Source organism: Mobula birostris, chromosome 9 (genome assembly GCF_030028105.1).
Source record: "Mobula birostris isolate sMobBir1 chromosome 9, sMobBir1.hap1, whole genome shotgun sequence".
Taxonomy (NCBI): domain Eukaryota; kingdom Metazoa; phylum Chordata; class Chondrichthyes; order Myliobatiformes; family Myliobatidae; genus Mobula; species Mobula birostris.
The window spans coordinates 26,694,219-26,949,410 of record NC_092378.1 but is presented as its reverse complement, the minus strand read 5'-3'; the positions used below and the strand labels follow the sequence as shown (position 1 = coordinate 26,949,410).

General features: G+C 39.9%; 5 protein-coding genes and 1 long non-coding RNA gene across 13 annotated transcripts; 3 read left to right on the top strand and 3 right to left on the bottom strand.

Annotated features, from left to right (window-relative positions):
- Positions 1 to 13,024: 13,024 nt before the first annotated feature.
- borcs5 (BLOC-1 related complex subunit 5) lies at positions 13,025 to 90,656 on the top strand. Its single transcript, XM_072267651.1, has 5 exons — positions 13,025 to 13,286; positions 24,975 to 25,064; positions 28,364 to 28,510; positions 60,207 to 60,364; positions 88,394 to 90,656. Exons 2-5 carry the CDS (start codon positions 25,007 to 25,009, stop codon positions 88,625 to 88,627), a joined length of 597 nt encoding a protein of 198 aa, XP_072123752.1. The 5' UTR covers positions 13,025 to 13,286; positions 24,975 to 25,006; the 3' UTR covers positions 88,628 to 90,656.
- On the bottom strand, positions 90,338 to 163,060 carry dusp16 (dual specificity phosphatase 16). 5 transcript variants are annotated; one of them, XM_072267650.1, is made up of 7 exons: positions 163,041 to 163,060; positions 114,471 to 114,993; positions 109,377 to 109,515; positions 95,312 to 95,475; positions 94,726 to 94,885; positions 93,680 to 93,803; positions 90,338 to 93,052 (listed from the first exon to the last, which is right to left on the bottom strand). In XM_072267650.1, the coding sequence occupies exons 2-7, from the start codon at positions 114,699 to 114,701 to the stop codon at positions 91,867 to 91,869; spliced, it is 2,004 nt and encodes a 667-aa protein (XP_072123751.1). In that variant the 5' UTR covers positions 114,702 to 114,993; positions 163,041 to 163,060; the 3' UTR covers positions 90,338 to 91,866. The 5 variants fall into 5 exon arrangements, with proteins under 5 accessions (XP_072123751.1, XP_072123749.1, XP_072123748.1 ...); XM_072267648.1 differs by lacking the exon at positions 163,041 to 163,060 and adding an exon at positions 146,995 to 147,130; XM_072267647.1 differs by lacking the exon at positions 163,041 to 163,060 and adding an exon at positions 146,619 to 146,914.
- On the top strand, positions 153,338 to 173,276 carry LOC140202605 (uncharacterized). The gene is made up of 3 exons (XR_011887134.1): positions 153,338 to 153,422; positions 168,492 to 168,632; positions 172,931 to 173,276. It is a non-coding gene; the product is annotated as an uncharacterized lncRNA (long non-coding RNA).
- Positions 173,277 to 179,836: 6,560 nt separating this feature from the next.
- Positions 179,837 to 194,612, top strand: crebl2 (cAMP responsive element binding protein-like 2). Of its 2 annotated transcripts, XR_011887133.1 has the most exons (6): positions 179,837 to 180,287; positions 182,558 to 182,755; positions 186,048 to 186,192; positions 186,999 to 187,061; positions 187,800 to 187,960; positions 193,246 to 194,612. XR_011887133.1 is itself a non-coding variant. In XM_072267644.1 (5 exons), the coding sequence occupies exons 1-5, from the start codon at positions 180,273 to 180,275 to the stop codon at positions 187,877 to 187,879; spliced, it is 501 nt and encodes a 166-aa protein (XP_072123745.1). In that variant the 5' UTR covers positions 179,837 to 180,272; the 3' UTR covers positions 187,880 to 188,043. The 2 variants fall into 2 exon arrangements, 1 of the variants encoding a protein (XP_072123745.1); XM_072267644.1 differs by lacking the exon at positions 193,246 to 194,612 and having other exon boundaries at positions 187,800 to 188,043.
- gpr19 (G protein-coupled receptor 19) lies at positions 193,097 to 194,596 on the bottom strand. Its single transcript, XM_072267643.1, has one exon. It carries the CDS (start codon positions 194,533 to 194,535, stop codon positions 193,303 to 193,305), a length of 1,233 nt encoding a protein of 410 aa, XP_072123744.1. The 5' UTR covers positions 194,536 to 194,596; the 3' UTR covers positions 193,097 to 193,302.
- Positions 194,613 to 223,789: 29,177 nt separating the features above from the next.
- Positions 223,790 to 254,150, bottom strand: LOC140202599 (cyclin-dependent kinase inhibitor 1-like). Of its 3 annotated transcripts, none has more exons than XM_072267641.1 (3): positions 253,931 to 254,150; positions 249,014 to 249,416; positions 235,820 to 236,810 (listed from the first exon to the last, which is right to left on the bottom strand). In XM_072267641.1, the coding sequence occupies exons 2-3, from the start codon at positions 249,408 to 249,410 to the stop codon at positions 236,611 to 236,613; spliced, it is 597 nt and encodes a 198-aa protein (XP_072123742.1). In that variant the 5' UTR covers positions 249,411 to 249,416; positions 253,931 to 254,150; the 3' UTR covers positions 235,820 to 236,610. The 3 variants fall into 3 exon arrangements, with proteins under 3 accessions (XP_072123743.1, XP_072123742.1, XP_072123741.1); XM_072267640.1 differs by lacking the exon at positions 253,931 to 254,150 and adding an exon at positions 249,544 to 250,027; XM_072267642.1 differs by lacking the exons at positions 235,820 to 236,810; positions 253,931 to 254,150 and adding an exon at positions 223,790 to 226,866 and having other exon boundaries at positions 249,014 to 250,000.
- Between the last annotated feature and the right edge of the window lie 1,042 nt (positions 254,151 to 255,192).

Here is a 255,192-nt window from a genome sequence, read left to right as displayed (position 1 = left end):
AGAAAACACACACACAATTCTGGATAATAAATTGAGATAAAAGATTGGCATTGTTATTTCAGGCCAAAATGGATACATGGAAAGTGTGGGATATGGGCTGAACACTTCTAATTGGGTACGCATGAACAGGTTGAGTGGAAGGGTCTGTGTCTGTGCTGTATTGCTCTGAATCAATGACTCTATTTCTCGAGTTAAAACAAAAGTGGGATTCTGAGGGTAAAGGTGTAATGTTCTGAACATTAAGTAAAACTTGAAGGTGTGTCAGTGTTACTGGCTATTGGTAAAGGATGGTGAACTTTGCAGTAACTTAGTACAACATTTGAGTATATATGCACTGCTAAAAGTTTCAACAACATCCAGTGATTCGGTGGTTGTTAAACAATAGAATTGTTGAAATTACTTTTTAAAAGCTTAGATTATGATCTGCAAGACTCTAGCTGCTTCCTACTAAGTGACATTAAAATTGATAGATAGGAACGTATGGAATGTAACGCAGAAAGACAACGGGAGTGGAAAAACCTGAAATTCTAAAACAATTACATTTGGAGCTTTTAAGGTTAATGGAGGTTTCTATTGTCACTCTTCAGAAAATCTCTCAACTTGGAATGAAAGTAAGGAGATTAATAGTTTTTTGTTTGGATTTAGAAAAATGGAAACAGTTGGAAACACTCAGCAAATTCAGCAGTTTTTTGTACAAAGACAGCCAGATAAACGTTTCAGATGGGTATTATTTTTTTAATCATAACTGGTTTTCTAGAATATGGAAAACTTTGCCGAAAGGAATGATTATAGGCAGGACTGTCCATGAACAAAAAGGATCTTGCAACCAAAGACAAATGCAGAGTAAGGAAAGTAGGCAAGTGTGATTTAAGAAGAGAGGAACTGCTAGAAACTTGAGGCTGAATAACTGTTTGCTGCATTGTCTGCAGTTACATATGTGTTAAATTTCACATTCAATGGCCAAACATTGAACTTAATCAGTCCTTCAATGCAAAATATACATTAGAACTTCCCATTGTCATGCAGTAATTAGATTTCAGCCTTCCCTGGAAGATTCAGTCTGGTGCTTTAAATATCCTCCCACGTCATGGATGGAAACCACTTTTTAAGTAGCCTTCCATAAAATTGCCGTGCAGCTAACAATTTATAATTCAATCTTAAAAGTATTCTTTGATACCCTAGGCACTATCAACTGTTCCAGGAAATCAGTTAAGAGCAGGTTCTTAAACCTGAGAAATAGGAGTAGTGGGATGTGGGAAGTAGCACACAAAATGCTGGAAGAACTCATCAGGCCAGGCAACATCTATGGAAAAAGTATAGTTGATGGTTCGGGCTGAGACCCTTCAGCAGGACTGGAGGGGAAAAAAAGAATGAGATGTGAGAAGGGGTAGACTTCTGTGGAGAATAAATGTCACAATAACCACTTTAGAACAATGGCACTTTTCTGACTTGATTGGTGTACTCTGACCTCTATAAAAGTAAACCTTGAGACTCATTTTCTTGTGGCATACTGGATAAATCCATAGAATAACCACCATAATAGAATCAATGGAAGACCGCACCAACTCGGCCATTCAACCGGTGTGTAAAAGACAACCTGTGCAAATACAAAAATAAATAATAATAAATCAATAAGCAATAAATATCGAACGTGAGATGAAGATTCCTTGAAAGTGAGTCTGTATGTTGTAGAACATTTCAATGATGGGGCAAGTGAAGTTATCCACTTTGGTCCAGGAGCCTGATGGTTGAGGGTGGTAATTGTTCCTGAACCTGGTGGTGTGAGGCCTGTACCACCTTCCTGATTAAAAAGCTATTCACAGTTTTGCCTTGTGTTTAGAACAACACAAAAACTTGAAGGAATTATTGCCATTGTTTTGAAGCTGTATATAGACCATAAGACATGGGAGCAGAATTAGGCCATTTAGTCCACTGAGTCTGCTCCCCCCATATCCTTTCTGCCTGATCAGAAAACAATCAACTTCCACCTTAAATATACCCACGGACTCTGCCTCCACCACAGTCTGTGGTAGAGCATTCCATAATTCAAACAAATCTATCTTGTCGGTAGAGGGTTTAAAATGTGCAAATTATATTGTGCATTAGATATACCTAATATTATAAGAAGTTCTAATTTTAAATAAGAGGAATGGGTCCACAGCATTTGTATTTGCCAACATAATGTAATGTATCATGCATTCAAATTTTCAAGACTTGTAAACCCTGTTACAGGCCCTCCTTGGGTGAAAAATCCAAGTTCTTCTGACAAATGGGAGAACTCCTCCTCCCCTCGTTAGTACTTCATATTTTATTTTATACTTTGTCACCAAACAATTGATACTAGAGTGTACAATCATCACAGCGATATTTGATTCTGCTCTCGTGCTCCCTGGAATACAGATAGTAAATATTAAAAATTTAAATTATAAATCATAAATAGAAAAGGGAAAGTAAGGTAGTGCAAAAAAACCGAGAGGCAGGTCCAGATATTTGGAGGGTATGGCCTAGATCTGACTGATAACAGTCTTATCTGCTTTTGATGCCATTCATCACAACAGTTTGGGGATAGGGTTACCATACTGAATGGAATTTGTGTATTTTCCAATTTGTAGACAAAATCTACTTATGAACATTTGTATTAAAAAATACAATATTTTGTTACGCAAAGATGGCCTGCTGAGTATTTCTCAGTGAACCCTACTTGTTGTGAATCAACAAAACTTTTGTTAAGTTTTTGTTGTAATACATTTTATATACTTGTGTAGAAACTGTACAATTCTGGAATAACCTGTAAGACAGGGAATTGCATGTTTTTAATTAGCACGTGCTCTGGTGGTATTACAAGATGGTAATTAGACCCACAGGCTTCACCCTCTGGTACTAATTTATCAGCGTCCTGATTATATTTCCATTCATGCAAATACCCGTGCAACGATCCAGCTGTTCTATTGTACTTCCCACAGCATGACCCTCTTAGAATTTAAATATTTAGAAATGGATTTCTGAGACACCATTTAGATAAGTCCATTTATTTGATTTTTGATCTTTAGTTACTATTTTACTGATAATGTAAAAGACCAAATATAAAGATGCACTGGATTTCTCACAGCAGGATAAAGTTTCAAAGTACATTTATTATCAAAGTATGTATACAAGTTTGAGATTTGTCTTCCTACAGGCAGCTACGAAACAAAAAAAAAACACCATGGAGCTCATTTAAAGAAAACATCAAACACGCAAGCGTGTGAAAAACCAACAAATTGAGCCAACAGCAAAAAGCAAGCAATAACACACAGAATATAAAACCTCAAACCGAGTCCAGCAGCCACGGAGTCAATTCAGTTTAGCTCTGTCAATGACTGTAAGCTTCAGCCGCAGAGCCGATTCTGCGCTGAAGTGCCGCGATCAAATCGCACAAATAGCAAAACAAAAGAGCAACTGGAAACGCATGGAACGTGAACTGCCGAACCCTTTAAAAATGACCGCGGAACCGCAGAGCACTTTAACAGAGGGCATTTTGACGGAGTCCCACAGCCACGAGCTGCACTGAGGCAATCAAACTTGCAGCTGTAGTGAGAGGGAAATCGGTCAAACGCAGGCAGATGGCTAAGAACACCCGCTTGTCTTCTGCCCTCGTGTTTGTCAATTTCAAAATTGCTTTAATTGGTGAGGAGTAATGGAGCCGGCCATGGGTTCATGTTCCACCATTGGGAAACAACGGCCGCACACTCCGCTCTCGACTGCGCTAAATTCCCCAGGAGATACCAAAAGTGCCATATTGCTCAGTTGGCCGAAAAATACACAATCAAAATGTAACTTACAAGCTGCAGTCAGTCACAGTTCAGGAGAAATTATTTAAAAGTAGAAGTAGTTTTTTGAGCTGTCTGCAGGATGTCACCGTTAGTCACTAGCACCATCTTGTCTCTTGTTATTCAATAGTTCCTATGTTTAAATTTCACTTGGATAGAAAATATTCAGTGAATTCAAGAGGTGCTTTTTTTCGCTTTCATTGTAAACCCATTGGATGCATTTTAAGAATTTGCAAGAATGTTTGAATTGAGGTGCAGAAATGCTCTGCAGTTGTGTTTGCATTTAAAGTGAATATATGTGTTTTCTACATGTACTTGCTGATTTAACATATTTTTGATATTTAAGATAGTTTAATGTAATTTCCTGTACAAGTGTAAGGAGAATGAAATAAATGTTAATTCAGATCCAATGCAGCACATAAAACAAAAGGGTAAAGAATACAATAATAATAAAATACACAATAAATAAAAATACGTAAGATAGCTTATACACATCAATTGTTTGTGTCCATGGAGTGATGTTATGCTACACATAAAGTGAAAGTAGTAATGGAGTTGGTGGGTGGAGATGTTGATCAGTCTTCCTGCTTGAGGAAAGTAAGGGGGCAAGGAGCACCAGAGGGAGGTGATGGGTGGGCAAGGAGATAACATGAGAGAGGGACAAGGGGATGGGAAATGGTGAAGGGGGGGCATTACTGGAAGTTGGAAAAATCTATGTTCATGCCATCAGGTTGGAGACTACCCAAACGGAACATAAGGTGTTGTTTCTCCAACGAAGGTGTAGTCTTATCACAACAATGGAAGAGGCCATGGATGGACATATGGGAATGGGAAGTGGAATTAAAATGGGTGGCTGCTGGAAGATCTGGCTTGTTCTAGAGGAAGGAGTGTAGATGCTCGGAGAAGCGGTCTTCCCAATCTACATCGGGCCTCACTGCCTCCCTCTGGCGCCCCTCCCCCTTTTTTATTTCTTCCATGGCCTGTCTCTTTCACCAATCAAATTCCCAGCTCTTTCCTTCATCCCTCCCCTTTCAAGTTTCACCTGGTGTTTTTCTCTTCCCTCCCCTCACCTTTCAAATCTACTCCTCAGCTTTTTATCTCCAGTCCTGTCGAAGGGTTTGGTCTCGAAATGTCAACTGTACTTTTTTCCATAGATGCTGCCTGGCCTGCTGAGTTCCTCCAGCGTTTTGTGTGTGTTGCTTGGATTTCCGGCATCTGCAGATTTTCTCTCATTTGTGATGTTGCAGATAATGATGTGCTGGATGTGGAGGCTCATGAGGAGGTAGATGAGGACAAGAAGAATTCTTATCTCTGTTAAGGTGGCAGGAATATGAGCATGGATGTCCGGGAAACAGAGGAGATGCGGATGAGGGAAGCATCAGTGGTGGAGATTGAGAAGTACTGTACTTTGAGAAGGAAGACCTCACTGATATCCGGCAGAGGAAAGTCTCATCCTGTGAATAGATGTGGAGGAGACGAAAGAACTGAGAAGAGGGAATAGCATTTTTACAGGAAACTGGTTGGGAAGAGGTATCATCAAGATAGTGGTGGGAATCAGCAAGTTTATAAAAGATGTTGATAGACAGTTTGTCTTCAGAGATGGAGACAGATGAATTGAAAAGGGGGAGAGAGGTGTCAGAAATGAACCAAGTGAATTTAAGGGCAGGGTGGAAGTTGGAGGCAAAGTTGATGAAATTGATGAGCTCGGCATGAGTGCATGAAGCAGCACCAATGCAGTCATCAATACATCGCAAAATGAGTTGGGGAGCATCACCAGGGAAGGCTTGAAACAAGGACAATTCTACGTAGACAACAAAAAGGCAGGCATAGCTGGGTGCCCGTGGCCACCCCTCAAGTTTGGAGAAAGTGCGAGGTGCCAAAAGAGAAATTGTTGAGGGTGAGGAATAATTCTGCTGAACAGGAGTGTGGTGATGGAGGAGGAACTGATTGCGCTTTTATCAAGAAAGAAGCAGAGAGCTCTAAAGGGGCTTTCTTGAAGGGGGACATAAGTGTATAGGATCTGGTCATCCATGGTGGAAAATGAGTCGATCAGAGCCAGGGAATTGAAAGTTGTTGAGATTGAGAGCATAAGGAGTGTCACGGATGTAGGTTAGAAGGGACTAAACCAAGAGGGATAGAATGGAGTTGAGGTACGCGGACACGAGTTCAGGAGCAGGAGGAGGCAATGGGTCTACCTGGACATTCAGATTTTGGGTAGGAGGCAGAAACGAGCAGTGCGGGGTAAGGGAACTGAGTTTGGTGGCTGTTGATGGAGAATCCCCAGATTTGATGAAGTTAGTGATGGTGTGGGAGACAGTGGCCTGATGGTCCAGACTAGGGTCCTTTTCAAGTAAAAGGAGGTGTCTGAGAGTTGCCGCTTGGCCTCAGTCTGCCACACGAGTTTAGTTTTTGCAGCTAATGGAAAGGAATTGATAGTGTAGTCAATTTGTTATCTTGCAAAATATTGTAACTGAGCCCCAAAGCTCCCCACTGTCCTGAGATTGTGTCATGTATAACTACAATAAGCAGGATTTTATTTTCTCATGTTTCCATATCTGAACATCCTTTATGAAATTGGTGAGTATTGCAATTTTATTTTTAAAATATCCCAATTGAAGTAGAATGGAATCCAGCAAACAGGCATAACAAACTTAGAACATAAAAAACCAAAGCACATTACAGCCCCTTCAGCCCACAATGTGCCGACCATATCACCTTCTCTAGAAACTGCCTGGAATTACCCTACTGCTTAGCCCTCTGTTTTTCTAAGCTCGATGTACATACCTAAGACTCTGTTTAGAGACCCTATTGTATCCACCTCCACCACCATTGCTGATATGGCATTCCACACACCCACCACTCTGAAAAAAATTACCCCTGACATCCCCTCTATATCTACTTCCACGCACCTTAAAACTATGCCCACTTACATTAGCCATTTCAGTTCTGGGAAAAAGCCTCTGGTTATCCAGTGAGGCTGACATTATTAGATGTCATCTTCACCATCGGCCCAAAACTGGAACAATTCCTTCACCTGCCTCCTCCCTTCCTCCAAGATGACCACAACCTTATCGTGGTTTGGAGGTTTGTGTGCCTCAATGATTTGGAGAGCTATGTTGGCTGGAATCAAGGCTTTAAGTTTTGTCTCTTGGTAGGGTCAACTATACCAAACATGTCAAAGGGTAGAGGCCAGAGTAAGAATGGTCCACCAGTCCTCCAGGTTCAGAGGTTCAATTCAGGGCTAACAACCCTGACTGGTCAAAAAAAATTGTTATGGAGACAGCAAAGAAGAATCCCCTATGCCCGTGTATGACAGTACTCCAGAGTCTCCACCCGGGACTTGCATAACTGACAGTAGTGAAAGCCGAGAGGAAGCTACTGGCATAATGAAGGAAGCTCTGAACACTGCCGGAAAAGTCAGAGATGGAAGACCTTCATTACTGTCCTAAATGCCAATGGTGTACTGGGCAGTAAGAACGTCCTCCTCCCTTGTGATTTCCCTTAACAACTGTTACCATGTGGCCCAAGCTTTCTTCTCAGTATGATGAAGATATTGACCATAACCAGGGTGGCTGCTTTGTTCTTAATACGAGAAAGTATCAGATTTTTTTCCTGGACAGAAAATGCTATGTAAACTGACTGATCTCTTCGTAAGCTGATACTTATGCTTACTCAAATACTAGAACTAGTAGAACTCCTACTGACTCAACTTTTGTAAAAGCAAAATTAATGAGTTTGAAGTAAGTAAAAAAATTCAGATTTTGATCAATTATTAGTATATGCTAATATTGTCTGTTTATTAACATATATTTTGTGCTTTCCTATATAAATGTATGAAACTGTAAGACAAACAATTGTGGACATTTGAATTTTTTTAAAATTGGAAATAGTGGGTAAGGTAGTGTGAGTGGATGGAGAAAGTTTATTTCTCTCTTTGTGACCGCAGCCAATTGAGTATTTTCATAATTTTCCATTTTAAAACACTGACTTTCTCTGAGGCAGAAGGAAGTCATTCAGGTGATCTGGTCCAGGCTGGCTCCCAACAGTACAATTTTGTTTTATTCCTCTATCCTTGCACAATTTCACTATCACTCGCTCACCAGCTCTTCAGTTGACATTTGCACTGAGGTGAATTACAGCATATAATTAACCCACACCAATTAGGTTCTCCAAGTTCTCTTCAACATGTCACACCCTTGTGACAAAGTTGATAATTCCACACAGACAACATTTGAGGCATGGATCACATTCAGGTAACTAGAGATGTGAAGCAGTTTCCAATTTTAAAAAGGCACTCCTGTAATCTTGAATTTTCATTGCCTTTTTACTGTAGCAAATTTAGTATCAAAAATGACAATATCTAAAGAACTTTCTCTAATACAGTAGTGAGTAATGTGAGACTTGAAATTCTATTTGAAATAAAATCCCCAGTTGGTTACTAATGGGGTACAACAGCCACACAAGGATTAACAAATTTAATGTTTGGTGTTCCACGCCTCCGGCATGCACCCTAGAAAATCTTTTCAGGAAACAGTCACATCCAGTTTTCAATGCAGAGAACTGACTTCACTGGAGACACAAGAAACTGAAGATTCTGGAACAATAAATAAGGAACTCAGCAGGTTGAGAAACAGCTGTGCGGGGCAAAGAATTGTCAATGTTCAGATTTGCCAGACTTTTGTAGAATGTTTTAACTCTAGAATGATGGCCTGCCAACTCCTGGGTGCCTACATATCATATGAAATAGGGAGAAGTTCAAAGTAAACTTATTATCAAAGTAAATTTATGTTTACCATATCCTACTTTGAGATTTGTTTTCCTGCAGGCACTTACAGGGGAAAAAACAATGGGATGTTATAGAAAAACTACATAAGCAGACAAACAGCCAGCATGCAAAAGAACAAACCATGCAAATAAAAATACTGAGAACATGAGTTGTAAAGAATCCTTCAAAGCGACTCTGTAGGTTGGTTCAGAGAAGCTGTGAATGTAGTTATCCTCACTGGTTCAGGAGCCTGATGGTTGAAGGTAATAACTGTTCCAGAACCTAGTGGAGTGGAACCCAAGCTTCTGTATGTCTTGCCCGATTGTAGTAGTAAGAAAAGGGCATGGCCTGGATGTTGATAGTCTACAATGACGGATGCTGCTTTCTTGTAGCAGCGTTCCAGGTAAATTACTGGTGAGGAGCATTTTTCCTGTAATGGGCTGGATTCTATCCACCACTCTCTGTAGCATTTTCCACTCCTGGGCATTGGTGTTTCCATACAGTCTGTGATGTAACCACTCTGCACTGTGCAATTTACAGCAGAGAAAGGGAGAACTGATCTTGAATGGTTTATTACTGGAGAATCTAAAGAATGCAAATTCAAATTGCACACCACCAATTTGAGAATGAGTTCAGTTAAGAAGCATGGCAATTAAATTAAACAAATGATTATAAAATGTTTAAGTAGGTGGTTGATTAATTGGCCGAGGTAAATTGCCCCTCAGGTACAGGAGTTGATAAGAATGCTTGAAGGGGACAATGGAAATAATGTAGGATTAATGTAAATATGTGATTAATGTTTGATGCAAACTTAGTGGTACAAGGGCATGTTTCCATTATGTATCTGTGTGAGATGTGTTTTATGAGTCTGTTCAAAAACATTTTCAATCTCTCATTGTTACAGTCAGAAGTTCCCACCTGCTTCAAAAGGACAATAATCATATTAGTGTCTAAGAAGAGCAGGGTGAGCGGCCTCAGCGACTACCGTCCAGTAGCACTCACATCTACGGTGATGAAATACTTTGAGAGGTTGGTTAGAAACAATTCCTTTCACAGTAAAGACCTGGACCCACAAAATAGATCTACGTTTCATTAGAAGTTTGAGGAGATTTGGTGTGTCACCAAAGACACTTGCACATTTCGACAGAGTTGGACAGCATTCTGACAGGCTGCATCAGTCTGGTATGGGGTTGGGGGGGGGCAGCTACTGCACAAGATCGAAAGAAGCTACAGAAAGTTGTTAAATTAGTTGCCTCCATAGTATCCAAGATGTCTTCAAAGAGCGGTGCCTCAGAAAGGTGACACGATTATTAAGGACCCCCATCACTCAGGACATGCTCTCTTCTCATTGTTACCATCAGGAAGGAGGTACAAGAACCTGAAGGCACAAACTCAATGATTCAGGAACAGCTTCTTCCCCTCTGCCTTCAGTTTTCTGAATGGACACTGAACCCATAAACACTACCTCACTACTTATTTAAATTAACTATTTAATATATGTATATTTCCTATAATGCAGTTTTTATAATTATGTATTGCATTGTTCCGCTGCTGCAAAAATACAAAATTTCACTGTATGCCAGTGAACTAAACCAGATTCTGATTCCCAGTATGGCCCAGCAGGCCTCTAGTTATCACCAGTCCTAGAAGTAATAACTAGGCAACTGATACACACATCTTAAATATAATATTTCTTGCATTATTATGGTAAACAATACGATCACTAGGTTTGATTGAAACTTACTCTGTTTGGCTTTGCCTTTCCCCTTCTTCCACAGAAGTTGTTCCCTGTGACCCTGCTGCCTGACATTCCTTGGCCAAAGCTAGACTGAGAATGATTTTGGTTGTTGCAACTTAGAAGCAAGGTTTACTCAAAATTTATTTACTCAGACTTTAGATATTAACATCGTGTTTCTTGCTAAAATAAGAAATTCTGAGCCAATTAAATCGCTTTGCAAACAATTTGGAGTTGTATTTGTATTAGGCATTTAGTTTCACAAACATGGGAAAATTTGCAGATGCCGGAAATCCAAGCAACACACATATGATGCTGGAGGAACTCAGCAGGCCAGGCAGCATCTTTGGAAAAAGAGTAAACAGTTGATGTTTCAGATTGAGACGCTATCCTAATGAAAGGACTCGGCCTGAAATGTTGACTGTACTCTTTTCCATAAATGCTGCCTGGCCTGCTGAGTTCCTCCAGCATTTTCTGTGTGTTGCAGCTATTTAGTTTCATAGTACGAGGGGTGATTGATATGTTCGTGGCCTAATGTAGAAGGAGTCAATTTTAGAAAATCTAGCACATTTATTTTTCAACATAGTCCCCTCCTACATTTACACACTTAGTCCAGCGGTCGTGGAGCATACGGATTTTGGACCTCCAGAAAGTGTCCACAGATGGGTGATTGATAAGTTTGTGACCTAAGATAGAAGGAGATGAGTTACACACATAAAAGTTGCTGGTGAATGCAGCAGGCCAGGCAGCATCTCTAGGGAGAGGTACAGTCGATGTTTCAGGCCGAGACCCTTCGTCAGGAGATGAGTTATACAGCTCTCATTACATGTACATGCAGGTCAACTCTTTGAGTAATTATGCAGAAAGTTTGAAGTTAATAACTCATCTCCTTCTACCTTAGGCCACGAACTTATCAATTACCCCTCGTATTCTGCATGTATTGTAGTTTTACAATTAATTGAAATTGACATTTAACAGTATTTCTATGTTCCCAAAATGTTTGGCTACTAAAAGTATGCTAATTCTACACTATTTTTATATTCTGTAATTACTGTGCATTATGAATCACCTTGGATCAGTGAAAGCAGAGGTGACTGAGAGAAAAAGAGCATATGGGTGGGTTTGCAGGGAGCACAGCATCAGGCTGACAAGGAGGTAATTGAAAGACAACATCAATAAAAAAAAATCACTTACAGTAGTGGCATGACATGGGACATTTAGCAGAAGTGGAAGTAGGATGTGAAACAACTGAGGGCATGTGGGATTTGTATGCCCTGACTCAATCTTGTCATGTGATCAGAGGCAGGGGTAACGGTGACAAGATGTAGGATTTCAGGTGAAAATTGTCAGATTGCACTGTTTATTGAATACATTTGTAACCTTCCTTCGCTAAATGTGAAGCAGAAAATTCGAGCTGAATGTAGGCACTGGAGAGATGCTGTAATCAGGGTGTGCATGGAAGCCATACTATTCCTGTAAACTTCTAACTCGAAGAAAAGCACCTAGAGAACAGAACATGTGGTCCGGTGAAGCAAAGTCTGTTGCGATCTGCTGGCAGAGCTGGAATATATTAAACCAGAACCATATAATTTGTTACAGACCATCAAAATTTGTCCAATTTTGAGCTGCAAAATTTGTCCAATTTTAATCCCTTAATATTCAGTGCTGGTAATAGGGCACACTCAGGATTCAAGGAATTCTGAGGAAGAGGCCACTGTATCCATCAGCATTTATGCAGTTCCTTTTAATGTGGTAAACAAAAATTACAAAGTATTTAAGATATATTGAGAGAACCTTGGGGGAAAAAGGGAAGTGAGAGATGATGCAATAGTTTAAAAAAGAGGAACAGTTTATTTAAGTGGGTGTTGGTAGATTTCAAAACTATGATGCCTGAGTGAAGTGTGTAGCTATTTGTGAATACTGCAGTTACTTAGTTGCTCTTTGCATCCTGTGATGTTTTTTAAAACGGAATTTGACTTGATTTAGATGATCTCCTTTTAGTTTGGTTTTGGCTTTTGTGCTCTTTTTAGCAATGAACCAGGTGGTGGATTTTCTTCTCTGGACTTATATAAATTCGTTGGGTCCCTCTCTCGGGTAGAATAAGTCAGGACCAACATGTTCAGCTTCCCTTCGGTTTACCAGAACCTTGCAGTGACCGGCATTAAATGTACCGAAGAGTCCGCCTTCGCTGTACGCTCCTGAAACTAGAGGCACAAGCATGTGATTCACTTTCAGAATTAAGCAGTACTTTACCAAACAAAAAAAACAATTTGTTGAAGGAACTCAGATCGACGGTTCATGAGGTTAATTTAAATCAAGAATTCGCCCACTTCTGTAAAAATGAGTTCGAGGATTTATAGCATAGCGATTTGAAAAATGTTTGAAATAATTAGGTTCAAAAGACATAAAATCAAGTACCTCTTCGTCAATAAATGTACATAGAGTTAATACTTTTAAACATGCTCTTAAGTGGGGGAGGGATGAAAAGAACTATAGAAAAGACTTGCATGCCATTTTTCCAAGAAAACAAACCCATGCCTGAGGTATTTCTGACTGTGTTGTACCCCTAAAGACTTAATCACATACAGTATCACCACTGCCAGCGGCAGCTGCTGCACTGGCACCACGTTAGATTAAATTCCAGGCACACCGCACAAGCCGAAGGGACGGCGAGCCGGCTGAGGCGCGGTTCTGTCTCCGGGGTCGAGTGTCAGCCGGAAGTGCCCCCCCGCCCGGTGTGTTGTTGCCGGGAGAGCGCGCGAGGGGCGGCGGCGCTCGATTGGAGAACTGAGCCCGGCGGCCCGACCAGCACCGGCACCGGGCGCCTGCTGACCGAAGCCGCCAGCGATCGCGACGCGGGCGCTTTTACGGGAGGAAGGTTGGCCAGATAGCGCTTCCGCAGAACGGAAAAAAAAACCAAGAGTTATTTTGTTGCGAGTCCTGACGGTGTCCACGCGTTCGCGGCTTGAAGGGAAAGGTAGGCGGGTTGATACTCTTTCCAGACGTGACAGAACCACCTTCAACCTGGGGGTTTACCTATTGGGAACTAATACCCAGTTCATTGCTTTCTTCCTGGTGCATTGCGCCGGTTGGTTGTTAGAGAAGAATCTCACTGGTGCTGTGGAAGCAGTTAGTTCTGGATTAATTTGTTTCAGAGCTGCGAGATGTGGGGCAGGGAGAAATTTGATGTTGGTTAACGGTTTGTGCTTTGCTGCATTGTTGAACTTCCATTCTGCATGTGCGAGGGTTGCTGCTAGAAGAAAAGTGGATGGTTTTGAGCTTGGGAAACGTTTGCAGCCCGCAAATTCTGATTTCCTAATGTTCCCTGGAGATGATCCATTTTGTATTTCGACAACCTACTTCGGTCCTTATCGTTCCCTCTGTCGTCAGATATCTTTTGTTTTTACGTCCTGGGTGATGTAATGTTTTGGAAAGACAAAACAATTGCTTGTGACCCCTGTTAGTTTATCTCCGATTTCAACACCTCTCAGGCCACTGTCTGAACTAGGCAGACTGCAGTTTCGGCCTGAGATCATTTGATTCCCATCTGACCCTGCATTCTCATCATCAGCAAGTCTTCCCACTTCCAGATTTTAGTATCATATACTTAGGTTGAATTACTGATAAGTTCTTCTTGTCATTTGAAGAATAAATTATTCCAATATTCTCAGACTAACACTATAAACATGGGCTCATTCAAAATTCCACTACACTGGCGCTACTGTTTTGTATGGCTGTTGTCCTGACCTCACTGGTTTACTTAGAAATTTAAATTCTCGTCTTTACTGCTCCCTTTCGTCACAGCCGCCCCCTGTGAGATCCATCGTTGAACGGCACAGCTGGCAGAACCGCTGCTTTCGCAGCTCCAAAGTTCAAAGTGAAATGTATTATCGGAGTACTTCCTTGTCACCACGTACAATCCTGAGATTCTTTTTCTGCGGGTATAGAACAGTAACTGTAAACATCCGGAACTATAACTGTAAACAAACTCTGCAAATGCAGGTATAAATAAACAGCAATAGAAAAAACAATGTAACAGAATCCTTCAATGAGTGTAGTTATCCCCTTTTGCTCGGGAACCTGATGGTTGAATGGTAACAACGGGATCCCACCACTAAGCACATCTTTCCCTCCCCCCTCTCTCTGCATTCCGCAGGGATCGCTCCCTACACAACTCCCTTGTCCATTCGTCCCCCCCATCCTTCCCCACTGATCTCCCTCCTGGCACTTATCCGTGGAAGTGGAACAAGTGCTACACATGCCCTTACACTTCCTCCCTTACCACCATTCAGGGCCCCAAACAGTCCTTCCAGGTGAGGCAACACTTCACCTGTGAGTCGACTGGGGTGATATACTGCGTCCGGTGCTCCCGATGTGGCCTTTTATATATTGGCGAGACCCGACGCAGACTGGGAGACCGCTTTGCTGAACATCTACGCTCTGTCCGCCAGAGAAAGCAGGATCTCCCAGTGGCCACACATTTTAATTCCACATCCCATTCCCATTCTGACATGTCCATCCACGGCCTCCTCTACTGTAAAGATGAAGCCACACTCAGGTTGGAGGAACAACACCTTATATTCCGTCTGGGTAGCCTCCAACCTGATGGCATGAACATTGACTTCTCTAACTTCCGCTAAGGCCCCACCTCCCCCTCGTATCCCATCTGTTACTCATTTTTATGCACACATTCTTTCTCTCACTCTCCTTTTTCTCCCTCTGTCCCTCTGAATATACCTCTTGCCCGTTCTTTGGGTCCCCCCCCCCTTTGTCTTTCTTCCCAGACCTCCTGTCCCATGATCCTCTCATATCCCCTTTTGCCAATCACCTGTCCAGCTCTTGGCTCTATCCCTCCCCCTCCTGTCTTCTCCTATCATTTTGGATCTCCCCCTCCCCCTCCAACTTTCAAATCCCTTACTCACTCTTCCTTCAGTTAGTCCTGACGAAGGGTCTCTGCCTGAAACGTCGACTGCACCTCTTCCTACAGATGCTGCCTGGCCTGCTGCATTCACCAGCAACTTTGATGTGTGTTGCTTGAATTTCCAGCATCTGCAGAATTCCTGTTGTTTGCGGTTGAATGGTAATAACTGTTCTTGAACCTGGTGGTGAGAGTCCTGAGGCACTTGTACCTTCTATCTGATGGCAGCAGCGAGAAAAGAGCATGGCTTGGATAGTGAGGATCTTTGATAATGGATGCTGCTTTTCTACTCCAACGTTTCATGTAGGTGCATTCAATGGTTGAGAGGGCTTTACCTGTGATGTACTGAGCCGAATCCACTACCTTTCATAGGGTTTTCCACTCATGGCATTGGTGATTGCATACTAGGCTGTAATGTAGCCAGTCAGCACACTTCCCACCACACATCTAGAGAAGTTTGCCAAGGTTTTTGATATATGCCAAATTACCACAGGCTCCTGAGGAACTGGAGGCACTGTCATGCTTTCTTTGCAATAATATTTTTAATCTGGTTCCAGGACAGGTCCTCTGAGATAGCAAGCGCCCAGGAATTTAAAGTTATGACTTCTGATCCGCCAATGAATACTGGCTTATGAACCTCTGGTTTCCCTCTCCTGAAGTCTACAATCCGTTCCTTGGTCTTATTGACAGTGAGTGAGAGGTTGTTGTTATTACACCACTCAGCCAAGTTTTCAGTTTCCCTCCTGTGTGCTGATTCCTGACCACCTTTGATATGGCCCACAACAGTGGCGTCATCAGCAAGCTTTTATGTGGTGTTGGAGCTGTACTTAGCCACACAGTCATAGGTATAAAGCAAGTAGAGCAGGGGTCTAAGCACACATCCCTGCAGTGCTCCTGTGCTGATGCAGATTGTGTGGGAGATGTTTTTGCCAATCTGAACTGACTGGCATCTGCAAGGGAGGAAATCCAGGAATCAGTTGCGCAAGGGGGTATTGAGGACTGATTTACTGCTTAGAGGGGATGATGGTGTCAAATGCTAGGCTGAAATTGACCTGGGTTTATTCCTGACCTCTGGTGCTGTGTGGAGATTGCATACTTTCCTTGTGAGGACCTCCTCTGAGTGCTCCCTGGTCCCTAAATGTTTGAAATGGCCACTGAAACTTGCCCCTTATGCAGAGGTGAATGGTGGAATCTGAGGAAAATAAATGGGTTAAGTGTAAACTGATGCTTGATACTCAGTGTAATCTTACTTACTGTAAACACAAGACAATCTGCAGTTGCTGGAGGAACTCAGCAGGCCAGGTAGCATCTATGGAGAGGAATAAAGAGCCAATATTTCAGGGAAAACCCCTTCATCAGGATGTTACAGTATTGTGTCTCTGACATTGGCAGCTATGCTTCATGCTCTCAAATTGAGCCCCCATTATTCAGTAGCTGACTTTATGAAGTTGTTACTGGAACTTGCCTTGTTGACAAGGCTTTTGCTTCCTCGCTGTTAGGTTTTGTGTCCATCAAGCATTTTGTGATATTTACTCTGCTGAAGGAACTACAATATGTTGTAGTTATTGTAGAGGGCACATTGCATAATTTAGTGACAGAATATCTTGTGTTCATCTGGTAGGCAAGCAAACATTTGTTCGTCAGCCTTTTTTGTGTCTGGGACAAAGATAGATCCTGGCACATCCTTTCTATCACTGACCTCTCGGTGTGGTCTGCTGTATGGTCTACCAACTTCCCCATCCTAAGTCCACACTGTCCCATCAGAAAATAGTTTCCCCTGTCCCTACACCCTTCCCTCACTACTGCATGGAAGTGTTAGATGCATATTTACTGGAGGGAAGCTCAACCATGTGACCACTTGATGTAGAGGTGATGTGTATTACAGACTGATATTTTATGTTACCTGTACTCGCCTTCCGGTATAAAAGATGTCATTTATTTGAGGGTGGTCAGTGTGAGTCTTTTGGACTCAATGACAATACTTGTTTATCTGTTCTACATGCCTTGCATTCTTGTGTCAAGTTTTGCCACCAGTTACTGTTGTTAGAGAGGGAAATTTGCCCTTTGACAGAGAAATTGAACATCAAATCTTCACTGTCCTTTCAGTAGTTGTGATCTTTCCATGTTTATAGAGAAGACCACAAGGTAACATTAAGCTTTTGTGAAATTTCACAACAAACAAATGTAGAGCAGTACCTAATATATTGAATTTGATTGATAAAGACAGTCTTTGAACGATAGTACAAAATAGTGACCACTCTACATTTTCCAACATGAATAGGGGGGTGTGTGTGTGTGTTAGCTGAAATTTCCTCCTAACCAAATAGCTGGGATTTTGTCAGCAGCAAATTGCCTGCACCTGTTATGGGCCTAAGGTCATAATTCCCACTTCAGACCTGTAACAGGTGCAGGAAATTCCCACTTAATTTTCCTGCAGCCCCAGTGAAAGAATCTGGCAACAACTCCAATGGTAAGTCCTTTGCCATGATCTATGTGTAAATCCTATCGCATGGAGGTGAGAACAAGCCCAACCTATGAAACTACTGAAAAGAAATTTAGCAAACAGTTAGGCCACTTACCTTGGTTTAACCAGCTGTCAAAGCACCGTTCCAAGTTATTCTGATCAGTAAGTTCTCATTTATAACAATTCATGAAAGAAACATTTAAATATCTGCAACAATAAAGGAAGATCAAAAATTACTAACACTTCTCTGGTTCCTGGCAGCCTTCCTAATTGAATTCAGTACAGCAGGTCTACATGAATCGTGGCAGGGCTTTGTCACACTGAGCTTAGGGCCCAGATGTGCTCTGAATGTGGTGTTCAACCTTAAGGCAGTCTTGGCTGATACTTTTAGCTCCACCTCAAACACTTGAGTGGATTGACTCTGAATAAATATATTTGCAGAGAAATGTTTTTTTTTCTCCTTTGCTCAATTTTAAAGTCTATAGTTTTAAAATTAAACTTGCTTTAGGAAATATTCTTATTACTACAGTAGTTTTAAATATTTGAATTATTTGTACTGCGACGAAGGTGCTCTCAAGATTGTAGAGAATGATACCATTAAGAAAGTCTTGGACTACAAGTACCTCGGGTCAAGAATGATGAGTTATGAGAAGGACATAAAGATACGGAAGGCGCTGGCGTGGAGGGCTATGAACGACATGAAGGAAATCTGGAAGTCAAACTGATCAGAGGGCTTAAAAAGAGGATTTTCATAGTAGTCATAGTGTCCATTCTCATATACGGATGTGAGATGTGGACACTCACCAAGACTATGCGAAAGTCTCTAGATGGTTGCTAGACACGAATGCTCCGGATGACTCTTGATGTGAGTTGGTAACAGCACATGACGAAAGTTGAGCTCTATAACAACCTACCGATGCTCACCACCAAATCAAGGCGAGAAGACTGCAACTAGTGGAGCACTGTCTACACCACCCCGAGCTACCTGCCAGCCTAGTCATCGTATGGGAGCCCAAGCACGGGGGGATGAATCCTGGGCGTCCTCCCAAGACTATGGTCAGCACGCTCCTAGAAGACAGCGGCTAATGTAGATGAACTGAACACGCTGATGAGGGAAAGGGAGAAGTGGAGAGTCCGTCATCGTGCCCGACGCTGGCCCCCTATGCCTGAGTCGACGTAGTAGTAGTACCTATTGTTAAATGCCACTGATTATTGGGGATGTTTACAATGATTATGAAGGGAGGGAACGTTAATGGTTATGAAGGTCTTTGACAAAAGACCTTCAGTGCAGCTGGTAATCAGATTTCAGGTTCCTGAAGAAGGGTCTCGGCCCAAAACGTCGACTGCTTATTCTTTTCCATAGATGCTGCCTGACCTGCTGAGTTCCTCCAGCATTTTGTGTTTTGCTTTGGATTTCTGTGGTGCAAAGGGATTTAGGAGACCTTGTGTAGGATTCTCTGAAGGTTAATTTGCAGGTTGAGTCTGCGCTGAGGAAGGCAAATGCAATGTTAGCATTCATTTCAAGAGGACCAGAATATAAAAGCAAGGATATACAGTAATGTTGAGACTTTATAAAGCACTGGTGAGGCCTTATTTGGAGTATTGTGAGCAGTTTGGGGGCCCCTTATCTTAGAAAGGATGTGCTGAAACTGGAAAGAGTTCAAAGGAGGTTTGTGAAAATGATTCAAGGGTTGAATGGTTTGTCATATGAAGAGCATTTGATGGCTCTGGGACTGTATTCACTGGAATTCAGAAAAATGAGGGATGGCTTAATTGAAATGTATCAATTGGTGAAAGGCCTTGATAGAGTGGATGTGGAAAGGATGTTTCCTATGGTGGGAGTGTCTAAGACCTCAGGACATGGGCTCAGGATAGAGGGGTGTCCTTTTAGAGCAGGTATGAGGAGGGACTTCTTTAGCCAGAGAGTAGTGAATCTGTGGAATTCATTGCCACAGACAGCTGTGGAGGCCAAGTCTTTATGTGTATTTAAGGCATGGTCTGGGCATGAAGGGATGGGGGAAGGGGGGAAAGGCAGGAGATTGGGGCTGAGAGGAAAAATAGATCTGCTATGATGAAATGGCAGAGCGGATTTGATGGGACAAATGGCCTAATTCTGCTCCTATATCCTGTGTTCTTGTAAGGTATTTATGGACACAGAAATAATGGTGGGAAGAAGGAAGGTGGCACAATCCAGCCCAAAAAAGACAGATTGGCAATAGACATTATGGTGTGGGGTTTGTAAGCTGTTCATTTTGAAGCAGTCATCTTTTTAGTTGCACTTTTTTTTCAAAGCAGCAAATCAATGTAATTAACAGAATTAATGTAGAAGCTATTGAAATGTTAGTGCTGAATGACACAATAATTCTGAATCATTTACGGAAATATTTGAATAGAATAGTTACTGAAGTTTTTTTTTGAAATGCAGGATGAAACCCATCAGGAAGAATTTCTTTCATTTGCAGTGTTGTATTCTGAAATATGACACACTTCACAGCAAATTAGTATTGTAGCAAAGCAGATTTCTATTATGTCACGTATATTAGCAGAGTCTAGGGCAAACTTGAAATAGTTGATGAGGTGCAAGAACTGTAGGGCATTTATCCCAAGTTGTGGATACTTGAACTGTAGCACAATGTTAATGAGATCTTCAGTTCTCATTTTAATCTACGTAATTAAATAAAGTCTCTGACTTAATGATACCAGATAATGATTGACACAATAATAGCTGGTGGCTTTGGTTTGGTAAATCATTATCTTTGGTTGGGTTTGATTTGGATTTTAAATTGCCAATAAGTTTATTTCCCTGCTCACACTAAGCTCCAGGGTAATCCGTTGCTTGTTATTTTATTACATTTTATTTATATCATTAAATCAGTGAGATTATGTTTATTGTAATTTTCTTTCTACCTTTTTATCACTAGTGATGCAAATAAGCTTTCTACGCAAAAATGTAACCTAATCTGACGTCTTCAACATTTTTCGTTATCTCTAGAAAAATTGCTATTCAGTTGGTCAAAGAAGAATCATCCCTTAGTAATCAACATTGAGGGACACTTTTTTTTGTCATTCTTTATCCTTTTATACATTCATGCGTGTTCACTCATTTATAATCTTTGCTGTTTTATTTTACAACGCACATCAAAGTTGCTGGTGAACGCAGCAGGCCAGGCAGCATCCCTAGGAAGAGGTACAGTCGACGTTTCAGGCCGAGACCCTTCATCCTGACGAAAGGTCTCGGCCCGAAACGTCGACTGTACCTCTTCCTAGAGATGCTGCCTGGCCTGATGTGTGTTGCTTGAATTTCCAGCATCTGTAGAATTCCTCTTGTTTGTGTTTTATTTTGCAACTGATTTTAATCTAACTGTCGTTGCTAGGCATATTCCTTTCTCATTTTTAAACACCAGTATGTTTGCTGCCACTGTTAAATTCTTTGGTGTAATCCTGTTTCCATAAATTTTGAAAAGATTTTGCACAGTGGATAGAGGGGAACAAATGGATGTTATTTACTTGGGTTTGATAGGGTGCCGCATAAAAGACATCCATAAGATAAGGATACATAGAGTTGGTTGTGATGTATTAGCATGGATAGAGGAATGGTTAACCAATAGAAAGCAGAGATTTGGGATACATGGGTGTTTCTCTGGTTGACAATCAGTGGTGAGTGGTGTGCTGGGCCTGCAACTGTTCACAATATACATTAATGATCTGGAAGAGGGAACTGATTGTAGTGTATCTAAGTTTGCTGTTCATACTAAATTGAATGGAAAACCAAATTGTGCAGAAGATAGGGAAAGTCAGCAGAGAGACATAGATAGGTCAAGTTAATGGGCAAGGGTCTGGCAGGTGGAGTACAATGTTGATAAATGCGAGGTCATCCATTTTGGAAGGAAAAATGGGAAATCAGATTATTTAAATGGTAATTTTCTCTGCAGTGGTAAGTGAATGTGATTCAAAAGCTATTGGGCTTTCACTTCCATCATGTCTTGGACATGTCTTTACCTATAACATAAGGTGAGGCATCACAGGCAAGCCTCACTGGACGATGTGTATCATAATGTATGAGTACAGTGTCTGACATCACCTTTTCCATTTCTTTTGGAAAGCCAACTCACACTGTTTTGTCCATTGCCATTTCTTCCTGATCTGTAGTAATGAGTTCAAGGGGTGGAGCACAGAACCCAGGTTCTGACAAATCCTAAACAAAACTGCAATTGTGGCACATCCTTTGGCTTGGGGCATTCACCACTGGTTGAATTTTCTCAGCACACTTCTGTAATCCTTGTACATCAATGGTCTGACCACAGTAGTGACGCTTGACTTAAAGAATTCACTGGTGTTGCATCATACTCTGAGCCCATAATCTTATATTTTAACACTGTTGAGATTTTGGAGATATTCTTTATCATCTTCACTGGTAACACTGAGTGCCTGGACTGCCTTGCAGCTTTGTGCCCGAGTGTAGCTGCAGATACCATCCAAGAAGTAAGCCTATTATAGTGGTAAAGCCCTTTGTGAATGTTCATTGTGAGGAACAATTTAGACTCTTCTTCCATCTCCATTTATAGGTGGGCCTCAGCTAAGTCCACTTTGCTGAGGTCTTTTCCTCCAGAAAGGCTTGCAAAGATATTGATCTACTTTCAATACTGGGTTGATAGTGACCTTAAAATCACCACAGATCCTGACAGGTCCATCCTTCTTGGCTAAAGAGGGCCACTGATGTTGCTCATGGGCTCTACTTAACCTTGGAAACAATTCCTTCAGCGCCCATGTGTTCTAGCCCACGAACTTCCTTATCACAGATGGTAAGGAACTGGATGGGCTTTGTAAAACTTGTATGTGGCATTTTCATTTAACACTATTTTATCCTGATATGTTTGTTTTCCAATGCCATTCTTGAAAACTGCTGTGGTATCATCTAGTACCTTTCTTAATTTGCTTTCAGTTCACTCTTTTGCAAGGGATGTGGCATGCAAATAGTGGATGAATCTCCAATCAAGTTCTAGGTGTCTCATTCAATGTTGGCCACACAATGTTGGCCCTCCTGTTTTTATCACGTACATTGTGGGTTGTTGTGTTTCACTGTTATGAATCTCATTCGACATGAGTTACCTTTTCTTCAGTATAAGCTCTTAGTTGGATATCTATAGGCTTCAGTTCAGTAGTTTTGAAATGCCACCTAAACTCATTTTGTGGAATGACTGAAATAGCTGAGCCAGTAACCAATTCCATTTCAATTAATTTGCTGTTGACTTCTGGCGTAAACCATATTATTTGTCTCTTGTTAGTTTTCACATTGTAAATCTCAAGGCTATACAGTCCTGTGTCACACACATCATCATCAATTTTTTCATCAACAGCATGTGGTTTAGTGCTCTTTTGAACTTGCAACTGGACTTTTTATCCTTTTTCTCTTCCCTGTCCTGTCCCTTTATTTTGGGCTTCCAACATGTTCTTTGTATATGTCCTACTTCGTTGCAGTTTTGAGGAATTGAGAATATTAAAAAAAATCATTTTGAACCTATGTAACCTCTGCCTAAAAGAATAGTTGGGGCTGAATAGGAATTCTTGAACTGAAGTAAACTCTGTCTTCAGCTGTCAGCTAAAACAGACTTATACCAGTTCTCCCCAGCTTGCAGAGAGACATTGAGAGTTTTGATGACATTGTACATTGTGCCCTCGTTTGAGTAGGGAGAGGAGGGCTCACCGATAAGGACAGGAAGGAACATCCATCTGTAATTAAGTCAGGGCCTAGCAAAGGGAATAACCGATAAGGACTGGACAGCACATCCATTTATAATTAAGCCTTGATCTAGCAGACTCTTTTATCTGTAACTAAGTTTTGCACCAACAGACTTGGTGGGCGTAGCAGTTCAAATAACATCTTGCAACAGTAATATGTGGGGCTTACTATGTATAAATAAACGGCTGTAACCTGAGGGAGTGGGTCCACTTGTCGGATGGTGGCAGTACTTATTTGCCTTCCCTTTGACAACTGGGTCTTAAACTCCTGCAGGAGGGTGCGCAATGAACTCTGGTAACTATAAGAAGCTGGTCTCCGGAGTTTTATTCAGATTCTGCTTCAACAGTTTTGCCTTTAAACCTGCATTAGTTTGGTGTATGCGAGCCCCTGCAACAACAATAACACAACTTGTTCAGCCAGGCAGGTTTCTGTTTAGAAGTTGCAATTTTGTTCACACTCACTTTCATTCCTGACTATAACTCAGTTGCATCTCTGGCTGCTGTTTCCATTGATACAGTGATTTCAGCTATTCTTTTAAATGTAAGTTGTGCTTGAATGTTTTCTCGTAGGATTCAACAAACCAAACAATCTGTCAGTGCATTATTAAGCCCTTTACTGAACTGACAATGTTCAGTCAATCTCTTCAATTCAACCACGTAAGCTGAGCACCTAAAGTGTTTTGTGATCAACAATGGTATCTGTTCTAATTGTTCCTGCATTATGTTCATGATATCAACAAAGCTCATTTCAGCTGGTTTGGTTGGAGTAGTCAAACCTCTAAGCAAACTGCGTTTCCACCTATTGCACTCGGTAATACTGGCACTTGCTTTTCATTGGCTATTTAATTTGCTTAAAAATCCTGCTCAATTCATTCAGTATACATATCCAGTTGCCTGTTATGCATACGAACAAGTCCATCTTTACGATGTAGCCAGCCATTTCTGTTATTTATTTATTATTGCCACCCAGTATTCACTGTTTATGAACCTGTGACCGTACCCATTACGTGTTAATTCTGTACATTTTCTGCCATTATTTTTTAACTTGACTCTCTCTCTCCCCTTCCAAAGAAATGTGCTGTGCTATTTATTAAATTCAAATGTCTCCCTCCGCTTCCCAAAAAATGTCACGCTACGCTTCAACAGAACAGTCTCGGGTTCATTTTAAAACTTCCTCATCGCCACTGTTATGTTTTGTAAATCCAAAAACGAATCAAAAGAAAAATGCAGGAGCCTGTGAAACATGTACTTAGTTTCTTTCTGTAGTGAGGCACTCACATATGATGTAGTGGCGTATTGATGTATGCCTTTCATGTACTACTTGCATGTAACCCATAATGAATTATGTAACAAAGATTGTTTAATCAAACAATATTACAAAAATATTACTGTAAATATGCTACAGGAATCACTTTCTTTGACACAATTGAGGTGTAGAAGTAAAGGAATACGTTGTGTTTCTGCTGTTTTCGGTGCATAACCATCTTAGAGCTGATACAGCATTGGTGGGAAAAATTCTAAAGCTAATTGTTTGTTTTCTGCAGTCTTGATTTCTTCGGGATCTGATTTTAATATCATGGGAGCCGAACAGAGCACGTATCACGATCATAAGCAACCAGAATGTCATGCTTCAGGTAGGTAATTGTTAAATATTAATTTTACTTTAACACAAGTGAACTCACAGAAGGCAAGTGTGCAGATACAGCGAGTAATTAGGAAAGCTAGCAGCATGTTGCTTTTTGCTAGGGCCATGAAATAGAATAATAGGAAGGTTAAGCTCCAGTTACATCATGCAATAGTAAGACCATATGTGGAGCACCGTGTACTGCATTGGTCTTCTGATCTAAGGAAGAGTATAAACAGTGGCAGTTCAGAGAAGGTTAACAAGACTGATACTTGTAATGGATGGGTTGCCATATGAGGATGAATTAGATAGGCAAGACTTTTGTTTGCTTGAGTTAAGGAGTGAGAGGCAACTTGATTGAAATGTTTGAGATATTTTGGGGTCTTGAGTGGATGTGCAGAGGATGTTTCATCTTATGGGAATATTCTGGAACTAGGGGTTATTCAAGAGGAAAAGTTATTTTTCTGAGGTTAATTAATCCAGGAAATTCTGTTTCCCTATGTGTTAGAAACAGAGTTTTGAATATCTTAAGGCATAGGTAGAGAGTTTTGTGTCAAGAAGCTCATGATTAGACAGAAATTCAGTTGAAGTTGCAATCAAATCTGATCTTTTTGCGTTTTGAGGTAGTGATCTGCTCCTGCTCCAAATTCATCTCTTTCTACTCGTAATCACCATACTGTCCGTCATTAATGCCTGGGAACCATGAACCAAGTCGGAAGAGCTCTTGGTGATGAACACTTTGTAACAATGAATAGTCATTAGCAATTTCAAAAGGAGATACTTTGGCCAAGTTTATTGAAAATTTGAAGTGATAACAGAATGGATGATGGCAAAGCAATGGTAATATAGATTTTCTGAAGTCCTTCTGTGAATTACTCTATATTAGATAATGAATCAGGCCAGAGATGTCATACAATGGATTACTAGTCGGCTTAAAGACAGACAATAGAGAGTGGGAGTAGTGTTGCTAATGACAGTGGGAAAAAAATGGGGACCATTATTCCATGAGGATCAATGCTGGGACTATTGTTCACAATATACGATAATGGCTAAGACACTGAAATCAATAAATATAATTTCTAAATGCAGGCAGCCCCCATTTTGGGTCATGTGGATTATGGAAATTTTTCCTTACGGAATTCACAAATCATTGCAGAAGATATTGAAATATGGAATAAAATTTGTTCTGATGAATTTGTGTGGAAAATAAATAAGTATACATTTTGTTTTTTCAATTTGCTTTTGTTGGTGACATTATCAAAAATTGCAGTGCAGATCATTTTCCAGGAATGCAACACCCTCCACACCCTCCCCCCCACTCATCACTTTAATGCAGGAGTTGCCTGTATGCAGATAGTACTAAATTAGGGGAGATTATCACTGTTGAGGAAGAATGCTGCAATATACCAGAAAGTATTAATCTCCCCACAATCGAGGACATCTAAAGGAAATGCCTCAAAAAGACCCCCACTACACAGGATATGTCCTCTTCTCGTTACTATCATCAGGACCCTGGAGAGAGACACACTCAGTGTTTTAGGAACAGCTTTTTCCCCTCCGTCATTAGATTCTGAATGGACAATGAACCATGAAAACTACCTCTTGTTTTTGGACTACTTATTTAATTTTGTCTTATATTTTTTATTGTAATTTATGGTATATTATGTATTGCACTGTACTGCTGCAAAACAACAAATGTCATGACACATGTCAGTGATAATAAACTTTATTCTAATTTTGAAAGATTTAAAGCAAATAATTTGCATGTGCAGTTCAACATAGATAAAGAAAAGGTTGTACATTCTGGTGGGTGGAATTAGTAAGATTACTTAATATTTTGAAGTTGCAGATCAAGATGATATCGGGATGCAAACTAAGCACTGGGGTTTATTCCAAGAGCAATAATGTTAAAAAGCGAGACAGCTGTGTTAAACCTGTGGAACCTTAATTAGACCTTGCTTGGAGAGCCTCCTACGGTTCTGATTACCATTACCATATTATAAAAGGATACAGAGAAGATTTTTAAAAAAAAAATGACACCAGAAATACAAGCATATTTATCTGGAAAAAGGTGTTCACATGCCATCACTTCTCTTTTGAGTGAAAGAGATGAGGAATGATCATATTTTCACTCGGTGTTCTTTGTGAGAACTAAAGAGCAACAAGAGAGTCACCAAGTAATGCATTAGAGCATAGAAGAAACATTTATTCTAAGAGTAGAGAGAAGGTGGAATGAGTGGAATGAATTTTATAGACCTATTTATTCTTTTTGGTTTTTCCATTATTTTCCCCACTTGTTAAAATACATAATTGAGTGAATGTGTACATGATATCATGAAATGCCTTTGGCTTAGAAATTTCATTGTATGACTACTAAAATGGTGGTGTAGTGTTGAAAGTGGTGATAATTCAGAGTGAAGCAGCACTGCCCAATTCTAGGTGTTTCTGTGCATTTGCCCCAGTACTTTTATTTTACTGGTGTACAGCCTCCCTCCACCAAAAGATGCCAAAAGGAAATTTGGTGGGGTTTTCAACCTCGCTGGACTGAACACTACAGTTGTTACTCATAGAATAGCAAGGTTTTGATAACCCTGTTTGCTCTGAAACCATGGAATTAAAAGGGCCATCACTCACATAGCCTTCTTTGTCCTTGTGAGATCTGTGACTTCCAATAAGTTCAAGCAAATCCTTGCACACAAGACAGGACAGCTTTGCTGCTGGAGTCACTCTCAGTTTAAGTGCTTGATCTGTGCCATAAGGCACAGCTGTCTTCTGACTGCTGCATATGATATGTCATCCAAACTTCATACAGTAAGAGAGAAGACTACTACTCAAAGTGCAGTTTAGTTGTTCCTGCTGACGGAGAACTCACTGGCCACGTTTTGTCATAAGTGCCTGGTTACAGCCATGGACAGTCTTTGTGCCCCATCTGCAAAATCACATGCCTTCTGTGGCATTCCTTTCCACTGGCCGATGCAGGTATCTCTCCTCTTCAGAAAGCACTCTTCCTCAACTTCCCATTAGTGGAGTATCCATTCATGAAGGAGGAACCTCTCCAGTAGCTGGAGGAGTGATTCTTGTACTCTGGGTAATTCTTGTATATGAGCTGGCTACTGTAGAAGTTATAGCTCTAGTGCTAAATGCATACAGATCCAAGAACATATTACAACAATGGCATGCTGAAACTGACACACATTTGGGTAGTTTCATGTTATATTTCCTTCTTGTCTCTTACAATGTAATAATGGATAATATTTTAACAGATCATTAACACTGTTAAGATCGATTTAATTTTTAAATTTTATTCAGCAACAAATTCTCCAGCGAAACAAAGAGCCAAAATGGATGACATCGTAGTTGTTGCTACAGGAACGCATCCGCCAGCTAGAACCACGTGGAATGATCCAGATGTTATTAAATTGCATGAAATTCCAACCTTTCAACCTCTGCTCAAAGGTAATGCTTACGTATTTGTTTCTTCAGTACTTGGCCATTATGAATGTCATTTATTCTCTGTACTGACCTTTAAGATGCACTGTATTCATTTAATCTAATTACTTGTTCCTCCTTTGCTATATCCTTTATTTCCCTAAATTATGTATTGTCTAGTTTTTAACACTTTATATTGGCTCTGCATCTACTTCAGTTTGAAGATGTGAAAGATCAAAACGTGGAGTTGTTCAAAGGGACAAGCATGTGAGTTATTAAAATTTAAATATTGGTACTGCAAGGAATTGCATATGAGAAAATGGCTTTAAATTTGTATCTTGCAATATAGAGTATAAGCATCCTGCTCTAATTCTTGGGACCCTGATTTTCCTTTGAGATCTGTTTTCCCTTCCTCAAGGAAACCTGCTTGTATCTGACAATGCAGCAAAGGTTTGCCATATTGAGTCCTGAAATAAAGGACTTGCTACATGGGGAGAGAATAAGAAGTTAGGTTGATGCTGATTTTAGAGGTGATCTCAATGAAATTTTAAAACAATTTAAGGGGATTGAAAAGGTTGATGTGGAGATAATATTTCCTTTATAGTTTTGAGTACCTGGAGTCACAGTCTCAAAGTAAAGGGTTACCGTTCAGGACAGAGGTGAGAAATTTATTTCCTCAGGTGCTCGTGAATGATTGGAATTCTCAACCTAGAAGGTTGTGGAGGATCGGTCACTGATTGTATTTATGACGGGTTCATTGCTTTTTAGATAGTGGAAAAAAAGAATCAATGATTTGGGATTAATACGATATTGAGGTTAAGGATCAGCCATGATGTTATTGAATGGCAGGTCATCTGTCAAAGGCCAACTGCTTCTATCTCTTGTACAGTTTAATTCCTTTGGTCACTTTCCTTTATATGAGATATCCTCTGAAGTTTACCACTGTGGCAGAAATGCCCATTTCCATCAAAAAGAATTAGGAGCTAAGTTCATAGAACTTAGTTAAAGTGAAACCAGTGTTTCTGAATGATTCTGGAATTTATTTGGCAATTCCTTCCCTGTTATTTCACAGTTGGGTAAAATATCTCTACATCTGTGAAAGTGAGGTCTAGTTGTTTTTACAATGCACATTTTCTGACCTTGCAGTATTTCCTTTTAATATAAGGATTACGAATTTGTATCCATGCTTTTGCTGTTCATGTCATGCTTGACAGTATAGGTCAAGGAATCTGGAATAAAAGCAAAACATTGGAAAAAAAAAACTCAGCAGGTCTGGTAACATCTGTAGCAAAAGAAAATGGGATCTGGTAGGTGCTATCAAACTGCAGAGCATATTGTGGATGATGCACTGTGCATCAGTGATGGAGGGAAAGATGACTCATGTAGGGATGGGATACTAGACAAGCAACTGGAATGACCTGGATGATGACAACCTCCTCTGGTGTTGTTGGAGCTACATTCCTTCAAGTGAATGGAGAGTATTCTGTGACACACCTGGCCTGATGTGTACCTTACAGCTGAGTCACTTGCTGCATGATGCCCTGCCTTGAACCTGCTTGTGCAGCTTCAGGACTATTGTAGCTGTTCGGAGCAAGGTTTTTGCTGATTGCCAGGATGTTAAAAGTGAGGGACTCTTCAGTTGTAGTATAATTGAAGATCAAGGGTAAGCCATTAGGTTGTCTCTAGTTGAAGTAGTCATTACTCATCCTTGTGTGGCAGGAATATTATTTCCTTATTGGCTCAGGTACAAATACAAACAACCACTGTCTACCTCAATTTTCTGAGTATATATGAATGGAGTTGAATATTGTGCTGTCATCAGCAAACATCTACACTTCTGAAATAGCCAAGGGGGTTGAACCAAACACGTTGCCTGAGGAAATCGTGCATTGTTGTCCCAGAGTTTAGATGATTAACATCCCTACAACCATAATCGTCTTTTGAATGACCCGAGTGGACAGAAAGTCTTTACCCTTGATTCAAGGAGAGTGTTTTACACCTCATCAGTGGAATTCATGTCTTTTCTCTGTGTTCAGCCAAAAACCATATTGTTATCTGGAACTAAGTGGTCTTTGCTCTGAGTCTAAGAGCAGGTTATTGGTGAGTGTGAGCTGCTTGATTGCGTTATCAATAACCCCATCTGTGACTGGTGGTTTAGAGTGGATTGATGGATAGTAATTGAACAAATTGGATTTTTTTGTTTTAACTATTTTGCTGTGCAGTTACCCACACTGTAGCTACAGTTAGGCAGCAAGAGGAGCAACTAGTTTTGGAACACAATTTCCAAATACAGCTGGGATGATTTTTGGTCTCTTGCACTTTTGGGGTGGCTGGGTGGAGATGTGTCTCTACCAAAGGAGATATAAGGCACTCTTTACCACTGTGAGCCTGCAGTCACCCTCGGGCAAAGTGTAGCACTTGTTTAGTGCCCCAACTGCCCCCCCCCCCCCATCCCCACCGATCAGGATTACATGAAGCCATGGGAGCAGGTGGTGGATTGTATGAATAGCTGGTGCATATTCATAAGTCCTGGTTATGCGACCACTGACACCAGGCAGACAATCTCGGAAGAGTATTGATAATGGCTGGGGTCACCCATCTTGGAAAGACACTGCCCAGAAGAAGACAATGGCAAAACATTTCTGTAGACAAATTTGCCAAGAGCAGTCACGGTCATGGAAAGACCATGATTGCCCACGTCATATGACACGGGACATAACAAACAAACTCTTTTGTGTTCTGTTTTGTCAGTTATTTTTTGATAGGTGGAATGAGTCAGATTAGTTGAAGACTAGCTTCTATAAAGGACATAGGTGAACCTGGTATTTTTTTTTGGTGGCAATCCAGTGATTTGATTTTCACCATTACCGATTTTTAATAACATCTGTATTACTCAATATATTTATTTTAAGTTTCTGGCAGATATGATGGAATTTGATTTGCTTCCAGTTTGCCAGATTAACTCAGGCACCATCCCTGAGATAAATGTAAAACATGATACAAAAGGAAAGCAATCTAGAAAATATAATCATACTTCCTTTCTTTGTTTAAATCTCATCCTTGTTACTACAATATATTAGATTCATTCTGGATAATTGAATCACAGAGATTGTATGCAGTTCAACAATATGTTCTCAGTTAGGCATTGCAGTAAGCAGTTATACAATGTTGTTATCTGTAGAAGGAGCTCTTGAGCTTTTTCTCAGTTATAGACGATAATGTGGTTAAGTTGACTTTCCACTGATTTAAAAAAAATATATATTTATTATAAATGTCAAAACCAACACAAATCTTCAGTGACCTCACTAAGGTCGCATTTTAGAAGTTGAAGGTGCTAAAATTCCACAGTAGAACCTTGTTAAGATGTGATTTTTGGCACCTGGCCAACTTAATAAGACTTTACAGACAGGAGTGTTACAGTGAGGATGCTGAAGTGAGTGTTGTAAAGGATCATTGATGTTTAACCAGCTGGATTGATGGTGTTACACACTAAGAACTGTGTGTGAGGCCTCATTTATTCACTCAACCTCACAGCTAACATGTTTTCAGTGAACTCAGCAATACTTTCAAATGGGATGTTGGCACCTGCTAACTGTAATACAGGTTTTATGTGGAATTGGATATCGTTGGGAATGGATATGCGAAGGAATTAATGGTGCAGGAATTCTTTGCATTGCACTTTCATTTCTGAGATTAAAGACTGAAACCAGTCCACACTAGTGGGATGAAAGTCCTCTTTCTTTCAATTTTCAGCTCTTTTGCTTTCTAGATGACACTTGTTCTTTAGGGGAATAAAAACAAGATAGAATTTTTCTTTCCTACCTTTTTTCTTCTGTCTCCACCCCTCATTCTGTTTATAGATATTAGGATTTCCAGCTAGAAGTGTAACTCATTAGCAGTTCATATTGTTTCTGTTCAGTTAAACAGGAATAATCTTGTCATATAGTTTCAAGTCTTTTTAAGAAACTGGTCTCATAACGATTGTATAGAAACACCCCCGGCTGCCTTTTCATTCCCTCTCAGTAATTCTAGCAGATGAAAAGAATATTTATTTTGCTGCTTCATATACACTTTACAATTTTTTTATTAAAATGCCTGGTATGAATTGTATCTCAGTCAGCATTTTAAATAGAAAATGCTGCAAATTAAATGAAAATTGTTCTTCAAGATAGCTGAGAATGGGTGTGCTGCATGGTTAACAAAGACAACATCATTACCAAAGCAGTGCAGGTTCAGCTCATAACTGCAAAGTATTAACTTGAATTTCAGGATTTTGGGAAAGACCTCTGTGGAAAAACTAATGAAAAAAACTGAGAAACTTCAATTGATGCATTTAATTATGCTGTTATGGCATGTGTAGCTACTTCTTTCTAAGCTTTACTTTAGATTTAAATCAAAATATTGGGTGCAGGAGATGGATGTTATGTTGAACTTGTATAAGACATTGGTCAGACCTAATTTGGAATACCGTGTGCAGTTTTGGTCACCTACCTACAGGCAAGATGTAAATAAGGTTGAAAGAGTACAGAGAAAATTTACAGGGATGTTGCCAGGTCTGAAGCACCTGAGTTATAAGGAAAGATTATATGGATTAGGAATTTATTCCTTGAAATTTAGAAGATTAAGAGGAGATTTAATGGAGGTATACAAAATAATGGGGGTAGAGGTAGGGTAAATGCAAGCAGGCTTTTTCCACTGTGGTTCGATGGAACTGTAACCAGAGGTCATGGGTGAAGGGGGAAAAGTGAAAAGTTTAAGGGGAACATGAGGAGAAACTTCTTCACTCCGAGGCCATGAGAGTGTGCAATGAGCGGCCAGCTCAAGCAATGCAGGTGAGCTCGATTTCAACATTTAAGAAAAGTTTGGATAGTTACATTGGATGGTAGGGATATGGAGGGCTATGGTTCCCGTGCAAGTCAATGGGAATAGACAGTTTAAAGTTTCAGCATGGACTAGGTGAGTCCAAAGGCCTGTTTCTGTGTTGTACTTTTCTATGATTGTGTTATAAATTTCAGCTTCTAAAGGATAATTGAAGAGAGCAGTGAGAATATTGGCACTCTACGAGTGATCGCACAAACTCATTTAATGGGTTTACCTGGCAATTTCCTCTGTAAATGCATAAGAAATATTAATATGGAAAAATGATACAAAAAGTGATGATCAGGAAGTCAAGTGGGATGGTGTGTCGAACCTTGAGTTTTTTCAATGTATTATATATATATTTTTTGGTCTGTATGGTTATTATACATGAATGTCAAGCCCTGTCGTGGTTGTTAGGAATAGCAGATGTGGAGGGTAGGAAGTACATTTATTTATTTAGTGAGACACAGTGCGGAATGGGCCTTCTGGCCCTTTGAGCTACACTGCCCAGAAATCTCCCTATTTAATCCTAGCCTAATCATTAAGTAGGTGGGGTTGCACATGTTGTTCAGTCCTGACGTAAAACATCTATTTTGACCTTTAGTTTATGTTCTAGGACTTGCAGCAAGATTCAGACTAAATTGAGCAGAGCAAGATAAAGTTGGTTGGAGCATAGGATTTTCTGTTTTATGTGGGTTAAGAAGCTGGAAGATGCACTAGTAGGAGATGTACTTATAATGTGGCATTTAAATCAACATTTCCGGTTCAATTTGGGGTTTATAAATTTATAGTCTATATTAACTGACTGTGGCCAGTTAATAAAAATATAAATATTAATGAATGTATGGCAGTGAAAGCAATTGAAATACGTGCTTTTTTTGATTTATTGTCATATGCCTCACTTACAGGACGGCATGTGGCTTTTTTGTGTCTAATATACCTGAATGCTCGTGTTTATTCCTTTGCTTCTTATATTTTTGTGCTCTAAGCTCTAATATCAATTAAGCTTTCACTTCAGTGTGTAGAATTAATCTGTCAGTAATATATTTTCTTAAGTCAATTGTATGGATCATTTCTCTGCAGTGGTCTATTTCATGTGCATTTCGTCACTGGTGTGCTGCAACAATTGTGTCTTGGACTCTGGATTCTGTGGAGAATCTGGAGGCGGTGTGTACTGACAGTTTTGATCTACCTTCTAAGTCTGTAAATAAATCCCAGGACAGCAAATGTTCTGAAGTCTGGAACGTATTGTAGTTTGAACAGCTAAATGGTATGGTTCTGATTGAATCAAATCCAGCTCAATCTGTTCATTATTATCATTAATTTAAAGATAAGTATTGGTCAGGATGTTGAATACCAGAGTCTGCTGCATAGACTTTAATATACTGTACATATTTGCTCTTACCTTCTTCATTTTCTCTCAACCACACCACTTAATCCTCCCTTTCACTAAATCTCTCCTCCTTCCAGCCTCCCTAACCTTTCCTATCTTCTCAAGCCTTCCATAACTTCTACCCTGCACTTGACCCGATTTTTCATGTTTGACACTGAGGTCTGATCTTCTCTCTTTCCATAAGGCCATAAGATATAAGAGCAGAATTAGGCCATTAAGCACATTAAGTCTGCTCTGCCATTTCATCCAATTTTTCCTCTCAGCCCCAATCTCCTGCCTTCTCCCTCTATTCCTTCATGCCCTAACCAATCAAGAATCTATTAAACTCTGCCTTAAATATACATAAAGACTTGGCCTCCACAGCTGCCTATGGCAAATAATTCCACAGATAAACCACTCTCTGTCTACAGAAATTCCTCCTCGTCTCCGTTCTATTCTAAGGCTGTGTCCTCTAGTCTTGGGCTCTCCCACGATAGGAAACATCCTTACCACATCCAATCTATCAAGGCCTTTCACCATTTGATAGGTTTCAATGAGGTCACCCCTCATTCTTCTGAATTCCAGTGAGTAGAGGCCCAGAACCATCAAATGCTCTTCATCTGACTGCTGCTCTTCTCCATCTCTGCCCCACTTCCACCCAAGGGTACTGACACTCCATCCCACTCTCCAAACCCGTGGAGAGGTGGGGGAGGGAAATCCCTTGAGTATTATTAAGCAGAGTTTCCTTCGCAATGGGCCAGCTGATGACATGGGTTCAGGTTGGCGGTGGGTGACTAACTAGACAATCATGCCTCCTCCTTCACCTGCCCCACTGATTCATAACCAGATAGATATAGTCTTCCTCATACTCATTCACTTACAAGACCAGCACAGCATCCTCTCAATGTTCCCTAGTTTATTCACTAATCAATCGGCATAGGCGTCCTATTATTCATTAATCAGGTCAACATACCATTAAGATGCACACAAGAGAAAATCTGCAGATGCTGAAAATCCAAGCAACATACACAAAATGCTGGAGGAACTCAGCAGGCCAGGCAGCATCAATGAAGAAAAGTACAGTCGATGTTTCGGGTCGAAACCCTTTGGCAGGACTGGAGAAAAAAAGCTGAGGAGTAGATTTTAAAGCTGGGGGGGGAGGGAAGAGGAGAGAGAGAGAACCACCAGGTGGTAGGTGAAACTGGGAGGGGGAGGGATGAAGTAAAGAGCCAGGAATTTTATTTGTGAAAGAGACAGAAGGCCATGGAAGAAAGAAAAAGGGGAAGGAGCATCAGAGGGAGGTGATGGGTGGGCAAGGAGATGAGGTGAGAGAGGGAAAAGGGGATGGGAAATGGAGAAGGGGGAGGGGGTTGAGGGACCTTACCAGAAGTTTGAGAAATCAATGTTCATACCATAAGATTGGCGGCTACCCAAATGGAATATAAGGTGGTGTTCCTCCAACCTAAGTGTGCCTTCATCACGACAGTGGAGGATGCTGTGGATGGAATTAAAATGGATGGCCACTGGGAGATCCCACTTGTTCTGGCAGACATAGCGTAGATGATTGGCGAAGCAGTTTCCTAATCTATGTCAGGTCTCACCAATGTACAGGAGGCCACACCAGGAGTGCCGAACACAGTAAATGACTCCAACAGACTCACAGGTGAAGTATCACCTCACCTGGAAGGACTGTTTAGGGCCCTGGATGATGATGAGGGAGGAGGTGTAGGGGCAGGTGTAACACTTGTTCCCCTTGCAAGGATAAGTGCCAGGAAGGCAATCAGTGGGGAGGGACGAATGGGCAAGGGAGTCGTGTAGGGAAGTTTCAGAGAATTATGTGCTGGACATGGAGGCTGGTGGGGGTGTTAGGTGAGGACAAGAGGAACCCTATCCCTGGTAAGGTGGTGGGAGGATAGGTTAAGAATAGATACATACATGCTCTTTTTGCAATTTCTTGCTTGAATAACTAGTTCTTTCCCCTAATCACCTTTAGTACAGTGAATAATTATAGCCCAGTTCATAGCCTTGGTGGGATTCCCCTAATCACTTTCTGTCAGTTTCAGTACCTGATTATCATTCCTATTTTATGTCGCCTGTCATGCACCATTTTCCAAACCAGGTTAGTACTTCTGATATGGCTTCTTTCTTTGGGGTTGTCTGTTTTCATTCAGCCATGGCAAGGCACTGCACATCAACAAGACCTCACAGAACACAATACTTTATCAGATGACTCTGGAACAAACTATACCCACAGTGGCTAGAGAAGATAAGATTTGATTGATAGCCAGCTAAGCCTGCCTTCAGGCTTATTAGTTGTCACAGTTGTTAAAGGAATTGAATGTTTCTGAAGCACTCTGACAATAATTGAAACTTGTGAATTTAATTTTTTATGTGTTTTTAAAATATCACTTAACACATAAGCAATAAGTATTGAAGAAAGCTCAGTACAAAATTGTATACGATACATTTAGTATTTTCTGCAAAGCAGTCATTCCTATCAAATGAATGGGCTAAGTGCTTCTGCCTCAGATTTAACCCAGCAAGATTTGCAAGTTTAGTTTTACATCCTGATACTTAACATTGGCCAGTCTGGCATGTTAATGACGGCATCTCAACAAATTTCAGTGAACCAATCAGAATGGTCTCACTCATTTTAAAACCAGCAGGGTGGTTACCTAGAGGGACCCTTGCTGAGGTGCCATAATACTGATTATCTCTTAAACTGATAGAAGGTCAAAGGTTAACCTATTAATTTCCAGAATCTGAATCAAGTTTAATATCACTACATATGTTGTGAAATTTGTTGTTTTGCAGCAGCAGTACAATGCAATATATAATTAAAAAAATAAAGAAATTACAATAAGAAATGTATATAGTGGATTCTGGCTAATCAGAACATCAGTTAATCAGGGGAGCCTCTTATTTGGGACAATCTCAACAAAAACTAATTGAGGAAATAGCCCTTTGTTTATTTAGGTCACTGTGTCACTTAATTAGGGCAGAAGACTGTTGCCAAACAGCTTCTAACTAGCATCAGTTGCATGCACTCGCGTGGCTGTTAGACACACCACAGTACTTAATGCAAACAGTTTTAAAATGTTGTCAGTTGCATGTGTTTGTGTTCAAACAGCAGCAATTTTTGTCACTGATAGTTGGTGAGAAATAAACAGTAAGACAATTCAGAACTGTTTTGCTCACTTTCTTTTCAAGCATTCAGGCTTGTAGATGCCAGAAACGGTCGGGTGAAAATGAAACTATTTCATCACTCCGCAAGTTAGGAACTATGAAGGATTTTTCCGACACTTTGCAGTTTGTCACTCCATAACAGACGGTGATGCAACCAGTTAAATTTGTAGAAATTTATTAGAGCCATTGGAGACATACCACATCTCCTCAGACTCCCAATAAAATATAGCTGCTGGTGTGCCTTCTTTGTAATTGCAGCAATATGTTGGGCCTGGGATAGATCTTCAGAGATGTTGACACCCAGAAACTTGAAACTGTTCACCCTTCCCACTGCTGATCCCTCAATGAAGACTGCTGTGTGTTCCCTGGACTTCCCCCTTCTCGAAGGCTACAATCAATTCATTGGTCTTATTGATGTTGAGTGCAAAGTTGTTGTCATTGTAACACTACTCAACCAGCTGATCTATTTCACTCCTATAAGTTTCCTCATCAAAATCTGAAATTCTGCCAACAATAGTTGTGTTACTGGCAAATTTATAATGCATTTGAGCTGTTCCTAGCCACACAGTCAAGAGAAAATCTGCAGATGGTGGAAATCCAAGCAACGCACACAGAATGTCGTAGGAGCTCAACAGGCCAGGCAGCATCCATGGAAAAGAGCAAACAGTTGATGTTTCGAGCAGAGACCCTTCATCAGGACTAGTGAAGAGTCTCGGCCCAAAACATCAACTGCTTCCTCTTTCCATGGATGCTGCCTGGCCTGCTGGGTTCCTCCAGCATTTTGTGTGTGTTGCTAGCCACACAGTCATGGGTGTAGACAGAGTAGAGCAGTGTGCTAAACAGACATCCTTGAGGTGCGGATCAAAAATAACATCATCTCATCACCGGTGTGGATTGTCAGCAATGAGGTGTTATTTTTGATCCGTACTGACTGTGGTCTCCCAATGAAGAAATCAGGGATCCAGATACGGAGGAAGCTGATTAGTTTTCCATAGAATACCCTCGTCAGAAAAATAAAATTAAGCCCTAATATACAGTGGCATGCAAAAGTTTGGGCACCCTTGGTCAAAATTTCTGTTACTGTGAATAGCTAAGCGAGTAAAAGATGAACTGATTTCCAAAAGGCATGAAGTTAAAGATGACACATTTCTTGAATATTTCAAGCAAGATTAGTTTTTTATTTCCATCTTTTACAGTTTCAAAATAACAAAAAAGGAAAAGGGCCTGAAGCAAACATTTGGGCACCCTGCATGGTCAGTATTTAGTAACACCCCCCTTTGGCAAGTATCACAGCTTGTAAACGCTTTCTGTAGCCAGCTAAGAGTCTTTCAATTCTTATTTGGGGGATTTTCGCCCATTCTTCCTTGCAAGAGGCTTCTAGTTCTGTGAGATTCTTGGGCCGTCTTGCATGCACTGCTCTTTTGAGGTTTATCCACAGATTTTCAATGATGTTTAGGTTGGGAGACTGTGAGGGCCATGGCAAAGAGGCTAAGGATTTCCAGCGAGAAGACATTTTATTTCTCGGAGTAGGAGAGAGGCCAGATTGCGCAGGTGCGTGACGTCAGCCAGTTGAGCGCGAACAGTTTAAAAAGAAAACCGCCATATCCAGCGGGCAGCATCGGAGCGGGCTGCAGAGTGAGAGGGTGCAGAGTGAAAGGGCTTTGGCTCAACGGGCCTCGGCAGAGATGGGAAGAGGCTTCCTGCGACCGTTGAGTCTCATAGTAACGGAGTAAATTACAGTTTTTTGGTATTTGGTACAAACAGTAGCATTAGGGGTATGCATCTAGGATTAGTGTTGTGCTTGGAGTGCCAGATGTGGGGACCCTGGGAGACTCCCAGCCTCCCCAAGGATTACACCTGCACTAGGTGCACTGAGATGAGGCTTCTGAAGGACCGTGTTAAGGTGCTGGAGATGGAAATAGATGACCTTCGGCTAATTAGGGAAAGTGAGGAGGTGATAGATACTACCTATAGAGAGGTAGTGGATAGCAGACCTGACAGAGGAGGACCACAGTGAACGAGACTCTAGCATTCTGCCCAGTGCCAAAATCAAGAGAGCAAGAAGAAATGCAGTAGTTATAGGGGACTCCATCGTAAGGAGGACAGACAAGAGATTCTGTGAGCTGGACAAGGATACCCGGATGGTGTGTTGCCTCCCTGGTGCCAAGGTACGGGATGTCTCAGATCGAGTCCAGAGTATCCTGACGAGAGAGGGCGAGCAGCCGGAAGGCTTGGTACATGTTGGTACCAATGACATAGACAGAAAAAGAGAGGAGGTCCTGAAGAAAGATTACTGGGAGCTGGGAAGAAAATTGAAAAGCCGGACCTCCAGAGTAATAATATCAGGATTGCTGCCTGAGCTGCACGCTAATGATGGTAAGAATAGCAAAATTAAGCCGATGAATGTGTGGCTAAGTAACTGGTGCAGGGGGCAGGGTTTCAAATTCTTGAATCATTGGGATCTATTTTGGGGAAGGTATGACGTACAAAAAAGATGGATTACACCTGAACTCAAAAGGTACTAATATCCTAGCGGGATTGTTTAATATAGCTGTTAGGGAGGGTTTAAACTAAGTTGGCAAGGGGAAGGAAACCAAGGTGTTAGGATCGAGGAAGAGGAAAATAGAAATAAGTCAAAAATACTGTGCAGCAAAGATGGTAAGAAGGACAGGCCGGTGAATATACAGGATAATTTGCTGCAAAATAGATATATAGCACAAGTTGCAACAGGTACAGATCTAAATGTACTGTACTTAAATGCACACAGCATTAGAAATAAAGTGGATGACCTTGCTGCACAGCTGCAGGTTAAAAGGTATGACATTGTGTCCATCACCGAGTCATGGCTAAATGATGGATGTGATTGGGAGCTGAATATCCCAGGATACACAGTGTACAGGATGGATAGGAAGGTAGGTAAAGGGGGTGGCGTCGCCCTGATGGTAAGTAACAATATCAAATCAATAGAAAGAAGGAACATAGGATCAGAAGAGGTAGAATCCTTATGGGTAGAATTAAGAAATGACAAGGGTAAAAAGACACTAATAGCAGTTATATACAGGCCTCCAAACAGCATTTGAGATGTGGACTACAAGTTGCAGCTGGAAATAGAAAAAGTGTGTCAGAAGGACATTGTCAAGATAATTATGGGGGATTTTAATATGAAAGTAGATTGGGAAAGTTGGGAAGGTAATGGATCTCAGGAGAGGGAGTTTGTAGAATGCCTACAGGATGGCTTTTTGGAGCAACTTGTCCAGAAGCCCACCAGGGGACCGGCTGTTTTGGATTGGGTGCTGTGTAACGAACCTGAGGCGATTAGAGAGCTGGAGGTAAAGGAACCTCTTGGAAGTAGTGATCATAATATGATTGAGTTCATTTTCAAATTTGAAAAGGAGAAGCTGGTATCAGGTGTATCGATATTTCAGTGGAACAGGGGAAATTACAGTGGTATGAGAGAGGAACTGGCCCAAGTCAATTGGAAAAGTAAACTAAATGGAGGGACGGCAAGCAGACTTGGATGAAATTCCTACAAGAAATAAGGAAAATGCAGGAAAAATATATTCCAAGAAAAAAGAAAATCATGAATGGAAAAATGGCACAAATGTGGCTAACGAGAGAGGTTAAGGCAAAAATAAAAGCAAAAGAAACGGCGTACAAGGAAACAAAAATTAGTGGGGGAAAATGAGGACTGGAAGACCTTTAAAAACTTACAGAAAGAAACTAAGAAAGTCATTAGGAAAGAAAAGATGAATTATGAAAGGAAGTTGGCGATTAACATAAAGGATACTAAGAGTTTTTTTAAATATATGAAGAATAAAAGAGTGACGAGGGTAGATATGGGACCGATTGAAAATGATGCTGGAGTAATTATAATGGATAACAAAGAGATGGCGGAGGAACTGAATGAGTATTTTGCATCAATTTTCACAGTGGAAGACATGAGCAATATACCTGATAGCCAGAGGTATCCGGGAATAGAATTCGGTACAGTCAAGATAACTAGAGAGAAAATGCTTGGGAAGCTCAGTGGACTAAGAATAGATAAGTCTCCCGGCCCGGATGAGGTGCACCCAAGGGTTCTGAAGTAGGTGGCTTTGGAGATTGTGGAAGCATTGGAAATTATCTTTCAGGAATCAATAGATTCTTGCATGGTTCCAGAGGACTGGAAGGTCACAAATATAGTTCCGCTATTTAAGAAAGGAAGGAGGCAGCAAAAAGAAAATTACAGACCTATTAGTCTGACATCGGTGGTTGGAAAAATATTGGAGTCAATCCTCAAGGACAAGGTTATGAGATACCTCGAGGTGCATGACAAGATAGGCCCAAGCCAGCATGGTTTCATGAAGGGAAGATCATGCCTTACCAACTTATTGGAATTTTTGCAAAAGGCCTTCGATAAGGTGCCGCATATGAGGCTGCTTAATAAGATGAGAGCCCATGGAATTATAGGAAAGATATTGAAATGGGTGGAGCATTGGCTGATAGGCAGAAAGCAAAGGGTGGGAATAAAGGGATCCTATTCTGATTGGTTGCCGGTTACTAGTGGTGTTCCGCAGGGGTCGGTGTTGGGGCCGCTTCTTTTTACGATGTATATCGATGATATGGATTATGGATTAAATGGTTTTGTGGCCAAGTTTGCGGATGACACCAAGATAGGTGGAGGAGCAGGAAATGTTGAAGAAACGGAAAGGTTGCAGAGAGACTTAGTCAGTTTAGGAGAGTGGGCAAAGAAATGGCAGATGAGATACAATGTTGACAAATGTACGGTTGTACATTTCGGAAGAAGAAATAATCGAGCAGATTATTATTTAGATGGGGAGAAAATTCAAAAATCAGAAGTGCAAAGGGACTTGGGGGTCCTCGTGCAGGATACCCTAAAGGTTAACCACCAAGTTGGATCAGTGGTAAGGAAAGCGAATGCTATGTTGGCATTCATTTCAAGAGGAATAGTGTATAAGAGTAAGGAGGTGTTGATGAGGCTCTATGGGGCATTAGTGAGACCTCATTTGGAATACTGTGTGCAGTTTTGGGCCCCCTATCTTAGAAAGGATATACTGATGTTGGAGAGAGTTCAGAGAAGATTTACGAGGATGATTCCTGGAATGCAGGGGCTACCATATGAGCAGCGTCTGTTGGCTCTTGGATTGTATTCATTAGAGTATAGAAGAATGAGAGGGGATCTCATAGAAACGTTTCGATTGTTGAAAGGGTTGGACAGAGTAGATGTGGAAAGGTTGTTTCACTTGGTGGGTGAGTCCAGGACAAGAGGCCATAGTCTTAGAATTAGAGGGTACCCAGTTAAAACAGAGATGAGGAGAAATTTTTTTAGCCAGAGGGTCGTGGATTTGTGGAATTCGTTGCCACATATGGCTGTGGAGGCCCGATCATTGGGGGTGTTTAAGGAGGAGATTGACAGGTATCTAATTAGTCAGGGTATCAAGGGATATGGGGAAAAAGCCAGAAATTGGAACTAGATGCGTGAATAATTTAGCTCATGGGGGAGCTGCGGAGCAGACTTGATGGGCCGAATGGCTTACTTCTCCTTTGTCTTGTGTGTGTGTAAAACCTTCAGCTTGCACCTCTTGAAGTAGTCCATTGTGGACTTTGAGGTGTATTTAGGATCATTATCCTGTTGTAGAAGCCATCCTCTTTTCATCTTCAGCTTTTTTTTTACAGACGGTGTGATGTTTGCTTCCAGAATTTGCTGGTATTTAATTGAATTCATTCTTCCCTGTACCAGTGAAATGTTCCCTGTGCCACTGGCTGCAACACAAGCCCAAAGCATGATCGATCCACCCCCATGCTTAACAGTTGGAGAGGTGTTCTTTTCATGAAATTCTGCACTTTTTTTCTCCAAACATACTCATTGTGGCCAAAAAGTTCTTTTTTAACTTCTTCAGTCCACAGGACTTGTTTGTGCAGGTGTTGCTGCACAGTAGAACAGTGCACCACCACTCCAGAATCTGCTAAATCTTCCTGAAGGTCTTTTGCAGTCAAATGGGGGTTTTGATTTGCCTTTCTAGCCATCCTGCGAGCAGTTCTCTCGGAAAGTTTTCTTGGTCTTCCAGACCTCAACTTGATCTCCATTCTTCCTGTTAACTGCCATTTCTTAATTACATTACGAACTGAGGAAACGGCTACCTGAAAATGCTTTGCTATCTTCTTATAGCCTTCTCCTGCTTTGTGGGCATCATTTATTTTAATTTTCAGAGCGCTAGGCAGCTGGTGATTGTTGGGACAAGGTTTGAGGAGTCAGGGTATTTATAAAGCTTTGAAATTTGCATCACCTGGCCTTTCCTAACGATGACTGTGAACAAGCCATAACCCTAACAAGCTAATTAAGGTCTGAGATCTTGGTAAAAGTTATCTGAGAGCTCAAATCTCTTGGGGTGCCCAAACTTTTGCATGGTGCTCCTTTCCTTTTTTTCACTCTAAAATTGTACAAAACAAAAATAATACACTAATCTTGCTAAAATGTTGAAAAGGATATTCCATCTTTAACTTTAATGATTTCTGGAGATCAGTTCACCTTCTACTCACTTAACTATTCACAGTAACAGAAATTTTGACCAGGGGTGCCCAAACTTTTGCATGCCACTGTATGTTATTTTAAAAGGTAATTCAAATATGAAGTATGGTGAAATTTACAGAATGGTTCACCATTTTCTTCACTGAGCAGCCTCAAAGTAATGGACATGTTGATCACATTTTTGCTTCATCTGTGTTTGGTAATCTGCTTGTTGCAAGTCTCTAATTTAAACCATAAGAAGTTAGTTGACAAGTAATTATGAGATCAATTGTTGTGAATGGAGCCATATGACACGATAGAAGTCCCTTTCCTCCGTCAAGTCGAGGCTGCCTCACAGTGTCATTGCATGCCTACCCACAGATGTTTCCTTTAACTTTTTCCCAACAGCTATCCCCAGATTCTACTGCCTACCTATAGTGACCAGCTATCCTGGCAACCCACGTCTTGGAATGTTGGAGGGAACTAGAGAACTCGAGAAATACACCCAGTCACAAACAGAAAAGGCAGACTCCAAATGGACAGCATGAGAGAACTGAACCTGGTCATAGAAGGTGTGAGGTTGCAATCCCACTAGGTGCACCTGTGTCCAGACCAAATGATTTAAGATAAGGCTTTTATGATTCTTTAACATAACAGGATATAGGGTGGAAACAGGAAACATGCTGATTTAGCACATTGCATCCAAATCTGGATTTACAGATTTACACAAATTATAAAAGAAGAAAGTCCAGCACATTTTTGAATGTGAATTGTCAATGGTAGAACTGTATTGTATATGATGTTGAGTGTTTGATTTTCTGAGGGGTTTACATAATTAAAGAAAGGTATGTGGCATCTGGAATTTTCCGGTTAGCAGGCGATTTCCTTCCACACCGCTCTGACGTATTGGGAAATCATGTACGAGGCAAGTTACAGCAGTGGTTTGCTATTGCCTTCTGCCAGGTGAGTTTTTTAAGAGGTCACCAGCTCTTAACCCAGCATGGATGGAGAGCGTGCAAGGGTGCCAGCTGGAATCGAACTTGGGACCTCTCGCCCCGAAGTCCAGCACTGATGCCACTATGCCACCAGCCGGCTTCCTTCTGAAATTGTGTCAGATTTGAGAAACTGATGATATAACTGCACTGGAAGATTGTTGGTTGGTCTAAAGTAAAGTGTGTAGGCTGTTGTTGTTTGAAGAAATTATTTATGGCGATCTCTAGACTTCCTAACTGGAAATGGGGCCTTGAACACTGATTTTCTTGAAAAAGTAAAACAACTTATTATTGCATATTTTTTCAAGTGCAGTTGGACAAAATCCACCAGCTGAAAAACATGAACTGTATTTTACTTCTGATGATTGCACCATGTGAAGAAGCACTTTCATCATGGAATAAATCTTTTTTTTATAGGGTATAATCGCCATAATTGCAGATGTGAATAATTTGCATCTTTTCTTCTGAACTCCTCACCCAAGTTTTGAGTAAGATCTTTCTTTTATTCCAGTAGAGGGCGGATGTATAATACAAGAATGTTTTTGATCCATTTCAGTTGTCCTATAAGGCCTTATTTAGTGGTGACTGTATTTCAAAAAAATACTTGAGGTTTATAGAGCCACAAAGCACAGAAATGAACCATTCTGCCAAGGTGCCAACCATTCAAGCATCTGTATACAATAATCCCAATGTTCCTCACGTGTCCCCATCAACTCTTGGTCTTCCCCCACCTTGCAGCTTCCTCAGCCCCCTTTCACTTGTCACCCACCTACATTAGAGATAATCTTTAGCTAATTAACCTACCAACCTGCACATGCTTGAAATGTGGAACTAAATTCAAGCACCTAGAGGTAGCCCACGCTATCACAGAGTTGTGCTGCAATGAAACAGGACCTCTGGCCCAACTGGTCCATGCCAACTAAGATGCTCCATCCAGGCTTGTCCTATTTGTCGGCATTTAGCCCATCACCTTCTAAACTTTTCCTATCCGTGTTATGAATAGAAATAGTAATTTAAATAACAACTGCCGTTTAAAAGTTGTTACTGATCTGCCACAACTACTTCCTCTGGCAGCTTATTCTACAAACTGTATATACGTAGCACTTTTTGTGTAACAAAAAATTTACCCCTTAAATTCCTATTAAATCTTTCCCCTCTTACCTTAAAATATGACTGCTAGTTCTTGAAAAGTTCAAGTACATTTATTGTCAAAGTATGCATACATCATACAACCTTGAGATTTGTGTCCTAACAGGCAGCCACAAAACAGAAACCCAAAAGAGTCCAGGAGGATTAAAAAAAAGACCATCAAATACCCAAGGTGCAGAGAAAAAAAACAATTTATGCAAACAATAGACACAAGCAAATAGTGTTCTGAACTGAAGTCCACAAAGAGAGTTTGTCCACAGACCATTAGTTCAGGGCAGATCCAACCCTGGGAGAAAAACTGAGTGAATTCATTGAGTGCACTGACTATATCATGGAGAACATGGATGGTTTCTACAGAGTACTGGAGGTTAGAATTGAACCTGGGTGAAAGATGCCATTTGAAAATATTCTGCAGGTAATAAGTGTCATTTTCATGTTTTAATTCAGAATCACAGTTGTATCAGTTTATCTATTGAGAATCACAATTGCCTATCGCCACAATAGGTCAATGGCAGATGCACTCTCAGTGGCTTTTCACATGGCTTTAGACCACCTGGACAACACAAACACCTATGACAGGATGCTGTTCATCGACTATAGCTCAGCATTTAATACCATCATTCCCACAGTCTTGATTGAGAAGTTACAAAGCCTGGGCCTCTGTACCTCCCTCTGCAATTGGATCCTCGACTTCCTAACTGGAAAACCACAATTGGTGCGGATTGGTGATAACATCTCCCCCTTGCTGACGATCAACTCTGGTGCACCTCAGGGGTGTATGCTTAGCCCCCGCCTTACTCTCTCTATACCCATGACTGTGTGGCTAGGCATAGCTCAAATACTATCTATACATTTGCTGATGATACAACCATTGTTGGTAGAATCTCAGATGGTGACAAGAGGGCATGCAGGAGTGTGATATGCCAAGTAGTGGAGTGGTGTCGCAGCAACAACCTGGCACTCAACGCCAGTAAGACGAAAGCGAGATGATTGTGGACTTCAGGAAGGGTAAGACGAAGGAACACATACCAATCCTTGTAGAGGGATCAGAAGTGAAGAGAGTGAGCAGTTTCAAGATCTCTGAGCACCGAACCTGGTCACAACATATTGATGTAGTTAAAAAGAAGGCAAGACAACGATCTTACTTCATTAGGAGTTTGAAGAGATTTGACATGTCAACAAATACACTCAAAAACTTCTATTAATGCACTGTGGAGAGCATTCTGACAGGCTGCATCACTGTCTGGTGGTGGTAGGGGGGCTACTGCACAGGATGGGAAGAAGCTGCAGAGGGTTGTAAATGTAGTCGGCTCCATCATGGGTACAGGTTTCCCCCTCCATCCGAAGGTAGAGCATTCCTATGAAACGGTTCATAAGCTGGAAAGTCATAAAGCGAAGAAGGAATTACCATTTATTTACATGGGAAAATTTTGTAAGCGTTCGCAGACCCAAAAATAACCTACCAAATCATGCCAAATAACACATAAAACCTAAAATAACAGTAACATATAGTAAAAGCAGTAATGATATGGTAAATACACAGCTTATATAAAGTAGAAATACTTTTCCACAATCATTGCCTGAACTGTTCTCCATGGCGAAAATCTCACACAACTGCCGTCGGCAAAAACACGGTACAAGCACTCTCCAGTAACCTTTAAGCTATGATGCTGCCAAATCATACCAAATAACACGTAAAAATACACAGCCAATATAAAGTAGAAATAATGTATGTACAGTGTAGTATCACTTAGCGGAATTGGGAAAGCACGGAGCACACTGATGGTGGTGTGTTAGACTTGTCAGAGTTTGGGTGGTGCAGTGGCCCCCACCCTCCAGGCCGCCGACTGATACATTGCCGCGAAGCATGCAGTGATACAGCGGTAGCCGGGACGCATCCAGCACATCTTTAAGAAAAAAGCCGAAATAAACATGCTAATTAATTAGGTGCTACCCGGCACGTAATTGTCAGCCCAAATCAGTGCCAATTGCCGATTGCATCGCCTCTGATCTGGGCCGACAATTACGTGTCGGGCGGCACCTAATTAATTAGCATGTTTATTTCGGCTTTTTTCTTAAAGATGTGCTGTGTGTCTCCTGGCTACTGCTGCATTCTCCGCGAATCGGTTTCTGTCCGCGGCCTGGATGTTGGGGTGGTGGGACACTGGGGTGTCATCTCATCATCGATCAGGGCAGGCAGCTCATCTTCTCTTATGACTGCCCGCCTCAATGTTGAAGGTTGAGGTTCGTCGTCTGCTGTGGCTGTTGTGGAAGGCTTGCTTGACTGCTGAGCCTCGTGCATTTTTAGATCATACAGTTCTTTGTAAGCACTCAAACCATCCTGCAAATATCCCCTTAACCGACGGACCCTTTCAAAATTAAAGTCGTACTTTATCGTCACTCATTCGGTTTCGATTGTTATCCTTTCCTCTTCCAATTGTATCAGCTCTTCATCTATCAGTTCTTGGTCATGGGATGCCAAAACCTCTTCAACATATCTCCATTGCTTCCACAAGCCAAACTCACTTCGTCCTTACTTCGTTCACCATGATCAAAACGCTTAATTGTGTCTGGTTTTACGCTAAGTGTAACACCCTTACGAGCTCTTTCAGGCTTTTCCGATACCTTAGAACTCATCTTGCAAACGGCTGCTCACAGGCACGTGTTTAAGCAATGCCGGTGAGATTGCAGTTCTGAATCCGGGGGAGAGCGGCTGCTCGGGGCACGCACTGCTTTTTTGTAACAGTGAAAACACCTTCTGTTAGCGAAAACAGGGTACCAATGTAGTTCTTTCGTAACAGTGAGGTTTCGTAAAGCGAACGTTCAAAAAGCGGGGGACACCTGTACCAGCCTACAAAGTACCCAGGACATCATCAAGGAATGGTGTCTCAGAAAGGCAGTATCCATTATTAGGGACCACCAGAACACAGGTCATGCCCTTTTCTCACTGTTACCATCAGGGAGGAGGTACAGAAGCCTGTATTCAGGAACAGCCTCTTCCCCTCTGGCATCTGATTTGTAAATGGACATTGAACCCTTGAACACTACCTCACTTTTTAAATATTCATTATTTGTTTTTTTGCATGATTTTTTTATCTGTTCAATATGCATATACTGTCATTGATTTACTTATTTATTATTATTTTATTTATTTTTCTTTGATATTATGTTTTGCATTGAACTGCTGCTGCTAAGTTAACATTTCACGACACATGCCGGTGATATTAATTCTGATTCTGATCTACCCACTCTGGACTTTTTCTCCAATCTATTTTGTCTAGAAAGAAACAATTAAATTTGAATTTCAAACTCAAAATAAAAAGAAAAAATCTTGAGTCCTGACGAAGAGTTCTGGCCCAAAACATTGACTGATCGTTTCCACGGATGCTGCCTGACCCGCTGAGTTCCTCCAGCGTATTGTGAGTGTTGTTTTGACCCCAGCATCTGCAGATTATTTTGTGTATTTGAATACTTGCTATTCCACACAAATTCTGAGCAGGCAATATATTTAAATTCCTCTATTTTTTTTTGAAAGCTCTCTCATTTGCTACCTGGTCAGAGCTCTGAATGTAGCTCAGCCAAGTTTACTAGTAGTGACCAGGCTACAGGAAATGCTTGAAACTAAAATGGTGCAAGTTGTATGGAACACTCTTCCACAAAGAACAACTGGTCAATTATTAATTTGAAACCTAAGATAGCCAATTTGTATTAACAGAAAGAGGCCAAGAATGTGAGCAGTGGCACATGTCATACAGCCACTGTGACCTTGCTGTGAGGAAAATCCTGTAGCAGGATGCTGCCTGGTTTAGAAAGTATGCATTATGATCAGAGATTAAGGGAGCTAGGGCTTTACTCTTTGGAGAGAAGGAGGATGAGAGGAGACATGATAGAGGTGTACAAGATAATAAGAGGAATAGATAGAGTGGATAGCCAGCGCCTCTTCCCCAGGGCACCACTGCTCAATACAAGAGGACATGGCTTTAAGCTAAGGGGTGGGAAGTTCAAAGGAGATATTAGAGGAAAGTTTTTTACTCAGAGAGTGGTTGGTGCGTGGAATACACTGCCTGAGTCAGTGGTGGAGGCAGATACACTAGTGAAGTTTAAGAGACTACTGGACAGGTATATGGAGGAATTTAAGGTGGGGGCTTATATGGGAGGTAGGGTTTGAGGGTCGGCACAACATTGTGGGCCAAAGGGCCTGTACTGTGCTGTACTATTCTATGTTCGATGAAGATTTCCTCTGCTTGCAAGTGGTGCCTCATGTAGCATCACTTTAAAAAGACGCTTCACTCCCAAGGTGCTGCAGCAGCAGCAAACTTACTGTGGACATGATGGCTCTCTTCACCAAAGGCAGGCTAAGATCAGAATCTTCCACTTGCTATGTGAGTATAGGTCTTGATAGACTATCTGACCCTGGCAGTTTAAATTCACTTCCATTAGGTAAACTTACAGCTGTCATTTACAGGAAAATTAATCCCTCAAGCTCATTCTCAATAAGGTCATGGTGTCATCTAAATTTACTGTCCACATTTCTTGCCAGTTTCTATTGATAAAGCTTGTCTGTGTTAGGTTGTAAATTAATAGTTGACCATTTGCTAATTGTAGAGGAATGTTCCACATGATTCATATCTTTCTTATTTGAAGTGTTTCTTGACATCATTCCTGAAAGATCGGTTTCATTTTTAGACCTTATTCTTCAGTCCATGCCTTGTCACTTCTGGGAATTTGTCACCCTTTAGCTTTACTGTTTTTGACATTTGCCAGTTTTGATACCATCCCAGGTTCAATGTTATTTTCTTTGCAATATTTTCTTTAACATCCTCTATTTTTGCTATAATATAAATACAAAGTTTAGCACACTTGATTTCTATAATTACATTTAAATGGACATTATTGGTTATTTAAAAATGCCTATAATGTTTAAGGGCAGCCTGTTTTCCTTTCATTGTAGTAAAATATTTGCTCTGATTTCGACAACCCTTGCAAGTTTCATAATTCCTTTTTTTGAGCCCTTGTTTTGTCTCAAGTCACCTTTGCTAGTTCTCTGTGTAAAAAAAAATCTCTGCCTTTTATTCACAGTTATGAAAAAATCTATAAATGCTGGAAATCCAGAGCCACACACACAAAATGCTGGAGGAACTCAGCAGGTTAGGCAGCATCTATGGAAAAGAGTACAGTCAGTGTTTCAGGCCAAGACCCTTCCTCAGAACTCATTTCCATAGATGCTGCTTGACCTGCTGAGTTCCTCCAGCATTTTGTGTGTGGCCTTTTATTGGTTCAAGATAATTTTTAGTATCGGTGGATAATTAATGTTGATCTGGGTTTGTTTTTAATAAAAGAAAATAAACATATAGTACATTGAACACACAGATACTTTACTTTTTATTATGTGAATTAATTGCTTCATTTTGAATTACACTGCATTTATATTTTTTTACTAAAGGCAAACCCAGATGAGCATTTTTTTCTGAGAATCACCTTGGCTTAATACAGTGTATCAATATCTGGCTGGTTTGTTTTTTAAATCTGCTATTTTTAGTATGCATGTGATTACAGGTGAGTAGACGGTGCAGGCAAGGATGGAAGTAGATTCAAGATTCCAAGTATATTTATGTACACAGTGTACAAATCTGAGATTCATCTTCCCCACAGACAGCCATGAAACAAAGAACAACCATGGAGCCAGTTCAATGGAAAAAAAAATCATCAAAACCCCCACACGAAAAACAAAACAAGTCGTGCAAACGGCAACAAAACAAAAACTAGCGAAAACACAGGATATAAAACACATACTCAAAAGGCATATTTCAGTTCAGCTCAGTGTTCATTATCTGCCAGCTGCCTCAATTCAAAATCGCCCAAACCAGCAGCAAGAAAAGGAGTGACCAGAAAAACTAGAGTACATCATAAATGTGAATTAGAGCCTACAATCCACAAACCGTGTTGATTAAATCGTGCTCTGGCACCATCCTCCAGTAGCATTGAGGGGGGAGGGAGAGAAATCGCATATTTCTAGTATTAACCTGAAGACATTTTTAAATGTGAGGTATAAAGTGTGATTCAGTAATAACTTTAGCCCATAAATACCTAAATGTTCAGCTCCTGTTTACAGTACAATGCAATGTGACCTTGTTGCTGACTAAAAAAGGATGGAATGAAAATGATTTGGATAAGCTTATAATGTAAAAATGGTCTTTTGTTTGTCTGTGGAAAGCATTAGCAAATACTAATGAATTGAAATCAGACTTGACTGAATGAAAGATTTCTTATTCCAATAAGTCTGTACATACAAACATTCTTTATTGACAAGAATGAAAAACACTGCTGTTTGTGTTCAGTATATTAATGAACAAATCACTTCAAGGGTGAAAGGTTAAGATCCCACAAGGCATGCATAATGCATTGAAATTAAGAAAACAATGTTGTGCTTGGGCATCTGTCTAAATATACATAAAGAGCACAATGTAATCATTTGTTTTAAGATTTTTAGCTTTGTGTTTCTTTTATTGAAAGTTAGTCTTGTTTATCTTTGTCTTGTACTTAAAATTAAAATGGCATAGTCACTTTTTTAAACAAGAGAAAATTTGCAGATGCTGGAAATCCAAGCAACACACACAAAATATTGGAGGAACTCAGCAGGCCAGGCAGCATCCATAGAAAAGAATATAGTCAATGTTTCAGGCCGAGACCCTTCATCGGGACTGATAAAGGATCTTGGCCCAAAACATCCATTGTACTCTTTTCCACAGATGCTGCCTGGCCTGCGTCGAGTATATTCTTTTCCATAGATGCTGCTTGGCCTGCTGAGTTCCTCCAGCATTTTGTGTGTGTTACTTACTCAATTTCTCATTCTGTTAGTTGGCTTCTGAAAGCTTGCAGTAATTCTTTGTTTAAATTTTGTGACTTTCAAAAAGATATTTTTGTCTACTTTTGCCTTTGTAGTTGTATCTAAATCTAGTCACAATACATAAGGTCTGCAACAGTCTGCTGTATTGTATGTGTTGTTTGGGTACTAGGGAAGCAGGTTTTGTTGGAGTCTTGTCTATAGTGTGTTCTGCATTTTTTTTAACATTACTATTCTTGGCAACTGGTGGCAAGTTATTTAAGGTGTGGAGATTGCTGAAGATGATCTAATGAATATGAGGCTTGTTGGGTGGAATCTATCACTAGTTTGAGTGGCTGGTGGGAGGTGAGAGCTAGATGAAGTTAGAGGTCTGTCAGTTATGATGGAGGGACAACCACCATAACTGAGGAAAATTGAAGCCCTCTCAGTGATATTGCTGCAGGTGGGACCAGAGGAACCAGGAGAATGGAGTGTAATGGTTACAGAGGGCAGCTTGTGAAGTGATGTAGACAAGATGGCAGTGGGAATGTTGGATTTGTAATGGATATTTGTAACCCAATCCCTGAGATGGAGATGGAGAAATCAGAAGGGGGAAAAGAAGATACAGAGCTAGGCCATGTAAAAGTGACAGGAGACTGGAAATTAACAGCAAAGGGAGAAGCTATCAGTGGTGATAAGAAACTGGGCTGGGGAGAAAGAATAGAGTCAAGGCAGGAAGCAATCATTTCTGTAGGATGAGAACAAATTGGAATAGTTCCACTGAGATCGTCCTCTTTGACAACAGTTCAGTTTTTTATTGTCTCCACAAGTGCTGTCTGATATCTGCTAGGTATTTCAAGTATTTTCTTTTATTCCAGATTTCAGCAAATGCAGTGTTCTGTACTCACAGGTTTTTCAATCTACTGAAAAGTTTCAGCATTTTCTGTTTAGTATATAAATCAAAATATTAATTAATGTACTGTAAATGCTGGAGCAGTCACAGTTGGAGTAGTGTATGTAGTTCTGATTGCCATGCCATAGGAAGAATGTGAGAGTGCAAAGGAGATCCACTGTTGCCTGTATTAGAGGACTTTATTTAGGGGGAGAGATTGGATCAGCTGGGTTTCTTTCCCTGGAGGGAAGGAGGCTGAGTAATGACCAAAGAGGAGTACAAAAGAGGAATAATTGGGTAGATTATGAGAATCTTTTTTTCCCCCCTTGGTAGGGTTATTAAAAACAAGAGGGTATAGATTTGAGGTGAGAGGAAGGAGTTTTAAAGAGCATGTGGGGGTAAAGTTTTTTTTACACAGTGAGTGGTTGATAACTGGAATGTACTGCCAGAGGAAGTAGTAGAGTCAGATACAGTCGGTATGCTTAAGAGGCATTTAGGCAGACACTTAAATAGGCAAGGTGTAGAAATATGCAGTTCTAATAAGGGCAGATGGGATTAGTGTACACTGTTAGCATGGATGTGCTGGGTCAAAGTGCTTGTATGTGTGATGAACAGGTAATTCCAGTTTATGTGTACTTTATATGGCATGAAGCTAAAGGTCAAATCACAAACTGAAGTACTAATGACATAATCTGAAGCACTAGCAAAATTTGGGCACAAAACTATCAGTCAAAACAAATTCAAAAGATTTAAGGCATGCCGTTTGGATGGTGGAAGCAATTCTCATGTTTCGAAGGCAAAAAGTACAATTACTGATGTGCCTTGCTTACTGGTTGACAGCTCTCAACAGATTAAACAATTTAGTCTGCTTCCTCAAAAATATTTTGCCTGTATTCTCTGGGCAATCAGTTCAATTCCAACAGAAGCTTGACTTGGTGAGCAATATGTACTGTATTCATGTTCTAAAGTTTCAAGGTCAATCCTGGAAAGGCAAGCAGAAAAATAAACGTACACTCTGCCCTCATAGTTAGAGAAATGATTACTCCAGCTATGTAATAGATTACTTAAAATTCAGCTGCCACATTTCCAGCACCAAATGTATTTCATATCAAGCCAAGCTAATGGGTTGTTTCTGAATCCTTCACTAATTCACAGAACTGTAAATCCTAGCAGGAACCTGAAGGCTACAAACAAGTAATTTGACCTTGTATATTTTTGCCACTTTTAGTGGGTCAGGAAATCCTGAAATGGTTAGGATTGCATTTTTTTAAAAAAGGCAATTGCATTATCTTAATATTTTTCAAAACCTAAGTTGTTAAAGCTCTGTCATACATGGTAAGACTTGTTATGTTGCAAAAAAAAAAACTGAATTGGCTCTGCTTCGTGAAACATAGGCCTCCAGTCTACACTCTTTTAGCTGACGAGCAAATGGCAAGGGATCTGGAACTCATTGCCTGAAAGGAAGATGGTGTTAGGATGACAATGAGAATTTGCTTTTGATCAGCATAAGTGTGATTGGATGTATGGCCTCCACTGTTGCAACTTTTCTATGATTATTAGTTTGAAATTAGTGCAGAGAGTTTGTGATGTGCTGCTGAACACCAGCCATAACGTACTGTTCTGTCATGCAGTCCCTAAAGCACCGGCTTCAGAGCACTGGAAACTTAATTTATACTGTAGGTTTATGAAGCAAGGTGTCAGATGTCTTTGAACACTGAGAATTTCATTAATGCTGTAACATACCATAAGACATGGGAGCAGAATCAGGCCATTCCATCTTGTTTGATTAATTATCCCTTCTCAACCCCATTCTCCTGCCTTCTCCCTGTGCCCTTAAACACTCTGATTAATCAAGAACCTGTCAACTTCCACCTTAAGTATACACAATGACTTGGCCTGCGATGATTCACCACCCTCTGGCTAAAGAAAGTATTCCTCAACTCTGTTCTAAAGGGGGCTCTTTTGTACATGTTGTATGGGAATGTCCAGGGGTTTTTGGTTTGTGGGGGAAGGTTATCAGTACTCTTACAGAACTAACGGGAGTACAATTACCAATGGGCCCCGCTGTACATCTTCTAAATGATGACTCCCACCTTTCCCTTAGGGAAAAAACACGCAAAGTCTGGCTGGCAGGCCTGACTGCAGCTAAGGAGATTGTAGTTCAGTGTTGGAAACCCCCCCATGATATTTCAAATATTCACTGGCTTTGGAGCTTTTTGGACATTTCTTACCTGGAACTTTCATCAGCAAGAGTAAATGATGCACGACCAAACACAGTCTTAATGTGGACAAATTTGATATCTAACATAAAAGATCTTTTGTTAAAATAGGAATGCTTTTTCTGTGTATGCACTACTATTCAGTTGGTTGGTGGAGGGTAGCTGGGTTAAACTGTCAAAATGTAATTGGCAGTTGGTTGTATTGAATGTAATTTGTTGGTGTTGCAATAAAAAATTAGTAATAAAAAAAACTCTGTTCTAAAGGGACGTCCCTCTATTCTGAGGCTACCCTGTCACAAATGGCAGTGGATGGCAACATTGGCAAGTGAAGAGCTGCAAGAATTAGGTTCTCCTTTCTGGACAGTGGCTGGAGTAGAAACAGAAGATCTTTCTCCTGGCCCTTCCCACCTCCACCTCCAGTTGATAATGACCTTTGTGCGCTTGCTGTTATAAAGCTTACTGAAATAAAATGGAACTGTTATACTAATTGAGTATGATTCAGTATTTTGCGGTGATACTATCTCTCATCCCCAACATTTGAGGAGTGTTTGATGGCTCTGGGCTCTACTCACTGGAGTTTAGAAGACTGAGGGAGATCTCATTGAACCCTATTGAATATTGAAAGGCCTGAATAGAGTGTATGTGGAGAGGATGTTTCCAAAAGTGGGAAAGTCTAAGACCAGAGGGCACAGCCTCAGAATAGGAAGAGGTTCCCTTAGAACAGAGATGAAGAGGAGTTTCTTTAGCCAGAGCATGGTAAATCTCTGGAATTCATAGCCACAGGCACCTGTGGAGCCCAAGTGATTGAGTACGTTTAAAGCAGAGTTTGTTAGGTTCTTGGTTAGTATGAGTGTCAAAGATTATGGGGAGAGTTAGGAGAATGAAGTTGAGAGAAAATAGATCAGCTGTGATCGAATGATGGGGCAGACTCAATGGGTTTAAAGGCTTAATTCTGTTCTTAAGCCTAATTGCTGGGAATACACGGGGTTTTGGGGCACCATTTGAGGTACATTTTTAACATTCCAAAGCAATACTCAGAGTTATAATATACCCTTGTGGCACATATGTAGAATATTTTAATATTCATAGTGATTTTCATATGTTTTGTATTATTGTATCATGTGACCTCACCTGTTAATGTGTTTGATGCTAGTGAGAAATAAAGCAGCATTTGATAATAATTACTGAGGTTCCATTCAGCATACCTGAAAGAATGAAATATATGGCCAATAATTCAGAAATATATATTATTGCTGATGAATCCCTTTCTGTAATCTTGTGTACTGTGAAGCAACTGATCAACAGTAGTACATTGTAGGTATTTTAAGGGTGAAAAATATTCTACAGGGAATTGCCCCACATAATAAGCTTGCAACAGTTTAGAAATGTTTCTTTTTAATTTTCTTCTGTTAATATCAAATGATAATTACATAATTACTCCACACTTTAGACTCTATTCATGAATAAAAGAGAACTTCTGAATATCTTACTAATAACACTTTATTAATAGCAGTCACTGCTAACAATGGAGAAGCGAGCGGTGGTGATGGTGGAGGTGCAGGGAAGGCATGGTTGGGAGAAGTGGAAGCAGAGTCGAGGCAGAGTCGGCATGTCCCCCGAGAGCGAGGAAATTCCCGATATCTGATTGATTTAAACACCGAGCCAAATTGGAAAGGTTGAGAACGGGCTGAATCGTGATGGCAGGGTTCAGGCCCAGAGCGGTATGAGAGCAAGGAATGACCCGATGTTTGAACAACTTAAATGCTGGGCCAGATTGAAAAGGTCAGGGTGTCTGGACTGGTGGCGAGGCAAAGTTTGGTGGATGGTGTCTACATGGAATTTAGTAAGGGATTTGACAAGGTCCCATACAGGGGGCTGGTCAAGAAGGTTCAGTCGCTCGGCATTTAGGATGAGGTAGTAAATTGGATTAGACATTGGTTTTGTGGGAGAAGCCAGAGAGTGGTAGTAGATGGTTGCCTCTCTGACTGGAGGCTGTGACTAGTGGTGTGCCGCAGGGATTGATGCTGGGTCCATTGTTGTTTGTCATTTATATTAATGATATGCATGATAATATGGTTAACTGGATCAGCAAATTTGGGAATGACATCAAGATTGGTGGTGTAGTGGACATTGAGGAAGGCTATCATAACTTGCAGAGGAATCTGCATCAGCTGGAAAAATGGCAATTTAATACAGACAAGTGTGAGGTTTTGCACTTCGTTAAGTCCAACCAGGGTAGGTCTTACACAGAGAACGGTAGGGGACTGAAAAGTGTGGGAGAAGAAAGGAATCTGGGAATACAAGTTCATAATTTGTTGAAAGTGGCGTCACAGGTAGAGAGGGTCATAAAGAAAGCTTTTGGTACATTGGTCTGGAGAACCTGAGTTATAAGGAAGGATTGAATAGGCTAGGGCTGTATTCTTTAGAACGGAGAAGATTAAGAGGAGAATTGAAAGAAGTATACAAAATAATGAGGGGTATTGATAGGGTAAATGCAAGCAAGCTTTTTCCACTATGTCTGGGTGGGACTACAACCAGAGGTCATGGCTTAAGGGTGAAAGGTAAGAAGTTTAAGAGGAACATGAGGAGAAACTTCTTCACAGGGTTGTGAGAATGTGGAATGAGCTGCTAGCACAAGTGGTCCATGTGAACTCAATTCCACCATTTAAGAGAAGTTTGGAAAGCTACATGGATAGTAGGGATATGGAGGGCTGTGTTCCTGGTGCAGGTTGATGGGAGTAGGCAGCTTAAATAGTTTCAGCATAGACTAGATTGACCAAAGGGCCTGTTTCTGTGCTGTACTTCTCTATGACTCTGCTCGCTGCTCCACGATGTTTACTCAGCTCCATACTGAACTGAGGCTGTGGTCTGCTCCATCTGCAGATATGCCTGGCTTCTTGTCTTTCCTAAAACTTTGGTTCTGAAGCTGTTTGCTTACTTTTATTGTTTGCGAGATTTTTTTTCCCTTTCTCTGTGTGTTGAGTGTTTGATGGTCTTTTCATGGGTTCTTTTGAGGTTTCTTTTTTTAGTTGCTGCAAGATGAATCTTAAGATTGTATAATGTATACATTGATTATAAATGTATTTTGAACTTTGAATATCAGTGTGTATATTCTGTTGTTATTGATGTGTATGAATTTTCACATGCTCTGTAGCATGTATTGTCATATTTGACTGTTGGCAATGCTGTTAACTCTTGTATTTAAAAACATTGTACATTAGATTTGCTGGTTCTTGAAATAATTTAACGAGGTTCTGATCACTGGAATATTGGAATATGACATTTCAAAAATCTCAGGAACAGTTCATGCTTCCTGAAAGAAATACTAGAACAAATTCCACTATTTCCGTTACTTTATTTAAATTTGATGAGGAAAACCTATAGCCTGAAAACCTATTAACTATGGAAGAGGATCTTTCCTCTTTTTATTGTTACTTTGTCAGATTGTGTAGCCTCTGGCTTTTTCACTCTCTCAAGCAGATGATCTGATTCTAGCATTTGGTCACTGGATGGAGATAAATTTTATTGAGTTGTACCAAATAGTTCCTTTTTCCTATATTAAATTTATGTATGTCCTTAAGGAACTGTGTACTTTTTTGTTTTATGGAAGGTTATTTCAATAGTTTATCCTAAAATTGTGATGAATTGTAAACTAATTGAATGAAAGTCCAGTGCTTTGCTCAGCAGTTGCAATAGTCTTAATTTGTGTTGTGTTTCTACAGGGTTATTAAGTGGTCAGACTACAGCCAGCAACAGTAAATTGGAGAAGCTAGATTCGCAGCAAGTACTGAAGCTCTGTTTACGCTACCAGGATCACCTGCATCAGTGTGCTGAGGCAGTCGCCTTTGATCAAAATGCCCTTGTTAAACGAATCAAAGAGGTAGGATGGAGAAAGGGAGGAGGGATTGTGAATCAAAGTCAAAATTGGAAAGATGAGTAAGCATCTGTAAAATTGTAATTCGTCTGCAGTTAGCTCTCTCTAGCTTCCTCTGTTTTTTAATTTTGTAAAGGTCGGGGCAGAATAATTTTCACAGTTGTGTTCTATGAACTGATTTGGATTTTGGCAGACTAAATTTCTGTGTGTTTCAGTGTTTTGATAGGAGTCTGATGTTTTTGTTTCTCACTGTTTTGGCTCAAAATGTTTTAAACCCTCCAGCGATATTAACAAAAATTGCGAATTAAGTAAAGTAGAATAGACTGTTTTTCTACTTTTTGTCTGAAAATCAAATATTACTAATTTATTTCTGATGGAAAATAGGAATATTTCCCTTAGAAATTCCATTGAGACAATTCTTACTAGACGAGTCTGTTTGCCTTATTTTTTGACAGCAAGCATTTAATTTTTTTATATGTCGGTTTCCAGGTAAATTTTAATTCTTTATCAATGACTTGCAGTCATATCTGGTCCAACAAATTTAATGAGGGATCTTATGTTGTTTAATCGTAGTACTGGACCTCTGTTGGGGATCACATCCCTAACACCTTTGTAGCCACCTTTGTGAACTAATCGGTGAATCTGCCCGAGCATCTCCTGTCATAATCTGGATCAAGGTTTAGAAGAAATAGGCTTGTAAATGTTTTTTTTTATTTATGCCACTTGTTCCTTGTCCTCAACTGAAAGCTCTATTTACCTATTTCCTGTCAGGCAAGCGCTGGATGAATTCAGTGGGTCCAGATGAGGGATTATGACCTGAAACTTCAGCAGTCTATTTCCTTCTGTAAATGCTGCCTGACTAGCAGAGTTCCTTCAGTGCCTTTGTATGTTGCCCCAGATTTCCCACATCCACAGTCTTTCTTGTGTATTATTCTTTTCCCATTCTCTTTTAAGAGTCCTTTTTCACATCCCTTTTGCAACTTAAGGATCATTCTAACTTCATTTGCAAAGTAAAAAGGAGCTGTTGAAATGATAAAAATAAGAAATTAACAGAAGGAAGAAAGCAAACTCAATGGAAAAAGGTGAAGTCAAAACAACTAGAGAAGAGATAGAACAAAAGTAGTGATAAGCAGAAGTGAAAGGAAGGAGACTTGTATGATGAGTGTCAGGTTCGTAATTCAGGAACAAACCACAGTGAAAATAAAATTTAAGAATAAAACTAAAAGAAATGGGAAAGTGAGAGCAACCAGGAATGGGGTTTTCTTTGTGGAGAATTTTATTAGTGTGATTGGGAAGCTTTCCCACTGCCAATTCAGTTTGAAAGGAGGATGAGGGTGCACCCAGGAGTATCAGATAGAACTAAATGGAAGAAATATAGAATAGTAAAAGGAAACAGGAGAAAAAACTTAGGAAGACAGAGACTAGTTTGGATTCTATGTGTGTAAATACATAGTGTGTACTAAGGCTGGTGAGCTGCAGGCATAAATACGTATGTAATAAAAAAATTTTAATGGCACTAGTTGAAAAACATGATGTAAGAAAATGTAGAGCTGGGTCCTTAATATCCCTGAATACAACGTGTTCAGAAAAGATGAGAGGCAGTATGGCAGTACTGATGGAAATGACATGGTGTTGGTGAGAAAAGATGACCTTGAAGAGATAACAGAATCCACTTGGTTAGAAATAATCAAGGGAGCTATCAAGGGACTTAGAAGAACTCACACGATGACATTTAGTATACTTTCCACATGCATCTATGTAAATTTAAAGTTTTAGATGACATGCCAAATCTTTTGAGAAATTCTAAGAAAGTACACTGCTATGCCTTCTTTGTAATGGCACTTAGGTGTTGGACCCAGGACAGATCCTCTGAAATGATAACACTAAGGAATTTAAAGTTACTAACCCTCTCTACCTCTGATCGCCTGATGAGGTCTGGCTCTTGGATCTCCAGTTTCCTCCTCCTGTAGTCAATAATCAGCTCTTTGCTTTTCCTGACGTTGAGTGAAAGATTGTTATTGTGTAACTATTCAGCCAGATTTTCAGTCTTCTTCCTATGCTGATCTGTCACTGCCTTTGATTCAGCCAACAACAGCAGTGTCATCAACAAACTTGAATGTGGTATTGGAGCTGTACCTAGCCTCACAATCATCAGTATAAAACAAATAGAGTTAGGGGGATAAACACAGAGCCCTGTGGTGCACCTGCCTGTGTTGATAGAGATTGCGGAGGAGATGTTGTTTCCAATCTGAACTGACTGGGGTCTGCTTGTGAGGGAATCCAGTTGTACAAGAAGGTATTGATGGCTTAGTCTTAGAGCTTCTTGATTAGTTCTGAGGGAATGATGGCATTGAATGCAGAGCTGTGGTCAACGAAGAGCATCCTACTGGATGCTTCTTCACTGTCCTGATGTTCCAGGGTTGAATGAAGAGCCAGTGAAATGGCATCTGCTGTGGACCCGTTGTGACGAGGATCCAAGTTACTCCTCAGGCAGGAGTTGATATGTTTCACCACCAACTTGTCATCACAGTGGATGTAAGTCCGACTGGATGATAGTCATTGAGGCAGGTTACCACGTTCTTCTTCGGCACCGGTATGATTGAAGCCTGCTTGAAGCAGATGGGTACCTCAGACTGCCAAAGCAAGAGGTTTAAGATACTGTATCAGTAATCACTCCAGTCAGCTGATTAGCACAGGTCTTTAGTACTCGGCCAGATACATTGTCTGGGCCAGGTACTTTTCATGGGTTCACCCTCCTGAAGAATGCGCTCATGTCGAACTCAGAAACTAAAATCAAAGCGTCACAACATCCTCTGACTCTTCTTTGTCTATCTGCCCTGTTATTTTCTCAAAAGATTTCCAAAAGATTTGTCATAGAAGATTCCCCCTTAAAGAAACCATACTGACTTCTAGCTATTTTATCGTATGTCTCCAAGTACCCTTTAACCTCATCCTTAATAATGACTCTAACATCTTGCCAACCATTGAAGTCCGGTTAACTGGCCTATAATTTCCTGTCTTTTGCTTCCCTCCTTTTTTAAAGAATAGAGTGATATTTGTGATCCCTGTGGTGTAGCCCATCTGGTCCAGGCGACTTATCTACCTTCAGAACTTTCAGTTTCCCAAGCACTTTCTTTGTAGTAATAGCATCTGCATGCATTTCTGCCCTCTGATTTTCAAATTTCTGGTATGTTGCTGCTGTTTTCCACAGAAAAGACTGATGCAAGACACCTAATCAGTTTGTCTGCGTTTTTTTTGCTCCACATTAATATGTTTTGTAACTCCAGAAACTAACTGGAAAAAAAACGTGATGAACTTGTCTACTTAGAATTTCTTTAGTGAGATATTCACATATGATGTTCACATACTTCTTAACATATAAACCCATAATTACATAAACAATGTTCACAATATTACTCAAATATTACTGAAATATTAAATGCAGTACAGTTAATACCTCCTCAGCCTCATTTTCCAGTGGCTTGATGTCCAATCTTGCCTCTCTTTTGATCGTTATATATCTGAAAAACTCACATACATATTTAACCTTTTCTCTTCTTATGGCTTTTCTAGTTGCCTCCTGTTGGTTTTAAAAGCTCCCCAATCCTCTAGCTTCCCACTAATTTTTGCTGTACTGTATGACCTTTCTTTTGCTTTTATGCTGTTTTTGACTTATCTTGTCAGCCATGGTTGCCTCATTCTTTCAGAATGATTCTTCTTCTTTGGGTGGATAAAGCCCTCCTCACCATTGAGCAGATCTATATAGAGAGCTTTGTTGCAGGAAAGCAGCATCCATCATCAGGGATCCTTACCATGCTCCCTTCTCGCTGCTGCCTTCAGGAAGAAGGCACAGGACCCTCAGGACTCATGCCGCCAGAATTAGGAACAGTTGTTACCCCGCAACCAACTGGCTCTTGGACCAGTGGATAACTTCACTTGCCCAATCACTGAACTGTTCCCACAACCTGTGGCCTCACTTTCGGGGACTCTTCATCTCATGTTTTTGATATTTATTGTTTATTAAATTATTTCTTTCTTTCAGTATTTGCACAGTTTGTCATCTTTTGCACACTGTGGAGCGCCCAGATGGTGCGGTCTTCCATTGATTCTATTATGGTTATTATTCTATTATGGACTTATTGAGTATGCCCACAAGGAAATGAATCTCAGGGTTGTATATGATGACATATATGTACTTTGATAATAATTTACTTTGAATTTTGCATCTTCTGAATTACTCCCAGAAATTCCAACCATTGCTGCTCTATCATCATTCTTGTAGGTGACTGGCACCAGCAGTGAAGGACCTTAGTTACATGAAACTACAGTTGCTCTCTTAGACAAAAGACAATCAAGGGAAGATTTAATGGTGTGATCAAAATATAAATGGCTTTGATAAAATAGGACAAATTGCTTCCAGAGTCTCAAGATCAAAATACTGTGGCACAGTAATAAGATAATTTGGGAAAGACATTGAGGTAACATAAAGAAGAAAGAAGTCTGTGCAGCAAGTTTTGATGTGTGATGCATAGTAAAAAGGGTAGTGAATGTAGATTCAATATTATGTGGATTTTCCAGTGGTAATTATGGTGAAACTATCATTCATTGTTATTACACCATGAAACTGACAGGTTTCACTCAGTAATGTTGAAATGCAAAAGCTGTTGTTTGTGGCTTGGCCTCCTCTGTAGAAGGTACAATTTCCAACTCCTCCAGCACTTAGACATGATTGTGGGCTTAGATTTCAGATACCCAGTCTTAACTGTAAAATGCCCTGAAACTGTTTGTTGCACGAAGCCAGAATGAGTTTTTATTTTTATATAACTGCACAACAAACTCTTTTACCCATTAAACCAGAAAGAAATAGGGGACTTGGCAAGCTGGGTGCTCTCCAAATGACTTTTTGAAAGTAAAGTTTTTCTTTCAACATGTTTATTTTTGGTAGTTCAGTTTCTATCTTAATCGTATATTTACAGCGCTTGTATAGCGAAATTAAAAATAATTAAAGGTTATACTTCCTTTGTAGCTTACGGTCTGAGAATTCATCAGTGCGATTAATCAGCCAGGTTGATGACATCACAGCTGGGTGCCAGAAATCCTTTTGAACTGTTTGTCTGACAAAACATACAACAGAACAGAGGAAATTTCTCTTCACAGAGATCATTTGATCTTTATGGGGAATTTTCTTCAAGGCTAATTGTGAATGCCCTAAGTTTGCTGACCATAACTTCAGGGTTTATGACATTTAACAGGGAAAAGAATAAATACTGTATTTAAAGAGGAAACACTTTCAGGGCTATGGGGAAAAAGCAGGAACTTAGGGCCAGCAGGGTGGCTCTTTAAAAGAATTGGCTGCCTTCTCTAAATAATTTTATGAAAGTACAACTGTGGTAGAAAAGGAAATAACAGGAGGAAAATCAAAGTGATATAGAGTGAAAAGGAAGCCAGGAGAGGAAAGGAAGAAGGAGAACAAAAATGCAATAGAAAAAAAATCAAAAATGGTGAATGAAAGTAAAATGGGAAATAAAGGAGAGAGAGAGATCTTTCTTGTAGATTTGCTGTTAACTTGAGAGACTGATTTTATTTTTGCTGGGTGGTCAGGGTTTTGATTTTGTTTGCTTTTAACATTTTTAAGATTTATTTTAGAACATGGGTCTCTGGACGAACCATGAAGTAAAGCTAAAATTGTGAGCAAACGTGCATACCTTGAAGTTGACTCAGTTTCTTTTTGCCAGTTGGGAAATTGTGTTTTGTTTTGAATGATGGACTGTGAGGACTTAAGAAGCTATAAAGCTTGTTTGTGTTGCAGATCTAAGCTCTGTGCCAAGCATTACACAATATATAAAGATATTTGCAGATGTTTCAAACTCTAGCCATTTCCAGTACATTGAGTAATACAAGTTAGCTTGAGCGATGCATTAATAGATGCATTTTCCTAAATCCGTGAAATGTTTCACGTATCTAATTACCATTAGGTTTATGTGGAGATCCTGAAGTTGGTGTTTTTAATTTACTTCTCCATAGTCATGTAGTTTCCTCCACTACAAGTAAGAAAAATCAATGAAAATGTAAGGTAATAATGAAGTTAATTCTGGTTAAATATCCTGAAATGTCACACTTTGTGGTCTGTGAATTCTTCAGGATGTTCTCCCTAAAACAAATTAATTTTATGCATCTTTAGTGATTCTCACATAACCATTTCAATATATAGTAGGTTTTAGCAATTTTTGGGGGATAAAAAAGTTCATTTATGGTATTCTAGCTTCTACCTTTTTTTCTTACATTTTCAATTATTTTGTTCTCTATAAAATGTTTAGAAAGTTAATTAGAGGTTTCTTCAATGTGATTGTTGCTCAGCAGGCATAATAATATCACAGCATGGCAAAAATTCCTTTGAACCCATGCCTGACAGTAGCCAATAGGGGGAACATGTAAGACTCAAACCACAGGGATGACTTAAATTTTTTGAGGACAGCTTCCCTGAGGGTCAGCAATGAACGGCATTATTTTGTTGTTCACACTCCTCCAGATTAACTTCTTTTCATCACCATAAAATTCCCGACCAAATTAGTAAAATATAAGTAAATCAAAACTATAAACATGTCTAGAAAGTTTCAGGTAGAACTGCTCCAACTAAAGCATGTGCTTAAGTCAGTCTACCAAACATCATATCTTTGGATGGCCCAGTAACTCTTTGATGCCTGATGCAAGTTATTTCATTTGTCATACGGTTTGTATCGCAAATGATTTCTCATATTTTCTGCTTTCAGTGTTTGCTTCCTTATCACCTCCTTCACTTGTTTTCCCACCTGTCTCTCACTTTAGAGAACTAGAAGCAGCATGGAAGGTGATGTTGATGAGTGTTATTAATTAATAAAGATTTTCTCACAAAAAGAGAGACAGCCTTGGTTGTTTGTACTAAATACTGTTGCCACTTCTGAGGTTTGGTTCCCCTGATGTCATTGGAAGCAATTAAGAATGAACCTTTACTCTGTGCCTTATGGATTTCACTGTATGCTTAGTTAGTTCTTGTGTGATAGTAGATGGAATTGATAACTCTGAAATAGCAGAAACAATGCCAAATTACTCGCACGTGGTACTTTTAAATAATAATTATTTTCCAATAACTCTGTTCAATTACTAGCTTAATGTATCGAAAAAAATTGATCTGCATATTATTTTAAAATATTGTATTCTGGATAGGTATCAATCTAGTCAATCTGCAAATATTACATGAAATTTAAGTGAAATTTTACTGTACTTACATGTTTTATGGAGATTATTCTAACATCTAATGATCTTAAAGATTAATTGGATCTGAAGTCGAAGCTTGTAAAGATAAATGACACCAGTATTGTTTCACCAAAGGACCCTCCATTCTGTAATATACTATAGTTCTGAGATTTCCCACTCCTGATCTAATTTGGCCTTTTTACTGTTAATAGGTAATTGGTTAACTTCAAGTTAAAATCCTCTCTGTGCCTGTATAAGACTAGGCTATCTGCACTGGCGCTAGCTGCTGGGATTTGAAGTTTGTGTTTTCCATGTTTTTTTTCTCAAAACCCAGTGATGACCGTGCAGTGACAAATGTGTAATCTCAGGAGATTTTATATTGGGGCACTGAAAAAACAATCTGATTTTCTTCCAGTCTGTCCACTGTTTTTTTTCTAAAATACTCTGAGTGCCCAGCGGCTCATCGGTCAGAGCTTTCAGTACGTGGGAACATTTTTGTTCTGATTCAAGATGTTGGGAAACCTTTCCATGGGGGATAATGGATTGCTGTGACAAAACTTCATGTATTCATGAGAACTGAAAAGCCTGCTTAACTCATTTACTGCTTCTAGCGCCTGCCTCTTCCCCAATTCCAACCTCCTCCACCTTTTCACCAGCTCCCTGTTGTTTTGGGGTATCTCTAGATGCAAATCTATGCCCCAGTTATTTCATTTCTTGAACGCAGATTGATGTATTTCCTCATCAGGGACAGCTTATACAGGCAAAGTTGATTACTTTCTCCATATATTTTAGCTTGAATATCACTAATTTTATCATCTGGGATTCTGGAGTGTCTGTATTTGCTTAAAATTGGAACTAATGTAGAGGCTCTGTCTTAATATTTCATAGTTTACATGATAAAATTAATTTAATGGGAACATATTTTCCCTTTGCTGAACTATGAAGTGGCAACTTGAGTAATGAGAGGACCAAGGCAATATTTATAACTTTTTCTCCCTGGTTCTCACTCCATTTAAGAGTCTATGAACAAATTACATTTTTAAAATGTTAATTGTCTTGACTTATATTTTACTATATTCATTTTTCTTCATTTACATTTCTTTTCATATTTTAAAAATTTGCATTAAATTGCTTGTGACTTGTTAGCTCATTCAATCAATATTGCAGCTACACCCATAATATTTAATTGTCTGTCAATCATTGACTCATTTAGAAGATTACATGGAGTAGAAATTATTCACTTTTAAAGTAACCACGCCACCAGAAAACCTTAAAGTTTAAAAGCTTTTACACATTTTTGTATCTAGTGATTGGAAATTAATATTATCTTTTTGTACATATGGAGAAAATTGTAGTGTTGTTTTGGAGTAATTGCACAGATATATGAGGAATCATCCTCTATTTTCTTCGTTGAGCTATTGATGTCTTTTTAAATAATGAAGACCATGGAAGTTGTATTTTAGGTTTGTAAGGATGGTTTTGAGGACAGAGGGAGTAGTTACAAATCAGGTTGGGGGTTAGGGACAGAATTGGAGGTCAGGGCAGAGTCCAGAACTCCACTCCACACTCTAAGGCCAGTGACTTAGACGTGGGACAAAGGACATCTGTAGTCGGATGTCAGGCCGGCAGACCAATGAGGGCGAGGGCTGGTGCACCTACTGCCCCAGGTTAGTGAGTTGTTGGTGGGCTCCAAGGGAGGAATTCTATGTAGACAAGAGGCATGAGGGCTGGTGAACCCCTAAGGTATGTATGCAAGTCGGCGAAGACCAGAGTTCAAGGCCAAATGTTCGGGGTCCCAGTTATCGGAGTGTGTAGTGGTTGTGGCCTAGCGTTTGGGGTCCAGCGCCAGTGAGTGTGGAGTTTTGGGGCCTGGAGTTCAAGGTCCTTATTCATCGCCATTTGTGAGTTCTGGGTCGATTGAGGCCCAAAGCCCGATTGGAGGTCAGGAAGTCAGGCCTGATTGCAGGAGCGCTGTGAGTCTGCTGGGGAAGTCAAAGGCCCAATGTCAGTGAGTCCGAGTCCACTGGAGGTTGGAGGCTAAGGACGCCTGTCCTGGAGTTGTTGGACTGTGTGTGTGTGTGTGTGTGTGTGTGTGTGTGTGTGTGTGTGTGTGTGTGTGTGTATCTGGTGGAAGGGGGGTGCCAGAATGTGTGGCAACACTTGGGGGCTGCCCCCAGCACATCCTTAAGGTTCTGTTGATTGTAAACCCAAGTGACACATTTCATTGTATGTTTTGATGTACACGTGGTAAATAAATGAATCTGTGTCCCTCTCTCAAATAAAATGACACCAATGTCTTTTTCAGAGAAGATTGTTGTTGATTAATTTTATTTTCATTTATTCAGAAGAACGGCTGAATGTGTAAATCATAGAATTAATCAGAATCATTTTGTCTCTTTTATCAGCTGTCTGGCAGTTGGAATAAATTAGAAAGCAGTTCACTGAAAGCAGTTCATCAATTGAACTGAACTGAATTGAACATATTTCTTACATCCTTCACATACATGAGTAAAAATCTTTACGTTAGGTCTTCGTCTAAATATGCAATGTACAATTTATAGTAATTTGTAATAAATAGTATGTGCAACAGGACAGTCAATATAACATAGAAATACAGTTGTATCAGCATGAATTAATCAGTCTGATGGCCTGGTGGAAGAAGCTGTCCCAGAGCCTGTTGGTCCTGGCTTTAATGCTGCGGTACTGTTTCCCAGATGGTAACAGCTGGAATAGTTTGTAGTTGGGGTGACTCAGGTCCCCAGTGATCCTTCAGGCCCTTTTTACGCACCTGTCTCTGTAAGTGTCCTGAATAGTGTGAGAAGTTCATATCTACAGATGCACTGGGCTGCCTGCACCACTAGTGCTCTGCAGAGTCCTGCGATTGAGGGACTTACAGTTCCTATACCAGGCAATAATATAATAATGAAAAGGTATCAATATTTTGATTGTAAAATATTGTCTTCAATTTTATTTCTCAGGTAGCACCCATTGAAACACATCTAAGTTACTGGAAGACAGCAATGAGGAGAAACAAATAGCAGTTTGACATCAGGGAATTTTAAAAAAAGATATTTAAAGTTGATTGCGTAATGTTTATTAAATCAACACTAAGTCTTGAGGTTAATTTTAATGTTGTGTGATGTTCCCAGGCAACCACAGATAAAAGAACTGCGCATTTTGAAAATTGCGAGTAGGACTGTTCTTGATGATGCCAATTGAGTTTCCAAAGGTTATTCATTCAACATTTAGAATAATAATTAGCCAGAATCCAGCCAGCTGCCTCTCATATCTGCAGAGGGCAAGTGCAGGAACCTTAATCTGCATTTAAGCATGTACTGCCTACAGTGGGAATGGTTCAGAAATTGATCATGTTCAGTAGCTTGAGTGCTGAGATCCTTCCTCCCACTTTGCAGTCCTAGAATATGCACGTTAAAGCTGTGTGTTTACTTGGCAGAGGTTTTTATTGTGAGTTATGCTTGAATGCCTGATTGGTTTAAATGCAGCAAACATTACGGTGGTGAAATCTGTGGCCAAATACTGGAGAACTGTTTTCTAATTTTTTTCTGGGTGATCATGGTAGTAATGTAGGTGGTGCGTGTGTGTGTGGTGGGGGAGGGGGTAGCATGAGAACATAAATGTTCATTTATTGCAGTTTATTTTTCCTTATCATTTTTCTCTTCTGTACAAGGCAGTTCTGTCTGAGATGGTTCCTGGGTATTGGAAGACTGTTAGTACTGTTTAAGCCCTTGGGTATTCTGTAGAAAGCCAAACACAGATTGCTGAGTTTGTAATGAGACTGTAAGTTTCTTGGAGAGCCACCATCGGTTCTGTCTTTGGCCCGACAGTTTTTACAGCAATTGAATAATAATTGAATGGATCATAGGCTTATTCCTGCTTTTTGTTTGTCCCAAGATCAGCTGAGCTAATTGGAAAAACTAGGGGCTGACTTTGGGACTTAGTTTAACATGTCTGCTTCAGCACTTAACCTTCATCTGCTGAGTACTGTGTAGTTGCATTAATTTCTCAAGATGTTGGTATATAAATGTAAATGACACCTAGCAGATAAAGGATAAACACTGAGAACATTGAAGAAGTCTCCACAGAGAAAGTGGAATGGAATGCTTCTTTGTTGATCTTGGCTGCATTGCTCTGTCATGCTAACTTCCAATTTACAACTGGGCAGACTAAGTTTCTTGCATTATTTTCAGTTGTATGATGACTTTGATAGCTTAATCAGAAGGAAGTTTAGTACTTCTCATTGTTCAGCATTCATTGTCACCGTGGTACATCCTCTGTGGTCCCTTTAGCAAAAAAAAATGTTTCCTTTCCGTTGTCTGTAACCTCTGATACAGTGAAAGAAAAGGCTATATTTTAGAACATAAAACAGTACAGGAAGAGAATCAGAATCAGGTTTATTATCATCAGCATGTGTCAGGAAATTTGTTAACTTAGCAGCAGCAGTTCAATGCAATGCATAATATAGAAGAAAAAAAATAATAAATAAACAAGTAGAAATCAATTACAGTATACATATATTGAATAGGTTAAAAATTGGGCAAAAAAACCAAAATAATTTATAGTAAAAAAAAAGTGAGGTAGTGTCCAAGGGTTCAATGCCCATTTTGGAATCGGATAGCGGAGGGGAAGAAGTTGTTCCTGAATCGCTAAGTGTGTGCTTTCAGGCTTCTGTAACTCCTACCTGATGGTAACAGTGAGACAAGGGCATGCCCTGGGTCCTGGAGGTCCTTAATAAAGGACGCTACCTTTCTGAACAGTACAGGAAGAGACCTCTTGGCCCACAATGTCTGTGCCAAACATGATGGCAAACTAACCCCTTAGGCTTGTACATGATCCATATCTCTCCATTCCCTGTCTATCTTAATCTAACTTAATTGTCTCTGAGATGTCTGCTTCTACCTCTGCTGTAGACAGTGCACTCCAGGCAGTCTCTTCTTTCTATGTTAGAATCTTGCCCTACACATCTCCTTTAAACTTCCCCCTCTTCATGGAAGCATAAAGATAGCGTGGATTGCCCTGTTGTGTTTACTTGCCATTATAAAGTCAAAGAGGAGCAAAGCTGGCTTAGGGAACACTTGCAGATTTTTAGGAGGCAGATGAGATGAGGATTTTAGGGGAAATTATGCTGATGCAGTGATAGAGTTCATGCAGCAATTTAAACATCGGATGTTTAGACACCAAACTAGTCAAGTCACTTTTTATTGTCATTTCGACCATAACTGCTGGTACAGTACACAGTAAAAATGAGACAACATTTTTGAGGACCATGGTGCTACATGAACAATACAAAAACTACACTGAACTACATAAAACAACACAAAACTATACTAGACTACAGACCTACCCAGCACTGCATAAAGTGCACAAAACAGTGCAGGCATTACAATAAATAATAAACAAGACAATATGCACAGTAGAGGGCAGTAGGTTGGTTTCAGTCTGGGCTCTGGGTATTGAGGAGTCTGATGGCGTGGGGAGAGGAACTGTTACGTAGTCTGGTCGTGAGAGACCAAATACTTCGGGGCCTTTTGCCAGATGGCAGGAGGGGGAAGAGTTTGTATGAGGGGTGCGTTGGGTCCTTCATAATGCTGTTTGCTTTACAGATGCAGCGTGTGGTATAAACGTCTGTAATGGCGGGTAGAGAGACCCCGATGATCTTCTCAGCTGACCTCACTATCTGCTGTAGGGTCTTGCGATCCGAGATGGTGCAATTTCCAAACCAGGCAGTGATGCAGCTGCTCAGGATGCTCTCAATACAACCTCTGTAGAATATGGTGAGGATGGGGGTGGGGAGGGGTGTGGGAGATGGACTTTTCTCAGCCTTCACAGAAAGTAGACACGCTGCTGGGCTTTCTTTGCTATGGAGCTAGTGTTGAGGGACCAGGTGAGATTCTCCACCAGGTGAACACCAAGAAATTTGTTGCTCTTAGCAATGTCTGTGGAGGAGTCGTCGAAGTTCAGTGGAAAGTGGTTGCTCCGTGTCCTCCTGAAGTCAACAACCATCTCTTTTGTTTTGTTCACATTCAGAGACAGGTTGTTGGCTCTGCACCAGTCCGTTATCAGAGAATCCCAAGGACTTAGGGATCAGTGACTTTGTCCAGTAAACCTTCAGTAATCAGGGTTTGAATTGAAACCCAAACTCACTAGTAGACTCATTTTAAGATGATACCTAAGCTTTGTTTCATGGAGAACTATTATGTCAACACCCTTACAAAAACACCTATATTTCGTTTCCAAGTTTTATTAATTAACTCTTGTAAAATTAAAGCCCCAGGGGAACTGAATATACAAACTTTTGGCCTATTAAATAAAAAAAACCCTTGATTAATCACAAGCTCCAAAACCTCAGCACCTCTACCTCCCTCTGAAACTGTATCCTTCCCAGTCGGGAAACCACAGTCTGTGCAGATCAGAAATATGTTATTTCCTCTTCACTAAGCACCTGGGGATGTGTGCTTATCTCGCTGCTCTACTTTCTGTACATCCATGACTATGTGGCGAGGCATAGCTCAAATGCCATGTATAAATTTGCCGATGACACAACTATTGTTGGCTGAATTTCAGATGGTGATGAGCAGGCGTATAGGAGCGAGGTGGGTCAGCTGGTTGAGTGGTGTCACAGCCACAACCTTACGCTCAATGGTCAATAGGATCAGGGAATTGATTGTGGATCGGGAAGGGGAAGTCGAGGGAACACACGCCAGCCCTCATTAAGGGATTTGGATGGAAAGGGTGAGCAGTTTCAAGTTCCTGGAGGTCAGTATCTCTGAGATTCTATCCTGGGCCCAACATATTGATGCATTCACAAAGAAGACATGACAGTGGCTTTACTTCATTTGGAGTTTGAGGAAAATTGGTATGTCACTAAAGACACTTGATATTTCTACGGATGTATCGTGGACAGTATTCTAACTGGTTGCATCATAGCCTGGTATGGAGGGGCCACAGCACAGGATCAGAAAAAGCTGCAGTGAGTTGTACACTCAGCCAACTCCATCATGGACACTAGCCTCCCTCTGCTTCCCTGGTGTCATGGATTCTTGATTACCTGACTGGCAGACCACAGTACTTCTGCTTGCAACACTGTGTGTCCGACAGAGTGATCAGCAGCACTGGGGCTCCACAGGGGACTGTCTTGTCTCCCCTTCTCTTCACCATTTACACCTCGGACTTCAACTACTGCACAGAGTCTTGTCATCTTCAGAAGTTTTCTGATGACTTTGCCATAGTTGGATGCATCAGCAAGGGAGATGAGGCTGAGTACAGGACTACAGTAGGAAACTTTATCACATGGTGTGAGCAGAATTATCTGCAGTTTAATGTGAAAAAGACTAAGGAGCTTGTGGTAGACCTGAGGAGAGCTAAGGCACCGGTGATCCCTGTTTCCATCCAGGGGGTCAGTGTGGACATGGTGGAGGATTACAAATACCTGGGGATACGAATTGACAATAAACTGGACTGGTCAAAGAACACTGAGGTTGTCTACAAGAAGGGTCAGAGCCATCTCTATTTCCTGAGGAGACTGAGGTTCTTTAACATCTGCTGGACGATGCTGAGGATGTTCTACGAGTCTGTGGTGGCCAGTGCGATCATGTTTGCTGTTGTGTGCTGGGGCAGCAGGCTGAGGGTAGCAGACACCAAGAGAATCAACAAACTCATTCGTAAGGCCAGTGATGTTGTGGGGATGGAACTGGACTCTGACGTGGTGTCTGAAAAGAGGATGCTGTCCAAGTTGCATGCCATCTTGGACAATGTCTCCCATCCACTACATAATGTACTGGTTGGGCACAGTAGTACATTCAGCCAGAGACTCATTCCACCGAGATGCAGCACAGAGCGTCATAGGAAGTCATTCCTGCCTATGGCCATCAAACTTTACAACTCCTCCCTTGGAGGGTCAGACACCCTGAGCCAATAGGCTGGTCCTGGACTTATTTCCTGGCATAATTTACATATTACTATTTAACTATTTATGGTTTTATTACTATTTATTATTTATGGTGCAACTGTAACGAAAACCAGTTTCCCCCGGGATCAATAAAGTATGACTATGAAAAGGTGATGCCTCAAAATGGTCCACCATCATCCTGGACATGCCCATTTCTCATGGCTACCATCCAGCAGGAGGTACAGGAACCTGAAGACACATTCTCAATGTTTCAGGAACAGCTTCTTCCACTCTCCCATCAGATTCATCCCCCTTGGAATTTTTCATGTTTTATTGTTGTACAACATTGAATCACAGTAGATTTAATTTGGCTTTTTTCGACACTGATCAACAGAAAAAGCCTCTTTCGTGTCAAAGTGTTAACAGATCTCTACAAAGTGATCTAAATTAATTACAAGTATAAAACACAAAATAATTGATTGCTTAAGTATTCACCCCCTTTAATAAGATCACTGGTGCTGCCTATTGGTTTTAGAAGTCAGATAATTAGTTAAATGGAGACCACGTGTGTGCAGTTAAGGTATTTCAATTGATTGTAATAAAAATACACCTGTATCTGGAAGGTCCAACTACTGATGAGTCAGTATCCTGGCAAAAACTACACCATGAAGACAAAAGAATACTCCAAGCAACTCTGCAAAAAGGTTATTGAAAAGCACAAGTCAAGAGATGGATACAAGAAAATTTCCAAGTCACTGAATATCCCTTGGAGTACAGTTCATTTAATCATCAAGAAATGGAAAGAACATGGCACAGCTGTAAATCTGTGTTGGGAGGGAGTGCACATACAACTGTTGCCCAGGTGCTTCACCAGTCACAACTTTATGAGAGACTGGCAAAGAGAAAGCCATTGTTGAAAAAAAAACTCTCACGAAATCTCAGCTAGAGTTTGTCAGGAGGCATGTGGGAGACTCTGAAGTCAGCTGAAATAAGGTTCTATGGTCTGATAAAACCAATATTGAGGTTTATGTTTGATGTAAGCCAAATACCGCATACCATCAAAAACATACTATCCCTACTATGAAGCATGGTGGTGGCTGCATCATGGTTTACCGCAGCAGGCCCTGGAAAGCTTGTGAAGGTAGAGGGTAAAATTAATGCAGCAAAATACAGGGAAATCCTGGAGGAAAACCTGATGTAGTCTGCAAGAGAACTGCGACTTGGGAGAAGATTTGTGTTTCAGCAAGACAATGACCCCAAGCATAAAGCCAAAGCTACACAGGAATGGCTTAAAAACATCAAAGTTAATGTCCTGGAGTGACCAAGTCAGAATCCAGACCTCAATCCAATTGAGAATTTGTGTCTGGACTTGAAAAGGACTATTCACTCATGATCCCCATGCGATCTGACAGAGCTTGAGCAGGTTTGTAAAGAAGAATGGGGGAAAATTGCAGTGTCCAGATGTGTAAAGCTGATAAAGACTTATCCACTCAGACTCAAAGCTGTAATTGCTCCCAATGGTGCATCTACTAAATACTGACTTGAAGGGGTGAATAATTATGCAATCAATTACTGTGTTTAATAACTGTAATAAATTTAAACTAATTTGTAGAAATTTGTTTTCACTTTGATACGGAAGAGTCTTTTCTGTTGATCAGTGTAAAAAAAACACAAATTAGATCCACTGTGATTCAATGTTGTAAAACAAGAATACATGAAAGCTTCCAAGGGGGTTGAATACTTTTAATAAGCACTGTGTGTGTATGTATTATATGTATATAAAATGCATATATAATTTATAGTTTTTTTAAATTATATACTTCAGTTGCAAAATAACAAATTTCACCACGTATGTAGTGATATTAAACCTGATTCTGAGTTCTGGTTTTGTCTGCCAAAACTCATTGCTACTGTCATTTCAGAATAATGTCCAGCATATTTGTTCCAGAAAATTATAATTTGTTTAGAATTGCACAAAATCTCATCAATACCAGATGCAGAACATATGTTTCATTGAAAGCATACTTTCAGATGGAAACTCTTGTCTCCATTATTAAATTCTTATTTTTTGTACAACCATTTATTGCGTTGTAGAGGTGTTCAGGGCAAATTTTCTTTTTAATTCTCGGGAATACATTTTATTGAATAAAGCAAGATAACTGCAATTATTATTTCCCTATTAGCTCAGTGGAAGTTTGCCAATAACATTCAATTAACCAATTTTAGAACTGGTTAACCAACACAAATATCCATTTAGTTCACAGGCCAGTGTGTGCATCATGCACAACAGTCATGTAATCTTCTGTGAGCATCTCTAGGCTGACACTTTGTGATTTTAGTCCAGTAAAAATATCCCGAAGATTTCTGTTTATGTTGTGGTTTCTGTCACGTTCTTATTTGATAGGCTTTACAACTGATTGGTATGCTGGAGAAAAACCACTGCAACGTTCCATTAGCTTACTTCATTCAAACAAGATTATTTCTTTGCAGTCTTTTGAGAAAAACATACCTTATTTCAACTGCATTCCTTTTCAATAACTCAGATTCCAAAACAGATAAGTAGTGGTTTTGTACTTGCACTGCCACATTTGTGGCTAATTTTCCTCTTCCTAATTGTCATGATAACTTAATCTTGGGGTCTTACTGCATTTGAAGTGGACATTTCCTGGCACATCTGTTTTTGGAAAATTCTTCTGAAATAACTGGAAGCATATAAATTTGACGGTTGTGCCATAGGAGGTGTAGTGGCTACTTGAAAAACAAACCAAAGCTGCTGAGAGACTGAGTGAGGGAATTGACACTATGTGACGCGCTTCCAAATAACTGAATTCTAATTTGAAAAAAGTTTGCTTGATTCTTTATTACGAAACCAGCAAAGACAAATTATTAAAAATAGTGATAGCAAAATTAGCGAAATTGATGTGGTTTGCAGAATTAGTGATACCAACGTAATAAACATTCTTAGCTTAATAAGTGGTAAACAAAAAAAATACCCAACTCACTACTCCAACTAGATTAATGGCAAAAAGGATGAATATGTGACTATACTCATTTATTTCTACCTCACCCAAAACACACGACAAATTACCATAAAAAAACGCACAACACAAAATACAATACAGACTGACAGAAAATAGATGCATGGCTGCTACTGGAGGGATGTCATTTCTGATTTGCTCATGCTTCTGCTTTACATCTGCCACATATTAGAACCATTCACAGAAAACAGACAGATAATAAGGCTTTTCTCTTCTATATTTACAGGTGGATTTTCTACCTTGGTCAGCATCAGTTCTTTCAAATACTAAGAGTGAGTTGCTATGGACAAATTTTGCTCAATTTATTGCACAGATAGGGAAAAATATGCTCTTGTGTGTCTATGTGTCTAAATTTGAAACAGTCTAAAATATTTATTCTCATCATTAAGATGTACCATTTTGCTTCCAAATACACTCTCATATGTCAGCATTTAAGCTTAAATTTATTCCATGAGGTAGTCACATAACATAGCATAGCATATTGTTGAGCAGCACTTTGTTAGAATTATGAATCTTGAAAGTAATTTTCAGCACCAAATGTAGAACAAAAGGTGGGAAAATATGTTTTCCAAGCCAATAAGCATTCCTTTGCATTTGTTTTGGGCACATCGTGCAGACAATGATCTGAAAAGCAGTCATTTGTACACTTCTACTTAAAACTCTGATGTTATAAAAGGTAAAAATCAAAAGAAAATGGAAACATAATTCTGCCTTGGGAACCCATGATGGTTCTTTTCTTGGTGGTAATCCATGAAAACCAGGAAGTGTTTCTCTTCAATCACAGGATTATAATGGAGCTCAATTAGTTTATTCTGAGTAGAAAAAAAATCAAGATTCCAATTTGTATCCTATTTCCTAATTGCTTTTTGCAGAGTCATAGAGCATTACAGCACAAATATAAGCCCTTTAGCCCAAAGATTCTGTGCAAACATGGTGCCCATCCATCTCGTCCAAATTTCCTCCATTCTGCCCATATCCCTCTAAGCTCTGCCCTGCATGTTCTTGTGCAAGTGCTTCTGACATGGTTCTGTTGGAACTGCCTCAAACACTTCCTCTGGCAGTTCGTTCCATATACTCACCACCCTCTGTGTGAAAAAGTTGGCCCTTGAGTCCTTTTAAAATCTTTCCCCTCTCACCCTTATCTTGGACTCCCCTGCTTTGGGCAAAAGATTACTACCAGCCATCATATCTATGACACTCATGATTCTATAAACCTATATTGTCATCCCTCATTCTTCTATGCTCCAAGGAATAAAGACCTAGGCTGCCCCAACTCTCTATAAATCAGGTCCTCATATTATCACCTCAGTGTACTGAAATTCATTTGCTACTCCTCAGTCTGCTTCTCTAATTGATCTAGATTGGAATTGGGTTTATTATTGTCATATATACCAAGATACAGTGAAAAGCTTGTCTTGCATTTGTTCGTACAGATCAAATCATTATACAATCCATTGAGATAGAACAAGGTAAAACAATAATGCAGAATTAACTGTAATCACTATAGTGCAGTGCAGGTGAACAATAAATTGGAGGATGACTAACTTTTGATGGCTTTGAGGGAAAGATTGTTGTTATCAAACCATGTTACTAAGCACTTTTTCACATTCCTGTACTCAGACTCATCATCATTTGAGATATTCTCCACAAAGTGTATTGTCCTTGTAATTCTGCCTAGTTCTACCTGGATTCCATGTGTCCTGATCTTCAAGACCAGCTGGGACTTTGTCAAAGAACTTCTTGAAGTCCAAATAGAGATCATCAACTGTCCTACCCCATCTACCATTTTGGTTATTTCAAAACTCTAAAAGTTTCATCAGGCACAACTTATCAAACACAGACCCATACTGATTCCTCCTAATCAGACTGTCTATCCAAATGCTAGAATATTCAGTGCCTCAGAACTTACTCCAGTAACTTCCCTATCACTAATTCAGGCTGACTAGCCCACGGTTCGCTGGCTTGTCCTTGCTACACTTTTTAACAACGTTAAAACAATATTAGCAACCTTCTAGTCTTTGAGTATATAACCGGTGCCTAAAGATGAAGCAAATATCTCTGCAAGGATTTCTGCAATTTCTCCTCTAGTCTCCCACAAAGTCTTAAGGATTCAGTCGGCCAGGCCCTAGGGATTTATACAGTGTAAGGCTGCAAATATGCTCTTCCTTATGATATGAATGTCTTTCAAAACAGCTCCACTTGTTTCCCATATCTCTTGAGCAACCACACTTTTCTTAAAGTAAACATCATGGAAGAACGTCCATTACAAATCCCACCCATCTCCTGCAGCTTGGGACATAAGTGGCCCTGCTGATCTCTAAGCAAACCTATTAGACCATAAGATGTAGGAGAAGATTAGGCCACTCTGCTGTAATTATACCCACTGCAGTCTGTGGCAGAGCATTCCACAGACTCACTACTCTCTGGCTAAAAATAGTTCCTCCTTACCTCAGTTCTATAAGGTCACGCCTCTATTTTGAGGCTGTACCCTCTAGTTCTGGATATCCCCACCACAGGAAATACCCTTTCCACATCCATCCTATCTAGTCCTTTCAACATTTGGTAGATTTCAATGAGATCCCCTCCCCCCCTCCCCCCCACATTCTTCTAAATTCCAGTGAGAACAGGCCCAAAGTTGCCAAGTGCTCCTCACATGTTGACCCCTTCATTCCCAGAATCATCCTTGTGAACTTCCTCTGGACTCTCTCCAATGACAACACATCCTTTCTGAGATATGACCCAAAAACTGTTGACAACACTCCCAAGTGCGGTCTGACTAGTGTCTCAGTGTTATTTCCTTGCTTTTATATTCTATTCTCCTTGAAATAAATGCCAACATTTCATTTGCCTTCATTACCACAGACTCAAACTGTAAATTAACCTGCTGGGAGTCTTGCACAAGGAGTCCTAGGTCTCTCTGCACCTCTGATGTTTGAACCTTCTTCCCATTTAGATAATAGTCTGCATTATTATTCCTTTTACCAAAATGCATTTTCATACATTTCTCAACACTGTATTCCATCACATTTTTGCGCATTCCTCCAATTTGTCTAAGTCCCACTGTAATCGGGAATTAGACAAATTCCTTCCTCAGCACTACCTACCCCTCCACCTATCTTCGTATCATCTGCAAACTTTGCCACAGAGCCACCAATTCCATTATCCAGATCACTGACAAACAATGTGGAAAGTATCTGTCCCAATACTGACCCCTGAGGAACACCACTAGTCACTGGCAGCCAACCAGAAAGGTCCCCGTTTCTTCTCACTTGCTGCCTCCTGGCTGTCAGCCACTCCTCTATCCATGCCAGTATCTTTCCGGTAACGCCACAGGATTTTATCTTGTTAAGCAGCCTCATGTGTGGCACCTTATCAAACGCCTTCTGAAAATCCAAGTAAACAACATCCACTGCCTCTCCTTTGTTCACCCTGCTTGTTCCTTCCTCGAAGAACTCTAACAGATTTGTCAACCAAGATGTCCCTTTACAGAAACCATGCTGACTTTGACTTATTTTATCATTATCTCCGTACCCCAATTCTTTCTATTCTCTCCCTAGCCCTCATTTTACTCTAATATAGCTATAGAACTGTAAGGGGGTTCTTCTTTTACGTTACCGCGAAGGCTAACAAAATGGCTTCTTTGTTATGTTATAATTAAAATGCAATGTAAGGAGTTCTCTCTCTCCCTCCGTCTCTCTCTGCTTGTTTGGGTTATATTATTGATAAGAGAGGGAACAAACCAATTGGGATAGATGTTATTCTTTCTTGTGTGTCTGTAAGCTATTGTGTTTTGCGGGACTTGGCGCAGAAGGCGTGATGGGGACAGGGAGAGGAGATGCGGTGCTGTGACCCTGGGTGGCGGGACCGACCATGAGCGGCAGTCCAAGGCCCAGGGTCTTCGGCGAGGAGAGGAGACGAAGACAGACTCGTGTGGAGCGTCTGGTCGACTACCATGGTTGGTCCCAGGTGGCAGGTCGAGGGGGTCGGAAGGGATCGAATGGTGGAAAGAGGACTCTGTTAATTGAGCACCAACTGTTGTGCACGAAGTGGTTAAACTTTGATAAGTTTGGCGCCTTTATTTTCCTTTCATATTTTATCTCTATTAATTACATAGTTCCAGTAAGATCTATAAAGTATAATAATTTAATCGCATATGGTGTATTATCTATTATTTGGTGGGGTGGGGTACATCACACAGCATCTACACAAACTTGATTACTCGGTTTTGTGGGTCCAAAGGCTAATCCCCCAGACGAAAGCGAGTTGAGCGAGCCTGAGGCTTACCAGGGGGCTATAGAACCTCTTAGGATATGCCTTAACTTTACCTGCCAGATCTATCTCATGTTCCCTCTTTGCCCTCCTGATTTCCCTCTTAAGAGTGTTCTTAATCTTGTTGTAGTTAACAAGGGACTCACTCGTCCCCAACTTTCTAAACCCAGTGTATGTTTCCTTTTTCTTGACCAGATTCTCAATATCTTGGCAGTCAGAGTTCCCTAAACTTTCCAGGTTTACCTTTCACCCTAACAGGAACATACTGCTCCTGGACTCCTGATATCACATTCCACTTGCTATTCAGTTTAACACCCTCATTTGTGGACATATCCTATCATTTTTTCCAGTGCTATCTTAAAGCTGGTAGAATAATGACCACTAGAGCAAAGTGTTCCATTTCTGCCACTTCCAGTACTTGCCCTGCCTAGTTTCCTCATGAGAAGATCCAGTATTGCACCCTCCTGAGTAGGACCCTCTCGACACTATTATATCATTAACACTATAAGCAGCCATTGAAGCACTAAAGCCACTGTTCACACCTGCTCCTGATCAGGAGTGGAGATGCTGCTGAATATTTTCTGCCCATCTAATCCCTCTGCACACTACGCAGGCAGATCTAATGCATCCATAGCTTTGAGGTTGCACCAGTAGACAGCAGAAATTGAACCCCTCGCAGCTGCATGTGATGTCAGACAGTACCTACTGGAAGGGCATAAGCTGCCCACGACCTTCAGGAAAAAAAAATTGATCTCATAGGTCATTGCTGTTTTACTTAACAAAAATGGTCAGTGATAATAAGCATTAATTCATTGACTGTATTTGGCTTGAACACCCTGAGAATATACATAAAATTACCTAATTGCTGGTGACTTTAAGGGAAGATCCTTCAGGAAAACGACAGCAGTTTTGTGTGCATTTGCTGGGATTTCCCCATTTAAGTGCTGGGAAACTTGTGATTTTTGTAGAAGAATGCAGAAGTCCCTGGCTTCGTAACAGCTGCTAAGGTATTTTCCATTACTAAACCCAGCTGCTGGGCCCCTGGAATTGAACAAGGAAGGTTCACCCGAATGCTGTATGCACTGAAGCCTGACGTTTATAATGAGATGCAGAGTAGGCTAGATTTCTTTTCTCTAGAGTGGAGGGTAAGGGGTGATTTGAAAGAGAAATGTAACATTATGGAAGGGACAGATGGGGTGGATAGTAAAATAACTTTTTTGTTATGAACATATGGGTTTAAAATGAGAGGTAGAAGGCGCAGAGGAGATCTGAGAGGAAATATGTTCATATGGAGGGTAGATGGAGTTTAGAGTGTGCTGCCTGAGAGATGATGAAGTCAGATACTATCAAGACATTTAAAAGCACCTAAAACAAATACTTAAATCTAATGTGGATAAATGGGATTAGGGTAGATGGATACAATGGGCATGGATCTGCTTCTGTACTATAGAGCTATATAAATTTGAGGCAGTTCACCAACACTTAAATGGGACAATTGCTGAAACAGCCTGTATCAAGTTACATCTGGTGTAACAGAAGCAAGGGCAGACCATTCAGCCCCTCCATAAGGTCATGGCTAATCTTTTACCTCTCGGCACTACTTTTCCCCCACTAGCCTTATATATCTTGATTTTTCTAACATCTAAAAAAAATCCTGTTGCATGTAATTCTCCATTGGTTTCAATTTTTTGGTGAGCGTGGAGAAAGCGTGTAGTCAGGAATGGAGATCTAATGTCACAAGAAATAAAGGCAAGTGCATGGGCAATATCAGAAGTTTGCCCTGAAGCATTATCTATACATTTCTCTTTCTGAAGAACTACCTCCAGCATTTTGTTTTTATTTAAGCTCTTCGGTTAATCAGATCACAGAAAATACTTCATGGAGGCTGTTCGACAGCATCTGTTGCCTAAACATTCTGTACATTCCTGTAGGACTTGTATAGTCCCATAAATAAAGCACATAAACCCAAATCTAAGTTTAGAAATCGGCTTCGGGACTGGGCATGTAATGAGTGATATCGGTGTATTAGTCGTGCTTACAAGGTGCTTGAGTTGAGTATTATTGTTCAGAATACAACAAATATTATTTATTTACTTTTATTAAGTGCAATCATGAACAGTAGCCAGATCAGAAATGCTGATTAAGTCAACTAGTTCCCGAAGAGAACTCTGATAGGCTAATCAGATGATTCAGTGCTGCTCAGCGATAACAGGCACAAGGGTCACTAGTCCCTGTACCCCAGAAACACACCTGAACAGTGCAGCGGAGGTATGTGCTATGCATGACCTGATCTGAAAGCATCATGTTGACTCATAACAGATCATGTTCACAGTGGAACAGCTTAGTCAAGGATGGGGTGATCAGCACAGGTGGACAAATTATACCTCCACTACCCCGATTATATTTATCACTAGCACCATTGTCGTGTATGAATTTAAACATGTAGACAGAAACATCAATATGCATAATTTTGGATCAGGCATTTTGTGGGTACAATTGGGCTTTAATGTACTGAATGCATGGAAAAAGGGTTGTGTATTTCTGCAGATAGCCTTGAATATTACAGAAAACCTCATCTACAATAAATAGTGGTACATTTCAACAACCAGGGCACCAGTTATATTTCTGCCTGATGTTTCTATCTCTTTTCCTTTAGCCTGCCTTAAAATGTACCTTTCCGACCAAGTCCTCTTTCTCAAGCAGAAATTTTCAGTGTGCATTTAGCTGTTCGGTTTATGTTAAAATACAATATACAGTAATTGCAAGTTATTGTTGGTGTATGGGGTGGTGAGGAGGAAAGCAAAGGACCAACTAACTGTATGACTATAATTGTTATAAATTATAATTCAGTGTCCTGACCAGCTGCATCACTGTTTGGTACAGGAATTGCAAGGCATCCTGACCACAAGACCCTACAAAGGGTTCCAAGGAATGTTGAGAGGACCATCGGCGTCTCCCTTCCTCCGAGATATTTATCGGGGGTGCTGCGTATACAGGGAGGGCTCTTAGCATTGTCAGTGATCCCTCCCATCTGTCTAACGATCTCTGATCCCCTACCATCAGGGCAAGGACAGTAAGGATGGGAAACAGATTCTTCCAGTAGTCGATGAGAACTCCCTGCCACTACCCAGGTCTCATCACCCATAGTGTAAACTGTATACTTTTTGACTTGTGTCATAAGTGCACCTTATTTTTCATTAATTTATTTGTAATGATATTACCTTATGCGTTGTGTGTGATGCAGAGGAAAATTGCTTCATTTGGACACATGTATATAGTTGAATGGCTATGAACTTGAACTTTTTGCAAGTCAATTTAGAGTGTGTCCCAATTTAAAAGCATAACACATAAATAATACGCTCGTGCTGTGATTTCAAAATTAGATGTCCTTTTCTGGTGGTATGACATTTTAAGATTGATATTCATGTTGAAGTGTTTTGTGTACATTTTTGTTGCAGTGAGGATGTGTCAGAAAATAATTAGTAGTATAAAGTCATAGGAAAGATAAATAGAAATGAAAACCATTGAAATACTGTGTAAGATTGCAATACTTTACAGATATTGTCTATTGCAACGTGCATATGCCTTACTCCTAAGTTGCTTCTATGTAATAGATATTGCTTTAGCTGGAGATTAAAGGATTTTGTTTTCAAAGCACCAAGCTCTCACTGGCAGTATGCCTACCTTGTTTTATTTTTAAAGGCAAGAATGGATATGTCCTTTTTATATAGTAAAAGGTATTTTACATTAATACAAGAAATATTTGAAATTAAAATTATAACCATTATTATTGGGAGTTGGGGTGAAACAGTATCCCAACAGACAGTGAGATAATGTTTTGGGTTGATGACACTTCATCAAAATGGGAATAGTTCAGGAGCTCCCAACTTGGGGTCCATGGACCCCTCAGCTAATGATGAGGCTCCATGGTATAAAAAATGTTGGAGACCCCTACAATGGTTAAAGATGAAACAAATTTTAGGATACGGAAGAGAAAAGAGCAAATTCCAAGTTTCCAGTTGTCTGTCTTCTAATTCTGCAGCTCAGCTCTCTGCCTGGGAATGTTGTTTCAGACATTTTCAGGTCATGGGCATTTTCAATATTCACTCCAAATTTCTCTGGCAATTTTGATAATTATAATTAATTTATTGCCCCTCTTCCAGACTGACCATTAGTGTTCCTCACTACCTCATTTGCCTTATTTGACTTATGTCTTGCTTCCACTCCTTTGGACTTTCTTTTAGCACTCTCCCCTTCATCACATCTTGAAATGTTTTGCCTCTAACTATTTCCAGTTCTGATGAAAGCTAATCAACTTGAGAAGTTATCTCTCCACAGATACTGCCAGACCAGCCAATTATTTCCAGCAGATTTAATTTTTATTTTCATTTTTCACATATCCAATGTGTCATAATTTATACTGCCAGGTAGTAGCCACAATTCCAACTGACCCATTTTCTTACTGAGGCATCGTCAATGGAATAACCAGTTTGCATTTTTATAGCATCTTTTAATAGAAAAGCATCTTTTGCCATTTCAGAAAGGTATTAGCAAACAAAAGTAACGAAAGGAAGAGATATTTAGGAAGAAGACAAGAAAATGGTATTGAAAGGCAGAATAAGTCAGCAATGATGAAATGGTGGAGCACTCAATGGGCCGTATAGCCTAACTCTGCTGCTGTTATGTATTAGATTGGAGCCTGCTAGGAACCTGATTTCTACATAATGAAAAGCCATTCACTGTTGGTTACAAAATGGTAGAGGGAATCCATCAGTGGGATCCATGAGGGTGTATTTGAGTGGAACCATGTGTAGGTGTATTTCCTACCATAGGGAAGGTAACGGCAGCTACAGTAAAGCAGATAATTTGCTATCCAACTATTTAAACATACCAACGATTCAACATCTAACTCACTGAGTGCTGTTCCCACACTCCTCATGCTGTGAGGCCCCAGTTCCTGCACCCTTCCTCACGCCATGGGGCCTCAGTTCTTGCAGTCACTTTCAACTTACCGGATTCACTGGATAATTTATTTATTTGCTTGGTAATATCTAAAATTAATTATTGTTTCTAGGTTACAAGTTTTTGATAAATGCTTTTTTTTTGGTAGTGTACAGTGTTGGCAAGAAAAATTCTAGGACTCCCAACGGGAGAGCCATTGCTTTTAAGGAACTGATGCCACCCTGGGATCTTCTGACATCTTTGTAGTTGGTTTATCTACCATGGCAAGTGTATTCTCATTTTGTTTCACCTTTTGGGTGAACTTTCATATTGAAATACTTTATTCAACGATCACAGACCCCCTGAAGTCTCTGGCAATTTCGCCCTTTTCATTCTGAAGGGATTGTGCCATTCAGGTTGAAAACTAATTGAAATAAAAACAGAAAAGCTGGAAATACTCAGCAGTTCAGAACAAGAACCTTACCTACTGTGTTTGGGAAGTATTTCTTAAAGAAAGCATTAAGGAGAAGATTTCATTGTTTTGAACTTTATTACTGAATGAGATGTACCTTGATAAAATTGTATACTGTTTTACTCTCTACAAACACTGTTCAGTTTGATAATTACAGTATTTCTGTTTAATTGTAGATGGACCTCTCTGTTGAAGCCTTGTATAGCGTTATGCAGGAGCGACAGAAGCGGTATGCTAAATATGCTGAACAAATACAGAAGGTTAATGAGATGTCAGCCATACTGCGCCGCATACAGATGGGCATAGATCAAACTGTCCCATTAATGGAGAAACTTAATAGCTTATTGCCAGAGAACGAAAGACTTGAACCTTTTTGCATGAGATCTGATAAAGATATAAAATACCAGTAGCCAATGAAATCTACAACTCCACTCTCGGAACACTCCACTGGATTTGTGCAGATACCTACAATTTAGATATTAAATCAGCTGAACAATCATGCATTTCCAGGTATATTGAGCATTAATTGTAATGTACTCTTCTCCCAGAATTGTCTGCACAGGGGAAATAACACTTGAATTCCAGTGTACCAGCTTTTAAATGTTGCTGGTGTGAACAATGTCATCTGTTATTGCAAGCTTTATTCAGAAAGGTTTTCAGAGACTTAAGCTGTCTAGGGATAAACATTTGCATCCTTTTTTCACCACTACAGTTAGTATTGCAGTTGGCACTATTAAATTAGTTGAAATTAATATTCTCTTTAATTTTCCCCAAGGCTTCACCATTTAAAGTGTGTTTACTGATGTTTCTCATCACATAGATATTGATTATATATGCTGTGTACGTGTGTATATGATGTGTACATTGTTTTTTTTTGTAAAGGTATCAGGTGTGTGTGTGTGTGTGTGTATATATATATATATATATAAAAAATATTTTTTTCATCTACTCTGGGAATACTTTAGGAACTTGAAGATTAGTTGAGATGTAGATCTGAAAGAATAAGTGATGGCTATTCCCAGAGATTGTTTTTGTTATTTCAAGTTTGATCATAAGGTTCTTGTTTTGTGAAAATTTGGAATAATTTGCAACTAAAGTGCACTAACAGGTAATTTTCCAGTTTGCAAAAGAGTCCAAATATGCTAGGTTTTGCAGTTTATTGTAAATTAAGATGTGCAGTAATTTTAGTAGAAACAAGAGGATAGGTAAGATAAATAATTTTATCTGTCTCAATATTTCAAACATTTTAGTACTAAACAAATATTAAAATGCATTGCTTATGCTACATACTGCTAATATTACAGTTTTGTGTGGAACTTCGACAAATCTCATCTGTAATGACTGATAGCTGAGCTTCATTGTAATTGCAGCTCCTAGTTTTATAACAATTCTGAAGGTAAATGAAACTGCATTGAACTGTAAATAACATTTCTTTAAATTGCATATGGCTACTTAACATTTACATTTTTAATTTCTGGTTCTTTGTTCAATGATCAACAAGAAATATCATATTTGAATATTTCCATTTTGTGTAAAATACTCCATTTGTATGAGGATAGAATTAAGGTTTTTTTTACGTTGGGAATTTTTATGATCTCTGACAAGGAAGAACACTTACACAATAGTGCACTTCAGTTCTGGAATAAAGATCACATTTATCAGTTACAACAAAATTACTCATCTCAAAAATTAGGACTTGAAAGGGAAAATAATCAAATGTTAGACAAGAGTGCTATGTAAAAATGATGAATACCATGCATTTCAGTGTTTAAACTTTAAAACAAAATTGGATAGCTTGCTGTGTTTCATTTTTACCTTCAGGTATCAAACATTTGACCAGTTGTAGAGAAAACTGCAAAATTTTTCCTGCAACAACTTATTTTTTGTATTGTTGAATGTCTACTGTCTTTGCATTTTATTTCTTATGTTCTCTAGCTGTAGAGGGATTTTATTATTTTACTCTATATAGTATATTTTGCGCATTGTACATTTTCAAACATTTAAAGAAAACAGCTTGAGCAATTTTTCTCACCTTACTGTGAAATATTTTGCTTATTTAAAATCAGAACTTGTGATCCAGCTGTTATTACTGTAATTAGCAAAGTTGTGTGAAATTATTTCTCTGTTTTCTGCAGAGTTTAAGAACTAATTTCTACCATTTCTTATCCGTGAGATTTAGCTAGAGTTACATTTCAGAGTCATGCACTGAGAGAAGATTTTTGCAACAATAATTTTTTCCCATTAATCTTATTTTGCCAGTTCTGGTAATATAATGCATCACCTCAAGATTTAAGAGGCAATTTCATGAACTTTAAAATTATATTCTGAGATCCTGTAATTGTTATTTATGTGTTTTAAAAATGTGAAACAGAAGGAAAAATTTAAACTTGAAATAAAGACAGCTAAAATTACAGTGAGCAGCTAGGAAGAGAAAGTGTGTGTATTCTTCACAATTGTATTTCCAACATTTTCAGCTTTTGTTTGAAATTACTCACGGCTTTGATTTTGCAGTGTCCTTTTAAAGGTTTTGGTAAAGCAGAGGCTGACTACCAAAAGAGGAAATTTGTGGTAGTTTTATCGTTTTCAAGCATCTTGTGAAGATAAGGATATGTTACAAATACTCGAGGCCATGCTGCACTTGCAGACAGAGAAACAGCGATGCTCTCCAGCTGATGACCTTTGGAGTATTTTCATTCATTTCTCGTGAATCAGGTTATCATTTTGTTCTTTAGTTTGCTTTTCGTTTATAGCAGAAAACAGAAGTTCTTTGCAGCCTCCTACATATTATGCAAATCACACACATATAACAGGTACCATCTTAGATTTTATTTCAACACATGCTCAACATTTCACCTGGTTGAGCAATGTTACCCATATATCTCTCATACATTACACATTTGAACAAAATAGTTCCAACATGCACAAACACTTTGTACCATCCTGAACAAGTTTCCAGCACTTTTCCACAAGAGGACACCCACAGCATCCTCCTCATCTGCAACTCATGCACTCTGCATAGAATTCACATCTGCTTCATTTACATCTCTACTTTATTTTGATACTATTCTCATTTATCTGATCAAAATTAAATGTACACACAGACATTTTAGTGCTAATTTAGCAGTCCACATTGAGTTTAAATTCAAATCTAGCCAAAAACTGTAAATCTCGCCTGTATCAAGACTGACCTGAGATCTGATTTGCTGAATACCTACTTACAGTATAAGCTTTAAATTTGAGGTATTTGCTCTAAGCAGCACTGGCAACCTTACCTATACTTAAATTCAATCAAGATAGCTACACCATTTATGTACAGATGCAAAGTAATTTGCATTGAAAGCTATGACTACACACAGAAATCCAGATTCTGCCAGCTTGTCTGGAATTTAAAACAAAAATCTCCATAGAACTTGGCTCAGTCTTCAGAGGCAAAGTGCATTACTGGACATTTATCTAATGATAACTGGGATTTTTCCAAATGTGTAAGGAAAGCCTGATAATTAATGCACCATTGCATGGATTAGGTAAGAAATGTGTTGAATTAAGTGATGAACAAAGCATTCAAGCAACAATTTCAAGTCCCTGGTTGTGATTCTGTTTTAGAAATTATATACCTGTGAATCATTGCAGTTTTCATTTTAGCATTTCCTCAGGAAACCTCAATGATCTCCATACTACCAGAGAAGCTGGATTGACTTCCAATTTTTCTTAGGTCCTCCCGGGACCTGTTTTCATTCATACCTTCCTCAAATTCCATTTGGCAGCTGCGCCGTTTGTACTGTTTCTCAAATGGGCTTTCCTCATGCCAGCTGCGCCTGGAATCCCGACGGTCACAGTGTTTCTCACGCCGGCGCACTGTTGCTGACTGGTCGCAGCCTGATTGTAATTGACCACAGCTAAAGGTCGAGTAAGCCGTTGCACCACTAAACAGTGCAGAACTTGACAAAAAGCGAGGAGGTTGACCTGCCAGTGCTTCAGTTGCGAAGTACCAGGTGTTGGCCAATGACGCAGTCGATGTTTGAGGGGAGATTATGTCTGAGTGCCATCCTTTCAGCCCCATTCCTGCTGCAGAAGTTGCTAAATGCTGTTGGCTACCAGAAAGATCCAATAGAAAGTTTGTTTTGTAGTTATCCTCCATGCTTCCACTTCTGTGTAGTGGGGACAGCAGTGTTCTGGGCACTGTGGTTTGTGCAGATGGGATAACTGTACTTCCTGGTGCTCCTTGTTCCCATATGGTTTGTGTTTGCTTTGTGTTTACATCCATCACAGTGGGTTTAATGTGTTCTGGAAGCTGCTCCACCTCTGTCTGCACTGATGAGTAGAAACAGAACCTGCTTGATTCAGCTGCATTTGATTCCTTCTCAGGACTGTAACTATCCTCTGAACAAGCAGCAGTCGGTACAGAACTTGCACCTGCACCGCTCACAGGATGTGATGCAGACCTTATGTCCAACGAAAACGAGCGTTTCAGCCGGTTGTTGTCCTCCAGTCTGTCTACCGATAGGCTAAGACCATTGATTTCTTGAGCCAAAAGACATTCTCCTTCCACATTGGAAACAGTGGATTCCATAAGTGCAGACAAAGGTAAAGCAGGTGTAGTTGGGTTCCGATCCATAGTGGCTGAGGTAGTGGAGGGCTGCTTCTCTAGTACTGTATCAAAAGGGACACAGTCCTGGGCCAATCTCTGTTCCACAGGTCTCTCCAACTGCAGGAGTTTTAATTTGCTAATAGTTCCTGTTTGGCCAGATGGAGTCTTCAATCTTTTCTCAAAATCCAGCAGCTGGCCAAGAAAGTTAAAGTTGGGTGAAATGGTTGGCCTCTTCTCCTTGACAAATCTGAAAAACACAAATGATAATTTCTTATTGATACTTATGGGACAAAGTATTAGCCAGGTATTAGTTACCCACCAAAATTCTAAAATTCTCTTATCACCCCAGAATATTTCTTTTCAATACTACATGAGCATTCCCATCTACGGTGGAGCCTCAAGGTTAAGCTAATGAATGAGTTGATGAAAGCATTCACTCCTCCCATTAATGATGCCAAAATCCAGTCACTTCTTCTGTTAAATCATCTCGGAGACAAGGCAGAATATTGGTGCACCAGAACTAGATACAGAAACTAGCCAGACTATTCCAAAGCATATAGAATACGAATACCTAACAATGAGAAAAAGTTACCTGGTTATGACCTATCACAAAAGACAAAATATATTTAAACTACCTAAAAGCTCTTTCCTAACTATTAGCAAAGTGATTCAAAGTATCATCAAATAACATCTCAAAACCATATTATCACACCAAACTGTCCCCAAGGATTAGAATCATGATTTGTCTGCTACCTATTTAACTAAAATATATATTTCACTACCATTCTCTAATTTGTTATAAACTCACCTAGTATGTCAGCAACAAGGACTTGGCAGAAAAACAAATCACTTATGCTAATATAATACATCTTACCTATATGCTTCATCTAGTGACATGTCCATCCTCTTCATTATATAAGCAATAGCAATGGTGGCAGAACGGGAAATTCCAGCCAAACAGTGCACCAATACACAGCCATTTGATGCCTTTGCTTTCTCTAAAGAAAAGTTGATGGAGGAATGTTATTCACAGTACTTAATTCTTAGCTATATTATCTTATTCATTGTACCCCAAGCTTCTTCGCACCACTACCTTGTTGCAAGATATTCCAGATAACCACATTGAGTGCCTCAAACTTGTCTTTAGCTGAAAAATGCATTTAGTATTCCCATGAGGCAACTGTTCAAATTTCTTGTTCTAGTCATAGAAAGAAAATTTGGTATCATGGGTTAACTGGGGGGGGGGGGTGGAAACAAAAAAAAAAAAATTTTGCATTCTGGAGGAAGCATTCTGATAACAATGGAGGTTGGGCTAATTTTGTAACTGGGGAGAGCTGACTTAGCTTACCAGTCGGTAAACAAACTGACTGGTCACACCTAGCAGCAACTGGATAAATAATTTGATTTAGTTAAACATCTGCTATTCTTTGGAAAATGTACATAACAGGATTTTTTGTATTGAATGGAAAATTACAAAATTAAGAGCCATTCACAAACCAATTAAAATCAGGAAGCAGGCACTTTTGCTTCACTTAAAACTGAGGAATTATTTAAATTCAATATCTAAATAGAGCAAATTACAGTGATTCTGAAAATATACCACAAACTAATGTTACATACACAATTCTCTTTCAAGCAGCATATTACCCTGGAAATATATTTGTTCAGAAATCAAATTCAAATTAATTCTGCGAAGGTTTGGCAGATTTCACCCTGACAGAAAAATACAAATTATTCATGTGATTACTTTCACTGAGTTCCTGATCTCAGTGCTTTGAAACTGCCTCCATCATCTCCTCTTGTAGCACGCCAAAGAATAACAATTATACTCAAAAAATCACAAATGAAAGCATTAGAAAGCTATTAGCAAATATAGCTTTTAAAGAAATTTTAAATATCAACACATAAATCCCAACTGACCTATAAATTCAACTGATTTGTCAAGCCAAGGCAGGATCTTCTCAGAAAAGCTGTCATTTACTGGAACTCGTAGAAAATGACTCTCTGCGATAAAGTCAGGTTTTGGACATGTATTACTTGCATTGAGTACATAGCCAATATCAATCTGCTGCATTAGCTCCTAGATTTGAAGGAAAATATAAATGCTTTAAAATTCTATGGATTTTTAATCTTCAAATAGAAGTGCGAACTCTTAGAATCATAATCAGCTATTCAAGCCATCATATCCAATCCATTCATCCATATCCTTTCAGACTGCAGGATTACACTTGCACATATGGGTAATTTATAAATTACTTTCTCTACTGTCTGCTTTGTGATGGGTTTATGACCCTCTACAACCTCTCATCTAAAACATCTCTTAATTCCACTTAAATTAGTTTTCTTTGGCAAATTTCCATTATAATCATGATATACAGAACTAGTTCTGGAAATAATTTTTCTACATTTTCAATTCATGCAATGATAGTTATCTAAAGTAAATAGAAAATGTCTGCCACGTTTGCAGAAAGATGTTTTTTAACTACCATGGATTGTTCCCTCTCACCTTATTCAACACATCTCGTTGGCAGCCAAGGTAAAGATGAGGAAGAATTCGAGTTGGACCAGTGTTGGTTACTGGTAGGCATGGTTGGGAAATGCTTGTAGGCACCAAAGAGGATTTTCCTTCACACAAGCCACAGAAGCTAGAAGAAAATGTGGCAAATCCACCTACCAAATAATTACAGAGATTGTGAAAATGTTAACAATTGTGAAAAGGAAAAGTCACTTTCAAAATCATGCCAAAACCAAGTTTCTCTTCCATTCCTGTTTACCATGATATCTGTATTACACGATATATTCAGTTTCATTCTGTGTAGCTCTCACAAAGCACATCTGGACATATTTAATGTAGGAGAGTACAGTACTGGACAGGCCATTCAACCTACAATACTGTGCCAATCTTGATGCCTAATTATACTAAATGTCCTCCTGCACTTCATCCATATCCCTCCATGTTTATGTTTCTCTAAAAGCCTCGAACTCCACCAAACTTTTACTACTAACCCTGATGACCCATTCCAGAAACCTTACACCTGCAAACAAAAAATAGTCGCTTTTAAAGTTGTGAGGGGGAGTGTAAAGGTAATGCGAGAGGCTGGTCCCCTGGCGTTCATCATTTCTGCTTGGGGAAAAGATTCTACCTACCCCATCTATGTCTCTCATAATTTAAAACCTCTATAAGATCTCTCCTCAGCCTCCAACACTGGGGAGAACAAACAAAGTTTGTCCAAATTTTTCTTACAACTCATAACCTCTAATCCAAGCAGCGTCCTGGTAAAACTCTTCTGCACCTTTTCCAAAGACTTCACACTTTTCCTGTAATGGAATAACCAGAACTATACACAATACCCCAAATGTGATCCATAAGGCCATAAGATATAAGAGCAGAAGTAGGCCATTCAGCCCATCGAGTCTGCTCGGCCATCCAATCATGGGCTGATCCAATTCTTCCAGTCATCACCACTCCCCTGCCTTCTCCCCATACCCTTTGATGCCTTGGCTAATCAAGAACCTATCTATCTCTGCCTTAAATGCATCCAATGACTTGGCCCAATGATAGATTTACCACCCTCTGACTAAAGTATTTCTCCACATCTCTGTTCCAAATGGATGTCCTTCAATCCTGAAGTCATGCCGTCTTGTCCTAGACTCCCCTACCATGGGAAATAACTTTGCCATATCTAATCTGTTCAGGCCTTTGAACATTTGGAATGTTTCAATGAGATCGCACCTGAAACTCCTGAACTCCAGGGAATACAGCCCAAGAGCTGCCAGATGTTCCTCGTATGGTAACCCTTTTATTCTTGTGAATCTTTTCTGAACCCTCTCCAATATCAGTATATCCTTTCTAAATTAAGGAGCCCAAAACTGCACACAATACTCCAAGTGTGGTCTCACGAGTGCCTTATAGAGCACATCTCTGCTCTTATATTCTACACCTCTAGAAATGAATGTCAACATTGCATTCACCTTCTACACCACCGACTCAACCTGGAGGTTAACCTTTAGGGTATCCTGCACAAGGACTCCCAAGTGTCTTCACATCTGTGCATTTTGAATTCTCTCCCCATCTAAATAACAGTCTGCCCATTTATTTCTCCACCAAGGTGAATGACCATACACTTTCCGACATTGTATTTCATTTGTCACTTCTTTTCCCTTTTCCCCTAAACTAACTAAGTTTCTCTGCAGGTTCTCTGTTTCCTCAACGCTACCTGCTCCTCCATCTATCTTTGTATTATTGGCAAATTTAGCCACAAATCCATTAATCCCATAGTCCAAGATCTGACTGACTAAAGGTTTACATCTGCAGTATGACTTCTTTACCTGTATACTCCGTACCCCTACCAATCAATGAAGACAAGCATTCCACACACCTTCTTTACAACCTTCTCTACTCATATAGCCATTTTCTGTAAATTATTGACCTTGACCCCAAGATCCTTCTATACTTCAATGCTATTAGAGGCATACTATTAACTGGTTACTTCCCCCCCTTTTAGTTGACCTTCCAAAGTACAACATCTTATACTTGCAAGGATTAAATTCCATCTGTCACTTCTCTGCACATATCTGTTACAGATCTATTTCCCACTGCATTCTTTGATATTCCTTTACACTATCCACAATTCCACCAATCCTGATGTCAACCATCCATCTACATTTTCATAGAAATCATTGATATACATTACAAAAAAAAAGAGGTCCCAGCACTGATCCTCGTGGTACACCACTCGTCACAGACCTCCAGCCAGAATAACAGCCTACCACCCTAATCTGTCTTCTACAGGTAAGCCAGTTCAGAATCCTAACAAAATTCACCCAGATACCATTTAGGTTCTGAATTAACCTACCACAAGCAGCCTTATCAAATGCCCTTCTAAAGTCCATGTAGACAATGTTCACTGCCTAATCCTTGTCAAGATCCTCTGGTACTTCCTCAGATAACTCAATCAAGTCTGTACGACTTGACCTGCCCCACACAAGTCTGTGCCAACTGCCTCCAAGAAGACCATGCCTTTCCAAATGCACAAAAATCCTATCAATCTATTCCTTACCATTGACATGACGTTCACTGGCCTTTGATTACCTAGATAATACCCATTTCTTGAACAAAGAAACAACATTTGCTACTCTCCAAGTCCTCCAGATCCTCACCTGTCACTGATGAGGACACAATGAACCTTGTCAAAGCCCCAGCGATCTTCTCACTTGCTTCTTTCAATATTCTGGGACAGATACTATCAACCCCGGGGTCTTGTCCACCTTAATGCTTTTCAGAAGACACAGCACTACCTGCTCTTCCATTTCAAAATGTCCCAGCACATTAGCATGCCCCACTTTATTTTCAGTATCCTCCAATTAATTCTCCTCAGTAAATATTGATGCAAGGTACTCACTTAGTACCTCAGCCACCTTGCCTGACTCCATGCACAAATTTATCACTGTGGGCAGCCCAGCACAATCCTCGCTGATTTGATTTGATGCAAATGACGCGTTTCACCTTGTGTTTCGATGTACACATGACAAATAAAGAAAACCTTTTTTTAAAAAAAAAACTCATACCTTACACTCTGCCTCCTTTTCCAGGACATGAATGTAAATTACAAAGAGTTGAGGGCAAGTATCTGATACCCTCCACTAGATACACCATTCCAACCTGAAAAAGACCCCTTTTTTCTGGCTCTTCTGTGTGACAATCCATGCTAACACATTTCCCCCACTATCACGAGCTCTTATCTTATGTGCCATTCTGTTAAGTGACACCTTGTCAAATACATTTCTAGATATCCAAATACACATCATCTACCCATTCTGCTCCATCAACTCTGCTCGTTACATAAAGTCAGTGAAGCTGCAATTTTCTAAGGAGGCTTTCAGAACATCCTTAAAGCATCTCCTCTATCCTCCTAATAAACTTTTGTCATGATAAAACTTGAAGTTCCTGATTTGGAAGTCTGTTATGCATGTAAATGACCTTAACTATGCAAAGTTGACCAAGTGTACTTAGAGCTTTGATACTGGGAATGTTAAACTAGGAGAGAATATTCATGTTGGTTCACTTATCCTGCCTATTGATGTGAAGGGTTTGAGGTTATGATGAATCTCACTGATGACTTCCTTTGCCAATACATGCTCCCAAGATATGGAAGAGGTCCACGTTTCTCAGCATAGACGATTGAGGCGTTGTGCAACACCTTTGTGGTCATTAAGTGCAAAGTTCATTCTCTTATATGCTTCAGCAAATGAGTCAATCCTGAGTTGGGCCTATGAATGTGTGAATAAGCAAGTATCATCTGCATCCTACTTCATGGTGACTGCGGTTAGAATGATCTTAGCTTTAGAATGGAAGCAACGTAACCACCTGTTGATTCTCTAGATTAGCTTCACTTAATGGGGAAGCTTTTTACATGCTGGTCTGCAACCTGAAATTTCAACTAACATACATACAGGGAGGTCAAGCATATCCTCATTATATTGACACACCATCCACCAAGCTGGAAACTTTGTGCATGTGGTAAGTGTTCATCCAATAACAGCAAACATAATAATGGCAGTTGTAAATTTAGAACTTACTCAGTTTGGTGCTGTTATTAGTCAGTTACTGCTTTTACAGTGAAAGCAACTGCCTGTCTACCATTCTTTGCTTATGACCCTCTCTCAATCAAAACTATGACTGGGTAATGTTTACTGACCTCTCTCCACATTATCCCTTCTTAAATAAAGAGGGGAACATCTGCACATACTAAAGGTGTGGTCTCACCAAGGCCCTGTACAAATAACTGGTCTGTAAATCCTTGTTTTCCAGTCCAGTCTTTTTTAGCGGTTGTAGCTCATGTTTTCAACCTGCCATTCTAAAGGAAAATTGCTGAAATCAAAATTGAAAGATTTTATCTTTAGTGGAAAATGCTGACAAGATCTATGTCTGTCCGTTGCTTTTTAAAAAAATTTACAAAGTCCCCACAATAAGTTTCTAACAAACCCCTTTTGTTACTGATCTCCCTCTATTCCTATCATTCCACTGACACTGGTAATCTTTCGCAGCTAATACATTGCTAGTTGTTCGATTTGCGGCCAAGTAAGAATTCTGACCAATTTCAGATGCTTGATAACACATCCAGGCATATGCTGCATGTTGTTTAGACATCTGGTCTATTCAAGTAGTGCGATGTGGAACTGAATTACCCTGGTACATCAAAAAAAAAGCATCAGTGATCAGCTACTGGTGACTTCTTCAAATACCTGATGATTAAAATTGATCCAATGTGGAGTTAATCGGTGGATTAGACTTCTATTAGAAAATTCGTACTAGACCACATTCACATATAGGTCTAACAGGTTAAAAGTCGGCACATCATTGTGGGTCAAACATTCTGTTCTGTACTGTTGCTGTTCTGTGTTCTATGTTAAATCCAAATGGATGGCAGATTTTCTTTCCCTTATGGGCACTGGTGAATCAAATGAGGTTTATTTGGAAATCTGAAACTTTCATGGTAACAATTACTGATTGTAGCCCCAACAATGATACTGACTTTGGTTAATTAAATAAATCTGAAATAGAAAACTAATGTTAAATAGGGGAATTGATCGTTGGCTTCATGACATATAATTTGTCACTATTTCTGATGTGATGAAAATTCCTTTAAATTGCTACTATTCAGACCCATGTGTGACTTGCCTTCATTTTGTCAGAATGATAGTATGCTTCAAAGATACTTTGGAACTATACTTCAATATGAATCATTGCCATGTGAGGAAAAAGAGAAATACAAAACAAAGCCAAGCTTGATAAATAATTTACTCTAAACCCAGAGGAACTGCCTGCATGTAAAGAGTCGTTATCCCACAGGACACACTTCTCACTCTTGCACAATTACAGTGTATTGTGTAGGAGGTGCATTTTGACATCAAAAGAATTGATATGAAAAACTAAAAGCTGAAGAGGTAGAAGAAAGGGAGTTAGATTGTGCCCCATTTAATTTTGACAGAAGGTGTTACTTGTGTCAGAAAGGCCCCATTATTTCCTTTTATCTATTTAGATGAGCTTTTACACGTTTCTCAAATATAAAATTGTTCATCGTTGGCCATTTCATAAGGCAGGAGATGCTGTTAACTTAAGCAAAATAACAATTCCTACACATTGACCATAATAGGATTCTGGGTCTCTGGGTCTAACTTTTTTCTTTTGAAAATTTCTATAATCAAGCAAAAATGTTTCTGCAAGTGCAGAGTACCTATTTAAAATTCTAGTTAGAAATAAATATACACATACACACACACACACACACACACACACACACACGGCCGGTTTTCTGTGCTCGGTGTCAGATGTGGGAGGTCCGGTAGACTCCCAGCCTCCCGCACGGCCACGTCTGTGCCAGGTGTGTCGAGCTGCAGGTCCTTAGGGACCTGGTTAGGGAACTGGAGATGCAGCTCGATGACCTTCGTTTGGTCACGGAAAGTGAGGAGGTGATAGAGAGGAGCTATAGGCAGGTAGTCACACCGGGGCCTCGGGAGACATAAGTGGGTTACAGTCAGGAGAGAGAAGGGCAGGAGTCAGAGGCTAAAGAGCACCCCTGTGGCTGTACTCCTTGACAATAAGTACTCCTGCTTGAGTACTGTTGGGGGGGGGGGGGAATGGCCTACCTGGGGGCAGCAACAGTGGCTGCGCCTCTGGCCCGGAGTCTGGCCCTGTGGCTTAGAAGGGTAGAGAAAGGAAGAGGATGGCAGCAGTGATAAGGGAGTCTATTGGTTAGGAGGTCAGACAAGTGACTCTGTGGATGCAGGAAAGAAACAGGTGCCAGGGTCCGGGATGTTTCTGATCGTGTCCAGGATATCCTGAAGTGGGAAGAACAGCCAGAGGTCATGGCATACGCAGGAAAAGGAAGGAGGTCCTGAAAGCAGACTACAGGGAGTTAGGAAGGAAGCTGAAAAGCAGGACCACAAAGGTAGTCATCTTGGGATCACTGCCTGTGCCATGTGACAGTGAGTATAAGAATAGAGTGAGGTTGAGGATAAATGCGTGGCTGAGGGATTGGAGCAGGGAGCAGGGATTCAGATTTCTGGATCATTGGGACCTCTTGAAGCAGGGGTGACCTGTACAAAATGGACAGGTTGCACTTGAATCCCAGGGGGACCAATATCCAGACAGGGAAGTTTGCGAAGGCTACTGGGGAGAGTTTAAACTAGGATTGCTGGGGCTGGGAACCAAACTGAAGAGGCGGTGAGATCTTGGAGACAGTGCAAGAGGGAGGATAGGCAGGTGATAGAGAAGGGACGTACTCAGACTGATGGTTTGAGATGTGTCTATTTTAATGCAAGAAGTATTATGAACAAAGCGGATGAGTTTAGAGTGTGGATCAGTACTTGCAGCTATGATGTTGTGGCCATTACAGAGACTTGGATGGCTCAGGGGCAGGAATGGTTACTTTGAGTGTCAGGCTTTAGATGTTTCAGAAAGGACAGGGAGGGAGGGAAAAGAGGTGAGGACGTGGCACTGTTGATCAGAGATAGAGTCACGGCCGTAGAAGAAGAGGAAGACATGGAGGGATTGTCTACGAAGTCTCAGTGGGTGGAAGTTAGGAACAGTAAGGGGTAAATAACTCTACTGAGTGTTTTTTTTTTAAATATATAGGCCACCCAATAGTAACAGGAACATCAAGGAGCAGATAGGGAGACAGATTCTGGAAAGGTGTAATAATAACAGGGTTGCCATGGTGGGAGATTTTAATTTCCCAAATATTGATTGGCATGGCCCTACAGCCATGGATTTAGATGGGGTGGAGGTTGTTAGGTGTGTTCAAGAAGGTTTCTTGACACAATATGTAGATATGCCTACAAGAGGAGAGGCTGTACTTGATCTGGTATTGGGAAATGAACCCGGTCAGGTGTCAGATCTCTCAGTAGGACAGCATTTTGGAGATAGTGATCACAATTCGATCTCCCTTACCACAGCATTGGAGAGGGATAGGAACAGACAAGTTAAGAAAGCGTTTAACTGGAGTAAGAGGAAATATGAGGCTTTCAGGCAGGAACTTGGAAGCATAAATTGGGAACAGATGTTCTCAGGGAAATGTATGGAAGAAATGTGGCAAACGTTCAGGGGATATTTGTATAGGTACGTTCCAATGAGATGGAAAGGATGGTAGGGTACAGGAACCGTGGTGTACAAAGGCTGTTGTAAATCTCGTTAAGAAGAAAAAGAAGAGTTTACAAAAGGTTCAAAAAGCTAGGTAATGATAGAGAGCTGGAAGATTATAAAGCTGGCAGGAAGGAGCTCAAGAAAGAAATTAGGAGAGCCAGAAGGAGCCATGAGAAGGCCTCGGCGGACAGGATTAAGGAAAACCCCAAGGCATTCTATAAGTATGTGAAGGGAAGAGGATAAGATGTGAGAGAATAGGACCAATCAAGTGTGACAGTGGAAAACTGTATGGAACTGTCGGAGATAGCAGAGGTACTTAATCAGTAACACACATCAAAGTTGCTGGTGAACGCAGCAGGCCAGGCAGCATCTGTAGGAAGAGGTGCAGTCGACGTTTCAGGCCGAGACCCTTCGTCAGGACTAAATGAAGGAAGTACTTAATCAGTACTTTGCTTCAGTATTCACTACGGAAAAGGATCTTGATGATTGTAGGGATGATCTACAGCGGACTGAAAAGCTTGAGCATGTAGATGTGCTGGAGCTTTTGGAAAGCATCAAGTTGGATAAGTCACCGAGACTGGAAGAGATGTACCCCAGGCTACTGTGGGAGGTGAGGGAAGAGATTGTTGAGCCTCTGGCAATGATCTTTGCATCATCAATGGGGACAGCAAGGTTCCGGAGGATTGGAGGGTTGCAGATGTTGTTCCATTATCCAAGAAAGAGAGTAGAAGTAGCCTAGGAAATTATAGACCAGTGAGTCTTACTTCAGTTGTTTGTAAGTTGATGGAGAAGATCCTGAGAGTCAAGATTTATGAACATTTGGAGAGGTATAATATGATTAGGAATAGTCAGCATGGCTTTGTCAAAGGAAGGTCATGCCTTATGAGTCTGATTAAATTTTTTGAGAATGTGACTAAACACATTGATGATGGTAGAGCAGTAGATGTAGTGTATATGGATTTCAGCAAGGCATTTGACAAGGTACCCCATGCAAGGCTTATTGAGAAAGTAAGGGGGCATGGGATCCAAGGGGAAATTGCTTTGTGGATCCAGAACTGGCTTGCCCATAGAAGGCAATGAATGGTTGTAGACGGGTCATATTCTGCATGGAGGTCGGTCACCAGTGGTGTGCTTCAGGGATCTGTTCTGGGACCCCTACTCTTCGTGATTTTTATAAATGGCCTGGATGAAGAGGTGGAGAGATAGGTTAGTAAATTTGCTGATGACACAAAGGTTGGAAGTGTTATGGATAGTGTGGAGGGCTGTCACAGGTTACAGCAGGACATTGATAGGATGCAAAACTGGACTGAGAAGTGGCAGATGGAGTTCAACCCAGATAAGTGTGAGGTGGTTCATTTTGGTAGGTCAAATATGATGACAGGATATTGCATTAATGGTAAGACTCTTGGCAGTGTGGAGGATCAGAGGGATCTTGGGGTCTGAGTCCATAGGACACTCAAGGCTGCTGCGCAGGTTGACTCTGTAGTTAAGAAAACATACAGTGCATTGGCCTTCATCAATCATGGGCTTGAGTTAGGAGCCAAGAGGTAATGTTGCAGCTATATAGGACCCTGGTCAGACCCCACTGGGAGCACTGTGCTCAGTTCTGGTCGCCTCACTATAGGAAGGATATGGAAACCATAGAAAGGGTGCAGAGAAGACTTACAAGGATGTTGCCTGGATTGAGGAGCATGTCTTATGAGAATAGTTTGAGTGAACTCAGCCTTTTTCCCTTGGAGCAACAGAGGATGAGAGGTGACCTGATAGAGGTGTATATGATGATGAGAGGCATTGATCATGTGAATAGTCAGAGGCTTTTTCCCAGGGCTGAAATGACCAGTACAAGAGGGCACAGTTTTAAGGTGCTTGGAAGAGGAGATGTTGGGGTAAGTTTTTTTTTAATTATGCAGAGAGTGGTGAGTATATGGAATGGGCTGCCATCGACAGAGGTGGAGGCAGATACGATAGGGTCTTTTAAAAGACTCCTGGATAGGTACATGGAGCTCAGAAAAGTAGCGAGCTATGGGTAACCCTAGGTAATTTCTCAGGTAAGGACATGTTCCGTACAGCTTTGTGGGCCGAAGGGCCCGTATTGTGCTGTAGGTTTTCTATAAAAACACACACACGCATTTGATAATAAATATACTTTGAACTTTTGAATCTGGATGGGATGTTTCAAACTAAGAAACTGACAATTTTGCTGACTTAATTGATCCCCTTGTTTCTTACCAAATGCAGCCATTGCCACAAGTTTAAACACAGGGCAGGAAAATTTGACTGAAGATACTGTTCAATCAACAGTGCATTCAAAAGCATATTTTATTTTCATTATAAAAATAAAATCTTTTGTTAATTACTTTCACTTTGCACGAGATGAACTGAGTTCTGTGTTAGAGAAAGCAGATTACCATAACTCATTCAGCACCTTGCCTTTAGGAGAGTTGAAGCCAATACATCAATATCTTTAATTATGTTGTGATGAAACATTTTTCCCCAAATGTTTTCTATAGTTCTTTACTAAAGTACTCCAGGTTTCTGAAATGTGACAAAAATTGAGATCTTAAATGGTCAAGTAATTTGATACCTCGCATCCTAATCAAGAAATGAGTTTTCTTATAAATTGAGAATTATTACATATTAATTTTAAGCTCCTGAATAAATTAACAACCCATTTTTCTGAAATGAGATTTAAATTGTTTTAAGTATTATTTTTCCATTACTTACATTCCTAACCCTTGTACCATCCTCCTGTAGCATCACACTTATCCCTGCATGTTACTTTCCCAGTCTTTGCTCATTATCCACTCAATTGACCAATATCTAACCCATCTCCTCATTTCCATTTTTTTTTTTTGGAGGTTACAATTACAAGAAACTGGCTACAATTACAAATTAATGGCTTTGATTATATGTAATGGGTTACAAGACATAGTAGCAAATTCTCCTCTGACAAAATTCACCACCTAGAGTACATTTCTGTCCATCATGCTACAGGAACCACATAGATTAATGTGAATTTCCATGCCATTAACTGTTCTGTCAATTTCCAACTTATAAAATGTTTAGACTATAATATTCATAAGGGAATGTAGACATTTTCTCTTCACTAATTGCCCTCTTGAAGGCAGTGGTGAAAGAAGTTGATACAATGAGTCCTTGTGGAGAAATACTTCCATTGTGCCATTGTTTGCAGAATTTTAGTATTTAGACCAGTGTTGAAAGAAAGGCAAAATATTTCAACATCAAGATGTGTGATTTTGAGCAGAATTTACAGGTGGCGCTTGTATTTATTTACCCAGCTCGTAGAGAACCCCAGCTTTTAAGCTGCTATTAAAGAAGCCATTTTGGATTGCTTCATCTCACTTGTAGATAAGACACAACAGCCACGCTGCACTAATGCTGGAGACTGAATCAAGAAAGCTGCTTTGCCATGGTCAACAAACTTTAACATTTAATCTGTACAAAGTATTCCATCACAATGGAGACTCCCAAAATACTGATGGCTGTTAGGGATTATTCTAGAGTTATTAAATTATGGATAGCAGATATTCATTAAAATGAGGACAGACGTGTCCTTCAGGAAATAAAACCTGTTCACAATTTAACTTCAACTGGTATGTTCAGTGGCTCCATTCTGATTCAGTCTCATCGAAACTATGCAGGCAAAGACAATAGACAAATGCTCATGTTAAATGGTGTTCATTGAAAAGTTAAGGACAAGATCAGGGAAGATATTAAGTGGCTATCTTCTTCATTAATAAATTGTTAAATGCGTACTCCCAACATTTAATACACAGTTCAGGACAGGTTGGTTTTATCACTTAATATTCTGGCTAGTTTATATTCAGTGAGACATCCCTCACCAGTTAACGGACGGGCTATATTTTGGGTGACTTGAGTTTGTGGTCAAAGCATTTGGACAGAACATCAGTTTTGAGTATTCAAGGTTTATTATAGGCCAGTTAGTCTGACCTCAGTGGTTGGGAAAATATTTGAGTTGATTGTTAAGGATGTGGTTCAGGAGTACTTGGAGGCACATGATAAAATAGGCCAAAGTCAGCATAATTTCCTCAAGGGAAAATCTTGCCTGACAAATCTGTTGGAATTCTTTCGAGAAATAACAAACAGGATAGACAAAGGAGAATTGGTGGATGTTGTGTACTTAGATATTCAGAAGGCCTTTGACAGGGTGTCACACATGAGGTTACTTAACAAGTTAAGAGCCCATGGTATTACAGGAAAGATACTAGTATGGATAGAGCATTGGCTGATTGGCAGGAGACGAAGAGTGGGCATAAAATCAGACTTTTCTGGTTAGCTGCTCGTGACTAGTGGTGTTCCACAGGGTTCTGTGTTGGGACCACTTCTTTTTATATTACATGTCAATGATTTTGGATGATGGAATTGATGGCTTTGTGGCCAAGTTTGCAAGTGATACAAAGATAAGTGGAGGGACAAGTAGTGTTGAGAAAGGAGAGATACCACAGAATGACTTAAGATGGATTAGGAGAATTTAAACCTATCGAATGTTGAAAGGCCTTGACAGAGTGAATGTGGAGAGGATGCTTCCTATAGTGGGGGAATCTAAAACAGAGAACACAGCCTCAGAATAGAGAGAGGTCCATTTAGAATGGAGATGAGGAGGAATCTCTAACCAGAGAGTGATGAATCTGTGGAATTTGTTGCCATTGGCAGCTGTGGAGGCCAAGTTATTGGGTATATTGGCCGAGTTATTGACAATAAACTGGACTGGTCGAAGAACACTGAGGTTGTCTACAAGAAGGGTCAGAGCCGTCTCTATTTCCTGAGGAGACTGAGGTCCTTTAACATCTGCCAGACGATGCTGAGGATGTTCTACGAGTCTGTGGTGGCCAGTACGATCATGTTTGCTGTTATGTGCTGGGGCAGCAGGCTGAGGGTAGCAGACACCAAGAGAATCAACAAACTCATTCGTAAGGCCAGTGATATTGTGGGGATGGAACTGGACTCTCTGACGGTGGTGTCTGAAAAGAGGATGCTGTCCAAGTTGCACGCCATCTTGGACAATGTCTCCCATCCGCTCCATAATGTACTGGTTGGGCACAGAAGTACATTCAGCCAGAGACTCATTCCACCGAGATGCAACACAGAGCGTCATAGGAAGTCATTCCTGCCTGTGGCCATCAAACTTTACAACTCCTCCCTTGGAGGGTCAGACACCCTGAGCCAATAGGCTGGTCCTGGACTTATTTTCATCTGACATAATTTACATATTACTATTTAATTATTTAAGGTGCAACTGTAACAAAAAACAATTTCCCCTGGGATCAATAAAGTATGACTATGACTATATATAAAGCAGAGGTTGATAGACTCTTCATTAATAGGGCATAAAAGGATACAGAGTGAAGGCAGAAGATTGGGCTAAGAGGGAAATGGATCATAATGAAATGGTAGAGCAGACTCGATGGGCCAAATGGCCTAATTCTACTCCTACATCTTATGAGTTCTGGTTGGGATGTACTACCACTGCAAGTATGTAACTGCCTTAAAAATGTTGAAATTAAGGTGGTTATAACTACTGAAACTGTAGTTAATTGTTTATGTTTATCTTTGTGTATATAAGGTATAAAACATTACGTCAAGAGAGTGAGATTCTTTCTCTCTTCCCAGAAGATCTGCTGTGTGAATAAAGACTTTTATATTTCTCTGTTACAGCTTCCATGTGGCTCAGTTTAGTTGGTCACAACAATGGCATGGGACTTGATTTTGATAATGCCAATGAATATCATGGGAACATGATTATACCTTCTCTTACTGGAGATGGTTGTTGTCCAGGTTTTCACTGCTTTCTGGTGCTTCCTTATTTGAGGATGGAATTGAATAATCTACAAGCAACAACCATCTCTACTTATATCCTTATGTTAGAAGTAATGTCATTGATGAAGTCGCTGAAGATGAAAGGAATTAGGAGACAATGTCTTAGGGCAGGTGACTGAACTTCAACAGCCACAGCCTCAACTAACTCAGCTCATGCTTGGTATGTTTCCAGGCAGGAGAGATTCTTCCCTTTGATGTCAAATCTTCCACCTCACCCTGTCAGATGTTGGTTTAACAATGAAGGGCAAATACTCTCAACTCAATTCTGGAATTCAGCTTTTGTCCAGCTGTAATGAGGTCTGGATTAGACTCGTTCATACAGAAGCAAAGCTGAGCAATCTTGTTGTTACATAGTTTAATATTTCTACATTAAATAACTTTATAAAATGCATCATTCAACTTATTGTGAGCAACACTATGAAACATGTTCTCCAAGTTGTTTTAAATTGAAGAGAAGGGTCAAGCTGAAATCCACTTACCATGGACCTAAAAACCCACCTGGCCTCCTCCTATTCACTAATAGCTCTGAGATTTTATATAGAACATTTCAGAAAATAGTGAATCATACCTGTCAGGAGGGACACATTGTTAAACTTCTTCTCCAGTTTGCTCAGAAGAACAGAAAGAAAGCAGTCGGAAGACAGCCGACTGACATCCTGTGTGCATTGGTCATATACTATCACCTCTTGTTTGGCATCAAACTCGATCTGTAATGGCAGTGGGAATACATGATTAATAAATATTAAGTAATTCCTTCAATCATCAATATTTTTATGCAGGTGAGAAATAATGATTCCTTTTGTAAAATTTTAAAGATTCAGCATTTTTGTGTTTTTTAAGTTCCTGCTCACTCATAATCAAATCCATATGTTGTATAGCGTACATTCTTTTAGCACAGATGGACATTAAAGTTCTAGGGACTGTAATTCTATGCATCATTAAACAAGGAAAGAATATTACCTACAACACTATATTGGATAAAATGAAATCTAGTAAGGAACTTAGTACATTTCTTCAATGTTTCCTCTAGGCTTGAAATATCAAAAATCAAATCTGTATTCCAATTAATAGGACAAAGCTCATTACAACTTTAGTTAAAGAAAAATTTGTAAATCAGTCAGATTATTTTTGTATTCTTAGGGATCTTCTGCTGGGCATGTGTATGTGTAGCTATTAACTCAGAACTTACGCAGTTTCATATGGTATGATCTCATCAGTTTGAAAATCCCATTGCATTTGTTGTTTCATCTTAGAGGGAAGAATAACCTTTTGGATATCTGATTTCTATGTAGACTGTATAATCATCAGAAGAGAGAATTTTTTTAAAAAAAATCAAGTCTACATTATGCCCCATGTTGAATTTTGACCAATTACTAGGAGCTAAATATAATTCAGGTGCAAAATGAAAATGGATAATTTCAATTATTAGTCACTGGTGGCTTTCTGCTTGCTTATGTATATTATGCTTAACACCTTTATTACTTCCAGTGCAATTTACTTAACAGAACATATAGCTGTAAGGTACAGAATTGAAACTGATACAAAACAATCTGCTGACAACAATGGTATCTACCAACAATGAAAGTTTTTTTTTGGCAAAAAATTCACAAAACAACCAAATGGAAATAACTTAAAAGTCACTTTGCTGAAAGCAGAACTGTTGAACCACATATTCAAAATGTTCCACGTGAACACAGGACTTTTTGTGTTGTTCTGAGATCATGCAAGGTTTTCAGTCAATGCAAGCATTTTATTAAAGTTCAAACTGATCATGGACTTCCTTTCACTAGAACTGAGAGCTTCTAATCAACTGTGCCCTTCCTTACCCAGTGGGCCAAATTTCAATAACTTCTCTCTAATCAGAAGTTCTCATTTCCCTTTTTCTCTCTTTTCACTTCACCAGGTTCTCAGCCTTTCAACAAAACCATTGCACTGCTCCCTTTATCCAGTCATCTCTAAATCATTGAACTCTCCTTCCTGATCATCACATTAGCTGATATCAGGCGAGATTTTACACACAACAGTCACCTATGGTCACCTCGGGCCCAAAATGACCTAATCCAGGTGCAGAGGATTTACCTTGCCTGCCTGAAGTATCCTGAATCAGCAAAGTCAGAGTGGTGGTCTCTAATGACACATTCAAGAACTCCACTGCCAGCTTTGCTGGCTGTCAAAGACAGCAAAGCTATATATGTTTCTGAATTAAGCAAAACCATAAACAATTAAGGATATCTATGCTTCTGTAAATATTTTGGATCGCAAACGCTGTGTGCTAGACCTAACTTTGTATAGGATCCATATCCCCACATAAGCACTGTAACATTTTCAATTTGATCAACTCCATTGGAAGTTTAATTGAGAAATATTTTGACAAAGGCAATGTTATATAATCAATCAATAATTTTCTGTAATTCAAATATGTAAAATGGAAAATATCTATTGCCATTCCCAGGTACTGTCCTTTACTCTCATCTTCTGGAAATCTAAACAGTCTGACATCTACAGGTTTTACTCCATCTCCTTGTCATGTCCATGAAGAATTTGAGCAAATTTTTCAAACACGATTTACCTTTTATAAAATCATGCTTGACCATGTTTGGTTATATTCAGACTTCCTGGATGATTAGTTGTTTCCTCGTTGATAGTCAGTTATAAAACACGGAAGTGGGCCCTTCGGCCCAACTGGTCCATGCTGAGCACGGTGCCCCATCAAGCTAGTCTCATTGACTAACATTTGGCCCATAACCTTCTAATCCTTTTCAATCCATCTGTATTTTAGAAGTCATTAAACCTCAACCACTTGCTCTGGCAGCTTATTCCACATAGACACTGTATATGAAAAAAGTTGTTCCTCAAGTTCCTATTAAAACTTTCTCCTCATCTTAAAACACATGTCCTCTAGTCTGATTCCCCAATGCTGGGGAAAAAGCAACTGATTGCATTCACCCTATCTAGGCCCCTCATTACTTCATGCAGCTCTACAAGATCACATCCTAGTCTCCTACACTATAAGGAATAAAGTCCTAGCTTATCCACTCTCTCCTATAACTCAGTCCCACAAGTCCGGAACATCCTTCATCTATTCTAAACTGAACATAACACTCCAAGTACAGCTTTACCTCCCAACTTCTATCCTCAACGCCTTTGATGTATAAAGGCTAGTTAGTAGGCCAGCAGATGTCTTCACCACCACATCACCCACAGCATCCTGTTGTCCTTTGAGAATGAGCTGCTGATGAGTAACATGCTTGTACCGCGACCTCCGCTCAGCAAGAACATCAAGCAGATTCCTGGTCCAATGTCCCTTATAGCTTGAAGCTACAGCTATTTAACAGAGATGAATCATCACATGTCAACCAGATCAGGTTGACACTGCAAAAGAGGCAGAAATACGTTGTATAGAAGTTTCAGCCTTTCAAGAGAGATCTATGTGAGGAGACTAATGCCAAAGCCTTATTTAAAAAAAAAAAGAGTTCTCAATGTCCTAAGGAGGTGGTCATGGTATCCTGACTCCACACAGCCTCCTATGCAGGCCTAGATGTCCCCAATTATCCTCATGTACTTGCTGTTAGCCAAGCATGCACAACAGCATCCGCATTGGCTCCATTAGGAAATGGTGACCCTCAACAGTCCACTGTGGCTATGGGTGCCTTCCCTCCAGCAAGCCCGTGGACCAGACCCCCTCAGCCCTTTGCTGCATTGCAGCTTACTGGAGCATCTCTCTCTGATGTGTTTGTCCACCTTATTTTTGTCCATTCTGGTGTCAGTTTCAGGAATGGAGGGTGTCGGGTAAAGGGACCGATGACCCACTGTGCTCTTCATTGTAACTTTCCCACTACTGGTTCTAATCTCTCTTCAGTATTGCTGCTCCTGCATGGCTTTTTACCTTGCAGGGCATCTCCTGATACCCACAAAGAGAAGAAAAAAATTACAGTAGCAGCAAGCCAATCATATCAAGAGAAAATCTACAGATGCTGGAAATCCAAGCAACACACACAAAATGCTGGAGGAACTCAGCAGGCCAGGCAACATTTATGGAAAAGAGCACAGTCCTGCTGAAGGGTCTCGTCCCGAAACATCAACTGTACTCTTTTCCAAAGATGCTGCCTGGCCTGCTGAGTTCCTCTAGCAGTTTGTGTGTGCTAGTTGCAGCAAGAACACCTTTATAGTGATGTGGCAACAATCATTGTCAAAAGGGCATGTCCAATTGGTTACATAAAAGGTGATCTTGTAACAAGTCAAGATTTGTATATTAGTGTACAATTATAGATAAAAACTGTTATGTGGGCTTTCTAGGGATTGGTGGCCTCTCTGTCCATCACTCCAGCATGATGGACTGATACTGCAGGTGGCTTTCTTGGCCTGATGGATAATAATTTTCTTAAGAAGAAAGTGAATATGAAGAGGAAATTAAAACTTCCAAAAACATTAAAAAAAAAGTAGTTGCAAGAATCAGAATTCAAATTTATTTTCACTTAAACAGCAATACAGTTAGATCATATATGGGGAGCTGTGCCTAGCTCTAGTCATTTCACTCTAGGAAGAATGTGAAGGTGCTGTACACTGAATTTACTTTACATATGGACCCAGGAATGAGGGATTGCAGCCAGCTACGAGGTCAGCCAGAAGGCTGAGCAAGGACTGAGATTTGATAGAGGTGTGCATGGTCAAAACTAATTTAGATAGGGTGATGTGTGAGTGTGGCAAAAATCATAGCAAACCAGGGCTTTCCAAGGGAATTGGGTAGATATCAAAGGGAAAATAAGTAGGTATGTGGAAGTTGAGAGTTTGTTCTACTAGGAGCTGCCACAGACTCAATGGAGAAATGGCTCCTGCTACAAAAAATAACAATTCTCTGATTGAATCCCTGTTCCAACAATTTAAAAAAAAGAATTACCGGAATACTGTCCTCTAACTCCAGGCACAGTTTAAAACATTCTAAACACTTTGAACAAGTGTTTTCAGGAAGATTGTGTAGAAAGCAGAAGACAGAGAGATTAATCTGATCAAGTTTTTTTTAAGATATTTCTTCCTATTGGTGAGACTAAAAGCTACAAGCAACAAAAAAAGCAAGTTGTTAATAAATTTTTAAAAATTGAATTGAGGAGAAATGCTCATCTTGAATGGTGACAATGTATATCTCACTACCACAGGGAAGAGTGATGTCAATGCATTTAAAGGAATGCTAGGCTGTCACAAAGAAAAAGTAACAGAAGGAAAAGGAGAGAAACAAAAAGATGGAAGGTCAGTCATTTGGAGTGGCATGCAACATAAGCACAATTATGCCAAACCTTTACTGTAAGTATTACATTAATTATCACAGAAACAAAATTCATAATATTTTTTAAATTTGCAAAGGAATGGAAATGTAGAAACACTTTCATTAAATTGACATTCATCCTTTCAAATCTTTAAAGCATTAAATTAATTCAACACTAACCTGTTCCCATATTATTTTAAAACATCTGTATTACAGGTTCATGCTAAGCATCAAAGGTGGATTCAAATCAAATACAATTATTAGTCACTCAGATATTGCAAAACCACAAATATTTAGTCGTCATTGGACATACAAGAAGACACTTCTAAATCTATAACAATTGGAGTTTGAAAGTAAATTTACTGGATATTCTCTAGTTTTATTTTTCTACCATAATCCTACCTTTTGTTTTGCAGAATGCTGGATGAGTTCTACAATTTGTACTTTGTCTTGTTCAAGTCTTCTTTTCATGAGCTTTGAGCAATTAATATTCACAGCATACAAAATATGCGAGGCATTGTACTCAACAAAAGAGCGACTGTCAATAACTAGCACTTTCTCTATGTCATTTTCCAGTAGTCCCACCAGCTTCTCGGCAGTTACCATCTGAGTCCTGGATTTTTCATCATCCATGGTAGCACAGTGCTGTCCCCAAATTATGGGTTAGTTGTACTTAAAGAATTAACCACTTCATTATAGCAGAAACTTAATGATGTCATGTAGATTGTAATTGACGTCGAAATGTAAAATCCATTTCAATAATCTATAAATTGTAAAGTTTTTTTTTACTGGCAATGCTCTTTACTGGATAACAGGCTTACTGTGGATTGCCTGAGAATGCCATCGCCTCATAAGTGCGAAGGGTAAATTTGAGATTACATTATTCTTCACTTATATCTGCAGCTGAATATTCCAACTGGAAAACCTGAAAAACAACACAGAAAGAATCTTTTAGAAAGATGCAGAATCTGAACAGGAAGTATTTACCACACAAGACTGCCACAAAGAAATGCACAACCGCTAAAATATTTAGAATTAAAGGTACAATTCTGTCCAACATACACATTGCAATGCTCAAACTGTAAAGTCCTACTACAGATAGGCTGAAATGCAACCATGTTTTCTGAATACACAATTAATCATAATTTTAAAACCTCCATTGTTACTTATTAAATACTGTGCTAATGGGGTGGATAATAGTAGTTAGGTAACATTATACAATACTATCAGTAATTTCAGAATTTTCATAAATATACTTTGTTTATTGCAGAAATTAATATGTTAAGAACTTCATGGTGTTATGAAAGTAAGCACTAGTAGATCCACTGACACTTCCACCACAATTTTAGCTGAATCCGAAAATTTTCAGGTTCCTGCAAACATACACTATGTTATTTGCAGCCTTTTCCAACAGAATCAGGCAAAATTGAACTAGACTTCAGCGTAATATCTGCAGAGTTGCACCTACAATGTTGTGTTTTAGTGAAAACTATCCCGAAAATGCTACCACTGCTAGCTGTGCCTGGAATTCTGAAATCTCTTCCCTTGGTTTACAACCCTCTTTCCTCCAAGACACTTCAAAAGCCACCGAGCCTTATAGAATAAAATCTTGTGCAACAAAATCTCTTGATATCCGGTGCATTATCAAACAAGAGGTGGGGACACTGTTACATTAAAGTCATTACTGATATCCAAGGGCAAGCAATTCAGCACGTGCAATAGTTATTTGTTAACTTATGGAATGCATCAATAATACTAACATTTTGGTCATCTGACATTAAAATCAGTAGCTAGCCGCACTGTATATATTACAGTATTGTGATTATAGCAGGCAAAGCACTGAGCAGAAGGTCAATCTTGAAAGGGTTTCAGCAAAACTAAGGCTGATCAAGAAAGGCAGAATGAATGAATTAAATAAATATCAAAGGATATACAATTACATCCCAGTGCCAAGGCTATTGTAAACCAAAAGTTCAGTAGTCTTAGTTGTGGCATGTGCCTATTCTCTACAGTCAACAGCTTTGGACCCTTATCTCAGAAAGGATATATTATCATTGGAGAGAGTCCAGAGGAGGTTCACGAGGATGATTCCAAAAATGAAGTGGTTAACATATGAGGAGCGTCTGGCAGCTTTGGGCCTGTACTCACTGGAATTTAGAAGAATGGGTAGGAATCTCATTGAAACCTACCGAAGGTTGAAAGGACTAGATAGAGTGGATGTGGAGAGGATGTTTCCTATGGTGGGGGGTATCCAGAACTAGAGGGCACAGTCTCAAAATTGAGGGGAGACCTTTTAGAACGGAAGTTAAGGAGGATTTTTTTTTAGCCAAAGAGATGAATCTGTGGAATGCTCTGCAATAGACTGTGGTGGAGGCCGAGTCCTTGGGTATATTCAAAGCAAAATTTGATAGATTCCTGATTAGTCGGGACATCAAGGGATATAGTGAGAGGGCAGGTGTATGGGGTTGAATGGGGTCCAGGTTCAGCCATGGTGAAATGGTGGAGTGGACTCGATGGGCTGAATGGCCTAATTCTGCTCCCGTGTCTTATGGTCTACATCGATATATGGCATACAAACAGGCTTCAAAGTAAAAACATGTTTTATTCTCAAAGATAGGAATAACTCTGTAATCCAAATTAAAATAAATCAAGAGTTACGCTATGCAAGTTCTCCCTAAGGCGAGTATGAAAGTCCATTTTCTGAAGAGCCTGAGCACATTCATGATGTGACGTTCATTTAACTCTGATCTATGACACTACAATGACCTCTGTCCCAAGAGTCCTTACAAGAAGTCCATCTAACAGAGATGCTCTAATCAGCTCCATCTTCACAATGCATGGCCAAATTATCCTAGTTTAACATCTTTTGTAAACCCCTATCTCTGGAAATTTAATTGGACAAATGCCATTTTTTTTTATTCAGCATTACACAAGTGTAATTATACTTTAAATTCAAACTGGAAGGCTGGCTAGGTAAAAAAATATATATTTGACTGTATTTTTGAATGTGCAAGGTGTCAGCGTTATAGAACAGTAAAACAGGCCCCTCAGCCCAACTTGTCTATGCTGACCAAAGTGCGAAACTTAGTTCATCCCACTTAACCTGCATTTGGCCCTCATATTGAGTCTAAACCTTTCCTAGGAATGTTCTGATTTGCCTCTACCACTTATCCATGTACCCACTGTGAGTGAAAAAGTTACCCTTTGAATCTTTCCCCTCTCAACTTAAAATTATGCCCTTTAATTTTAGACTCCCCATTCCCTGGGTGAAAAAGCTATAACTACTTCAATGCCCCTCATGATTTTACAAACTCTGTAAGATCACTCCCTGAGCATTCTTCAATCCAGGGAAAAGACCAAGGTGCCTACCTTTATCTGCATTTGGCCTTCATACGAAGTCTAAACCTTCCTGTCCAATTTCGCATTACAACTCAGGACCTCCATTTCCAGTAAAATCCTCGTGAATCTTTTCTGAACCCTCTCTAGCTTAAGCTCAACTGTAGCACAGTGATCGGAACCAAGAACACTTTTTCAAGTGCAGTCTCACAAGCATCTTGTGCAGCTATAACATGGCATTCCAACTCCTGTACTGAATTTCACTCGAGCTTTATCACTTACAGTGCTGACTCCCTCAGCACTTACTAGGCAATGTCTGACTACTTGATCCGATTATCCGCAGTTCCATAGCTATTGTTCCCCAATGTTCCTCATGTCCCACCACCCCCTTCTTACAGAAACCCTTCAAAATAAAGCTGCTGAACCCCTCATCCAGCATGGAACTTAGCCACTCAAGATGGCCATTGTCCCATCACATTTAGATTTTAGCACTAGATTTTCGAGACACACACCTCCAAATGCTAAACACTTATAGGCCATCTCTGGAATAGGAGGACCCAATTTATGGACATACCTGTGCATACACACAAACAAGCTCCAATAATATTACATTCAAAGCCTGACTTGCATATACTGTACACATTTGTTTCTATGAATGATGAATTAGGTCATTCGCTCTCTCTGCTTTTAACAATTATCCTATATGCTTATGGTGCCATTCATTACAATATTGAAGAGGTGCAGTAACCATATCAACTGATTTTCTGTATTTTCCAACTCATGGACAAGATCAACCAACCTATTTGTTACCTGGGGACACGCTGTATTTTCACAAGCATCACTGACTGAATTCTGCCATATGCTGGGATATGTAAAATGCTTTAATTGGCTACCTTTTTTATTGTATGGATAGAAAGTATCACATCAGAATTGTTTTAAAAACTGATTTTTAGATTGTTAATTTTGGGCAGACTATAAAAAGAAATATATAATAATGTTTTAGAATGTACATTCAAAATGGGAAGTTAACAATGTACCAAAAATAAACTATTAAAAATTATGTCCGTGATTACTATAGGATTTCCAAAGCAATCAAAAACCTAAAGAAAAAAGGAAGCTGAATAGTTAGAATGCTGGAGGAACCCAGAGGTCGGACAGTATCCATGGAAATGAATAAGCAGTCGATATTTCAGGACTGGAAAGGAAGGGGGAAGATAGCAGAATAAGGTGGGGCAAGGGGAAGGAGGACAAGCAAGGTGATAGGTGAAGTCAGGTGGATGGGGGAGGGAGATGAAGTAAGAAGCTGGGAGGTGATTGGTGGACAAGATAAGGGGTAAAGGGCTGAGAAGAAGGAAAGTGGACTGTGGGAGAAAGGGAAGGAGGAGGGGCACCGGGGGAGGCGATAGGGGAAAAATAACCAGATGTTGGAGAAATTGAAGTTTGTACCATCAGATTGGAGGCCATCTAGTTGGAATATGAGGTGTTTCTCCTCCAACCTGAGAGTGGTCACATTGTGGCAGAAGAGGCGGCCATGGACCAACATGTCAGAATGGGAATGACAGAATGCACAGTAATTTTCATTTACCAAAGGAAAGATAATACACCATTATTTATAGAATAAGGGACTTTAAAATTTTATTTTATATTTTGCTTTCAATTTTATTTGGTTTCTTGTTTTTCAAGAGGTAAATCAATTCACGGTACACTTGGATCTAATTTTAGCTATTCACTTATTAATTCAGATTTCAAACTACTTTAATTTCTCTTATTTGTAAAATGACAAACTATTGGACAAACAAGATTATTAACAAACAGTAAGTGGGGTCTGGGTGACACAAGCTTAAAGAAATAAATGCAGGCAACGTTAGTCAGATTCTGAGTGGGGAAAAGCGTGAGTGGAAAAATGAATCACCTGATCTACACCTCACCAGATTTTACCCTCTACTGTACAAATAGTAAAATTGGTTGGAGTACAAGAATAGAGGCTGAGATGTTATAAATTTGAACACATTCTTGGATCCCTTTCAATTTGCCTACCGTCACAATAGGTTAACAGCAGATGCCACTTCATGTGCTCTCCACTCAATCCTGAAACATCTGGACAGTGAAGATGCATACATCAGGATGCTCCTCACTGACCACAGCTCGGCACTCAATACTATCATTCCCTCAAAACTAATCAATGAGCTTTAAGTCCGAGCATCAATAACTCATTGTGCAATTGGAACCTTGATTTCCTCACTTGTAGACTCCAGTCAGTTCGGATTAGCAACATCTCCTCCACAATCTCCATCAGCAGAGGCGCATCACGGGGCTGTGTGCTTCGCCCCTGCTCTGCTAGTTTTATACTTCTGACTGAGGCTAAGCATGCTCCAATGCCGTATCTAACTTTGCTGCTGACACCACCATCATTATCCGAATCAAAGGTGGTGACGAATCAGCAGCTAGGAGGGAGATTGAAAATCTGGCTGAGTGGTGCCACATCAACAAACTCTCACTCAAGGTTAACAAAACCTAGGAGATGATTATCGACTTCAGGAGGAGGACACAGGATATCCAGGAGCCAGTCCTAATCGGGTGATCAGAAGTGGGGAGGGTCGCAGTGGAATGTAATCATTTCAAAGGATCTGTCCTGGGTTCAGCACAGGTGCCATTAAGAAGAAAGCACAGCAGTGCCTCTATTCTCCTTGAACTTTGTGAAGATTCGGTATATCATCTAAACTTTGACCAGCTTCTCTAGATGTGTGGTGGAGAGTATATTGATGGTTTGCATCATGGCCTGGAATGGGAACACCAATCCTCCTGTATAGAAGATCCTACTAAATGTATGGATACAGGCCAGTCCATCACGAGAAAAGCATATAGTTATGGAAAAGCTGTTGCATCAAGGGCCACCACCATCCAGGCCATGCTCTTTCTCAATCTACCATCAGGAAGAAAGTAAAGGAGCCTCGAGGCCTACACCATCAAGTTCAGGAACAGTTATTACCCCTCAACCATCAGACTCTTGAACCAGAGAGGATAACTTCACTCACTCCAACACTGAACTGATTCCATAACATGTGGACTCACTTTCAAGGACTCTACAACTATGTTCTCGATATTTATTGTTAATATTATTTATTTTTCCCCCTTTCTTTTTGTATTTAAGTAGTTTGCTGCTTTTGTTTGCACATTTGTTGTCCATCTTGTTGAGTGGGGTCTGTCATTAATTCTATTGTGTTTCCTGTACTTACTGCTTTTGCCCATAAGAAAATGAATCTCAGGGTCGTATATGGTGACATGTGTGTACCTCGATAATAAATTTACTGTGAACTCTGAACATTCCTGCTGGTTGACTGGAAACTCCAATGCACTGGGTTGCAAGAGGCTGTAAAGGGTTGTAAACCCAGCCAGGCTCCTGAAGACCCAGACTCAACAATTCTTCCCTCCACCATCAGAATTCCTTATGGTTCATGAACACTACTTCATTGTTCCTTGTTTTTTGCTCTATTTTATAACAGTGATTTTTTTAAAAAATCTTTGTACTGTATAGCTGCAAAACAAAATAATTTAAATCACATAATAAACCTGATTCTGAGTTACTGCATAAACCCATGTCTCAATAAAAATTAAGACACTTATATTTATCTAATGTTTCCTGTAACACTATAATTCTCTTGTTAATTTGTAAGTTCTCATACAAAGTACCTTACAACATGGTTTTCATATTAGAGAAAAATTATAGTGTTAAGAGTTAGTGCATAATTTTGTTTAACACATCCTAACACAAGGCAGTATCACCCTTTCAATTAATTAAACTGAAAATACAATTACAATTGCACATATTTAATTACACCATGAATTAAAGATAATCTGAAATCTGGTTCAGTGGTAACCTCACTTTACCACACGCAGAAATATCATGCGTGGAAAAATATGGTTGCCGTGGTAACATGGCGGTTAGCGTAACGCTATTGCAGCACGGAGTCCAATTTCAGCGCTGTCTGTAAGGAATTTGCACGTTCTCCCTGTGACTGTATCGATTTCCTCCGGGTGCTCTGGTTTCCTCCCACAACCCAAAGATGCACAGGTTACTAGTTTAATTGGACATTGTAAATAATAATAATACTTTATTGATCCCGCGTGGGGATCAATGAATTGTTCCGTGATTGGGCTAGTGTTAAACAGGTGGGTTGCTGACGGGCGCTGCTCCTTGAGCTGGAAGGGCCTGTTCTGTGCTGTAGCTCTAAATAGATAAAAATAAATAAAAACTGCTAATTCAATCCAGGCAAACAAAATGAAATTTATCACAGCTGGAGACTACTGTATAGGCTTGGATGTCAACAATCACAACCAACAACAACCTGTAGATAATGGCTGTCAACTCTCCTTACACCTCTGACCCTTTATTACTTCTCCTCAGTTCAGTACACCTTTTCAAAATGACCTAACTTGAACAATTGGTGAATTTGATTTGAATCTTCCCAGTCAGATTCTTCAGGAGCTTTCAGCAGTTTTAAGACAACAACTATTTGTCAGCATGGTTAAGCCAGGTGTTAAAGTTCAGCTTTAACGTGGACAGCAGAAATCATTTCCAAGCAACAGAATATGAGAATGTCAATAATTAATTATGCAATTCTACCATGTAGTTCAACAAAACAGGAAGAAAGATCTTCTGCTTTGGATAATATGTCAAGTTAACATGTCTTATAGTCATTGAAACTGATCACACATTTTCCTGTTCAGCAAATCCAAAACTGTACGTAAGCACTCAACAAAGCTACAGTTGCAAGAAAAAGTTTGTGAACCCTTCACAATTACCTGGATTTCTGCATTACTCACTCATACATTGTGGTCTGATCTTCACCTAAGTCACAATAAGAGACAAACACAATCTGCCTAAACTAATAACACACAAGCAATTGTACTTTTCATGTCTTTTCATGTCAAGCAATTGAACACATTGCTTAATCATTCCATCCACGCCAGAAAAAGTATGTGAACCTTGTATTTAATAACTGGTAGAACCTCCTTCAGCAGCAATGACCTTCACTAGACGTTACCTGTAGCTGCTGATCAGACTTGCACAATGGGGAGGAGGAATTTTAGACCATTCCTCCAAACAAAACTGTTTCAGTTCATCAATATTTTTGGGATACCTTGCATGAACAGCCATCTTCAGGTCATGCCACGGTATCTCAATTGGGTTAAGGTCTAGACTCTGTCTTAGCTATTCCAAAACACAAATTTTCTTCTTTTTTTAACCATTCTGTTAATTGATTTTCTCTTGTGTTTCTGATCATTGTCTTGTTGCATCATCCAAATTCTATTAAGCTTCAGGTGATGGACTGCTACCCTGACATTCTCTTGTAAGATGTCTTGGTACAATTTTGAATCCATTGTTCCCTCAATGATTGCAAGCTGTTCAGGCTCTGAGGCAGCAAAGCAGCCCCAAGCTATGCGTCACAGTTGGAATAAGTTTTTGGTGTTGGTGCGCAGTGCTATTTTTCCTCCAAACATAATGGGGTGTATTTCTGCCAAAAAGTTCAACTTCTGTCTCATCTGTCCATGGAACACTGTCCCAGAAGCATTGTAGAGCATCCAGGTGGTCTTTTGCAAATTTGAGACATGCAGCAATGTATTTTTTGGAGAGCAGTGGTTTCCTCCATGGTATCCTTCCATGAACACCATTCTTGTTCCGTGTTTTTCTTATAGAGGACAATGAACAAAGACTTTAGCAGGTTCCAGAGATTTCTGTAGGTCTCTTGCTGTTACTCTTGGGATCTCGTTCACCTTCTTCAGCATTGCACGTTGTGATCTTTGTAGGACACCCACTCCTAGAGAGAGCAGCAACAGTACTGAATTTCCTCCATTTGGAGACAATATCTTTTACTGTGAACAGTCAGGTATTTAGAAATGCTTTTGTAGCCTTTTCCTGCTTATGCATCTCCACAATTCTTCTTCTAAGGTCCTCTGGAAGTAGTTTTGATCGAGGCATGGTGCACTTAAACAGATCTGAGAAGAGCAGCCTGTCTTTTTTTTTATTATATAGTGCAGGGCACCTCTACAACCCACACCTCCCATCTCATCTCATTGATTGGAAAACCTGACTCCAAGTAGCTTTTGTAGAAGGCATTATTACCCAGTGGTTCACATACTTCTTTGAACCTAGACTGTGATCATTTGAATGGTGTACTCAGTATTGATGAGAAGTACAATTGTTTGTGTGTTATTAGTTATGCAGATAGTGTTTGTCTTTTATTGTGACTTAGATGCAGATCAGATCACATTTTATGAGTAATTAATGGAGAAAACCAGGTAATTGCAAACGGTTCACAAACTTTTTTCTTGCAGCTATAACTTCCAATACCCTTGCATTTCATCATTTAAAAAAAGGTCTTAACTCTGGGAATTCTCACCTGGTCACCATTTTCCTTGCCCATTCATCAAATTCACCCTCAAATTCCACCAAATATTCTCTCCACGGAACTGGTTTTAAAATTTATGAGTACGTTACTAAGATACTAACAAGCAAAAAGCAGCACAAGAGCACATATTGAATTACCCTTTCTTCCAAACAAAATGAACAGCAATATACACTGCGCATGGATTTGATAAAATGAACCATACCCAATACACCACGTTCTGACACAAACTCTCTGTACTCAACCAGTTCATTCTATTCTAGCTCTCATCTCCCCCCACCCCATCTTTCCAAACATTCTCAGCTTTAGACTTTCAACCATATCTGTTTAGAATTATTGTGCAATTTGTTCCCTTCTCCATATTCTTTAAGAAATGTGGTAAATATCAACTAATCAATGTAGTTCAAAAATTAATTACATCAATTGGACAAATGCATAATTTCAAAACAGAGACTGGTGGCATCCGTTAGTCTCGCGAGACCATGGATCTGCACCTGGAAGGTCTTGCTTCAGTCTGTGTTAGAGCAGCGTCTGTTGTGGCTGTAGAGGCCCACACGGGAGTGACAGTCTCGGCTGCAGCGACTGCACTTGAAGGCGCTGTCCTTCGGTGTTACCTTGGTGCTGTTTTTCCGACGAGTGCGCTTTTCTTCAGCAGCAAGCCTCAGCTTCTCTCCTCTTTTTAGACCTCTGCGTAGTTCCAGCCTCCAATGAGAGTAATCGCTTGTGATGTCCTCCCACCTCTTGACGTTCATTTTCAGTGACTTCATGTCTCTCTTGCAAACGCCTTTGAAACAAAGATGGGGCTGCCCTTGTGCTCTCTTGCTGGAGGCCAGTTCCCCGTACAGCAGGTCTTTCAGGATTCTCCCGTCTGACATGCGGTGTATGTGGCCCAGCCAGCGGAGACGGTGCTGTTGGAGCAGGGTGAAGAGGCTGGGTATCTGGGCGCGGGGCCAGGACCTCATTGTTGGTGACTCGGTCAGTCCACGTGATGTCCAGGATGCGTCTCAGGCTGCGAAGGTGGAAGGCGTTGAGATGCCGCTCTTGCCTGTAGTAGAGGCTCCAGGTCTCGCTGCCGTAAAGCAGTGTGCTGAGGACACAGGCCCTGTAGACTTTCAAAACACAACTCCAAGTTATAAAATCATAGAGTGGTACAGCCTGGACACGGACCCTTTGGTCTGCGAGTCCATGCCAACCACATTGTCCACCTAGCTAGTCCCAGTTTCTTATCTTTAGCCCATATCCCTCCAGGCTCCCCTATTCCATCTATCTAACAAAGTGCTTCTAATAAAACTATTTTATCTCCCTCAAGCACTTCCGCAAGCAGCTCATTCCATATGCCAACCATCTTGTGTGTGAAAAAATTGCCTCTAAGGTCCCTTTTAAATGTATCCCCTCTTATCCTGAATCTATGTCCAGTGCTTTTGGACTCCCCCACCCTGGGAAAAAGTCAGTTACTATCCACCTTACAATGCCTCTCATCATCTTATACTTTATAGTCGCCAAACAATTGGTACTAGAATGTACACTCATCACAGCGATAGTTGATTCTGCGCTTCACACTCCCTGGATTACAAATATTAAATATTAAAAATATTAAAAATAATCTTAAACAATTCTTTAAGGTCACCCTTCTTTCTCTTACGTTCTGAGGAATAACGACCTGGCCTGGCCAACTACTCCCTACAACTTGAGCCCTCTAGACGTGGCAACAGCCTTGTAAATCTTTCCTGCACTCTTTCCACGTCTTTCATCTAACAGGCTGGCTAGAATGGCATACCTCATCAACAACAGAACAACTGCAACATTATGTCATAATTTCTGTACACAATGCCCTAACTGCTGGAGGCCAGCGTTCTAAATGACTTTTTTCATCACCTTGTCTACCTATGACTCAGCTTTCAACACATTTTACACCCCTGGCTCTCTTTGTTCAATTAAATCCCTAGTACCCTGCCATTCACAATGAATGTCCTACACTCTGTTTTGACTTTCCAAACTGCATCACCTCACACTTACCCATATTTAAGATCACGCCTCAGCCTACCTCCCCAACTGATCAAGATCCTTGGGTAATCTACTATAACCTTCTTCCCTATCAGCACCACCAGCTAGCTTCAGGTCATCTGCAACTTTGCTGATCAAGCCTTGTGTATTAACACCCAAATCAAATGCAGAAATAATGAATAACAAGTGTCACAAAACCAACACCACTCATCACCACCCTCCGCTTCCACAGATAATATTCAACCACCACCCTCTGCTTCCTACCCGAGCTAATTCTGAATCTGCCTAACTAGCTTGCAAGTTGCTCAGTAATCCAATTTCAAAGCAAATATATTCTGACCAAAATTTTTAAAACGGCTAAATTAGCATGTTCTACCATATGATTATTTTTGGATTATTTATTCAGTACGGCCTCTTAACTCATATTTGTCAAAACAATACAAACGGCCTTAGACCGGTAGAAAGTCTAGACTGACCTGTCTCTGGCATGGTAGGACTTCTCATTAGTATGATCCTTAGCATACACAAGAGCCAAGCAAGCTATTTAGATTTTTATGAGTCTCAATATTTGACTTCCCCAGTTCGAATTCATACCCAGACACGCAACAAGCTGGGGCAAATACTGAATTCTTTTTCCCCCCTCATTTTATACCTATACAGCTCAAAACCAGGGCCTTCAGCCCAACATGGCGAGGCCAATGAAAATTTCATTTGACTCATGGGCATCCGTTAATCTTGTGAGACCATGGATCTGCACCTAGAAAGTCTTCACTCTCCAGGGCGCAGGCCTGGGCAAGGTTGTATGGAAGACCAGCAGTTGCCCATGCTGCAAGTCTTCCCTCTCCACGACACCAATGTTGTCCAAGGGAAGGGCATTAGGACCCATACAGCTTGGCACCAGTGTTGTCGCAGAGCAATGTGTGATTAAAGTGCCTTGCTCAAGGACCCAACACGTTCCCTCGGCTGGGGCTCAAACTCACGACCTTCAGGTAGCTAGTCCAATGCCTTAACCCCTTGGCCACGTGCCCACAAGACCACCTAAACCCATCTATTCATGTACCTATCCAAATATTCTGCAGCTTCCTCTGACAACTTGTTCCATACATCTACTACCTTCTGTGTGAAAAAATATGTCCCTAAGGCACTTTAAACTTTTTTTGACTTTTTTTTTAATCTATGCCCTCCAGTGTTAGAATTCCCTACCCTGGGAAAAAGACTGCAACTATCCACCTTATCTATGCCCCTCATGACTTCATAGGTCATTACAAGGTCACCTCTCAAGTCATCTACACAGCTTGAAAAAGATTTCCCAGCCTATCCCTAACCCCCTGCCCCAGTTTCAGTAGCATAGTCATGAATGGTTTCTGACCTCTTTTTAGCTGGGTGGCATCCTTCTTATAGTTGGGCAACCAGAACACAACACAATAGTTCAAGTGTGGTCTCACCAATAACTTAGTATTTGGTTGTGACAAAGTCCCACCTCATGCACTAACGAATGAAGGCAACACTCTCTTCTCCACTCTATCTGTTGAAAAGTCATTCTTAAGTGTTGACCATTTCTCTTTCCATAGATGCTGCCAGACTTGTTGGGTGTTTTAATTTCAAACAGCTTTTGCTAATAAAACCTGGTTATAGTGTATTAAGTTCTCCCTTCCACCCTCAAACCTTATCTTTATTTTCTCCTCAGTCACTGTCATAATGTTTCTGTTTTCCCTGAGTCTCATCTTGCTGCTGGAAATTGTAAATTTTAAACACGGGTCATTAGACTCAAGATCTTTGACATACTTGATTTTTTTTTTAAACAAGTCAGGAGAGATTTTCTCAAACTGATTTTTTTCTAAACAAGCACTGGACAGACAAAGCAGAGATTGTTTTCTCACAAAGAATACACTTTCAAAACAGATTTTTAAAAAATTAACTATTTGCAGCCCTCCTACTGAATATAGACATCAACTTCCAAAACTGAAAATGTAAAGGGAATTATTTAATTAGTCAATTAACAAAAATATTCTATGCCATTTTGTGAAATGTTACTTTAAATGATAATATAAAAATATGCCAAACACAAATGATCAAAACTACACATTCTCCCTCCAGAAGAGAGCAGCCAACCATCTGTCTCCAGTTAAAGTGAAATCATCTCATTTCTGTTTAATTGATTCAAATAATAAAACACAAACTTGTGTATCGTTAAAAAAAAGATTATTGTTGTTTCCAATTTATCATGGCTCATGCAAGAAGCTTTTGGTTTTGTATACATAAATGCAAAGGACTTTTTAATGATGACAAAACAAACATACATTAATAACTTCTTTTAATGGTCAATTAGCACAGGTGTCTGATGCTTCCTGCTAGTTTTGTAGACAAGTACACACATTGATATTGAGGCTTACAGACCAGGTTTCACCGGTAGCAAATTAAGCAGTGTCATGCAGGACAACAGTTGGCCTTGGTCTCCCTTACTCTCTTCAGAAGAATAAAAGGTGTTCATGCTTTTTATTACTAATTAGTCACTTTGTTTAGATAGAAGTTATGCATAGATAATGGACAAGGACAAATCCTACCTCAAATGAGGGTTGGTCTTCATAGTCTGGACAAATTTACGGTACTGTTCAAAAGTCTTTGGCGCATTTATATTGCTGGGTGCCTAAGACTTTTGCACAGTGCTGTATTTGTCAACGTGGAGCGGTCAGCAAGTTTGTAAGTCTGACAGGAGCACAGGATGTCGGGAATGGCGAGGGTGGGGCACCATGGGAGGGGTGGGGGACAAGTAGCAGAGAAGGAGTGCCAGGGGCAGGGTTAGCACAGTTGCAGACACACCCAGCCTTGAGACACATGGCAAACAATTGCTTTATTGATCATTACAGATGTCTCTCTGGTGCTTCCTGTTCTCTTCCCTCTTCTTTCCCCTTTTCCCCAACTATGATTCCCCTTCTCCCTGTCCCCTTCCCATCTTCAGTCCACAACAGGGACTTGTATCAGAATCAGGCGTATTATCACACACGTTATGAAATTTGTGTGTTTTTTTGCACCAGCATTACAGTGCAATATATAAAATTACTACAGTACTGTGCAAAAGTCTTAAGCACACTAGCTATACCTGTGTGTTTTGGACAGTGATGTCTAAAGGACGACTCTTTAGGGAAGGATTTCTGTTGGTACTCATTAAATTGGATCCACTGTGTCAGCACGACTAAAAAGCCATGAGAATGTGTATGTGAACTTTAGTTTGAGACCATTTTCTAAAGATGAATGTACAATGCTCTTACAAGTTTCAAGAACATGCATTTGCAGGATTAGCTACTTAACTGCACGACCTTATGACTCTGACACTTTGCAAGCAGGAAATAGGGTTAGCAGAAACTAGAGAAATTTCTGCAACTCTTCAGTTTGAACCTACATAAACTTAGATTTATACAGATTTGAAAAAAGTAAAGTTGGGACTTTCAATAAGTCTTTAAGAAACTTCACTCTTAACATCTCTCCTGTCAGAAAACATTTGTTAAAATTTCTCATTCATAGCTGCATGAATGAAAAGTTAACTTTTGTCATTCATCAACTTTTCATTCATGCATCCACATTCTTTTCGATACCTTAATGCTTTAACTGTATTGACAACCTTCCCATATAGACCCTTATCATGCATGTTCTTCTTTCCTCAGGCTTTTGAATTTCCAGGATTTCAGCCAACTATGTGCCTAGACTCAGGTTATCACTTTCTGTAAAATAGAATGCAATGTTACAACTTACTAATTTTATGCAAATTTTTTTCACATCCATAAACTGTCTACTGTTCTTTGACTGACTCTGGCACAATATTATTAACATTATGGCAACCATTCTGCCATGACCAAATCTACAACGCTAATCACATCCCTATATGCCCAAACATTCCTTCAGCCAATGTAGCAAACTGCTCCCATGTCAGGCAAATAGCCATCAGCATTTCATCAAAATAATTTGCATCTCAAACATTTCAATCACATGACAAAGTGACTAACTGTATTGCCCACTGGTTCATTCAGTTTAAGTAGACAAGGCATCAAAATTTCAACACCTTAGCACTGTGATTCACAGAAACAACAGTTATAGTCCTAGTTCGGCATGGACTAGAAGGGCCGAGATAGCCTGTTTCCGTGCTGTAATTGTTATATGGTTAATATTAGTGAAATGAGGTACATTAGTAATGAATTAGGGCAAAATTTTGCAACCTAAGCACACCCAGTCAGGTTCATTAGTATTGGATAATCAGATACAAAATTCCATTAACTACTCGTCCAAAACGATGGTGAAGTTCAAAGCATAATAATTCTTGGTCTTGTCTAATGACTATATTAAATCACTCTAATTATGATTGCTCTTTAAGTCAAACTAATCTTAATGTATCCAGAAATGCCAGAGTCAACATAAGACTAGCGTTCACATGAAACTACAAAACTGGAGCTTGAAATCCAATGGCTGAGATCATGCAAAATTCCCAGATGTCATTTGTAGGTGGAGGGCGAATCAGGCTGGTGCTAGATTGTGACTCCTTCATGTTCGTCTACAAAAACAGCCTAATTTCTACCTTTGATGTCTCTTCTTTACCCTTTCAGGGTGGATGGGGTTCTGTTGTAGACCTTGATCTGTTTTTACACTCAGACTGCAGTTCTTTGCGGTGGTGTTGCCGATTCTTGGGTCATACAACTCAGGAAAAAGAGCGACGCAACAGACTTTTAACACTGCAAATCAGTAAGTTGTTTTATGTCTCTCCAGTCACCGTGAAAGCAGACACCTCTCTATCCCTCGTTAGGGAGAGAGAAGAAAGAGCCCATGGCATGTATGATTGTCGGGTGAACGATTAGTTTTTGTCGTACTGCAGATCATGGTCTTTCTTGGGGGCTTTGCTATTGCTTGCTTGGTGGGTGGAGGGTACTGATGTCTTTTTTGCAGAAGTGGGTGGAGGGTGAGGAATAGTTGTTGCTTTGCTGCTGCTTGTGCGTGGGGAAGGGGGAACAGGGGGCGTGAGGGGTTCTAATGTTTTAACTGTCATTCATTCTTTGGGGCACTCTTCAGTTTTGTTCATGGTTTGCCCCACTCCCATCAGGGAGGAGGCTGCATAGTATCCACACTGGGACCACCAGACTCAGAGTTACTTTCCTCAAGCAGCAACACCTCCACCCACTAACTCCACCACTACTTTATTATTTTCCATCAGTCACATATGTCCAGCCTAGCATCACTTTATGAACAAACAATGTACACGCCTTATGTATTTATATTTATTGTGTGTTTTTTGGTATTATTATTATTGTGGTCTTCAAATTGTGTGATTTCTTGTGCTGCACTGGATCTGGATTAACAATTATTTCATTCTCCTTACACAGTGTACAGGAAATGACATTAAACAATCTTACATATGGAACAACCTTCGGCACTCGATCTGCAGCTGTAGTGAGGGACGTGCAACATTGGCTGAGAATTACCACACCAACAATGCGAGAGGCAAGATATGCATCATTCTGTTCCGTGTAAGTTTCCATTCCCTTTCGTATTTACAATGTAATAATTTGGCTTCAGCTGGTGGAAATAAGTCATTACTTTTGCATGTCTGCCTGTGAAAACCCAACCTTTTCATGAACACCTAGCACATTGCTCACAATTACAGAGTAAACAGTATTTGTAGGTATCTTTTGTCGTCTTTAAATGGATACATTATTCTGAACAAGCCAAAGCCATATTTTCATTGCAAGAATAAAGGCTGGCTTTGTCACATGTACATTGAGACATACAGTGGAATGCATTGTTTTGCATGAACGACCAACACCGAGAGGCACCCTGCAAGTGTCACTCTGCTTCCAGCATCAGCGTAGTATGCCCGCAACTTCCTAACCTTAAACTGTACGTCTTTGGAATGTGGAAGGAGGAAGCCCATGAGGTCACAGGGAGAATGTCCTCCATGCCTGAGCTGCCCACCGGGCATCACACTAGAAATGACCAGAGACCAGACATTGACCAGAAATCACACAGATTTGCATTTCATTGTTGATGGTTGTTAAAAACTAGTAGGAATCCTGTCAAACCATTGTCTTTTTCCCATCATTCCTCAATTCCTTGAGCAATGGTTTAACTATTTTTATCTACACCATAGCACACTGACAAAGTTCGGAACCTCATCATGCTTTTGATAGACATTTCTTCCCTGTTCACTTTGATGTTCAAAGTCTATTCGCTGCCATGCAGTGTTTTAAGTGTTCCTCATTACAACAACTATTGCAATGTTATGAAGGTGACATTGAAAAGTGCTTATCTAATCAACATGATTTTGCATTGATGATATCTAATTTGAGTGTACATTAAACATAATAACACTACCAGTGCTGGAATTCAGTTTAGTTTGAACATCTCAGTACTTGGAGATGGTTAACAACAGGCTAAAGATCTCAAGTCAGCAACAACTTGGATTATATTTAGTGATATTATAATGCATTAGCAGCTGCAGCCTGCAAAGCATTGCTAACATTGGGTGAGACAATGAAAAACTCAGAAGAGCTTTATGGCTCCCGTATGAATGAGGAGGACTAGGTCAGTTGTGTCCTTGAGCTTGTTCTACCATTTAATAAGATCAAGCCCAGTCTGACTATAACCTTACTCCAACATTACTGTTTGCCCATGGTAACAGGCAGCCTGGTGGCACAGACGTTGGCACCACTGCCTCATTGTCCCAGGGACACAAGTTTCATCCCAAGATTGCCATCTGTGAGGAGTTGCCATTTTCACCCAGTGACCACGTGGTTTCCCCTGGGTCCTCTGACTATTAATCAACAACTGCAAACTGCCCCTGGTATAGGTGAAGAGGAACCCAGGGAAGTTGATGGACACATAAAGAGTGGGATTTCTGGGATATAATTGTGAGGATGGAATTTTTTAAGATTTCTCCAAGAATCATCATATACTCAATGGGCTGAATGGCCCCCTACATTATTATAACTACATACATGATAACCATTTTCCTCCTTGCCTATCCAGAAACAATTGCCTTTAAAATATTCAACAATTCTGCTTCTAAGGCCTTTGGAGAGTTTCAAAGGCTTGGGATCCTCAGAGAGGAAAAAAAATATACTGGTGTCGTAATAGGGCAAACCTCTTTTTCCCACCTCCCTCCCCAGTTCGAGATTATCCCAAAGAAACAATTCTCTCCAAATCCATACTTACTTTTTAAAATTTTAGCATACAAGACTAGTCAAAGGACAGAATGCCCATTTTAAAGTTTGACAAACTGCTTCCATGATATTAACATACCTTCTTAAAGGGGGCCAACAATGTACAAAATTCAATTCGCCTCATGATAAACTATCATATTCTGTTGGCTTTCCTAATTAGTTGCTTTACTTGCATACCAGTGGTTTGCAAATTATTCATTAGGCGACCTAGATCCCTCAGAATCTCAAAGTTCAGCAATCTCTGACCATTTTGACATTTCCTTTTCTCATTCCTGCCAAAACGCAGTTTCATTTTTCCCCCTGTAATAATATTCTATATGCTGGATCTTTGCCCCATCACTTGACCTACCTGGGGGCCCCCCCTCCCCCACCACCACCAGAACTTCTTTACAACTTAGTTTCTAACAACTTCTGTATGACTTGCAATATTCAAACTAAATTTATTAGCGAAGTACATATATGTCACCACATACAACCCTGAGATTCATTTTATTGCGGGCATTCACAGTAAACACAAGAAACATAATAGAACCAATGAAAGGCTGCACCCAACAGGACGGACAACCAACCAACGTGCAAAAAAAAAGTGCAAATACAAAAATAAAAGCAAAGAAAGAAATAATAATAATAAATAAATAAATAAGCAATAAAATATCGAGAACATGATATCGAGTCCTTGAAAATGAGTCCATAAGTTGTGGGAACAGTTCAGTAATAGGGCAAGTGAAGTCATCTCCTCTGGTTCAAGAGCCTATGGTTGAGGGGCAAGAACTGTTCCTGAACCTGGTGGTGTGGGTCCTGAGGCTCCCGTACCACCTTCTCACTGCTGTCATCAGGAAGAAACTATGGTCTGGGTGGCGGGGGTCCTCATGACGGATGCTGCTTTCCTGCAACAGCAATCTGTGTAGATGTGCTCAGTGATGGGGCGGCTTTACCCTAGAGGGACTGGGCCGTGCTCACTACTTTTTGTAAGCTTTTCCATACCAGGCTGTGATGCAACCAGTCAATATAATCACCAGCACACATCTATAAAAGTTTGTCAAAGTTTTAGATGGCACATTGAATCTTTGCAAACTTCTAATAAGGTAGAGGCACCGCTGTGCTTTCTTCATAATGGCACTTGCATGCCGAACCCTTGATAACACAAAGGAATTTAAAGTTGCTGATCCTCCAGTGAGGACTGGCTCATGGACCTCCAAGTCAATAAATCATCTTCTGTCTTGCTGGCATTGAGTGAAAAGTTGTTGTTATGGCACCACTCAGCCAGATTTTCAACCTCCCTACTATATGCTGACTTGTCACCACCTTTAATGTCATCAGAAAAACTTAAATGTGGTGTTGGAACTGTGCTTAGCCTGAGTCATAAGTGTAAAGCGAGTAGAGCAGGGGCTAAGCACACAGCCTTGTGGTGCACCTGTGTTGATGGAGATTGTGGAGGAGATGTTGTTGCCAATCCAAACTGACTGGAGTCTGCAAGTGAGGAAATCAAGGATCCAATTGCACAAGGAGATACTGAGGCCAAGGTCTTGAAGCTTATTGATTAATTTTGAGGGGATGATAGTATTGAATGCCAAGCTACAGTCTATGAAGAGCATCCCGATCTATACATCTTTGCTATCCAGATGCTCCAAGACTGAGTGAAGAGCTGATGAAATGGCATCTGCTTCTGACATGTGGTGATGGTAGGCAACTGGAGCGGATTCAAGTCGCTGCTCAGGCAGAAGGATGTGTTTCACCACTAACCTCTTAAAGCACTTCATTACAGCGGGTGTACGTGCTACTGGACGATACTCATTGAGGCAGGTTACCACTTTCTTCTTAGACACCCATATAATGCAAGCCTGCTCGAAGCTTGTGGGCACTTTGGTGCCTTCCCTTGTATAAACAAAAAAAATGTTGAATCCCCAGCCCTGACCCTTAAGTGCAGCAACTCTGAGAAGTCTAAAAAAAATTAGACACATGTTGATGGTGAACTGCATGACAATGGGGTTGCTTAACATAAGACATTCATTTTAAATTAAAATGTGAGTTTATTTACAAAGTATTGTTGTGGAGAAAAAAACTGCTCAAAATATTTGTTAATCTGTAAAATCAGAGATTGGTATAATTAAATTAGCGCACTCTAATTTTGAGGTCATAGTGTGGTGAATGAGAGAAAATGCTGGTACATTTCTGCTTTGGCTACACTGTGGGCTGAGAGAACCCATGATTGATTAGCCACTGCTTGGTATCACTTCTAGAGATCGCCCATTGTCATCTTTCTCTGAAATCAACTACCTGTCATGTATGCTATCAGGCCAGCCCCGGTCACACTCCCGAACTCAGCATTCAGTGACCCCTTTGGGCAAGTTATACAGAAGGCAGAGGAATCTGACCTTCAACATAGCTAATGGAATTCTTCATTTGGCTGCATTTGTCGTATGGCTCCTATTGTATCTTCGTTCTGCTGGAGACTCCGGAATCTTTATTGGCATGAGGAAATAAAAGAAAAGAGAATAATTCTAGTGTCACTTCAAGAGGATTCTCACTGTCAAATGTGCAATAATGAAGTAGTCATGCAAGTTCCCTGGAAAGGTAGATTGACCCCTCTGGTTCATTAAGAGCTCAATCTATGAGTTCTCTGAAATCCACAAGGTTTAAACTGAGACCTTGTACATTTGGGAAGCTAACTATACCAGCAAACAAGTATACAGAAAGCTATCCTCTGCCTTGTGCTCTTGTTAGAAAAAAAAAGTACAATCATTCATTCCTGTGCAAGAGCCATATGTCTGAAATCCCTAAAGCAGCAATAGAGAGAAGGATGAAAACATAGGAAACATCTGCAGCAGCTGCATGGCTCCAGAGACACAAATCAAATTCACCATACGTGGTGTTGTAACATGGATCCTTGCACACCCTAATGCCTGTCCTTGTCGTTAATACAAGAGTTATGAGTTCATCCTGATACTCTATAATGGTAGAAAAAAAAATTGGCTGGAGGCGTGAAGTCAAGATGTATGCCTTCAGAGCCTTCAACAGTATCATATTGAATGTGAGTGGCTCTTTCACAAACTAATGCTACAGAACAAATGTTACAAGTATAGTCCTGCTGAAAGTGAAAAATGACTAAACACTCACTGGAGGACAGAGCATAGATTAGCAGGGTATGCTGCAAGGAGGAGACTCCTCGTTTTAGTCAATTGCAGAGAGTCAAGAAAGACAAGAGATCAATGTGGGCTTGTCAAAGGGTAATAACTCCTTACGTAGTAATGGCCAGGAACAGTAATATGAGAATCATAACTGGGAAGGATTCAAAAGAAAAGTGAAGCTGATGACTCTCCAGCCATTGGATTGAATATACAAGATGATTAGGAGATTCGAGGAGTTGACATCAAACATTCCATGGGATATGTGAAAACTGAGAACATCCTGTGCCAGAGTATGAAGCATCTGTTTATCAGCTTCCATGGCAACTCATGGCTGAGTCTTTCAAAGTTTTGCAGCAAGTCAATCTCCAAATGAGCAGTATCAAAGAATAAACCCATGGTCCCTTCCTTCCTCCTTCACAACATTTACTCTTTTCATTTCACATTTCCAGCACCTACATTTTTTTTGCTTTCTGTTCAGGTTTGTACTTCATGTGGGTTTGCTCACTACAGACAACCATCTCCTTCAAGACTCTGAATGGAGGTGCTGCCAAGGTACGGTCGGTGTTGATATCAGAGGTCCCCCACCTGGACTACGTCATGTGCCTTTGCTACTTCCGCTATTTCTTCGAAGTGTTCATTAACATGATGGAGCCCTGATTCATCAGTTGAAGGAGAAGATGGTAATCATGACCTTCCTACCAATGGGTTAGAATATACTCAAGGACTCTGATGGGGGATCTGGTAAGTTGTCCACAAGTTACAATCCAGAAGCACAACCATATCACACTGTTGCTTAACTGATCTGCAAGGCAACTCAGCCCATTTACACAACTGACGTACGCAGGGAGGACTCTGCAAGGCTGACTTGGCTGGAGGAGTCTTTGCAGTGTCTGAATCCAGTGCCGACAGACCAACATAGTTTTGTTCCTCAAATTATTTGATTTCTGTCGGCATAAATGTGTCACCAAGCATATTTTCACCCTTTAATCTAAAGAATCATAAGAGAATCAATGAAACCAACTATATTTGAAAACCAAAATAAAGTCAAGAAATAACTAGTCAGAAGTATAGAACATGGCAATGGTCAGAAGGATAACATCTTCTTGCAAAGTTTATTTTAGATTTCAACTAAAATAGTAAGCATTGAAAAATTATGTTAAACCTATCAATATTTCAAAATATAGATGTTTTATTTCTTCTATTTTACAGCATTTTAAAACTGTTATAACTAGAAAGATGTAAAAAAAAAGTAATAATAAATAGGATCTCAAGTAACACACATCAAAGTCGCTGGTGAACACAGCAGGCCAGACAGCATCTCTAGGAAGAGGTACAGTCGACGTTTCGGGCCGAGACCCTTCGTCAGGACTAACTGAAGGAAGAGCTAGTACGAGATTTGAAAGTGGGAGGGAGAGGGGGAGATCTCGTGCTTTCCTGGCTTATATGACAAATAATCTCTTCTGGGCTTCCAGCCAGGTACAGGTATCGATTATAACCAAATTGGAATGAAGATGGCAGAGTTTGTCATTGAAACATTGGTTATAATCTATATCTGTACCTGGCTGGAAAGTTAAATGCAAAATATTTAGACAAATGAACTCTGCACCAAAAGGTACTAAGTAAATTAAAATCAAGTCACAAAATATATGCCTAATGAATACAAACTAAGTAAATGGGGAAAGTTACTTAATTATCAAGAATATCACAGGTCTTGTAATTCATTTCAGTTTTTTTATTAATGATTGGAATTTATCAAATTAGAAGACAATACTTCTCCTAATCTAGGGTCCTGATCACTATAACATCAGTTGCAAATTCTAATCTTTGACATTTCAGAATGGATACCATAAGCCTGCCAATAATTAAGGTTTTTTTATTGGTTTAAGGCAATTCCATCTGTGTTTTGTTCAGTACAACTTTCCACAGGCCTGTTACAATCCAAAATTGAGTCAGCCTACACCAAATCAGAAGACAGAAGCAAGTCACAAATACACTGAGAAAACAAAAGAAAATGACCAGGACTAATTAAAATCGCTTTTTATATAAATATAGATCAAAGCTATTTTAAATAAAATAGAACTAACCCTCAACTTATAAAAATCTGTATTGCAAAGCAATCAGTAAACCTTAAAGTGTGAGTGGTGGGGTTTGAGAATTCTAATACAAGTCACATCATCACAGCAAGTAGCTGGCCTGTGGTGTAGTGGCATCTGAACTGGACTTTGAGACGAGTGGTCTTGGGTCTGAACCTGGCTGGCTCCTGGCACGCTTTCCATCCGTGATGGGTTAAGCATCACGCTAGCCTCATTAAAAAAAAAACCAGAATAACGCTAAAGGGCATGGTTGCTGCCCAATGCGCCACGAGGCGCAGAGAGGAACAACAACAACAATCAGAGGAACAGCCACCAAAAAACTACGATTCAGTGGGGTGGCAGTGAAAAACGACCAAGAGCTGCAGTCAATATTCTCATTTATCAATTACAAGATGGAGTATAGCTTTAAGAATCTACACATTTCACTTGAATTACTTTTATCGTTAATAAATGTATTTCAAATTGGTGAAAGGATTGGCCGGTTTCCTTTCCTTGGTTCTGTAACAATCAGTCTGATAGAGATTCTTCTCACAAACTAATGCAACATACTCAAAGCCATACCGAAGCACTAATCAATAAACATGATCCCAATGAATTTTGGTTCGCAGTTGGATTGTCAAGTTAAAGAACTTTTACCCATGCCACGGCTTTGCACTTGTGAAATGAGAGCAACACTGATCAGAAAGAACTTACTTAAAAGAAAAACAAGCTGATTTTAGTCAATCAGAATGACTTTCTATAAACAAATTGTTAGCAGTCTTACAGAATTATCTGAAGAAATAAGAGATAACCAAGAATAAATATACAACTAATTCTTTTTAAAAGCATCTGATAAAGTTCCTTGTAAAAGATGTGACAAAGATAATAGCACATATAATTAAATATATTGTTTGTAAATTGATGGAGAATGCCCAAAGGGTAAAAAGTGTCGTGTTATATAAAAAAATTCTCAGACTGTAACAATAGATGCAAGATGTTTCATGGACACTGTGCTGTCATTATATTAAAACTGTATCAGTGACAACTACAGTGTAATCTGTAAGAAGTAAAAAATTTTGTGGAAAAGTCAAAATACAGCTTAAATGAAAAATAATAAATAGTGTAACCAGCACAATTACCTTTGTGAGCAGACACAAAAGCCAATAAAAATTAAACAAATTTTTCAGTTTGTTGGTTCTTAAATTACAAGTCACATTCAACTGTTGGTGAGCATTTCACAATGCAACACACACAAAATGCTGGTGGAACACAGCAGGGCAGACAGCATCCATAGGAAGAAGCACAGTTGACGTTTTGGACCGAGACCCTTTGTAAGGAGTCCTGACGAAGGGTCTCAACCTGAAACGTTGACTATGCTTCTTCCTATGGATGCTGTCTGACCTGCTGCGTTCCACCAGCATTTTATGTGTGCTGCTTGAATTTCCAGCATCTGCAGATCTCCTCGTGTTTGCATTTCACAATGCAATTAGGATTGCCAATGTGATCTCCCCGATACTAGCTTTGAGAGCAGATCCCGCAGGTATAAATCCTATTGGATTTAAATCAAGGTACTGTACAGTAACAAAATTTGAAAAAGTACCAAAATATAAGCAAACAAATGCTTTTTATAATCAGTCTTGCACCAGCACGGACAGCATAGTAATAACAAGTTAGCAGGCAAAAATAGATTGGATAATCACAGGTCTACAGAAGAAACACCATTAGGATGTTAACAATTGTTCAACCCAGTTTGGCAAAAGTCTAAACCAGGGAAGGTAGTGCACCTGTGGCTGACGAGGGAAATTAAGGATAGTATCAATTCCAAAGAAGAAGCATACAAATTAGCCAGAAAAAGCAGCACACCTGAGGACTGGGAGAAATTCAGAGTCCAGCAGAAGAGAACAAAGGGCTTAATTAGGAAAGGGAAAAAAGATTATGAGAGAAAGCTGGTGGGGAACATAAAAACTAACTGTAAAAGCTTTTATAGATATGTGAAAAGAAAAAGATTGGTTAAGACAAATGTAGGTTCCTTACAGTCAGAAACAAGTGAATTGATCATGGGGAACAAGGACATGGCAAACCAATTGAATAACTACTTTGGTTCTGTCTTCACTAAGGAGGATGTAAATAATCTTCCGGAAATAGTAGGGGACCAAGGGTTTAGTGAGATGGAGAAAGGGAGGGAAATGCATGTTAGTAAGGAAGTGGTGTTAGGTAAATTGAAGGGATTAAAGGCAGATAAATCCCCAGGGCCAGATGGTCTGCATCCCAGAGTGCATAAGGAAGTAGCCCAAGAAATAGTGGATGCATTAGTGATAATCTTTCAAAACTCTTTAGATTCTGGATTAGTTCCTGAGGATTGGAGGGAGGCTAATGTAATCCCGTTTTTTAAAAAAGGAGGGAGAGAGAAACCGGAGAATTATAGACCGGTAAGCCTGACATCAGTGGTGAGGAAAATGCTAGAGTCAGTTATCAAAGATGTGATAACAGCACATTTGGAAAGCAGTGAAATCATCGGACAACGTCAGCATGGATTCGTGAAAGGAAAATCATGTCTGATGAATCTCATAGAATTTTTTGAAGATGTAACTAGTAGAGTGGATAGGGGAGAACCAGTGGATGTGGTATATTTGAATTTTCAAAAGGCTTTTGACAAGGTCCCACACAGGAGATTAGTGTGCAAACTTAAAGCACACGGTATTGGGGGATAAGGTATTGATGTGGATAGAGAATTGGTTGGCAGACAGGAAGCAAAGAGTGGGAATAAATGGGACCTTTTCCGAATGGCAGGCAGTGACTAGTGGGGTACCGCAAGGCTCAGTGCTGGGACCCCAGTTGTTTACAATATACATTAATGACTTAGATGAGGGAATTAAATGCAGCATCTCCAAGTTTGCAGATGACACGAAGCTGGGTGGCAGTGTTAGCTGTGAGGAGGATGTGAAGAGGATGCAGGGTGTCTTGGATAGGTTAGGTGAGTAGGCAAATTCATGGCAGATGCAATTTAATATGGATAAATGTGAGGTTATCCACTTTGGTGGCAAGAACAGGAAAACAGATTATTATCTGAATGTTCGCCGATTAGGAAAAGGGGAGGTGCAACGAGACCTGGGTGTCATTGTACACCAGTCATTGAAAGTGGGCATGCAGGTACAGCAGGCGGTGAAAAAGGCAAATGGTATGCTGGCATTCATAGCAAGAGGATTTGAGTACAGGAGCAGGGAGGTACTACTTCAGTTGTACAAGGCCTTGGTGAGACCACACCTGGAGTATTGTGTGCAGTTTTGGTCTCCTAATCTGAGGAAAGACATTCTTGCCATAGGGGGAGTACAAAGAAGGTTCACCAGATTGATTCCTGGGATGGCAGGACTTTCATATGATGAAAGACTGGATCAAATAGGCTTATACTCTCTGGAATTTAGAAGATTGAGGGGGGGGATCTTATTGAAACGTATAAAATTCTAAAGGGATTGGACAGGCTAGATGCAGGAAGATTGTTCCCGATGTCGGGGAAGTCCAGAACGAGGGGTTACAGTTTAAGGATAAAGGGGAAGCCTTTTAGGACCGAGATAAGGAAAAACTTCTTCACACAGAGAGTGGTGAATCTGTGGAATTCTCTGCCACAGGAAACAGTTGAGGCCAGTTCATTGGCTATATTTAAGGAGTTAGATATGGCCCTTGTGGCTAAAGGGATCAGAGGGTATGGAGAGAAGGCAGGTACAGGGTTCTGAGTTGGATGATCAGCCATGATCGTACTGAATGGCGGTGCAGGCTTGAAGGGCCAAATGGCCTACTCCTGCACCTATTTTCTATGAAACCTCTTATAGTCTTTTCAATGATTTGATCTGGTATTGTAAATTTGATAGCACTATGATTTAACTACGTCGATGATTTAATATAACACCAAGGACCTTTGAAGGGTTTTGGCCCACTGTTCAACAAACACATTGAGGTGTTTGGATTGGAAACAACTGAAACCTCAGTGATACATCAACTGACATAGCATATGTGGTTAAGTTGCCAAAATGATTTCTCTTGCATACTCTGAAGGGACAATGGAATAAACTTATTTCAATTAATGAGTCAGATCACTGGCTCATAAATAAATTGTTACTTCTTTCATGGAATAGATTGTTCTCAATGTTATGTTTACACACACTGAAGGGATGATATAAGATATATTTCATGTTAATACATAATGAAAAAAGCAGATTTTAATACTCTTTAAATAACATCCTTTTAAAATTATCTACACAGTAGAGTACATTAACATACAGAACCGCAATAGAAAAGTTTGTAAAGAAAAACTACCTTGCAGAACTCCATAAGTAAATTGACTTAAGTTTCCATAGTAAATTTCCATAAGTAAATAACAGTTAACAGACCTCTAATGATGTCATCCATTTGTTTTTTTTAAATTTGGATCTGAGCCAACGTTTATTTGAATAAACCCATAAAACCCTTAGGTGTATTTTATTTTTATAGGAAGAACGTAAATACAAAATAGCTTTTGTAAAAAGTCTTGCTAGTCCAATATCATATGGATCATATAGTATTTTGGCTCCTCTGACTCAATGCAGCAGAACTGAAATAATTTTGTTTGCTCTTCAGTCTCCATGGGCCTCTGCCTTTGACCTGATCAACTTTCCCTGCTGCTCTCTCAAGCTAAACACAGAGAAGTGCTACTTAGGCATCCAGTTAGACCTTGAACCAAGCTTTAAACCCGAAATACAATCTTACTCACAGAATCCATTTCCTCCATCTCCAAAATGCAGCCCGCTACAATTTTGCTGCAGGTACAATATTCATTTACACCTCTATCACTATCTTGAAGATTACCCAAGTTATTACACTCCAAACGTCCCCACACTACCTTCCAAAATATCACACAATCCATAACGAAGTAATCCTATCGTGGCCACAAAAAGAAAGAAGTCTCTCATGATCATTAGATACTTCTGTCGTGCAGTTTCTTCTGTAACCCTGAGAAATGCAGCAGTCATTTTGTTCACAACAATGTCCTGCATGATGAAATAATCTACAAATATTGGCCAGGAAAACAATCCATTTTCACCCAATTACGCTGGACCAGAATCTTTTGCCAGAGGTGTCCTCCACAACTCAGTTGGAATTTGCCAGGGTCAATTTCCTGCAAAATGGCAGCCTGACCTACAGCGCCAAGTTCCCAGCATGTGGCAGGTCTTGCACAGCCCAATGCCATCAAATTGGTGGGCCAGAACAAACACTACCCACAAAGCAGCTGAAAAAAAACTGATAAAAGCTAATCCACACCCACTATTTAGCAAACTGCCAAACTTGCCTAGAACTGAAGGCTGACAAACGTCTATGACATTCAGCTGCACTCAAAAGCTATGTCAAATTAATTACAAATTTTTAAAAACTAAAATTGGAGATGAACACTTTAATGACAACTGAAATAATTCAATTAAACTCCATTAACTTAACATAATTTAACTAAAAGTTTCCTTGATAGCTTGCAGATGTTCACATCATTCACATAAATGATTTGTCATTACTGGAGCAGATCTAACTCTGCTCACCAGCACAGTGGAATTTCTGCAATTTAGTCATCTTGACTCCTTGTGGAGTTCAGCAATAGTGCCAGAATGGCAGCTACAGTTTCAGGGTTGGATGTTTGCACACATGCAGAAAACCCAAACCCTGTTGATAGTTATACTGTACAGGGAAATATCAGAAACACTGACATGTACTGATGAACTTTGGGCAACTCACAAATCAATCTGAGGATGCACTATTCACATCCTGTGTTCCTCTGACATTAATTTACTGTTTGCTTCCTATTCTCACTGTTCCAACACCAAAGATCTATCACATTCCACATGTCCCATCCTATCATCCTAAATGCTACTTTGCGGGATCACATCATCCTTAGTAAAAACTTTCAAAAATCTTTTTTAATGTGCCCTCAGTACCCCATTCCTTCTTATCACTTTGAGTGATGCACTTTATTCAATTCCTTTATTAAAGCTTTTATTTGCATGCACCGAAGTTTGCATTTCATGTTCATAAAATAATTTCTTAATTAAATGATATTCAGAATTTATTTTTAAAGACTGTATTAATCAAGGTTGATTTTAATAGTATCTAAAATGTATGGACCATAAGAGCATTTTTTATATTTTTAAAGTTTCCAAAATAGTTGCATTTCTGAAAAATTCATGAGATACAATTGTGCTTATGCAACTTTTTAATGTAAATCTGTTCCACTTTACATATAATGCTTGAATCTATAGTATTAAGCCTAACCTACTTTACATATCAAATGTGCCATTATACAATAAAATACATCTTTGAACATTATCAGTACCTCATTACTCATATTTAGTTTAGTGCATAGTTAATTTAGTTCTTGGTAATCAGTGATGAGCAAAACAGGTGGCTTATGGAGGCCGTGCAGCTTTTAACTGCAATCACTTTTCAAAAGGTCAATACTAAGCTTTTAATATTTATCCATTTTATAATTTATCCCTCGAAGCTTAACATTAATATCCTGATTTGTATTAAGATTGTTTCACTTAAGGAAATGCAGCAGGAAATATACCATAACAATATTATAATACATTGCATTTGAATAGCTAAAAGGCAAAATATGCTCTTTACAAACTTATACACTGCAAAAATCCTATTCCAGTATTCCAGTGCATTGCAAGAAGTGGTAGAAATTGGAGTTAATTAAGCAGATTTTGTTATCTCCCTTTTTTATGATTGTAGAATGGGTGTTATTGCTCTTGCTGATGCCAATCCACAATCTGATTTCCATAAATTTGTACCAACAGGGACAGCAGCACTGTTGGGAGGTACTGCTACTTTCTGAATAAACTGTTAACCGAGAACCTACTTACTGTCTTAGGTGGATGCAAAAGGTCCTATTATACTACTTAGAATTATAGCAAAAAAGTCACGCTCTTTGTACTGATTAATATTTATTTCTCAGTCCACATTACTACAATGGATCCAACTGTCACCATTAGCTGCACAAACTTTTCATGCACAAATTAACTGCCCAGCTTTCTACAAAAGTAGTTTTACGTTTAAAACTGATCAGTCAGCTGCCAGTTGCCTGGAATGTTTTAAAGTATTATCTCCCTACAACATTAAGATGCTACTTCTAAACAGTTTAAAATCATTACTTGTTAAGATGTTTATTCAACATTTAAAACCCTCACCAATCCAGTCAGTCCTCGGGAGTTTTCAAATATTATATATACAAACTTATTTATAATACATACATACACTTTACACTATGTTTCAAATGATGAGTACAAAGGAAAGAGTTACAAACAGCCGAAAGGTTCAAAATTCCTCCTCCCTCCATCTCCTGTGCCTCAAAGTTCTGGTATTAATCCAGACTGTGCTCTTACCTACTTCAGTCATAACCTCAGCAATTCAATCTGTGCATCCTCTCACCCATCTCCTCCATGCTTTAAGCCATTGTCCAGATTCTCATTCTTTGATTTCACCTTACTTCTTTCTGGCATGCCTCTGAAGTGATTTGAGACATCTTTCTACATATTGAAGTCTATATGGAAATAATCGTTTTTGCAAATGTAAAATAAATGATACCCGATACAAAAATCTAACATGTAACTGTACTCTTAAAAAAGCAGGTTATTTTGCTCTAACCGTGGTGTTTACCATTCAGATTAGCAATGTGTGTTCATTCAGCCTCCAGAAGACACAAGGTGGACAGAAAATACCTGTAATTTTTACTATTGACGCAAAATTCTTTTCTGCACACTTCCATCAATGTATCTTTTCTTTGCTATGGTAACAATCAAATGCATGTTCATACCCTTTGCTAACTTGAAGCGCGTTCATAAAATCTGACCTAGTTAGATGACTATCGCCCTGCACAGACCAACTTAATCCAATATATATGTAAATTGTAAACCCAGCTTCCAAGTAACGTGTTTTCAAGTTGCTCTTGCTCTAACAAATCAAAGACGAAATGCCAAGAGATGGATGGGTACACCTGAGCTCCAATGTAGTTTACTTGTGTTCTGTAGTTTTTATTGGTTTGGCTGGAATTTAAGTTCGTTATTTGTGCGGACGCAACATTTTAACAAATGGAAAATACATAAAACACCGGTCGAGCTCTTCTTGAGAGGGGACAAATACCATTTTAATAACAGAACGTCTTTGCTAACTAACTTTATCTTGAGATGAAATCTGGGTTAAAACTTTCTGTTACTGTAAATACTGTCCTTCTCTAGGCCTTTTACAAGGAGACAAGACAATCAGTTTCGACCACAGAGAGCGATGGGACCTTTTATCCAGTACCCTAATAGAGAGATAGACAACTAAATTTCTAAAAACAAAGTAAGTATTTTAACACAAAAATAAACAAACACAAACATACCACTCTAATAATAAGCAAGCTGTCTCCAACATTCTCCTCATTTTTACCCCACCCCCAACACGTGAGGGGACAACTGCAGGGCCGCAGATGATTTTTTTTTCCCCTGTTGTGGGGGACTTACTTCAACAAACTCGAAGCTCCGACGGGCTTCAAAGTCTCTACGTCCGATATTCTTAACGTTGGCGACCTATTTGTAAATTTAACACGATACGAGAAGCAGAAAAAGCCAACTTTTTCTTTTCTTTTTAAAAAAATAACATGCACAGGAGGAAGGTTTTTGTTTCTGTTCAGTAAAACTTGAAGCAGGGATGAGGTCATTGGTTTAAAAATAAAAGGATGGCGTCATTTCAGACCAATCCCACTGACAGCCACTTACCAGAGAAGAGACTGGGTTAAAGCCAACCATTCACTCGGCTTTCCAGCACCGCCAGCCCACCTTCCACCGCACTTTGTAACTATTTACAGTAAATACGTTTAAATGAATGTGATAAAAACTATCCCCTCATCACCTTTCCCCGTCTTTCCCCATGACCCGACTTCTTGCTACTTTGTTTGGAACGGGGCGGGATTACAGAGAGCAGCGTTTGAAGGACAATGCACCGTATTCAAATTATCCTGCTCCCTGGGACAGCTTCCAAGCAGTTTTTTTTACGTTTTATTCCCTCCCCCGCCTGCTCCTTTTCCATCGTCCGTGTTAGGATTAAATATAATTCTCGACTATAAACGCTTCATGTTACAGGTATGGCATGATGTTCCAAGAGGGAAATCTAGACACCGATTAGTTAGGACTAGGTGTTTCATATTGTGTTGGATTCAATGTCCAGGGTAATGGCTGTGTTTTATTAATCCCAGCGGCAGATCCATTGAGCTACATGCAGAATATAATAACAAGGAGTGATAAATTTCATTTCAGAAACTCGTGGTACGACAGTTCCCCTTGCATATTTATGCTGGATATAATTTAGTATTCATACCAATAATTACATTTGAAGCTCTTGACAAGATTAAAAAAACAGAAAAAATAAATTAGATTATTAATTGTTTTGGTATAGTTCCTCTTTCTAAAGAGTTTTATTTGTTTTAAGAATCTCATTCGACTTCCATAGAATATCCGGTTTCTGTTTAGAAAAGGAATCTATCAATGTTTCTCTAAACAATCTTAATTTTGATTTAGGATGTCTCTTAAATATTGTGTTCTATCAGTCGAAGTCTGGTTAAATCTCCTTCACAGAATCCAGTAAATTTCCCAGTTGACAGGTAAGAGCAACATGTAGAAAAGTTACAGGGGGAATTCTGAGCATAAACTCACATTTTGTTTTTTTTTCCCCAGTTTGCCACCATGGCTGGATTTTATCAAAAGAAATTAAGCAATTATCTGACAAACTGTGCACAGATTAGTCCACTGCAGTTTTTATTAAAATCTGGCTATTTAAAGGAACATATAATAAATTAAAACACCACATCAAAAGAGAAGTATGTTTAAAGATTCTAATAGTTTATTTAAATATATTGAATTAACTCTGTAGTGTGTGAATTTTTTTTGCTCTTCAATATTTTAGTAATTTTTTTAGGGAGATGCTCAGCAGAGATAAGCTTTTCTGTCAGAGCTGGATTGAATAACTTAAAATAACAAACTAACCCACTATATTTTTCTTTTTAATCTAATGGAATACAATGATAAAATATGGAGATTGCTAACGGGTGACTTAACTAATGTTTCAGCCAGGAACCAATAAAGGCAGAGGTGGACTTAAAGATGTACCGGGGGGAAAGAAAGACATTCTATACGTTTCGCACGAATCATACCTGTCAGTGATTACAGGTGTTGTTAATTGGTGAATTGCTTTGAAAGATTTTTTCTTTATGATATTGTAAATAATGAAAATATGACACACTTACGTATTAATGTGAATGACGGGGGAATAGATTGGTCCAAATTTATTAAAGAGAATGCAAACCTATAAGATTAATTTACAAAATTAAAATACATATTGTACAAAGCATGATAAATAAATATAGTGGAGGATTTTCCCATTTGACCCCAAGATCTACTTCCAACTAGTCTCTCCATTTATAAATGTTGTTTATCTCCTCTCCTGCATCTACTTACTTGTAGCTGAAACCTTCGTCCATTGTTATTTCTGGATTTTCCCGTTGGCTTCCCTCATAGCATTCTCTATAAACATATTGAAAGTTCTATTGTCCAACTGACCAAGCTAGCACTAATCACATCAATTCATTACCAGTCAGCTTTCTACTTTGATCAAGTCATCATCTGTGCTATGGTGTGGTTTGAAATTATGTTCAATGATAGTATTGTGATGCCATTTGAGATCACTGCATTCGTATAACCAAAGACCAGGGGGTCCCCACCTTCTTTGTTTTGTCATGGATTCCTACCATTAACCAAGGTGTCCATAGACCCCAGGCTGGGAACCCCTACCACAGACCATAAGACATAGGAGCAGAATCAGGCCACTCAGCCTTTCGAGTCTGGTCAGCCATCCACCATGGCTGATTTACTACCCCTCTCCTCCCAATCTCCTACTTTCTTCCTGTTATAGTTAACACCCTCATTATTATGAACCTATCAACCTCCATTTTAAATATACCCAATGACATGGCCCCCACAACCATTTGTGTCAATGAATTCTACAAAATTCCATCTCATCTGTATTCTAAAGGGATATCCTTCTATTCTGAGATTGTACGCGCCATCAGATCCTAGGCTTTCCCATTATCAGAAACATCCTTTCCATGTTATCTCGGGCTTTCAATATTCAGTATGTTTCGATGAGATACCACCCCACCCTCCCCATACTTCCAAACTACAGCAAGTACAGTCCCAGAGCTATCAAACGCTACTCACATGTTAACCCTTTCATTCCTGGGATCATTCTCGTAAACCTCCTCTGGACCGTCTCCAATGGCAATACATCCTTTCGTAAATATGGGTACGTTTGACAATAATAAACCAATACCAATGCCAAAATCAAAATGTTAAAACCAACAGTGAGGAGAGGCTAGATTGGGTGGTTTTCCTAGCAGTGAAGGGGGCTGAGAGAGACCAAATGAAACGTATATAAAATTAAGAAGAGCATAGATAGGGTAGAGATCAGGACAGCGTCCCCCCAGCAAGCATATCTAAAGTAAGGCATAGCAACAACTCAAACAACCCACTGCTGCTGCTGGCAACCACGCAGGGAGTTATCATTGCATGACGTGCCCTTTGATAGTGTTCAAAGTTGAAGAAATATATTTGGCCCTTTATTAGCAACAAGCAAAACACACAATCTTGAAGCAATGAAACTTATGAAATTAAAAACTAGTAGTATTAAACGTATTTAAGCAAAGTTAAGCAATTTCAAATGCAATTAAGCACTGTAAGTGGTCAACAAAAGACGTGACTCCCAATGGTCCCCAGCTCTAAACTGTCCAGAACAAAGCATAAATACATGGCTAAACCCTTTGCTTTTACCATGCCCCCACCCGCATGACTATTTTATATGATAAACATGCAATACAGAACACAGTGCGGATAGAGAACAGATACATGTCTTCTACAGATGCATGGGTTCTGAGGACGCACTTCTTCATCCAGAACCTTGACTTGACTGCTTAAATGGGTGGTGGAAGTAGGTATGCTGATAACACACAAGTAGCATTTGGACAAGCATTTGAACAGCCAAGTGCAATCAAGTGGAATTAATATAAAAGTTACTTGACAGTTGGCGTGAACATGATGACCAAATAGTCAACATTCCCCTGCGATTTTTTTATATAATAGCTGTGCGGACCAACCACTGCTCTGAGCAGGAGATGTTTACACGGCCTGAAAACTGCATGGCACTTTAATTGTTTTCTTTTGTAAAATGCAAAATATGAATATTTAGAATGAAAATGGAAAAGTCACATACTTTTTATTTTATTTCTTAATTGAAGGGTATAATGAAATACAGTACAACAGCGAAAATCCTTTCACATTTTGTAAATGTTCTTCTGTCTGACTTTATTACAAATCCACTGTCTATAAACACTGTACAGATTAATTTTGCATCCAGATGAAAGATACATCTTAATCCTCATTAGATCATCCAAATGTTCCAATTATAGTCTGTTTCTGGATTTACATTTGATTGAATTCATAAGACTGAATCCACTGGAAGCTTGAAATGTTCCAACAATGTCTACAAGAATTGACAATTCTTCAAATTCTTTGTTTAATGAGCTACCGACTTCCATCTGTGTTTATTGTTACAATTTGTAACAGTGTTGTAACTTGAAACACTGACAATGTAAAGTAGGTTGAAGCTCTAAAATGTTTAAAGGTTGTGGTATGTTTATTTTAAAATATATGGATTCTATTCATTAACATAATTAATTACAGGGTATTTCATAATTATATTAACAGATTTTAAAATTACATGAGCATAATTTCAAAATTATATTAATGTTATACTGTGTAAAAGTAAGTTCCAGCTGCACAACGACTAAGGTTATGTGCAGTGAAGCATTGCAGTTACTGCGTGGCTGCGCAGCTATGCAGCTTAGAGGGAGCAATGCAAGTAGCTCACAAGCGCTTTAATTGTTTTATTAACTCCCAATTATCTTCTTCTTAGGCAGCCCCTGGGGGTCAAAAGTGATAGGAATTCCATTAGTCCATTTTGCAACACCTTGCCAATGCAATCTATATTTGATAAATTAATTTTCAACGACCTGTAAAATAAAACCATTATTTGGTACATGTTTGTGTTTTACATTGGTGTGCTCCAGTGAAAGCTATTTGTTTCTTGAAACTCAGAGAAGTCAGTCCTGGGCATGGGACCAAAGAATCCAATGCAGGTGATAATCTACAGGTACAGAATCTTTTAATGTGATAAGTATTGGATTACTTTATTATTTTACAGAAAGGGTTTTGCAGGATTGCAAAACCAATGGAACCCAATGAAATGTCCCTTGTATTTTAAGTCAAGTCAAGTCGCTTTTATTGTCATTTCAACCATAACTGCTGGTACAGTACACAGTAAAAATGAAACGACGTTCCTCCAGGACCATGGTGCTACATAAAACAACACAAAACTACACTAGACTTTGTGAAACAACACAAAACTACATTAGACCAGACCTACACGGGACTACATAAAGTGCACAAAACAGCGCAAGACAGTACAATAATTAATAAACAAAACAATAGGCACAGTAGAGGACAAGTTACAATATAATAATAAATAATGTAAATGTAAATGTAACCAATATTATAGCAGGAATTGAGAAAGAAATGAGCAAAAATTGCAAAGGGAGTGGAGTGGTGTTCAGTTGAGTGTGTGTGTGTGTGTAGGTTGGTGTCAGACTGGACTCTGGGAATTGAGGAGTCTAATGGCTTGTGGGAAAAGCAAAAGTGGACTAAGAAATGCACTAATTTCTTGTATGCTACTCTTCTACCACAAAATGAATTCAACCACAGACATATCCAATAAATATATAGGGAGCAGCATCAACCATTGTACATGGTCTTTTGACCTTATAAAAGATTTTGACTAGGTCAACTGAGAACAACTGTGGAGAATCCTTCTAAGTTAAAGAGACCACAAATATGTAAGCACATTCAATGACAACTCAGTGATGAATTGCAGGCTATGATTCCATCCAAGGGGTTTACCACAAACCCAATCTCAGTGGAAGCAAGGCCATCACATTGTTCAAACTCACTCCTGGATCTTTCTCACTGCAATATTGTACTTCAACTCCAACACCTTCTGCTGTATTGAAGCTAATTTGTAGGATACAATCTGAAAATAATCAATCTAGTCTGAAACAAAGGGCAGGTCAATCTCAGGTGCTGAACTGCAGTACACAGATGCTTTTCTGTGTGTCTATTTAGAGAGTGAGCTCCATGGCGTTGTCAGCTCGTTCACTCAAACAAATTGGAGAACGGGACCTGATCTAAACATCCAAAAGATGAGGTTCCTTTACCAATTTGCTTCTGCTGTCAACACTACCATATGACGACAGAAGTTCACAATGAGAATATAGTGCTTCCCATTATCCTTCTCCAAACATTTGATTCCCATTCCAACAAAATTCAATAGAAGGTAAAGGAGCAGAAGTTTATCCTTCAACTTAAAAGAGTAGAGATTTCCATATTCAACACTGAGTTCAGTTGTTCTGGGCTATGGTTGTACTTGTCTCCTCCAGGGAAGTACTTCACAATCCATTGGTCGCAAGCAAACTTTTAAAATACAAGGTACAGTTATTGAAAACAAATAGCTTACCCTCAGATGTATTTGCCAGCACCATTGCATATTGCCTGATAGCTCCTCTCCTTTGACCATCAAGTGTTGCACAAGCAAGTCAGTCATATAGATCTAGGTGCCAACAAAGGCTTAGGTTAGCCTGAATGGAACTTGGCAACAATTATACTTTGTGTTAAGTGGAGCTTCAAAAAAAAAGTCCCTAAAAGTAAGTTTGTTTTAACTAAGGCCAGATATCTGCAACAAGTAATTCCTAAATTTTTTTAAAAAATATTTAATATAACAAAATCATTTTTACATTATGAAATATAGGTTATAAGATGTGCTAAGCATATTTATAAAGTTACTTGAATTATTTGAGCCAAAAATGTGCTAATCAGTTGCAACATTACAGTAAGTAATATGAAGGGGTTAAATGTCATGGAAGGGAGTGGTCTGGAAGACATACAGGAAATGAGTCTTTACATTCAGTGATAAAAAATACAAATTCTTAAACTGTCCTCTAGTACATTTTTTACAAAGACTTCATCTTAGCCCAAGAAGAAAATGATTTGTAAGTACTAACCTGATTACTTAAGTATTGATTTTCATATATTAATGCCATCTGCACTGAAAATTTGTCAAATGAAAGGTACAGTGTATTAGTAATGAAAATTATATAAGACAAGCATCTAGTTATTTTTATGAAAATATTTGGAAATTTCACATTAATCATTTAAAATAAAAGATATAAAATAATGGAAAACACAGTAAGTCAGGGAACATCCATGGAGAGCTCAGATCTTCAGTTAACTCGGAAGACCACCCATGCTTATTTGTCACCTGTATCCATTAGAAGCCCATTATTTCCCAGAGCAAGTTCCCAGGTCTGAACTTCTTCTTTTCTCTGATCCACAAGAGCTAGCCCAGTCTAAACTGGAAAACCCTTCCTCACAAATATTTGCAACATATAGTGTTCTTAAATGTTTAGAACTTTCACAAGTGTTCAATTGCTATTAAACATACAATTATCTGTTTCTTTTGTAATTAAGGAAATTAAACAAAAACAGATAATCTGTCACTTATAAATGCAAGAAAATGATTAAAAGCAAGTAATCTAAATCAATTCAAGTATATAAAAAAGATCTAGCAATTTAATTTTGTCAACTTTTCTGAATCCAGATGTCATACTTGCCCCTCTCAGGCACAGGTAGGCACCTCTCGATCTCCACACAGCTAACAGGAGTCACCTGCCACTCGTTTCCAACTCTTTTCCATGGAAACATAGAAAACCTACAGCACAATACAGGCCCTTCAGCCCATAAAGTTGTGCCAAACATGTTGCTACCTTAGAAATTACGAGGCTTACCCATAGCCCTCTATTTTTCTAAGCTCCATGTACCTATCCAAAAGTCTCTTAAAAGACCCTATCATATCTGCCTCCACCACCATTGCCAGCAGCCCATTCCACGCCCTCACCACTCTCTGCAGAAAAAACTTACCCCTGACTTCTCCTCTGTACCTACTCCCCAGCACCTTAAACCTGTGTCCTCTTGTGGCAACCATTTCAGCCCTGGGAAAAAGCCTCTGACTATCCACACGTTCAATGCCTCTCATCATCTTATACACCTCTATCAGGTCACCTCTCCCCCTCTGTCACTCCAAGGAGAAAAGGCTGAGTTCACTCAATCTGTTTTCATAAGGCATACTCCCCAATCCAGGCAACATTCTTGTAAATCTCCTCTGCGCCCTTTCTATGATTTCCACATCCTTCCTGTAGTGAGGCAACCAGAACTGAGCACAGTACTCCAAGTGGGGTCCGACCAGGATCCTATATAGCTGCAACATTACCTCCTGGCTCCTAAATTCAATTCCACGATCGATGAAGGCCAATACACTGTGTGCCTTCTTAACCACAGAGTCAACCTGCGCAGCTGCTTTGAGCGTCCTATGCAATCAGACCCCAAGACCCCTCTGATCCTCCACACTGCCAAGAGTCTTACCATTAATACTATATTCTGCCATCATATTTGACCTATCAAAATGAACCACTTCACACTTATCCGGGTTGAACTCTATCTACCACTTCTCGGCCCAATTTTGCATCCTATCAATGTCCCGCTGTAACCTCTGACAGCCCTCCACGCTATCCACAACACCTCCAACCTTTGTGTCATCAGCAAACTTACTAACCCATCCCTCCACTTCCTCATCCAGGTCATTTATAAAAATCACGAAGAGTAAGGGTTCCAGAACAGATCCCTGAGGTACTCCGACTGGTGACTGACCTCCATGCAGAATATGACTCGTCTACAACCACTCTTTGCCTTCTGTGGGCAAGCCAGTTCTGGATCCACAAAGCAATGTCCCCTTGGATCCAACGCCTCCTTACTTTCTCAATAAGCCTTGCATGGGGTACCTTATCAAATGCTTTGCTGAAATCCATATACACTACATCTACTGCTCTACCATCATCAATGTGTCCTCAAAAAATTCAATCAGGCTCGTAAGGCATGACCTGCCTTCGGCAAAGCCATGCTGACTATTCCTAAACATATTATACCTCTCCAGACGTTCATAAATCCTGCCTCTCAGGATCTTCTCCATCAACTTACCAACCACTGAAGTAAGACTCACTGGTCTATAATTTTCTGGGCTATCTCTACTCCCTTTCTTAAATAAAGGAACAATATCTGCGACCCTCCAATCCTCCGGAACCTCTCCCATCCCCATTGATGTTGCAAAGATCATCGCCAGAGGCTCAACAATTTCCTCCCCCGCCTCCTACAGTAGTCTGGGGTACATCTCATCCAGTCTCGGCGACTTATCCAACTTGATGCTTTCCAAAAGCTCCAGCACATCCTCTTTCTTAATATCTACATGCTCAAGCTTTTCAGTCCGCTGCAAGTCATCGCTACAATCACCAAGATCCTTTTCCGTAGTGACTACTGAAGTGAAGTACGTATTCATTAAGTACCCCTGTTATTTCCTCCAGTTCCATACACACTTTCCTACCGTCACACTTGATAGGACCTATTCTTTCATGTCTTATCCTTTTGCTCTTCACATACTTATAGAATGCCTTGGGGTTTTCCTTACTTCTGCCCACCAAGGCCTTCTCATGGCCCCTTCTGGCTCTCCTAATTTCCTTCTTAAGCTCCTTCCTGTTAGCCTTATAATTTTCTAGATCTCTAACATTACCTAGCTCTCTGAACCTTTTGTAAGCTTTTCTTTTCTTCTTGATTAGATTTATTACAGCGTTTGTACACCATGGTTACCAGTAGCTTATTTAACCCAGCTCTCATCCACAGTCCTTGTTCACCCTTAAACCAGCCAGCCTCAATTAGTTGCTCTTAGCCTTCACTTACCTTGTTGGTTGATGTGCTCAGTAACTGTTTTCTGTTGTTTTGTGGCCCCTTGTGGCTTGTTAGTTTTGCAATTATTAAGGTTATTGTTCGTTGTTGAATCATCTCGGTGGCTCTGCTGTTGGGCCAAACCTCCTCTACATTCCTGACAGCCCCAAGAATGTCAGTCAGCCACATGGAAGGTGGGGACTTTTGCCTTGGCTCAAGGGCTCCTAACTTCTGCCTAACCACATATATAAAAGTTAGAACTGCTAACTTTTAGGCAGAAGATCTGAGTCAAAATTCAAGGAGAGGATAAAAGAAAAAGGCTCTGATTGCTTGGAAGATAGAAGACTACAGAACTGATTATGTATGTATTATCTAGGTGTAATTATGTTCTTCTTATCTTGTGCCTATTTTGCATTTTGACATAGTTAGTTTAACCAACTGTTGTTGACATGTGTACTGAAGTGTTGGGACTTCCAGCTGCAAACAATAAATCATAGTAGTCATAGTCATAGTCATACTTTATTGATCCCGGGGGAAATTGATTTTCGTTACAGTTGCACCATAAATAATAAATAGTAATAAAACCATAAATAGTTAAATAGTAATATGTAAATTATGCCAGAAAATCCCTCTCAATGATAAGAGCATGCAACTTTTCATAGGAAGTAAACTGCAAATACACTAATCATCTTTCAGTAAGTGACAATTTTATTTTACAAGCCACAGAATAATCAATGTTTAATGTCTTGTTCCACCTTTCTTTGAGGTGTTCATGTACTGTTTAATGGGGATTGGGCTATCACTGCTCCTGCTGATGAAATTTCAGTTGCACTTAATAATTACAGATTTGGTCCAGTTTCATTGATGTTACAATTACAGGGAATCATTTGGGACTTGATCAAAGGAATCTGTTGTGAGCTGGAACTACTGTTTCCTTAATAAGGAGTTTTGTTTTTCATCTGAAAACCTGGTAGATGAACTTCATTAGATTCTTGGAGATACAAGAGACTGCTGATACTAGAATCTGGAGCAACACAAATGTTGGAGGAACTCAATGGATGAAGGGTCTTGCCTGAAATGTTGCCTGCCCATTTATCTCATTGGATGCTGCCCGACCTGCTGAATTTGTAATGGTATTTGGTTTGCTGACTGCCAAGTTTTAAACTCAAACAAAGACCTTAAGACCCATCTTATATAAAGTTACAAATATTCTCACTAAAGAGAGATTATACTGTAACTACCCATTCTTCAAATTCTAGTTCACATCCATGTTTATTCTCCATGGTGAGTTTAGTTGCCAATACCCACAATTCAAGGAGCAGATACTTCCAGCTAACAAAGTAGTTTAAGACACAGTTCATTTATTTTCATTGATACACATTTAAAACCAAACAACATTCTCAAAGAGCATTTCTAAAATGGGTACAATTCCTATAAACTAAAGACATATCAACAAGCTGCAGGTAAACAAAACATCCATCACAGAAATTGAAGGTAGTTCAAATGGATTCTAGCTCACCCCGTGTTTCTTCCATGCTGCTTGATGTTTCTTAACCATCCCTAGCAAGTCTGAACTGCTTTCTACATTTATGCTGTTTCTTTGCCACTTGGGTAACTTTACATGCATATGATATTTCCTTATATACTCTTTTTACACAAACAGTCTAAAAGCATCTCGAGACGCAGTTCCACAAGTAATGCTGGGAGGCTAACTTCCTTGAGTACATAAACATTTCAACATTAATAGATCAGATTATAGATTGATATGCTAAATGCTTGTTTCCATCTGGCTGCAGGCTTCCTTGGACTAAGCAACTTAGTCCACTTGTCTGTTCTGAAACAATCCAAACTAAATAACCCATTGTCTTATATTAACCTCTCAAGCAGCAATAAACTACATGTAGTGATTTTCTACAGACAGAATTATTTTTTAATATACAGAGCTTTTTTGCAAAGCTGTTCTATAGGCAGTACTTTGTTTTAAATTGAAGAACTGAAGACTGACTCCCATTTATGATCAGAACTAAAAGAGCAATATTAGTTGAAAGATTACTTACAACTGTTTTGATCTTACAAGTGACAGCTGCTGTGTTTAGAAAACAAGCTTTGCAAAACAACAACTTCCTGTCCCAGGAAGTGAATAACCAACGCAAGTTCTTCCAGCATCTTAAGTTCTTTCAGCATTAAACTCTACATCATGTTCAATATTGCCTTGTTGTCTTAAAGAATTTAAGTGAGAATTGACATCTGTTCTTGAAGTTCTTGCTTAGGATTGTTTATTTCACTGAAAATCTGAATCTATGCTTAAAGCACAGAAGGCACAATTGCTTTGACCAAATGAACAAGTTTATTGTATTAAAAGATGTGTTTCTGTTATGCTCCATATGTTTTTTTCAAATAATAGAGCAGACATGTATCATAACATGTCTTTAGAAATATATATACTGGTAATGGTATGGTAGCCCAGAAGCACTGAAGGGCTAATTAGTAAGTTGCACAAAAGATCTGGCAATGACTTTCCAGATAAGCAAGTTATGGGAAAAAATATAATTTATTTTGAAGTTTACTGGAAAACATGTTTCTACCAAAGCTACAAGACTCTCTGCTGCTTGGATTATCTTGCAATCACGGTCTACAGAAAAAAAAATCGTTAAATGAGCCTATGTTGGTTTTGGTGCAATGTTGCTTGAGAATATTCTGCTTTTGCTTATTGAGCTGATAAATTCATATTGGCATTTCAGTACAACATACCTGTTTAAAAGTAGATAGCACGTGGAACATTACCTTCAAATTGCACTAAATACACTAAACTCTGATACATTCATCAAAGTGCAGCAAGCTCAAGCTTGTCATTAAGTGAAAACAAAATTTTATTATTCAATAATTTGTAAGTACCATATTTGAATTCTGCATTTTACAACAGTGTGTACTTTTAATCTCCACTTCTCAGCACAATGGATTCCAATTAGCTGGGCCATATTTTAATCAGGGCAGCCATTTGGGACAACTCCCGAAGAACAAAAACTAATCGAGTAAATAGCTTGGATTCCCTTCGTTTATTGGGGACACTATGCCAGTTCAGGAAATTGTAGCTGATGTTTCTAACTAGCATCAAGTCAAAGTGCACTTGAATGGTCATTAGACACTTCACCTTGCTTAAAGCGAAGAGTTTTTAAATAGTGTCAGTTGCATGTACTTATATTCAAAAAACAATTATTTTTCTTGCTGATCATTGATGAGAATTGTCAGAACTTTTGTCACTAAAGCATTTGAAGGTATCGATAATCATCTTGAATATTACAATGGAAGTTAAGTTTTGGAGGATATAATCAGCTAAGGTATTGTATGAAGGCAGTCTATTATCTGCCCTAGGTGTCTGCATTGATTTTGTTAATTTACTGTCAATTATAAGAACACAGCAGTGTACACTGGATGAATTCCTTTGTTGATAACTATTAGGATTTAATACAGTTTTATTGTACTATAGTAGTATTAGTAGTGTTTTAAGTTATTTGGTATTTCATTTAAATACATAATTTGTTACTCAGTTAAACTTTAGTTTGTTCTATTTGTACGTTTTTAATTATTTCCATGAAACTTAGGGCAGCCGCTTATTTGGGCCAATACGTACTTGTCCTGGTGGTGTCCCAATTAACCAGAATCCACTCCACATACTTTGATAATAAAATTACTTTGATCTTTGATGGATTTCAGGGTTGTCCAGGTACAATAGTTGGAAAGCAGCATGTTACTCTCCAGAAAAACAGATTAATTTTTGGTCTGCTCACCAGTTATGGCATGAATGATATAAATTTCCTTTCTGTCTCAAGGTCCCAATGATACGTTCTGGAACTGGGGTGATGCCATGAGACCTTGTTGTTGTCCCACTGATAAAACAGCAACAAGGTTATATCTCACTCATTTCCTCAGAAAGATAATTCTATTAGAATTAACTTTTCTGACTCCTTCCTTGGAATCACAACTTTCTAAAGGTTTGTGTTCTTTCCAACTCTAGGATCGATGTTGCTTAAGGGATCAATTTTTTGCAAGTGAAGTACAAACCATTGGAGGAGCTCACCTGATCGACTAGTATCTGTGGAGGCAAAAATTATGGTTGACCTTTTGGGTCAATAACTGCAAATTGTCTTCTTCTGGGACATAAGTCAGGGTTTTTCCAAAAAGTAAAAATCCTCCTTGAGTTCATCCAGGGTTAGGTCTAACATTCTGATGACCACAGATTGCTGGGTACAAACACATACTTTTCAGAGTATAATTCTGTCCCCTTCAACAGATAAAGGACTACAAGTTGACCTCCCTGATACATATTATCTGTGTTAAGGCTGATTTATACTTCTGCGTCAAATGGACGCCGTAGTCTACGCAAGTGGCCTGTGCGCATTGTGAGCATTTATACTTGTGCTTTGGTGTGTCTGCGTTGCTCTGCAATTTGGGCACGTCGTGCATGCGCACACACCTGCCCATGCAAGGCTTCATGGTCATGGTAGTCTTTCTCGGGGTAAACAAGTTTAAAGCGAGCGTCTTTTTTCATAAAAGCGAAATGTGTCCTCCATAATTTCGGAGGTCTGTAAAGCTTTATGGAAAGCCTTGCAGCCAGAGTTCCTTCCCTGCCCTTCAGTCGCCCAATGGGAAACTATTGCAGCGTAGGAGGAAATGCGATGCTACCAAGTGGACCAATCACAGTTGTTGCGGTCTGCATTGCCGCGATGCGTAGTTACATTTTGGGAGAGTTGCGCATCAGGCTACGGCATAGGGATCCACGTAGGCTCTGCGTAGGGTTCGCGGCTACACCGTACCTACAGCGTCGATTTGACGCAGAAGTATAAATCAGCCTTTAGGCCCTAACTATCCAGGGACATAAACCTAGCCAGGACTCATAGAACTGTACAACTCAAAACTCTTTTCAAATGTTTATTGAAAATAAATACTTCTACTATTGTCATAATTCAAAATACTACAGATAATATACAATGTTAGAAGAAGCTTCAGGATTATGTGATATAGGATAAAAATGCTACAATCTATACCATGATTATTAATGTACCATACACTCTTGCAGTTTGTTTCTGAAGATCTTATAGTTTTTACTATTTGACTATAAATGAAGCTTCATCTCTCATGTAGAGTCACAGCACAGAGAGAAGTCCTTTGACCCATTTTATCAATGGTGACCAACAGGTTCTTACTCATTTACCTGTACGTAGTCCTTTACCTTCTGTGTTGACAATTACAGAGCTCATCTAGCTTCTGAAATGTTGTGAATACTTACAGATCATCCACACAGGCAGTGAACTCCAGGTTCCAACCACCCTCTAGATGGCAAGGTTCTTCCTCAGAGGGGTAATCCTCTTGCCCCTTCTCCTAAACCTAATTTTAGATATCTCTGCTATGGGGAAACAGATTTTCCAATTTTCTTTATCTACTGTCTGCCCCCCATATTTTGTACAGCTTTCACAGCCTTTCCCCTCTCAGCCTCCTCTGTTCCAAGAGAAACAAATCCAGTCTCTCCAGTTTCTTCTCATAAAGGAAATGTTCCTTTCCAAGCAACATTCAGCTGAACCTTCATTGCAAGATCTCTCTGGTGCAAGATCATCCTTCCAAAGCAGGGCCACCAAAACTGCTCACAGTCCTCTATCTGTGGTCAAACCATGTTTTGTAAATACGTAGCATAACCTCCCTGCTCTTCCATTCAATACTCTGGCTAATGAAAGCAGATATCCCATGTGCCACCTTCACTACCTTATCATCATGAGCTGCTACTTGTGAGTTGCTTGGATTTGTACACCAAAGTCCTTCCATTCCTGAATATTCCCTGGGCTCCAGCATTCACTCTGCATGTTCAAATCTTATTAGTTCTTCTACAGTGCATCATGTCATACTTATTCAGGATCAAATTTCATCTGGCTTAACTCTTCCTTGCAGGCTCTGTATTACCACATCTGCATCTGTCTCTTAACAATGTGTCTTGCAATAATTCTCGATGTATCAGTATTCCTAAATGTAGAAGCTCCAAATCAACCGCAAAGTGAAAACAATAGATAATAGACAATAGGTGCAGGAGTAGGCCATTCGGCCCTTCGAGCCAGCACCACCATTCACTGTGATCATGTCTGATCATCCACTATCAGTATCCAGTTCCTGCCTTATCCCCAAAACCTTTGATTCCACTATCTTTAAGAACTCTATCCATCTCTTTCTTGAAAGCATCCAGAGACCTGGCCTCCACAGCCTTCTGGGGCAGAGCATTCCATATATCCACCACTCTTTGGGTGAAAAAGTTTTTCCTCAACTCCGTTCTAAATAGCCTACCCCTAATTCTTAAACTGTGGCCTCTGGTTCTGGACTCACCCATCAGCAGGAACATGCTTCCAATCCCTTAATAATCTTATATGTTTCAATAAGATCCCCTCTCAGCCTTCTAAATTCCAGAGTATACAAGCCCAGTTGCTCCAATCTTTCGACAGATGACAGTCCCGCCATCCCAGGAATTAACCTTGTGAACCTATGCTGCACTCTCTCAATAGCAAGAATGTCCTTCCTCAAATTTGGAGACCAAAACTGCACACAATACTCCAGGTGTGGTCTCACCAGGGCCCTGTACAGCTGCAGAAGGACCTCTTTGCTCTTATACTCAATTCCCCTTGTTATGAAGGCCAGCATGCCATTAGCTTTCTTCACTGCCTGCTGTACTTGCATGCTTGCTTTCAGTGACTGATGTACAAGAACACCTAGATCTCGTTGTGCTTCCCCTTTTCCTAACTTGACTCCATTTAGATAATAATCTGCTTTCCTGTTCTTACCACCAAAGTGGAGAACCTCACATTTATCCACATAAAAGTCGTCCTTTCCTGGATCCTTGGCTCCTTTCCAGGTTGACAGATTTCTTGCCTCTTCTCTGCATTATATCTTTAGAATACATGGCATAAGAGTTCCTGGACTGTCACATTAATGGAGGGTCATAAACAAAAGTTAAAAGATAGAAATTTTGTAAACAGGATGAGTGTGAATACTACTGTAAGTTTGTCACTGCTACAAGCTGCAGTAGCCTGTCATATCCTATGTTTTTATTCATTTCCCTCTGGGCATAGTGTAAGGCTGATGCCTAAGAAGTATTCCCTAGACCAGCTAACCTCACCATACTCTCACTTGTAATTCAGGAGTTCACCTTCTCTTTAAGTGGATCTTGGGGTCTGGAGTAGGTGGTGATGGGAGGGAAAGGTGAGGTGAACATATGTCGAATGTTATTTGCCTTCGTGCCAAATCAAAAATATTTCCCTGTTCAGTAGGTCTTAGACATACTAGCACAATTTGGAAATTTATGGCTTTGCAATCTGTACTACTTGTCCCCTCAATACATGTGTAAAAATCAAAACATTTCTAATTCATTCAGTCAAGAGAATTGAACATAGCACTTTATTGAATTATTTCTCTGAATTAGCTCTTGATACATTTGCACATTTAAAATGCAAAATCACATGACATTTACTATGAATGACCATATTTTAAACTTTGTAGAAAATAGCAATAAATGGGTCGCACTTACTGTGCTTGACGCTGTAGAAGCTAACAAATTTATTTCAGGCTGCTGTTTATCGATTACAGTTGATATTCAATACCATCATCTGCTCAGTATTAATCAACAAGCTTCTAAACCTGGGCCTCTGTAAATATCTCAGCAACTGGGTCTTTGACTCCCTCTTTGGGAGACCACAATCAGTATGGGTTGGTAATAATATCTCCTCCTCGCTGACAATCAACACAGGCCTGCCTCCATGTATGCTTCGTCTACTGCTCAACTCTCTCTACATTCATGACTAGAAGCCACTCAAAAGCCATCTATAAATTCACCAGTGACACTACTGTTGACAGAAATCTCTGACAGCTTTGAGGATGCATGTAGGATCTTGCACTCAATGTCAGCAAGACCAGGGAACTAATCATGGTCTTCAGGAAGAGGAAATTATGAGAACGCACACACACACGTCAGTCCGCATTGAGGGGTCAGTGGTGAAAAAGCGTGAGCAGCTTCAAGTCCCTGAATGTCAACACCTCAGAGTATCTATCCTGGGCCCAACATAATGCAATCACGAAGAAGGCACACCAGTGGTTATACTTAATTAGGAATTTGAGAAGATATGGTATGTCACCAAAGAATCCAGCCAATTTCTACAGCTATACAGTAGAGAGCATTCTGACTGTTGTATCACTGCCTGATGTGGAGGATCCAATGCACAGGGTAAAAAGGGATCGCAGAGGGTTGTAGACTATGCCAGCTCCATCATAGACCCACTATCGAGGATATCTTCAAAAGGTGCTACCTCAAGAAGGCAGCATCTATCATTAAGGATCTTCACAATGCAGGACATGCCCTCTTCTCACTGCTACCATCAGGGAGAAGATACAGGAGCCTAAGGAACTCATTCAATGTTTCAGGAACAGCTTCTTCCCCTCTGCCATCAGATTTCTGAATGATCCACAGACACTACCTCATTGGTCCTACTTTGCAATATTTATTTATATTGTATCTTATAGTTTTTTCTTATGTACTGCTGCCACGAAACAATGCATTTTATATCAGTGATAATAAACCTCATTCTGATTCACTCCTTAAAAATCTTGAACATGCTCCAAAGCCCCATGTTTTTCCCATGAAGCAGGATCAATCAGTTTCCCTGATTTGACATTTTTGTCCATATTGTTAACCCAAGAAAGCCAAGTTCTGCATCTTATTAATCTTTTCCTGCAAATTGTCTTTTAATATTCTTGCAAAGAATTTCAAAGTTATAATATGGCATGGACATATGACAAATATTCTTTTCACATACCATAAATGTGTGTAATATTCTAGAACAGAAATAAAACTAAAGCAAGTGCTAGCAAACAAAAGGTATGCAAAACAAGGCATATTTTTTGGTGTGGGCTGAAGAAGAACTGAATGTAATAAGATATTTGTGAGACCATGAATTGATTTACTTGCCCTTTGAGAATGAGCCATACTTTGTGGAAACAACCTAGATTCTTTCATGGAGTGAAAAAGTGTAGCTAAAACAAAATCAAAACTAGGCACACATGATGCTTCAAGCATTTCATGAATTTCAAATGGCCTGCCCACTTATCTTCTACCTCAGTCATCAATGCAGCCATAATAAGAGCCTTTTGTTTACACGCCAGATTTACAAATCAAAGTACATGCTGTGAATAACAGAACATTATGCTGCTATTTGCTTTTGTTTTTCACTTGTGAAACTGGGTATTTTTACTATCTGCTCAAATGTCTCATGCCTTGCAGTAATCATAATATAGCTTTGTCTTCCCAACAATCCCTTCTCTCCCATCCCTCTACCCAAGCATCCTTAGAGGTAATAGTGGACATCACTTTTCATTTAAATAGTTGAACTTACAAAAAAAAAAATCGCGCTTTTACAAATTTACATTTTTTTTTAGAAAAATTGACTTTTGTGCCATATAGTGAAAAATAATTAATCTACTTAAATTAATCTAAATGTATTAATTTCTTTAAATAATTTCATTATAATTTCAAAAGGCCTTATACTATTTAAAAACCTTAAGCCAATATTCTGCCATCACTACACAACATGAAAGTGCAGTTGTAATAAGCGAACAAAGGAATTTACAGTATTTTCATATGTGAGTCAAGAGCATTAGTGTAGTATATATCAAGAAGCCAATAAAATATAACCTGGAAATTTAAGGGGAAACTCTCAGCTTGCTGGTTTAATGATAGCATAGTGGATTATAACTATGGTCATTGGAGGTTAACAGACTCTCTCACTGCAGTACAACTATCTTCAGCTGGCTTCATCAATGACCTTCCCTTTGTCGTAAAGACAGAAATGAGGATGTCTGTTGACGACTATCTTTTTGAATTCAAATTATAGTTTTATCAGAACAAAGCCCGCTGTTCTCACATGCAGCAACAAATGGACAATATTTATGCTTGATAAGTCATAAATATTATTTATTTCTCAGTACCATTAGACAATTAAAATCTGGATGCCAACCGCCGTAAAACAAGATACAGACAGCCAGACAATTAAAATCTCCTGACCTAGTGTTTTCCATGTCCCCTCAACATTCAAAAACATTACTGATGCCAGATCCTCTCTGTCAACTAACTGTGTTGCCATTTACCATCTGGACCAGACATATACAATTTACAGCTGCAAGATCACGTCAGAGGTTGGGGAGCGTCTCATATGCTGATTCTCTAAAGCAATTCCATTATCTACGAAGGGGTTGTAGAACACACCCTGCTCATTTGTGAGAGCACAATTCCCATACTGATAGGAAACAAAACAGCCTGCTTAATTGGCACCTTAATCACCACATTAAACTTCAAATTGTGCTGTTGTTTCTTTAAGAACTCTGAATCTAAATCCTGGAACTTCCCTACCATTAGAAGTGCAGTACTTTTAGAAGCTATATGATCATCACTTATTCAACAGCAAACAAAAGAAAGCAATAATTAGTGGCCTTTTCATTGACATGCATATCCAGTGTATGAATGTAAATGAAGACTAAAGATAGGAATATGAGTACAAAAGCAGGTTATGGAAAACTGAGAGAGAATACATTTTTTCAATAGTGGAGAGAATTCAGGAGAGACGGACAGGACAAAGGGTAGGGCTGGGGTTACATGTGGAGAAGGTGCAGATGAAGTCAACAGGTTGATAGAAAATGTGTACAGTTAGGGTGAAAGAACTGAAACAAAGGACACACAAAAAAAGATGGTAGTTAAAGAAAAAGAACAGAAAGAAATGAAAAAGTAGTGAAATGCACAGTTACAGGCAAGGCCCAGCATTGTACTGAAGATAGGAAGTTAGAGTGAGTATCACAGATGGATGTTCCAGAGCAAAACTGACAAATTCTGAATAGGAACACACCCAAGCCACAACATTATATTTATAAAAACACATTTGAAATACAGTGTCATTACTTACACTGCTACAGAATTTAACGATTCATTAATAAATGAAAAATAATTATTAATAGGTATAAGTAGTACACAAACTAATATTAGTGTGCAAGGTACTTACTGCATTATTAGTATATCAGTACTAATAATCCTGACCCGGATCTGTGCCGTACCCTCCAAATATCCGGACCTGCCTCTCGGTTCTTTTGCACTACCTTACTTTCCATTTTTCTATTTTCTATTTATGATTTATAATTTAAATTTTTATATTTACTAATTTTTACTATTTTTAATATTTAATATTTGTAATCTAGGGAGCGGGAAGCGCAGAATCAAATATCGCTGTGATGATTGTACATTCTAGTATCAATTGTTTGGTGAACAATAAAGTATAAAGAATCAATGTGTCATATGATGATAATAAATTACTTACGCCACTATTCTGCAACAGCCTAAAATTCTTCAAATTGAATTAATTCTGTTAGGTGAGTTGAATGAGCAAAGAATTATAAGTCTTGTGTTTGGCTGAAGTTGTGTATTTATCAACTTATTATCATTACTGCTTCTGCAACTTCCATCTGTTTTCTACTTCTATTGCCAATATTTGATGATTTGATTTTACTTCATTATGGTCAGAGTTAGAGTTAGAGTTATGTACTGTGCTGTATTAGGACTCTTGCCAAGGTGACACTGTTTATTTAAGTATCATCATTGATCTTAAAGTTTGGTATGAAGCTTATGGGCATACTGGTGATGAGGAAAAATTGTGGTCAGAATCTGGATGTTCAGGATTTAGATTAGTTTGGGATACTTTACAGAGTTAATATCGGGGTAGTTAGATATGCAGAAGAATTTGGCAGAGGTCCAGAGTTAGGTTGGAGATCGGAAAGTTTATTCTTCAGGGAATAATTGACTTTTACAACAAATTATGACAGTGGCTGTCACGTTAAGAACATATTAGCGATAAGTGTCTAATGCAGAACGTGCAAGGGGAAAGCATCTCCAGGTTGATGGATCAACAGAGTTGAGGTCTTAGCCATTGTTACCTCTTGCAAGTTATATGGTTGCTGCAGACATCAAAGAGTAAATCCTATGCCGATCAAAGCTATTTTTTGCTTCTTCTTTTGCTCTCTTAGAGAGTGAAATGGGCAGGAAAGGATGGGTTAAATTTATCTCATAGGCAGACCAGTCCAATTGATCCCAAGAATGAAAGTGTTAACGTATGAGGAATGTTTGATAGTTCTCGGCCTGTACTCACTGGAGTTTAGAAGAATGAAGGCGGATCTAATTGATTCTCGTCTCTTATGCTCTAATGGCTTTTATCTTGTTCCTTTAGATGGAAGAAAACATTTTTTATTGTCCATGCTAATCCACAACCAGCCAATCCAGAGTAATTCTTTGAGCGAAGGATTCCGGCCCGAAACGTCGACTCGTTTCCACGGATGCTGCCCGACCTGCTGAGTTCCTCCACCGTGTTGTGAGTGTTGCTTTGACCCCAGCATCTGCAGATTATTTTGTGTTTACTTCCTTATTCTTTCGCCTGTTCTTGGGTATGTTGAAGAGTGCTCCATCTAGAGGTCTAGTACATGAGAGGCAACTGCATAAAGTTAATCCATGCATGCGTGCAGAAGAAGGCTTTCGCTACAAAACCGAAGCTGAAAGATGATTTGCCTAAACATCACAAAGTCTTCATCTAATTGCAAGACTTTACACCCTGTGTACTAACCTGTTCTTGAATTCTGACAATCATTTTGGAAATCCCAGTTAGCATCCCTATGAGGTAAAGATTAAAGTTTAGCTTTATTTATCACATATACATCAAAGCATAAAGTGAAATATGCTGTCCTCCTCTTCTAAATTACTCTTCAGATGCTGCCTCCAAAGGCAAGGCCAGATTTTATCACCTATCCTTAAGTGAATTTGAGAAGCTGATGGTTAATAATGTTCGTGAAGCAATGCTGACCGTCTGATGAAAATGTTCCCTCAGTGCTGTTGGGCATGGTGCTCCAGCGTTTAGAACCAACAACAATGAAAGAATTATGATCTATATCCAAATTAGGATGGTGTATGGTAGTGGAGGTTTTTGCCTGAACTTACTGCCTTGTCCTTCTCTGTAATAATCTATCAGAGATCAGTTAGATGCTGTTGGAGTAGTCTGAGTGGACACTGTAGCTAATGTTCAAAGTAAATTTATTATCAAAGTACATATATGTCAACAATACACTCCTGATATTTCTTGTGAGCATACTCAGTAAATCCAAGATACATAATAAAATCAAAAAAAGATTGCACCAAACAGAACAAACAAACAATGTGCAAAAAACAACAAATGGTGCAAATGCAAAAAGGCAAAATAATACTAATAAACAAGTACTAAGTATCAAGAATGTGAGATGAAGAGTCATTGAAAGTGAGTCCAGAGGTTATAGGAACAGTTCAATAATGGGGTGAGTGAAGTTAAGTGAAGTTATCCCGTCTTGTTCAAGAGCCGAATGGTTGAGGGGCAATAACTGTTCCTGAGCCTGGTGGTGTGGGTCCTGAGGCAGCTGTATCTTCTTCCTCTTGGCACCAGTGAGAAGGGAGCATGGCCTGGGTGGTGGGAGTCCTTGATGATGGATGCAGCTTTCCTGTGACAACGTTTTGTGTAGATGTGCTCAATGGTGGGGAGGACTGTATGGCGGACTGGGCCGTATCCACTACTTCTGTAGCATTTTCCATTCAAGGGCATTGGTGCTTCCAGATCACACCATGATGCAACCAGTCAATATACTCTCCACCACACATCTATTGAAGTTTGTCAAAGTTTTAGATGTCATGCTGAGTCTTTGCAAACTTCTAAGGATGTACAGGTACTGGTGTGCTCTCTTTGTAATTGCACTTATGTGCTGGGCCCAGGGCAGATTCTCTGAAATGATAACATCGAGGAATTTAAAATTGCTGACCCTTTCTACCTTTGGTCTCCCAATGAGGACTGTCTCATGGACCTCCAATATCCCCCTCTTGAAGTCAATAATTAGCTTTTTGGTCTTACTGACATTGAGCAAGTGGTTGTTGTTGTGGCACCATTCAGCCAGATTTCCAATCTCCCTCCTATGTGCTGATTCATCACCACATTTGATTTGGCCAGTGACAGAGATGCCATCAGCAAACTTAAATATGGCATCATAGTCATAAGTGATACGAGTTGAGCAGGGGGCTAAGCACAGAGCCTTGTGGTGCACCTGTGCTGTGGAGGAGATACTTTGCTAATCTGAACTGACTGTGATCTACAAGTGAAGAAATCAAGGATCTAACTGCATAAGGAGATATAGAGGCCAAGGTCATGAAGCTTATTGATCAGCTTTGAGGGGATCATAGTATTGACTGCCGAGCTGTAGTCAATAAGGAGCATCCTGATGTATACATCTTTGCTGTCCGGATGTTCCATGGTTCAGTGAAAAGCCAGTGAAATGGCATCTGCTGCAGACCTGCTGTACCAGTAGGCAAATTAGAGTGGATCCTAGTCGCTTCTCAGGCAGGAGTTGAAATGTTTCATCACCAAACTTAAAATATTTCATCACAGCGGACGTAAGTGCTACCGGACGATAGTGATTGAGACAGGTCACCAAGTCCTTCTTAGGCACTGGTATAATTGAAGCCTCCTTGAAGCGGGTGGGTACCTCAGACTGTTGAAGTGAGAGGTTAAAGGTACTGGTGAACACTACAGCCAGTTGATCAGCACAGGTCTTTAGTACTCAGCTTGGTACCCCGTCTGGGCTGGATGCTTTCTGTTGGTTCTCACTCCTGAAGGATGCTCTCAGTCTCTGAAATTACAGAGTCATCAGGGGCACTGGGTGTTCATTGAAGGGTCGTCCATGTTTTCATGCTCAAAGCAAGCATGGAAGGCATTGAACTCATCTGGGAGTGAAGTCTTGTTGTTACCTATGTTGCTTGGTTTCACTTTCTAAGAAGTAACTTTATTCAAGCCCTGCCACAGCTGTTCAGCATCCTTCAGTAACTCAAATTTTGTCTGGAATTGCCACTTGGCTTTCCAGAGATCATACCTGGTCCCCTTGTATCTTACTTGGTTGCCAGTCCTGAAGACCGCTGATCTGACCCTCAAGAGATTGTGGATCTCGTGATTCTTTCAAGGCTTCTGATTGGGGAAGACTCTGAATGCTTTTCTGGGATACACTCATCTATAACTGTTTTTATAAAGTCCGTGACAACCATGGTGTATTCATTCAGATCCTCTGAGTCCTTGAACACGGTCCAGTTCACCAGCTTGAAGCAATTCTGTAGCCATCCCTCTTGCCTCCTGCGAACACCTCTTTGGTGTCCTTGTCTCTGGGGCCTTGCTGTTTACCCTCCGTCTATATGCAAGTCAGAGGAAGACAGTCAAGAGATCAGATTTCCCAAAATGCAGTCTGGGCATGGAATAGCAGGCATTCCTTGTCTTAGTATAACTGTGGTCTAGTACGCTGGGACCTCTACAGGTTGTATGCTGATGGTATTTGGGCAAGATTTTCTTCCAACAAGCCTGATTGAAGTCCGGACTGTGATTTGAAATGTGTTGGGATGGACTGTTTCTTGGTTGGTGATGGCAGCATTCAATATCTCAGGTGTCTGCTTACTATTGGCTTTTGGTGGTGCGTAAACTGCGGTCAGGATCACAGAGAAGAACTCTCTTGGTAAGTACTAATACTTTTTGTGTTGTCAGAGATGCACTCGTTCAGGCAAGAGTATTCCATCACATTCCTGACAAAGGCTTTGAGGTGGCAGAAGGTGAGGTATCTGCTGCGGTGTACACTGCTTCTGACTTGCATTTGCCGCCACAGTATTTGTGGCTGGGTTAATAGGAAAGATAAGAGAAACTTGCAGTTTTTCAACTTTATAAAGGATATGTTGAGACAGGACCTTGCATAAGTATGTAAAATAATGCTCATATAGAATCTGTGGAGAGAGAAAGAGTTAATGTGTCAGATAGCCATTTCATCAATACCTTCTAGCATCTAAAATTGCCTTTGTTTTTTAATAAATGTGGAATGAAATTTCTAAATTAAGACTAGGATACAGATTCAACTGTTGCAAGGCTAATTTTCACACAGAAATAATCACTGCATTGAACATATCTCTGTGTAAGCTCACAGCAGCCAAAACAATGAAATTATTTAGGAAATAATCAGGATGATGTGAAGGATTCTATATCTTTATTTAAATTGTGTGGTCTCACTCATTTGGAATGAAACTGACATACTGCTTCAAGAATGTAAAAACACAGACAAGAGAGAATCTGCAGATGCTGGAAATCAAGCAACACACACAGAATGCTGGAGGAACTCAGCAGGTCAGGCAACATATATAGAAAAAGGTAGAGTTGACTTTGGTCTCCGCCTGAAACGTTGACTGTACTTTTTTCCGTAGATGCTGCCTGACCTGCTGAGCTCCTCCAGCACTTTGTGTGTGTTGCTTCAAGAATGTAATTTATTTTGATGGAATTCTGGTCTCCAATTCACAGATCTCACTACTTTAAAACATTAACGTCAGTAACTTGGTCATTTGTGGGGAGCCAAGAACTGTTCTTGTGATCTTGTGGGTAAAGGGGATGGACAGAGAAAATTGGGAAGCCTTGCCACAATTATACAGAACATTGTTGAAGGCCCATATGGAGCACTGTGGGTACTTAGGGAGAGATAGTCACACAAAAATGGCATCCAAAGAAAGCATGGTAAAGCCTCTACTTTAGTAGTTTGCGCAGACTTGGCATGTCATCTAAATTTTGACAATCTTCTCTAGATGCGTGGTGGAGGGAGTACTGTCTGGTTGCATCACAGTCTGGTAAGGAAACACCAATGCCCTGACATGGAAAAGCCTACAAAATGTAGTGGAGCACATCTACAGGAAGTGCTGTTGCAGGAAAGTAGCAACCATCATCAAGGACCTCCACCATCCAGGCCATGCTCTCTTCATGGTGCTACCATCAGGAAGGAGGGTACAGGAGCCTTAGGTCCCACACTACCAGGTTGAGGAACAGTCATTTCTTCTCAATCATCAGCGGATAACTTCACTCTCCCTACCACTGAGCTGATTCTATAGCCTACAGACTCATTTTCAAGCACTCTACACTCATGTTCTCCACACTTATTGATTTATTTATTATTCTGTTCTCATTATTTTTGTATTTGCACAGTTTTCTGTCTTTTGCACATTAACATGCTATTATGTTTGACTGCCTTTGTTGTGTGATTTATTCATTGATTCTATTGTGCTTCTTTGTATTTATTGTGAATGTCTGCAAGAAAATGGATCTCAGGGTAGTATCTGGTGACGTATATGTACTTTGATAATAAATTTACATAGAACTTTGAACCAGAGCACCCAGGAGAAAGTCACACGGACACTGGGATAACGTGGAAACTCCACACAGATGGCGCCCAATCTTGGGATGAAACCTGTGTCCCTGGAACTAGGAGGCAGTGGTGCCAACGTCTGTGCCACCAGGCTGCCTGTTACCATGGGCAAACAGTAATGTTGGAGTAAGGTTATAGTCAGATCAGCCATGATCTTAGTAAATGACAGAACTAGTCATCGTCATTCACATGTTTGCATAAAAACATGAGCAATAAAAATGGTCTGTGCTTTTCATTGTCCCAGCAGCAATCCTCAATGTGTTAACAATGCTGCAGCTGTTAAGGTATAATGTACCTAAACTTAATCCAAGTTGATGCTGATTTAAAATTGTCACCCTGTTGTTAACCATCTCTTGTTATTGAGATGTTCAAACTAAATTGAATTCCAACATTACTAATGCTATTATGTTTAATGCACACTAAATTAGATATCACCAATAGGAATATGTTGATTAGACAAGCACTTTTTAATGTCCCCTTCATAACATCATCAACGACTGGGCTTTGTCAAGAGTCATGGAGTCAGAGCAGTACATCACAGAACAGGCCCTTTGGCCCATCTAGTCCATGCCAAAACCATTTAAACTGCCTACTCCTATTGACCTGCAACGGGACCATAGTCCTTCAAATCCCTACTATCCATGTATCTATCCAAACTTCTTTTAAATGCTAAAATCGAGCTTGCATGCACCACTTGTGCTGGCAGCTCATTCCACACTGTCATGACCCTCTGAGTGAAGTTTTCCCTCATGTTTACCTCAAACTTCTCACCTTTCACCCTTAAACCGTGACCTCTGGTTGTAGTCCCACCCAAGCTGAGTGCTTGCATTTACTCTATCAATACCTCACATTGTTTTGTATACCTCTATCAAATCTCCTCTCAATCTTCTATGTTCTAAAGAATACAGTCCTAACCTATTCAATCTTTCCTTATAACTCAGGTCCTCCAAACTTGGCAACATCCTTGTAGATTTTCTCTACACTCTTTCAACCTTGTTTACATCATTCCTGTAGATAGGTGACCAAAACTGCACACTACTCCAGGCCTCACCAGTGTCCTATACAACTTCAGCATAACATTCCATCTTCTGAGCTCAGTACATTGATTTACTTTATAATTTATACTTTATTGTCGCCAAACAATTGATACTAGAACGTACAATCATCACAGTGATATTTGATTCCGCACTTCGCGCTCCCTGGAGTGCAACTCAATAGTAAATATTAAAAATTTAAATTATAAATCATAAATAGAAAATGGGAAAGTAAGATAGTGCAAAAAAAAAACCGAGAGGGAGGTCCAGCTATTTGGAGGGTATGGCCCAGATCCGGGTCAGGATCCGTTCAGCAGTCTTATCACAGTTGGAAAGAAGCTGTTCCCAAATCTGGCCGTATGAATCTTCAAGCTCCTGAGCCTTCTTCCAGAGGGAAGAAGGTCAAAAAGTGTGTTGGCTGGGTGGGTCGTGTCCTTGATTATCCTGGCAGCACTGCTCCGACAGCGTGCGGTGTAAAGTGAGTCCAAGGACAGAAGATTGGTTTTTGTGATGTGCTGGGTTGTGCTTACGATCTTCTGCAGTTTCTTCCGGTCTTGGACAGGACAACTTCTATACCAGGTTGTGATGCACCCTATAAGAATGCTTTCTACGGTTCATCTATAAAAATTAGTGAGAGTTTTAGGGGACAGGCCAAATTTCTTTAGCTTTCTCAGGAAGTAAAGGCACTGGTGGGCCTTCTTTGCAGTGGACTCTGCTTGTTTGGACCAAGTCAGGTCATTTGTGATACTGACCCCAAGGAACTTAAAAGCTTTTGACCTGTTCCACTTGCGCACCACCAATGTAAATGGGGTTGTGCGGTCCGCTACTCCTTCTGAAGTCAACAACCAATTCCTTCATCTTGCTGACGTTGAGGGATAGGTTATTGTCTTCGCACCATGCCACCAGGTTCTTAATTTCCTCTCTGTACTCAAACTCATCATTACTCGAGATACAGCCTACAATTGTGGTGTCATCAGCAAACTTATATATTGAGTTCAATGGAAACTTGGCTACACAATCATGGGTGTACAGTGAGTACAGCAGGGGGCTGAATACACATGTACATATGAAGACCAATGTGCCAAAAGCTTTCTTTACGACCCTATTAATCTGTGTAGCCACTTTCAATGAATTATGGACCTATATTCCCAGATCCCTCTGTTGTACCACACTCCCCAGTGCCCTACTGTTCACTGTGTAAGACCTATCCTGGTTGGTCCTACCAAAGTCCTCACACCTGTCTACACTAAGTTCAATCTGCCATCTTCTGTCCATTTTTCCAGCTGATGTTGATCCCTCTGCAAATCATGATGGTCTTCTACAATACACCCCCAATCTATGGTCCCGGAGTAGGTTGATGGGAGTAGGCAGTTTAAATGGTTTAGGCATGGACTAGATGGGCTGAAGGGCCTGTTCTGTGCTGTACTTCTCTGACTCTTACAATTTGGGTTATTGGTCGTTCCCAAATCTGCTGATCCAGTTAACCACATTATCATCCAGATCATTGATATAGATGACAAACAACAAGAGACCCAGCATTGATCCCTGCGACACACCACTAGTCACAGGCTTCCAGTCAGAGAGGCAACCCTCTACTACCGCTCTCTGGCTTCTCCCACAAAGCCAATGTCTAATCCAATTTACTACCTCATCTTGGATGCCAAGCGACTGAAACTTCTAGAGCAGCCTCCTATTCGGGACCTGGTCAAATGCCTTACTAAAGTCCATGTAGACAACTCTACTCTCCTGCCTTTATCTTTTTCCCTAGTAACCTCCTCAAAAAACTGTATAAGATTGGTTAGACATGACCTACCATGCAGAAAGCCATGCTGGCTATCCTTAACCAGTCCATGCCAACCAAATACTTATATATCCTGTCCTATAGAATACCTTCCAAGGAATATTGTTGTAATGATGAGCATTTGAAGCATTGTATGACAGCAAACAGACTTTGAACAACCTATTGAGCAGGAGTAAATGCCTGTCAAAAATACATTGTTTGACTTTGTCAAACAATGTGATATGGTATAGATAAATTTAATTAAACTGTTGCTCAAGGAATTGAGAAAGGATAGGAAAAGGACTACGGTTTGGCAGGATTCCTAATGGTTGGCCATCCAGGCTATGCTCTTTTCTCACTGCTGCCACCAGGAAAGAGATGCAGGAGCCTCATGTCCCACACCACAGGTTCTGGAACAGTTATTATCCCTCAACTATCAGTTTCTTAAAAACAGAGGGGATAACTATACTCATCCCAACACAGAACTGATTCCACAAACTATCGATTCATTTTTAAGAATTCTATAACTCATATTCTCGATATTTATAGCTTATTTATTTATTATTATTACTTTTTTCTCTTTTTTGTGTTTGCATAGTTTGTCTTTTGTACATCCTGTAAGCTGTTTGTATTTGTTGTGTGTGTTTTCATTGATTCTGTTGGGTTTCTTTGTACTACTGTGAATGCCCACAAGAAAATGGATCTCAGGGTTGTGTACTTTGACGACACGCTTAATTTAAACTTTGAACAGTTCAGAAAATGTTCGGCAGAAGGATTTCAGGTGTGAGGTCTTCTGGTCTTATGAGGATGAAGTTGAGCAGATTGGACTATGCTCAGTATGACTTGAGAAGAATGAGAGGTCACCTTGTTGATGCTTATAAGATTCCAGCAAAGCTTAACAAGGTGGATGCTGAAAAGAGTTTACCCTCACTGATTAGAAGCTCAACAATATCAACATAAGTACAGGAGCTACAACTGCAGCTCAGAAACTAGGTATTCTGTGATGAGTGACTTATCGGAAGGCCTTTCGAGCAATCTCCAAGGCACAAATCAGGTACGTGATGGAATACACTCCATTGACTGGACATGTGCAGTGCCAGTAAATCCCAAGAAGCTCAGTTCCTATCGGCATAAAGTAGTCCACTTAGTTGGCACCACATTCTTTCCTTCCACCTGCAGTCCACAGTATGCATCGTCAATAAAATGCACAGCAATTAATTGTCAAATATACACTTACAGCACCTTCCAAATCTGTAACCTCTACTACCAGAAAGGTCAAGGGAAAGCTTCCTCTCCAAATAGCACAACAGCTTGACTTCAAAGTATGTCCATTATTACTGGACTTAAATCCCAGAACCCTATGTCTAAGAACACTGTGGAAATACCATCACCAGCAGCACTGCAGAGGTTCAAGAAGGCAAATCACCATCACTTTCTCAAGGCCATTAGGGTAGGCAATAAATGCCACCTTAGTAGTGCTACCCAGATCCTGAACATGGGAAGATCAGAACAACAAGCCTTCTAGGAGGAAAATAATTCCTGCTTTAAGTTCTAACAGACTGTAAACACATTAAAAGAAACAGAATTAGGCTTTTGGTGTAACAAGAATTTTTGAGTGATAAATAGTTTAAACTATTTTGCAACTTCAAGTGCTAAATGAGATCTGAACTAGCCTCTGCATTTCTCATCAGTATTCTAATGTGTATGAAATTGATCAACTTGAATAAGGTAGGTTAAATTTGATAGTGTCAAAATTCACAGAATAAAATTCTTCAGAGAATTTAGAATAAATGAGATGATAAGCACAAGAGATTCTGCAGAATCTAAAAATCCAGATAAACACACACAAAGTTCTGTAGAAACTCAGGAGGTCAGGCAGCATCTATGAAGAGGAATAAACAGTCGACACTTCGGGTCAAGACCCTTCATTTAATGATTTATGTGTCATTGTGACATAATGTGTGTAATAATAACAAATGCATCATCAGATACATTTAAGATGTATTTTTAAAAAAATGTCATTGCTGTAAAAGGTAAGTAATAATTGACCCTGCTGAATTATACTTTATTTAAAGTTCACACTTTTTATGATGTATTGTTGGACACTGGCAATTTCACAACAAGAATTTAGATATTAACTTATTATAAAAATAATGAATGAAACCACACAGTTAAAGCAAGTACGGTATATATAATGATGAAACACTGAATAGGGGAAATGCTATTCTAGATTCAGAAGAGTCTGTGTAAGATTATGAGAATAAAGCATAAGATGTTTATAAAAGTTTTCTTTATTCTTTCACTTGATGTAGACTTTGCTGGGAATACACTAATAGTCAATCAGTAATTGCTCAAAAAATGGAGTAGTCAAGAGACAACCACCCTGTTGGGCTTGGAGTCACATGTAGCATTTAACAAAGATTATAAGTGAACTAGTTAGGTTTTTACTGCATTCTAGTGGTTTCATTGTTACTGTTACATTTTTTCCTCTATATTGTTTAATTATCTGTGTTGTATTCAAACTCGTGTCTCTGGGTAAATGGATTCAGAATTATCACATGTACATCAAAACATACAATGAAATGTGTCAATTGCGTTAACAACCAACTCACCCAAGGACGTGCTGGGGGCAGCCTGCAAGTGTCACCCCAAAATCTGGTGCCAACATAGTATGGCTACAATATTCAGCAGAACAAAACAGAATATACCAAGCAACAACAGTGAAACAAGCCCCACTCCTCCTACTCTCTCCCCCACCCAGAATTCAAACTGCTAATCCACTAATTCGGACAATTAGGGATGGGCAAATAAATGCAAGCCTTGCCTGGTGATACACAGATTTCAGAATGAATAGCCGAACTGTGGGCTGTTGTATATCAAGGCAATAGTTACAATATCCTACTGACCAAAAGTCAGTACATTAACCCCTTTTCTTTCCATGTAATGCCTCGCCCAATGAGTGAGTCATTTCCAGAATATTAATTTTACTTCACGTTTCCACCAGAAACTGCGGGTTTCAAATTTTCTTTTATATACATATTTACATATATACAATTATCACATAAGAGAACTCAATTTTCTCGTTTTTTTAAATCAAAAAAGCCATATAGATTCGATGCTGTAGTCCTCAGAGGAGTCAATATATTGCTACGAATCCAAGGTGAGACTTAAGTATATAGGCCTCATATAAGAGAAGCGAAATGTTATAGATATTCCTTTGGTCTGAAAGAACAATCCAACATAACGTGGCTAACGTTTATCTGGGGGGAAACAATCCTCGCAAAATTGAATTTCAATCTGGAGAGAACCCAGAACCCGTATTAAAGTGGAGATGAATTGTAACTTCCTTTGCCATCACTGGCACAGCGCCTACATCAGATTCCCACAGTTGTAGGGGGCAGAGGCCTAACCACAGGATCACCGCCCACCAGGTCTGGGTGTGAGGGAGCGGAGCGGACAGAGCGCGGCTTGATGATGTTTCCCTTTCCCGTCCCCGAGCGATGACACCATCGTTCACATGCGCACTGAGAGCAGTGTTTGTTTACCACCGACGGTCGGGAGTTTTTAAAGTTCCCGAGTTTGGGTTCGCAAGCGCCCGCCCGTCCTTGACCGGATCTCGAACCGCCCGCCTGATCCGCGACCGGAGACCTAGCCGACCAGTCCGGGACTCGAGACGTCGCCTGTCCCTTCACCCAAGGCCCGTGCCGCCCGCCGTGCACTGTCCCTTGACCTTGGTCCGAGCCGCCCGCCTTCGGTGACCGGGGCCTGAGCTGCCGTACGGTCCGGCACTCGAGGCGTCCGCTGTCCCTTCACCGAGGTCCGGCCACCAGTCTGGGACCGGGACCGGGACCGGCCCACCCACCAGTTCCGTGACCGGGGCCCGAGCCGGCCGTACCGGACGGTGGGGCGTGGAGATGGATGAAAGTAAGGTAAGTACACAGCCTGGAGCTGGAAGCAGACAACGTCAAATGGATCTGCTTCAAGAGCCGCTGGCATTCCCTTTTTTAATTTATACATTTTCAGTAAGTGAGATACAAACCTTTGTTTTAAGCTTGCTGCGCCAATTTACCTCCTATTCAGTTTTGTCTTGAATGGTTGTAAATGTTTCATGGATACGCCTGTTTAAAAATGATGAGATTTTAAGACAATGCCATGAAATTGGATGCATCATGTCTTTAAATTGAGAGTTATTTCCCAGTTACTCACGGTCAAATTAACAATTTGTTCGAGAGGACTAAATGTAATATTTCCATGTTTACTGGTGACATGAAACTGTGGAAATGTGGGTAATGATGAAGATGCAAGCAAATACAGACAAGTGACTGGACAACTGAATAGGTAGAGGCACTGGGAGGTTTGGGGGGGGGTTTGATGTGCATTTAGGTAAGGGAATGGTGAGAGAGGAAACATTCAAAGTAAGTTTGTTATCAAAGTACGTGTGTATCACCATATACAATACTGGGATTCATTTTCTTGCAGCCATGCTCAATAAATTCATAGTAGAATAATAACCAAAACAGAACCAATGAACGACCTCACTAACTGGGTGTTCAAGCAGTGTGCAAATACAAAAAGAAAGAAATAATAATATTAAATAAATAAGCAATAAATATTGAGAATAAGAAGTGACGCGTTCTTGATAGTGAGTCCGTCCATAGGTTGTGGGAACATTTCAGTGACGGGGCAAGTGAAGTTATCCCCTTTGGCTCAAGAGCCTGCTGGCTGAGTGGTAATAACTGTTCCTGAACTTTGTGGTATGGGTCCTGAGGCTTCTTGCAGATGGCAGTAGTGAGAAGAGAGGATGACCTGGGTGATGGAGGTCCCTGATGATGGATGTCACTTTCCTGTGACAGTGTGTAGTGTAGATGTGCTGAATGGTGGGAAGGGCTTTATCCGTGATGGACTGGGCTGTATTCACTACTTTTTGTAGGATTTTCTGTTTGAGGCATTGGTGTTTGTATATCTGTCTGTGAAGCAGCCAGTCAATATACGTATTGTCCACTACACAAAAGTTGAATAGGTTAGGACTTTATTCCATAGCATGTAGAAGATTGAGGGGAGTTTTGATAGAGGTATGCAAAATTATGAGGGTATAAGTAGGCTTTTTTCAACTAAAAAAGTGAGACCACATCTAGAGATCACGGATTATGGATGAAAAGTGAAATGTTTAAGGGGAACATGAGGGGAGAGCTTTTTCACTTAGAGGGCGGTGTGAGTGTTGATCCAGCACAAGTGGTGGATGTGTGGTTGATTTCAACATTTAAAAGAAATTTGAACAGGTACATGTATGTGAGCAATGTAGAGGGCTATCATCTGGGTGCAGGTTGATGGGGCTGGGCAGATTTATGATTTGGCATAGACTCGATGGCCAAGAGGCCTGTTTCTGTGCTGTATTACTTTTTTAGAAAATGTCCATGTGCACAAGGTCACTGGAATCCTTTTTGAATCAATTACTTTAATCTGATGTGTGCATGCAGTAGGCAATTTGAAAGGTAAGTGATATGTGGACCTATATTGCAAGAGATTTTGTATATATGAATAAAGATGTCCTACAACAATTATGCGTTTTACTATCTTGGTGAGACTATACCAGAAGCATCATGCACAATTTTGATCTTCCCACCTAACAAAGAATACTCTCAGTTTGGAAGAATTGGAGCAAGGTTTGCCAGACTGGTTTATAGGAGGGCAAGGTTTTTCGATGAGTTGAAATTGAGTAAACTAGGCCTCTGCCTTCCAGCACTTAGAGGAATGAGAATTGATCTCATTAAAATTTACAAAATTCTGAGAGGAATTTGACAGAGAAAATGTGGAAAGGATTTTTCTCATGCTGATAAACTAGAATTAGATACCAGAGTCTCTGGAAAAAAATAGGCTATTTGGGGCTTTTATAAGGAGCTAATTCTTCATCTGGCAGGTGGTGCAGCTTTGGAGTTCATGATGAGTGCATTCTAAGTCATTGACTGCATTCAAAACTTAATGTTTTAATTCAGCTATCTGATAGATATTGGAGGGACTTTAGAATAGTGCAGGGAAATGGTTTTGAAATAAACTTAGCTATGATGTATATGAAAGTGGATTGGGTTCCTGGGGCCAAATTGTTCATTCATGCTCTGATTTCTTACGTTCTTATGTAATTTTAAGAAATAAAACGATTGAATCTTGAATTGCTGTCATGCTGGCATTTGTCCTCATACAGGCAGTGGGAGGAAAAGTGAAGAAACCAGGAAAGCGAGGGCGAAAACCTGCGAAAATTGATTTAAAGGCAAAGCTTGAAAGAAGCCGCCAGAGTGCTCGAGAATGCCGGGCGAGGAAGAAGCTGCGTTATCAATATTTGGAAGAACTTGTATCTAGAAGAGAGAGAGCAATTTGTGCTCTGAGAGAAGAGCTGGAGATGGTATGTAAAAATGTTCACAAACAGAATTGCCATGATAGTCCACCAATGTCTGTAAATATACTTCACACTTTTATTTGTACATGGTTTTCAATCTCCTCTCCACCCCCAATTAGATATTGTTTAGCCCATATGTTCTTTAAAAATTACGGTTTTTGTGAAATATGCTTAATAAAATGTAAATTGTATTTTTATTTTGTTTCCAAGTTACTGTGTTTTAGGCTAATTTCTACTAACATTTAGGATCTGGCTTGACATAATCTTGTGGGTACCCCATCCTCCCACCACCCCACTAGGAATAGGGTTCCCCTTGTCCTCACCTACCACCACACCAGCCTCCGGGTCTAACATATAATAGACAATAGGTGCAGAAGTAGACCATTTGGCCCTTCGAGCCTGCACCGCCATTCTGAGATCATGGCTGATCATCTACTATCAATACCCGGTTCCTGCCTTGTCCCCAGAATCCTTGATACCCCTATCCATAAGATACCTATCTAGCTCCTTCTTGAAAGCATCCAGAGAATTGGCCTCCACTGCCTTCTGAGGCAGCGTGTTCCACACCTCCACTACTCTCTGGGAGAAGTTTTTCCTCCTCAACTCTGTCCTAAATGACCTACCCTTTATTCTTAAACCATGCCCTCTGGTACTGGACTCTCCCAGCATCTGGAACATATTTCTTGCCTCTATCTTATCCAATCCCTTAATAATCTTATATGTCTCAATCAGATCCCCCCTCAATCTCCTTAATTCCAGCGTGTACAAGCCCAGTCTCTCTAACCTCTCTGCGTAAGACAGTCCGGACATCCCAGGAATTAACCTAGTGAACCTACGCTGCACCTCCTCCACAGCCAGGATGTCCTTCCTTAACCCTGGAGACCAAAACTGCACACAATACTCCAGGTATGGTCTCACCAGGGCTCTGTACAAATGCAAAAGGATTTCCTTGCTCTTGTACTCCATTCCCTTTGTAATAAAGGCCAACATTCCATTAGCCTTCTTCACTGCCTGCTGCACTTGCTCATTCACCTTCAGAGACTGATGAACAAGTACTCCTAGATCTCTTTGTATTTCTCCCTTACCTAACTCCGCACCATTCAGATAATAATCTGCCTTCCTGTTCTTGCTCCCAAAGTGAATAACCTCACACTTATTCACATTAAACGCCATCTGCCAAGTTTCTGCCCACTCACCCAGCCTATCCAAGTCACCTTGAATTCTCCTAACATCCTCATCACATGTCACACTGCCACCCAGCTTAGTATCATCAGCAAACTTGCTGGTGTTATTCACAATGCCTTCCTCTAAATCATTGACGTAAATCGTAAACAGCTGTGGTCCCAATACCGAGCCCTGTGGCACCCCACTAGTCACCACCTGCCATTCTGAGAAACACCCATTTACTGCTACTCTTTGCTTTCTATCTGCCAACCAGTTTTCTATCCATGTCAGTATCCTCCCCCCAATGCCATGAGCTCTGATTTTACCCACCATCTCCTATGTGGTATCTTATCAAATGCCTTCTGAAAGTCAAGGTACACCACATCCACTGGATCTCCCACGTCTATCTTCCTGGTTACATTCTCGAAAAACTCCAATAGATTAGTCAAGTATGATTTGCCCTTGGTAAATCCATGCTGGCTGGGCCCAATCCTATCACTGCTATCAAGATATGCCACTATTTCATCTTTAATAATGGACTCTAGCATCTTCCCCACTACTGATGTTAGGCTAACAGGGCGATAGTTCTGTTTTCTCCCTCCCTCCTTTCTTAAAAAGTGGGATAACATTAGCCATTCACCAATCCTCAGGAACTGATCCTGCATCTAAGGAACATTGGAAAATGATCACCAATGCATCTGCAATTTCCAGAGCCACCTCCTTTAGTACCCTAGGATGCAGACCATCTGGACCTGGGGATTTGTTAGCCTTCAGTCCCATCAGTCTACTCATCACCGTTTCCTTCCTAATGTCAATCTGTTTCAGTTCCTCTGTTACCCTATGTCCTTGGCCCATCCATACATCTGGGAGATTGCTTGTGTCTTCCCTAGTGAAGACAGATCCAAAGTACTTACTAAATTCATCTGCCATTTCTCTGTTTCCCATAACAATTTCTCCCAATTCATTCTTCAAGGGCCCAACATTGTTCTTAACTATCTTCCTTCTCTTCACATACCAAAAAATAACAAACTTTTGCTATCCTCCTTTATATTCCTAGCTAGCTAGCTAATTCTCCGTAACTTCCGCCACCTCCAACGGGATCCCACCACTAAGCACATCTTTCCCCCCCCCCGGCTTTCTGCAGAGATCGCTCCCTACGCGACTCCTTTGTCCATTTGTCCCCTCCCATCCCTTCCTCCCGATCTCCCTCCCGGCACTTATCCTTGTAAGTGGAACAAATGCTACATATGCCCTTACACTTTCTCCCTCACCACCATTCAGGACCCCAGACAGTCCTTCCAGCTGAGGCGACACCTATGAGTCGGCTGGGGTGATGTACTGTGTCCGGTGCTCCCGATGTGGCCTTCTATATATTGGTGAGACCCGACACTGGCTGGGAGCCCGTTTTGCTGAACACCTACGCTCTGTCTGCCAGAGAAAGCAGGATTTCCCAGTGGCCACACATTTTAATTCCACATCCCGTTCCCATTCTGATATGTCTATCCATGGCCTCCCCTACTGTCAAGATGGAGGAACAACACCTTGTATTCCTGATGGCATGAACATTGACTTCTCTAACTTCCGTTAATGCCCCACCTCCCCTTTGTACCCCATCCGTTATTTATTAATTCATTTTCCCCCTCTCCCCCCTTCCCCCTCTCCCCCCTTCCCCCTCTCCCCCCCTTCCCCCTCTCCCCCCCTTCCCCCTCTCCCCCCCCCGTCCTTCTCACTATACTCCTTCCCCCCTCTCCCTTCCTTTCTCCCTAGGCCTCCCATCCCATGATCCTCTCCCTTCTCCAGCCTCGTATCCCTTTTGCCAATCAACTTTCCAGCTCTTGGCTCCATCCCTCCCCCTCCTGTCTTCTCCTATCATTTCGGATCCCCCCCTCCCCCTCTCACTTTCAAATCTCTTACTAGCTCTTCTTTCCGTTAGTCCTGACGAAGGGTCTCGGCCTGAAACGTCGACTGTACCTCTTCCTATAGATGCTGCCTGGCCTGCTGCGTTCACCAGCATTTTTTGTGTGTGTTGCGGTCTATTAAATTGTATTTCTTAAAGATTTAGAAATGCTATCAACTAGATTTTACGCTTTCATTTTGCACCTGCTTGAAACTTATCTTTTGATTTGATTTGTAGTACAAGCAATGGTGTACAGCAATGGATCAAGGGAAGATACCATCAGAAATAAAAGCACTTTTGACAGGGGATGATCAGAGCAAAGCACAACAGTCTACAAACAAGTCAGGAAAGACAAGAACTGAAGGAAATGCCAATTTGTCTTGTGAGTATTTAATTAAATAATTTGGAATAATTTATCGAGTAATAATGATTTTTGGAAATTTCACATTTCAGTTTCTTCTGCAAATCATTGGGGCTGTGAGCCATTCCCTTGGTGTTTGTGGGGAAAATTAGTTTATATTGCCTCTTCTTGATTACCATCAAACAAACATTGCTGGAATTGTATATGTGTGCACAGCTTGAAATCAGTCAGACCCAGCTTTGAAATTTTAACCAAAAGTCAGTGGAAAGTTTTGCAACACTAAGAGGTAATTTTGTTAGAGCATGTAAGATTCTAAATGTGCTTGTTAATTTGTATTCTGTGGGGATATTTCTCCTGTTAGAAGAGCCTGGAAATGTGGTACATAGACTGTAAGCAACGAGCCGGTCAAGATTCCAACTCATGGGAGATCAACTTATTCCTGGAAAGTAGTAAATTTATGGAATGTTAGCAGGAATTTTCTGCAGCAATATGCCTTAGAATTGTTAAGAAGCCAGGCCTTGTTATATTCAATATTTGGAAAGAAGTTTGATATAACTTAATGTATTAATATTGAATAGCAGTTGTGTCGGGTTGATTATTAATATACAAAGTGAAGCAATGACATTAAAACTGATGGCTGTGAAATTATAATTCACATGGAATAACAGTACAATTTCCAAACTAGCCAATCACACAAAATTTGAAGTTGTGGTGCGCTGTGGGAGTGTGGTAGTACATCTTAGGAAGTTTTATATGGACAAGCTAGTGGGACGAGCTTATCGTTGAATGATAATATTTAATGCCGAGAACATTATTTTACATTTTAGTAGGAATGAGGTGTAAACTAGAAGACACAATTCTAAAAGGAGTGGAAAAAGTCACATGTGCAGGTATGTTAAAAGTGGCAGACAGGTAGACCAAATGTGGATCCTGGGCTTTACAAACCCAGGATGAGGGGTCATGGTGAATCTTAATAAAATACTGGTTTGGCCACAATTGAAGTATTATGCTCAATTCTAGGTGTGGCATCTTCAGTATGATGTGAACAATTTAGAGAGGACGCAGAAGAAATTTGCTAAGTGTGTAGACAGGGTAGGTAATGATATCTGTATTGGTGAAAGTTTCAATAGGACAGAGTTGAAGGTGTTTGGCAAAAATATTAAAAAGTGACACGAGGAAAACTTTAATATGTATAAAAAGTTGTTAAGATTTAGAATGCATTGCTACGTGTAGTAATGGAAGCCGATTCAATTGTAGTATTCAAAATAATTATCCAAGAGGAAAGAATTTCAAGGCTGTGGGAAGGTGGCATGGAAATGGGACTAGGTAAAGTATAAGAAGGACCAAAGAAAAAGCACGTCTAAGGCCCCATGTTTGTAGAGCCAGTACAATGTGACAGGCTGCATGGATTCTATCTGTGCTAGAGTAGTAGAGGTTTTTGTCAATATCAAATAATTATCACTTAAAAGATTATGATTATTTATAATTATGAACATTTCCAAGTAATTTGTGCTGCCACATGGTGATACTATTATATTTGATAGGTTATTGAGGTGCTATATCTTGATGTGAAACTATTCTGAAACTTGGATGTTTAACCTTGCATTTAATATTTTTTTTAATTTCAGAAGAATTACCTGAGAATGGTGGCATGGAAAGGACCAGCAAAATCAATCCATTGTTCTTCAGTTTAACCAATATTGTGTAAAGTGGACAAATTATCAGAAGATAAAAAAAATTGATTGCATCCTTCGAGTTCTGACAGCGCTGTATATCTGTAAATCAAAATGTAAATTGTGTATCCTGTTAGGGGATTCTTTGTATTATATTATTCATTTAAATGCAATTAAAATTGTCAATTGAGCGCTTTGATACCAGAGCAATGCACGTGTTGCATTTAGCAATCGATTAGAAAGGGGTTTTAGTAAACCTTCTGCATCTTTTTACAAAGTCAGTTTCCCACCTTTCAACAAATCAAATACTTCTTACATTCTGCTCTCTCCTTTGCTGCTTTTCCACACACTTCTTCCCTTTGCATCATCCTTGTCAAGAGAAAGGGTTAAATCTTTAATTTTGCTTTAAAATTTTTTTTTCTAATCAAACTGCTTTTGAGTGCAACATGTTGCTATAAAAATATTTTTCACAAAGCTATAAAAATTTATCTTGTTACCTAAAAGCTGTTAAACTAATCTTCAGTAGGATAGCCTTGAACTAACCAAGTAGTATATGTGTGCTGTCATGGTTTATATCCATTGACTTCACCGGATGCTCTCCTATATTAACCAAAGAAATGATATACATGTTGCATTTCAACAAGCTAATTACTAATTTTCCACAACTATTTGCTGGTATTTACAAACCCCATTTCCAGAAAAGTTAGGATATTTTCCAAAATGCAATAAAAACAAAAATGTGTGATACGTTAATTCACGTGAGCCTTTAGTTAACTGACAAAAGTACAAAGAAAAGATTTTCAATAGTTTTACTGACCAACTTAATTGTATTTTGTAAATATACACAAATTTAGAATTTGATGGCTGTAACACCCTCAACAAAAGTTGGGACAGAGTTAAAATAAGATTGAAAAGTGCACAGAATATTCAGATAACACCGGTTTAGAAGAGTCCACATTAAGCAGGCTAATTGGTAGCAGGTAAGGTATGGGTCCTGGCTCACCTCTTTGTGCCAACATTCATGAGAGAATTGTTAGTCAGTTCAAAGGGAACATTTCTCAACGCAAGATTGCAGAGAATTTAGGTCTTTTAACCTCTACAGTACATAATATTGTGAAAAGATTCGGAGAATTCAGAGAGATCTCAGTGCATAAAGGGCAAGGTCGGAAACCACTGTTGAATGTGTGTGATCTTTGAACCCTCAGGCAGCACTGCCTAAGAAACCGTCACGCTACTGTGACAATTATAGCCACCTGGGCTCGGGAGTACTTTGGAAAACCGTTGTCACTCAACACAGTCTGTCGCTGCATCCAGAAATGCAACTTGAAACTGTATTACACAAGGAGGAAGCCATACATCAACTCTATGCAGAAACATCGGCGAGTTCTCTGGGCCCGAGCGTATCTCAGATGGACCAAAAGACTGTGGAACCGTGTGCTGTGGTCAGATGAGTCCACATTTCAGCTAGTTTTCGGAAAAACAGGTGTCAAGTTCCCCGTGCCAAAGATGAAAACAACCATCAAGATTGTTACCAGCGAAAGGTGCAAAAGCCAGCATCTGTGATGGTATGGGGGTACATCAGTGCCCACAGCATGGGTGAGTTGCATGTATGTGAAGGTACCATTGACGCTGAGGTGTATATTAGGATTTTAGAGAGACATATTTTGCCATCAAGGCAACGTCTCTTCCCGGGACGTCCATGCTTATTTCAGCAGGACAATCCCAGACCACATTCTGCACGGGCTACAACAGTGTGGCTTTGTAGACACAGAGTGCGTGTGCTTGACTGGCCTGCTGCCAGTCCAGATCTATCTCCTATTGAAAATGTATGGCGCATCATGAAGAGGAAAATCAGACAACTGACGCCACGGACTGTTGAGCAACTGAAGTCTTATATCAAGCAAGAATGGACAAAATTTCCAATTGCAAATCTACTACAATTAGTATCCTCAGTTCCAAAACGATTAAAAAGTGTTATTAAAAGGAAAGGTGATGTAACACAATGGTAAACATGCCTCTATCCCAACTTTTGTTGAGTGTGTTGCAGCCATCAAATTCTAAATTTGTGTATGTTTACAAAATACAATCAAGTTAGTCAGTAAAACTATTGAAAATCCTTTTGTACTTTTGTCAGTTAAGGTTCACGTGAATTAACATATCACAGATTTTTGTTTTTATTGCATTTTGGAAAATATCCCAACTTTTCTGGAAATGGGGTTTATACAATGTGGTACTGTTACAAATGATAAGACAAAATGAAAGACAGATATATGATCTAGAATGACTACACATAAAAATATTTGCTAGGAACATTTCCTCTTTTCTTCCAACATTATAGATCACAGTGTTGACTGTAGTGTGCAGAACTTCCAGTTCATTAATAGGTTTTCCAATCACAACAGTATGTTAACTTTCACTCTATTCAATACGTTACCAGTACGATAATGTTCCAGTCATTAACTTTGATTTAATATTTAACAACCTATAGTTTGCTGTTAACTTTGTTTAGTTATGTTTTAAAATTTATTCTAGTAATTCACTGAAGATAATCTGTCAAGGCAGTGAATCAAAGAGAATCCCTTTAACCAGGGAGATTAAAGGATTGGGCAAGAGACTGAATTAGAATTGGATTAATTTGATCTGAAGGAGAAAGTTGTGTACTGATTGGAGTATTAACTTGCACAAAGATGTGGTTGTTTAACATCACCTCAGTCCAAGGGTTGATGCAAAGGCTCCTCAGGGAGGAGGGGGAGGGGAAGGGGATCTTAGACACCACCATCTTCAACTGCTGCTTCAGTAATCTTGCCTTACGAGGTCTGAAATGCAAATGTTCACTGTTTTCATCAGCCAACGATGTTCAATTTCATTTGTAACTCAAATGGCTCATGATTGGACGAAGCATTCCCTGGTTAATATTCAATCATGGATTTATGGGCAACAAGTAATATCTGAACAATGATTGGCAGGTAATAACATCCTTAATGAAACTGTAACCAACCAGCATTGATATTTAACACCATTGCTGTCCAAAATTATCTGCCTTAAACATCTTGTGGAATTTAGGGAGCTGTTCTCATTGACCAGAAGCTCAACAGAACTAGCCATAGAAGAACTATGGTCATAAAAGCAAGAGTCACCACTCGAGTCCTAAAGGCTTTTAACTATCTAGAAGACAGGAATAGAGGGAGTGAAGTATCCTCTAATTTCCTGAATTTCTAGGACAGGGGTTCCTAACCTGGGATCCATGGACTCCTTTTGTTTAATGGTATTGATCCATAGAATAAAAAACGTTGGCAGCCCCTGTTCCAAGAGCTTCACACAATGTAGGATACAATACTCTGTTTTCACTGACTCTGTAAATGACTCAATGTACTGCATTTATATGACAAGGCTTTTCTTACAGTAACATGCCCCTATTTCAATGATAGCCTATAGAACCACATACTACAACCTGCAGATTCCCTTCCCAAGTTGTGCACCATCTGATTTGGAAATATATCACTGTCCCTTCACTGCAGTGTCATGTCCCTGGAATGCTTAGTTTGACAATATCAGAACTACCTTCAAAGAAAAAGACTGCAGAGATTTAAAGTGTTGACTCAATATTTTCACAGCTACAAATCTATGTACGATAGAGTACAAGAAGATTGGAGAAGTGACAGCAAAAATTCAAAGCTACAAAATATACACTTTTAAACTGAATGCAACAACTAAACCAATGTGATTCCTTAACTATAACTTTCTGGTCGAGGCTAACAGTGTAGTTAATCCTTTTTAACAATTGGCTGAGCTTTATGGTGAGTTTAACAAGCATTTGCTGCACTAAGGCACCAGAATAACATAAATTAGTCGTATAGATTCATTTTCATCACGTGTACAAATAATTCCTTTGAATCACTGTGGAGAAAATCTAGACAGACTGTCCCAGGAATGATCATTGGCAAGCACTCTTAGGACAACTGGGTCTTGAAAAATCTCTGCTGGATTAGGACTGCTGCAAGCTATACTTTTAACTCCACAAGGACAGTCCCAAGTCGGGCTGTGAAAGGAGGAGAGTTGGAAATGAGGCTAGCAGCCCCACTACATGAGAACACAGAGCTACAGGAGCTCCAAGGACCTCATCCCTGGGAGAGGAAGGATCTTCAAAGATGGGCTCCACCTGGGGACAACCTGAAAGACTGCCCCAGGACAGAAGGCTCTGGTGAACTACAGTTGGAGGCCTGTGCCCTTGTAGAGGTGATAGGCTTAAGTAAGGCATACATTGGTTACCAATCTACTCCCTTGATTGCTTTCAGCCTCCAGAAACCAAGGCCCAAATTCCTGACCCAGGCACGGCTCCTCAACTAATTACCCAATTACTGTTTCCCATCATACCACCATTCCATGGTTAACCCATGAGGTAAGGCCCTATCTTTGGTCTGTGCCCACCCGTCCACTTTTACCCAACGCTGCAACACACTTAGCCGTTAATGAAATTTGCACCTTATCATAAATTATATGTGTAATCTTTGCGTGCGTTTTTGACTCCTTATTTTCTGAAATACATTGAATTGAAACATTGTAACCTGTGGAACTGAATTCTAGCTTGTCCCAGTAGCAACAAGTCATTGATACCCAAGCACTATAAACTGATGTGGCATTGAGTCCAATTGTAGCAGAATAATAGCATATATATTTGTTGGGTCAGAAATTATTGTCGAAGTAGTAATTAAAAATAAATGTGAACATCCTGGATTGATGTTAAAATGTCATTCCTTTTAAGCTTGATAATGGGTTTATTTGGACAGAAGACAAAAACCTAATATGGTAATACATACTCAATTATAAAGCCCTCTTTGGATGCAGTCCAGAAGTTATGCAAATAAATATTTTAGTGACTAGACAATAGTTCTGTGAAGCAAATAAAACAACAGTCATATCGTAAGATACTAATCTAAGTGGTGCTGAATGAAAATAATTATTAGTAAACACTTTGAGTAGTACCATCAATGTGATGACAAATAATATTGCTTCTCTGGTTATTAGTTCATGTATTCCAACACTACATTCTGAAGCAAAATAACATTTACACTCTAATGCATATCCAGGAACAGATAAATGCAAATATGATTCATTTTTATTAATTGGATGTGTCTACACCATCTGGTATTAGTTATATTAAACACATGAAGTTCAGTGAGATGCCCTAGATTTTAAAATTTTGTAGAGCACTTTTAATGGCTGAATCATTTGATTTGCTCTTGATGCTGTAAAGTATATTTTAAGCGGATGAGATAGTATGAAATACATGGTCTTTTATAAACACTATAAATATATTAAATATTTTAATATTCTTTCATAGGAGAGTTATTGAAGGAATGATTTTTCAGTTGATTAAATGCCCTTTCTGTTTTTTTTCAAGGTAATGTCTGAATTCCATGATCTCAGTGAAGCCAACAAATGAAGCCCGAACCGTGCTTTATACAAATGTATTTGGAGGATTTGAATTTATAGGCCACGCAAGTTTTTTCTCTCTTGCTTCCCTGTCAAATGTTTCATATATTGTATCTTTAGTAATGGTTTTGGTGGGTGCAGGAATGTCGGTGATGCCAACATAATTCTTTTTTGCCATCCTGGAGCTGGTGGTGATGGTGTATGCATTGCTACGGTAACATTTCATTGACGACATGCAGAAAGTCTCCTTCATACCTCGCCTGAAGTTTGCATTGAAAATTGAGTAGAGGCTGGGTTTAGATGCCGAAGAGCTAAAAGACACCAGTGCGATGGACAGAAAGACCGCTGAGCATCCTGTGTAATCCAGCTGATCTGGTTGCCAGATTTGAACCACATAAAAAGGAAACCAAGACAGCAAGAACATACAATTTAACATCAAAAACATCTTGATTGTTTTAACCTTCGTTCTTGGTACAATGTTCATAGTTCTCCTCACAGTCCTGCCATCTGTACCTATTCTCCAAATATATTTTATGACTTTTTGGTAAAATAGTATGATGAGGACAGATGGAACTAGAAATCCCAGTAAAAAGTGAACAGTACCATAGATGATACCACTCCAGGATTGGGGTAGGAACAAATTACAGGTACCTCCTTCTGTGCCATAGAAAAACAAAGTTGGAGATACAAATACAGCATCAAAAATCCAGGATGCTGCAATCATTTTCTTGGCTTTCTCCCTAGTCACTTTGAAACTCAAAGGATACACAATAGTATAAAACCTATCCACGCAGATGGAAAGAAGGACATAAATCTGCACTCCGGGAGTGAGATACTGGATGTACCTAACCAATTTGCACATGGCATCTCCTAACAACCATCTCCCTGTTGTAAAGTGCAAGAGGACGAAGGGAGTGCTGGCCACACTGATGAGCAAATCTGCTGAAGCCATAGACACCACAAAATAATTAGTTGTTGATTGCGTCCTTCGACTCCGGTGGATCACAAGGCAGACAAGTGAGTTCCCAAACAACGCAATGAGCCAGATCACACCAAAAACGAAGCTGACAGCGACAATTTCCCCTGTCGAAAGTTCTTGAAATGTGGTATTATTCATTTCCCTCTGGTCCTGTCCATTCAGTTGTCCTCCACTACCTCCAGACGATATGTTTAATATCTCACTGAAATTGCACAAAGTTTTAGCTGTTGGAATTGTACTTGAGGATGTCATATTAAGATTTCTTCCAGTGAATACCATATTCAAGTTTTATCTGGGGACAAAAAGAAATACAAATTAGGATATAATTTATTTGAGTATCTTTGCTTTACATTTGATGTCTTTTGATTAATGGATTTCTAAAGTGATTATCAATTTAACCTAAATTAAAGTAACTGTATATCAACTCCTTTTCTCAGCGTAATTATTCAACATATTACTGATGCATGAACGATGGCGACAAAAACATTGAGTTTCCTGCTAAATAATGGTAATTTTTGCAATAAGTGTTTACTTTGCTCTGTAATAAATTTTTGGGGTAGTTTTCATCAAGTCATAGAGTGCTACAGCACAGAAAGAGGGCCTTTGACCCATCCAGTGCATGTAATCCTGACCTGCCCAGTCCTATCTAACTGTACCAAGACTATATCCCTTCAAATCCCTCCCATCCATGTACTTATCTAAAAGTCTCTTAAGTGTTGCATCAAACCTGCATTCACTAGCAGCTCATTTCCCACTCTCAGCACCTGTTGAGTCAAGAAGTTGCCCCTTAAACATTTCATCATTCACCTGCATCTGCCACCTCTGGTGGCATCTCATTCCACAGTTAGAGCACCCTCTGAGTGTAGAAATTCCCCTCATATTCCCTTTAAATATTTCACCTTTCACCCTGAACCTATGCCTTGTACTTCTGTCTCACCCATTCTGAGTGAAAAAAGCCTGCATTCATTCACCTCATAACTTTGCGTACTTCTATATGATCTCCTCTCATTCTCCTGCACTACAGGGAATAAAGTACTAACCTACTTGACCTTTCCCGGTAATTCAGGTCCTCAAGACCAGGAAATATCCTTGTAAAGTTCTGGCTGCAGAAGATTCTCAGAGAGAGGATGAATAGCCGGAGGTCATGGTGCACATTGGCATCAATGACATAGATAGAATTTGGGGGGTGGGGGGGTGGAAGAGGTCCTGCACTCTGAGTATAGAAAATTGGGCAAAAGGCTGAAGAACAGGACCTCCAAGGTAGTTATCTCTGGATTACTCCAAATACCATGCACTAGTCAGGATAGGAATAGGATGATAGTAGAAATGAATGAATGGCTGAGGAACTGGTGCAGAGGGTTGGATTTTAGATACCTCGATCTTTGGGATTCTTCTACCTCTTTTTTATGACCTGTACGAAAAGGACGGGTTATGCCTCAACCCGAGGAGACCAATATGCTTGTGGGCAGGTTGGCCAGAGCTCTTGGGGAGAGTTTAGATTAATTTGGTAGGGGGACTGGAACCGGAAGGATAGGGCTGAAGATGAGGCATTTGGTTTACAAGTCGATACAGTGAGCAGTGAGACTATGAGGATGTACAGGCAGATAATAGGGCTAAATTACAGTCAGTGGGCTGAGATGAGATGAAATTGAAAAGGGTGATGAACACAGGACCAAAGGTGTTGTATTTGAACGCGTGCAGTATACAGAATAAGATAGATGATCTTGTAGCACAATTAGAGACTGGCAGGTATGATGCTGTGGGCATCACGGAGTTATGGCTGAAATAAGATCCCAGTTGGAAGCTTAACACTCAAGGATGCACATTATTTTAAAAGGACAGGCAGGTAGGTGGGGAGGTGGCTTTGTTGATAAAAAGATCAAATCAAATCCTTAGAAAGAGGTGACATAGCATCGGAAGATGTAGAATCCTTGTGGGTAGATTAAGGAACTGCAAGGGTAAAAAGACCCTGATGGGAGTTATAGACAGGTTCCTGAACAGTAGCCAGGATGTGAGATATAAATTTCAAATGGGAAAAGCAAAATTAATGTAATAAGTAAGGGCAACGCTATGATCATCACGGAAGATTTCAACATGAAGAGAGATTGGGAATATCAAGTTGGTGCAGGATCCCAAGAGAGGGAATTTGTAGAATGCCTACAAAATGTTTTATGGAGCAGCTTGTGGGTAAGCCCACGAGGGAAAATACAATTCTGGATTGCGTGTTGTGTAATGGACCTGATTTGCTTAGGGAGCTTGAGATAAAGGAAGTCTTAGGAAGCAGTGATAATAATATGATAGAATTTACCTTACAGTTTGAAAGGTAGAAGATAAAGTCAGATTACTATATTAGTATTAAAGTAAAGGGAATTACAGAGGCATGAGTGAGGAACTAGCCAGAGTTGATTGGAAGGGGACACTAGCAAGGATGATGGCAGCCAGCAATGGCTGGAGTTTCTGGGGGCAATTTGGAAGGCGCAGAATAGACATACAGTGGCATACAAAAGTTTGGGCACCCCTGGTCAAAATTTCTGTTACTGTGAATAGTTAAGTGAGTAGAAGATGAACTGATCTCCAAAAGTCATAAAGTTAAAGGTGAAACATTCTTTTCAAAATTTTAAGCAAGATTAGTGTATTATTTTTGTTCTGTATAATTTTAGAGTGAAAAAAAGGAAAGGATCACCATGCAAATGTTTGGGCACCCCAAGAGATTTGAGCTCTCAGATAACTTTTACCAAGGTCTCAGACCTTAATTAGCTTGTTAGGGCTATGGCTTGTTCACAGTCATCGTTAGGAAAGGCCAGGTGATGCAAATTTCAAAGCTTTATAAATACCTTGACTCCTCAAACCTTGTCCCAACCATCACCAGCCATGGGATCTTCTAAGCAGCTGCCTAGCACTCTGAAAATTAAAATAAATGATGCCCACAAAGCAGGAGAAGGCTATAAGAAGATGCCAAAATGTTTTCAGGTAGCCGTTTCTTCAGTTCGTAATGAAATTAAGAAATGGTAGTTAACAGGAACGCTGGAGGTCAAGTTGAGGTCTGGAAGACCAAGAAAACTTTCCGAGAGAACTGCTCGTAGGATTGCTAGAAAGGCAAATCAAAACCCCTGTTTGACTGCAAAAGACCTTCAGGAAGATTAATCAGACTCTGGAGTGGTGGTGCACTGTTCTACTGTCATCAGAAGAAAACCTTTCCTGCATCCTCACCACAAAATTCAGCATCAGAAGTTTGCAAAGGAACATCTAAACAAGCTTGATGCATTTTGGAAACAAGTCCTGTGGACTGATGAAGTTAAAATAGAACTTTTTGGCTGCAATGAGCAAAGGTATGTTTGGAGAAAAAAGGGTGCAGAGTTTCATGAAAAGAACACCTCTCCACTGTTAGAGTACGAGGGTGGATCGATCATGCTTTGGGCTTGTGTTGCAGCCAGTGGCACGGGGAACATTTCACTGGTAGAGGGAAGAATGAATTCAATTAGATACCAGCAAATTCTGGAAGCAAACATCACACTGTCTGTAAAAAAGCTGAAGATGAAAAGAGGATAGCTTCTACAACAGGATACTGATCCTAAACACACCTCAAAATCCACAATGGACTACCTCAAGAGGTGCAAACTGAAGGTTTTGCCATGGCCCTCACAGTCCCCCAACCTAAACGTCATCGAAAATCTGTAGATAGACCTCAAAAGAGCAGTGCATGCAAGGTATTCCAAGAATCTCACAGAACTAGGAGCCTTTTGCAAGGAAGAATGGGCGAAAATCCCCCAAACAAGAATTGAAAGACTTTTAACTGGCTACAGAGAGCATTTATAAGCTGTGATACTTGCCAAAGGGGGTGTTACTAAGTACTGACCATGTAGGGTCCCAAACTTTTGCTTCAGGCTTTTTCTTTTTTCGTTATTTTGGAAGTATAAAAGATGGAAATAAAAAAGTAACCTTGCTTAAAATATTAAAGAAACATGTCACCTTTAACTTTATGCCTTTTAGAAATCAGTTCATCTTTTACTCGCTTAGCTATTCACAGTAACAGAAATTTTGACTGGGCTGCCCAAACTTTTGCATACTACTGTATTCCAAAGATGAAGTATTCTAAAAAGAGAATGAGGAAACTGTGGCTGACTAGGGAAGTCAAAGACAGCATAAAAGTAGAAGAGAGGGTGTATGATATAGTCAAAATTAATGGGGCATTGAGGGATTGGGAAGCTTTAAAAAACCAACTAAAGGCAACTAAAAAAAATAAGAAGAAAAGTTGAAATATGAAGGTAGCTTAGCCAATAATATCAAAAAGGATACCAAAAGTTTCTTTTTCAGATCAATAAAGAGCAAGAGAGAGGCAGGAGTGGATATTGGACTTCTGGAAAATGATATTGAAGTGGTAGTAATAGGGGACAAAGAAATGTCAGATGAAATTAATAAGTATTTTGCATCAATCTTCACTATTGAAGACACTAGCAGTGTGCCAGAAGTTCGAGAGGGTCAGGGGTCAGAAGTGAGTGTAATTGCTATTACTAAGGAGAAGGTGCTTGGAAAGCTGAAAGGTCTAAAGGTAAATAAGTCAACTGGACCAGATGGACGACATCTCAGGCTTCTGAAAGAGGTAGTTGAAGAGATTGTGGAAGCATTAGTAATGATTTTTCAAGAACCGCTAGATTCTGGAATGATTCCAGAGGACTGAAAAATTGCAAATGTTACTCCACTCTTCAAGAAGGGAGAAATACAGAAGAAAGGAAATTATAGGTCAGTTAGCCTGACTTCAGTGGTTGGGAAGATGGTGGAATCCATTATTAAGGATGATGTTCTGGGGTACTTGGAGGCACATGATAAAGTACGTCAAAAACAGCATGATTTCCTTAAGGGAAAACCTTGTCTGACAATTCTGTTGAAATTCTTTGGGGAAATCACAGGCAGGGTAGACAAAGGAGAGTCAGTAAATGTTACTTACTTGGATTTTCAGTAGGCCTTTGACAAGGTTCCACACATGAGGCTGCTTAACAAGAGCCAATAGAATTACAGGAAAGATACTCACATAGATAGAAGATTGGCAGACTGGCAGAAGGTAAAGAGTTGGAATAAAAGGGGCCTATTCTGGCTGGCTGCCAGTGTCTAGTGCTGTTCCACAGGATTCAGCATTGGGACTCACACAAAATGCTGGTGGAATGCAGCAGGCCAGGCAGCATCTATAGGTACTTCTTCCTATAGATGCTGCCTGGCCTGCTGCATTCCACAAGCATTTTGTGTATGTTGCTTGAATTTCAAGCATCTGCAGATTTTCTCGAGTTCAGTATTGGGACTTCTTCCTTTCATGTTATAGATAATGATTTTTGATGGAATTGATGACTTTTTGGCCAGATTTGCAGATGATACAAAGATAGGTGGAAAGTGTTGAGGAAGCAAGGAGTCTGCATAAAGACAGACTGGGAGAATGGGCAAAGAAGTGGCAGATGGAATATAGTGTAGGGAAATGTATGGTCATGCACAATGTTAGAAGAAATAAAGGCATAGACTACTTTCTAAATTAGGGAAAAAATCAGAGGTGCAAAGGGACTTGGGAGTCCATGGGCAGACTGTGTTGGTGGTAAGGAAAGCAAATGCAATTTTAGCATTCATTTCGAGGCAACTAGAATGTAAGAGTAAGGATTTTATGCTGAGGCTCTATAAAGCATTGGTCAGTCTGCACTTGGAGTATTGTGAGCAGTTTGGGGCCCCTTATCTGAGAAAAGCTGTGCCAAAATGGAGACAGTCCAGAAGAGGTTCATGAGAATGATTCTGGGAATGAAAGGGTTGACATATGAGTAGCGTTTGATGGCTCCTTATTTATATTTGTTGGTGTTTAGAAGAATAGGGGGAGAATGCCATAGAAACTTAACAAATATTGAAAGGCCTGGATCAGTGGTTGTGAAGAGAATGTTTCCAATAGTGGGTGAGTCTAGGACCAGAGGGCATAGCCTCAGAATAGAGGAACATCCCTTTACAACAGAGATAAGAAGGAACTACTTTAGCCAGAGGGTGGTGAATCTGTGGAATCTGCTGCCACAGTTGGCTGTGGAGGCCAAGTCATTGCACATATTTAAAGCAGAGGTTGGTAGGTTCTTGAATAGTCAGGCTGTCAAAGGTTATGTGGAGATGGCAGGAGAATGGAGTGGAGAGAGATTATAAATGTAATGATGGAATGGCAGAGCAGACTCAAAGGGCTGAGTCATTCGTTAGGCCAGTGATGTTGTGGGGATGGAACTGGACTCTCTGGCAGTGGTGTCTGAAAAGAGGATGCTGTCCAACTTGCACGCCATCTTGGACAATGTCTCCCATCCACTACATAATGTACTGGGTGGGCACAGGAGTACATTCAGCCAGAGACTCATTCCACCGAGATGCAACACAGAGCATCATAGGAAGTCATTCCTGCCTGTGGCCATCAAACTTTACAACTCCTCCCTTGGAGGGTCAGACACCCTGAGCCAATAGGCTGGTCCTGGACTTATTTCCTGGCATAATTTACATATTACTATTTAACTATTTATTGTTTTATTACTATTTAATTATTTATGGTGCAACTGTAACAAAAACCAATTTCCCCCGGGATCAATAAAGTATGACTATGACTATGAGAGGCCCAATTCTTCTCTATGTTTTATGATCTTGTCTAATTTTTTTCTACACTCTTTCAAGCTTATTGATACCTTTCTTAGGTAGGTGACCAGAACTGCACACAATACATTAAAATCAGCCTCACCAATGTCTCGTACAATATCAACATAACATCCCAACTCCTGTACTCAATGCCCTGATTTACAAAGGCCAATGTGCCAAAAATCTCTTTATGAGCCTATCTACCTGTGATGCCACTTTCAGGGAATTATGGATCTGTATTCCCACGTCCCTTTCTTCTATGGCACACCTCATAGCACCACCATTTACTTATGTAAGTGTTACCCTGATTTGTCCTCCCAATGTGCAACACCTCATCCTTGCCTGCATTAAATACTATTTTTCAGAATATTTTCCCAGTCATCCTCATAGAGTCAGAGATATGCAACACGAACGGATCCTTTTCCCCACTGAATCCATACCAACAATCAGTCATCTTTTCCGAAGTCCTTAATCCCATATTAATCTCATTTTTGTTCTCCCCATATTCTCATCGCTGCTCCCCAAATCCAATCACTTCCCTTCATACATGGGACAATTTTTACTGGCTAATTAAACTACCAACTTGCATGTGGTTGGAATGTGGGAGAAAACTGGTCTGTCCAGAGAATATCCACATAGTATCAGGGAAAGCATACAGACTCCACAAAGTTACCACCAAAAGTCAGTACTAAACCATAATTCTGGCACTATGAAGCAGCAGCTGTATTAGTTGTATGTACCACTGTGACATCTTTAAACTGCGACTGCATATAGCATATTTACTAAAGCTATAAATAGTGGGTAGCTGAAATTAATTATTGACCATTATGGCCATTTTCAATCCTGGCTGCACTGGAAACAAAATGACAACCTCCCACATGCAAATAAGTCCCCCTCAATCCAAAGACATTTTGAAAATCAAGGTGCCAATTGATCACCAGCATCCTTCACTAATCAGTGGAGATAGCAGAACTAAAGTGCAAACAAATTGCTTTCCCTCAGAAATCTTTCACTAATATTTGCAGTAAGTTACCTTAAATATATACTTGAAATATGTTAATAACATATGTATCAGCACAAAGGTTTTCAGGGTTTCGAGATAGTATATAGGTCTTGAGATTTTTATTTTTAAATGTGACTTTCAATTAGCTGAAATTAATCTACTGTGTGTTTGGAAGTCTTTTTGGAGATTTCTTCATGAGATTTGTTTAACATTTCGTGACAACTTTCGTCTGAAGTGATGTGCACTTAAACTAAATTACGTGGTTTTCAATCATTCCAATAGTAATTGTTATTCATCAACACTACATTGGCAGTGCAGCTATTCCACTGGATAATGCAAAGCTTAATACTTATTACATTAACCATCCTTTTCAGACTCCACATAGAAAACCAGCATTAAATTGCATTCTGTCCATCTGAAAAGGTCACTATCAATTCATCAAAACATCTCAAAGGGTAGCATTAAAAAGATTGGGTGCTAATTTTATAGAGTAACCAGGCACTTTAATTTTTCTACCACAATTCACTTCCACTCAGCACAAAACCCATGCCATTTCTTCAACAAAGTCTGGGATCTGATGATACCCTTTGGCATCTAAAACAATAGTACCATTAGTTGGCCTGAATTAGTGTCTTATTATCTGAGTACATTGTTTTCATGTGTCCAGTACAGCCAGGATTGACAGGTGATAGCCATAAGTCATCATTCAATTACTAGGGCATTCCAAGAAGTTAGGCAGAGGCCAATATCTGTCCATAAATTAGTTATACGTGTTTTACCTGATAGAACTGACAATACCTGAAGTGTGGACAATCATGTCTCAGATACACTTTTTTTAAAAAACCTTTTTGCCATATTAAGTTCATTTTTGATTTTTAACATTACTGTTCTTTTTTCTTTTCTTTCACAGTAGCACTTTTTGATGTAAATTGCTAAATCCAGCCTCCCTGAATAAAGTGTTTATTTGACGGACAGCAGTGTCATCTGACCTCATTATTGCATAACAAGAAACATTTAAAATTCTTACATCGATAAACTAGGTTTCTGATAATCTCCATGATCTTCCAGGTGAGAATAAATAACCTGCTTAAGAGGAAATCAAAGTTTTTCTAACTAAGTACAGCTTTCTCTTTCAGCATCAATAAAAAAAGTGGATGGCAATGTGGGAAAAATAGTCCAGCAGCAATCACTTTTACATCTGGTGTATGTAATTTAGAAAAAAAATGTATCTTTAGATAAAGTGATCTGGAATATTAGTTAGAAATAGTAAATATTTTAAATTCAATCTTTCCTCTAGTGAAAACACGTGAAACTGTTTATTTTATATAGCATGAATTGTTAGATGATTATGCAGTTACTGAAGAAGGACAAGTTGGAAGACATGGCTTAGATCCTCCCCATGTGTCAATTGTTTCACGTTCATTTATGCATTGTACTTCCTCTACTTTCTTAGTTTGCTGCTGTCAGATGTGCCTTAATAATCTCAACCCTTTCTATATCTCAAAACCAAAGTGAGAGTACCACCGTAACACTATGAAATTAAAGTAGCTTCAAAGAACAATAATTTAAAAAGTGAGAAGGTGGGATTGTATTACAGACCACCCAATAGTCAACGAGAATTGGAAGAGCAAATCTGCAGAGAGATAGCAGACAACTGCAGGAAACATAAAGTTGTGGTGGTAGGGGATTTTAATTTTCCATATATTGATTGGGGTCTCCCATACTGTTAGGGGTCTAGATGGTTTAGAGTTTGTAAAATGTGTTCAGGAAAGTTTTCTAAATCAATATATAGAGGGACCAACTAGAGGGGATGCAATATTGGATCTCCTGTTAGGAAACGAATTAGGGCAAGTGACAGAAGTCTGGGTAGGGGAGCACTTTGGTTCCAGTGATCATAACACCATTAGTTTCAACTTGATCATGGACAAGGATAGATCTGGTCCTAGGGTTGAGGTTCTTAACTGGAAGAAGGCCAAATTTGAAGAAATGAGAAAGGATCTAAAAACCATGGATTGGGACAGGTTGTTCTCTGGCAAGGATGTGATTGGTAGGTGGGAAGCCTTCAAAGGAGAAATTTTGAGAGTGCAGAATTTGTATGTTCCCATCAGGATTAAAGGCAAAGTGAATAGAAATAAGGAACCTTGGTTCTCAAGGGATATTGCAACTCTGATAAAGAAGAAGAGGGAGTTGTATGACATGTATAGGAAGCAGGGAGTAAATAAGGTGCTTGAGGAGTACAAGAAGTGCAAGAAAATACTTAAGAAAGAAATCAGGAGGGCTAAAAGAAGACATGAGGTTGCCTTGGCAGTCAAAGTGAAGGATAATCCAAAGAGCTTTTACAGGTATATTAAGAGCAAAAGGATTGTAAGGGATAAAATTGGTCCTCTTGAAGATCAGAGTGGCCGGCTATGTGTGGAACCAAAGGAAATGGGGGAGATCTTAAATAGGTTTTTTGTGTCTGTATTTACTAAGGAAACTGGCATGAAGTCTATGGAATTAAGGAAAACAAGTAGTGAGATCATGGAAACTGTACAGATCGAAAAGGAAGATGTCCTTGCTGTCTTGAGGAAAATTAAAGTGGATAAATCCCCGGGACCTGACAGGGTGTTCCCTCGGACCTTGAAGGAGACTAGTGTTGAAATTGCAGGGGCCCTGGCAGAAATATTTAAAATGTCGCTGTCTACAGGTGAGGTGCCGGAGGATTGGAGAGTGGCTCATGTTGTTCCGTTGTTTAAAAAAGGATCAAAAAGTAATCCGGGAAATTATAGGCCAGTAAGTTTAATGTCAGTAGTAGGTAAGTTATTGGAGGGAGTACTAAGACACAGAATCTACAAGCATTTGGTTAGACAGGGACTTATTAGGAAGAGTCAATGTGGCTTTGTGCGTGGTAGGTCATGTTTGACCAATCTATTGGAGTTTTTCGAGGAGGTTACCAGGAAAGTGGATGAAGGGAAGGCAGTGGATATTGTCTACATGGACTTCAGTAAGGCCTTTGACAAGGTCCCGCATGGGAGGTTAGTTAGGAAAATTCAGTCGCTAGGTATACATGGAGAGGTGGTAAATTGGATTAGACATTGGCTCAATGGAAGAAGCCAAAGAGTGGTAGTAGAGAATTGCTTCTCCGAGTGGAGGCCTGTGACTAGTGGTGTGCCACAGGGATCAGTGCAGGGTCCATTGTTATTTGTCATCTATATCAATGATCTGGATGATAATGTGGTAAATTGGATCAGCAAGTTTGCTGATGATACAAAGATTGGAGGTGTAGTAGACAGTGAGGAAGGTTTTCCGAGCCTGCAGAGGGACTTGGACCAGCTGGAAAAATGGGCTGAAAAATGGCAGATGGAGTTTAATACAGACAAGTGTGAGGTATTGCATGTTGGAAGGACAACCCAAGGTAGAACATACAGGGTTAATGGTAAGGCACTGTGGAGTGCAGTGGAACAGAGGGATCTGGGAATATAGATACAAAATTCCCTAAAAGTGGTGTCACAGGTAGATAGGGTTGTAAAGAGAGCTTTTGGTACATTGGCCTTTATTAATCAAAGTATTGAGTATAAGAGCTGGAATGTTATGATGAGGTTGTATAAGGCATTGGTGAGGCAGGAAGGATATAATTAAGGTTGAAAGAGTGCAGAGAAGGTTTACAAGGATGTTGCCGGGACTTGAGAATCTCAGTTACAGAGAAAGGTTGAATAGGTTAGGACTTTATTCCCTGGAGCGTAGAAGAATGAGGGGAGATTTGATAGAGGTATATAAAATTATTATGGGTATAGATAGAGTGAATGCAAGCAGGCTTTTTCCACTGAGGCAAGGGGAGAAAAAAAACCAGAGGACATGGGTTAAGGGTGAGGGGGAAAAGTTTAAAGGGAACATTAGGGGGGGCTTCTTCACACAGAGAGTGGTGGGAGTATGGAATGAGCTGCCAGACGAGGTGGTAAATGCGGGTTCTTTTTTAACATTTAAGAATAAATTGGACAGATACATGGATGGGAGGTGTATGGAGGGATATGGTCCGTGTGCAGGTCAGTGGGACTAGGCAGAAAATGGTTTGGCACAGCCAAGAAGGGCCAAAAGGCCTGTTTCTGTGCTGTAGTTTCTATGGTTTCTATGGTTTCATACTACAAATGTAAAGGTTATGGTAGTTTTCTGCACAACAGCAAAAAAGTAATATGTAATAAAAATTTGAATGTTTTGAATCATAAGTCGGCTCTGTAATATGCATTATGATTACAGAATAAACTTGACAAACAGCAGCCAATATGTTTGCATAATCTATCTATCTGGAAGGTTATGCATTTGTAATACTATAAAGAAGTGTAAACTGTTGCTAGATGCAAGATTCTAAGATTCGGGGTAACATTTGGAAAAGGGTAATTGTTTTAAGGGCAAGAACAAGACATACTGATCAGATGAGTTATAATGAAGAAGGCATTGTGTAAGCAGTGCAGGAATTTAGTTTTTCCAATTTGCTAAATTCTGATTAGCGTCACAACTCCTTTGGAACAACAGAATTGGTTTAGACAAAAGTAAATGAGCGGGTCCAGTAGTATAGGACATTTCATTTGAACAAATGTAAAGTACTGTAAATACCAATCAAATAGGATGGCAAAATTCCTCTATAAATGATACAATAGCTGAAAATAAATAGTTAAAGGAAACCCAAGGGTTTCGACAGACCAGTAAAGAGAAGACAATTACCAGCAGGTTCAAGAATGTAAGCCATGGTCAAAAACGACACAGAAAAGTACTAAGATATTGAAAAGAAGAAGTTACAGTATTGAAGAATATTGCATAGGTTGGATAGGAGAGAGTTCAAAAGAATAACTTTGGAGCTGATATGAGTTATTTTGATGAGGTAAGGTGATGAAAAAAAAATTATTTTAAGACATGAAAACGCCGCAGAGACACTGGAGGCGAGGTCCATCTGGTAGATCAATTAACACAAACCAAACTGTGATATAACCTTCTGGACTGCAGATGCCATAACGTGACGCTTTAAGAACACATTCACCAAATAATTATTTGTAATTCAACATCAAATCCTTAATATTATAAACCTTGTTCCAATAAGATGTACAATTATTGATTCGCATAAGCAATTTTTAAATTGCGAGGACGATAGTTACTGCAGTTCTGTCACTTTCCTTATAAATCAATTTATTGATGTGATAAGGTCTGTTGTATCACCTGAACATCTCTTTATTGAAAAAAATACCTCCAGGAGAGGAACGTTTGCATGTGGCGTCTGGAACAAATCACAAGACGGATGATTAACAAGTCCCTCGGTATAAACATTCAAAGTAAATCATTAGCTAAATAGCCGAACCGGATATATACATTGACACAATATTACCGTATAACTAATTAAAAAGAGTTGTTGGCAATAACACAACATATCTTTCAACACATGTAAACAATGATCGCAGATGTAAATGTGTGCTGATTCATTGTTTTCCCTTACCTGGTAAACTGAAGACCCCACGATGTTTCAATATAGTTTTAGAATTGTTAAAAATCCTGTTTCTGTTTATTTGCGGACATTGTCTTCTGCTTTTGAAGAAGCAGACTCGTTCTAAACTCATCAGAATACCTTTTCTCTGCTATTTCCGCCAAAGATGCAACTAAACGAGGAAAATCGCATCCGTATTAAAGACTCCTAGATCCGTATTAAAAACTCCTGGGTTAACGTGATCAGTCTTGCTCGTGGAAATCTGGTTTCAGATGCCTTTTATGGCCCAAGTCCTTGACGGTACGGTAGCTGTAACCTCGAGAGAGCTGAAGTCCAGGACCTGGGAGGCGGAAGAAGAATGACATGAAACTGCGGTAGTGGAAATTACAACTTCGAGATCACGTTCTCCTAGTGAGTCAGAGCAACACAGACTGATTGAGAGATGCAGAGAATTGGCAAATCAGTCAGCGAGCTCTGAACCGCTGATCTGCAGCAACTGTTATCAGATCCAGTACGATATTTCATCCTAACCGATTACTATTGTTCAAAACCTCTCACCCGAAGGATTCCTCGTAACTAAAGCGTTCTGTACTGTTTTTATTTCGTGATTCTTCGCACGGAGAGGCAACTGCCTCCTGCAAGAACCTATCGTCGTTCCGTTTACAGTTTAGAAAGAAAAAAAAGAGCAAAATTGTTCCCCCAACTTGCTCAGCATATTTCTTTGTTAAACTAGAGAAACGCGACACTTCTGGTCCCTTAGTAAAATGGCTCAAATCTGCCCAGATTGAAATGTTTGTTCAAACACTCTACTACTACAACCCCAGTTTACCGGGATTGCATACATGCTCTGGACGCTCGACACCCCCGTGAGTTACCCGTATCGTAAGGCTGTTACTCTGGAATGAAACAAGATGTCGGGGTATCCTAGCCAAAGCGCCGTTTTTCCTCCTCTTGCGTAGAAAACAGTCACGTGGGAAGATTGTCATGTGATTTTCTTCTAGATTTGTTAAAGTTTCTTTATTTTAAAACATATTTGTTTCAGCAATGTAGTCTACTCATTTAGAAATAAAACAAAACACCAGATTCTGGCTGTTCAAAGCTTTCTCTTTTCAATATGAAACTATTTCAGCCGTCCTTGGAAATTATGTCAGGATTTTCACCCAGTTTTCACAATAATTCTTCAGGACCACGGAGAGCTCATTCCATTTGAAGCTAACGTTTTCCTGTTGATCAATTCTTGCTTTGACATTAAGCAAAATATGCAAAACGGCAGTAAGGTGATGGTTTAACAGACTGAATTTAACTGAAGGCGACTTGCTAAGTATTTGCACGCAGTTAAACATATTCATGTAACATTGTTGGAGTTAACAAAATACTAGGCAGGAAAAACATAATGCTTTCAGAGATTAAACAGAAAATGTTAAGAATAATCAGACGGAATATATTTAGACTTTCAGGTCTTTGACCCATGATCAATTCCCAGAGATCTGCCTTAGATAAGTTATCTCCTCACATCTGACACGTTGTGGGTTTCATATAGTTAAGATCATGATCCAGGCTGACAATACATCACTTTGCAGAGAACGTGATGGATGACGTGGTGTCCTTTCTGCTTGGAATTTAAAATCAAAATCGTCTTTCACATCTTAAGGGAACAGGTATCTTGCCTTGCAACACACACACACACACACACTCAAAGTGCTGGAGAAACTTCCCAGGCCAGCCAGCATCTACGGAAAGAAGTACAGTCGACGTTTCGTGCCGAAATCCATCGAAGGGTTCCTCTAGCATTTTGTGTGTGTGTTGCTTGCATTTCCAGTATCTGCACATTCTCTCTTGTTTGAGATATCTTGCCTTTATTATTTTATTGTTTGTAGACCTCACTATGCATGAATTGGCTGCCGCTTTTCCCACCTTGAATGACCCAAAATGTATACAGTCCATTTTCCTCCTGATCCGCTGAGTTCCTCCAAAAGCTTACGTGTTCCACTTCAAATATAGTTCAGAGGCTCAGTCTAAATTTATGAATTAAGGTAGGTTCTACCTTTTCAACGTATTAGAACACTAGTGATCTTACAAGAAAAAAAGCCTCTCCAAATAGATAATTACATTTAAAATTACGCAAAGTCAAACAGTTGTCAGAAAAAAACAATGCATATTTTATGTGAGCTCCGAGATCCGATAAAACGTTAAATGCATTGGCCAATTATTACTATTCCTTGAAGAATTCTCATTTACAATGAACTGAAATTGGGTATGAGCATTGCATCTACTCTTGCACTGACAAAATACAACGATTACGCTTCCTTGAGTATATGAAATCAAATAAACGACAGATACCGGCAATCTGAAAAAAAAACACTCAGCAGGCCAGACAACATTTGTGAAAAGAGAAACGGTTAATGTCGAATAGTTCCGAAGATTTGACTTGGACCTGAACAGTTAATTTTCTCTTTCCATGGATGCTGTCTGACCTTCTGGGTGTTCCCAGCGTTTCTGGTTTTAAAACAATCTTTCCTTGTTTTGCACGTTCACTAGCGTCAGTCTACGGTAGTTAGAAAGCATGCAGCTTTGTCAGAACACACTCTTCCAGGATACTTTGTTTGGCTCCTTTTTCAGCAACATCACAGGATTTCAGTCGTTGATAACATTTATAACCCCGTTTTCTGAAGGTGTAAATTATACTGACCAAATTTAGATTAAATCGGGAGCTGGTCGCGTTTACTAGACAACTAGCTAGCTCCCTGGTTGCAGTGACGTATTTGTTGCCAGGACTCCGTCTGATTGCTGAAGAAACGAGTCCTTTGCTGATGGTCACCATGGGATCCTGGTAATTGATGAGAACAAGATGGGAGGAGGACCGACTGCAATGCCATTCCATTGGTTTCTATCGATAGAAGATGTTTCTGTTGCAAATCAATGAACCTGATTTTGTTTAATTATTGATAGTAAGAATTTTGTTTTCTTAAACTCAAGTACCTATTGCGTTATCGAATGCGTTGTATCATTGTGACTATTTCGTTCTGCTACTTTCAGAATTTAATTCCATATTATTAGCTCGGGCTTTGCAAGATCACGAAAACGCCGAGCTAATACACATGAAACGCCTTCCCCCCTTTTTTTCATCTTTAATCAGCAGCGTTGATGGGTAAATAGCTTGTTTTTTTTTTTGTAGACGTGTTTCAGCAACGTTATTTACTCTTAATATTTTTGGACCAAATGCTACCCTGTTGTATGTGAGATTTTGTTCAATTCATAGGGAATGGATCCAGCCGATCAGCGCCATTTTTGGAAAGAACCTACGGTGGAGTGCAGATGGCGAGGCATTTTGATGTGATTTTAAGCAGAAGAGAGAATATATTTTCCCTTTTTTGTTTGTACTGTGAAAGGTGTTGATTTAACACTGATAGGAAGAGAGTGCAGCCATATCGCTGCTAATTGTACCAGTTTAATTGAACAGCAGTTTGCAGAGCACTGTTACAAAGAGAAATGCAAAGGGCTTCTTGAAAAATAACAAATTAGAACGGACGTCAGCCACAATACAACACTATCCAAATAAAGAAAAGAACGGACCGGAAATGTTAAAATTGTAATTTAAATACCCAGGCCACCCTTTAGAACACAGCTTCACACGGTTTTAGTGTAATTCCAGCTGGGGCGAATTGCAAATGCGGTGACAGAACTTTCCGGGGACCGCGATCCACCAACCCCCTTTCATGATTTCCGGCGGCAAATTAGAAGCAAACATGACTGCTTTTAAACTGCTTAAATGTTTCCATTTACAGCATTCATTCAATATTTTCTCTATTCAGCGTAAAATGTCACTATTTCTTTTTACATTATGACACATTAATCTTCGAACCCAGCATGATCACTCGTTTTATTTGATCAACCCGAAACTCTTTATAATTACTAATGATGCTACACCTGTCAATTGTAACTTAAAACATTACTAAATGTTCCATATAAATGGATTACCACATCTTTGATAATGTGTGCATACCGACGGGGCGTTACGAAGATAATGCGACCAAAATGCTGCAAAATTCCCATTGGAGTTTAACTTCGAAAGGACGGTTCCAGACTGAGATAATCTTTCATCTGTTTCCAAAGGACGCAGTGGGCTTTGCACTGGGCAATTGTCTCCCATGTGCGGCTTCAAAAGCGCTGCAAAAATTCACCTAGTCTTTGATTTCCTTAAGATTTGCCAACTCTTCAAAGAACAGCTAGAAGGCTGGCCAAATATGTTTTTCCGTGGATGTGTTCTCGTTTCCCTCCTGTAGTTCACAACGGAACGGTAAAATGCTGCATCCCAGAAACAGACCGTTCGGCCCGATGAATCCATAATGGCTCTAACTTAGAGGGATCCGACGAGTTTCACTCCACTCCCTTTTCTCCCCACACCCGCAATTTTTTTTGGATACTTATTCAGTTTTCTTTTGAATACTACTGCCGAATTCTACGCACACGTAGCTAACTTGTAAAATAGTTTCCTCTGGTCGCTTTTGGTTCTTTTGCCATTCATCTTACTTCTTTCTCTCTTACTTTTTGACATCAACCCAAATGGTAACAATTTGTATTTACCTCAATCTACTCTCTTAGTGATTTTTAATGCCCCCAACTCATAACCTCTTATGTAGCAAGTCCATGCATATGACATAGCTCCCTTTTTTCCTGAAACCTTTCCAGTTAATCTCTTCTGCATAGTCTCCAATGTCTTCATATCATCCCTAAATGTAATGGCCAAACGTGATGTTCCAAATGATGTTCCAAATGTGGCTGGAACCTGTGTTTTGTGAAGTTTCATTAAGCCTTCAGTGTGTTCATATCCCATGTTTCCACTTATAATCCAAGCATCCTGTATATTTTTCTAACCTTTCAATTTAAACTACCACGAACAGGTCCTGCCACTTTAAGAAGGAGCAGGAGCCTCAAGACTCACATCACCAGGTTCAGGAACAGTTCATACCCCTCAACCATCAGGCTCTTGAATCAGAGAGGATATCTTCACTCAACTTCACTTGCCCCACCACCAAATTGCTCCCAAACCTATGGACTCCCCTTCAAGGATTCTCCATGTTTTCAATACTTATTGCTTATTTATTTATTTTCTTTTGTAGTTGCATAGTTTGTTGTCCTTTGCACACTGTTGTCTGTCCTGTTGAGTGTGGTCTTCCAAAGATTCTATTATGGTCATTGGATTTATTGAGTATGCCTACAAAAATGAATCTCAGGGTTGTATATGGTGATGGATATGTACTTTGATAATAAATTTACTTTGAACTTTCAATGAACCACAGATTAAAAAAAAAATGGCCATTCAGTCACAATCTCCTAATGAGATTATTGTTCCTGAAGTGCCAAGTCATTTGATCCAGAGATGACTGTTGGAGGGGAATATACTTTCTAACAATTCCCATTAAACCATTTGACTGATGGACCTCCTCAATTTAACTCTACGCAACAATGGTCTCACCATATTACTGATATTCCCTTTGTCCTGTCCACCACCAAATCCCACCCACATCTTCTCTGCAACTTAAAACTAACTTATTTGTCTCTCCTCCCTAGTTCAGGCAAATGAGCTTTCTCTTCTTTCTCTGTTTCCATGTCTAAGTTTTTCCTTACCAACCACCCACTCCTTCCATCCATGAGCAGCTGGACATTGATTTCATGATCTCAAGTGAAGTCTTGTCTCAGATGTCTGATGACAAAAATGGAGAAATTTCAGATTGCTGCTCAGAGATTAGATGATTGATCACCAGAAGCAAGTAAAAGGTGCTTTATTTGAGCCACTGTTCAACATAATTGATCATGATAGGTATAAAAGAGGACTAACTAAAATATAATTTTTCAAAATATCTTGAACCATATCAATAAAGTTTCAATACAACCACTAATAGAATAGATAGTATATATTGATGCGGTAGTTTGTATGGTTTGGCTGTACAAATATCAGCTAAGAATTCTGCAACCTAGATGACGTCACTAATATTGTCACAAAGAATATGATGAAAAAGTATTTGTGTCAGAATATTACTTTCCATTATACATACTGGTATCTTGTTTCACTTGCAACATCAATACAAACTGTTTAACCCTCCAAATACTTCCAAATTAAAAAAAAACAACCACAAATGATTGAATTAATGCAGCAATGAGGTAATAGTTCAATTTAATAGTTCTAATAGTTTACGTTAAAAATGCTTAACTTAGATATATCCAGCAACAATTCTTAATCATGTTTAATTTAAAGTTAACCCATGAACAAATATCTATGCACCCACAAGAAAGCCACAAATGTTATAAATATTACAACCAGAATATTCTAAATTTACAGTAGGAACTGATGTTTTTTTAAATGTTTCACTAAAATATTTTCAATCAGCCATTTTTTGCAGATATTCTACAGAGAGTCTTTAAAAGAAAGATTATGTTAGATGATATGGCAATAGCTAGTATCATTTTTATTCAGGGGTCATATATTATGGATATCACATAGTATCTCAATATATGTACATTGTTATATCCTGTGACGGAGCTGTCCAGATGTTCAAAAGACTTATGGTCAAAGTTCTGCCTCAGAAAAATTAAAAATAAGGGTCACATTATTTCCCTAATATAAAATAAAAAAAAGTATACCATTGTTGTTTGGAACAGAGAACATAGGACAGTACAGCACAAAAGGATTCTTTTAAGAGACTCCTGGATAGGTACATGGAGCTTAGAAAAATAGAGGGCTATGGGTAACCCCAGGTAATTTCTAAAGTAAGTACATGTTCGGCACAGCACTGTGGGCCGAAGTGCCTGTATTGTGCTGTAGGTCTTCTATATTTCTATGTTTCGAAAACAATCCCTTCAGCCCAGGACATTCTGCCAATCTAATTAAATTAATAGTCTAAAGTCCAATTAAACTAATACCTTCCTTTACACAATGTCCATATCCTTCCACTTCTTATAATTCATTTGCCTACTGAGAGCCTCTTGAATGCCCCTATTGCATTTGCCTCTATCACTACCCTTGGCAGAGAATTCCAGGCACGTACCACTTCCCGTTTAAAGATCTTGCCCCACACATCTCCTTTGAACTTACCCCCTCTCACTTGAAATACATGCACTCTGGTTTTAAATATTTCAACCCCAGGAAAAAGATACCAGCTATTTTCTCTATGATCTTATACACCTCTGTCAGGTCTCCCCTCAGGCTCCAGAGAAAACAGCCAGGTTTGTCCAACCTCACATGATAGCTCATGTCCTCTAATCTAGGCAGCATCCTGGTAAACCTCTTCTGTACCCTCTCCAAAGCCTCCAGATCCTTTCTATAATGGGGAACCAGAACCGTTTGCAATACTTCAGATACAGTCTAACTAGGTTTCCATAAACCTGTCACATAACTTCCCCAATCTTGTACTCAATTTCTCAATTAATAAAGGCAAGCATGACATATGCCTTTGTTACCATCCTATCAATTGTGTAGTCCCTTTCAGGTTGCTAAGGACTTGGACCCCCAAGATTCTTCTCCATATTAACTTTGTTAAGGGTCTGCTATCAGCAGTGTACTGTCTACATATGATCTTGCAAAGTGCAGCATTTCACATTTGGCCAGGTTAAACTCCAACTGATCTATGGCCTATATATACTTAGGCAGTCTTCTACACCACCTGCAACACCACCAATCTATATATTCCAAGATTATCACCATTTCCCTTCTTAAATAATAGAGCAATATTAGCTACTTGTCAATCATCTGGGACCTTGCCTGTGGCTAGTGGGGAGACAAAGTTATTGTTTAAGACTCCAGAAATCTCATCTCTTGCCTCACTCAATAACTTGGCCCTGAGGACTTCCCACCTCAATATTCCTTAAGAGACAATACATCCTTCAATATCTCAAAATAACAAGCATATTAGTACATTCCACACTGATCTTACTATTCTCCCTGCCCTCCTCTTTGGTAAATACTGATGCAAAACACTCAGTGAGGAACTTACCCACATCCTCTGCCTCCCTCATCCTTGAATGGTCTTACCCATTCCTTAGTTATTCTCTTGTTCTTGATGTATGTACACAGTGCCTTTGGATTTTCTTCATCCCTACTTGACATGGACATTTCATGGCCCCTCCTAGCTCTCCTAATTCCCTTCTTGAGTTCTTTTCTGGCTTATTTATATTCCTTGAGGGTTCTGTTTGATTTTATCTTCATGTACCTTACAGGTGCTTCCTTTTTCTTCTTGATAAATTCATGACCTCTCTCAACATCTAAGGTTCCTTTGTCTTGCCATCCTCTCCTTCCTTCTGACTGAAAATGCCCATCCTTATTTGTTTCCAATAATGTTCTTGAGCATCTGAGACTTATACATATTTACAGTTTCAAAAATCTTAAATATTCTAATGTAGAACAGGAAAATATGTTAATGTACTTAAAACATTGCTGACACATTTCAAACACACAGCATTATTTTCATAGCTATTTTGTTGGAGGTATTCCTGAAGTCAGGAAATTCCAAAATCCTTTGGTTTATATGGCTTCTTTCCTTACAGCAGCAGAATTGCGTTATAGCCTCTAATATCCATTATCATTCTTGATTAACAAGCTGAAGTATAACTTCTTGAATTTTGCAAGTAATCCAACAGCCCTGGATGTTAAACTATATATACCATTCTATCAGCAGAAAGGAGTCTCAAAATAGCTCATGAAAATCAAGCTTGAGCCTTTAATTATTAGTCAGTTGTGGAGAATTACCACTTATATTCACTAGCTTTTGTGTCATCCTTCTAAAATAAACACAACTTTAAAACTAACCAAAATTAGAATTCCTGCGCAGGAGGGAACACCTACTCAATGGCCAACAAATTTATTTCAAATCGAAAAATAAGGAAGCATTTTAGTTTTGTTAATTACAGTAACATAAATTGAAGTTAGTTGTATTCTATGCTGCCTTCATCCTAGATTTTGTTTCAATAATTAATTTTATGCATAAAATATGTTACGACTTAAGTCAATTGTCAAATGGTAACGAAGAGCATGGGGTGATTTGTAGATTCTTCTTTTTCAGTAATTCCTCAGGACCAAATTCTCACTCTCATCCTCAGGGCTCTGAAGTGTTTGACAAGAACAGAACTGGATCAGGTATTTGATGGTGCTGGAGTTGTGTAATGTGGAAGGTGGGCTTCTGCATACTCTTGGCTAACAGATCCGGGTCACCTCAGTTAAATTAAAACACCTAATTTAAATAAGAAATAAGCACATCTTGCTTTTCTTGTATCACAAATCAGAAAAGTATGAATTGCAATTTAACATAAATACATCTAAACAATAAAAATAGAAGCACGTCAGTATCATCTGCAATTGCTCGTGGGTCAGTGAGAATATTATTTTGTTTTTGAAGAGGTTTTGAGAATATTCTTAAAATGTTTTCTTTGAAGCTCCTCATGACAGTTCAGAACAGAGTGCCTGTGCATGAGAATCAAATAATATGGCCTACCCTTTGAAGTTGGCTGAATGTGATCAGACCAGTGACATTGGCCTGGGAGAGTGCTGAAAATAGTTACTTATCAATGGATTTGGATAATTTTGCTTATGATACCTCACCAGTTTATGGAGACACCAGCTTTTGATAGTCAGGTCCCTGAACTGGTAACGAGGTCAGGGATCACTACTACTTGCTAAGCAAAGTGTTTAGTGGCGGTTTTGAGGTCTTGATCTTCAAACAATCTATTGCTGATAGCCAAGTTACTCTATAGGATGAATAGGGCTGTGTTCAGCTTCTGTCACCTCTATGTTAGAATATACATCACTCCAACAATAATAAATAAGGTGCAGTTTTGAACAGATAAAATAATTTGTGCACATTTTGAAGCCAGGTTCCATATCACTGACACCTGTTTATTGAAACTCATAAGAAAATGGGTCCTTCACTAGAAATCTGCAAAACCGGAGCGTGTCTATCAATCTGACCTTACTGTACACTACTGCTCCACTACTTCCCTCTGCACCCCTCCGCACTAGAGAACACAACTCTCGGATACAAAGCAGGTGAATAACTGCCGAGCATTTCGTAGATAGAGCACACAGCAATCCCTGTGGAAAAAGTGGATCGCTTTCCACGCCCAGGAAATCTTGGCATCAATTCATAGATTATTAAAGGTATTTCCGTGATTGTAAGCCATACCATGTAAATTAAAAATTATAATTATTTGTTTATCGTATATCATAAGAAAGTAAGATTTTGAATAGTAATTGAGTTGTAAAAAACATGAACAAGCCTAAACAATAGAAATTTGAAGTAAGTTAGAGAGACATCTGTATTAGAAGACCCAGTGCTATTGTCCATTAAAAAAAAACGTTGTACATTGTGATATCCAGAAATATGCAGATCTAACTTAAGACATACTCCTTCAAGTCAAGTCAAATCACTTTTTAATTGTCATTTCAACCATAACTGCTGGTACAGTACACAGTAAAAATGAGACGTTTTTCTGGACCATGGTGCTACATGAAACAATACAAAAACTACACTGGACTACGTAAAAACAACACAAAAACTACACTAGACTACAGACCTACCCAGGACTGCATAAAGTGCACAAAACAGTGCAGGCATTGCAATAAATAATAAACAAGACAATAGGCACAGTAGAGGGCAGTAGGTTGGTGTCAGTCCAGGCTCTGGATATTGAGGAGTCTGATGGCTTGGGGGAAGAAACTGTTACATATTCTGGTCGTGAGAGCCCGAATACTTCAGTGCCTTTTGCCAGATGGCAGGAGGGAGAAGAGTTTGTATGAGGGGTGCGTGGGGTCCTTCATAATACTGTTTGCTTTAGGGATGCAGCGTGTGGTGTAAATGTCTGTAATGGCGGGAAGAGAGACCCCGATGATCTTCTCAGCTGACCTCACTATCCGCTGCAGGGTCTTGCGATCCGAGATGGTGCAATTTCTGAACCAGGCAGTGATGCAGCTGCTCAGGATGCTCTCAATACAACCTCTGTAGAATGTGGTGAGGATGAGGGGTAGGAGATGGACATTTCTCAATCTTCACAGAAAGTAGAGATGGTGCTGGGCTTTCTTTGCTATGGAGCTGGTGTTGAGGGACCACGTGAGATTCTCCGCCAGGTGAACACCAAGAAATTTGGTACTCTTAATCGATCTCTACGGAGGAGTCGTCGATGTTCAGCGGAGAGTAGTCATTCCGTGTCCTCTTGAAGTTAACAACCATCTCTTTTGTTTTGTTCACGTTTAGAGACAGGTTGTTGGCTCTGCACCAGTCCGTTAGCTGCTGCACCTCCTCTCTGTATGCTGACTCATCGTTCTTGCTGATGTGACCCACCACGGTCGTGTCATCGGCGAACTTGATGATGTGGTTCGAGCTGTGTGTTGCAGCACAGTCATGGGTCAGCAGAGTGAACAGCAGTGGACTGAGCACACAGCCCTGGGGGGGCCCCGTGCTCAGTGTGATGGTGTTGGAGATGCTGCTTCCGATCCGGACTGACTGAGGTCTCCCAGTCAGGTACTCCTTGTATGTAACCATATGAAGAAATTCTTCTTCTTAAGCCCACTACCCCAACAGGGGCATAAGCTGCCAACAGCAGCTCGCCAGAGTCCTCTGTCCTGGGCCAGTCTTTTAAAGTTATCCCCAAGTCTAGCCCATCTTCGAAGATCTTTCCTCTCCCGGTGATGATGTCTTTGGGGCATCTGTAACACTGGGTTTTTACATGATGGGGTTGCTAGCCCCATGAGCAACCCTCTTCCTTTTGTAGCCAAACAGTTATGGTGGAGTTATGTGAACACTTTGCTCTTCCTTATTTCACAGTACTTGACTGGAGTTTGCATGTATTCTGAGCAAACACTGACATTCTTTGTGACTAGGGGTAGCCCACCATAAATTTAAACCAAGCAGACAATCATTCACAATTGGTCCGCAGTACAATCGGTGATAGTAAATTGATCACAAAAAGCAGAACAAATCCATTCAGTCATTCATAGTCAAAGTGATGTAAGTTGCGGCCAAAAGTTCTACCAAGCAGCACCTTCTCTCCAAAGCAAGGTGCTATTTGACTGCGTGTAATGTCATGAAACCCTGATAAAATTGAAGCCATATTCAATTCCATTTCTAAGTCTGCATGTAGTAAGATCTGGGCAACTTTCAGGCATGGGCGGAAGTGCAAAGAGCATGGTAGTGACCATCCCCAACAAGACAGCAATACCAACGCTGGGTTGCCCGCCATCAAGGTCCTGGGTGTTGCTACTGACCAACTGTAACCTGTGGTAGCCACAAGGAGGTCTGAAGCTGCATATCCTCTGGCTCGCCTGCTTCCTTTCCACTATTAAGCTCAAGTCAGGCGCAGGATGGAATATTCTTCATTTGCCTAGATAAATGCAACTTCAACTATTGACAAGAAACTTGAGAGCATCCAGGGAAAAAAGCAGTCCACCTGATTTATACTTTATACATTACTCTTAACATTCATTCCCGACACCAAGAGCAAACAGAGATTGCTTGTGTCCCATCTACAAATTGCATTGCAGTTACTCACCTGGGTTTTCCCAACCTGTGAGTTCTATAGGCAAGAAGGAAAGGGGACAGTAAGCACATGGGGATATCACACCTAGACGACCATCTCTGAGTCGCAAACAATTCTGCTTTGTACATATATTGACAGTCCTTTATTGTAGAATTAGGTCTACTTCCCGAGCTCCTTTCCGAACAGCACTCTGCGAGAACCTTCACTGAGGGTCTGCAGCAGTTCAGGATGATGTCTCACTGTCATTTTCTCAAGACAGTTAAGGGTGGGCAGATTTACCTTCAGAATGATGGGAGGATCATTCATATTCTGTTATTCACTCTGATTTCAAGACACTCATGTCCAGTGTCAGTTTACATTCCCACCTGTTCTTTAATATAAGCTCTCATTGGTGGGCTTGCAGAAAGACATGCACTTACTGTGGACGTCACTTTTAGATTGTAAGACAGAAGAGCAGAATTAGGCCATTCAGCCCAGTGAGTCTGCTCCACCATTCCATCAAGGTTGACTTATTATCCCTCTCAGTCCCCATTCTCCTGCCTTCTCCAATAACCTTTGATGCCCTGACTGATCAGAAACCTGCTAAACTCTGCTTTCAACATACCCAATTACTTGGCCTTCACACAGCTGTCTGTGGCACAGAATTCTACTGACTCACCAGCCTCTGGCCAAAGAAATTCCTTATCTTTGTTCTAAATGGACGTTCCTTTATTCTGAGACTGTACCCTTTGAACTGAGACTCCCCAGTATAGGAAACATCCTCTTCACATCCATCCTATCGAGACCTTTCAATATTCAATAAGTTTCAATGAGATTTCCCCCTCCCCCATCCTTCTAAACTCAAGCAACTACAGGCCCAGAGGCATCAAATACTCCTCATATGTTAACCCTTTCATTCCCAGAATAATTCTCCTGAAACTCTGGACCCTCTCTAATGCCAGCACATCTTTTCTCAGATAAAGGGCCCAAAAATGCTCACAATACCCCACGTGCGTCTGACCAATGCCTTATAAAGCCCCAGCATTACAGCTTTGCTCTTATATCCTAGTCCTCTCAAAATGAATGCTACTGTAACATTGCATTTACCTTCCTTACCACTGACTCAACCTGCAAGCTAGCCTGCACAAGGACTCCCAAGTCCTTTGCACTTCTGATTTCTGAATTTTCTCCCCATTTAAAAAATAGTTCATGCTCTCATTCCTTCTACTGAAGTGCATGGCCATACACTTCACTACACTATATTCCATTTGTCATTTCTTGCCCATTCTCCTAACCTGTCTCAGTCTTTCTGCAGACCTGTTTCCTCAACACTACCCGCATCTCCAACGATCTTTATATCATCCCACAAAGCCATTAATTCTGCCATCCAAATCATTGACATATAGTGAAAAAAGTGGTCCCAACACTAACCCTTGCGGAACACCAAAACAGCCTCTTTCTTCCCACTCTTTGCCTCCTGCCAGTCAGACAATCTTCTATCTATGCTAGTATCTTTCCTGTAATACCATGAGCTCTTATCTTGTTAAGCAGCTTCATGTGCAGCACCCCGTCAAAGGCCTTCTAAATTCCAAGGAAACGACATCCACTGATTCTACTTTGTCTATCCTCACTGTTATTTCTCTGAAGAATTCCAAACAATTTGTCAGGCAAGATTTCCCCTTAAGGAAGCCATGCTGATTTTGGCCTATTTTATCATGAGCCTCCAACTACCCTAAAAGCTTACCCTGAATGATGGACTCCAACATCCTCCCAACCACTGAAGTCCACCTAACTACCCTATACTCTTGTAGAATACTGTGCTAGAGCCCAGACACTGGGCTGACCAGTAACTGGCAATGTAGTGAAAAAATGTCACAAGTATTCCAAAAATATTTAAGTCTTCTGCAATTAGTTAATGTTCCATCTTAATATGCAGTATTACCACCAGATGGCATAATGTGCTTTTACCCAATGGCTGATACAGTACTACATTCAGAAAAGATGTGCGATACTGCATATTTGATTGGCTTGTAAACACATATTCAGTTAAACAATTAATTTGAATTCATGGCATTTTAAAATCCTATTGTGATTAATTGATAATGGCGTTTGAATTTGAATTATGGCGTTTTAAAATTCTATTGTGATTAATTGATAAGCAGTTCATTTATGGTGGATAGCTTTCAGTCATGCAGAACCATAATGTGCAAGTTCAGAGCATCTAATGAAAACAAAGTTTTGTAGAATTGGACCTCCCATTAATTGTGTAAAGATCACTGTTGATACATTGGTGAAGCACTACATGCAACATATGGCTATTATCTTGTTCTTAAGATGGCTAATTGAGCATGACCAGAATTGTCATTAATTTTAATGTTGCCAAGACACAAAAAGTATAGGCTTTTTTGTGTTTTGCAGTGTGATGCATCAGATAAAGCAGAAGAAAGGGAAAAAGAGGAAGCATTAATGGGAATAAATGGCATTGATTTGCACAGAGTAAACTCAGTAGTTCCAAGTTCCATTGGCCAAGCAGCATGGATAGAAGATTCATACTTTACTAATTCTCAGTACAAATCTGAATAAAAACTCATTTTCAGGGCAGAAATCTCTTCTCTTTAAAGGATGAGGTGAGGTGGGGGGAGGGGGAGTGCTTGGGATGAGCAATAAATGCCTGCCCTACCAGTGATGTAAAATCCCAATAATACATTTGAAAAAAGATAATAGATGCATAGAGCCATGCATGTGTGAGTCAATATTCAGTTTAGTGCTCAGAATGTATTCCAGGGAGTATGACTACCATTAGCTCACAAGACCCTGAGACATAGGAACAGAATTAGGCCACTCGGCCCATTGATTCTGCTCTGCCATTCCATCATGGCTGGTTTATTATCCCTCTCAACCCCATTCTCCTGCTTTTGCCCTGTAACCTTTGACAACCTGACTAACCAAGAACCTATCATCCTCTGCTTTAGATATACTTAATGACTTGGCCTCCACAGCCTCCGTGGCAATGAATTCCATAGATTCACCACCCTCTGGTTAAAGAAATTCCTTATCATCTCTGTTCTAAATGGACATCTCATTACAATCAGTGTTTAAAAGGAATCATTGTGGCATTTTATATAGAGAGATGTATTACTGTCAGCGCAGCTTTGCCGTGTACCTGGGTGACTAGAACCTGACACAAACAACTCCAATGTACTGGTGTACCAGAAAACTGGCATGAATATCTGCCCTCTATAGGCATTTATGCAGCAAAGAAAAGTCCTTGGTTCTGTCTGGAGTGGCTGCTGGCGAAGGTGGGGATGGAGTAGGCCAGGGTGAGCCATGTTGAGATACGGAGTTTGAAATGCACTCCGTTGAAGCTGGAAGGGCCATGGCTGGGGACTGGATAGCAGCTTCTCAATGTACTGGAAAACTGAGCAGGGACCATGGTAGTCTCTTTCTTCACTTCCTACTAGATGTGATGAAAGCTATTTTCCTTTATCCTTTCCTGTGGGTATGTTATATTGGCACTGGAGGCATGGCAACACGTGTGGGCTGCCTCCAGCACATCCCTGAACTGTACGGTTTGTTACACAAATGGCACATTTCATTGTGTGTTTTGATGTACATGTGACAAATAAAGCTCATCTTTAATCTTATCATCGCACAGATCTCCACAGTCCACAGGGTCAGTGGCTAGTGACCACTGTAGAGCTCATTACCACGGAAAAATTTTTGGATAGCGAAGGATTACATGGTCCTCCCTTCCCCACTACAACATTGTGGAGACTGGTGAAAGACTTGGAGAAGTGGCACTACATACACAACTCATAAAACGTCTTGGAGTTTTTCTTCCATCAGCTCTATCAGTCCACAAGTGATGCACAGATTATCAATGTCAGATCACTGAGTGACAAGATGAAGATACCTTCGTGTTGTCAAAACAATAGCTGCAGACTCCTGTATCATTGCTGCAATGTATTTATTCAATATTTACAGAGTCCAGCATTTTCTGTTTAATTGCTGTTCAGCTCCACCAACAGGCCGTTGATGTTTCTACATACCCGCACTGTCAGTCTGTCTATATATAAACATTAAGGCTTCTTTTTAGTCTTAATAATGGAATGAAATATAACACATACAAATTTTTTAAATCTCATAGCAGTTCAGTGGGTATATATTGAGCCAAAACATATTGAGCACAAGATCACAATAGCTCTATAATCAGCCCCTCAACAAAAATAATGATGAACTACTTACTCATAAGTAGAAATAATTTTTAAAAAATTGAAGGTTCTTATTCCAGTGACGAGTCATAGACCGTAGCACAGAAGCAGACTCATCAGCTCAAATGGTCGATGCTGACCAAGATGCCCATCGAAACTAGTCCTATTTGTTAGCAATTGGATCATACCCTTCTAAACCTTTCCTGCTCTTGTATCTGTCCAACTATCTTTTAAACCTGTTGGAATTCAGATAAGTAGACACTGGATGAGGGAAAGGATAGGTTCAGTTGTCAACAGAAATCCTTGAATAGCCTGATAATGCTCATTTAGGCTCATAAATGGGAAATAAATGGTCACTTCAATGAGGTATTAAAGAGTCTTCATGAAGTGGGTGCATATTAAAGGGAAGGTTTGAGTTCTCTTGAGTTTTGAGGTGCCACCAGCACAGATCATGAATCAAACCAGAGCGTTCTCCAGATTCTGGGACCACGTTCTACACTAAGCAGTGCTCATAATAGTTAAATCATTCTGCTTTTCCTATGAAACCTACTCACTAATCCCAGTGGTACTGATAACCCTTTATTAAGAATAGAGTCTCTTAGATCTTCTGATATCAGCTATCAAAATATTTCACACTATTGTCATATTATTTTGTTGCTTTTACTCTGTTCTGGTATATGATCTAATAACTGAACATGGATTGAAACATAATGTGACAACTTAAACTTCACTGATCGAAATGATATTTTGAGTCTGGATGGATGGCAGAAAAATGTGTACCTTTGCCAATACATTGGTATTGGGAAAAAAACAGGTCTTTTGCATTTCATTGTAGTCAGGTAAGCATTGACTTAATTCTGCTTTAATTGTCCAAAATGAGAAGCAAAATGAGGTGTTTAAAGTATCAGGTCATAGATCTTTCCATTACAGGATGCAAGGGTTGGAAGATTTTAGAGGAGGAAGTGAAATCATGGTTAACAAGGGTACTCTCTAGGTAAGATTAGCTGCTATTATTGCTGCAAACCAGATGGAAAGGGAAATTAAGGTGTTTTACATTTCCATTTTGGTTTCAGTTATCTGGAACAAACTTTTTATGTTGAATGTCCCTCAGGAAATGTGTAAACTAAACCTGTACATGCTACACAACCTTGAGAACAAATTGGATTCTTACAAAAGTGGATTTAGAAGTTCACAGGGTAAGACTAATCTGGAATTAGAAAGTATAGTAGATCTGCTCCATTGTAGCTCCAGCAACCCAAGTTCATAGAGTTATACAGCAGAGAAATAGGCTCTTTGGCTCACCTAGTCCATGCTGAAGCATTTAAGCTGCCTAGTCCCATTGACCTGCACTGGGACCATTGCCATCACACCTCTACTATCCATGTACCTATCCAAACTTCTCTTAAACATTGAAATCAAGCTCACATGCACCATCCTGGGCTCTGTTTCTATACGTGGAATTTGTATGTTCTCTCCATGTTGATTAATGGTGGAACATGGGGCGGGGGGGGGGAGACTGAAGAAAAGTAGGATTAGTGTAAAAATGAAATTTTGATGATCACTGTCTATCAGTGGACTGAATGGCCTATTTCTGTGCTGCTTAATTCCATCATTATATTTTTAAAGTGGTTTTGATACTTATAACTTCTAATAAGGTGTTTCCTCTCATGAAACTCCACATTTTTCTGCGCAAATTAGTCATCTTAGATATAATTAGCCATTGCTTTACGTGGGAGATGAGAATGTTCGTGGTCTATTCTGCTGAGCAAGGTGATAGGAGTTCTAGAATAAAAAGTTGGCCAAGCCCCTGCAAAGATGGATGATTCCTATTTCTGTATGTGTCTCATTGACATTTAGTATATTAGAATGTTCACACTTTCTCAAAAATATCCCACTCCTCTCTGCAGATGTAGTGATTTTATCAGAGTGAGGCAGAAAAAGTAGCAATATTGAACTAATAGCAAGCCTTGAAAAAAGTCTCTGTAAAAGAGCTAGACTCCAACCCTGGAGGATAGAGGCGGTGGAAGGGTTGGCCTGGCAGTTAGCTTACATGCTTCAGGAAATACGAAACTTCTATTACTAAATTCTTCCAGGATTTCTGATCTATTCAACTTTGTATACGGTCTGTATCCTTGTTCAGCAAAATCAAGCAGGCTTCAAGATTATGTGGGGCTTGTTTTGTTTTCATGTCAATGTGATAGTACTGCAGAATATGCTTCTTTGGCTAATGCTCTAAGACATATTACCAATGGTCTCAGCATCATACCCTTTCAATGTACCACTCTTGTATGATTTAGCATGCTTTCTTTATGTAAAGGCAGAGACTAAATCAGAGTATTAAAGGCAGAGACTAAATCAGAGTATTACAAAAGAGGGTAGTTTTAAAATAATAAACAAATAAAATCCAGACTACTTGCAGACATTTGCAATGAACAAATCACTAGTGAAATATATTTTGTGCACAAAGTCTTTATGATGTGGAAGAGACGGAAATCATTTCTTTACCAAAAAGACTGACAAGAAGTCAGAATTTGACCTTGTCCAGAAACACAATGAATTTTAACCTTACTTTGTAGCATACAAAAGCAATCCAGTTGAAGAAAATCCTACTTATTATGGCTTCCAATGATGAGAGTATCAACGTGCTAGTTGAAACTAATCTGTAGTTTAATAAGAAATCTTTCGCTACAGTTTCTTTAGGAATCATCTGATTCTGTTCAGTTCTTTTGTAATCACTCCATTTTCTCTCCTGGAATGTTACTTCCTTCTGCTGTGACAGAGTCGACGTGTGCATCTCTTCTTTGCGGGATAGTAATCTGCGGATGAGAGAAAGCCAGGCTGAGTGCACAATCAAACACAACACAAGCTAACAGTACAAAGTAGGCTCTGCTTGGTACATGAAAACACCTTGCTTTATGGATCTCCTACTCAAAAGGACACGTGTGCCTAGCTTTTAACAAGATCGGTGAAGGGAAGAATGTGGGCGTGGGTTGAGTGGAAAGTGTAAACGTGAGTCCCAGGGAACTTGGAGATGCACTAGCCCCAGCAATCTTAAAAGCTCAGTCTCCTTACTATGTACACTCTTAATAAATTGACCAAACCTAGTTTACTCAACTGACCCATCAGTGGGTGCTGGAGGCAAAAAGCCCAGCCAAGGATGCCGCTTAGTGAAAAGGAGGCACAGAGCAGAACCTCCCTCTGGTACATAGAAAATCTAAAACAAAATATGATTATCACCTTTCTGAGCCTTTTCTAGCCCACACTTCTCTCCGTGACAGCTCTGGTCAAAAAGTGAAGCTGCAACCAATCCTTTGCTTATGTCTCTAATATTATCTTTGGTTTTCATTTGGATAATTGTAACTGCATTACTTTCCTGTTGGATGTGCTCTTGTCAGCCATGACATAAACAAAAAGTAGTAGGATGTGAGAGGAATATGAGGACCTTGATTTTCAAGCCCTTGTTCCCCTACAAGGTTTCTCCAGGTTATAATGTAGGTAGTAAAAGATAAAACAGATCTCAAGGTTTAAATGTATATGATTCCTTCCCAAAATATATTATACCTTAATTAACAAATGAAGACATCTTATTGTTAATTTATTGAAAGAAGCAATTATAATGTAACTCTTCTTACAAATGCAACAGCTGAATTTTGCCCACTCAAAAGTATTTTTCTATGCGGAATTATAAACATGATGCCACGCGAGACAGCTGACAAGCTTAGTAAGTACATTAGCCTAGAAGGTCATGGTTATTAGGTAGTGAAGTATTTTAACCACTGATGCCACTCGAGTTTGACCTTAGTGCTACAGCACAGTTGTAATCCACTTTCTGATCTGCTGAGCTCCTGATTAACAACTGTGACATGAGGGGCAGGTGAGTGTTAAGCATAGCAGAAAGCCAATGATTTCTCCTAAGCTACATGAGAACTACAGTGGCCGCAGAATTAAGAGGTAAGATGATGCCTGCAGCATTTTTTACTGCAGTTTGTTATTGAAAATTCCTGAAGCAAATGCTGACAAAATGAGCAGTAAACATGCAAAAGCATTTAAAACTCAAGGAGAAGATTTTATATTCAATCTGTAACACAATTAAACCCAATACAGGCATTTAAGTTTCCCATAAATTTATCACAACTGTTTATCTAAATCTATATTCTTGTTAAATTACCACTTAAAATATAAAAACGGTGTTATTGAAGCAATGTAACGCATAGTAACAACGTGCTACTGAAAATACAGGATAAAGAAGGTATTGCTGTTCAGGACACTTTCCTTAAGATGACACTCAAATAATTCGAGCAGTTGTGGATGCAGTTATTAAAAAAACGTTTTTCTTTTTCTATCCAGTTAATCATAAAATGAAATGCAAGCAATACTAAAAGTAACTCGTGCCGCAGATTAAATAACACCTTGAATGGGTACACCAAATATTTCTACGAGCTCACAAATTAAAATTCAGTTAACTTTACAGGAGGTTCAATGATCACCCCCAACTCTCATTTATTTAATTGTTGCTGTTCCTTTCTGCACCTTGTAGCGCACTGGGCAGAAACCCCGCCACTTCTTTCGCACTTTTATCTGTTTTTTATGAGGTCGAGTTGCCAGCTCAATGCTCAACCCAGCATGCAAGCAGCTGGCCAGATTTGAACCCGAGACCACCACCTCGAAGACCGGTGCAGATGCCACTGCACCAGTGGGCCGGCATTTACTTAATGCTGAATGGGGAAAGAAGTGATTGAAAAAATAGATCCAAAAGTCCTCTACAAGCCAAAAATCGTAAGGCAATTCCACCAGAAGCTGACGGCTCAGCAAGGCTGTCATTATGCATCATCTGGAGGTGAATGCCACAAAACAGATCCATTTGGTGCTTTCAACAGTAGCCTGACAAGTCTATAGACTTGGTTCACACTTCCATCTTTTGGTAGGACGCAGATTTAATTGACCTTTCGTTTGGAGTTGGGGGGGGGGAGGTGTCGGATAAATGAAAGCCATTGGAGTTTTGATCTTGCAATTAGTATCTATATGAAGAACCTTTTTCTTAATGAAAATGCAAATGTTCTCTATATTCTTTTTATAATAACTGAAATGGAAATATTTGAAGTTAGTTTTCATATTTAACCACCATATATATAGAATTTGGCAGCAATGCTAATTTTGCCTTAACTACCAGAATCTATGAAAGGACATGAAAACGTGTAACTGTCTTGAAATAGGCTGTGAGTTTAACACTGGTTGTTCTACCGAACTCCAGAAATGAAGACAGTCATAAGCAATCCTTTGTGGTTTTATACATGCTACTTTAGAATAGTTAGCAATAATAATTTAAATAGATTGTTCTGGAGTTAATAAATTTCTTAATTTGAAAGCTGTGTAGATAAATAATCTTTCTTTGGATTAAAACTTCCAAGGTACTGCTGTGTAGTGAAAAAATGTATTTAGGAGCAACTGCATAACTGATACTTTTAAACAGAAAGACTCTAGGCCTAATTTTAACCCTTATGGGTATCAGGCAAACAAATAAATGCCAAATCATTCCAGTCTCAACAGTATGAATCCCAGCTACGCCTAAACACTATTGGTGTGCCCCTGTTAGTTCACGATGGAGAGTCAGAAGAAGAACAATCTTTCTCTGTGGGCTGGAGAAGTTCCTGACCTACTTATTCCTCTTTCATGTAAACAAATCTTCCAGGAAAAAGCTGTGGCAAGGTTTCAAAGTCTGTCTACTAAGCATGGTGAAGAAGGAGTCAGTTTCTCTGTCAATATTACCGCTTCTTTTTTGACAATAAAGAGTAGTTCTTTAGGAGGGTCTGCTGCATTTCCAATCCAAGCATACCACAGCCCAAGTTACCTGGGCAAACATAAATAATCCCATAAAGAGGAAGGAGCCCACTGTGAAGCGCAATACAGTCCAGCCTGAACTCACAGCTTTGATGAACTGCAAAAAAAAACTTAAATGTTAAATAGAAAATGAGAAGGTGAATATATTTGAGTGATGGATTTGCAATTTTGATTGTACAAGTTCATCTAAAACTTATAAATAATATTGTAATACTTTCATCCAATTTCATTTATTGGTAAAATGGTCAGGGAACCCAGGAGATCAAAAAATATGGATGGTACACTAGTCTGGAAAGAGTGCAGGGGAAGTGAGTGTAGAATGTTTTGGTTCAAAAATATTCTGCATTGGAAGTTAAGTCAGGCTATTCTGTGCCACCTGATTTCAGTTGTCTCACATCTGTACAAAATTTACAATTTCAGAAACCAATCTAGAGTCTGAAACCCTCTCGTCCGGCACTCTTACGACCTGGGGTGCCAAATCACCAAAATTGCTTCAAGGACACCCTTGTCAGTTTCCAAAGCAAATCTCATAATTGGCACCTGTGATTGTTGTCCTTGGTAAATTAGTTCAGTTCTCTGTACATGTTCTGTTTTTATTTTTCTATTTATTTTCATATAAATTCTGAAAATGCAAATATGTATTCCATATCCCTAATGTTTAGATAGTGATTTCTGAATTCCATAAGGGCAAATTTTCATTACCAGACTGCCATTACATGAGATTATACTAGATATACACAATAAAGACTATTAAGTTTGCTAAATTGGTGGCCAGTCTGCAAAATAATGGTGCAAAATTCAGAACACTGGAGCTGCCAGGTAACAGAATACCAGACCAAAGAGTTTCAACCCGTACTTCCAAAGCGAATGATTGTATTTGCTTTCCAGTGTCAAGTTCCAATCCAAAACAATAAGGGCATGTACCCAGAGATCGTATCAATAGATTCTATAGACCATATCTGTCAAACCTCAGATTCACCCAGCAAACCAAACCCTGTTTTACCTCAGAACTCCTCTAATCACTCTGAAGTCTAGCAATCTTTAAAATTATTGCACCTCCTGAACATTTATTTGAACCACCCGCCACATCACCTGCCAATTTCCCTGGTGTTATGAAAGGTGGGGAGAGAAATTGAAGTTTACAGCTTTCATGAAACTAAGTTGAGAAAATTGTTTCATCAAATACTTGTGAAAATATTTAAGAAACATCCCTATAAACTTACGTAGTATTATTCAGTCATTGAGAAATAAATGAAACTGGATTGAAAAATAACAACACCTTATATTCCGACTGGGTAGCCTCCAACCTGATGGCATGAACATCGACTTCTCTAACTTCCGCTAAGGCCCCACCTCCCCCTCGTACCCCATCTGTTACTTATTTTTATGCACACATTCTTTCTCTCACTCTCCTTTTTCTCCCTCTGTCCCTCTGAATATACCTCTTGCCCATCCTCTGGGTCCCCCCCCCTTTGTCTTTCTTCCCAGACCTCCTGTCCCATGATCCTCTCGTATCCCCTTTTGCCAATCACCTGTCCAGCTCTTGGCTCTATCCCTCCCCCTCCTGTCTTCTCCTATCATTTTGGATCTCCCCCTCCCCCTCCAACTTTCAAATCCCTTCCTCACTCTTCCTTCAGTTAGTCCTGATGAAGGGTCTCGGCCTGAAACGTCGACTGCACCTCTTCTTCCAGATGCTGCCTGGCCTGCTGTGTTCACCAGCAACCTTGATGTGTGTTGCTTGAAAAATAAGTTGTATTTTATGTATGAATTGCACACTGAAAATGTGCACGTTTTTAATTGTTTATGTCCATATCTAGGGAAAGTTCTTAATTCAGGCAGCGCTGATAAAAGTTACTGGATCAACGTGCCTCTGTTTCAGTGACCATAATAATTTCTGTCACAATGCCCCCCACATTAGACCTTATTGCCATTTAACCCTTAATATCCCCCCTCCAGTTTTGTTCATCATCTCAACATTTCCAGCTTCCCTCTCTATTTCTCTCATTTCCATAGCAGCCTGCTTAGGGTGCACGTTCACAGTGCTGACTCACCATCATGAGAGTGCACGTTCATAGTGCTGACTCATCTCTCAACAGCCAGCCTGTGAGTGAGACATCAGCTTCCCTCTTTGCAATTAGCTGCCATTGTGAATGAGCCAAGTTCTGACACTGGTAGATGGGAATAATCCCACTCGAGCAAGGTTATCCTAATTTTGTGATATCATTGGTGACTCACAATTTACCGTCCTTACACATCTGGAGAAGAAGGACGCTTATGTGAGAATGCTGTTCTTGGACTACAGTTCAGCATTCAACACCATAGTTCCATCCAGGCTTGACAAGAAGCTCAGAGCCTTGACCCTACCTTGTGCAGCTGGATACTGGACTTCCTGTCAGATCGCCAGCAGGTTATAAGAGTGGACTCCCTTACCTCCAACCCTCTGACTCTCAATACAGGAGCCCCTCAGGGCTGCGTACTGAGTCCCCTCCTTTACTCCCTGTATACCCATGACTGTATCGCCACCCACAGCTCCAATCTAATTAAATTTGCTGACGACACTACATTGACTGGCCCTATCTCAAACAATAATGAGGTGGCCTACAGAAAGAAGTCATCCCTCTGACACAGTGGTGTCAAGAAAACAACCTCTCCCTCAATGTCGCAAAAACCAAGGAGCTGGTTGTGGACTACAGGAGGAATGGAGATGGGTTAACCCCTATTGACATCAATAGATCTGAGGTTGAGAGGGTAAACACTTCAAGTTCCTCAGCATCCACATCACCAAGGACCTCAAGTGGTCTGTACACACCAGCTGTGTGGTGAAAAAGGCACAACAGCGCCTCTTTCACCTCAGACGGTTGAGGAAGTTTGGTATCGGCCCCCAAATCCTAAGAATTTTCTACAGGGGCACAATTGAGAGCATCCTGACTGGCTGCATCACTGCCTGGTAGAGGAACTGTACCTCCCTTAATCACAGGACTCTGCAGAGAGTGGTGCAGATAGCCCAGTGCATCTGTAGATGTGAACTTCCCATGATTCAGGACATTTACAAGGACAGGTGTGTAAAAAGGGCCCGTATGATCATTGGGGACCCGAGTCGCCCCAACCACAATCTATTCCAACTGCTACCATCCAGGAAACGGTACCACAGCATAAAGGCCAGGGCCAACAGGCTCCGGGACAGCTTCTTCCACCAGGCCAGACTGATGAACTCACGCTGATTCGAGTGTACTCTATATTACATTGACTGTTCTATTTATTATAAATTAATATAAATTACTATGATTACACATTGCACATTTAGATGGAGGCGTAACATAAAGATTTTTACTCATGTATGTGAAGGATGTAAGAAATAAAGTCAATTCAATGCATGTTTTTAATTATTTATGTCCATATCTAGGGGAAGTTCTTAATTCAGACATGACTGATAAAAGTTACTGGATCAACGTGCCTCTGTTCTAGTGACCATAATAATATCTGTTGCAGTGACCTGATCACAATGTCCCATAAAATGGTTCCCACATTAGACCTTATTGCCATTTAACCCTTACTACCTCCCTTCAGTTTTGTTCATCATCTCAACATTTCTAGCTTCCCTCACTATTTACTCTCATTTCCAAGGTAGCCTGCATGAGGGTGCACATTTAGAGTGCTGACTCACCATCATGAGGGTGCATGTTCATAGTGCTGACTCATCTCTCAACAGCCACCCTGTGAGTGAGACATCAGCTTCCCTCTTTGCAATTAGCTGCCATTGTGAATGAGCTAAGTGCTGACACTGGTAGATGGGAATAAACCCACTCGAATAAGGTTATCCTAATTTTGTGATATCATTGGTGACTCACAATTTGGTGTTAAAGCAAACTTAAAGCACCCATTGAAAGCATCAGTAATTGGGAGAAAACTAATCTCTGGGCTAAAGATGTGCAAATATTATTCTAAGATAAGTAGTTTCTCCCCATACTTATTTCTGCAGAAAAGTTTTAATTTTTTTTTGGGGGGGGGGAGGACATAATATAATAGGGATAAAACTTTACATGTTCTGTCTCTGTAAATCAAAAGCAATGATAATTTACTAAGGGGTATTACTTTGCACTGTTGTTATCATAAAAAGTATATTTTCAAAAGTAATGTCACCTTTGTCACTACAGAACCACTGGAAGTATACAGGGAAATTTATCTGAATAAATGTCGTAATGATAACAATATAAATGTCTTTGTCAATCATCTTCAAAAAATTGCAAATGACTGCGTTTCACTTCAATAACTTAATCACTTTAAGAAGTAACTTGCATTTCAATCACGGGGATCAGAACACTTTTTCAAAATGGTCTTCGAATCTCTGTGTTCACATAATGTGCCCTGAAGGAATCATGACATTAGCCAAATACATTTTGCATTATACAGTTTTACAGTTCAGTCTGTACATCGAGAGAAAAAGACATGATTAGAAATGGCATGGCATCCTAAAAGGAAGAACATATTGACCAGTATAAATAAAGAGTCATGGCAAAGATCAGAGTGCTTGGAGCCAGCAGCAACTAAGATAATGAAATTAAAGATGGATCCAAACCAGAGGTTGGAGTCTGGGGATTAGAACTTTTATACATGTGCAAGTTGCAGTAAGGCAACGATAACCTGGGGCAATTGTAGTCAAATGAGACTTTTGAAGTGAGACCACCGGAGACACCTCTTCTTACTACAGACAAGAGCGACTGTGGCAGTGTGTACTCAAGCCAAACGAGTGAGGCCTCGGCAAAGAGATTGTTCCAGAAAGGTCTTCCTAAAACAGTGTCCCTTTACATAATGGGAGTGCCTGAGAGAGGTGAGATCAGAGTAACAGGGGGATGTGAAACATACTCAACAACTAAGGTTCTAATGTCTTTACTAACTTTAAAAAAATCAGCTGTTCGCTTGAAGTTTTGATTAACTTTAACACTTCTATTGTGAATGATGATTGGTCTTGCAAGTAAGGAACTAAAACATATACAACTTACAGTGATTAATATTCATAACTGATAAGTCTGTATAAAAATAACACTTATTTCTGTATAAATTCTGTATAAAAATTCTGTATAAAAATAACAGTTTTCTGTTCAGACTTCAGAACAGTGTGAACACACAAGTAAATAAAAAGTCCAACATTCCCTCTAATTTATTTTACAGCTGCACAGACCAACCATTGGTCTGAGCAGAGAATTTTTACGTGGCCTGAAAACAGTAATGTTACAAATTGTAAACACAGAACGGAAGTCGATAGCTCATTGCTAATAAACTACTGGCCCACTAAACGCCAATGCCATCTAGTCAAAACATTTTATTTTTGCCATTGTGCCTGTCAAGTTGTATTGATTACCTGACATCATTTACTTGTGAGATGTGGTTTGTGTTTGTTCGATGTGAAATATTCTATATTCTGACGTTTTTGCTAAGTAATCTTTTAGAAAAATCATTATCAAATAATATTTTAATTTTAAAATTGTTGGAACAAGGTAAAACTGTGTTTCCATAAATAACTGTGGTTATTTTATTTTTTTGACTTACCTTAAATGTTTCAAGTAATAATTATTTTTAGGATTCTCAAAAATAATAATTACTGTTATTTCTAGTATCCTAAGGATGTCAAAAAGAAAAGCTGAAGAGTTAAATGCTTTGAAAAACAAAGCTTGTAGAAAATTTAAGGTAGAATGGCTTTTGCAACTCATAGATTCTGAATTACCATCTTTGCATCCAAACCCACCTCCCAAAGAAAATGGCAATATTTTTACATATCAAGATACTGACCATAAATAAAATCAAAAGTATGTGATTTTCAATTTTCATTCCAAATATTCAAAGTATGCATATTTCAAAAAAAAGCTACTGACTTGCAATTTGTGTTTATTGTTACAATTTGTAACAGTGTTGTAACTTGAAACACTGACAATGTAAATATGTTGAACACAATAAAATATTTCAAAGTAGAAGGTGTGGTACATTTATTATTTAGAAATTTTATGGATTCTATTCATTAACACACAATTAATTACAGGGTACTTCACAATTATATTAACATTGATTTCAAAATTATACTAGCATAATTTCAAAACAACATTAATACTATACAAAAGAAAATTCCAGCTATGCCGCAACAAAGGCTATGTGCATTTCAGTTACTTTGCAGCTGCGCAGCTTAAGAGGGAACAGTTCATAGTTCCAGTAAAGTAAATTTATTATCAAATATATGTCACCATATTCCACCCCAAGATTCATTTTCTTATGGGCGTATTCAATAAATCCATAATAGAATCGATGAAAGACTGCACCAGCTTGGGCATTCAACCAGTGCGCAACAGATAACAAACAGTGCAAATACAAAAGGAAAGAAATAACAACAATAAACAAATAAGCAATAATTTTCAAGAACATGAGATGGAGAGTCCTTGAAAGTGACTCCATACATTGTGGGAACACTTCAACGATGGGACAAGTTGAGTGAAGTTATCTCCTTTAGTTCAAGAGCCTGATGGTTGAGGTGAAAGAATTGTTCCTGAATCTGGCGGTGTGAGTCCTGAGGCTCCTGTACCTTCTTCCTGATGGTAGCAGCCAAGAAGAGAGCATGACCTGGGTGGTGAGAGTCCCTGATGTTGGATTTCCTACCACAATATTTCATGTAGATATGTTCAATGGAGGGGAGGGCATTAACCCATTATGGACTGGGCCGTATCCACTTCTTATTGTCAGATTTTCTGTTCAAAGGTATTGGTGTTTCCACACCTGGCTATAATGCAACCAGTCAATATACTCTCCACCACACCTCTACAGAAGTTTGTCAAAGTTTTCGATGTCATGCCGAATCTTCCTAAATGTCTAAGGAAGTAGAAGCAATGTCGTGTTTTCTTTGAAATTGCACTTACGTGCTGGGTCCAGGACAGGTCCTCTGAAATAATAACAATGAAGAATTCAAAGTGGCTGATACTCTCCACCTCTTATCCTAAGGATGAAGCAACAAGGACTGACTCATGGACCACACATCAAAGTTGCTGGTGAACGCAGCAGGCCAGGCAGCATCTCTAGGAAGAGGTACAGTCGACGTTTCAGGCCGAGACCGTTCTGACGAAGGGTCTCGGCCTGAAACGTCGACTGTACCTCTTCCTAGAGATGCTGCCTGGCCTGCTGCGTTCACCAGCAACTTTGATGTGTGTTACTTGAATTTCCAGCATCTGCAGAATTCCTGTTGTCTGACTCATGGACCCCGGCCTTCCTTCTCCCATAGTCAATAATCAGCTCCTTGGTCTTGCTGACAATGGTTGTTGTTATGATACCACTCAGCCACATTTTCAGTCTCCCTCCTATATGCTCTATGGCAGTGATGGAGTAGTAAGAGTGCGCGTGTTCTGGGCCCAGTTATTTTATTTAATTGTCGGTGACAGCAGTTATTTGACACAGACAGTCATAAAATGGGGAGTAACGCCTGTAGAAATGTGTACTGGAGTTCTATTATTTTACATCTAACTATGTTAAATGTAATGTATCCAGTTTCTTTCTTTCAAAGGCTGGCATGTCCTGTTATGCTAACTTCAGATTTGTAATTAGAGGAACATGTAATGAAGGCCATAAGGAAGCTTTTTGCCTCATCTTATTACAGATCCATAGCAAAGTGCCAAACAATAAGTGCTGGCATTGGGAGAGCTAAGCACTATTTAGTGGCAGGGAAGTCTTTCCAAGATCTCTGAATACTGAGGAGTGTTGAGGTCAGCTCTTACCGACCAGCATTTGATCCATTATCCTCTATGGCTGAGCCATTTGAGTGTTCATTTCGACACTTTGTAAATGCTGTCAGCCATTCTCTCAAGCAGTGTATTCAAGGTACTTACCTTTGTATGACTTCATCACTACTTTAAACTTGTGTCTTCTAGTTTTATTTCCATCTGATACGGGAGACGTTTTCTGAGCTTACCCTACCCATACCACTCATTATTTTACATATCTCAAACATAACCTCTTAACCTCGTATACTCCAGGGAGCAAACAGGAGAAAATCTGCAGATGCTGGAAATCCCAGCAGCACACACAAAATGCTGAGTTCCTCCAGCATTTTGTGTGTGACACTCCAGGGAGAACAGACCTAGCTTCTGCAGTGTCTATTCATAAATGAACCACCCCACCCCAGGTAACATCTCCTCTTCAGCCTCTCCATACTATTTCATCCTTCCTAAACCTTGGTGCCAGAGTTGGCTCTAGTACATCAGCTGAGGTCTGACCAAGGCTTCTAAAATTTGAGGTAATAACTTCTCTACTTTATTCAACGTCCCTGCTAATGAAAGGCAGTACTTTGTATGCTTTGTTTATCATGTTATCTACTTTTATTGCCATCTTCAAGGTCCTAGCCTATAACTATCTTCCACACTATCAAACACAAGGCTATAGTTTTCTGAGGAGGAGGAAGCCAGCATCAATAGGAGGTTGTGGTGTTAGGATAATGCAGCATGCACATTACTACCCGAGGATAGGCTGGCATAACAGAAGGTGGTTTAGCCTAGGCCATCCACAAAAATCAAGTTTATTTAACTTGTCTTCTACGAAGCTAAAGCCATTGTGCTATGTTGGAGAAACGATGGACAACAGTGACCCCTAGCCTAGCGGCCAAGTAATACAGGACTTGAGATAAATTCAACCAACAGAAATTGTGCTCAGATGGAAGATATTTAACATACTGTGTACAGGTCTTTACCTAAAACTCAATCACAAAACATTGTTTTCCTTGCATTATTATGTAATTAAAACTCATGCCTTTCCCAGGCTGGTGGTGAGCTGAACATTCGACTGTGCATTTCCTAACGCACGGCACTGGTGTGACTCTCATTTTATTGCTGATTCAGGCAAGATATCATCCCCTGTGCAATGTTCCTTTTGGAGCATTGTGAGAGAACTCAAATCAAGTGTCCCAGGAGTAGCCACTGTTGGTCACTCCCAGCATAACCAGGCCCTCACATTACAATTCTGGATTATGAGGAAAGTACTTTATTCCTTTGGAATCCAACTGACCCAGCACTTGATATTGACCTGACCTCTCAAGGCTTTGGCTCTGACCTTCTGATCCTTGAGAACTACTGTGGATCCTCTGATCCTCCCAGTGCTGAAGCCCTTAATAAAAAGCCCCAGACCCAACATTCCTCCGTCCATTTATCCAATTGTCATTCAATTTTTGCAGTTCTGATGCTCAAGCAATTCTCCCTGCACTTATCTATAGCACCTCTTCTGACTCTCAGCCCCAATCTCCCAATAATGACCACTCGCCCTAGACCCTTCACTGCCCTCCGGTGTTTGTTAGGTGAAAGACTAGGCCTCAAGCCTTGGCGTTGACTGTTTGCAGCTACCCAGGAGAGTTGTTGCCAGAAACAGTGTGGCACAGTGTCCATGCTGGCGTCGGTGCTGCCCTCCACCCTTTGCTAGGTGAAAGACCAGCTGTATTGTGTACAACAGCAGCCTGTTGCAACACTCCATTGGTCTTATATCTACCCTCACCAGTAGAGTTCCACAGGGGTCAGTGTTGGGACTGCTGCTTTTTACGATGTACGTCAATGATTTGGACTATGAGATTAATGGATTTGTGGCTCAATTTGCCAATGATACAAAGATAGGTGGAGGAGCGGGTGGTGTTGAGGAAACAGACAGCCTGCAGAGAGACTTAGATAGTTTAGCGGAATGGGCAAAGTGATAAATGAAATACAATGTTGGATAGTGTATGGTTGTGCACTTTGGTGGAAGAAATAAATGGGCAGACTATTACTTAGATGGGGAGAGAATTCAAAATGCAGAGACGCAAAGGGACTTGGGAGTCCTTGTGCAGGATACCCTAAAGGTCAACTTCCAGGTTGAGTCGGTGGTGAAGGCGGCGAATGCAATGTTGGCATTCATTTCTAGAGGTACAGAATATAAGAGCAGGGATGTGATGTTGAGGCTCTATAAGGCACTCGTCAGACCACACTTGGAGTATTGCGTGCAGTTTTGGGCTTCTTATTTTAGAAAGGATATACTGACATCAGAGAGAGTTCGGAGAAGATTCATGAGAATGATTCCAGGAATGAAAGGATTACTGTATGAGGAACATCTGGCAGCTCTTGGGCTGTATTCCCTGGAGTTCAGGAGAATGAGGGGGGAATCTCATAGAAACATTCAGTATGTTAAAAGGTCTGAACAGATTAGATATGGCAAAGTTATTTCCCATGGTAGGGGAGTCTAGGACAAGAGGGCACAACTTCAGGATTGAAAGACATCCATTTGGAACAGAGGTGTGGAGAAATTACTTTAGTCAGGGGGTGGTAAATCTGTGGAATTTGTTGCCAAGAGTGGTTGTGGAGGTTAAGTCATTGGGTGCATTTAAGGCAGAGATAGATAGGTTCTTGATTAGCCAGGGCATCAATGGGTATGGGGGGGGTGGGGGAGGCAGGGGAGTGAGAATGACTGGAAGAATTGGATCAGCCTTTGATTGAATGGCAGAGCTGACTCGATGGGCCAAATGGCCTACTTCTGCTCCTATATCTTATGGTCTAACTTAATGGACTCAGGGACTTGGACTATTTTTTTTGTGTAACTACATTTTACTGCCATCTTATATGTGATATACCTCATGCTGTGTATGACTGTTGGTACTGTGTTTTGCACCTTGGCCCTGGAGTAACACTGTTTTGTTTGGCTGTAATCATGGGTATTGAAGTATGGTTGAAAGACAATTAAACTTGAACCTCACTGACTCCAGAACCTTCCTTTTAATTTTCGTAAATGGCAAATTGAAGAGTTTGAATGACAAAATGGCAGGAATGGAATGGCTACATCTTTGACTATGAACTTACAGAACTTGCAAACAGTAAAAGCAAACAAGTTAACAACTTCTGTTATAAAAGTATTATATCTAATATTGTCACTCTCCTTAATTGATGTGACTTAAACGTGGAATAATAAATTTTTTTTGGAGTAAAATTGCAGAAATGTTCTTTACATGTATGATTTCATTATATTAGTGTTAAAGAAAACATTTTAACACTTCAAAACAGTTACTGCTTAAAACTATTCATGATTGTATTGTACTGATGCACAGCAAGGCAGAGTGTAGGTATTTGGTTCTACCATTTTCCCCGAGGGTGTTAGCTGTATCTCCCCTGTACAGTTGTCTCACCAGTTCATCAGCAAATCATATTCTGACTCCACAAGGCTTTGCTAAATGAGCCCTTGCTGATTTCATAAAGGAAGTTCAGCCTTACGAGTATGAATCAGTTACGTGCATAGGCTCAGTAATGAGTTCAGACAATGAGGCATATAAATATCCTCCACTCTACCACCCTATTTGATGTGCTGAGTAATTCAAGCAGATTCTATTTCAGTTTCTTATTAACCACAGGCAGTGATTAAAATGATAGTTTTCATGTACTGCATTGAACTGTTTGGGGCCTGGTGGCTAATCTTGTTAACAAGAAATGGGTGAAAACTTCACTGCAAGTAACCCTAGTGCAAGTATTAAGGCTGACTGGAAGGTCCAGGATGCACACAACTATTTTGATTGATGGCCCATCACATCAAATTCAGTTCCAAGAAAGCCACCATATTTTCACGAGGTCAGGCTCGTGGAAATTTGGTCTGTAGCAAAATGGAAATGGTTTTGGGAGAGTGGAAGGCTAATGGAAACCAAGAGACTGAACTGGAAAGGGGGATTTTAATAGACCAAACCTGGTGGATGGGAGGAGATGGATTGTAGGCCAGGACACTGTGGATGGGAGCAGGGTATCAGGAGCTAAAATGTAGTGATTACAGCAGAGAGAAGCAGAAGGCAAGCAAAAAAAGACGGCGTTACAAACAAAGATTGGTAACATTCATAACTTACACTGTGACTTGAGCACAGAAAATAACATTGGTGATTTGTGTGTATTGAGCAGAAGAGAAAAATAAATGGATAGGCTGCGAAATAAGTCAACCGATTGACTTTAAATAAAGTGAATAATCATTTTACAACATACCATGGTTGGGACCATGGTTAACGAGAAGTGGAACATCTGGTCAAGAGGAAGAAAAGATACACAAGGTTAAGGAAACAAGGATCAAACAGGGCTGCTGAGAGTAATAAGACACCCAAAGAAGAGCTTAAGGAGGGCCTTAGAGAAGGAGATTTGAGAAGGCCTTGGCGAGTAGGATTAGGGAAAACCACAAGGCATTCTACACATGCACGAATGACAGGAGGATGACAAGAATGAGGGTAGGACCAATCAGGGATAAAAGAGGAAACATGCCTGGATCGGAGGAAATAAGGGAGGTGCTTAATAAATACTTCAGTATTTACCAGTGAGAGGAACCTTGATGAATGTGAAGACAGCATAGTACAGGTTAATATGATAGAACATGCTGTTGTTAAGAAAGGGGAAATGCTGGAACTTTTGTAACAAATTGTGATAGACAAATCCCCCAGGGCTGGACTAGATATACCCCAGGTTACTACAGTAAGTGAGGGAAGAGATTAATGCACCTTTGCCAATTATCTTTGCACCATCACTGACCACAGAATAGTAACAGAAGATTGGAGGGTGGCAAATGTTATTCCTTTATCCAAGAAAGGTAAAGGATAATCCTGGAAGTTATAGACCAGTGAGTCTTACATCAGTGGTGGACAACTACAGGGGGGGGGGGGGGGGGAGTTTTAAAGCCAGGTTTTAAGAACATTTGGAGAAGCATAATCTGATTAGAAATACTCTGCATGGTTCTGCAGGGGACAGTTTGTGCCTCATAAGCCTTATTGAATTTTTCAAGGTAATGACAAAACTAATTGATTGATGTAGAGAGGTGGAAGTTGTGTACATGAATTTTAGTAAGGCATTTGATAAGGTTCCCCATGATATGCACATTCAGAAAGTCAGGAGGCATGGGATCCAGGGAAAGTTGTTGGTGTGGATGTGGAACTGGCTTGTCACAGAAGGCAGGAGCATACTTTACCTGGAGGTTGGTAATTACCGGTGCTCTGAAGAGTTCTGTTATAGGACCCCTGCTTGTTGTAACTTTTATAAATGACTTGGATGAGGAAGTGAAAGAGCGAGTTAGTAAATTTGTGGATGACATGAAAGTTGGTGGAGTTATTGATAGTGCAGACTGCTGTCGTAGATTACAATTGGACATTGACAGTTGGTCTGAGAAGTGGTAGATGAATTTCATTCTAGACAAGTGTGATACACTTTGGAAAGTCAAACTTGAACCAGAGAACAAACTTAATGGCAGGATTTCTAGCAGTGTGAAGGAATAGAGGAATATTGGGGTCCATGTCAAAAGATCCCTCAAAGGTGCCATGCAAGTTGATGGATTGATTAAGAAGGCATCTTCCCTGTTTGCGTTTATTAGTCTAGCCATTGAGTTTACGCGTTGCCAGGTAATGTTGCAGCTCTATAAAACTCTGGTTAGACCACTCTGGGAGTATTGTATTTAGTTTTGGTCACCTCATTATAGGAAGAATGGGGAAGTTTTAGAGAGGGTGCGGAGGAGGTTTACCAAAACGCTGCAAGGATTAGACAGCATATCCTAAGAGGATAGGGTGAGTGATCTAGGGACTTCTTTGAAGTGAAGGGAGACCAGAGATGATTTGATAGAGGGGTAAGATGATAAGAATCAGGTTTATTATCACCCACTTACCTGGCTTCACCCATCAACTTCTAGCTTATACAGTACTCCTTCCCCTCCCCACCCCCCCCCACCTTCCTTCCCTTTCCAATCCTGATGAAGGATCTTGGCCCAAAACGTTGACTGATTATTTATTTCCATGGTTGCTGCCTGACCTGCTGAGCTCCTCAAGCATTTTTAATGTGTTGTTCTAGACTTTCAGCATCTACAGAACCTCCTGTGTTTATTGTCACTGACATACGTTGTGAAATCTGTTGTTTTGCAGCAACAATACAGTGCAATACATAAAAATTAATGTTACAGTAAGAAACAAAAAAAGCTATTGTAAAAAGAGTGCAAATGGAGAGGTAGTGTTCACGGACTCTTCAGAAATCTGGTAGCGGAGGGGAAGAAGCTGTTCCTAAAATGTTGAGTGTGTGTCTTGGGCTCTTGTGCTAGCAATGAGAAGAGAGCATGTACTGGATGGTGAGAGTCCTTCATGATGGATGCCACTTTCTTGATGTGAATTTGTCTTTGATGGCCAGCAGGCTAGTGTCCATGGAGCTGGCTGAATTTACAACCTTCTGTAGCTTTTTCCAATCCTGTGCACTGGACACCCTCCACCCCCCCCCCCCATAGCAGACAGTGATGCAACCAGTAAGAATGTTCTCTATGGTATATCTATTAGAAATTTGCTGAAGTCTTAGGTGACATAACAAATCTCCTCAACCTGCTAATGAAATATAGCCACTGGTGTGCCTTCTTCATCAATATGTTGGGCCCAAGATAGACCTTAAACGATGTTGACGTAGAGGAGCTTGACACTGCTCAACTTTCCACAGCTGACCCCTGGGGAGGATTGGTATGTGTTCTCCTGACTTCCTCTTCCTGAAGTCCACAATCAATTCCTTTGCCATACTGGCATTGACTGCAATTCAATGAGCTGATTATTTCACTCCTCTCCATCACCTGAGATTCAGCCAACAACTGTGGTGTCATCTGCAAATTTATAGATGGTGTTTGAGCTGTGGCTAAGCATGAAGTCATGGGTGTAGAGCGTGTAGAGCAGCAGGCCAAGCACACATCCTTGAGGTGCGCCTGTATTAATTGTAAGGAGGAGATGTTATTTCAGATCCACATTGATGGTGGTCTCCCAATGAGAAAAATCAAGAATTCAGTTGCAGAGGGAGCTACAGAAGCCCAGGTTTTGAAGCTTGTTGATTAGTACCGAGGGTATGATGGTGTTGAACACATCTATAATCAATAAATAGCAGCCTGACATAGGTACTTCATTGTCCAGGAGGTCCAATGTCGATTAGAGAGCCGTTGAGATTGCATTCACTGTAGACCTATCTTGGTGGTAGGCAACTTGCAGTTGGTGCTAGTCCTTAAATAGGCAGAAGTTAATTCTAGCCATGACTAACCTCTAACTTCATCACAATCGATGTGAGTGCCACTGAATGATAGTTGCTGAGGCAGATCACCTTGATCTTTTTGGGCACAACTTTGATTGATGCCCTTTTGAAGCAGTTGGGAACCTCTTAATGCAGCAGAGACTGAATGACCTGGAATACTCCAGTCAGCCGGTTGGCACAGGTTTTCACTGCCCTACCAGGCACACCATCTGGGCCTCATGCCTTGTCAGTATTCATCCCCTTAAAAAAAATGTTCTGACATTAGCCTCAAATAGATATCACAGGTTCACTGGATGCTGCAGGGATCCGCACAGGTGTAGTTTTATTCGCCCTTTCCCAGTATGTATAAAATGCGTTCAGTTCATTGAGGAGAGCAGTATCACGGCCACTTATGATGTTAGGGTTCACCTTGTAGGAATTAATACCCTGCAAACCCTGCCATAGCTGGCATGTATCCAATTCCATCTCTAACTTCACTCACTCTTAACATGGCATTCTGTACATCATATCTGGATTTTCTGTAGAGTTCTGGATCACCGACAGGGTGGACAGCCTGTACATTTTTCTCAGATCAGAAATAGCTACTATGACGGAGCCTAAATTTAAGGTGCTTGGCGAAAAGTACAGGTGGGATGTCAGAGGTCGGATTTTTACAGAGTGCATCGAATGCACTGATGAAAGTGTTCATCGATGCAGAGATCATGAATCGAGGAAACACTAACATGATGCATATTTTAAGCTGCTATATTTTACTCAGATGCTTTTAATCAGATAGATAAAACATGTATTTTCAAGAGGATATTTTAAAAATACTTGCAAATATCAAAAAGGGATTACATTAGACCAAATACAAAAACAAATATTTTATGTTTTGAGAATGTCCCACATCCAAATATAGTTTAAAAAGTTTATTCCCCTCCATAGATGCTGCCTTGTTTGCTGAGTTCCTCCAGCATTTTTGTGTTGCTCTGGGTTTCCATCATCTGCAGAACCTCGTGTTTATGATTTGCTCTCTCTGACTGCTGGATAGAAGCTAATGTAAATGCTCCTCCAAGCACTGTCTAAACATTGTGCTTAATAAGCTGACACTAAAAGGTTTTTAAGTTTTATACTAAGAAGCAGCAAGTAAGAGGAGCAGTAATGATGGAATGATGGAATTACTAACTGAAGCATCTGCTGTACCAGCTCCTTTTTCTTTAAGTTTGTTAAATAAGCTCCACTTTTTAAAATCAATATTTATAAGTCAGGATTCTTTGTACATTATTTTTGTTGAAAAGAAGTTGTCATCTTAAAATATAATCGGAATTGTGCATTTTGATGGTTTGAACAACCTTTTCCTTATCTTAGTTCTGTTTATTTCTGACACTCTAATTGAGAGTCTGTATCCTCCTATCCATTTTTTAAAAAGAATTTTCCCTATTTGTCTTCTTCTACGCATCGTTTGGTTGTCAGTCATTATTTATGTATAGCTTTTCATAAATTCTATTGTATTTCTTTATTTTCCTGTAAATGCCTGCAAGATAATTATTCTCCAGGTGATGAATAGGTATTCTGATAGTAAATTTACAGTGACAAATGAACCATGTTGATGGGATCTTGGTAGAACCGTTTTTCCAGATGCATTCCTACAACCAATATACCTGCTTGTTATAATTAGAGTTGGGCCCAAATTACTGCTTGATTCTTTCAAGTGTCCTTACAAACCTTTATGTATTTTTCTGTGTTTCAACGTAGACAGGCTCACCCCGATCAACATCAATGGGTCTGCAGTTGGGAGGGTGAGTAGTTTCAAGTTCCTCGGTACACACATCACCAAAGATCTCACCTGGACTGTACATACCGGCTGTGTGGCAAAATAAGCACAACAGCATCTCTTCCACTTCAGCCGATGAAGAAGTTCAGCATGAGCCCCTAAATCTTCAGGGCTTTCTAAAGGGACACCACTGAGAGTATCCTGACTGTCTGTGTCACCGCCCGAAATGGGAAATGCACCAACCATGATCGCTGGGCACTGCAGAGAGTGGTACGGATAACCCAGCGCATCTGTGGATGTGAACTTCCCTCCACGGAGGACATTTACAGCAGCAGGTTCGCAAAGAAGGCCTAGAAGATCGTCGGGGACACCGGCCACCCCAACCATAAACTGTTTCTGCTGCTTCCATCTGGCAAATGCTACTGTAGCATTAAAGCCAGGACCAACAGGCTACAGGACAGCTTCTTTCTACAAGCCATTAGACTTTTAAATTCACATGTCTGTACATTGTGATAGAGTCATAACACAAAGATTTTTACTCCCTCATGTTGTGGGATTGGTGTACAATTTAAATAAATTCAACTTGACACTTTCACATCGAGAAAAATTGCTTTAGGACTGTGAAGAAAAATCTTAACGTTCTGCTTTAAAATTTACTCAGGCTAGATGCTACATACAATCCATTAATAGACCACTATTTGGAATGTTTACACAGAGGTGAAAGGCTTAGAACTAAACACTTCAAGCTACTTCAATTTTATCAAAGAAGAAGTGAAAACTGCAAATAAATGAGTTAAGCTTCAAAGTGAAAATACATTTTTATGACTTTTTTTTATCTTTAAAATATAAAAAAAGACATCCATTCAACTCTGAATAGGGTTTGGGATAGGGAATGTCAGGATAATGGCTATTGGTAAATTCTGGCATTAGCTGTGGCCCAGGCCTACTCCAGATCAGTCAAACCAGGATCAGGTAGTGGCCCCTTTTACATCCAAATAAATGGTGTATGATACGTGGTGTTTCCATGTTTATTAATTCAGGATAGTACAGAGAAGAATATGAGCCTCTTAAGATTGAATTGCCCCTCACCACTTTGGGATCTACATTTTCCTAGCCTGGTGACTTGTTAGGCCACAAGTGAGTTGCTCTGCATTTCTCAATGTTTTCCTGCAGCCAGACTGATGAACATCAATGAGGCCTGACCCTGAATGTAAACTGAGGCTCCAATCAAGAATCTCAGGTGGGCTTTGAACTGGCAGTTCAGTCCACTCTGCCATACAGTTCACTGAATTCCATTTTTGAGCAGTAACTAAATGAGAAGCACCGTAATTCAAAGTTTCAAAGGAGTATTATGTATAAAGTGATCAAACTTTCTAAGGAAACAGTAAACAATGGAAGCTGGAGGATTTTAAATTAATGAATAAAATAGTTGCAAATGCAAACATACTTGACAGAAAAAGTGATAAGAATATTCTAGGTTTTAAAATTTATTGGATTTTTACCATTAATGCGGTTTACCATTAATGTCAAAAATAATACTTCAAGCAAAAATAAGGCTTCAATGTGTTCTTACTGCATAAATAACACTTCTCAGTGTCCTTCAGGCACTTCAGTAAGATACCTAAAAATGGATCCCACACTGAACATTGAAATGGATTCCACCAAGTTTTTAAAAAAAAAATTCCTAAAGAGCCAAGTGATCTTGAGAACAGAATTTCAAAAGAGCAACATAAGGGCTGAAGGGTGCAAAATACACAGAAAGGGCTGTAGTCAGAGAAGTAGAGTTTTCAGACAGGAAAGAAATTTGCAGATTGAACCAGCCGCCAGAGGAGATGGTGGAGGCTGGAACAGTAATAATATTTACGATGCATCTGAGCAGCTACTTGAATGGGCCGGTCTTGGTGGGACGTGGAATTAATACAGGCTTGTTAATAACCCATTCTAATGGACATGCATGATTAGGGTTTCTAAAGTGCTAGGGCAGAAGAGGTGAGGCGATTTCAGGGACAGTCTGGAGTATGGAGAGAAAAGACGGAAGAATGATATTGGAGTCAAACTGCGTGGCACTGATACCAAACTGATTCTGCCTTAGCCACCAATGGGGAGGGAAATGCAGTCAATAATGAAGGGAAAAAAAATTTAGCGGCAGAGGCAGAAACTACCCTTTTTTGGGGAATAAATTTGAATCCTGTCCAAGTCAGCTCGGAAGTGGAAATGGGTGTCAGTCCACCTGGAAGCTGCCCCGACCCTGATCGGCAAACTCTGGTGAAACTTAAGAAAGATAGTGCGAAGTCGCACAAAGTGAAAACAATGTTACGTGAAAAGTAAGTCCACCTGTACCTGTTATGCAGGTCTGCCGCCGCCTTTTGGACTCAGGAGTCACCTGGGTTTTCATTTCCTTGCTGGGAGGCGCTGGCTGATCGGAGCCGCTCTTTACGCAAGCTTCCTGCAGTCCGCACAAGTGCTTGGCTTTGTTGACAACGCGGCTCCTGTAAAAGGCTGGGACGTCTTGACATTTCAGTTCTTCCCATTCAAGGGTTCCTTCTACTGGAATGTCTTTACCGAAGTCATAATTCCACCTTTGTCCGGCAGCTTCAATATTTGCCCGCAGTAAATGCTGAAAATCTTGCTGCAGCTGCTCGTGATCAACGGGACCAAATAAGTTCCTTCGGACACGATCAGATTTACTTTTAAGATCTACTCCCAGTTTCTGTTCTTCGGAATTTAGACCCATCATAGTTACCTGAACAGAGGAGACAATCTTTAACTCAAAGTTGTAACTTGTCAAAGTTTCGCATCTATCATTCTACGGTGATCCTAGCAAATCTAGTTTGCCCCCATGGATGGTCAGTCGCTACGGTACAACTTACATTAGTTTGACAGCAATCCTCAACAAATCGTGGCGCTGCAGAAGTTTGCACCAATTTGTTTCAGAACTGGTTTACATGGCGTAACTGTACATTGCTGTGAAACGGCAGAATTAATGTGTGTTTGTGCGAGAAAGAGAGGTGGGGAGGAGATTTTGGGAATTATCCAATTATTTGGGGGAATTTTGTACGGCTGATAAATTTGCAGCAGACGCATCCGCGGGTGTGTGTTTTTTTTTGGTCTTCTAGTGTATCACGCAACTTTTTTTTAAGCGTCAGGTTTGCGATGCTTTCCCGAGTTGAAACCACTAACTTCCACCCTTTCGCCACACTGTGTACCCTGTGACCGAGCTTAAATGCTTTTTTTTCCCATCAGATACATGAGCATTGCCTCCTCCGAGCCGCATTTCCCCGCCAGCGGTTCAGTGGCGCTAAATCCCACTAACTGTAGGTTGTGTAATGATCGCATTCCACACACCGCAGGCAGCACTTCCCGTTACAAACCCAACTCAAAGCCAGTGACGCACGTACGAACTGTTTCTCCCTGGTCTAACTTTATAAAAATAGTCGCCGATGTGCCCATTTCAGGAGGGGCTGGAATAGGTCAGGCAGACAGTGACTGACAGAGAACAGAGCCGAACACAACACTGCAGCGCACTTTACTACAGTTGTAAGAAAGCTTTCTACTAAAAGACTATGGGAAAACAGACTGCAGTTTTCCCCCAGTCTGGAGAATTCAGCATTGCAAAAACCACCACCGTAAGCATTGTCCAGCCAACGACTTTCGTTAGATACATCAATTTCTAGATATCTCAGAATTTCGAAGGCCTCCTGCTTTGTTTTTAAGAGACGCTGAACTAAATCTGTGTGAACAACCACCAGCATTTATGAAGTTTTCCATGAAATTATAACATCGCTTTGCCGAACAGATCGATTTTCAGTAAATTGCACTGTTGGGGGGGGGGGGGAATGTGTCCACTCGTCGGTTTGGGATGACGGAGATCAGCATTCGGGAATTCCCGCTGCCTCCTCCACCCCATCTTGGGATTCCCAGGTCCTCTACGTGATAACACACCATATGTCATTCGCTTCACACCAGTTTGATCACGGCACCGCACTGTAAACCGTACACGGCTGCTCTACGCGAGGGGAACAGAACAATTTTTATTTTTGTATCAAATCTTTGGGAAAACGTGTTTTGCACGGAGAAACGCAGGAAGGAAGGTCAGGGCGGGATTGTCAACACGGTCGCATTTTCATTTCCTCAACGTATATATTTTCAACTGATCAATCATGTAAACATTGTTACTGTTGAATACATAAATGGAGCAGGCACTTTGTTACACCTCCGATCTCACAAATTACAATAGAACACCGAGCAATACCGCACAGGAATAGGCCCTTCGGCCCACTACGTCATGCTCAACTAATTATCAACTAGTAACTAAACGGCTAACTAAATAAAACCCTTCTGCCTCCACAATGTCCACATTCTTCCATTCTCCGGACTTTCATGCGACTATCTAACACCTCATGAACGCTCTACCATACGTGCCTATTACCATCCTTGGGGCATATTCCAGACTCCCGACACTCTGGTAAAAGTTTGCCCCGCACACCTTCATCAAGATTAATAGGCAACTAATCCTCGGTGACGTTGCAACTCAAGAGTAAATCCCACTTTATTCTCCTCAAATTTCAATCAGATCGCCCTAGATTCTACCTCTCACTTTAAGCGATTTACAGCGGCTAATTACCCCACCAACCCATGTCTATGGGAGGGAACAGCAGAAAACCCACATGGTCAGAGGGAGTTCAGACAGACTTTGCACAGACAGCATCGAAGATACACCTTTACATAATACATAAAACTGCCGGGTTAATGGGAGAAGGGGGCAAAACAAGAAGGGAAGGAATTACATTGGCTCGAATTAGAATTGGGCCGACTATGCTTAATTATTCCTTTTATCTTATTGGAAAACATCATTCTGGGTTGTGTAAGTTTTGTCATCATTACGAAACAGCTGAACATATATTATTGCAGTGTGAAGCATACAAGGTTGAAAGAAATCAAATGCAGACTCATTACTGTCTTTGGGGTTGACAATTTTCATTTTAAAACTTTATTAATTTATGGAAGTGACCTTAATTCACAGTTTTGTATTTCCTTACTTACAATCTATATAGGGCTTTTGGGGGACATTTTAGCTTTCATTTGATAAAGAACTAGTTAAGGGTTTTATTTCCCAATTCCCTACACCACACTCCAGTCCAGTTGGTGGCAGTAATGCTCCTTTGACTGCCAACCGCCATTAAAAGTCAGAGGAAGAAGCACCGAAGATCAGGACTGAACCTTCCATCACAGGAGTCCTGATACATCGGAAGTCTACTGTGCCATCCAATTTAGTCGGACCTAGACCAGACACTGATTGACCAACTGAGTTCCTCCAGCAGGATTGTTTGTTTCAGTAAGCTACACATAATGTGACCAGGGAGCAAAATAAATTAATCATGATCAGCACTGAAACAGCCACAAAGACCCATTAATTAGTAAAACAACCCAAAGCACCAGAAGAGCATTTTCAACCAATACTTGGCAGTCTGCCAACTGAGGAGATAATGAGATAAACACCCGCTAGCTTAATGAAAGGGACATGATCAAAGCAGACACATAGCAACTTGTCAACAAGTACAGAATGCACGGCCTTGCTAGCTGAAGGCTTGGTGATTAAAGTCAGTGTGATCAGGTGGTCAGAAATGGAGGTGTGCACTTATTTCTGTTTTTTTGATAATGTTTGTGAAATATAATTGTCAATGCAGTAATAGATGGGACAATGTTAGAAATATCCTAAACAACAGGAATTCTGCAGATGCTGAAAATTCAAGCAACACTCATCAAAGTTGCTGGTGAACACAGCAGGCCAGGCAGCATCTCTAGGAAGAGGTACAGTCGATGTTTCAGGCCAAGTCCTGACGAAGGGTTTCGGCCTGAAACGTTGACTGTACCTCTTCCTAGAGATGCTGCCTGGCCTGCTGCGTTCACCAGCAACTTTGATGTGTGGTTGCTTAGAAATATCCTTGTTGATTTGTGAATTAAGTCACCAGAGAAGAGTACTGGTAGATATGAAGCAGCTCTTTATTTGAGAAAACAAGGTACAGCAAGCATCACACATGGAGATGCTTTTGGTGGAACGGTCTCGCTGGCCCAATGTGGGCTAAACATCAAAGGACAATTCCATATTTACAGTGCTTTTTCTGAAACTACACACTGAACTCCACACCTCCTGATTCACACCCACACCACAAACATCTAAATTAATCTTAAATCAGCATTGTCTGGTCTGTGATTCCAGGCTTTTAGAAGCCTATTGTTCATTTAAATCAAATCTACCATTTACATTTAGGTGTTTGAAGATTAGTAGCTAAATGTAAATGTGCCAACCCACAACACAAAAAATATCAGTCAAACAATCCTCATCTTACAAGTTTGACAAGTCTATAGCTATAGTCCAACACCTGCAAAAAAAAAAGCAAACTGCTGGAGGAACTCAGCAGGTTAAGCAACATTAAAAAAAAAGTGGTCAATGTTTCAGGCTGAAATCCAACAGCAGGACCTGAGAAGGTAGAGGGGAAATAGTCAGAATAGAGGGGAAATAGAGGTACAGGAGGGATGAACAAGGGGCTGAGAAGGTAGAGGGGAAATAGTCAGAATAGAGGGGAAATAGAGGTACAGGAGGGATGAACAAGGGGCTGACAGGTGGAATCAAGTGAGAGGGAGACGATAAGCAAATGGAGCTGGGGGAGGAGAGGGCTGGAGATAGGAGACAATCAGGAGTTAATTTAGCAGAAAGTTGATACTACTTTACTTGCATATGGATTGGTGGTAAAGAGGTGGGGGTGGGAGGACCTGTGATCACATTTTCAACCAGGCTTTTGATGAGACACACACATCAATGACACAGAGCATTGGAACACCTGCACCTTAGCTCTGAAATTACATGTGCATTCCTCTGATATAATCTTGTGTAAATTAAGTTAATGGACTGAAGTGGCCTTCATGTTACTTTTCCATAGGTTCCAGATATCTCGAAACTAAATCATTGAAGGAGAGCAGAAGTCTTGCTGAATGATCACGTTCAGAATTGACCAATGCTGAACTGAGCACTAATGGTACTAAATTTGTGTTCAACCATTTTCTTATTATATTTCCATTTAAATACGAGTAGCAAATTAAAGAACCTTTGCCTCCTTTGAAGCTGCAGTACTACCAGTACAAAACCAGACTTCAAACGTTTCCAAGTCTACAGTTGGGCCGCCAGTCTTAAAAAAAAACACTTTAATGCGATCGAAAATTGATAATCACGTCAGATCTTAGTATCAAAATATTTACCGGCTACTGATCAAGCGAGCTCAGTACATTTCTAGGTATACATCTGTAGGCTTATTTCCCTTGCTGGAGTGTAATATGGAGACTTCGTGGATCCTGGCGTTATATCTTCAGCATCACAACCCCTTGGTTCTTAATCAATGAAACGGGCTATTTTTTGTTCCAATTAAAAGTTCTGGGTTGGTTTAGGATCGCTTCAGATTCTACCCTTCCATAAATCCCTCAACTACCTTCCATATATTTCAGATCTAGAGTTAACGCTTCGAATTCTTTATTTCCTAATAATCTCCCCGCTGCTATCCGTCTTCCCCCGCTATATTGTACATTTATTTGCTCCGGTCCGGATCCTATGCCGCACGTGAAGTAGACACGTGAGGGAGCGCGCGCGCAGTGGTGGAATCTTGCCCGGATTAAGGATAAATAAAAGAGGGAGCTTTTATTAAAAAAAAAGCATCTATTGGCTCTTAAATTTTGTTTATGCGCGTGTTTACATTTTTGTGTACTGTTGTGTACGCTCTCCTTGCTATCACACATGAAAGTGTCCCCAAGTACTGTTGCCTTGTTTTAGTTGGTGTGTGTGTGCCGGAGGCATTCAGTTGTGGCATGGAGGAACGAGTTAGTGTTACACGAGCAAGATTGACGTGGGCGAGTATTGTTTTTGCTAGAGAAGCTCGGTGAAATTGTGCCTGCTGCTGATTCTCATTGTTGCACATTCTCCCTGTTGTATATCAATAATTATTAGTTAAGGAATTTCAAGTCCGGGTGGCAGCATCAAACTCTCTTTTTAACAAAAATAGTAATTCCATGTTTTACCAAGTGGATATGTTTAATATTTGCCATTGTATAAGACTATGATTTTGACATAATACCTATGGGGGAGGGGTCCCATGATCTAAAACGGCGAAAAAAGACGGATTTTCAAACAAATGTCTTAAAAGTTAAAACTTTATGTACCCGTGTGAGGCATAACCTGCAGAAAATTAAGAAATATTAATATTAAAAGATGTTTAATGCTAATTAGCATTAGTATGAAATTCCACATGGACATTTTATTCAAGCTTTGTGTGTCTCACATCGCATCAATCAGTAACAGTTTGATGCAAGTGAGAAAACTGTATTCAGTCTTTGATGCAGAACGAAGATATCTTTAATATTACCGATTGCATAAATATTGCGCGGAGAATCCCGTAGCAGTTTACCACACAGTTCCTGGGGCAGGTGCCACGGAGCAGAAGTTGCTTCCATCCCTTTAACGAGATAAAATC

Bases quoted from the DNA above. Each gene is read 5' to 3' on its own strand.
- borcs5 (XM_072267651.1), top strand. From the start codon at position 25,007: ATGGGAGCCGAACAGAGCACGTATCACGATCATAAGCAACCAGAATGT. The intron at 28,511-60,206 runs GTAATGCTTACG...GTGTTTCTACAG, and splicing joins CTTTCAACCTCTGCTCAAAG to GGTTATTAAGTGGTCAGACT. The intron at 60,365-88,393 runs GTAGGATGGAGA...GTTTAATTGTAG, and splicing joins TTGTTAAACGAATCAAAGAG to ATGGACCTCTCTGTTGAAGC.
- dusp16 (XM_072267650.1), bottom strand. From the start codon at position 114,701: ATGGATGATGAAAAATCCAGGACTCAGATGGTAACTGCCGAGAAGCTG. The intron at 94,886-95,311 runs GTGAGAGGGAAC...CTTCAAATCTAG, and splicing joins AACGAGATGTGTTGAATAAG to GAGCTAATGCAGCAGATTGA. The intron at 93,804-94,725 runs GTCAGTTGGGAT...ACTTTTCTTTAG, and splicing joins CAAATCAGTTGAATTTATAG to AGAAAGCAAAGGCATCAAAT.
- crebl2 (XM_072267644.1), top strand. The intron at 182,756-186,047 runs GTATGTAAAAAT...TTTGATTTGTAG, and splicing joins TGAGAGAAGAGCTGGAGATG to TACAAGCAATGGTGTACAGC. The intron at 186,193-186,998 runs GTGAGTATTTAA...TTTACATTTTAG, and splicing joins AGGAAATGCCAATTTGTCTT to TAGGAATGAGGTGTAAACTA.
- gpr19 (XM_072267643.1), bottom strand. From the start codon at position 194,535: ATGGTATTCACTGGAAGAAATCTTAATATGACATCCTCAAGTACAATT.
- LOC140202599 (XM_072267641.1), bottom strand. From the start codon at position 249,410: ATGATGGGTCTAAATTCCGAAGAACAGAAACTGGGAGTAGATCTTAAA. The intron at 236,811-249,013 runs GTACAGGTGGAC...TTATTATTTCAG, and splicing joins GCGGCAGACCTGCATAACAG to AGGACCTGTCCTGGACCCAG.